Source organism: Carcharhinus amblyrhynchos, chromosome 28 (genome assembly GCF_965287045.1).
Source record: "Carcharhinus amblyrhynchos chromosome 28, sCarAmb.v2.hapA, whole genome shotgun sequence".
Classification (NCBI taxonomy): Eukaryota; Metazoa; Chordata; class Chondrichthyes; order Carcharhiniformes; family Carcharhinidae; genus Carcharhinus; species Carcharhinus amblyrhynchos.
In genome coordinates this window covers 16,509,705-16,752,958 of record NC_137351.1, presented here as the reverse complement: position 1 = coordinate 16,752,958, position 243,254 = coordinate 16,509,705, and the positions used below count along the sequence as shown (strand labels likewise).

Here is a 243,254-nt window from a genome sequence, read left to right as displayed (position 1 = left end):
CACTGATGGGTTTTCCTAGGCAGAGTACAATTCCTCTGTGCCACCTTTCAACTCAAAATCTGTCACTGTGCTTCTCCAAATCATCTTGAACAGCCTCTAAACCTAACCACTTGTGAGAACATTTACCTTCCTTCTGCATTCTTGATTTTCATCTCTTTGGGAACGGAATGATTTTCCAAGATTTTTTCCAAACATGTAACTATTTCCATTAGCTACAATCTCATTATTGTCTCTCTGGCTTCCTCCCAGAATAACAAACATTCCCAAGCTGACACGGAGAACTACTCCACCAGTTCTTTCAGAGCATTAATAAGCTAATATTTTGTGAGACCCAGGGACAGACTTGGAGCAGCTGAATCCCTGTACGATGTGAAGGTCCTTCAACAGGTTTGCCTTTTCGTCACAAAAACCATGTGTTTGGGCTTGAGTTTTCTTCTAATTCACTTGAGTTTTGTTGAGTTTTTTTCCAGCCATTCTGCTGTTCAAGGTATTCATTATTCTATTATGTTGCCAAAGAGGAAGGTTCTCTGGGCCTATTATTTCTTCCTATCACCCAAGAGGAACATGTTGGGCTGGCACTCCCTCCATTTCCTTTATAAATGCCTCCCACTGCTCTTTTGTAGACTTTCCCATTTGTAGCTGTTTCCAATCTACCGTGGCCAGATCCTGTCTTATTTTACTAAAATCCGCTCCCCCCGATCCAAAATATATTTTTTGCGGCTGATCCATTTCCTTGTCCGTAATAAGCTGAAATTGTACTTTGTTGTGATCGCTATCACTAAAATGCTGCCCCACCAACACCTCAACAACCTGTCCGGTTTCATTCCCCAGAATTAGATCCAGCACTTGTTGGACCTTTCACATATTGATTTAAAAAGTTCTCACATTACAAGAAATCCATGCCATCCAAGTCCTTAACACTATGGCCAGAATTTTACCATCCTGCCTTCCACGTGAATCGGAGCAGGCGAGGAGAGGGCAGATTTTACAGTTTTTGGATGAGCGAGGCCATAAAATCCCGTCGTATGTCTATCCCAGTTAATGTTGGGAAAGTTAAAAATCATCAAGTGATCCATTTCTCAGTCTCTGTAAGGTTGAGGGATTATTGATCCACTTGTTCCATTGTAATGGTGTTAGTTACAGAATGTGCCTGTTAAAGAAGTCTTTGTAGTTTCCTCTGTGTTAACACCAAGGCTTTATTTAACTACTTGCACCTATTTACATTTATACAATAAAGGATAAAGACAAGCATCTGTTTCCATCTCGAGGAATTGACATCTCTCTGAGCCACACTGACCCAAGATCTGGGTCATTCGTCTTTTCACATCAGTGTGGGGATAATACTGCATTCAGTCCCACATCAACCCATTTGTGCGCCAGGCCCTTCCACAGTCCTAATTAGACCAGAATCTTTAAAATATTTATCAAGACACAGCCACGGGGAACAAACTTCCCTTAAAATAAAAGCAAATATTGAAAAGTCATCAAAATTCAAAACATTTGCTCTACTTCCCTCCTCATTGATGCTGCCAAACACACGGAACTTTTCCAGCATTTTCAGTTCTTTTTCCAGATTTCCTTTTTGGGAATATCTGCTGGCCTAGCCAGCAGCACCCAGGTCCCACAAATAAATAAAAAGAATAAAATACAAAGTTCGAGTGAAGTGAGTATCGCAGCTGACAGAACACTGTGCAGAGGGCAGAACAAAAAAATAAACTGCAATAAAACCACACAGATAACATGAATTAAAGTGTTAACTTATTGAACCAATAGAATTACTGGGCAGTAATATTAACAATTTCAAACAGTCAAAGTTATTGTTGGCCAATGAAATGTCTGCAACATCTTTTGAGTGACAATTTCCAAGGATAGCATTTTCTTGCTGTTTATTTCTTTGTTATTATTTATTTATTTGTTTTTGGGACATCCAGCATTTATTGCCCATCCCTTGTTGCCTTTGAGAAGATGGTGATGAGCTGCCTTCTTGAACCGCTGCAGTCCACATGCTGTGGGTTGACCCACAATGCCGTTGACATTGTTAACCTTGCCTTAACCTTGACACTGTGAGTCAATGGTGGAGGGAATGACTGTTGAAGGTGGTGGATGGGGTGCCAATCAAGCAGGGCTGCTTTGTCCTGGATGGTGTTGAGCTTAAGTGTTGTTGGAGCTGCACCCACCCAGGCGAGTGGAGAGTATTCCACCACACTCCTGACTTGTACCTTATAGATGGTGTACAGGCTTTGGGGAGTCAGGAGATGAGTAATTCTCCACAGAATTCCCAGCCTCTGACTTGTTCTTGTAGCCACAGTATTTATACGGCTAGACCAGTTCAGGTGTGGGTCAATGGTCACCCCACAGGATGTTAATAATGGGGGATTCAGCAAAAGTGAATTGAATAGCAAAGTGGAATGGTTAGATCCTCTCTTGTTGGAGATGGTCATTGCTTGGCACTAGTGTGGCATGACTGCTACTTGCCACTTGTCAGCTCAAGCCTGAATTTTTTTAAACCATTATTTATCACCATGTCATCAGCTCCAGATCTTGCTGCATTTGAATATGGACTGCTTCATTGTGCAGTCATCAGTAAACACCTTCACTTCTGACCTTATGATGGAAGGAGGGTCATTGATGAAGCAGCTGAAGATGGTTGGGTCTTGGACTCTTCCCTGAGGAACTCCTGCTGGGATGAGCTGGAGCTGAGATGATTGGCCTCCAACCTGTGTGCCGGTATGACTCCAGCCAGCAGAGTGCGTGGCTTCAAGGCTATTTCCCCAATTCTGTTTTGCTTCTCACCTGCTACTTTCATTCAGACGATGAGGAGGCAGCTTGACATTTTCCAAACACCAACGATCATTGTAACTGACATTTGGATAGGTGGTCAGTCTGGGAGGTCATGAACTCCAGGCCTCACAGGTCAAAGGACATATCTGTGAGTTTTCAACATTGAGCAGAACAAAAACCTGCAGCAAGTTCTTTGGAGTGAATCTGGTTAATGACCTCGCCCGTTATTGCTGATTGGTTGACTAGATTGTGACGAGTGGCTGTGCTCAAGAGTTTGTGTAGCCAATCAGAAAGGTGACATCAGTGAGGAACATCCAGCAATGGCTGATCTCATTACACAACCTCTAATGGTCTAACCATAGTTTAGATAGAGGCTTCATGAACAGATCCTCTTGGACCTTCCATTAGCCTGTTTATCTGGCCAATCACCTCTTGTTTGAAACAGTTTGCAGAGTGAATTTGCACCCATGGGAATTGAGTACAAACACAAACCTTTTACTTTGATTGCACCCTCAGTTGTTGCTACTTTGTGATGTCATTTCATGTAATGATATCATGGGAGCTGGTGGTTGCTGAAGATTAATGGGAAAGGATCAGGTCACAGAGTTCTTACAATTATAGCTTTGTAATGATGACAGAGCTCCATGGAGGATAACAACAGCAGGTATGATGTGTCTCTGCCACCCCTGCTTTGGTGGTCATGTTCTTGAGTTAATGGGACAGCTATTAAAGCTGATGATTAATAAGAGTGGCAGCAGCCTCTTGTAAATTGCACTTGGGGGAAAAACCAGGTTAAAGAGTTGCAGTGATAGAACCAGGGGGATGGATTGCTCTATCAAAAGCTCGCATAGACTTGAAGGGCTGAATGGCCTCCTTTTACACAGTAATAACCTTACACTTTTAAAAAAAAATCAAGTTGAATGTTTAGATATTTGATTGAAACTGAATAATTAGGGTTTAAACAAAATGTATCTTAACACATAAAAAACAGCTCAGTGAACTGGGGATTTGGGGGTCAGTGGTCTGGAGGGGATAGGGGTTGGGTGGAAATTGAGGTTGGGGGAGATGGGGATCCGGGGGGAGATGGGACGGGGAGATATAGGATATGTTGGCAATTGGGATGGGACTCAGGGAAACAGAGATTCAAGGGAGTGGAATGGGGGCTGTAGGGGAAAGGGTGGTGAGGGAAAGTGGGATGGGTACAGGGAAAGGTGTTGGGGAGGGATTCTTGACTGGAGGATGTTTTGGGTGGTCAGAGGCTGAGGGAGGGAGCTGGGTTGGATCTCTCACCTTGAGGATTACGGATTGGGGCAGCTGTTGTATCCAGTGTCTCTGGGTCTGGGGAAGGGAATGCCCCACACTGGCTACTGGGGGTGAGCACGTGCTCTCATTCCATTGATTGCAGACAATTCTGTTCACTTTGCATTCCTATTGGTGGAAGATATGTGGGTGTGTGTGGGTGATGTAACAGAATTCTCATTGTTGTTGGTTCTGATACAATGAGGTTATCGTTGATGAAAGAATGATTCACATTTAAGCAGATGACAGTCTTCTGAATTGAAAACCAGCAACTTCAGGTCATGAACTCGCTCCTCCATTTTGACCCCCTTTTTATAATCCAGTTATTTTTGTCCTAATGCCATCCCCTCCCTCACAGGGTCATCTGTCACTTGTCCTGTAGCTTTGCTTTCTCAGAGCATTGACCTTTGTCTTCTTTAACACGTTCTGCCACCTTACCTTTATGCTGCTATTAGCACCTTCTTTAGTCTCTAACAATAATATTAATATTCACTTTATCTAGCTCCTGCCTATCACTGATCTTTTGCTGAGCTCCTTCTTTCACTTTTCTTCTCTTTAAGTCTGAAGAAGAGTCACATGGACTCAAAACATTAATTTAGTTTCCTTTCATTGATGCTGCCAGACCTGCTAACTTTTTCCAACAGTTTCTGTTTTACCTGCATTCATGTAGCACCTTTCACAACCACAGCATTTCACGAATACATGGCAAATGTTGTATAATGTGGATAAATGTGAAATTATCCACTTCAGACACAAACAGTATGTTAGAGTTTGATTTAAATGGTAATAGATTGGGAAATGTTGATGTACAATTGGACCTGGGTGTCCTTGTACACTGAGGACACTAAATGCTAGTATGCAGGTACAGCAAGCAGTTAAGGTAAATGGTATGTTGGCCTTCATTGCAAGAGGACTGATGATTTGGGAGAGGGAACTGAATGTAATATCTCCAGATTTACAGATGATACAAAGTTGGATGGGAGGGTGAGCTGTGAGGAGGATACAGAGAAGTTTCAGTGTGATTTGGACAGGCTGAGTGTGTGGGCATCTCCATGGCAGATGCAGCATAATGTGGATAAATGTGAGTTTATCCATTTTGGTAGCAATAATAGGAAAATTATTACTTGAATGGGTGTAAATTGAGAGAGGTGGATACATAACGAGACCTTGGCATCATCATGCATCAGTCACTGAAAGGAAGCACGCAGGTACAGTAGGCAGTAAAGAAGGCAAATGGTACGTTGGCCTTCATAGCAGGATGATTTGAGTGTAGAGATAGGGATGTTTTGCTGCAATTGTATAGGGTGTTGGTGAGGCCACACCTGGAGTATTGTGAATAGTTTTGTTGCCCTTATCTGAGGGAAAGTTCTCGCCATAGAGGGAGGACAGCAAAGGTTTACCAGGTTGATTTCTAGCATGGCAGCTCTGTCATTTGAGGGGAGACTAAGTCAGTTAGGATGATATTCACTGGAGTTTAGAGTGAGATGGGATCCCATTGAAACTTATAAAATCCTAACAGGGTTAGTTGGACTCAATTCAGAAAGAATGTCCCCAATGATGGGGGAGTCCAGAACTAGAGGGGTCATAGTTTGAGGATAAAATGTAAACCTTTTAAGAACTGAGGTGAGGAGAAATTTCTTCACCCAGAGGGTGGTGAATTCACTCCCACTGAAAGTAGTTGAGGCCAAAACTTTATCTGATTTCAAGAAGAAATTAGATATAGCTCTCAAGGCTAAAGGGATCAAAGGATATGGGGGGAGGGGAAATTAGGATATTGAATTCGATGATCAGCTATGATCGAAATGAATGGCAGAGAAGGCTTGATAGGCCAAATGGCCTCCTCCTGCTTCTAGCTTCCATGTAATAATCCTCAACTTCACTTCCCTGCCTTATCCGCATAACCCTCAATTCCCTTACTGATTATCAATCTGTCTCAGCCTTGAGCAAACATAATGACCCAGCCTCAACAGTCCTTTGCAGTAAAGTATTCTGGATTTGTGTCTGTGGTTAGTTTCTGTTCACAGGTTTCACTATTTAGCATTTCTGATGCTATCTGTGAAGCTTCAGTGATTTATAATCTGTTTGGTACAATGTTATGATGTGGGTGTGCCGGCGTTGGACTGGCGTAAACACAGTAAAAAGTCTGACAACACCAGGTTTTAGTCCAACCGATTTATTTGATAATAGACTCAAGCTTTCGAGGTTTCCCTCTTCGTCAGGTGAATGGAGAGTTCTGGCCTCAGACAGAGCATATAAAGCACAGACAGTTTAGAGATTACTGATTAGATATGCGAATCCTTACACCTAACCTGCTGTTCAAGACCTGAAGTGGCTGACAATGTGAGTGGAAGGAGCACTGATCACAGTTTAAAGAGATGTGTATTGTCTCCAGACAGTACAGTAAGTGAGGTTTTGCAAACTCAGGCAAGTCACGGGGGTTACAGATAGTGCGACATGAACCCAAGATCCCTGTTGAGACCATCCTCATGTGTGCAGAACTTGGCTATCAGTCTCTGCTCAGCGACTCTGCGCTGTCGTGTGTCGTGAAGGCCGCCTTGGAGAATGCTTACCCGAAGGTCAGAGGCTGAATGCCCGTGACCACTGAAGTGTTCGCCAACAGGAAGGGAACAGTCTTGCCTGGTGACTGTCGAGCGATGTTCATTCATCCGTTGTCGTAGCGTCTGCATGGTCTCCCCAATGTACCATGCTTCGGGACATCCTTTCTTGCAACGTATCAGGTAGACAATGTTGGCCGAGTTGCAAGAGTATTTACCATGTACCTGGTGGACGGTATTCTCATGTGTGATGATGGTATCCATGTCGATGATCCGGCATGTCTTGCAGAGGTTGCTGTGACAGGGTTGTGTGGAATTGTGGTCACTGTTCTCCTGAAGGTTGGGTAGTTTGCAGCGAACAATGGTCTGTTTGAGGTTGTGTGGTTGTCTGAAGGCAAGAAGTGGGGGTGTGAGGATAACCCTGGCGAGATGTTCGTCTTCATCAATGATATGTTGAAGACTCCGGAGAAGATGTCGTAGCTTCTCCGCTCCGGGGAAGTACTGGACGACGAAGGGTACTCTGTCCACTGTGTCCCGTGTTTGCCTTCTGAGGAGATCGGTGCGGTTTTTCGCTGTGGCGCATCGGAACTGTCGATCTGAGTCGAGCACCATATCCTGTTCTTACGAGGGCATCTTTCAGGGTCTGGAGGTGTCTGTCACGATCTTCCTCATCTGAGCAAATCCTGTGTATACGGAGGGCTTGTCCATAGGGAATGGCTTCTTTAACATGTTTAGGGTGGAAACTGGAGAAGTGGAGCATTGTGAGATTGTCTGTGGGCTTGCGGTACAGTGAGGTGCTGAGGTGACCGTCAGACTCACCATGGACTATTCCCCAGAATCAGTTGCATTCTTGGACACACGCATCTCCATTAAGGACGGTCACCTCAGCACCTCACTGCACTGCAAGCCCACAGACAATCTCACAATGCTCCACTTCTCCAGTTTCCACTTCTTCAGTGGTCACGGGCATTCAGCCTCTGACCTTCGGGTAAGCATTCTCCAAGGCGGCCTTCATGACACACGACAGTGCAGAGTTGCTGAACAGAGACTGATAGCCAAGTTCTGCACACATGAGGACGGTCTCAACAGGGATCTTGGGTTCATGTTGCACTATCTGTAACCCCCGTGACCTGCCTGGGTTTGCAAAACCTCACTTACTGTCCTGTCTGGAGACAATACACATCTCTTTAAACTGTGATCAGTGCTCCTTCCACTCACATTGTCAGCCACTTCAGGTCTTGAACAGCAGGTTAGGTGTAAGGATTCGTATTCTAATCAGTAATCTCTAAACTGTCTGTGCTTTACATGCTCTGTCTGAGGCCAGAACTCTCCATTCACCTGACGAAGAGGGAAACTTCGAAAGCTTGTGAGTCTATTATCAAATAAATCGGTTGGACTAAAACCTGGTGTTGTCAGACATTTTACTGTGGTACAATGTTGCCAAACTCTGTCTGAATGGTGTACGATATGGACCTGTTTGAAGTATCCATTTTTCATTCAGTGTAGCTTCTCATTTTCCCTGAGCAAATGCTCTCTTTTAGAGACAAAGATGTTCGGGTCTGGTGCTGTGGTAAACTGTCTGTTTAGTGTCCAAATCTGTGTGGGTTAGATGGATGAGATATGGTAAATGTGTGGGGTTATGAGGATAAGGTAGGGGAGAAGGTCTGGGTAAGATGTTCTGTCAGAGAATCAGTGCAATCTCAATGGGCTGAATGGCCTCCTGCTGCACCATTGGGATTCTATGATTCTGTTGGCATTAAAAGGTCAAACTTTATTCTAAGCCTCCTTAAGAGCAGTGTCACTGGTGAACTCTGCGCTGTTGCGTATGCAACGTTTCTGCAGCGTAACAAGAATTTATTTACTTGTCTTGACAAGTCACTTCCTCCTTTGGTGAAAGCACAAATCATCCAGCCAATCGCCTTGTTGCTGGATGGTACAGAGCAAACTCAATGTGTTAGATATTATTTCCTTTCACTTCAAACTCCTTCTGAAGTGAGCTGTGTCCGGCTGTCACGTTATTTGCTCAGATCTCCCAAATCGAGGAACACTTTTGCCCAACTTTTCAATCATCTGTTCTTTGTTACTTATTTCATATCATTATTTCCAGCCATTTCAATGTTCGTCGACAGTTACTGGGAACGTGTATCCCTCTGGGCCAGTGTATCTGTGTACACCCTCCTCCAAGGCTCTTCCAGCCATTCCCATGGACATGAGGGTTGAGTGATGGAGTGTTTCAGTTTTACACAGGGCTAACATTTCCCCACTTCCTCTTCCATTTGTACATGTTGGCCACCAAAACTAGCCATGTGGCAGTTTCTTCATTCTCACCACACCCGGATGTCCCTTATGTCGCTGTTCAAGGAACTGCCACAAACGTGGAGGAATAACCACTCCGATTTCCCCATAGTAAAATTCCACTCTGGACTGTCAACTCAAATCTTCTTGTAAGGTATGTTTTTGGATGGGCCTTTGTCATTTTTCCTTTTAGGGCTACTTCCGTAAGCCTCTCAGGACCAAAGTTCATTAAATCTCCGTCTAAACAGTTTCTTGGTGATGTATCAAACCAGCACACAGCACTCTGCGTACCCTGGCTTTACTGAACCTGAAGGGGAAGTGGAGAACTGCCTCTGATCCTCTCTTACCACAGGAGATGTTTCAAAGATGGTAGAGAAGATCATTCCAAAAGATGCTGATGTAGTAAGGGGCAGCTACCCCACTGCTAGGAAGGGAGTTTCTGTAAATGTATTGGCTCAAACTGGCCCTAAAACGGATACAATATAAACTGAAGATGAATGAGTGTGGAAAGGATATAAAGATTAGATCAGTTTTTAGCTACATACGTCAACGTGCCAGAAGTACCCCACCACCAGAAACTGTGACTGCGACTTTGGGTCAATCAGTAGAGATTGAGATTGCCGAATAATCTTTGCTACTTCTAGTCTGTTTTCTGCAACAGAGATTGTTACTCCTTCCAGATTAGAGACATCTTCTGAAGGCCCAGAGAATCTCTCTCTAAGGTCAAGAACAACCAAATCTTAAGTGCACAGACATTATCACTGTGTAATAATTCATGACCTGCCTTTTATATGGATGTTTTGATGACTTTGTAAAATGCATTGGTTATTTGTTGTTATGGGAGGTAAAGGGGGAGGGATGTTAGAGTCAACGTTGTGCAGCCACTCTGAGTTTGTAACCTCATTGGCTGTTTTGTGGGTTTTTAGTCCAAGCCTTTGAACAATTCTCAATAAAGCTGCTTTATTAACGCCATCAAGCCACATGTTGCGATTCTATTTTCTTTTATCCTCACAAATGCAATATATAAATCTTCTGAAAGATGCAGAGAGAGAATGAGCTCTGCAATTGATAGCCAGGATATTGATTCAAGAAGCTGGCTCTGTAAATTCATTGCAGTCATTAGAAATTGGCAACCCATTTCACTGTTGAACATGGATTACAAAATTCTAGCCAAGGTCATTGACAAGCGGGTTAAGTCTTCTCTGGGGTCGGTGATCCATTCTGATCAAACCTGTGCTGTACCTGGCAGGAAGTTCTCTGATATCTCTGAGTAGTGTGAGGCTATAATCGCCTACATGCAGGACAGACACCTCCCTCATCAGCTTAGACCAGGAGAAGGTGTTTGACAGAATTTCACACACCTACATGATGGGTGTGCTTTCCAAAATGGGCTTTCGGGAGGGAATCTGCAATTGGATCCAACTGCTTTACACGGACATCAATCCGATAGGTTTCAGATCGGGTCTGGGTTCAGGTAGTGCTGCCCTCTCTCCTCTGTCCTTTTTGTGTGTTGCATTGAACCCTTTGCTAAGTCCATCACAAAGGACCCAGACATCAAAGGGGTTACCATCCCAGGCAGCGGAAGCACGTAGGTCAAAGCCTCCCTGTATGTGGATGACGTGGCTGTCTTCTGTTTGGACCCTTCGTCTGTTCGCAGTCTCCTCCAAGTCTGAGCAGTTCAAGCTGGCCTTGGGAACTGGGGTAAGAGTGAAGCTATGTTCTTTGGGAACTGGGCTGACAGATCCTTTGTCCCCTTCACTGTCAGGGCAGAGTACCTTAAGGTGCTGGGGATATGGTTTGGACTGGCAGGAGCATGTGTCAAAAACTGGGAAGAGCACATTGCCAGAGAAATTGGGCATGTGGGAGCAAAGGTCCCTCTCTATCACTGGCAAAAATCTGGTCATCCAGTTGATGTACTGTCCGTGTTGTTGTATGTGGTGCAGGTCTGGCCTATCCCCAAATCCAGTGCAGCAGCAACCCAGGACATCTTCAATTTTATCAGGAGATCTAAGATGGATCATGTCCGGAGGGAAGCGATGCACAAATCTCTGGAGAACAGAGGGAAAAACATTCCCAATGCCACCCTCATCCTGATGGCCACCTTTGTGTGCCTGCATTACACTGTGCGTAGATCCTCAATACACTAATAGCAAGTGCCACTACGTTTTGAGGTTCTACCTGTCCCAAGTGTTGTAGAGGATGAGTCTGGCCACACTGCTGCAGAACGCACTAGCTAGTCGGACTGTACCGCAGCCCCTGTCCTTTGTAGAGAACTTTCTCCAGAAACCCACCTTTGAGCACATGGCAATCAAGGAGTGGTTGGCACGTAATGTCCTTGAGGCCCTGAGGGAGATGGAGATGGCGGAACCTGTTGGATGGTTCCCTGAGCAGAACTGTCAGTGTCATCTGGCAGAACACCTCATCACCAGAACTCTCAAACAAGCACCAAGACCTGGATTGCCTGGTGGTGAGAAGGTCACTCTCCGTCAGATCTTTCATGTACACTGGAGATCTCTGAGCCACCGTATGCTGCCCTCAAAGCAGCTCCAGGGGTGATGAGACGGTCGCACAGTGACATGGTGATATTTGTCAAGATTCATCCCGAGCAGCTCCGTGGCACAGGGCTCTGTGCTCCGGGGGCCGCTCCCGGGGGTGGGGGCTCTGCGCTCCGGGGGCCGCTCCCGGGGGTGGGGGCTCTGCGCTCCGGGGGCCGCTCCCGGGGACGGGGGCTCTGTGCTCCGGGGGCCGCTCCCGGGGGACGGGGGCTCTGCGCTCCGGGGGCCGCTCCCGGGGACGGGGGCTCTGCGCTCCGGGGGCCGCTCCCGGGGACGGGGGCTCTGCGCTCCGGGGGCCGCTCCCGGGGGTGGGGGCTCTGTGCTCCGGGGGCCGCTCCCGGGGGTGGGGGCTCTGCGCTCCGGGGGCCGCTCCCGGGGGACGGGGGCTCTGCGCTCCGGGGGCCCCTCCCGGGGGACGGGGGCTCTGCGCTCCGGGGGCCCCTCCCGGGGGTGGGGGCTCTGCGCTCCGGGGGCCGCTCCCGGGGACGGGGGCTCTGCGCTCCGGGGGCCGCTCCCGGGGACGGGGGCTCTGCGCTCCGGGGGCCGCTCCCGGGGACGGGGGCTCTGCGCTCCGGGGGCCGCTCCCGGGGACGGGGGCTCTGCGCTCCGGGGGCCGCTCCCGGGGGTGGGGGCTCTGCGCTCCGGGGGCCGCTCCCGGGGGTGGGGGCTCTGCGCTCCGGGGGCCGCTCCCGGGGGTGGGGGCTCTGCGCTCCGGGGGCCGCTCCCGGGGGTGGGGGCTCTGCGCTCCGGGGGCCGCTCCCGGGGGTGGGGGCTCTGCGCTCCGGGGGCCGCTCCCGGGGACGGGGGCTCTGCGCTCCGGGGGCCGCTCCCAGGGACGGGGGCTCTGCGCTCCGGGGGCCGCTCCCAGGGACACACACCAAGACAAATATCAACTGTTGCTGGAGGGCATCAACTCGGTGAAGGAAGCTTTTTGCTCTGCCTGAAACTTGCTGATCTTTCAGATCTGTCCTTGACTGAGTGTCGCAGACTGGCACATTCCAATGTCCAGGACTACGTTCTGAGGGACACTGTCCAGCTTGGGACAACCACCGCAAAGGCACAATGGGGGAAGGTCACCGTGTAGGGCTTTCAGCCAATGTACATCGAGGAAACCCTCTGGCTGCGAGCTTGTCATTTAGAATGCGTGCGGTAAATGTAACTGTGTTGATGCAACTCCAATTGCTGCATCTTCTATAGAGAGAAGCTAAATATCATTCCACCTCCTGAGCTCTGACAAAAGGTCATCCAGACTCGAAACGTTGGCTCTATTCTCTCCCCACAGATGCTGTCAAACCTGCTGAGACTTTCCAGCATTTTCTATTTTTATTGCAGCTGCTATAATATCTCTTTGAAATATTTTGGAATGTACGTTCAGATATTTTGAATATGGAACACTTTGGAAAGGAAATGGTATCTGTTGGTCTCACAGACTGTGTTTAATGAGGAAACCACAGACACCACGGCTCTGTCACTGGAATTGTGGTGAGCGATTTGTTATGTTCCATTATCCAGTGTGGTATTCTGAAACAGAATTACTGCTTTTTTAAGTGTTATATTGGAAGTGCCAGTGATCTGGACAATTGTCCAATGATTGGAGCTTGCAATGAGTTAGATGCCCAAATTTGGTGATTGTATTGGCAGACCGGAATAACGACATGATTACAGCCCCATCAGCTTCCTCTTGGTCATCAGTAAAGTGACAACAATGTTCTCAGCATTGCTGCCTCAGCTCAGTGATGCCCAGTTTGGGATCTGCCCGGGCCAATCAGCTGATATCCTGGAGCTGAGATGACCGATGTTCGACCTCCTGTATCAGGTATGACTCCAACCAATGGAGACCTTTCCCCAATTCCCACTGAGTCTGGTTTCGCTCGGGGTCCTTCATGCCCCTCTCGGTCAAATGCGACCTTGATGTCAAGGGCTGTCACTCTCACCTGACCTCCTGCTCTTTATCCATGTTTGAACCAAGGCTGTAATGAGGTTAGGAGCTGAGTGACCCTGGCGAAACCCAAACTGAGCAGGTGCTGCTTGACAGGGGAGTGTCCGAGACCCAACCATCTTCAGCAGCTTCATTGACCTTTCCTCCATCATAAAGTCAAAGTGGGATGTTAACTGCTGATTGCACGCTAGCTCTGTGTCTGGTGCACACAGCAAGACCTGAACAACATTCAAGCTTCAGTTAATATGAGTGTGAATGTTACTCGCCACACAAATACCAAGCAATGGCCACCTCCAACATGAGAGAGTCCAACCATCATCTCCTGACACTAAATGGCATTACCATCACTGAATCCCCCACTATTAACATCCTGAGGTTACCATTAGCCAGAAACTGAACTGGACTAGCCATATAAATATACAGGAACAAGTCAGAGGCTGGGAATTCTGCAGTGAGTAACTCACCTCCTGACTCCCCAAAGCTTGTCCATCATCTACAAGGCACAAGAAATGTAATGAAATATTCTCCACTTATCTGGGCAAGAGCAGCTCCAACAACACTGAACAAACTCAATAACATTCAGGACAAACCAGCCACCTGATTGGCCCGCTAATCCCCTTAAACATTCACTCCACACAGTGGCAGCAACTCGCCAAGGCTCCTTCAACAGCACCTTCCAAAATCTGTGGCCACTGCCATCGCAAAGGGAAAAAGCTGACAAAAGGAACTCCACCACTTGGAGATTCCCCTCCGAGTCGCTCACCATCCTGACTTAAAAAAAAATACATCACCATTCCTTCATTGTCACAGAGTCAGAATCCTGGAATTCTCTCCCTAACAGCACTGTGGGTGTACCTACATCACATGAACTGCTGTGGTTCAGGAAGGCAGCTCACCACCACCTCCTCAAGGGGCAAATAGGGATGGGTAATAAATGCTGCCCAGCCAGTGGCACCCAAAGTAATTTTTCCTGATGATTTTTCTTTAAACTTTGGATAGATTTTGAGGAGAGAGTGTGAACCCACTCTGCAGTGAGATTGGGAGGACGGAGTTCTCGCTCTCGGTGTTGGCTGGCTAATTTGCAGATCCCATAGTCCAATCAGATTCTCTGACTTCAAAGCCCCATGTTCCTCAAACTTTCCATTTCTGCAGAAGGAGAACGCGCACTCAAAGTTAATGTTGCTAATCAGAGATCTCATAACGGTTTGTGAGATCTTGCTGCCTATGAATTGTACAGCTGTGTTGACATTTTGAAAGAATGTGAATTGGCCAGTGCAACATCTCAACTTTAAATAATCCCCCCTTAAATTACTGTCCATTTAACTTCTAAACATTGCGGTGGAATCGAACGATTTGATTTATTGTCACATGTATTAGCGTATGATGAAAAGTATTGTTTCTTGCGTGCTATACAGCTTGCGTGTAGAGAAAGATCAACTTAATACAAAGTAAGTCCATTCAAAAGTCTAACAGCAGCAGGGAAGAAGCTGTTCTTGAGTTGGTTATTACGTGACCTCAGACTCTTGCGTTTTTTTCCCAACAGAAGAAGGTGGAAGGGAGAATGTCTGGGCTGCGTGGGGTCCTTAATTATGCTGGCTGCTTTTCCGAGGCAGTGGGAAGTGTAGACAGTTAATGGACAGGAGGCTGGTTTGCGTGGTGGATTGGGCCATGTTCACAAACCTTTGTAGTTTCTTGTGGTCTTGGGCAGAGCAGGAGACGTACCAAACTGTGATACAACCAGGAAGAATGTTTTCTATGGTGCATCTGTGAAAATTGGTGAGAGTTGTAGCTGACATGCTAAATTATGTTAGTCTTCTGAGAAAGTAGAGGCATTGGTGGGCTTTCTTAACCATAGCATCAGCACGGGGGAACCAGGACAGGTTGGTGATCTGAGCGCCTAAAAATTTAAAGCTCTCAACCATTTCCACATCATCATCATTGATATAGACAGGGGCATGTCCTCAGCTATGCTTCCTGAAGTCGATGACTATCTCCTTTTGTTTTACTGATGTTGTGATCATCCTTTTCAGGTTTTGCATTCCAGATCTTAATAATTCTCTAGTGAAGATATTTCTCCTCCTTTCTTTTGACAATTATTTTCAGTTTGGCCACTGAACGACTTGCCAGAGGAAATATTTTCTCGCTACTGCTCTACCTAAACCTCTCTATTTTTCAACACCCTATTCCCTCTTAACCTATATAGCTGTATAGAGTGAATAATTCCAGCTTCTCCAATCTCTCCATGACTGAACTCCTGCATCTCTCGAATCATCCTGTAAACTTGGATCTGTATCCTTTCCAAGGCTTTGACCCCTTTCTTAACGTGTGCTGGCTGGAACTGTACACAATTAACAATACTGGCCTAGCAATTGATTTGTAAAGATTTAGAATGACTGCCTTCTTTTTGTATTCAATATTCACTTAGAAAGTTAAGCATCACATACACTTTCTTAATCATCGCATTATCTTGCTCTGCCACCTCAAATAACTGTCAACGTGCGCTGCTGGGTCACTCTACCCTTTCAACTTCTCCCTTCAAATTCAGCCATTTAGATTATACTGTCTCTCAATGGTATTCCTTCCAAAGTGCATTGCTTTGCACATTTGGCATTAAACTGTATCTGCCACGTGTCTGTACATTTACCCAGTTTTTACCCCCAAGCTCTGTTTCCTCTTCACTGTTTACTACAATAGCAAAGATTGAATTGTTGCACAAACTTGGAAATTCGATTCCTGTAAGAAAGTCCAGGTCATTTATTAAAATCCTCCGAATTGCGCGCACATCCCTGGATCTACTAAGGTGATGGGGCACCAACTGGTCTCTATTGCTGAAGCCCCCTCCCCCTCTTTGAACGCAGAATGGTGAGGTTAATTGTTTTGGTTCCACCAATTGGAACCAATGTGGACGTGTGATAGACACTAATGTCCTTTCAGTGAAATTTACTGGGGATAATATTGTGGACTCTGACCTGTAGCTCACTGCCAGAGGGACCCCACCCCCCACCGACAATGACCTGCAACATTCTCTAGACATACGGTAATAGTAATTGGTTTTATTTTTATTTTCTTTCTGGACCCCCTCACTCAGAGCTCGATACTACCATCTTGTACCTAAATATAGTAATGGCGCCTTAGTGGAATCCAGTGTATCTAACACTGGCATCGAGAGGAGGACAGGAGGCTCTGGTCAAACTGGACTTGGGAACTCAGGAAACACCTGCTATATGAATTGCATTTTGCAATGCCTCTGCAACACAACTCCATTGGTTGAATATTTCATAACTGGGGCTTATGCAGATGATCTAAACAGGTAAGAGTACAAGACACAGAACTGTATTAGATAATTAATTATAATCAGGGTGGTGTGATAACTGAGATCGAGAAATGATCATTTCAGTAGAAAATAGGTACAGGAATAGGCCACTCAGCCCTTCGATCCTGCACCACCATTCAATATGATCATGGCTGATCATGCACTTTCAGAATCCCACTCCTGCTTTCTCTCCATACCCCTTAATCCCTTTAGCCACAAGGACCACGTCCAGCTCCCTCTTGAACATATCAAATGAACTGGCCCTACAAGTTTCCTGTAGTAGAGAATTCCACAGTTTCACAACTCTCTCAGACTTCCTAGTTTGTTTAAAACTGACAACTCATAGCATAGTTAGGAAACTGCCAATTTTATTCTTGTATTGAGTTGGCATTTTGTTTCATCAAGAGAAGATCTTGAGGTAAAAGAAAGAACATTGTGGATTCTCACACTGAGTGTTAGAAAACAGGGCTGAAGCAACCACAGGATTAAAGATTGAAGGCCACAGAAGGAAGAATCCAGTAAGAAAAAAGTGTGGAAGCTCTCCATGACTTTTTGAAAAAGGGCTTTTTCCTGATCAGAACAAGGTGAGGTTCTAGATGGTGCCTAGAAAACAAGGGTTGCTTTGCTCTGAGTGGCATCATATGAAAAAGAAATACATCAAGTCAACAATCTTCAGGGTAAAACAGGAAGCACTGGGAAGTCAGTGACAAAAATTATACTGAAGTCTTGAGTCACTCGTGTCTGCAATCAATTAGACACCCTTTCAATCAAGAAAAAAATTGTGAATTTCTAATGCAAAGCATTTTCAGCACTTTGTTCTAGTGAATAAAATTGCAAGTGAGTTGTTTGTACCAGCTTTTCTCAGTAAAATCGGAAGTAAAACCTACAATTTGCTCCAGGACATAATTCATCCAGCAAAACCAGGAACCCAAAACTTACGGTGACTTGACAAAGATGTTTGAAGTGCATCACTCTCCAAAGCCACTGACCATAGTGGAATTGTTCAGATTCTGTCTGTGTCAAGAAAGAAAAGTGTGATTTTTGTCCAGGCATTGGTCTCTTATTTAGATCATGTTATTGATCATAAAGGCCTACATAACACAGAAAAAGATGGACGCTATTTTGGAAATAACACATCCTTCAAATGTAATGAAACTGAGGCCCTTTCTCAGGGTCACAGCAAATTTGTTCCTAACTTAGTAAATTGTGCAATGGCTTCAATAATGTACCTGTGTCAAACAGTCATAGGACTGGATTACAGAATGTGGGAAAGCATACAAGGATGTCAAAGATGCTTTGCAGAAGTGTGAAGTTCTGGTTCACTTTAAACTGAAGTTAGCATTACTACTTTCTTGTGATGCTTCATAGTAGGGGCAGTAGCTTCACAATATTATGCTTTTTGAAGAAGAATGATCAATAGCTTTTGTTTGAGGTACTCTGACTAGTGCTGAATCTAACTATGTTCAGCCAGAAAAAGGAGGATTGAGAGTGATTTTTGGCAAACCAAGGTTTCATCATTAAATGGTCATCATTTCAAATTATTGACTGATTATCAACACTTTATTATTTTTGGGCCATATAAAGGCACACCATCATTGGCTGCTAGTCACTTGCACAGATAGTCAGTAATCGTATCTGCACATTCCTACAATATGAAGTATCGTCAGTCTGAGTGTCATGCTGATACATTATCATCCTTAACTTTACCTATTGAGAAGCCACCAACTAGTTTTGCTAATTTTTTAAAAATCTCTCGCTAGTAGATCATTTGCCTGTGACAGCTTCCCCTGCTCAGAGAAATGAGCACGTGGTTATTTTTGGTGGCCGGGTCTGGATGCTCAGAATGAAGAAAAACTGGGAGAGCATCAATCCTGTGCATGAATGAGAAATACAGCACCGTTATCTCCTTTACACCATTGGGAGTGGCATAAAATGCCATGGTAACAGTGGCATATAGATTTTACTGGTCTGTTTGAGGGTTACATGTTTATTGTCATAACTGATGCACACTCAAAGTGCCAGAAGTAATCATGAGATCCGCTACAACTGAACAAACCATTGAAAAACCTGACAAAATGTTTGCAAGACCTGGTAAACTGGAACAAATTGTTAATGATATAATTCACAGTTTACTTCAGAAGAGTTTGAGGACTATCGCAAAGTAAATGGTATTCAGCATATAAAACCAGTATATATAATCCATCGTCCAATGGATTAGCTGAAAGATTCGTACAATCATTGAAACATTCTTTAAAAGACAGCAAGGTTCATTATCACTTATTCAAAAAGTGAATAGCTTTTTGGTATCTTATAGAAACATTACTCATGCGATTTCACAATGTTCGCCTGCATTATTGTCTTGAAGGGAAAGTTGATCCATGTTTGATTTGTTATTACCTCCCAGAAACTCCAGAGAGGTTAGAATGTCAAAAACAATCTCAAATTATAAAACAAGAAATGAGGATAAAACAATATTCGTTTCAACAAGGAGATCGAGTGTTAGTGTGTAATTATCCCAAAAGAGAGAAATGGGGACCAGCAAAAACAGACCCAATTTCCTACACGGTTCAAACTGACGATTAACTAATTGGGAGACACCCTGCTGACCAATTGTTATCACCTCAAAATGATTTCTCAGAATGATCTCCAGAAGTAGCAAATTCTTTACTCCCTTGTGTTGTGAAAACTGCTACAGAAGTCTTGGTTGAACCTGAGTTGCCTGATTGTGTCTATTCTACTGTACGATGTGAGAATCCTGTAGATTTAGTTCCATGAGAAGTGTCTACCGAGGTTCCAACTCATACTCCAGGATCAAGAACAGTCAAATTCTAGAATGACGTATTCAACCAAACATGAATGGACGTCCTCTTGATTGTACACAGTCAGTAAGAAGGTCAATGACTAATCAGAGAATCCCTACAGTGCAGAAGGAGGTCACTTAGCCCATCAAATCTACATCAATTCTTCAACAGAACATCTTTACGCAGGTCCATCCCCCACCCCTTCCCAGTAACCCCACATATTTACCCTGCTAATCCCCTTGACCTACTCTAAAGGGCAATATAGAAGGGCCAATCCATGTAGTGTACACATCTTTCAATGAATAGTGAATAGTATTGTGCCTAGAGTATTATTTATCATCTGTCATCATGACCTCAGAAGTAAAAGTGGAGGGATGTTGTAAATTTAATTAGCTTTAAGAACCAGTCAACATGATTTGATGCTGATGTCATTTGCAGTGATTTACAGGCTCCTGCTATTAGTTTCAGGTTATTCTCTGTATGGGCAACAGTTCCTCAATAAATCTGCTGTGTGTTGCTGTGAATCTCTGTGTGCAAACCACATCTTTTCTTGTTTCTAACCCACAACCCCCAGCATAGTGAGGACAGCAAGGGACATTGAGGGAAATATCTGGGGTCTAAATTGCTTTGTTGCCAAGGGGCAATTGACCTGAATGTGTGACCAAGGTCACCATGCTCCCAAATCCTACCCCAATCGTTTGGGCATCTGGGGTGGGTGGGTCAGTGCTGGGGAGGGGAGATAATGGAGTGAGTGTCACTGAACCTGTTGGATTTTCCATTATGATGGAGTTTTTCCTTCTATAGAGGTCGTGGAGAACTTTCTAATGCATTCGCTGCATTAGTGATGGATATGTGGCTTGGGGATTGTGTTTACATCTTTCCGGATGAAGTAAAGAGGGTCCTTGGAAAACTGCATCCTTCTTTTTCTGATGGCACGCAGCAAGATGCCCAGGAACTTCTGCTTTTCTTCCTAAATGTTCTCCATAATGATCTGAAGAGAGTAAGTATAAAGAAACAGAAAATGCAAACCAGTTGCAGAGAGATCAAAGTTTCATCTTGATTTAAGAAATTAATTAAATGGTTATACTGATTGTTCATGTGGAGTGGTTAAAATATTTGTCTGATGTTTATCTGCTCACCCTTAATGGAACCTGAGTAGCTGGTGTTTCTCTCTCGCTCTCTCGCTCTCTCGCTCTCTCGCTCTCTCTCTCATTCCCCACTGGCTTTGCACTGGAAACCAATGTTAGTTTGTGCTGGGCTAAACTCCATTGGGATTGGTCACTTTACCCATTCAGATATGCTCCTGTCAAATTGGCCATTTTTTATTCCATTTTTTGAAGTGTTTGGAAAAGGTGTGAAGGTGGACTCTGAAACCCAGCCTTGGAAGTAAGCTGATTTGCTCCCAGGAATTGGGGTCGAATGTTATCAGAGAGCGAGAATGTTGGGAAATGGATCGAAAGAGTGGTTCGGGGAAAGCTGGCCCGGGGAGACTGACAGAGAGGGAGGATTTTGACTGTTTTGGTGGGAACATGAGGGACGAAGCCAAGCTTAGGTTTTATTTATTATTGTTACATGTATTAGTATACAGTGAAAAATATTGTTTCTTGAACGCTATACAGAAAAGGCATACTGTTCACAGAGAAGGAAATGAAAGGGTGCAGAATGTGGTGTTACTGTCATAGTTAGGGTGTAGAAAAGATCAACTTAATGCAAGGTAAGTCTATTCAAAACTCCTGACAGCAGCAGGGAAGAAGCTGTTCTGAAATCGTTGGTACGTGACCTCCTGAAGGAAGAAGGTGGAACAGAGAATGCCCGGGGTGCGTGGGGTCCCTGAACTCGGTGTTATTCCTGAAGACAATGGGCTAAATTTTAGAAACATCCACAGGGCCTGTGACCAAACTACCGCCTTCCTGCAAATCCTGAACTTTGTCCCCCATAACACGATAGGTGGGCGGGAACTGTAATCTGCAGTCCCCCCCCCCCCCATATTTACATAATTCATTAATGATCAACAGAATTGATTTACAAACTAATTGACACCAATAATACACTGCCCGCATCCTAATACCATTGGATTAGGCAATTGGGTGGAGTGGGCCAGTCATTGCTGATTTTTAAAAAGGGAGGAAGGGGCACTGTCTTCCAAAGGTGGGGGGGGCAGATCCCTCAGACAGTAACCACCAACACCTCCCCCCCCCCCCCCCCCCCCCACAATCACTCTCCCTACCTGTCTGCTCTCTGAAACCCACCCTGAACTGACCAACCCCTCCCTGCCAATACCTGGGGCTTACCTCACTCCTGGTCGACCAGCCTCTCCTCTTGGCTCTGCTGGCGTCTCCGTGGAAACCGCTAACGTGGTCTGGACTGCGGGAGATGCTGGACAATCCAATTGGTCAGCTCCTGAGGGGGTGGGACTTCCCTCCCTGTGGGGGACAGAAGTGCGAATGATGGATGCAGTCCCTCACCACCCACTGTGCATCTGGCTGTAGAGTGAACTGGCATGGAGTGGGTCAATGCCCCATTGATTTCCCTACCATGGGGAGGAGGGGTATTAATGATGGGGGTTGGTGATGGTGAAGGTTTGTGCGGATCTGTTTTAAAGCCTTTGACCTGGGATTATGTCTCGGGGATATGTAGAAATTGGAAATAATTCCCAGCTGGTTTGAAAGAATCACAGTCTGGGCTGAATCGTTACTGAATGTGATCCATGTCTCGAGGATCAGAGCTTTTAAAAATCTTTTTCAATTTGTCACGTCCCCTCTGTCAAGGTGAAATGGAAAGGATTCTTGTGCTTAAACCATCTCCATCTCCTCGAAATCAATATTCATAATTATTGCCAACTCTATATTGAGAAATGGATTGTAATCTGTCAGTGTGTGAAGAGAATTAATATTGGACAATTGTGACCAACAGGGTGAAGACTGCTAGGGTGATGTATATTCAACATTAGCAATGATACAAAGCTCAGCCTCATTGGAGAGAACCTCCCAGCCCTTACCCCAGTTGCTGTGTCAATACACGATGCAGTCAGGGAAGAAAAATGATCTAAATGGGACAATTTCAGAAACAGGGAGATCTGTGTGTGAAACTGCACAAACATTTCAGACTCTCCCCTTGGAGAGCAGTTTCTGCCTTCACTAAGTATATGTGAAGGTGACCCAGGGCTGGAGCTGTGATCCGAGCAGTTGAACCTGATCTCACTTGTAATTGCTATTACAAACAGTGTGTAGATCAATGCTCGATTTGATTAGGAGTCTTGGGTTGAGGGAGGGAACTTGGGGCCAAGGCAACTGAGAACAGACTGGCTGTGATGGATAGGATGGAATGGAGAATGCACAGAATTAGAGGGACACAGATATCTCAGAGTTGTGGGGCCAAGGCCTTGGATCAGAATGTAGATCTGGGAATCGATGAGGACTGGGTGTGAATTGGGACACTGGGATGGGTGGGGATATGGAGGAGGCTTGAGGGACTGAATAAAGACCTGTACCAAACAGCAAGGACCAGCCAGGAGGGGGTTAAATCGTCAATTCCAAAGGCAGAAGTTTGAGGATCGGCAGCAGATGAGTTGCAGGATGAAGTCAATGGTGTGATGTGCTGCATATAGTTTTGGTTTCTTTATCTTGGCTTGGATACACTCTCATTTTAGAGGAAATTCGTGAGTTCGACTGGGGGTTCTGGGAGAGGTTGAGCAGTTTGGGCCTGTATTCTTTGGCGTTCAGAAGAATAGAACATAATAAGAACACAAGAAATAGGAGCAGGAGTAGGCAATTAAAATATGTTTGCATCTTAAACAGTAAAAGGAGTAATGTCGATTAGAAATCTGAAAGGGGATTTACACAGAGGCTGGGGGCATGGCTGAGATATTAAACGAATACTTTGCATCCATCTTTACCAAGCAGGTAGATACTACTCAGGACATGATGACAGACAAGGAAACTCTGTCTATAGAAGGGTTAAAACTCGATAAGGAGGAAGTGTTGGATGGACAGTTGGTGTTGAAAGTTGAGAAGGTTCCAGGACTGGATGAGGTGCATCAAAATATCGCGAAGCAAGTGAGAATGGAAGTTGCAGAGGCGCTGACCATAATCTTCCAGTTTTCTCTAGACTCAGGGGAGGTGGCAGAGGGCTGGAAATTTACAAATGTGACACCCTTGTTCAAAAAAGGTTGTCAGTATTGCCCCAGCAGTTACAGAGCAGTCAGTTTAACATCAGTGGTGGGTAAAATTCTGGAAACAATTATTTGGGATTAAAGTTAATAGCCACATGGAAAAAATATGGGTTGATTAGGGAGAGTCGGCAAGGATTTCTAAAGAGGAAATTGTGTTTAACTAACTTGTTAGAGGAGATAACAGAAAGGATAGATGAGGGTAATGCTGTTGAGGGACTTTCAGAAGGCATTCGATTATAGGGCCACACTGTATGAGAAAAGTCCTGGAATAAAAGGACAGAAGCAACATTGAGTCAAGATCATAGAATTGTACAGTACAGAAGGCCCTTTGGCCCAGCAATGGGTTCTGACAACTACCACTAAATCCCACTAAATCCCATTTTCCAGCTTGGATACAAAATTGGTTGAATAATAGGAAGCAGAGAGTAATGGTCAATGGCTGTTTTTTAGGCTGGGGGAAGGTTTGAGGTGGTTTTCCCCTGTGCTGGTATTGGGACCCTTGCTTTTCCTGATTATATGCTAATTAATGATCCAAATTAGGCAGGATTTGGAAGCTGTTTGAGCATAAACCCACATTTTTGGCATGTGGGAATCTTTTAAGGAGCAGTTGATTGGCGTGCAGGACAGGCATGTGCCTGTGAAAAGAAAGGACAGGAAAGGCAGGATTTGGGAACTGTGGATGACCAGGGAAATTGTGAGTCCAGTCAAACAGGATGCATGCATGAGGTCTAGGCAATTAAAAACAAGTGAAGCATTTGAAGAATACAGGAAAAGTTTAAAAAAAAAACTCAAACAGGGAGTTAGGAGGACAAAGAGTCATGAAATATCCTTGGCAGGCAGGATTAAGGAGAATCCCAAGGCATTTTACACATACATATATTAGGAACAAGAGGGTAGCTAGAGCAAGAGTTGGTCCACTCAAGGACAAAGGAGAGAAATTGTGTAGAACAAAAGGAAGTGGGTGAGATCCTAAATGAGTACATTGCATCGGTATTCACAAAGGAGAGGGACTGTCGAATAATGTCTTGGAGGGGTGTGTAAACTGTTTAGAACAAGTCAACGTTATGAGGGAGGAAGTGTTAGGTGAATTAAAAAGCATTAAGGTAGACAAATACCCAGGGCCAGATGGCATCTATCGCTGATTATTGAGGGAGACGAGGTGAAATTGCTGGGTCTCTAACAGAAATCATTGTTTCCTTATTAGCCACTGATGAGGTCCCAGAGGCTTGGAGGATAGCCAATGTTGTCCTGTTATTTAAAAAGGGTAGCAGGATAACCCAGGTAATTATAGACCAGTGAGCTTGACCTCAATGATAGTGAAATTGTTGGAGAAGATTCTTAGGCATAGGATCTATACACATTTGGAACTGAATGGTCATATTAGCGACAGACGGTTTTGTACGAGAGAGGTCATGTCTCACTAATTTGAGGTTTTTTGAGGAGGTGACAAAAATGATTAAAGAGGGAAGGGCTGTGGATGTTGTCTATGTGGACTTTAGTAAGGCATTTGACAAGGTCCCTCACAGCAGGCTGGTGCAAATAATTAAATCTCATGGGAACAGTGGCGAACTAGCTAGATGGATTCAGAATTGGCTTGGCTGTGGAAGACAGAGGGTAGCGGTGGAAAGATGCTTTTCTGAATGGAGGTCTGTAACTAGTGGTGTTCTGCAGGGATCAGTGCTGGGACCTCTGCTGTTTGTGATGTGTATAAATGACTTGGAAGGAAATGTAGCTAGTCTGAATAGCAAGTTTGCGGATGCTACTGAGATTGGTGGAGTTGCAGATTGTGATGAAGATTGTCAGAGAATACAGCAGGATATAGGCTGGAAAATTTGGGCGGAGAAATGGCAGATGGAATTTAATCTGGACAAATGCGAGGTGATGCATTTTAGTAGATCCAATTCAGGCAGGAGCTATAAAATAAATGGCAGAACCATCAGGAACACAGACACACAGAGAGAAGTGGTGTTGAAGGCACCGATGGTGGTTTTGGGGTGGATCCCACAAAGCCACACTAATTGGGTGTGCCAAAAAACTTCACCTTTCCAAGGCTGGGGACAAAAGTTCACTTGGAACCCCCTGCCCATGATGGGGACACATGCTGCATCACTTTCTCTTCTCATTCACGGGGAACGGGCGTCACTGACTGGCCAGCATTTACTCCCCATCCCTAGTTACCTTTGGAAGGCAGTTTAGGGTCAACCAAATTGCTGTGTCTCTTAATGATTATACACTTTATTATCACAACAGTTATTTGTATAAAATTGCTGCTGGATGGATTGTGCATTAATGGAATTTATAATGTAAATTATTCAGTAATTCTGACTATGTTCTGATTGCTATTTCCAGCACAATTATCAATGTATTTGCAAAGTTGGTATTATGAATAGTGAGTCGGAATGAGCTTTGAGCTGTTGCCAGTCGCTCTGTGCAGGGCTGCGTGGATCAAGGGATCTGCTGGACTTTTCACAAAAATGGTAAATTAACACAATTTTCTCTCAGTCTACAGGAGTGAGAAACATGGAAACATCAATCGTTACAAAGTTATTTCAGGGACAACTGAGTTATGTCAAATTGTGTCTAAGTTGTTTCCACAAGTCTAGCCAAACAGAGAATTTTCTGAGTCTGTCTCTTCCGATGCCCCCAGACAATTGGTGCTCCATTCAGGTAACTTGTAAATGACATTACAAATAGGAGTAAAATGTTTGATTATTATTGAATGTAGAGCAAACTAAGGGAACACCGCTTCTGATAGTGGCCTTAACTTCCCTGTCCTATCTGGATGCACTATAGCTAGGCTAACTTGTCGATGAAAATATAGAATAAAAATATTTTTCTTTTCCCTTTTTGTTTCTTCCCACAGATGACAGATTGATGTCTCACTGTAACTGGCCCATCGAGTTTGCACCGACTTTCAGAAAGAACATCTCACTCAGGCCCACATCCCCACTAAAGAAACATTTGGGTTGAAGAAATGTGATCCATTGTAACTGGCAGCAACGTTTCTGCCTCTGAAGTGAAGCTGGTTTTGTTCTTGAATGTTGGGGTGGTCTCAAATTATTTATCCTCTTCTTGAAGAGATATTGGATCTCATTTCTTCAACCCAAGTGTTTCTTTTGTGGGGATGTGGGATGTTCTTTCTGAGAGTCAGTGCAAACTCGATGGGCCAAATGACCTCCTTTTCTATACTGTAAGCGATGGATGGTTCTATGTTGTCTTGTGGTCTCCTTGCATCCCCTTCACAATTTACTTTCCTACCTACCTTTGTGTCATTAAATTTAGCAACTGTACCTTCAGTCCCTTCATCCAAATCACTTATATAAATTGTAAAAAAGTTTGAGACCCCAGCACTGATCCCTGTGGCACATCCTGCTAACCAGGAAAAGACTATTCATGCCGCTGTTCTCTGTTAATTAACCGATCTTTAATCCATGTCACAAACCATGAGCTTTTTTCATCAGTAACCTCTGGCACTTTAGCACATGCCTTTTGGAAATCCAACTATAGCACATCTACCACCACAGCATCGGTGGTGGAGGGAATGAATGTTGAATGGGGTGCCAATCAAGCAGGGCTGCTTTGTCCTGGATGGTGTGAAGCTTCTTGTGTTGTTGGAGCTTCACCCATCCAGACAAGTGGAGACTATTCCATTGCACCTCTGACTTGTATATCGTGGACAAGCTTTGGGGAGCCAGGAGGTGAATTATTCACCACAGGATTCCCAGCCTCTGACCTGCTCTTACAGCCACAGTATTTCTATGGCTGGTCCAGTTGAGATTCTGGTCAATGGTAAACCCCAGGATGTTGATAATGGGGGATTCAGAGATGGTAATGACATTGCATGTCAAGGGGTGATGGTTAGATTCTCTCTTGTTGGAGATGTCATTGACTGGCACATGTCCCTCCTGGTTACCTATGTTTGTATATATGATAGGTAGTTTTAAGGAATTTGTATTTGTTTTGGTATACATTAGAAATAAGGTATAGTTTTAGGTGGCTTAACTTAATGTTTCTATGACTGGAAGGGAGCTGTAGTTAAATTCATGCTAGACAAAAGTGTTTGTATGTGTGAGGGTTAGTTAAAGCTATTGTGTTTAGAGTGCTGCAGCGTGAAGATTAAATATGTTTGCTTATCAACTAGAGGCCCTTGTAAGATAAAAGAGCTTTTTCTTTGTTGGTGACAGGCAGCTAGAGAGAAAACATGTCTCTCAGCTTTGCTAGAAGAAATGCCATACAATGGAGTAATGGTTAAAAAAGCCAGTATCAGGAATCTAAAGGATAGTTACTTAAGGAAACTAGAGAAATGAAGAGGTATTTCCAAGGAGCCTGTTTTAAAGGAACAAAGGGGAACTAGGAGCAGAAGAGGGTGCTGTTCATTTCAAATATTAGAACTGAAAAGGAGCTGGCTAGTGAAACATCAGAAAGATATCTGAAAGGGTTCAAAAGTATGTGATATCTTACTGCAGTTTAAGACGTTAATTCAAATTACTGCGGAGCAATTGATGCCTGGATATTAGTATTTGTGTGTTGAAGGAGTCATGACAAGGACCCGAAGGGGTTGGCATAAATCCTGAAGGGGATTCGTTAGTAGAAGTGGATTGGAAACTCTGTCCAAAAGAGTGCTTCAGAAAAAGTGGAGGGAATTTTAGACTCCAACCTGCCAATGGGAAGCATTATTCTGAGAGAAAGTTTTAAAGTGTGTTTTTAGGAATGGAGTTTGGAAATTCTCATGTGACAATCACCTGGGGTTTCTGAGGAGAAATCTACAGATGTTCACTTGGGTTCAGAGTGGAGTGTGTGTGTGTATTTGACCACAGTCAGTCTGTGAGCTTTAGAAAAGAACTTTGTTAAGGAGACCATTTTAGCTGTCATCCAATTTTTTTTTTGCCCATTTATGGGACATGGGCATCACTGGCTGGCCAGCATTTATTGTCCATCCCTAGTTGCCCTCAAGAAAGTAATGGTGAGCTGCCTTTTATTGATTGCTGCAGTCCATGCGTTAATCTAAATACCTGTGTGTAATTTTTAAACTAAAGGGGGGAGAAAGAGTTTTGTGTTATCGGAGGGAGGGGGTGTGAGTAGGTAGATATAGGTTTGGGGTGAAGTTGAATGGATTGAGGGGCTGAGGGTTAGGGAGGTGAGGGGATGTGAATGGGTTGGGGGATTGGGGTGGGTGTTAGGGAGGTATGGGGATATGAATGGGGTGTGGGTGTGTTAGGGAGGTGTGGGAATGTGGGGATATGGATCAGTTAGGGAGGTGTGGGGATGTTAATGGGTGGGTTATAAGGCGGGGGGTGTCAGTGGGGTCTGGGTGTGGGTTGGGTATGGGAGTTGGAGGTGTTGGGGTGTGGGTGGATTAGGGAGGTGTAGGTGGGTTGGAGGTATCAGTTGGGGTCTGTGTGTGGGTTGGGGTTGGGAGTTGGGGTATGGGTGGGTTGGGGGAGTGTCAGTGGAGTTTGGGGGTGGGAATTGGGGAGGTGTGGGGATGTGAATGGGTTGGGGTGTGGGTGGGTTAGGGAGGTTTGGGTGGGAGTTGGGGATGTGAATGGGTTGGGGTGTGGGTGGGTTGGGGGTGTCACTGGGGTCTGGGGGTGGAAGTTGGGGGGGGGGGCGATGTCAGTGGGTTCTGGGAAGGGTTGGGCAGAAGGATTTGCAGGAAGAGAACTGAAAGACCTGGTGTTGTATGTCCATGGGGACCTTCCGATAGAATGCGATTCCCGAACACAGAACAGAAATATTTTTGTAGCTTCATATCAAATTTCCAAGTCTGCTCTAATTGGTGGACGAATAATTATTGTCAGAGTTGGTGATTCTAAATCTGCCAAATCTTACTACGTAATTTTTCAACTATCTGCTTTCTTCAAACGAGCCCCTATATTAACTGGCTGCTGTTCCCTAGGATTGTCTCAGGTTGTTCTTTAAGGAGGAGGTTCTGAGCTCCAGGGACCAGCCGTTTTGTTCGTTTTGTGGGAGGAAACGGGACCAGACCGAAAGTATTCAACTATTGAAAGCTCCTGATATTATCATCATCCATCTGAAACGGTGAGTGACCCAATCCCAGTCATGGACTGACTGCTTCCTCAAAACTTATTCCCTTGGCGGTGGGTCGTGCGAGGGCTGTTCTTGGATGTTGCTTCAAGTGTTGCCTAGTGCTTCACGTCGTTAGTGTATCCTTAAACTGGACCAGCTGACGGGCAACATGACAGCTCAGTGACTATCACTGTTTGCTGTGCAGATGCATGGATTTGGGCCGGTGTCTGCGGGAGTTTGCACATTCTCCCTGTGCTTGTGTGGGTTTTCTCCGGGTGCTCCGGTTTCCTCCCACACCCCAAAAACGTGCTCTTAGGCTGATTGGTGTTAACAAATTGTCCCTAAATTAGTCTTCCCCTCAATTTGGTTATAATTCTCTAAATTTGCACACCTTTATTGTGGAGTCCAATAGGCGTAGACAAAGGTCATAGGTAGAAGAGGGCACTCACTGAATGTTAAAATGGCAGCGCGGGCTTGTTGGGCCAAAGGGCCTGTTTCCTGTGCTGTGATGTTCTTTGTTCTTTCGACTACCTCGGTTACACGATGTTAATGTTCATACACAGTTCAGCATTGCTAATATTAACACAAACTTAATCACTTCACTCTGTTGCCGTTCCAGGTACTGGCAACAATGAGATCTGCAACTAAATGGAACTTTAATAAATATTTTTGAGTCCATGAATTAGATTAATTTTGAGAATTATTTGATGGGCCGTGAGTTTCAGTGTCAAGACAGCAGTTGTTCCCCTTGAGAAGGTGCTGCTGGGTTGCCACCTTCAACAACACTCCAAAGATGTGCAGGTTAGATTGATTGGCCATGCTAAATTAATCCTGCTTTTGGGGATTAACAAGGTAAATATGTGGAGTTACGGCAATAGGGCCTGGGTGGGATTGTGGTCAGTGCAGACTGGATGGGCTGAATGGCCTCCCCCTCCACTGTGGTGATTCTATGATCTGCGTGGACCGTCTGTCTGAGTGATCTCTGACCTTTTAGAGATGTGTTTGCAACACAAATAAGAATATAAGAACCAGGAGCAGGAGTAGGCCATTGGCCCCTTGAGCCAAATAAGATCATGGCTGATCTTTCTGTGGACTCGGCTCCACTTACCCGCCCGTTCACCATAACCCTTAATTCCTTTACTGTTCAAAAATCTATCTGTCTTCGCCTTTAAAAACATTCAACGAGGTAGCCTCAACTGCTTCACTGGGCAGGGAATTCCACAGATTCACAACCCTTTGTGTGAAGAAGTTCCTCCTCAACCCAGTCCTAAATCTGCTCCCCCTTAATTTGAGGCTTTGCCCCCTAGTTCTAATTTCACCCATCAGTGGAAACAACCTCCCTGCTTCTAACTTATCTATTCCCTTCACAATCTTATATGTCTTATCCTAAATATTAGGGTTGATCAATAATCAGAATTATTAATCCAGATTTGCCTCTCTGCTCTGCTAGCTTTGAATCTGATGACCATGGCAATCGGAAACTGACTAGCACTGTCACCTTTCCACTGGAAGACCTCGATCTGTCCCAATATACAACCAACCCATCAACTCAACAGCTGAAGTATCATCTTTACGCTGTTGTGGTAAGTAAGAAGGTGAATCCATTCCTGGCCTTGTTTGCCCTTTCCTGTCCCCTGGTTCATTCAGGAGTTATGCTTTAGAGTGAGACAGGGGTCCACAGGGTGTTGCTGCCCTGTATCTGTAACTGCAAGACTTATTGCAAACTCTTATCGAGAATAAAATGCCTGCATTAATTAAGGTTCTAAACTTCACACCAGTAGATGATGTGCATGTAGATTACAAATTGGATTCCACAAGGTCTTTCTGCACTGGTTTAAGTTATTCATGAAGAACCCCCCTCCCCACCGCGCTCCACAACTTTGCCCCTCGCCTGAGGTGTGCTGATCCTCAGGTTCAACCATCACCAGTTTGGTCACCTGAGACTATGGTGACTTTACCTTCACTCTCAATCTGGCCGTTTTAATGATATTTTTTCATCTTGGATGGACAGAGTGGTTAAGGAATGTCTCAGCAAAGCAAGGGAAAGGATAACAAGTACCAGGAATGTGATACCTGCTGCTTGTGGCGGAACGAATTGAGGGTCAGTACCGGGTCTGTGTTTTAGCTTTGTGGCCGCGGAGGAAATCAAAGTCTTTTGGTCTGAAAATGAACAAAGAGTTTTTTTTTAAAAAGACTTAGAGATTTTATTTCATGAACAAAACTCGTCATATTCCAGTAGTTAATTTTATAAAAGTTTTAACTGAACAATGACGCTTGTTGGTGTGAAAGTGAAAGAGTACAAATAACCCCCCACAATGTTTGTAATTCTCAGCCCATTCACCACTGGCATGAATCTCGCACTGGGCCAGGAAGGGGATTTCAGGCAGATCTCCGGTTGGGAAGTTCCCTGGACTCCATTAGTACAAGATTCAAACCTCTTCGAATCCTCCCACCCCACCGGGGTGTACTGGAACCAGGAACCGTGGCCTCTGAGAGGGGGAAGAACCCCCTCTGAGTGAATCGACCCCTCCACCCCCTCAGCACTATCCGACCCTCCTCCCCACCCCCTCCGCCTTGTACCTGGGTGTACAAGGGGACAGTATCTGCTGGCCAGCTGCAGAGTGGTGGTGGTTCAGCACGCTGGAGGGGATGATTTGGGGGTGAGGGGGCATTTTGGGCTCTCCCCCAGGGAACAGGGTTATGGTTGGCGTGTCTAACTCTGTCTTAAAAGCTCTTCAGATTCCATGATGAACGTACAGGACTCCTGTTTTCACGGCTGCTGGTGTCCCAGTGATTCCAGAGGAAGCTTTCTGTTTGCGAACCTTTTCCCCACCACAAATGGTTCTTCTGCCTTTGTGGCAAAGAAGTGTGAATGAGTGCAGTCTTTAAAGCTGCTATTGACCTGGGGATACCAGCCGTCTGGGGAAGCAGTGCTCCCTGAGCTGGAAGGGAAAGCAGTAGAAACTGGGACTGGCTGGATGAACAGGGGAGGGGGACAATTAGAGATTATACACTAGCTGCCTCGAATGTAAACGCTTTGCAGCAATTAGATCACGGATGGGAACCCGAGTACAAACAGTGCCTTTGTGTATCACCTATCTCTGCCTCTAATGTTCCTGAGTTTATAGAATCTCTACACTGCAGAAGGAGGCCATTCAGCCCAACGAGTCCTGCTCGTCTGTCTAACTGGCCATCATGGGGTGTGGAATACACTGTCTGCTGTGATAGTGGAGTTGGACGCTTTAGGAACTTTCAAGCGGTTATTGGATAGGCACATGGAGCACTCCAGAATGATAGGGAGTGGGATAGCTTGATCTTGGTTTCGGACAAAGCTCAGCACAACACCAAGAGCCGAAGGGCCTGTACTGTGCTGTATGTTCTATGATTTAATCCTCATCAATTGTCTCAGATTCATTGTGGATCCTGGATACATTGAGGGGGTGGGGGCGGGGTGGCATTGGGAGGGAAAGTACAAAGCTTCACAGCCATTCTCCACCTACTGTCCAAGAGGATCCAGTAACTCCCAACGTTCGCAGAAGATTTAGTTGACCCTGGGCTTGAGGAACAGGCAGCCATTGTGTAGCCTGCCAGACCTCATGATGTTGAGGTTAAGGTTGGGAGTAACAGATGTGACTCTGAGGGGCTGGTCAAGTGATGACATTGGACATGTGAATGGACACTGAACAAGGTTTGGGGTTAACAGTTTCTGGGACCAAGAGACAATGAGGAGGGAATAGAAAGGGTCTGAATATAACTGGATGGAACAAACCCACTATCAAACCTCCCACGATTGGGGGGGTGGGTTCTGATGCTGAGTGCCAGGTGTTTGAGGATAATGCCATGATGTTGGGTGCTGGGAACCTGTGAGGTAGTGGCTTGTGAGTTCAAGATGACATTCTGGATAGTGATGGAAGTGTCAAATGCCAAGGGGTGATGGGGACACTCAGATCATTCATCCTTTCATGACGATTGCTGCCACTGCTGTCCAGGCAGCAGTTGGCACATTGCTGGGGGGCTCCTGCCAACCCATGGGTAGCTCATTTCATGGTCTCCCCTACTGCATCTCCCTCTGAAAACATGGGAGCTGCTCTTCAAGTTGCCATCGTCTTGGCTTGAATGAGTGCTGTGGAACTGGGTGCAGAACACCCCGGTTTTGAAGTGCAAGGGTCACCAGATTAGTTTAATTTGATTTATTATTGTCATATGTATTTGTATACAGTGAGAAGTATTGTTTCTTGCATGCTATACAGACAAAGCATACCGTTCATAGAGAAGGAAATGAGCTGGCAAGGTGGATACAAAACTGGCTCTGTCGAAGAAGATAGAGGGTTGCAGTGGAAGGGTGTGTTTCTGAATGGAGGGCTGTGACAAGTGGCATTCCTCAGGGATCAGTGCTGGGACCTTTTTCCTTTTTGTAATATATATATAAATGATTTGGAGGAAAATGTATCTGGTTTGATTAGTAAATTTGTGGACGACACAAAGATTGGTGATTTTGCAGATAGCAATGAGGACCATCAGAGGATACAGCAGAATATAGATTGGTTGGAGACTTGGACAGAGAACTGGCAGATGGAGTTTAATCCGGACAAATGTGAGGTAATGCATTTTGGAAGGTCTAATACAGATAGGAAATATACAGTAAATGGCACAACCCTTAAAGTAGTGATAGAGGGATCTAGGTCACAAGGTGGCAATACAGGTGGAAAAAGTAGTCAAGAAGAAATAGAGCACGCTTGCCTTCGGCGGCTGGGGCATTGAGTTTAAAAATTGGCAAGTTGTGTTGCAGCTTTATAGAACCTTAGTTAGGCTGCACTTGGAATACAATTTTCAATTCTGGTTGCCACACTACCAGAAGGATGTAGAAGCTTTGGAGAGGGTACAGAAAAGATTTACCAGGATGTTGCCTGATATGGAGGACCTTAGCTATGAGGAGAGGTTGGAGAAACTTGGTTTGTTCTCACTGGAACAGCAGAGGTTGAGGGGTGATCTGATAGAAGTCTACAAGATTGAGAGGCATGGATAGAGTGGATAGTCAGAAGCTTTTTCTCAGGATGGAAGAGTCAATAACTAGGGGGCACAAGATTTAAAAGAGATGTACATGGCAGATTTTTTATACAGAAGGTGGCAGGTGACTGGACTTCATTGCCGAGGGACGTAGTGGAAATGGATACGGTAGTGAGCTTTAAGGGCTGTCTTGACAAGTACATGAATAGGTTGGGAATAGAGGGATATGGTTCCTGGAAGGATAGCGGGTTTCAGTTAAGTCGGGCAGCATGGTTGGTGTATGCTTGGAGGGCCTGTTCCTGTGCTGTAATTTTCTTCGTTCCTTGAAAGGAGAGTGCAGAGTGTAGTGTTACAGTCATACCTAGGGTGTAGAGAACGATCAACTTAATTTGAGGTAGTTCCATTCAAAAGTCTGTTGGCAGCAGAGAAGAAGCTGTCCTTGAGTTGGTTGGTACATGTCCTCAGACTTTTTTATCTTTCTCCTGATGGAAGAATATGGAAGACAGAATGTTTGGGGTGCATGGGGTCAATGGATGGGAGGCTGGTTTGCATGATGAATTGGGCTGTATTCATGACTTTGTGTAAATCCTTGCAGTCTTGGGCAGAGCAGGAGCCAAACCAAGCTGTGATACAACCAGAAAGAGTGCTTTCTATGGTGCATCAGTAAAATGCACCATAGCATTTTACAGATGCTGACATGCCAAATTTCCTTAGCCTCCTGAGAAAGTAGAGGCATGGGTGGGCTTTCTTAACTATAGCATTGACATGGGGGGGGGACCAGAACAGATTGGTGATCTGGGCGCCTAAAAATTTGAAGCTCTAGACCCTTTCTTCTACTTTCCTGTTGATGTAAACAGGGGCATGTTCTCCTCCTATGCTTCCTGAAGTCAATGACAATCTCCTTTGTTTTGTTGGCATTGAAGGAGAGATTATCATTGTACCAGTTTACCAGATTCTCTATCTTTTATCACTTTTCCTGTGTTCCATCTCATCTTTGTGAGATCTGACCCATTACAGTAGTATCATCAACAAACATGAAAATCAAATTGGAGTGGAATCATAGGTGTATAAAGAGTATAGTAGGGGCACCAGTGTTGTAGATGACGTGGAGGAGGTGTTGTCGCCTATCCTTACTGATTGCAGTCTGTAAGTTAGGAAGTTCAGGATCCAGTTGCAAAGGGAGAAGCCAAGCCCCAGGCCAGAGTTTGGAGATGAGTTTCATAGGAATAATGGTGTTGAAGGCTGAGTTGTAGTCAATAAATAGGAGCCTGACATAGGTGTCTTTGTCATATTGGTGTTACAGGATTGAGTGCAGGGACAGGGAGATGGCGTCTGCTGTGAATCTGTTGCTCTGATAGATGAACTGTAGTGGATCCAAGCAATCTGGGAGACCAGAATTGATTCATGCCATGACTAACCTTTCGAAGCACTTCATAATGATGGATGTCAGCGCCAATGGACGATAGTGATTAAGACACGCTGCTTGGTTTTTCTTAGGTATCGGGATGATGGTCGTCTTCTTGAAGCAGATAGGGACCTCAAATTGTTATAAAAGAGGTTGAAGATGTCTGTGAATACCCCCTGCCAACTGATCCGCACAAGATCTGAATGCTTGTCCAGGTACACCATCCGGGCCAGTCACCTTTCCATGGATTGATCTTTAAGAAGACTGCTCTGACATCTGCAGTGATGACCCCAGATATAGGTTCATCTGAGGCTTCCAGTTTAGAGAGCATGTACGCAGACCTCTTGCTCAATAAGGGTGGAGAATGCATTGAGCTCAGCAGAGAGAGGTGCACTGGAGCCAGTGATTTTTACCTAACTTCATGTTGTAGCCTGCTACATCTTGCAGACCTTGCCATAGTCAATGGCTAGCCTGGGACTCTATCTTGGTCTGGTACTGTCTTTTGGTCTCTTTGGATCTCCTGGCATTATATCTGGCTTTCTTGCACAAAATCTCACAACACCAGGTAAAAGTTCAACAGACTTTTTACCATGCTTACCCCAGTCCAACACCAGCATCGCCACATCATTTCTTGTATAGATCAGGGTCACCTGACTTGAACACCTCAGACTTGGACTTCAGCAAGCAGTGGATATCCCTGTATAATGATCCACGGCTGGATGAGCAGGTGGATCAGTCGCTTTTTATTGCAGGAATGGTATTTTTCACGGTGGAAATAAAAATTCATAACACCCAAAGATTGGTGTTCTGGATCATGCCACTGACAGACACCAACAGGAATGACACTTTGCCACTTAGAACAATGAGTAATTGGGCAAAGTTTTTTTTTCTTGTCAGGAGGGGAGGAAAGGAAGAAATGAGAGAAGATAATTACTGGGAACTGGAGGCAGCATGGATACCCTTTCCCTGCTATAAATCAGGAATATAAACAAAGCCAATGGATTTTGCTAGTTAAATTTATTTTAAAAACTGATCTATTGCTTTTAATCACAAGTGCATGTCTGAGCAAGACATGTTATCAGATATTTGTTTCAATATTTGCCAAGTTTTCACCAAAGCTCTATTGTTAATGATGTACAAGTGATATCAGCATGAATTTCCATGATCCTTTTTCTCTCTTCACAGAATCACACAGGCACTTTAGATAGTGGTCACTACACTGCCTACTGCAAGAATCCGGTAACACAGGACTGGCATGAGTTCAATGATGCAAAAGTGACCAGCATTTCTGAGCAGAAGATCCAGTCACCAGCTGCTTATGTCCTTTTTTATAATTGTGTGAATTTTCAGTGGGCACAGTAATACCATCTCAGACTACAATAAACTGTTTCCCTAGAATTGTTTTCATTCTGTACTTGCTCAAGAGGGCAGCATATTATATAAATTATGTAATTAATTTTAAACATAAGTCATGCTGTTATTTTGTTATTGTCTAAACTGGACTCTGTCCCCATGGATTAAAGGTATTCCCCTCTGCAATGAGCCTGGTGGTGTATAATCAGATGTACTTCTATTAAGCAGCTTAGACTATGCTAGGTTTTGGCTATCGGCAATTTGAGTGTTTACATCTGAGCCCCCAAACATTTCAGGAATAGAGTTGCTGGTGTAAGGCCCACTGTACATTGTAAAAATAGTCAAGATCAGACATACACTTGGTATTAGAACAGGAAAATGTAACATGAATGTTGTAACATTGAATGTGGAAAATGTATGGTTGAGTCCAGAGTTTACAATTATCGATTTCTATTTAAATTTGTGGCTGTAGGTTTTGGAGAGTTTAACAATTGGCAAATGGCTAAAACGTTAAGAATGATTAACTATCTGTCCAATAGAGACTTCTGAAGTGTTGATTTGTCCCAAATATTTTTACTCACGAAAGTTAGCCCCATTGTTGTTACTGGGTGATGAGAGTATCCGAGCCCAGTATGAGGTAAAAAGCAAGGTAAGGTATTTCTAAATTTCTTCAGCTGAAAGTATCAAATGGATAAAGTACAGCCACTTTATATTATGTGGGATAATTTGAAACAGCTGCAGATACTGGTGACAACAAATGTTTCTGGGTCAATGCTCCAGAGCCAGCTGTGTCCAGAACTAAACCATTTGATCACAACTTGTCAAATACCCTAAAATGTGACAATTTGTGGGCATTTTCCACAAAGACAGGGCAAACACAGCCTGGCCAACTATAGGCAGTAATGGATTAAGTTTCATCAGGACCACTACCCACACCCCAGGCTCCAGGTTTCCTTACAATAGTCCAAACATGATATAAAAAATTGCTGAATTGCAGAGGTGTGATGACTACCCCTAAGCGCAAGGCAACATTTGACTTTTGCATAAAGGAAATCTAGTAAAACCAAAGTCACTGGGTAATAGCAGAAATTTTTCATGGACTTGAGATGTACAGTATCTAACATAGAAAGATGGCTATATTTGTTGGGCAATCAGTCATCTCAGCCCAGGACTGCAGGAGTTCCTTTGAGCTTTGCCCTGGCCACAAGGATCAATTGCTTCATCAATAATCCCTGCAACATTGGTAATCTGATAGAACATGCTTCCACTTGGCTGGCTGAGTGCAGCTCCAGGAAACTTGATATCATCCAAGACAAAGCAGTCTGCACCCAATACACCACTTTACAAAATAACTGCCTCCACAACATGTCTGCCGTGCGCATCATCCTCACAATGCATTTCAGGAACTTGCCAAGGCTCCTTTGACAATAATCCCAAATCTGTAAATCCACCCACCTATAAGGACAACAGGCAGGGAAAAAAAAGTTGCTCATTCTTCTGATGCATTTCTAAGCATGGTGAGATGCTTCAAAGAACATGCTTTATGCTATTCTGTAGCAAAATCTGTCCCCACAATCCCAAGGCAAGTGGAAAAGGTGAAACTTTACTTTCATCAAACTGGCCAAGTGCAAGAAAGCTTGGAATGAGATAAACACACCAAAACTGCAGGTAGGAAGGGAAAGCAGCACAATCTGGCAACTGTAGAACTCCGGTTGAACATTACAAAAGACAGTCACCCAACTCATCAGCCATGCACTAATGAACTTTTAGGACAGGAATGTTATCCAGCACACCATATCAGAGTGAAAAAAAAGCACATTGTTGTCAGCAAATGCACATCCACAGCATTAGCTCTTCAGACAGACATGTCAGGCAATCCAAATGTATAGTTCCATAAAATCATATGCAAGAAGGTAGAAAAGCAATGAGTGAGCATTAACTGGAGTGGACAAGCAGGACTGGGAGAGATAGCAAAGAACAGAAACATTTAGCAAATGGGTGATTGAATCACAGCATTTAATATAGGGAAACATGAAATAAAACATGACAGTTCTAAAATGATTACAAAATAAAAGATCTTATATTGAGTCAGGTAAAAAAAAATCCCAATGTTGATAAAACATGAAAATATTGCCAGTGAGACTGAATTTCAAACTAAAATATTGCAGGGAGCTCAGGAATAGGTGGAGAGAAGTGGACATTTGTCTTATAAACTAATCATGGGTCCATGCGTAAAACCAGTCACCATTATAAAATAACTTGAGATGCCAAAAATAATTCAGGAAATGACTAATTAATATTTGATATGAAGTTTAATGAATTCCAATCCTATTTAACACAAATAGTAAAATCTGCTATTCAGTGCTGAGAAAGTGTTTTAATAAAATGAGATATTTTAATTTGCCATAGCTGATGGTAATACACTGAACTGTTTTTTCCTTTCAAGAGATTAAGTATCAACAGAAAATTCTAAGCGCCTTGAAATAAAATTTAGTCTAGTCTGAAGCAATTTTCCCTTGTGCGTGGCCAGCTTTGTCAGCGTGGTCTCTTTCTGCATCATAAATTGTTCCACGTAGCACAAGACAAACTGCAGCTCTGCAGGAACATTAGCTAGACAAAGGCAAAAATTCTGTTAAGGTTCATCAGAATTTAACTCCTTGACGTGATAGAAGATCGTCCCCTCTAATGCTAACGTAGGAACGCTATAACTAACACTGGGGAGGATCATAGATTCCCTACAGTGCAGGTCATTTGGCGCATCGAGTCTGCACCAGTCACAATCCCACTAGGCTCTATCCCTGTAATGCCACATATTTGCATTAATTCCCCTGACACTAAGGGGCAATTTAGCATGACCAATCCATCTAACCTGCACATCTTTGGACTGTACGACAAAACAGGAGCACCCGGAAGAAATTCACACAGATGCAGGGAGAACATGCAGACTCCACACAAGGGACCAAGCTGGGAATCAATCCCAAGTTCCTGGTGCTGTGAGGCAGCATTGCTAACCACTGTGCCACCATGCAGCCCAGTAATAGATATAACACTCGCACACTGTGGACTTCCTAGATGACCATATGCTGCTCTCCCCTTTGAGTGACTTAACCTGAGGATCTAACCAGGTATTGATTTAACCTGATGATCTCCACACCTCAAGCTAGAGGCATGGTTAAAATAACTCAGCCAGTAGAGGAATTGAACACACACACTATTGACATCACTTCAACACAAACCCAGCTAACTGGTATAAGTTTAGTAAAAAAGTCTTCCAACAAGCATACTGTGTAATGACACTCGTGTTTCCAAGTATTTTGCAAGTTAGTGACTAATCACAGAGCAACACGCTAATTTTCTCAACATACTGCAGAATTCAAGGTTGATCTTTTAGTTTCAGTCTGATTCTTTGTTTGTAAATTAAATGCTTGGATTATTTAATTGATTTTACATTTCATTCTATATTGATGTAGAATATGTCAAAGGAAATGATGTCTAAAGGGAATCAACAAACAGGCCATGGGTCAGTCAGTGACCTCATGGTCATTTCTGGTTGCAGTTGTTGGTACAAGTTACCAGTTTCTCAACCAGAAATTGTCAAACTGGTAAGAATGCAATAAAATGTCAAAAGCCAGGCCAGTGCTTGGATTGCAATCTGAATCTCTGTGACCTTCTGCTCTCAGCCATGATTACGTAAAGACCGAGGAACAAGCAGAACCAAAGAAAAAGGATCTGTTCCACTATTCAATTGGACAATGACTTCCATGAGTTTTGTAACCCTCAATATAATCACCCAAAATAATCAATCTCAGTTTCTTTTTCAAATGGTTCTGAGCGAGAGAGTTCCACTTCCTATTGAATGAAGGAAAATCACCCTGAACTCCCAGCTTCAATTTTTTGGAGCATAAGTTCAAGGTAAGGGGGTTAAGGTTCAGTGGAGATGTGCAGAGGTGATTTCTTTTTTTTTACACAGAGGGTGGTGGGGGACTGGGATGCATTGCCAAATGAGGTGATTGAGGCAAATATGTTAGTGACATTTAAGACTTATGAAGAACAGTTGGGAAATAGAGGTATACAGGTGATTGGTCCATCTAGGACAACGTGATCAGTGCAACTTGGTGGGCCAAAGGGCCTGTTCCTGTCCTGTACTGTTCTTTGTTTTACTTATCCCTCATCCTGCACCCTCTCAGCAGAGGAAATAATTATCTCTATTAAATTTATGCTCAAGGGACCATCAGCCTGCCATCAATTTAACTAAATCAGTATCATTTGGTGCAGCTTTCCTCCAAAGCCAATATATCCTTCCCCAGTGTAGTCGTCCCGCTGGGTTCTGATCAGAGCTCCATACAGCTATATTCCAGCTTCCCTGAGAAAGGCCAACATTCCATTAACCATTTTTAATTCTTTTTCTCTGCTCTCACACTAAGCACAGAGAAGGAGATGAAAACTCTGACAGTCTCGGAAAACATAGGTATTTTAAATATTAACACATGGAAGGCAGGCGAACGTAGGGTAGGAACGTGGAGAGAAATGACTTCTGAATTCCTTCACACAAACATCTTATATCTCAGACCAAAAACATCACAAACAAGAAAGGAATAATGGATCAAACAGTTGGTTGAGCAGTTACACAGTAACTGCACGAATGTGGAAAAGCCCAAAATAAGCAAAGGTCGATGACCATTGCCATTAATGAATGGTACAAGCTGTTCAGATCTCAACTCAAAGTATATTGATACATTTAATTCACACTTTTTGTAAAAGTCTGAAAATAATTTTTGATTCACAATATAACTTTTGGTTAAGATCAAATGCAGCAGAGTTGAATTTTCATTTAAGCACCTCCACAGTTTAGTAGAAATATATGCACAGTTACTTCAAATAATAGTACCATAACTTTTTAAAACTATTTATATATTATATACACATACACATTTTGTGCAACTCTGCAATCATTATGTACAGATACATTCCCATCTGCTTAGATTACTCTTGGCTATTTTCACAGTACAGAAAGATTCACCATAATATAGAAAGGCCATTTTAACAGGAACAAGTCATTTAAGGGAATCAAGACTGCTGTTTTGTCACATGGAATAGCAAAGATCTTGTAAAGGGCAATGAGAGTTATGGCTCTTCAGATTGTTGCAACTACAAACTGGGTTCAGTAAACAGGATATTCAACATTCTTGTAATCATTCTAAATAGGCAGTTAAATGTTAGATAACAAAAATTCTTATTTTCTGGTAAAGTATAAAGGGCAGATCATACAGTTAAGCTCTAGTGTTGAAACGCAATAAATTTATCACAGCTGGAGTTGCTGTTAATTTTCCTGGTCACATGCCCAACAAGTCTTGATAGATAACTAATATTGGAGTTTCACTCTGGAAATGCACTGAACTCTTATGTCGCCAAATCAGACACGCGCAGCTCCAGTGAGCTGTAGAAGAGAATGTAGGTCGCTGATGATCTGACTGAAGAAGCAGATATCTCTGAAACATCCTGGTCATCAAATTTGAACCAGCGCTGCTTCACTGCATTCTTGCAGTAGGCGGTATAGTGTCCTCCATCCAGCCCTCCATAATGGTTCTATACAATTTCAAAAATCAACAACAATAGTTAACATTAACTATTTTAAGATGGTTGATGTTATTCAGCTGTGAGGCTGATCAGTTTCAGAGTTTAACACTTAACATGAAGGAATATTTTAAACTGCTTTGTAGGTTTCATGAGATGGTGACAGATCTTGTGGTGGTGAGGGTCGATTTTCACTGACATTGATGGGAAGTGGCAATATAACTGGACGAGTAACCCAGAGCTCAGGAATAAATCCAGAAACATTGAAGTTCCACAATGACAGTTTTAGAATCAGCTGATGGGAAGAACAGCAGATACCTGGGAATGCCACCACCTGCAAGTTCCCCTCCAACCCACATGCTATTCTGACTCCGAAATATCATTGTTCCTTCACCATCACTGGGTTAAAATTCTGAAACTCCTTCCCTAACAGTACCTACACCTCAGCAGCTCACCACCACTTTCTCAAAGGCAACTAGGAATAGGCAATAAATGCTGGTGTTGCCAGTGACACCCACATCTCACGAATGAAAAAAAAGAAAATCAGTTAATAAAACAAAATTGGAATAATTATCAGTAATGCTGAGTATGAAATTTTTTTAAAACTATTTTAGGGAAGGAAGTGGTGTTTTAACCAGTCCACTCCATTGGATCTAACTCGTGTACCAATGAGATTAATGTGCAACTGTTCTCCAAAATGACAGTGGCAAACCAAAATTGCCACAAACAACAGTGGCTCACCAACACCAGCTGAGAGCAATAACTGCTAGTCCAGTCAGCAATACCCTTACCCTGTGAATGAATGACAAAGCTGGTTAATTAACATTTAGAAAAAGAACTCCTCACACCTATAGTGAGAGTCCAGTTACCAGGTACAAATAACTATTTGCTTAGTAAAGCAGGTTAGTGCAAAACCCTTGGGTAAAGGCTCCAAGGTACGTGAAGAGGCCATTTCACTTAAGGTAGGGTCTTCCTAAAAAGTGTCCCATGTCTTAAAAACTCTTCCAATTGGTTTGGTCTCATTCTTTTACAATACCATCAAGAAATAGACCCAGCTAGCATCCTCCAACAAATCCCTGCACAATGTCATAGCCATTAATTAGTTCAAAATAGTTATTGTCCATTCAATCCCAGTCAACTTTATCTTCTGATTATAGATTCTTCAATCATATTTAGAATGGAAACTGGCCATGTAACTATGTGGCACTAAGTACACGCTTGCAGAGACAACTGTGTTAGATCTCCTCTCTCCAAATCTACAATATAATAGAGAAACTCCTCTGCTCAGACTAACTCCATCTACTCCTCAATGTACAGATCATTTAAATTCAAAGTATACAAAATAAGCACAGAACAATGATTTTAAAACAGGTTGTGGATAATGTCCAAGTGATCCTGTTTTGCCTGAAGACCATACCTGGTTTCTACTTCCCTTCTCCAACTCCACAGGAGAAAGACTGACTATGATAATGGGTAAACACAGTAAGAAGTCTCACAACACCAAGTTAAAGTCCAAGAAGTTTATTTGACAGTAAACCCACAAACTTTTGGAATGCTGTTCCTTCGTCAGGTGAGTGGGAAGTTCTGATCAGAAACAGGGCATATAAAGGCACACACAGTTTACAGAATACTGATTAGAATGCGAGTTTTTACAGCTAATCTGCTATTCAAGTCTTAAAGGTGCAGACAATGTGAGTGGAGAAAGCATTAAACATAGGTTAAAGAGATGTGTATTGTCTCCAGACAGGACAGTAAGTGAGATGTTGCAAGTTCAGGCAAGTCATTGGGGTTACAGATAGTAGGTTTGATTGTGGTTTATGTCACACTATCTGTGTGCCTTTATATGCCCTGTTTCTGATCAGAACTCTCCACTCACCTGACTAAGGAACAGCGTTCCAAAAGCTTGTGGGTTTACTATGAAATAAACTTGTTGGACTTTAACCTGGTGTTAAGAGACTTCTTATTGTGTTTACCCCAATCCAATGCCAGCATCTCCACATTATAATAATGAGTCTCAGATCAGCTTACGTACCAATGGTGAACTTCTAATTCCTTTACCTGGACACATCATTTCTAATTTACTTCATGACGACCACATTTTATTTACCTTCCAACATTTAAACACTGCTCTAATTCCAGTTACCTTTTCTGTTTAACTGCAAAAATACCAACCCAATAGCCATAGGCCTTAGATATCTTCCCACAAAAGTGCTGGAATGTGTTACCTCAAAATGCTGCTAAAACAGAACACTGCAATATTTCATCTCCACCTTTTACCACTTGCCTGGAGTGGACAAGAAAGGTATTCATGACTCAATCCTGGACTCTGCCAATACACAGAAGGCTAATGCAGTGGTGCAAGGAGGCACCTCGCCACCACCTTCTCAAGGGCAGTTAGGGACGGATAATAAATGCTGGACCAGCCAGCAATGCCCACATCCCATTAGTAAATAAAGTAAAAACTTGGAAACTTGTCCAACGAGTAATGTTGGTCTCATTGGATGCCGACCACCATAGGCTGCTTTATTTTAAAATGAAGTAGAGAAGGCTGTGCCCAATAATTTGGAAAAACCATTGGCATTAAGGGGACAGAATTCATCCCAACACATCCAACTACCCACAGAGCAGACTGGACACAGGTTTCTAGCGTTTTTACAGTAATTTATCTGAAATGTGCAACGCAATTCCTAATGGCTACTTAACCTTGACTGAAGAAAATTTGTAAGCAGTGATAATTTAGCTATTTACCGACACAGCAAATAAATTGTATCTTTTCACATTATTCTTGGGACCAATTATGTAGTTGGTCAGATCCAGATTCTCCAATGGAAAGTCAACATTTGTCTGTAACTTCTGTTTCCATCTTCCTTCATAAGAGAATCTGTGAGAACAAAAAAAAATCAACCACAGCGAAGTGTTATATACAGAACTAGTACATAGCAGAGCAAGCAAATGAGTACAATGGGGACTGTGGCTGTGTTTATACCTCTTGTTGTGGTTAGAGGGGGCAAGAGAAGCAAGCGACAATTCTTGTCGTCTTACCTTTTGATTTAAATATAGATTAAAAAAAAAATCAACAAAGCACAATCCTCCCACCTGAAGTTAAATTCATGCTACAGGTCCACATGTCCAGTAGCTCAGTCATTCAGTGCGAGCAGCCTCCAGCTATGCTGTCAAAGCCCAAGCCCTCTCCAGACAAACACAAGTGTACTTTCCAGCTTGAATAGTAATCAGGAGAACCTTTTGACCGAATTCTCCACAACCCACCCTGGTACGAGGAGACAGAAGCTGACTGCTCTCAAAAAGCCAGAGTGAAACAGACCTGCCTGGAACACAGTGTAATTTGTTATGACTCACAGCTATGATCTTATTAAAAATGAACCACACCGTTTTAGATGCACCAATAGGATAGGTGGCAATTTCCAGATCTCTAACTTCTTTGTAGCATCCCTGTGTGTCTTGCAGTTGCTGCAGTGAAATCGGTTATTGTCTGTTAGCTTTTCCTCTTTGGAAAAGGATTTGAGGCAGTCCTTCAAAAGAAAACATTAAGATTCTATTAAAATTAAAAAGTTACTACGAGTTTCAGATTTTTGATGGAAAAAAACTTCTAACCATTTTAAAAAATTGATTGGAATTATGGTCAACACATTCCCTGCCCAGGGTGAACACTAGGGTAAAGGGACAGTAGGACAAATACCTTCTCCTCAGAGCACCACAAACTCTCCATCACATGTGCACTGGGTGCACTAACCCCACTTAGAACAACTATTCCTCAATGTTCATTTGATTCAAATTCACATTAACATCTAACAATTGGGAAACAGGAGAAAAAAAACAAAAAAACGTCTACAGTTCAAAATGACTGCTCCAGAAATACTCCAGAATTAGTAACACTTTACTGAAAGCATAACTTTCAGTAAAGTGTTAAAAGTAAATTACTGCGGATGCTGGAATCTGAAGCCAAAAGAGAAAATGCTGGAAAATCTCAGCAAGTCTGGCAGCATCTGTAAGGAGAGAAAAGAGCTGACATCGAGTCCAGATGACCCTTAAACTCTGACCCCTCAAAAACTTTGACCCCTCATAGATGCTGCCAGATCTGCTGAGATTTTCCAGCATTTTCTCTTTTGGTTTCAGTAAAGCATTTTCTTTTACCAGCAACTTCCTCCCTTACCCACTTTAAAATGTTGATTCCATATCCAGGTTAAACTACAGCACATTACTGAGTGTGCCCCACTGTGCCAGAGGTGTTGTTTCTCAGGCCACAGTTATTAAATCAAGCACCACCTTCCTGCTCTGGTAATACGAAGAATCCTGTAGCACTCAAAAACAGGGAGCTCTCAGTTTCTCAGCCAACACTTGCCAGTTATTAAACAAACCCTCTTGTCATTTATATCATTACGATTTGTGGGATCTTTGTTCATGCTCTCCTACACAACAATGACAACCCTTCAAAATTAATCCATTTATTGCAAAAGCGTTATGGGATGCTCCAAAGATAAGAACACTATGTCTTTTAGTTAAATCATGTGTTGGCAGGTTATCAGATTCTGGGACATTACAACTCTGCTCCAATTCTCCCAGATTTTCACTTGCAACAGGAATTGCTGGGTGGCAACTTAAAGCAGGAACTCTGGCCCGTATTCCCAGACACAGAAATTTATTATACCAAGATCATGGAACACTCAGAATCTGGGAATTACAAACTCAGTTCCTTACCTTGTGGACTAATAGGAAACAGTTCACCCAAAATGCAAGTCACACTTAGCCCCAAACCATTAGAAGCAGCACAGGTGCTTCCAGAGGTCTGGATGGAGTGGGAGAAGAGCGCACAGTGCATGTACATTTTTTAATGACTCCAACATTAATACAAGCTCAAGCATGCTATATGCCTAACCTCTTGGCCAATGAGTAATGCACTGGCCAAGATAAGAACATAAGAAATAGGAGCAGGAGTAGGCCATCTAGCCCTTCAAGCCTGCCCCGCCATTCAATAAGATCATGGCTGATCTGAAGTGGCTCAGTTCCACTTTCCCGCCTTGTCCCCATAACCCTTAATCCCCTTGCCTATCAAAAACCTATCTACCCGCGTCTTAAATATATTTAGCGAGGCAGCCTCCACCACTTCAACGGGCAGAGAATTCCAGAGATTCACCACCCTTTGAGTGAAGAACTTCCTCCTCAACTCCGTTCTAAACTGCAGCCACCCCACCCCCCCCACCCCCTTATCTTGAGGCTATGCCCTCTAGTCCTACTGTCCTTTCTGAGCACGAAGAGCCTCTAATATGTAGGATAGAGGTGGACTCTATCCTATCCATCCCATTCATCATCTTGTACTGGGGTTGAGGCATGTAAAACATGAACCTGGAAAAATAAAGTTCCATCCCAGAGACAGTTTTCTTCCTCCTGCCCTGAAGGTGGATTGTGCAAAGTTCAATTCCACAGTCCTCCCTTCCGTCTAAAGATCTGACAAAATGGTTCTCTGTGATTTACATTCCAAAAGGCAAGCGATGGCAGGCAATTCAACCATGGAAGCAACACAGTTCAGTCTGATCATACAATAAGAAACTGCCAATCTCCCCCAGATGAGCAACATAAAATTTGAACACAGTGTGAATAAACAATCTGTAAAATTCATGTAAACTTTTTACCTGCAAAGAACATTTGCTAGAAGACGGAAGGGGCAGAGACAAATACATAAAGGCTTCAAATGTTCGAGACCTTTTATGACAAGTCAGACACTGCACTGTTGACTTGAACTGGCCTTGGAACAATGCCACAATAATGGACTCATTGAGACATTTGTGCTTCTGCCAAGCTAGTTCTGCTGCTCTCGTATCGTCCAGGTTATCACAATTTTCCTCCTTGTATCTCTTCCGGTCAGCCTGTGAGAAATTAGAAAGTGAGAATAATTAGTCTGTCACATCTGTTACATATTAGATATAAAAATAAGTGAGAACACAGTGCCTCTACATTCTAACGGGACAGTAGACTTTACAAATTGTGCATATCTAATCCTAAAGCTGTAAAGACTACATTCAAAAGGGCAAGAGTATACCAGAATTCAAAATGTGCTCAATTTGGGTTAGTTTCAGACTAGCAGCACTTAATTCTGCACATTAAGCTGATCAAAAAACTGCCAAATTGAATATTCACCAACAACGTCTGGCCAGTGGAAACAGAGGTTAGGAATACGTTACCATAGTGGCAATGGAAGCTGGGTTTACTTTTATCATCTTCCAATGAACGTCCCAAAATGCACTGTATTCATTAGCAAAAAGAGCAGAATCAGACTAACCAATGCAACTTGTTTATTGTTTTTGGGATGTGAGCATTACCAGGCAAGTTAGCATTTATTGACCTTCCCAAATTGAGAAGGTGATGGTGAGCTGCCTTCCTGAACTGCTGCAATCCCAGAGTTGTAGGCAGACCCATTGTGCTGTTAGGAAGGGAGTTCTAGGATTTTGACCTAGTAGCAGTGAAGAAATGGTCAGAATGTTGTGTGGGTTGGAGAGAACTTGCAGGTGGCAGTGCACCTGCTGCCCTTGCCCTTTGAAATGGTAAAGGTTGTGGGCTTAGGTGGTGCTGCCCAAGGAGCCTTGATGAGTTGCTGCAGACCATCTTGTGGATGGTACACACTACTGCCAGCGTATGTTGGTGGTGAAGGGAGTGAATGCTTAAGTTGAGAATGAGGTATTGATTAAGGGGGCTACTTTATCCTGAACAGTGAGAATGTTGTTTGAGCTGTACTCATCCAGTTAAGTGAGGAGTATGTAATCACACTCTTGACTTGTGCCTTATAGATGGTGGACAAAATGTGGTGAGTCAGGAAGTGAATTACTCTTGATAGAACTCCCAACCTCTGCTTTTGTAGATGATCAACATAACTAAACTTTAGTAAATTGCAGCAATTCCACTAGTCTACAGCCAAGTTCATTTGAAGCTGCAACCATCTTTAGAAGCAAGAAAATAATTTATTGATCCAACAGAAAAGGCTTTTCATCTGTGCATATTTGGTAAATTGATGTAGCTGAGAACACAAAGCTGCTCCTCCCATGTTACTGTCTCTTTGCTTCTACTCCAATTCACAACTTTGACACTGGTCTCTGTACTCACTGATAAGAAAATACCAATAAAATTATGTCTTCTGTTTCTTTGGGGATATGACAAGATACCAAGAACAGAAAGGCAACAGTATATTTTAATTAATATGCAACTGTGGCGTAAACATAGCTAGGAGCCAACATTGGATTGGAATACAGGAGGAGCCAATCTTGCTCAATTTCATTCTGTTCCCCGCTGGCTCTTCAACAATTTATATATGTAACATTAATGGGATGTTCAAACTTCTAAACTTGTGTAGACATTGTTAAAGAGACCATTTTGCTTAAGAGAACATTATGTGAAGGTGAGGGGGAGAGATACAAAAGGGTCCAAAGGGGCAATTTTTTCACAGAGGTGTTGAGTGTCTGGAACAAGCTGCCAGAGACAGTAGAGATGGGTACAACTTTGTCTTTTAGAAAGCATTTAGACAGTTACATGGGTAAAATGGTATACAGGGATATGGGCCATATATGAAGGCAATTGGGGCTAGCTTATGGATTTTAAAAAAAGGGCAGCATGAAGGCGTTTGATAAGGTGCCACACAAGAGGTTATTACAGAAGGTTAGAGGGCATGGAGTTGGGGGTAGGGTGTTAGCGTGGATAGGAGATTGGCTGTCAAATAGGAGGCAGAGAGTGGGGGTCAATGGGTGCTATTCAGATTGGCGGTTGGTGACTAGTGGAGTGCCCCAGGAATCGGTGCTGGGGCCTCAGCTATTTACCATTTGTACAGATGATCTGGAGGAGGGAACCGAGTGTATGGTGTCGAAATTTGCTGATGACACCAAGATTGGTGGAACGGCAAATTGTGCGGAGGGCGTGGAAAGTCTGCAGAAGGATCTAGATAGGCTGAGCAAATGGGCCAGGAACTGGCAAATGGAATTTAATGTTGGCAAGTGTGAAGTTGTCCACTTTGGTAGGAATAATGGTAGGAAGGACTATTACTTACATGGCGAAAAACTGCAGCATGCGACGGTGCAGAGGGACCTCGGGGTCCTTGTGCATGAGTCGCAAAAACCCAGCCTGCAGGTGCAGCAGGTGGTCAGGAAGGCTAATGGGATGCTGGCCTTCATAGCGAGGGGGATTGAATATAAAAGTAGGGAGGTTTTGCTGCAACTGTACAGGGCACTGGTGAGGCCGCAGCTGGAGTACTGCGTGCAGTTTTGGTCGCTGCACTTACGCAAGGATATTTTGGCCTTGGAGGGAGTGCAGAGGAGGTTTACTAGGCTGATACCAGAGTTGAGGGGGTTGAACTATGAGGAGAGACTGAATAAACTAGGCTTGTACTCGTTAGAGTTTAGAAGAATGAGGGGAGATCTCATTGAGACATATAAGATGATGAATGGGATGGATAGGATAGAGGTGGAGAGACTCTTCCCGCTCAGAAAGGACAGTAGGACTAGAGGGCACAGCCTCAAGATAAAGGGGGGGGCGGTTTAGAACAGAGTTGAGGAGGAACTTCTTCACTCAAAGGGTGGTGAATCTCTGGAATTCTCTGCCCGTTGAAGTGGTGGAGGCTGCCTCGCTAAATATTTTTAAGACGTGGGTTGATAGGTTTTTGATAGGCAAGGGGATTAAGGGTTATGGGGAGAGGGCGGGAAAGTGGAACTGAGCCACGACAGATCAGCCATGATCTTACTGAATGGCGGGGCAGGCTCGAAGGGCTAGATGGCCTACTTCTGCTCCTATTTCTTATGTTCTTATGGACAGGTTGGGCCAAAGGGCCTGTTTCCATGCTGTGAACCTCGATGACTCTGAGACACTAGTCAAAGAAAAGCTGGGGAGACTTCTGTAATAATATTAGCAAACTAGAAATGGAGACAACTCTTTGATATATTGCATGTGTGTCATTCATCTAAAGATGCATCCTAGCTCCCTGTGAAAAAGCAGGATTAAACAATTCCTGAGGTGCATAATTCTGCTCTGTATCAGGATTTTACACATTCTCCAACTTGCCTCAAATATTTTCATTTATTGCAATAATATCAGAGCATGCAGAGAGCTCTTACTTTGTTAAGGTCTTCGTGGAGTCCATCCATTAGAAATAGAAGCAGCTCCTGGGAATCTTGCTGCACGTACCCTGCAAATGTGTCATTTATTTTTCCAATGCGTCCCTTAAAGTCCCTTGGACTGATGCATTTATATTGACCTGACCACAGGGTCTTCATTATCACACCAAACTCTTCAGCCACCTCGCCTTTATGACCAAGAATGTTCGACCTATCATAAATTAGAAATTGAAATTTTTCACACGAAACAACTGCATTCAATGTTTGGTAAGGCTGAGGTGGCATTAACATCTCGGAAAGGATGGAGGGAGCATCAACATTCAGTCTAGTTATAATCAACATTTTAAAGCTCTGATGAGTTCACTGTGAATTAACTCAGATTCAGTATTTGAATATTGTTGATTCTGCAATTCAGAACAGTCTGGGACCTTCACAACCACAACATGTAATCAATGCTTAAAGTTTAGTTGTTGTGCCAGGCCAGGCTATTCATTGCCTTCCTTCAGTTGTTTCAGACAGCTGCAGATGCACAGTATTTCTTAGGAATAAGGTTACGTGGTACCTTCTAGATTGCTACACAGTTAGAGTTGCGCAACTTAGCCAGAATGCTGGGTGTGATGTATACATTGAACTCCCTAAATGGGTTGGAATGTGACTGTGTTGGGTATGAACTATTAATGTGGCCAACAGGTGTAGATCTCGGTCTCATCTTTTGCACGAGATGTTAAACTAAAACCCTGCTCTGTCTCAGATAGTAGTTATTCTGATGAGCAGAGGAGATATTGCCAGTGATGTGACCAGTAGATATCCCTCAATCAACATCACCTTTTAAAAAAAATGTTTTTGTTATCATCCTGTTGTCCCTGGGAGACGGCTGTATACAAATTGGCTGCTGCATTTCCCACGTTAGAAATCTCTAAACTTCAGGAGTAATTCACTGACTATAAAGCATTTTAGTCACAGAGAGCTACTAATAAATGCAAGACATTTTTCTTTCACCTCATTGTGACCTTAACCAGGAGTGTATTTTTTACCTGTTAATATCTTGCTGGTAGTAATTTTTATTGAAGTATTCTGCCAGATGGGGAGTGTTGCATAAACACTGCAAGATGGAATTCATATAGCAGGTGTTGCCAAGGTTTCTCAGACCAGTCAGCGCTCGCCCCATCCCTCCATATACAGGATTCAAGTTTCGGATTTGAGAAGCGGAGGGGCTGGAAATTTCGGTTTTGCTGTAGCCAAGTGGCCTGTAAAAAACGCAAACCAAAAGTCCTTTTGATTCAGGATGAGGAACAGCGATAATCCTAAAGTTAGAAATTTAAAGTCCTCAATTATAACCATTAATTTGTAATGTACATATTATCTACTGTGTGAAATTACATAAATTAGAGTGAAGAAAGGCTCCGATTTTATAAATGTTTTACTGGGGAACTTGTTCTTAATTGTTCGGTTATGCTTTTCAACCTCCATGATACAGATGGCTATAAATTAAGACATTATATTATGATGCAATTAGAAGAGTGAATACTAGCTACACCTTTGTAATACATCATAATCTTGCAGCGTTCCTGTGTATTTTGCATTTGGGAGGAATGGTAAGCTGGGGAGGGGGCGGGGGGGTGTGAGTGTGTGTGTGTGTGTGTGTGGTGAGAATGGGCAAATAAGTTTACCTCAGCCAAGTATGGGTTCTCTGGATATCAGGTCCAGTGTGGCAATAACAAAGACTTGGGAGCAGGTTACTGACCCAAGATGGGAACAGAACATTAGTAAATATAAAATAATAATTTTTACAAGAGATAATTAATGATTTGAGTATGTCAATAATCACGCAGTAGCTAAATGACTTTGAAAGCAATTAAAAGAACCTACTTGGTTTCCCGATTGACTCTGGGCACTAGTTTTGTTGTTACTTTGCTTTGTTCATCTTGAACTGCTTGGGCAATGTCCGGTGAGGAGAATGACCGTTTTAACTTGGGAACATCAACATCTGCTGCGCTTTGTGCTTTGGCTTTATGAGCTGGAGGGGTGGCAGGAGGTGTAATCGACGGAACCATTTCAGGTGGATACATGTGAACAGTGTTGGTTGGTGAATGATAGTAACGGTAGGTTCCAGTCACCACATCAAGAAACTAGAAAGGAGCAAATACAAGGTGAAGGCGCCACTTGAATTATTCATTTTTTTTTACTGTAATACCAAAAAGGAGACAATCTGCAGTGAGACTTATTCTATTGAAAGATATTATCTGTTTGATTGTGAAAAAGTTGGAAAAACCTATCTAAAAATTATTTATTTTCTCAAAGCTGTGTGTTGTAGATCACAGAAATAACTGCCTTTGTACAAGAAAAAGGAATACCCGCAGAGTTCACAGTGCCAACTTGGACTGGCACTGTTTCTGCATTGCAATGTTAATCTTGCTGCAATTACAAAATAAGCACTCTGCCAGAGACAAAGCATATTGGTCCAATAAACTGCTGCACAGCTGCAGTTATAATTTCACATCTTGAATTCTTCAGTCAGCTTGGCTACTTTCAGCAAAAAGGAATAAACAAACAAGTGGAAAGCATCAACTGGAACAGTGCCTTGTCGAAAACAGATACCTCGGTCATTGTGTCTGTGACAGAGTAACTCATGGATCGACAGGTGAGGGAAAATGTGGTTCTTGTTTCCTGAAAAGATGCATAATCTTTCTAAAGTTTGGCTGAAAAAATGTAAATGAATCCTCTGGGGAAAACACCTGCTTTTTGTCAAAAATTACAACATGGTCACTGTACCTTCATCCAACCTGGTGGTAAGCCTGGGACCGAGCGGCCCATTTCCTCGCTTCTTGCTCTGATTAATGTATCACGATGTTCCTATATATAAAAATGAAGTTTCATTTATAGGTTTTGTGCAGATAGTCAAAAGAAAAGTATTCACATGCATAAAATTCTTTTCATGAAATATGCGCACAGATATAAACCACACATCCAAAAATATAAATAAGAAATCAGCACCGTTTCAGATAGTGAAACCCAGAGTCCAAAGGAATTTACATATTGCTAGTTGATGCACACAGCAAAGGCTGAGTAAGGAATAACTGGGATGGGCACACAGACTGCATTCTGTCCCTATTCCATTGTCTGTATTCTGTCCTTTTATTTTAAAATGTTCACAATCATAAATCTAAAACAAAAATCGCAAATGAAATCCTCATGCTAATGCCTGTGTGACCCAATGACGTATTTTGTCCTTTGCAAGGACAATTGGGAATGGCCAACCCGGTATTGCTAGCCAGCAATACTCATCCTATGAGTGAATAGAAAAAAAAATCAAGGTTGAGGACTCCCGGAGTCACTTCCTTCTACCCCTTCTAATCTTAATCACGGTGCTGCCAATGGGTCACAACACACCCAAGAATAGTGCTGGAGGAATGTGGGACATTGGCTGAAAGATAAATAATCTTTTAATATGACTGTAACTGGTTGTTGCTTAACTAGTCTGAGAGACAGCTTCCCAAATTTGGTGGACACCTCTCATGTTATTGAGGAGAATTTTGTAGTTAACTGGGACGGGTGCAAGTCATATCCAAAATGTAAAAGGTTTAAAAAAAATGACTATTGGTAAAAGAAAATTCAACCCCGAAGATTTTTTGAATATGCTCTTTCATCTTCCTTGAAGATGTGTTCTCTGACCTCCCATTTTCCTGCTACCCATGACCAATTTCATTGCTGTGTTTAAACAAGCCATTATAAGTTAATTGATTGCAATATATGATCTTAATGAAATCCACAGCACACTCTGAAAATTTGTTATTCCATAATTTATTCCATAATTATTCCTAGTTTGTTACAACTTTTATAGGAATTAAATCAGTAATTCCTATTAGGATTGTATAGGTGAATGGAACCATTTAGTCCAATCCCATTTCCCGGTCTTTCCCTTCTTATAGGAACTTCAAGGGATGAAAAAATTCTTCCTGATTGGTCAAGTATCCTTTTCTCTCCCACCTGTCATTACATTTAAAAAAGACCAGTAAAATAATGTTGCCAGTGCTGTACCTGTTTCTCTATGCTTGCGTTACTGCTCTCTGGCTCAGAAACAGATTGTTCACCACTGCTTTTCCTCAGGTCTACTTGATTGCTTACTTGGCTTTCAATTTTGCCCTTTTTTTCTGGTGATGGCTTTTCTTGGTCTGCTAGTCTTTTTCTTTCTGCTTCTTCTTTCCGCTGTCGGTCTTCACGTTCCTGCATTTTCTGTTCCTCATTTTCTCTGCGCTCTCTCTCTTGCTCTGCTTTTATTTTAAGCTCTTCCTCCTCTTGCTGTTCAATTTCTCTGCGCTCTTGTTCTTCCCTTTCTCTCTCCAATCTCTCCTTCTCTTGCCTCTGTTCTTCCAGCCTTCTTTCACGCTGTTCTTTCTCCATCCTGGCTTTCTCGCTAATGAGTGCTACTTCGGCATGGATCTGGTTTCTCTCTTCATCCGTGAGTGATTTCTGTGCTTCCATTGGTGGTTTTGTTGAGCGATCTGGAATCACTGGTCCGTTGCGAATGGGTTGATCGTCAGCGCCAACAACCTCTATTTTAGGTTGAGGCCGATCTGGCAGTTTCATTGAAGGTTTTTTTGTTCGATCGACCTGTTTAAACACAAGAGCAGAATTGTCTTTGGCGTATAGTTCAGGACCGTACAAAGATATTCATTAAAAATAGCAATCACACATTGGCTATTCAACACCCGTACATTAGACGTACGGAGTGAAAGAGAACGTGTTGAGGCCACCAATATGTGCAAGACTGATTTATTTAGCAGCTTTCACATCTACAAGATACCCCAAAGTGCTCTTTTAAGCCAATGGAGTTCTTTCAAATAAAAGCAAAATACTGGCTATTGGAAATCTGAAATAAAAACTGAAAACGTTGAACAAACTCAGCAGGTCTGGCAGCATCTGTGGAGATAAAGAGCAGAGATAACATTGAGAATTGTATGACCCTACTTTAGAGTTCTGAAGAGTCATACAGACCCAAACGTTAACACTAGAGTACTTTCAAAGCATGGCTGCAATGTAGAAATGTAGAAAAATAAGTAGCTAACTTGCTCACAGCAGGTTTCCAAAAACCACAACGTTATACTCAGAGAATGTGTTGTTTTTCTTTGGAATGGTGTCTTGGGATCTTGCATCCACAAGGGAGTAGATGGTGCCTCCCTTTAATCTATCATCTGAAAAATGACACTTGCAGCAATCCCTCAGTAGTGCAGCCTTAATTTTTGGTCCCAAGTACTGGAGTAAACCTTACACCCAGAATATTGTAATTCGAGAGACAAGTGTGCAACTCATAAACTAAGCTATATCTGACACTAAACTGCAATTTTATCAAACAGAATAGCTAGACAACAATAGCTGCAATTGTTGACATACCTTCAATCGTAACTTGTTCAAAATATAAAACTGCAGATACTGTTTTCAGAAATCAGAAGAAAAATGCACAACACAAATCAATCATTCATTGCTTCTGCCTATCTAACTTGATTGCACATAAGCAAAAGAACAAGTCAATAACAGAAACCAAGGTGGGAAAGTCTGTGATGTGGGAATGTTTGGTGGCTAGGCACATAGGGTAACTGAGGGAGAAGACAGTAAACAGTGAGAAAGAATTTTATTAGTTTAATTGTAATGGAGTTATCTTATAATTTTAAATAGCTCAAAATGTACATTTAATGTCCTACTGTTTTGCAATCAAAAAAGATATTCATATTGTTGAAATGGAAATTTTCCTGCTTCTTGACTGTGATAGACTCAACAAAAGTAATTCCGGCAAAATAACTAATCTTTATTTACGAAACACTGCATGCAGTATTGGCAGTAACTTGAGTTTGGAGAGCAGTTGTTACGACCTGCTAATTCCTTCTCAAGTCTGCGCTTACATAAAGAATCAGTTCAGTATTTATACATAATCATTATCAGTTTGCGTGACCAGAGCTTATTCAGGAATTCGATCAGTAGTAGCATCATAAACAATGTCATAAATTATGGTACAACCTGCTGACTTCCTAGAACACTGTCTCATCAGTCATATCTTTATCTTGTCCTTTGATAGTACATAAGGAGGTCAGTGACTCCTTCATCTTCACCTTATCGTGTCTTATTCAAACAGCCCTAGGTTTTGTGGAGTCAGCCTTATCAGGTCTTGACCTTCTCCAGTCTTACTCATGTCTTAGGTTATGCAAAGTTAGTTTTCCTTATTTTGTACCAAATACTTGACCAATTTTCCCATCATGCCACTACTTCATTCATACAACTTCACAACATATTCAATATAGACACAAAAATGGATGGTTTGAATTTTTTGTGCTTTTACAAGTGATTTTATTGAACCTTGCTTCAAAAGCCAATGAGAGAATCTAAGTGTTTTCCTTTGACATTCATCAGTAATATCATCAACTGATTCCCCAACCACCAACATCCTGGGGGCTTAGCACTGACCAGAATTAGAACTGGGCCAGCCATATAAATGCTGTGGCTACAAGAGCACGTCAAAGGTTGGGAATCCTGCAGCAAGTAACTCAGCCGATTCTCAAATTATCCATAGGACACGTCAGGTGTATGATGAAATACTCTCCACTTGCCTGGATGAATGCAGTTCTGACACTCAAGAAGCTCGAGAGCATACAGGATAAAGCAGCCATTTAACTGACACCCTATTCGCCAACTTCAACATTCACTCCCTACACTACCAACTCATAGTGACAGCAGTGCCTACCATATACAAAATGCAACTTGCCAAGGGTCCTTTTGACAGCACCTTCCAAACCTGTGCATCGCCACCTAAATTCCCCCGCAAGTCATGTACTGTCTTGGTCTGGAACAGGATCACCACTTCTTTACTGTCACCTTTACTGTCAAGGGCAATTAAGGATGGGCAATAAATGCTGGTGTTACTAGAAAGGTATTTGCGAGAAGAATGGTGCTCCCAGAATACAAAGGGATGAGGGAGGCCTTGGCTAAGGTAGACTGGGAGCAAAAGCTTTATGGTGGAACAATTGAGGAACGGTGGAAGACTTTCAAAGTGATCTTTCACAGTGCCCAACAAAAGTATAAACCAGTGAAGGACTGTAGAAAAAGAGATAATCAGCCATGGATATCTAAGGAAATAAAGGAGGGTATCAAATTGAAAGAAAATGTATACAAAATGGCAAAGATTAGAGGGGAACTAGAGGATTGGGAAATCTTTAAAGATCAATATAAAGCCACAAAAAAAGTTGTAAAGAAAAGTAAGATGGATTATGAGAGTAAACTAGCTCAGAATACAAAAGCAAATAATGAAAGTTTCTCCAAATATATAAAACAAAAGAGTGGCTAAAGAGTGGATGAGAAGGGGATGTAATAACTGGAGATGAGAGAATGTCTGAGGCATTGAACAGGTATTCTGTAACAGTCTTCACAGTGGAAGACACAAATAACATACCAAAAATTGATGATAGGAAGGCTATGGCAAGTGACGACCCAGAAACTACTATGACAAAAGAGGTAGTGTTGGGCAAGTTAATGAGGCTAAAGGTAGACAGATCTCCTGGTTCTGATGAAATGCATCCCAGGGTACTAAAAGAAATGGTAGGGGGAAATAGCAAATGTACTAGTGGTAATTTACCAAAATTCACTGGACTCTGGGATGGTTCCCGTAGATTGGAAAACAGCAAATGTGATGCCACTGTTTAAAAGAGGAGGTAGACAAAAGGTGGGTAACTATAGCTTAACAGGTTAGCTTAACTTCTGTAGTAAGGAAAATACTTGAATCTATCAAGGAAAGAATAGCAAGACATCTGAATATAAATTGTCCCATTGATAAGACGCAACATGGGTTCACCAAAGGAAGGTTATATTTGACTAATTTGGTGGAACTCTCCGAGAACATTACATGTGCAGTGGGCAAGGGGAACCAGTGGATGTGGTATATCTGGATTTCCAGAAGGCATTTGACAAGGTGCCGCACCAAAGACGGTTACATAAGATAAAGGTGCATAGCGTTACGGGTAATATATTAGCATGGATAGAGGATTGATTAACTAACAGAAAGCAAAGAGTGGGAGTAAATGAGTGTTTTTTCTGGTTGACGATCAGTGACTAGTGGTGTGCCTCAAGGATTAGTGTTTGGACCGTAATTATTTACGATTTACACAGATGTTTTGGAGTTGGGGACCAGGTGTAGTGTGTCAAAATCTGCAGACGACACTAAGATGGGTGGAACAGCAAAGTGTGCCGAGGATGCTGAACGTCTGCAAAGGGACATAGATAGTCTAAGTGAGGGGGCAGGGGTCTGGCAGGTGGTGTACAGTGTTGGTAAATGTGAGGTTATCCATTTGATAGGAATAACAGAAAAATGGACTATTATTTAAATGGTAAAAAACTGCAGCATGCTGCTGTGCAGAGGGACCTGACTGTCCTTGCGCAAGAATCACAAGACGTTGGTTTGCAGGTGCAGCAGCTAATTAAGAAGGCAAATGGAGTTTTGTCCTTCATTGCTAGAGGGATGGGGTTTAAAAACAGTGAAATTATGTTGCAGCTGCATAAGGTGCTGGTGAGGCCATACCTGGAGTACTGTGTGCAGTTTTGGTCTCCTTACTTGAAAAAGGATATGCTAGCACTGGAAGGGGTGCAGAGGAGATTCACTAGGTTGATTCCAGAGTTGAGGGGGTTGGCTTATGAAGAGAGACTGAGTAGACTGGGGCTATACTCATTAGAATTCAGAAAAATGAGGGAAGATCTTATAGAAACATATGATAATGACGGGAATAGAAAAGACAGAAGCAAGGAAGTTGTTTCCACTGGCGGGTGAAACTAGAACTGGGGGCATGACTTCAAAATAAGGGGGAGCAGATTTAGGACTGCGTTGAGGAGGAACCTCTTCACACAAAGGGTTGTTAATCTGTGGAATTCCCTGCCCAGTGAAGCAGCTGAAGCAACCTCGCTGAATGTTTTTAAGGCAAGGATCGATAAAGTTTTGAACAGTAAAGGAATTAAGGGTTATGGTAAGTTTTCTATCTCCCTTCACACCATCAGTCTAGTGATTTCTTATGTTGCAAGATACCACTTCACTGAAACCAGCAGCACAGGCATTAACGAGGAAGTAAAATAAAATGAGTTAACCAGGCACTGGCAGGGAAGAGTGAAGAATGCAAGCAGAACCACAGCAACAGGAACATGGGAGCACAGTACGCACTTTCTACTAACATGACAATATACTGCACATACCTGTGGAATGGCTTTCACTGCAACAGGCTGCCCACTGATCGCAACCCCAGGACCATTAGGCACATGTGCAGTTTTAATGCTGACGTTTTTTGGTATTGCTTCCAACTCAGGTACATGTTCATTTAAATTCTCCAATTCTTTTTCATCAACATCTTCAGAGGGTGGGTGAGGTTCCTCCAATGATGGGTAACTGAAGTCCACTGTCATCAAAAAAAAATGAATACAGTGCTTTTTGAACACAAGAGTACAAGTGGACCATGTGGCCTGTTGAGCCTGCTCAGCTATTCAGTATGATCATGTCTGATCTCAGGCTTCAATTCAATTTCCCCCCACTCACTTTGAAGTCCCTTCCCCTTAAATCCCTGCAGGATCCCAAATCTGCCTATCGCAGCCTTAAATGTATTTAACAGTGGAGCATTCACACCCCTCTGGGGAGGATTCCAAAGATTCAAAACATTTTGAGTGAAATAATTTCTCATCTCAATAATAAACGTTCGGCCCCTTATCCCAAGACTGTTCCTGTTTTAAACTCTCCAGATTGCAGGAATAATTGCTCAGCATCCACCCTATCAAACCTCCTCAGAATTTTTCAGCTTTTAATGAAATAGCCTCTTATTCTTCTAAACTCCAGAGAATATAAGCTCATCTTATTCAGCCTCTCTTTTTAGGGCAATTTTCCCCAATGTACACGGGCCACTCTTTCAATCACTTGATTTGTGAAGGTCATGTGCTGCTTCACCAAACTAGTGGTTGGAGGCACAAGCTTGATTCCCTTAATGCTGAGTGGGGAATGTCAGTTGCAGCAGCAATTATAATGCTTGGTTAGTCTCTGACCATTGACCAAGTCAATATCCAGTCACTCCCACCTTCTAGAGGATTGGGCTTTCACAGTGATTCTGCTGTCACATGATTAAGAGCCTATTCTGACAAAGGGTCATCCAGACTCGAAACACTGCCTCTATTCTCTCTCCACACATACTGTCAGACCTACTGAGGTTTTCTAGTATTTTCTGGTTAATGGAAACCCCCAGTATGTTGATAGTAGGACATTCAGCAATGGCAATGCCATTGCCATTGAATCACAGAAATAGAAATCATATAACCCTACAGTGCAGAAAGAGGCCCTTCGGCCCATCAAATCTGCATCAAATACAATCTCACCCAGGCCCTAGCCCCATATCTCTGCATATTATGCCCACTAATCCTTCTAACCTACGCATCCCTGAACACTAAAGGGCAATTTCTAGCATGGCCAATCAACCTAACCCGCACATCTTTGGACTGTGGGAGGAAACCAGAGTACCCAGAGGAAACCCACACAGACATGAGGAGAATGTGCAAACTCCACACAGACAGTGACCCGAGCCAGGGATCGAACCCAGGACCCTGGAGCTGTGAAGCAGCAGTGCTAACCACTGTGCTACTGCGCCGCCCAATGTCAAGAGGTGATGGTTAGATTCTGTCTTGCTGAAGATAGTAGCTGCCTAGCATTTGTGTGGCACAAACGTTACTTGCCACTTGCGAGTCCAAGCCATGCTGCATTTAAATATGAACTGCTTCATATTGGAGGAGCTGTGTATGGTGCAATCATCTGCAAACATCCCCATTTCTGATGCTACAATGGAAGGAGGGTCATTGATGAAGCAGCTGAAGATGGTTGGGCCGAGGACACTACCCCGAGGAATTCCTGCAGCGATAAACTGGAGCTGAGATGGTTGACCTCCAACCACCACGATCATCTTCCTTTATGCCAGGAACGACTCCAACCAATGGAGAGTTTTCCTCGAATCCCACTGACTCATTTTTCTATGGCTCTTTGAAGTCATACTTGGCCAAATGCTGCCTTGATGTCAAGGGCAGTCACTCTCACCTTACAACTGGCATTCAGCATTTCTGTCCATGCTTGAAACAAGGCTGTATACAATGAGGTCAGGTGCTGAGTGACCCTGACAGCATCTAAACTAGGTGTCGCTGAGTAGGTAATTTCTGAGCAAGTGCTGCATGATAACACCTGATGATCCCTTTCATCACTTTGTTGATTGGGAGTAGACTGATAAAGGTGGTAATAGGCTGGGTTGGATTTGACCTGTTTGTGTATAGGGCATCACTGGGCAATTTTTCACATTGTAGTTCAAATGAATGCACACTACTTGCATACAATTAAACACAAGTAATATTGCTGCCCATTGCGAATTACTGCACACTAGTACTTTAACTCTCGCTGCTACCCCATCACCAACCCCCACCCCCCAACTTTCACCCCAGTAGTTCCTTCAGGAAGCAAAACTTACAGGACACTTGGACGGATCCATGGGTTTCTTTCTTTGGAGCAGTAACTTTGGCATTAGTAGTATACATTGGGTAGCAGAGAAGCCAGCTGTCGTAGCCACCTTCCAATACCAGCGGTTCGCTCCGAAGAATTATCTGGCTATCCCACTGCGGCATAAAAATTTGTAAGTTAAAAATTCAGTATCTTTTTGGTAAGCGATCTTGCACTTTCCCTCTGATCACAAAAAGCTTCGAGTGCATCAATTATTAGTAACACCATAAAATTGCGACGCATCCTGTGATATTCACTTCAACCAAATGAGCGAGAACAAAAATCAGAGAAGCTCTTGACTTTGTTTGGCTGTCTCCCCACAGCTGCAGGATGTTGCATGTGGGTGGTAGGGTTACAGCATTCTGACATTATGGGAAGGCATCAAATGCAGAACATCAATTCCTTGTAGGGAACTGGAAGGGAAAAATTAAGATTTGGAGGGATAGATACAAGACATGCACAGGATGAAGTGCAATAGAATATTTGAGAAAAAGATTTCTAAACCTTATAAAGTGCATCCTTGAGGCTTTGAAGAACGGTTCCCCTTTTCACTTTGTCGATGGAACTGAACCAATCCAACAAAATAATGTAATCAACAAACTGACGCCTTTGCCACATGTCTTTTGACTCCTCTGGAAGTTTCAATTCTATCTGGTTAACTGTGATGCTGCAGAAAACAGTTTTAAAATGATTTAGTTCCTATCTCCCAGCAGGACATTTTATACAATTTAACATCAAATTAAAGCAAACTGGAAGAGCTGCTCACAGGCTAATAAGACATTTAACAATAACACATACAGAACCATAACTTACAGATTATGTACCAGACACCATCATCATTCCTGGGTACCTTCTGTTTCAATGGCAGCACAAACCCAGAAGTGGCAGGAGTGGTAGAGTCAGGAGGCAGTTGTCTTGAAAATCCTCAACACCCACTCTGGTCCCCATGAAGTCTCACAGCATGAGGCCTCAGTAGGGAGGTGCTTCACTGTCCATCACCAAGAGAGGTTTGGTAGCACCATTACAGACCAATTTGGCCAAGTCCTTAAGAACTGCTGCTAGACTGGATCTGACGAGGGAAGGGGGAAAAACATACTTGACATCATCTAGCCTTCCTGCTTCAGATGCATCTGTTCATGACAGCATTAGCTGGCGTGACTGTCGCACAGTCCCAATGCAGAGAAAGTCCCGTCTTCACACTGAGGATACCCACCACTGTATTATGTGTCACTACCACTGTGCTAAATCAGATAGAGTTCAAATAATCAAGAGATTCAAAACTGGCCTCTCTGAGGGGTCATCAGCAGCAACAGAATTGTAATCGCATGGTCCAGCATAAGCGCGCACTCCATCATAGCCACCAAGCCAGAGGATTAAGCATGAAGGGTGCAGGAGGGCATTCCAAAAGCAGAACCAGGTATACCTAAAAATGAGGGGTCAATCTGGTGAAATCAGTACTAATCAGTCCAAACAGCATAAGCAGCAAGTGTTAGACCAAGCTCAGCAACAAAGGACAACCAATGGACCAAATCCAAGCTCAGCAGTCAAAGAACAACACAGCACAGGAAACAGGCCCTTTGGCCCAATGAGCCCATGCCGCCATTTCAACATTGTGAGTCCCCTCTTCCACCCATGACCCTTGTCTACACTTATGGCACTCCACATTGGAAACCAGATTGAGGGGAGACTAATTTAGGGACAATTTGTTACACCAATCAGCCTAAGAGCACATCTGTCCTGTCAGACCCAGGCGTAAACAATCAAATAGCTCACTGGAGGAGGAGGCTCTACAAATAATCCTTTCCTAACTGATGGAGGAAATCAACACATCAGAGCAAAAGACCAGGCTGAAGCATTTTCAATAATTCTAAATTGGTACTGAGTGGATGATCCATACTGGCCGCCACTGGAGATCCCCAGCATCATAGGTGTCAATCTTCAGCCAATTCAATTCACTCCACGTAATAGCAAGAAATGGTTGAAGGGGTACTAGATATTTTAAAAGTTATGAGTCCTAACAATATTCTGGCAATAGCACTGAAGACCTGTTCTCCAGAATTTGCCGTGCACCTAATCAAGTTGTTTCAGTACAGCTACAATACTGGCATCTACCCAGCAATGTGGAAAGCTGCCCAAGCATATCCTGTACAGAAAAAGGATAAATCCAACCTGGCCAATTACTGCCCCATCAATCTACTCTAATCAGTAAATCTATTGAAGGGGTCATCAGCAGTGCTATCGAGCAGCACTTACACGGCAATAACCTGCTCAATTTGGGTTCCATTAGATTCATTGAGCTCCTGATCTCCTTACAGCCTTGGTTCAAACATGGACAAAGAGCTGAAATCCTGTGGTGAGGTGAGAGTGACAGCCTTTGACGTCAAAGCAGCATTTGACCAAGTTTGGTATTAAGGAGCCCTAGCAAAACTGGAGTCAATGGGTATCAGGAGCAAAATCTTCACTGGGTTGGAGTCCATCTGGCACAAAGGATGATGGTTGTGATATCTGTGAAGTTCAATGATTCCAGCTCCAGTACATCACTGCAGAAGTTCCTCAGGGCCAAACCACCTTCAGATGATTCATCAAATGGCCTTCCTTCCTTCATAAAGTTAGAAATGGGGATATTTGCTAATGATTGCATAATGTTCGGCATAACTCACAGCTCTTCAGATACTGAAGCAGCCCATATCTATTCGCTGAAAAACCTGGGTAATATCCAGGCCTGGGCTGACAAATAACATTCACAAAAATCAAATGCAAAGCAATGACCATCTCCAACAAGAGAAAATTGAACTATCGTCCCATGACATTCAATGGCACTACCACTACTGAATTCCATGATAATCATCCTGGGGATTACCACTGCACATGAACTGAACTGGCTGGACTAGCCATAGAAATACTGTGACTATAAGAGGAGGTCAGAGTACAGGGATCCTGTGACAAGTAACTCACCTCCTGGCTCCTCAAAATCTATCCACCATCTACAGGGCACAAGTCAGGAGTCCATTTGCTTGGATTAGTGCAGCTTCAACACCCCAGGAAGTTTGACACCATCCAAGGCAAAGCAATCTTTTCAAATGGCACCCTATCAACAAATATTCACTCCCTCCACCTCTGCTGCACAACGGCAAGCTTGTGTATCATCTACAAGATGCGATGCAGCAAATCACCAAGGCTCCTTAGGCAGCATCTTCCAAACCCATGACCACTACCCTCTAGAAGGACAAGGGCAGTGGGCCCATGTGAACACTGCCACCTGGAAGTTCTCCTCCAAGCCACTCAACATCCTGACTTGAAATATATCACTTTCCTTTACTGTTGCTGGGTCAAAATCCTGGAACTCCCTTCCTAACAGCACTGTGGATGTACCTATACCACAGACTGCAGTGGTTCAAGAAGGTAGCTCACCACCATTTTGAGGGCAATTAGGGACCTGCAATAAACACTGGCCTAGCCAGCAATGCTCTCCCATGGAGGAATAAAGAAAAGCTTCAATTTTCTTGCCAAACTTTAATAGCAGTTACCAAAACTATTTCAAACTTGTATTTAATTTCCTACCCTGGACTGACAGCTTCCTCCGGCACGCTTATACAGCATGATCTAGCCAGGTGTATGTGGGATTCCAGGTAATCCTTGTTGCTTCGTGCATCCATAATGATTACTTCAGTGTTTTCATCTTGCAGCATTGCAAACAACTTTTCAGCAGTGATCGCTCCCTGAGGTGAATCTGTTTCCCACAAAGGAAATATAATGAAATGAATAAAACAACCAATAGGTTAGTCAAAACACTAGTTACAAGCAAGAGGTGAGTGGAGAGAAGAGGGAACTATTAGAACAAAAACTCACTTTTCGTTTGTGCTTAAATACAGCAGTCAAAAGGATCAGTGGCTTTTCTGATCTTTATAGATGACCTAGGCTTGGGTGCGCAGGGAACAATTTCAAAATGGACGAGTTAATATTGTTAACTCTGAGGACAGCAGGAAACTTGAAAAGGACAGACAGTCTGGTGGAATGGGCGAATCACTAGCTAACTAAACTCACAAAGCATTGTATTCTACTTCATTAGAGACAATATGCAATAAAATTCACAATTCTGAAGACTGTGTAAAAACAAACTCGAGGAGATACATGCAGAAATTGTTGAGGATGGTACAGCAGGTTGAGAAAATGATTAAAAAGAGATATGGGATCCTGGGCTCTGTTTTATAAACAGAGGTGTACTTGAAAAAGGAAGTTGGTTCGGCGTCAAGTGAAATAGTGCGAATAATTCTGGGCACTGTACTTCAGGGAAAAATGTGAAGGAAAATGTAGAGGTCACACAAAATATTAATGGGAATGGTCCCAGGATGAGCAACTTCACTTACATGGATAGAACAAAGAGGCTGGGGTTGCCCTCCTCAAAAAGGCTGAGAAGACATTTTATCAAAGTGTTCAAAATCATGAAGGGTCTAGTCAGAGTAGGTAGCGAAACCATTCTCAGGGCCACAAAGCAAAGGGCTCTGATTAAAATTGATCATCACATAAATCAACGGCAACTTTTAATGCAGCAAGTGGTTAGGATCAGGCTTGGGTTGATAAGTGGCGAGCAGTGTGTACACCATTAGGATGCTGGGCAATGTCCATCACCAACAAAAGAGAACCTATAACTACATCCCTTGATATTCAGTGGCGTTAGCACCATAGAATCCCCCCCCACCAACCTCCCGAGAGTTACTACTGACGAAAAATTGGAACTGGAACACCCATATAAATAACGTGACTGCACAAGCAGATCAGAGGCTGAGAATACTGAGGCAAGTAACTCACCTCCTGACTCCACAAGGCCTGTCCATCTACAAAGCACAATTCAGGGATGTAATGGAATGCTCTCCGCTTGCCTGGATGAGTGCAGCTCCAAGAACACTCAAGAAGCTTGACACCATCCAGGACAAACAGCCCACTTGATCAGAATCTCATCCATCAATTTAAACATTTACTCCTTACACTCCCGGTGCAGGTGTGCAACGTACAAAACAGACACCGCAGCAACTTACAAAGACTCTTTTGAAGCATTTTCTAAACCCATGACTGCTACCATCTAAAAGGCCCAGGGCAGTAGATGCATGGGAACACCATTGCAGGTTCCCCTCCAAGCCACTCACCACCTTAATTGGGAAATATATCCTTCACTGTCACTGGGTCACAACTGTGGGACTCCCTCCCTAACAGAACTCTGGGTGCACCTACAACACATGGACTGTAGCGGTTCCAAGCAGCAGTTCACCACCGTCTTCTTAAGGGCAATTAAAAATGGGCAATAAATGCTAGTCTTGACAGTGACGCCTGTATCCCACAAAAGGAGGAAGATTCAAATTGTGACCTTTAAAATGGGATTGGATAATTATCTTGAGAAAATTTATTGTAGGTTGATGGGGAAATTATAGAAACGTAAAAAGTAGGTGCAGGAATAGACTATTTGGCCCTTTGAGCCTGCACCACCATTCAGTACAGTCATAGCTGATCAGGCACTTTCAGTATCCCACTTCTGCCTTCTCTCCATACTCCTTGATCCCTTTAGCCTCAAGGACAACGATCAGCTCCCTCCTGAACATACTTAACATAGAAACATGGAAAATTATGTGGGAGTGGGACTTGACACTACCTTTAAAAATCTTTTAAAAAAATCATGTTCTTTGCATGTGATGCGCATTAACAGAGCTAATTTATCGTCACAACCACAGAAATGAGCTCGGATTAGAATCAACGCAGGATTAAGAACAGAAGGAGAATTTTGGAGATGAAGCAGCTTGTCACAAATGTGATAAAAAGGAGTGTTTGATGGTGGAAGACAAGGACCGAAGTGGACTATATTGTTATATTTGCAGGATTTGATTTTGTAAAACATATATATTTATTGTAGAGTACTAGTATGAAATTGAAAGGGTTTGAAAAATGAAACCATCTTTGAACGTTGGTGTTCCTTTTTTTGGGCGGAGGGGAGGTGTAACATTAGTGTACCTTCAAGAAATTATTTTTTAAAATCATGTTCATAAGAACATAAGAAATAGGAGCAGGAGTAGGCCATCCAGCCCTTCGAGCCTGCCCTGCCATTCAATAAGATCATGGCTGATCTGTCGTGTCTCAGTTCCACATTCTCGCCCTCTCCCCATAACCCTTAATCCCCTCGCTTATCAAAAACCCATCAACCCACGTCTTAAAAATATTTAGCGAGGCAGCCTCCACCACCTCAACGGGCAGAGAATTCCAGAGATTCACCACCCTTTGAGTGAAGAAGTTCCCCCTCAACTCCATTCTAAACCGCACCCCCCTTTATCTTGAGGCTGTGCCCCCTAGTCCTACTGTCCTTTCTGAGCGGGAAGAACCTCTCCACCTCTATCCTATCCATCCCATTCATCATCTTATACGTCTCAATGAGATCTCCCCTCATTCTTCTAAACTCTAACGAGTACAAGCCTAGTTTATTCAGCCTCTCCTCATAGCTCAATCCCCTCAACTCCGGTATCAGCCTAGTAAACCTCCTCTGCACTCCCTCCAAGGCCAAAATATCCTTGCGTAAGTACGGTGACCAAAACTGCACACAGTACTCCAGCTGCGGCCTCACCAATGCCCTATACAGCCGTAGCAACACCTCCCTACTTTTATATTCAATCCCCCTCGCTATGAAGGCCAGCATCCCATTAGCCTTCCTGACCACCTGCTGCACCTGCAGGCTGGGTTTTTGCGACTCATGCACAAGGACCCCGAGGTCCCTCTGCACCGTCGCATGCTGCAGTTTTTCGCCCCGTAAGTAATAGTCCTTCCTACCATTATTCCTGCCAAAGTGGACCACCTCGCACTTGTCAACATTAAATTCCATTTGCCATTTCCTGGCCCATTCGCCCAGCCTATCTAGATCCTTCTGTAGACTCTCCACACCCTCCGCGCAATTTGCCGTTCCACCAATCTTGGTGTCATCAGCAAATTTCGACACCATACACTCGGTTCCCTCCTCCAGATCATCTATATAAATGGTGAATAGCTGAGGCCCCAGCACCGACCCCTAGGGCACTCCACTAGTCACCAACCGCTAATCCGAATAGCACCCATTAACCCCAACTCTCTGCCTCCTATTTGACAACCAATCCTCTATCTACACTAACACCCTACCCCCAACTCCATGCCCCCTTACCTTCTGCAATAACCTCTTGTGAGGTACCTTGTCAAACGCCTTCTGAAAATCAAGAAAGACCACATTCACCGGCTCTCCTCTATCCACTGCCCTAGACACATCCTCACAGAACTCCAATAAATTCGTCAGACACGACTTCCCCTTAACGAAACCGTGCTGCGTCTGCTCTATCAAGCAATTCCCCTCAAGATGCCTCGCTATTTCCTCCTTGATGACGGATTCTAACATTTTACCCACAACAGACGTTAAACTAACCGGCCTATAATTCCCTGCCTTTTGACTGGCACCCTTCTTAAACAACAGCGTAACATTAGCCGCTTTCCAATCTTCCGGCACTTCCCCAGAATCCAGCGACGTCTGGAAAATAACCACCAACTATCATAGCTTCAGTTTTTTCTTCATTATGGCACCAGCTAGCTGCGAGAAATCCTTTTATTGCTCCTTCAATGGCTTAAATGGGGGATTGTTTATTCTGGGAATTGTTTAATGAACCCATTGATTGGAGGAAGACTGGTTGGCAGGTCATGTGTTTTGAACAGCTTTTTTTCTTTGTAGTGAATTCAAGGTTTCACTTTTAATTTGGTTGCTGGCAGCAGTTTTAGTTTAGAAAGGGGTGGACCATCAAGTTAGAAAGCAATGTTTCTCTTTCTCTCCCTGGTTTTGGGAACTCTGCTGTTAACTGGAAGCAAGGTTCCTGGCCTTCCTGGAGTGGAAAATCTGCTGTTGGTGGTTGGCTTGACTGGCGTCTTCCTGGTGTTTGGGAAGCTGTTCTAACTCCAAGCTTGCCTGTGTGTGCATCAAGAGAGCTGCAGCATTCAATCAAAGGCTAAATTCCAGCATCACATGAACACTTGTAGTTTCTGTGATAAACCTGTGGAAAGGGTTTTGTTTATGGGATGTCTGACTGGAACATTTCTTATATTCATTAAAGGTTATACAATATCATGATTTTTTTCTTGTTTGCAAGTTACTGCTAATTTTCTTTCTATACATGTTAACTATATACTTAAATAAACTTTGCATGATAAAAGCTCCTTAGTTGGGTCAGTTGAATCAAACCTGAAGTGAAATATCTCACGGTCAGCCTAACCAAGTTCAAAGTGCAAAACTTATGATCCAGAGGGCTTCATAAAACTCAGAGTTTTTGACCTGAATTATAACATACTATTTGGGTTGTCATACACAGTTAGCATAGTCATGGCAGGCTGAATGGCCTCCACCTCTGCTCTATCCGATGATTCAGTCAGAGAGAAAGCAACAGTGTTACAAAATTTTGTCACAGGAAATTGTCTTTTTTCTATCAGGATTATGAGGATCAAGCAAGCGATCACCCCCCAGACTGCTGCTACTGATTTCAAACCAGGGATTTGGAAATGCATAACACGGCTACTGGTGACAGGTTATTCAATTCTTTTTCCCCATCAGTTCCATGTAAAAGATTGGGATCCTCAGCTTGATTTCTGTTGAGCATTGAACGCTGCTTTCAATATAACCTGGAGATGGAATTGGACTGACAAGTAGTAGTATTGACAGAAATCTCACCATTACAATCTGCGTGTGTTTCTTTGATGTTGTTTAACTCACAGTCCTCCTAAAAAAAATCAAATAAAAACTTTACTTAGAATGGTTAAACCTTCCTCTACTCTTATTAACTTTAAAACAGAGCAGTGCATTAAACTCAAGTCCATGTTTTGATTGGATGTTCCTCTTCAGCAACACAAAATTGAATACAGATTCCAAATCCTTATTGAATAAGAATCAAAACCCAAGACGTTGTTCTTAATCCATCTGCTTTAGATGTGCAATGTGCTGACATACCCCAAATTTAACGCTGAATAGCACAAAATGTTGCTGTGCTTTGAGACAATTTCAAATGCAAGATGAAATATTCAATTTAACCACCTTCAAGTTTCTTTTCTTAATGCCAACATCTGAAGAACTTTTGGTTGTTGTTTTTAAGCTGCTATCACGGCCCTTGCTTCTGGCTTCTTCCTGCTGTTTTATTTTCTCTTCCTGCAGCCTTTCATTTTCTTCAAGTTTTTTACGCACTTCAGCCTCCTCATATCTAATAGATTAAAAAATATTTTTAAACTCTTGTATCAAATCCCCAGTCAAAGACAATAAAGCCAAATACACAGTAAGTATGCATAATGACATGTTTCTGCACAGTGAGGAGTATATGAGAACAAGATGACTTAGGAGCAGGAGTGGGCCACTCAGCCCTTTGAGCCTGCTCCATCATTCAATAAGATCATGACAGATCTGATTGTGGCCTCAGCTCCTCATTCCTGTCTGCATCCCCCAGCTCAATCACAAAACCCCAGTGCAGAAGGAAGCTATTCGGCCCATCAGTCTGCACTGACCACAAGCCCACCAAGACCCTATCTCTATAACCCTATGTAATTATCCTAGTTAGTCCCCCTGACACTAAGGGGCAGTTTATCATGGCCAATCCACCCAACCCGCACATATCTGGATTGTGGGAGGAAACCGGAGCACTCAAAGGAAACCCGCGCAGACACGGGGAGAACATAAGCTCCACACAGACAGTGATCCAACAGTGCTAACCACTGTGTCACCCAATGACCAAGTTTTCATGGCTTTCCAGGGAACAGAATGCTATATACTAATGATGCCAAGAGAAAACAATTCTTCATATCTCTCTCTTAAAAGGGAGACCTCATTCTTACACCATGTTCCTACAAGATGACCACCCTCCTGGTATCCATCCTATCATGGCCCTTACCATGTTATTGAAATAAGGATTCTTAATTCCTTTATATGCCAACGGGCATAGGCCCAACCTGTTCAACCTTTCTTCATAAGACAAACCCTAAATCCCCAGCATGAGTCATGTGAACTTTGTCTGAACTACTTCTAACTCAGTTCTATCCTTTTTCAAATAAGGAGACTAAAACTGCACAGAATGCGAACAAGACCAAAACAGTACACACTGTACACTGTGGAGTTTGCAAGTTCTCCTTGTGTCTGCACAGGTTTTCTCCTAAGATGTGGGCTAGGTGGATTGGCCACGCTAAATCGTCCCTTAGTGTCCCAAGATGTATGGGTTAGGAAAATTAGTGGGGTGAATAAGTGGGGTGACGGGAATAGGATGGAGGGGTGGGCCTGGTTAAGATGCTTTGTCAGAGTGTTGGTGCAGACTCAATGGGCTGACTGGCCTCCTTCTGCACTGTAGGGATTCCACTATTCACCCATGCCCTCTACAGATGCAGTAAAATTTCCCTACTCTTTTATTTCATTCTCTTTGTAACAGACATCAACATTCAATTTACTTTACCTGTGAAATAACATTTTGAGATTCATGTACAAGGACACTGAGATCTCTTGGTACTAAGTTGTGTAATCACTATTTAAAAATGCTGTTTTTCTATTCTTCCTGCCGAAGTGCGCAAGTCCATATTTACCGACATTATATTCCATCCGTCATTTTTTTGTCCACTCACTTAAACCTATTTAGATCTCTCGAGATTTCTGTTACATTAGTGTATCTTTAAGAAGCTTTTTGAAAAAAATCATGTTCTCTGCAGTCGTAAGCAAGCCTTTTCGTTTCATTGTTGCTGGGCTGTCTGGTTATTAGTCCTTTTATTGCTGCTTCAATGGTTTAAATGAGGTTTTATTTTTACTCTGAGCCTCAGATACTTTCTGGGATTTTTAATGATCCTGCATTGTGAGGGGGAAGATTAATTAAAAAGTCAAAGTCAGGTGGTTCCTCCCCAGAGAAATTAAAAAAAAGTTCTTTGAAAGAATCTGAAGCTGCCCTGGTTGTCCAACAGCAGGCAGCTTTCGTGTTCTCTGTCTCCCTGACGTGATAGATTTTGCCGGCTAGCTTGAAGCATGATTCCTGGCCATTCTGGAGTGAAAATCCTGCAGTTGCTGGGCTTTTAGTTCCCTAGAACCTCTTTTTCTCCCTGGTGTTTTGGGAAGCTGTTTTGACTTCAAGCTGGTCTGGGGTATAGCCAGAGAGCTGCCACAAGTTACAAGGCCAGGAGGCCAAGGTTTCAATTCTCCACCCAAAGCACCAGGTGAGCACTCATATTGTGTGTGTTAAACCTATGGCAAGGATTTTGTATCCTTTGTTTAATTGGAACATTTCGTATATACTTGTTAAGGGTATAGAAAAATGACAATTTTTTTGTAATTGGTAAAAGTTATTGTTAATTTTCTTTCTATACATGTTAACTGTATTCTTATATAAACTTTGTTTGATAAAAGCTCCCTACAGGGTCAGTTGAATGATACCTGAAGTGAAGCATCTCATGCTTATCTTAGCCAAATCCAAAGTGTAAAACGTCTGATCCAGGTGGCCTTCATGAAACACTTGACTTTCTGATCTGAATTATAACACTTCCTACATCTTCCTAAAAACACGCCGTCCGAACTACCCTGCTGTCATCACCAAGTCTAGCCATCATATGCTAGGTCCCTTTGTCCAAGGACTTGGTAAGTAGTTGAAAACAATTCAGAACTGGGCATTTTAAGGAGTTAGCAAGCCCAGTAACCCAAACCTTTTGAGGTATTAAGCCAACTTGGTAATTTCATTCTCATCACAATTACTACAAACCTACAGGATTCAGAATAACTGTACAGACCTTAACTTGAGGCTTTCAGAGAGCCTTTCTGCTTCTTCTATGGCTTTTCTGAAGCTTGTAGGGCCAAGTAGAGAAAGGTAGTAGTCCTGAAATAAAACATTGTACTTTTATGTACTTATCCTGCAGATCTAGCCAACTGAAATTGCTTTGCAGCCTGAGCAAGAATGTTTGCAATCAAGAAACAGTTACAAACAGAAACGTTTCAATGCTATAAATCCAGTGCAGATCTGTCTAAAAAGGAGAAAAAGCGTCAACACTTTGAATATGACCTTTCATCAGAACTGGGAGAACCAGTTTGCTAAAAGCAGTTGACAGATTGACCAAAACAGGGTGGAGGGAACAAGAGCAGGTCAAGTGCATTCATCAAAGTAGTGAATGCAGCTGAACATCTAAACCTGCTTGCTGCTCTCCCATTCTTGTCATTGTGCAGAGGAGCTTTTCCAGCCTGCCACAGCCAGTTCCGATGAACAATCACACCCAAAACATCGATCTGCACAGCTGACATTTTATGTATTTAGTTCATTTCTACATTATCATGTGTATCTAGATTCAAAGTCTACACCTCCTTCCTCGCAATTGCTGCCAGCAGTGTATTGCTTCACTCCTTCGCCAACATAAGCAGGCCTAGGGCTTAAATAACAAAACTGTTCCCTTTTCCCCCAACCCTCAAATTAAAAGTGATCCCAATAAGCAATTTCTCAGTAAATTCCAGCTCTGCTAAATTACAATGTTTTATATTATGTTGTTGGGCTTAGGGCAAGATTTCTAATCACTTTTAATCAAACTTGGAATAGCTTAAACAACTTGCTTTTCATTTATACAGCAACATTTATGCAGTGAAAAACTGACAGCTGCTTCCAAAGAGAGCAAATGAGAAAACTTCACACTGAGCCACATAATATATTAGGTTAGGTGACCAATACCTTGGTCAAAAACAGGATTTAAGGAGCGCCCTTTAAAAAGGAAAAATAGTGTTTAGAAGAAATAATTCCAGAGCTAAGGGCTAAAGTAACTAAGACAGGGCTACCAACCTTGCCGGGCTTAAAAATCAGGATGCACAAGAAACCAACCAGGTTTGGTAGAGCGCAGAAATTTGAGAGTTGTAGGAGGTTAGAGATGGGAACTGGCAAGGTCACAAAGGCGTTCAGATCAAGGGCAAGAATCCAACTACTTAACACAAACATTGTTATTGTTCAAACTTCAACGTTGCTAGTAATGAATTAAGTCTTGAGCTCAGAAAGCTGTGCAGCTCCCAAGTTTAGCAGTCAAGCTCTATCCTTTGAAAATGCCAATTAAGTACCTACCAGCGTCCAGCAGACACTGAACAATACTACCACCCTATAATAAATATTGGGAAAATGTTATTGATTTACAGAACCCTGGTTGAAGTGATAAGCAGTCTGTGATTTTTTAAATCGGTTTTTCACCATGAAAAAGACAGCTTGCTGCTGGTCATTAAAGAGGAGGAATTTGATCCTTTACTTAGGTGTGCGTGCAGTCTAACAGTTAGGCCTTCAGTGGTATAGTGGCTATTTTACTGGACCAGTAATCCAGAAGTCTGAGAATTTGAATTTAGTTTTAAGAATCTGGAAATTATAAACAATTGGCACCTTGTTGTTGTTAAAATGCATATCTGGTACATAAATTTCCATAAAGGCATATTATTGCAGGTGCTGGAATTTGAAACCAAAAGAGAATTGCTGGATAATCTCAGCAAGTCTGGCAGCATCTGTGAGGAGAGAAAAAAAAGCTGACATTTTGAGTCCCGATGACCCTTTGTCAAAGCTAAAAGGCATAGAAAGTGGGAGGTATTTACACTGTAGAGTGAGAGAATGAAAGATGAGTCATAGCCATCAAGGGGAAAGACTGCTAATGACTGCCCATAGAGAGAATTGAAGATGTGAATGGCCAAACGGCAGAGAAGCTGAAATCAAAAGGTGAAGACAGATGAAGATGTGGCGGGGGGAAAGGGAGATGGGTGGGAGGGGTAAAATTGAGAGGGGGCAGGGGGGCAAAGGGAAGCAACAGGGGACAAAAGCTAAGAAAAGGGGTAAAAGGGGGGTAGAAAAAGAGACAAAGAAGAAACAAAAAGGTAGAGAACAGTTAAAAATTAAATAAAATGAAAACAATCTCTCACTTTCTACACTTTTTAGATTTGACAAAGGGTCATCTGGACTTGAAACATCAGCTCTTTTCTCTCCTTACAGATGCTGCCAGACCTGCTGAGATTTTCCAGCATTTTCTCTTTTAGGGACATGAATTTCCATCATGCCTACCTAACCAGTCCTATATACAACTCCAGTCCCAAACCAACATGATGGTCCTGTGAACTAGCCCAGCAAGTCCTTCAGCTTAGCACAACAGAAGATAAATTTCACCCTTCCCAGGAACCCCAAGAATTATTATTTTTTTAAAAAATCTATTTTATGTCACTATCCAGCTTCAAATCACCGCACAGTCAAAGCACAGGGAGCAGGACCTTCTCCTTTGATTCGGCACTCTATAACCTTCTGTGCTCAACACGGAGTTCAACTATTTTAGATTAAAATCTCAACTTTCATTTTACTCTTTTGGGTTTACTGGGTTGGCCTTGTCTTATCCCTTCATGTTGCATTCAGATGGTTGCCATGTCGTCATTCACACCTTATGGCACACATTTGCTTCTTCACCTGTATCTTACCACTCTCTATCTTCCTTCAGTTCTGATGAAAGGTCATTTCAGCCTGAAATGTTAATGGTGTTTCTTTCTCCACAGATGCTACCTTGCCGGCAGAGTAATTCTAGCAACTTTTGTTTCTCAATTTTAAAAGTTAGAGCAAAGAAAATAATGCTAATTATAATTTTTTGACAGAAATCTGGCAATAAAATGTATCCTAATGGTCAGTGGGAAAGACTGCACAATGACTTCTTGATCGAGCTAATTCAAGTAAGCTGTTTATATCTAAACAAAAACTCCTAAAGGAACTAATTTAATTACAGAAAAGATGAGAGCAGCTTAACAATAAGTCACAGAGTTGGGCATACCCCTTCAAATGTGTTAATTCCAACAGCTATATGAAAAGCGTTACCGGTATAAGTTGCATGGTATTGCACCAAACAGAATAACCAAGTACCTGCTGGTGTTTGAAATCAGTTCTTTTCCGAATTAGATCGTATACGGTCAGATACTTCATGTAAAGGACATATGCTTTTTCCTCATCTCTATCCAATCTACATTCTTCTGCAGCCTTGAAAATTCTACAGGCACTTGTAACATAGCTGAAAAACAAAGGAAAATGATTTAAAGACAAAATCCTTATAGGTTACAATAGGTGAACACTGCAAACAATCTTTCTTGTCCATTAGTGTTAATAAAAATATTTAGATGCACCGCAGTATAATTAGAATCCCTCAATCAGGACTCCAAGTAGTATTAATGCTTCACCAATTGGTTCAGTTAAGGCAACACAGAGCAGGAACCAGATGTGATCTCCCATTTGTGTCGAGTCAAATAAACTGAGCTGAGACACAGGGGTTGAGTTCCATTGCCTTGATCATGCTAAAGTGCCTGATATTCCAGGTTGTAAGGGCTCCTTCACTTCCTCTCAGCTTGTAAGTTTAGGAACCGCATGGACACATTTCCCATTTCAGATGTGCTTGCTGTACAAGAGGTATAGAATTAAAATGTATTTTAAACATCAGTTGTGTTATCCAATCTAAAACACAAGGTTGTGGGGCTTCAGTATTTGTGGACCAGAATCCCAGCACAATGCAGTGGAGAGGCGAGTTCAATAACTGCCAACCAAAATCCCAGAATGAAAGGTAATGGAAGTTGAAACATAGGTTACTTGAATTCACAGAAGCTTATGGTGCTCTTTAATAATATTGTTTTGTTACACAGTGTGGGACCAGATTCTTCAGGATGTTTGCTGTACATTACTGTGAAATAATGGTATTATGTAGCATTATATATGGAATGACTCCATCCCATAGCCACTTTACTATAATTTGTTCTTTTAAATGATTTATTCCAATGCAGGCTGCAGATTTTTTATATTTTCCTTCCTGACACTGTTCTGGTTATTCCATTACCTAAACTTTGCTCTGTGTCCACCATGGTTTTAATAGTTGGCAAACAACACTTGCCAATCTGCATTTTTAGTACGTGATACCTACTGCAAAAAAAATGCTTGTGCAAAGCACTGGTAACAGCAATGCAAGCTGACTGGTCAATAGACGATCTGATTCTGGCATTTTGTTTGGAATAAATTACTTTTGGGTTATCCCAAATTTTATATTCCAACACATTTCCTAGTCACCCAACCAAGGCCAGTTTTGCACAGCATAGCTTGTCTTGCACACTTTCTGATTTCACAACACATTCACACAAAATGTGATTTCAGTAAAATAGTTTGAGATTCAAATCCTAAGGGAACCAGTCAGTCATTGAATCATACAGTATAGGAGGCCATTTAGGAAAACATATCCATTGGTTCCTTAAAAAGCTATACAAGGAGTCTCATTCACTTTCTCCACCCTCTCCCCCAACAATCCTGCAAATTTTACACCTTCAAACATTTCTTCAATCTTCTTTTGCAAGTTACGATTAAACCTGCTTTCAACACCCTTTTAGGCAATGCATTTCCAATTACAACTTATAAAAACACTATTGGCACAACTCAATTTTTTTTTTGAGAATTTCTGGTTTGCATGGTTCAGTTTTCTTGTAGTATCAGAGGCTTTTCAGATATTTATTTAGGATTTTAAAATGAGACATTTCAATGCTGATGCACATTTCCTTACTTTTTGGTGCTTTTCTTTTCCAGCTTCACTTCTGCTTTCTTATTAAGATCAGCCAGACACGTGGACAAATACAACTCTTTCACGTCACTTGATACCGCAGGCATTTTGAAGAAACTGATTTTTAACTGGTTCACGGCAAAGGTGGTTGTTCCTCTATACTTTGTTTTAAACAGCAAATCTACTTGCACGGTCTACAGAAAAAAGAAGAAAATGATTTATGGTCAAGAAAACACGCAGGAATTAAGGGGAGATGGCAGCATAGTGGTAATGTCACCTAACTAGTAATCCAGGGGCCCAGGCTAATCTTTTGGGGGGAATGGATTCAAATCCCATGATGGCAGCTGGCACAAACATGATGGGTTGAATGGCCTCTTTTCATGCCCTACTTTTTCTATGGTTCTAATAAAACCAAGAACTAAATGTTTGTCTCAGTAATGATGATCGTGAAATGATCATTGTCATAAAAGCCCATCTGGTTCACTGATGTCCTTTAACAAAAGAAATCTGCCATCCTCACGTGGTCTGGCCTACATGTAACTCTAGAACCTTAGCAAACCTTGATTCTTAATTGCCTTCTGCAATGGCCTAGCAAGCCATTCGGTTCAAGAGTAATTAGGGATGGACAACAAATGCTGGTTTTGCCAGCGATGCCCACATTCAACGAAAGAATAAAAAAACGGCTCTGACAATGCAAGAAAATTGTGATATAGGGGTATAATATTTTAATATTAAAATATCCTTCCAGAGGTCCAGGTACAAACAATGTGGCCAGCATACCAAATTCCCACTGTAGCCCTGTTAAACCAAAGGCTGGGACATGCCCATTCAAGATAATGCCATTCCATCTTTTACCCATTGTCCGGGGAGTGGTCCTGCTCAGTGATCACTTTAATAAAAAAAAAGAAACAAACCTGAGTAGTTACTGATAGAAGAGGGAATTAAGATGCAGCATGAAACATCCCTAACATGGAGACAGAGAATTTAAGGCTCACAAGACTGCTTATTAGTCAGTTATAAATATGAAATCTAATGGCCCATATCCTTGAAGTAGACTTAAAACAAACATTCAAACAACACAATCTTCTCAAAGGTATGGGAAGCATACTTCATCAATAAAAACAAAATACTATGGATGCTAGAGATCTGACACTAAAATAAATGTTGGAAAAACCCAGCAGATCTATCTGACAGCATCTGTGCAGACAGGAAAAGTTAATCTTGAGTACAATATGATGCTTCTTCGGAACTAATACACTTCATCAATAGCGGGGGAAGCAGAGAGGAATCTTATTAGAAGCACGCAGTGCACTAAGGTTTTTAAAGTCAATATTCACTAACAATTGACCACAGGAACAAGAAAACTATGAAGGGTCGTGAATGAAGCTCTGTCCATCACACAAACCAGCCTCCCGTGCATTAATTCTGACTACACTTCCCACTGCCCTGGAAAACCAGTCACCATAATCAAGGAGCCCATGCACCCCGGACATAATCTCTTCCACCGGGAAAAAGATACAAAAGTCTGAAGTCACATATCAACCGACTCAAGAAGAGCTTCTTCCCTCTTGCCATCAGACTTTCTAATGGACCTATCTCTCTAAGTTCATCTCTCTCTACACCTTGGCTATGATTGTGATACTACATTCTGCACTCCTTTCCTTCTCTATGAACGGTATACCTTGTCTGTATAGCGTGCAAGAAACAATACTTTTCACTGTATAAGGAATTAGGAGTGAGAGTAGGCAATTCAGCCCTTTGAGCTCACTCTGCCAATCTATAGGATCATGGCTGATCTCTACCTCATCTAATCTTTCCACTTCCTCGCCTTTACCCCATAGCCCTTTATCCGCTTTTGACCAAATATCTATTCTTTCTTGAATCCATTTTTTGATTCTGCATCCACTACACTCTGGGCCAGTGAGTTCCACAGACTTACAACCCTCTGTGTGTAGTAGCTTCTCCTTGTCCCTGTCCCAGTCTTAAACCTCCCCCCTCTTATTCCACAAGTATGACAACTTGTCCTAGACTGTTCTAGGAGGAACATTTGGTTAACATTTACTTTATCAATCCTGGTGACTCCCCTCATTCTTCTGTACTCCAGTGAGTACAAGCCCAAGCTACTCAACGCTCCTCATACACCAGCCCCTTCAAATCTGGAATCAATTTAGTGAACCTCTTCTGAACTGCCTCCAGTGACACCACATCTTTCCTCAAAGAAGGTGACCAAAACTGAATACAATACTCCAAGTGTGGTCTCACCAACGCCTTATACAATTGTAACAACAGTTCTCTACATTTACTCTATAGACCCTTTGCAATAAACACAAAGATTCCATTTGCCTTCCTTATAACATTCTGCACCTGCATACCCACTTCTTGAGACTCAAGCACAAGAATACCCAGATCCCTCTGTACAGATGCCTTTTGAATCTGTTTCCCATTTAAATAGTAATTTGCCCTTTTATTTTTCTGGCCAAAATGAATAACCTCGCATTTATCCACATTAAACTCCATTTGCCAGATTCTGGCCCATTCCCTTAATATCGACTTGTAAACTTCATATCTCCTCACCATGGCCTGCTTTCCCACCCATGTTCACGTCATCAGCAAATTTCGCTATGTTACAATCTGTCCCTGCTTGTAGATCACTGGTAGAGATTGTAAATAGTTGTGGTCCGAGAATGGAATCCTGCGGGACTCCACAAGTTACAGATTACCAACTGGAGAAAGATCCATTTACCCCAACCTTTTGCTTTCTATCAGTCAGCCAATTCCCAATCTAAGCCACTACTCTGCCCCAAACCACTGGGATCTAACCTTTTGGATCAGTCTCTTGTGTGGCACCTTGTCAAACGCCTTCTGGAAGTCCAAACAGATCACAGCCACCAAATTCTCCGTTATCTACCTTGGTGGTTACACCCTCAAAGAACTCTAGCAGGTTTGTCAAACAGGACTGGTCCTTCCCAACAACATGCTGACACTGGTGAATTGAGCTTTGCTTCTCCAGATGCTCAGTCACCTCCTCAATGATCAGCTCCAGCATCTTTCCCACCACACAGGGCAAGCTAACTGTTCTTTAGTTTCCACTTTGCGCCTCTCTCCTTTCTTGAACCATCAGCTTGTGGTGCATCACACATAAAAATCTCATCTTCACGCCATTGCTGGGAATTACCTGTCTTGATCGGGATCTTGATCAGTTGGACCAGTGGACTGACGAATGGCAAATGAAGTTTAATTTAGACAACTGTGAGATAATGCATTTTGGTAGGCTGAACCAGAGCAGGACTTATTCAGTTAATGGTAGGGCACTGGGGACAGTTACAGAACAAAGAGATCTAGAGGTACATGTTCATAGCTCCTTGAAATTGGAGTCACAGGTAGACAGAGTGGTGAAGAAGGCATTTGGCATGGTTGGTTTCATCGGTCAGTACGCTGAATACAGGAATTGGAATGTCTTGTTAAAGTTGTACAAGACATTGGTAATACCACACTTGGAATACCGTGTGCAATTCTGCTCACCCTATTTTAGAAAGGATATTATTAAACTAGAAAGAGTGCAGAAAAGATTTACAAGGATGCTGCTGGGGCTTGATGGCTTGAGTTATAACGAGAGGCTCGAAACACTGGGACTTTTTTCTCTGGAGCATAGGAGGCTGAGGGGGGATCTTGTAGAGGTCTATAAAATAACGAGGGGCACAAATCAGCCAGATAGTCAATATCTTTTCCCAAAGGTAGGGAGTCTAAAACTAGAGGGCAAAAGTTTAAGGTGAGAGGGGAGAGATACAAAAGTGTCCAGAGGGGCAATTTTTTTCACAGAGGGTGGTGAGAGTTTGGAACAAGCTGCCAGAGGTAGTAGTAGAGGCGGGTACAATTTTGTCTTTTAAAAAGCATTTAGATAATTACATGGGTACGATGGGTATCGAGAGATATGGGCCAAATGCAGGCAACTGGAATTAGCTTAGGGGTTTTAAAAAAAGGGCAGCGTGGACAAGTGGAGCCATGCTGTAAATCTCAATGACTCTACTCAACAACTCAAGGAATTTGGCAAATGTCAGGCAACTAGCACATGCAAGTTCTAAGCACAGTATTTTGGTCAAAATATTTATTTAATAGTACACACCAACAAGAAGTATGGTTGGATTCAAGCCCTGCCACCTCTGCATCAGATGAGGACAGAGAATTTGGCACTCAGTCAAATCCCCATTCACTACAACAGAAGCAGAGATCCCGATGCCATGAGCGACTGGAGAATTCCAGCCACGATCTTATTGAATGGTGGAGTTGCCTCAAAGGGTCAAATGGCATACTCCTGCTCTTAGGTTCCTTACAGTTTATATCCTGCTCTACTCATTTTTAACAAAACTAAAACTAGAACATGGCCTAAAAGCAGTGAGCTCATTTTTGCATTACCTGCTTGGTGAGTTGTCCCCCTTTATCATTTGCTGGCTGTAGACATTAATGTTAACCAGGATTAACTGAAATTAAACAATGAGGACATTGCAATTAGGCCTATAAAACAGATCGTATCATGCGCGCCAGTTGCTCATGGTGGCAATAACAATTGTTTGGGAGCATTGGATGAAACATTCATGATATGTCAAATTTGTGACAGCTTGAATTCATGGACTGTCAGATTCAACCCAGGTACCAGGAATAAATTTGCTTAGCCATCACTATCCTATAGACAAATGGACTACCAACCAAGATGCTTACAAAGGAAGTTACACCAATGAAGTTGAAATTAAGATGATGAACGGGTGAATTCAAGTTGATCCAAAGCGAAGCAACGGAGGTAGGAGAAAAGACAAATTTCTCCACCAAAATTCAAAAGGACAGGATCAGAAAAATGGATGGTCACGTGTAACCAGGCCTGCTCACAGCCTGCAATCTCCCAATACTAACAAAGACTAAAAGAAAACATAGGAAAGGCCAAAGTTACTCTTCAAAATCATTCCAAGTTAAACAGAATCAAGATTGTAATTATAAATTATAACTGTATTCGAGACAATGTAGCTCAACTGAAATTAGTCATCAGCCAAAAACTGGATATTACATGAATTGAATTGACACTTGAAAATATTTACATTATATATTTCCAGGTTTTGCAGTATATTATAAAGATAGATCTGCTGGAGGAGGAGGAGGAACTCTGCGCCTAACATGGGACCAATTGACCCTTCAGTAGAGAGATGTTTTTGCTGGAGCTTACTATCAGATACCCAGAATTCAGTAAATAACCTAGATGCTTTGTAATACAAAAGCATCCTACGTCAAGTGGGGATTTTAATCTCCCCAATATTCCTTGGAATTAAGATGGCCCCCCGTGTGCAACACACTCATGTCAGGAGAAGTTAGTACCGTAAAATATTACGTGCCAACATTGGAACACCAATGGAACTGAGAAAATATCACATCATCTTTTTAGCACACATCCTGCTTTGAAGAGATCCATCAAACCCATTTAAAAAAAAATTCATTCATGGGATGTGGCATCACTGACCCATGCCAGCATTTATTGCCCATCCCTAACCGGGCTAGAACTTAAGCCACTTCAGAGGGTAGTTAAGAGTTAACCAAATTAGTGTGGACCAGAAGTTGCACGTAGAACACAGATTTCCTTCCTCAAAAGGACATTAGGGAGCCAGATGTGTTTTTTAACGACAATCGACAATGATTTCAAGATTATCATTTGGCTTTTAATTCCAGGTTTTTATTGAATTGCCGTGGTGCGATTCAAACCTAGATCCGCAGAGTGTTGCCCTGGATGTCTGGATTACTAGGCCAGCAACAATACCACTACACCACTGCCTTTCAGGGATAAGTGATCAGCAGTAACGGAAGAGCACTGCATTAAGGCACCACTGCACCGTAAACCACTGAGGAAAGTGCCAGTAGCAGCATATTAACATTAATGCCTTTAAGAGCAAAGCTCCACAGATAATAAATGTTTCTCAAAAACTCTCCTGAGACCAACTCTAGACATGAACTGGAAAGGGTTTACTGAATATGTAAAATACTGTGTAAATCTATATGCTCCTCACAAAATCTATTCCGAAATGGGATTACAGAGTCTTACAAAATGAAAGTCTGCAAAAAGCAGAAACTATATTCCTGAGTTAAACATTCTTGGTGGAATGACAATCCTTTGAAGAAGGAAGTGATAGGCATTGAGTTTGAGCAGTACCAATTGTGGTCAACAGTGTGACTTGATGTGCTAAATATAAATATGAAATTAAACTGGCCAGGAAATTTTGGAGACATGCTAAATCAAAATGAAAGGATATTACTGTATTTTACTTATTATTAGATAAATGTGAGGTGATGCATTTTGGTAAATTGAACCAGAGCAGGACTTACTCAGTTAATGTAGGGCACTGGGGAGAGTCATAGAACAAAGGTCTAACAGTACAGGTTCACTGTTCCTTGAAAACAAAGGTGGACAGGGTGATGAAGCAAGCATTCGGCATGCTTGGTTTTATTGGTCAGAACATTGAATACAGGAGTTGGGATGTCTTGTTGGAGTTGTAGAAGACATTGGTAAGGCCACATTTGGAATACTGTGTGCAATGCTGGTCATCCTAATACAGAAACCATGTTATCAAACTAGAAGGAGTGCAGAAAAGGTTTACTAGGATGCTACCCGGACTTGATGGTTTGGAGTTGTAATGAAAGAATAATCGAGGTAATTACAGGCCGGTGAGCCTTATATCAGTGGTAGGGAAATTATTGGAGAGGATTCTTTGAGACAGGAATTATTCCCACTTGGAAGTAAGTGGACGTATTAGTGAGAGGCAACATGATTTTGTGAAGGGGAGGTCATGTCTCATGAACTTGATTGAGTTTTTTGAGGAAGTGATGAAGATGATCAATGAGGGTAGGGCAGTGGATATCATCTACGTGGACTTCAGAAAGGCCTTTGACAAAGTCCCTCATGGCAGGCTGGTGCAGAAAATGAAGGCGCATTGGATCAGAGGTGAGCTAGCAAGATGAATACAAAACTGGCTCAGTCAAAGAAGACAGAGTAGCAGTGGAAGGGTGCGTTTCTGAATGGAGGGCTGTGACAAATGGTGTTCCTCAGGGATCAGTGCTGGGACCTTTGCTGTTTGTAATATAGATAAATGATTTGGAGGAAAACGTAACCGCATTGATTAGTAAGTTTGCAGACGACACAAAGATTGGAGGATTTGCAGACAGCGATGAGGACCATCAGAGCATACAGCAGGATATAAATCAGTTGGAGACTTGGGCAGAGAGATGGCAGATGGTGTTTAATCCAGGCAACTGTGAGGTAGTGCATTTTGGAAGGTCTAATAGATAAGAAATATACAGTAAATGGCAGAACCCTTTAGACTATTGATAGGCAAAGGAATCTGGGCATACAGGTCACAAAACGGCAACGCAGGTGGAGAAGGCAGTCAAGTATACAGCATGCTTGCCTTCATTGGCCGGGGTATTGAGTTTAAAAATTGGCAAGTCATGTTGCAGCTTTATAGAATCTTATTTAGGCCGCACTTGGAATATAGTGTTCAATTCTGGTCACCACACTACCAGAGGGATTTGGAGAGAATACAGAAAAGATTTACCAGAATGTTGCCTGGTATGGAGGGCATTAGCTATGAGGAGACGTTGGGGAAACTTGTTGTTCTCACTGGGGCAACGGAGGTTGAGGGGAGGCCTGATAGAAGTCTACAAGATTATAACAGGCATGGACACAGTGAATAGTCAGAAGCTTTATCCCCAAGGTGGAAGAGTCAATTACTAGGCGGCACAAGTTTAAGCTGCAAGGGACAAGGTTTAAAGAGGCAGATTTTTTTTTTGCAGAGAATAGTAGGTGTCTGGGGGAGGTAGTGGAAGCGGATACAGTAGTGACTTTTAAGGGGCATCTTGACAAGTACATGAATAGGATGGGAATAGAGGGATATGGTCCCTGGAAGGGTAGGGGGTTTTAGTTAAGTTGGACAGCATGGTTGGTGCAGGCTTGGAGGGCCGAAGGCTAGATAGACTGGCGCTTTTTTCTCTGGAGCTTAGAGGTTTAGGGGTGATCTTATAGAGGTCTATAAAATAACAAAAAGCATAGGTAAGGTAAATAGTCAACATCTTTTCCCAAAGGTAGGGGAGTCTAAAACTAGAGGGCATAGGTTTAAGGTGAAAGGGAGAGATACGAAAGGGTGTGGGGGCAATTTTTTCAGAGGGTGGTGAGTGTCTGGAACGAACCGTCAGAGGCAGTAGCAGAGGGGGGTATAATTTTGTCTTTTAAAAGCATTTAGACACTTACATTGGTAAGATGGGTATAGGGGCCAAACGTGGGCAATTGAGCCTAGCCTAATGGTAAAAAATGGGCAGCATGGACAAGTTAGACCAAAAGGCCTGTTTTCATGCTGTAAATTCACTGGAATCCCAACTTAGCACATAGGCAGAAGTTACTACTGGATAAAAAGCAAAAAGTTGGAGCTCTAAACTTACAATTTCAGAGTGTCTCCAAGGAAGGAATCAGAGCACCCGAGGATGAATCTGGCATATGAGGGTTGCCTTACAAAAACACGTCTGATGTTATAACAACAACAGGTATTGAGAAATACTTCCACAACACTGATCATCTATCTAAACTTGTGGTCCTGATAACATCCTAACCCATGCACTTAAAACTGCAACGTGAGTTTTCCCCGATGTTACAATATACCTTTCAATGATCCATTAGCACAGGTGAACTATTTGTAGACTGCCTACCAACTAATGTCTCTCCAACTTACAAGAATCCCCTAGTGATTGATCCAGTAAACTACCAAGCTATTTCACAATGTTTGCGGTGAATTACTAGAGCATTTCATTGGCAGTTAATGAGACATCCTGAGGACAGAATACCTTTATCAACAAACAGCATGCCTTTAGTAAAGCTCGATAAACACAAATACATCTTCACCATCCATGAGCGGCCAATAACCTTAACTAGTTTGTGATGATGCAATTCTCATTTTAGATTTTCCAAAGGTTTAAATTGTGTGTTACACACAAAAACACTGAACAAACTAGATTATGAAATCAGAGGAAATACTCAGCAATGGATAAGAATACTTCTTACCAAAGATCAATGAAAGAGACAGTAAATGGGGAGGCCTCAAACTGGAGACCAATCTTAAGCACCATACCTCAAGATATCTCCCTGGGCCCAAACTCTTTCTCCTCTTATAAACACCACCCAGGATGGAATATCAAGCCATATCAGATGCGGTGAACGACTCCGTAGGTTATAGCACCATTGCTGAAGTAAATGAGTTTAGCCCTCAGAAAGATCCAAATATCTCAAATTATATAGGCTGTTATATAGGAAAGGAAATTCAATGTCGAGAAATGTAACTTCATGTGAATCAGCAATGCTTGACGTCCATTGGTAGGCAACAAAATGCACAATTCCCCCCGAAGTTACTCAAGCCATTTTTTCGGAAACCCCAATTCAAAATAATTTGAAGTAGAAATGTACAAAGTAAATAGTTGACTTTGTTAAACAGGACTTTCATCACTCTTCAACTAGTGAAGAAAATACTGTACCACTGATTAGGCTATCTAGAGAAGTGTAGGCACTTAGGATCCATATACTTCTAAAAGCATTACCCTCCTTGAAAAAGTTCAATGCCAGGCAGCTCATTTTATTGCAAACAATTACTCAAGATTCTAGTATCCCAGAGTTGGTCACGTCATAAGGCTGGCACCACCTCCAGAACTAAAGAACAATCAGTAAGTTAACATGCCTCTACATAATGTTATATTTATTAGCGTCACAAGTAGGCTTACATAACACTGCAGTGAAATTACTGTGAAAATCCCCTAGTCGCCTGTTCGGGTACACTGAGGGAGAATTTAGCGTGTCAATGTACCTAACCAGAACATCTTTCAATCTGTGGGAAGAAACCGGAACACCTGGAGGAAACCGACACAGACCCAGGGAGTACATGCAGACTCTGCACAGAAAGTGACCAAAGCCTGGAATCAAACCCACATTCCTGGCACTGAGAGGCAGCAGTGCCAACCACTGTGCCACCCAACTTCAAGTAACAATTAAATATTTCTAAGCAGTGTATTAAGTCCAAAAATGACTTGACAGCAGAGTTCATCAACAGGTCAACTACTGTACACGTGCCAGATGCTTTCTTTCCTAACTCCTTTTGCCCCATGGAATAATTAAGGACTAGAATAATTTTCCACAAACCTTAATCAACATGACCTCTTGACAATGCATTGAGATTCGACTGCACCCAATGTAGGGAGATCTTACCAAATAGACCCTTTGGATAGGCACATGGAGCACACCAGAATAATAGGGAATGGGATAGCTTGATCTTGGTTTCAGACAAAGTTCAGCATAACATAGAGGGCCGAAGGGCCTGTACTGTTCTATGTTCTATATAATCAGCCGTAACAGGCCAAACATTTTAATCATCATTTGTATTACTCAATACAGACATGGGACAAAAATATATTGACACAGCAATCAGATACCTCTATTGGTTCAGCCGGACAGTTACTTACACAAGAATTTCGGGGGTTAAAATCGCGGCTCCGCAGAAACACTGTCACCAAGACCTTCAAAACCCAGACACAGCGGCTGTTAAGTCGCAGCAGTTGGTAAAGGAGGGGCAGCCAGTGCCGGAGTTTAAAGCTGGAATAGGCCGAAGCCCCTCGGCAGCCAGTCGGCCGCGGCTCTAATCGGAACCTTTCACACTCACCCACCTCTATACACACACAGGCCGATGGTGTAGGCTGCACGTTGCCCGGGACAACGGCGTGGGGGGTAGGCCCGGAAAGCGGGCAGGCACACGGTTCTCGGTCTCTCTCCCAGCGGCAGCGGCTCCCGAACAATGCCCAGCAAGATCACATGATACTACTTACTGCGCCTGCGCACCCGCCATCTTGCTACAGGACATAACCAAGCCGCATGCGCATTCCACCCCCACTCCACAATTGTGAAACCATAACAATGCAAGACTAATACAGGCAAGGGGCTGCATAGAAGGCGGCCATTTAGCCCAGGCCAAATATTTGTAGCCCTGATGCTTTACTTTCAAGCAAGGTTGTTCTCCCCGGAACTGTTGAGGGGCGACCTAATAGAAGTTTATAAAATTATGAAGGGCATAGATAGGGTGAAGAGTTGGAAGCGTTTTCCCAGGTCAGAAATGACAAACACAAGGGGTCACAAGTTCAGGGTGGAGTAGGTTCAATATGGATATATGGGGGACATATTTTACACAGAGGGTGGTGGGGGCCTGAAATGCACCACCAAGCAAGGTGGTTGAGGCAGACATGCTAGGATCATTTAAGACTTATCTAGATAGCCACATGAACAGACTGGGAATAGAGGGATACAAACGGATGGTCTAGTTGGGAACACATAGTCGGTGCAGGCTTGGAGGGCTAAAGGGCCTGTTTTTGTGCTGTACTGTTCTTTTCTGCAACTGCCCTTCAAAATCATATCTTTTCCACTTCCACACCCATGCAGGCAGTGAGTTAGTTTCAGGTCATTACCATTCAGTGCCCCTATTTTGTTTTTGCTCAATACCTTAAATCTGTATCCCCTCATCCTTTATACCATCAAGCAAACTGGAACAACTTTTCATTGTCTGCTCCATCTTGCACCCCTCTATCTTTGCTCCAAGGAAAACAACCTCACCTTCATTAAAGTTAAAAAGTTTATTTATTATTAATCATAAGTAGGCTTACATTAACATAAGAACATAAGAAATAGGAGCAGGAGTAGGCCATCCAGCCCTTCGAGCCTGCCCCGCCATTCAATAAGGTCATGGCTGATCTGTCGCTGCTCAGTTCCACTTTCCCGCCCTCTCCCCATAACCCTTAATCCCCTCTCCTATCAAAAACCCATCAACCCGCTTCTTAAAAATATTTAGCGAGGCAGCCTCCACCACTTCAACGGGCAGAGAATTCCAGAGATTCACCACCCTTTGAGTGAAGAAGTTCCTCCTCAACTCCGTTCTAAACCGCCCCCCTTTTATCTTGAGGCTGTGCCCCCTAGTCCTATTGTCTTTTTTGAGAGGGAAGAGTCTTTCCACCTCTATCCTATCCATCCCATTCATCATCTTATACGTCTCAATGAGATCTCCTCTCATTCTTCTAAACTCTAACGAGTACAAGCCCAGTTTATTCAGCCTCTCCTCATAGCTCAACCCCCTCAACTCCGGTATCAGCCTAGTAAACCTCCTCTGCACTCCCTCCAAGGCCAAAATATCTTTGCGCAGGTGCGGCGCCCAAAAATGCACACAGTACTCCAGTTGCGGCCTCACCAATGCCCTATACAGCTGCAGCAAGACCTCCCTACTTTTATATTCAATCTCCTTCGCTATGAAGGCCAACATCCCATTCGCCTTCCTGACCACCTGCTGCACCTGCAAGCTGGGTTTTTGCGACTCATGCACAAGGACCCCGAGGTCCCTCTGCACCGTCGCCTGCTGCAGTTTTTCACCCCGTAAGTAATAGTCCTTCCTACCATTCTTTCTACCAAAGTGGACCACCTCACACTTGCCAACATTAAATTCCATTTGCCATTTCCTGGCCCATTCGCCCAGCCTATCTAGATCCTTCTGCAGACTCTCCACACCCTCCGCACAATTTGCCGTTCCCCCAATCTTGGTGTCATCAGCAAATTTCGACACTCTACACTCAGTTCCTTCCTCCAGATCATAAGAACATAAGAACATAAGAAATAGGAGCAGGAGTAGGCCATCTAGCCCTTCGAGCCTGCCCCGCCATTCAATAAGATCATGGCTGATCTGTTGTGGCTCAGTTCCACTTTCCCGCCCTCTCCCCATAACCCTTAATCCCCTCTCTTATCAAGAACCCATCAACCCGCTTCTTAAAAATATTTAGCGAGGCAGCCTCCACTACTTCAACGGGCAGAGAATTCCAGAGATTCACCACCCTTTGAGTGAAGAAGTTCCTCCTCAACTCCGTTCTAAACCGCCTCCCCTTTATCTTGAGGCTGTGCCCCCTAGTCCTACTGTCTTTTTTGAGCGGGAAGAGTCTCTCCACCTCTATCCTATCCATCCCATTCATCATCTTATACGTCTCAATGAGATCTCCCCTCATTCTTCTAAACTCTAACGAGTACAAGCCTAGTTTATTCAGCCTCTCCTCATAGCTCAATCCCCTCAACTCCGGTATCAGCCTAGTAAACCTCCTCTGCACTCCCTCCAGGGCCAAAACTGCGGCGCCCAAAACTGCACACAGTACTATATAAATCTATATAAATGGTAAAAAGCTGAGGCTCCAGCACCGACCCCTGGGGCACTCCACTAGTCACCATCCGCCAATCCGAATAGCACCCGTTGACCCCCACTCTCTGCCTCCTATTTGACAACCAATCCTCTATCCACGCTAACACCCTACCCCCAACTCCATGTCCCTCGACCTTCTGCAATAACCTCTTGTGAGGCACTTTGTCAAACGCCTTCTGAAAATCTAGAAAGACCACATCCACCGGCTCTCCTCTATCCACCGCCCTAGACACATCCTCATAGAACTCCAGTAAATTTGTCAGACACGACTTCCCTTTAATGAAACCGTGCTGCGTCTGCTCTATCAAGCAATTCCCTTCAAGATGCCTCGCAATTTCCTCCTTAATGACAGATTCTAACATTTTACCTCCCACAGACATTAGCTGTTTTCCAATCATCCGGCACTTCCCCGGAATCCAGCGACGTCTGGAAAATAACCACCAAGGCATCCACTATCACCTCCGCCATTTCTTTCAGAACCCTCGGATGCATTCCATCCGGTCCTGGGGACTTGTCCACAATCAGCCCCTCCAGTCTGTCGAGCACCGCCTTTCTAGTAACAGTAATGTCATTAAGACCCTCCAGTCCTACCACCTTTCCATCGCTAACACCCGGCAAATTATTCACGTCCTCCTCCGTGAAGACCGAAACAAAAAAGTTATTCAATACCTTAGCCATATCCCCATCCCCTACCACTAGGTCCCCTTTCTCATCCTCTAAAGGACCAACATTCACCCTAGCCAGCCTCTTCCTTTTTATATATTTATAAAAACTCTTGCTATCCTTTTTTATATTAAGCGCTAGCCCAGCTTCATAGTTTCTCCTACCCTTCCTTATCAACTTCTTTGTCAATCTTTGTTGACATTTAAACCTCTCCCAATCTTCTTCTCGCCCACTACTCTTAGCTACTCTAAATTCCTCCGCTTTTAGTTTAACACTTTCCTTCACCTCCTTCGTTATCCACGGCTTATTACCTCTCCTCCTACTATCCTTTTTGACCATTGGAATAAATTTCCGTTGAGCACCAAGAAAGATCTCCTTAAAGATCCTCCACTGCTCCTCAACAGACCCTCCCTCCAACGCGCTCTCCCAGTCCACATTCGCCAATTCTTCTCTCATCCTACCGTATTCCCCTCTATTCAAACAAAGGACGCGTGTCCGGGAACCCACTTTCTCCTCCTCCATCTGCACTAGAAACTCCACCATACAATGATCACTCTCCCCAAGAGGATCCTTCACCACAAGGTCCCTAATTCTACCCGCTTCATTACATAGCACCAGATCCAAGATAGCTCGCTCCCTCGTCAGCTCCAACACACACTGTTCGAGGAAACTATCCCGGCAGCATTCCAAGAACTCTTCCTCGAGCCCCCCACGTCCAACATGGGTTGACCAATCAATATGCAGATTGAAATCCCCCATAACTACGGCCGTCCCATTCCTGCACACCGCACTTATTTGCGCGTTAACAGCCCGCCCCATCTCCAGATCATTATTCGGGGGCCTATAGACGACACCCACCAGCGTCTTCCTCCCTTTGCTGTTCCTAATCTCCACCCACAACGATTCCACCCTCTGCTCCTTGGCTCCAATATCATCCCTTGCTACCACCGTGATGCTATCCTTAATCAGCAGAGCTACGCCCCCCCCTTTTCCCTCCTGCCTATCCTTCCTAAACACTTGATAGCCCTGTACATTCAGTTCCCAGTCCCTGTCACCCTGCAGCCACGTCTCTGTAATGGCCACCAGATCGTATCCATTTGTGTCGATCTGCGCCATCAGCTCATCCACTTTATTCCGAATGCTTCGTGCATTCAGATAAAGTGCTTTCATCCCAGCCTTCACCTGGACCCTATTTGCCGCAACGCCACCAACTATACTCACGCCCCCTACTCCCTCTATTATTGGGACATCCTCGGCCTCTTCCCTTACATGTACACTCTCCTTAACTTTAGACCTCGTAAGGTCACCTACCCTCGCACCCTCCCCCCCCTAATTAGTTTAAAGCCCTGTCTACAGTCCTCTTTACTCGATTCGCCAGCACTCTGGTCCCAGCACGGTTCAGACCAACCCCATCCCGCCTGAACAGGTCCCACTTACCCCAATACTGGTGCCAATGCCCCATAAATTCAAACCCATTCCTCCCACACCAATCCCTGAGCCACCCATTCACTTCCTTAATCCTGTCAACCCTACGCCCATCTGCACACGGTTCAGGCAGTAGCCCAGAGATAACCACCTTGTCGGTTCTACTTTTTAATTCCATTCCCAGCTTTTCATACTCCCTCCCCAGATCCTCAGTTCGCATTTTGCCTACGTCGTTGGCACCCACATGTACCACAATGACCGGATTCTCACCCTCCCACTCCAGGTTCCTCTGCAGCCCAGATGCGACATCCCGGACCCGAGCACCAGGCAGACAACACACCCTTCTGTGCACTTTGTCATTGTGACAAAGGACAGTGTCAATACCCTTCACCCCACTATCCCCAATCACTCCTACGTTCCTTTTCCCTTTCTCTTTGCCTATGTCCTGCTGCAGCACTGTACTGTGTGCAGCTTGCTCACCAATCTCACCTGCCTCGTTCTCGTCCAGCCTGGAAGCAAGAACCTCAAACCTGTTATGCAGATTAAGAGGCTGAGGCCTCCGCTCCTCACCCCCCTTCCTCCTCCCAGCAGCCCCCTCTTGTCCCTGACCCTTAGAGTTAGCCAGTCTAGGGGGGGTGGATGTCACTTGCACCCCATTGACAATGGCACCCTCTCTCCCCCTGATGAGCCTGATGATAACACTGCAATGAAGTTACTGTGAAAATCCTCTAGTTGCCACACTGCGGCACCTGTTTGGGTACACTGAGGGAGAATTTAGCATGGCCAGTTCACCTAACCTGCATGTCTTTGGACTATGGGTGGAAACCGGAGCACCCAGGAGAAACCCATGTAGACACAGAGAGAACATGCAAACTCCACACAGGCAGTGATCCAAGCCAGGAATCGAACCTGGGGCTCTAGTGCTGTGAGGCAGCAGTGTTAACCACTGTGCTGCCCCTAAACTCACCTTGTAATTTAAATACGTCATTCCAAGAATCACTCTGGAAAATTTCATCTGCGCCCCATAAAGGACACATCCTTCCAAAATAATGTGGCATAGTAGTTAGCACTCACAGCGCCAGGGACCCACATTCGAATCCAGCCTTAGGTGATTTGCACATTCTCCCCATATGTGTGGGTTTTCTCCCACACTCTGAAGATATGTTGGTTAGGTGGATTGGCGTGCCAAATTGCCCCAAAGTGTAGATTGGTGAGATTAGTGCGGTAAATATATGAGGTTACAGGAATAGGGCCTAGATAAAATGCTCTGTTGATGAGTCGGTGCTGAATGGTCTTCTTCTGCACTGTGGTATTCTATGAGAAATGGACACAATATTGGTGTCCTAACCTGAGCCTTGTAAAGCTTTAGCATAACATTTCTTTTGTACTCAAGACTTCTTTTTCCAAAGCTGATAGTTACCAATGCATACGGGATCTATCAATGTGCTCTGTCACCTTCAAAGATTAATGCACATGAAGAGTTAAGTTACATAAGAAATAGGAGCAGGAGTAGGCCAATTAAGATAAAGCAGAAAGAGTGTTCCTGACAGATAAAAACAAAATACTGTGGACGCTGGGAATCACTTTCTGTTTTCATTATTACTGCTTATGATAGATGTCAGGTGGGTAATACAGTTGAGAATCAAGCTCAATTTAGATGGTCAATTGGGCAATTGAAAAAGGAAGCAGGGGAAGAGAGTATGAGAAGAGTCTGCTAGCTAACAAAAAAGGAAATTAAAATTCTTCTATAGACATATAAATAGTGAGAGCCAAAAAGTGGAGTGGGATGAAAATGTGGATTTGCGAATGGAGGCAGTGAGCATGGCTGAAATAGGAAATAGATACTTTACCTCTGTCTTTATCAAAGAAGATTCTGCAGAGGTGATGCTGAAAGCTGAAACAGTTCAGTATATCAAGAGTTTAAAATTGATAGCTTGACTACACTTAAGATAAGGTACCAGCATTCAATAAGATCCATCCAAAGTTAGAGGGGAGCATTTGGCATAATTTTCAAATCCTCCTGAGACTCAGGAGTGGTGATGGTGGACCACAGAATTACAAACTTTACATCCTTGTTCAAAAAAGGTGTAAAGTCCAGAAACTGCAGGCTAGTCAGTATAACTTTGGTAGGGAAGCTTTTGGAAATAATGATTCGGGGCAAAATTGTCCCTTGGACAAATGTGGGGGTAATAAAAAAAAGGCTTGTTAGGGACGAATCATATTTAACTAACCAGGATATTTAACCAACCAGTTTGAGTTTATTTAATGACATAAGCAAAATGATTGACTGAGATGCACATGGACTTTCAAAAGACTGCACAACAGACTTGTGAGCAAAGTATTGCTTATGGAATAAAAGGGAACTTTGGTACGAAATTGGTTGAGTGACAGGAAACAGACAGTAAGGGTGAATGGCTGCATTTTCATGTCCCAGCATGTCCTCAACTTCAAGCCAATTTTTAAATTTTCAAACAGGACCAAAAAGGCTGAAAATGATGGCCTCATGGGTGTCACCTGACTTATTTTGTGGATTGAAACCAGTCCATTGCCTTAAGACAACAAAAGGAATTTGGTGCCCTTCTATGAAATTGATCCAAAAGGGTATTATCATCAAGCTGAATGGGTCATTCAAACACAAAGATCCTGACTGTCTCAAACTCCCAGATGTTAAAATACAAGATGTGTAATCAACGTAACTATGCACATAATTGGAAAAGTATCTTGAATTATAAACTGCCACATGACAACCATGTTTCTATCTGCTTTTATAATCAGCTGGAAGCTGCTTGCAAACAGGGTTCCATTAAAAGCCGTGGGAATTAGCTGCAAGCCATCAAACAGCAAAGTTATGTAAGAGCAATACCACGTGAGAGGGAATCCCAACTGACAGGAGGCTTGAGAACCAACCTCTGCAAAGGTTGACTACAAAATACCTCATCATGCTGAAAATCCTTTGTCTTACAAGACACTCACTTCAACTTTAAAACTTTCATCTAAGAACAAAGATAATTATAAACCGTGATAATATATTTATTACCTTCATCTGTGTCTAATCATTATACATATGTGAGTGAATGTGACTCAACTGAGTGAAACATCATGTTATTTTTGGAGTAAATGAGTGAGAATAAATAATCTTTTGTTTTTAAATTTACAAAACTTGCTGTTAAAATTACTTAATTTGGGATTCACAATCTGCACGTAAGAAAATACACACTTCTAACTTACAATTGCACCGATCATGTTAGTAAAAGGAACTCAAATTCTGCTTGTGACAGTATTATTGGAATATTTTGAAACTTTATATTCTAATATCCAAGTCATCTACTCGTCAAAAAAATGGTCCCAGTACTGAACCATGGAGAACTACTAAACCATGGAGAGCAGCACTGTCTACCATCTTACAGTCTGAAAAACAACAATTTATCATGACTTGCTGCTTTCTGTTCTTAAACCAACTCTTTTTTTAAATTCAAGCTGACATTAATCCTATTCCATGAGCCTCACTTTTGGTAAACAGTTTTTAATGTGTACTTTGTCAAAGGATTTCTTAAAATCCAAGACAATATCCACTGCAGTCTCTTCATCAACCTTCTCTGATACTGCATCAAAAAAATTAATTAGTCAAATACCATCTATCTTTTACAAATTCTTGCTGGCTCTCCTTAATTACCACCAAACCTTGCCATGTGTCTGTTTATTTTATGTCCCTGATTATTGTTTCTAAATCTTATTCACCACTAATACTGAACAGTCTGTAGCTACTAGGTATATCCTTACACTCTGTCTTGAATAAAGCATCATGTTTGCCACTTTCCAATTCCCTGGCACTTCACCTGTCATCACGATGTGGAGATGCCGGCGTTGGACTGGGGTAAACACAGTAAGATGCCTCACAACACCAGGTTAAAATCCAACAGGTTTATTTGGTAGCAAAAGCCACTAGATTTCGGAGCACTGCTCCTTCGACAGATAATTGGGAACTCTGTTCACAAACAGGGCATATAAAGACACAAACTCAACTTCCAAAATAATGGTTGGAATGCGAGTCTTTACAGGTAATCAAGTCTTAAAGGTACAGACAAGGCCAGTGACCAGAGGATGCTGATTTATGGCAGCTAACAAAAGATACTGAAGGTGGCAAAAAGCAAGTTGCTGTGTCCTGGAATGCACTGTCTGAAAATGGTGATGGAAGGAGTTTCAGTAATTAGTTCAAAAAGCGAATTAGATATCTCCTTGAAGAGAAAAAAGTTATAAACAATGGTGGTGGGGAGGGGGAAGTGATTAGAAAGCTGGGACCAGGATTAATTGTATCACTCTATTAAACAGGCACCCTTGGCCAAGCAGCCTCTGCGCTGTATCATTCTACAGCTGTATGTTGTCCATTGGCTCCTTTAATAAAGGAAGTGGAAGAGCATTAAACATCAGAAATAAAATGAGGAAGAGCTTTTTTACCCATGGTGACGGTCTGGAATGCGCTGCCTGGGAGAGTGGCTGCGGGCAATGGTCTGTTTGAGACTCAAACAGACCCTTGTCTGCAGCAAACTACCCAGCCTTCAGGAGAACAGTGACCATGACACCATACAACCTTACCACAGCAACCTCTGCAAGACGTGCCGGATCATCGACACGGATGCCATCATCTCACGTGAGAACACCATCCATTAGGTATATGGTATATACGCTTGTGACTCGGCCAATGTTGTCTACCTGATACGCTGCAGCAAAGGATGTCCCCAAACATGGTACATTGGGGAGACTGTGTAGATGCTACAACAATGGATGAATGAACACCACTAAACAATCACCAGGCAAGAGTCTTCTCTTCCCGTTGGGGAACATTTCAGTGGTCACGGGCATTTGGCCTCTGATCTTCGGGTAAGCGTTCTCCAAGGCAGCCTTCATGACATATGATAATGCAGAGTTGCTGAGCATACACTGACAGTCAAGTTCTGCACATGAGGATGGCCTCAACCGGGATCTTGGGTTCATCTCACACTATCTGTAACACCCCACAACTTGCCTTGGCTTGCAAAATCTCACTAACTGTCCTGTCTGGAAACAATACACATCTCTTTATACAATGCTTAATGCTCCCTCCACTCACATTGTCTGTACCTTTGAGAATTGATTACCTGTAAAGACTCACATTCCAACCATTATTTTGTAAATTGAGTTTGTGTCTTTATATATCCTGTTTGAGAACAGAATTCCCACTTACCTGACAAAACAGCAGTGCTCTGAAATCTAGAGGCTTTTGCTGCCAAAGTGGTTTTTGCTACCAAATAAACCTGTTGAACTTTAACCTGCTGTTGTGAGACTTGTTACTGACTTCACCTGTATCCAGGGAAGATTGGAAGATTATGACAAGCCCTTCTGCCACATGACAAGTTTACGTCAGCAGATTTCAACATAAATAGTGCTACATAGAGGAAGGTGTTTAACTTGAACTGTCCTAATTTCTCCCCTCATCACCTGTCCATAAACAGAAAGGAGTTTTTGATTTCCCCGTTACAAAATATTTATAGGATCAAGAGAAACCAGAGTGTACTACCAACTCCCACAACTACTTTGACTACAGCTCTTCACATCCCACATCCTGTAAGGACTCCATCCCATTCTCTCAGTTCCTTCGCTTCCACCACATCTGTTCTGATGATGCCACTTTCCAAAATAGCGTTGCCGATATGTCTTCCTTCTTCCTCATTCGTGGTTTTTCACCTACGGTGGTTGACAGGGCTCTCAACTATGTTGAACTCATCCCCTGGGCCACTGCTCGCACCCCCTCCCAGAACCAGGATAGGATCCCCCTTCTCCTTACTTTTCACCCAACAGCCTCTGCATTCAAAAGATCATCCTCCGCCATTTCTGCCAACTCCAGCATGACGCCACTACTCAACACATCTTCCCCTCAACCACCTGTCAGCATTCCACAGGGACCTTTCTCTCTGGGACATCCTGGTCCTCTCCTCTACCACACCCAACACCTCACCCTCTGCACATGGCACCTTACCTTGTAATCATAGAGGGTGCAACACCTGTCCCTTTACCTCCTCCCTGCTCAACATCCCAGGTCCTAAACATCCCTTTCAGATGAAGCAGCACTTCACTTACACTTCCCTCAATCTGGTCTATTGCATTTGCTGCTCCCAATGTGGTCTCCTCTACATCAGAGAGACCAAACATGGGCCGGGTGACCGCTTTGCTGAACACCTTCAGTCTGTCCGCAAGCAGGACTCAGATCTTCCTGTCGCTTGCTACTTCAGCACACCACCCTGCTCTCCAGCCCACATGTCCATCCTTGGCCTTTTGCAATGTTCTAGCGAACCACAACACAAACTGGAGGAACAGCACCTCATTTTCCGATTGGGCACTTTACAGTCTTCTGATCTGAACATTGAGTTCAAAAGCTTCAGAGCGTGAACTCACTCCTCCACGTTCACCCCTATTTCCATTTATTTTATTTCATTTTGTTTCATCTCATTCATCCATTTTCATCATCCTTTTTTCTCACTTCCATTTTTCCACTTCTCCATTCCAGCTCTCGTTGCCCTCTCCCCCATTCAGAGCAACTTCCATAATACCTCTGTTCTACCATTCCCACAATCTGATCACTTAATGGACACTTGTAGCACCTTCTCAGCTTTCTGTATCCTCATTTACGTTCCCTTTGTCCCATTCCACCCTCCCCCCACTCCTAATATAAATCTCTGCTGATTCTCTTTGAGCTCTGATGAAGGATCATCCAGACTCAAAACATTGGTTCTATTCTCTATGCCCTGTCCATTGAAGGCAGGCATGCCATAACCATCTTGACCACTTTATCCACTTGTGTTGCCACTTTTAGGGAACTGTGCACCTGTATACTTAGTTCCCTCTGTATGTTAATGCTTCTAAAGGTTCTGCCATGTACTATATACTTCCCCCCGCATTAGACTTTGTAAAATGCATCACCTCACGTTTGTTTGGGTTAAATTCCACCTGTCATTTCTCTGCCCAAGTCTCCAGCCTATTTATATCCTGTTGTCTCCTCTGGCAATCCTCCCTACAATCCGCAGCTCCTCCAATCCTTGTGTCATCCTCAAACTTACTAATCAGACCACTGACACTCACCTCCAAATCATTTATATAGATTACAAACAACAGGGATCCTAGCACGGATCCCTGCACCACTGATCACAAATGTCCAGTCAGAAAAACATCCTTTTACTGCTGCTCTCTATCTGCTAAGATCAAGCCAGTTCTGTATCCATCTCACCACAGTTCCAATGTGACATCACCTTCTGTATCAGCCAGACATGATGCCAGCGTTGGACTGGGGTAAAACAGAAAGAAATCCCACAACACCAGTTTAAAGTCCAAGCAGGTTTATTTGTAGCAAAAGCTGCAAGCAACTGGTGTTGTGGGATTTCTTTCAGCCAGACATGTCAAAGGCCTTGCTCAAGTCTATGTAGGCAACCTCCACACTCTGCCCTCACCGTTAATCTTTGTCACTTCCTCAAAAAACGCAATCAAGTTTGTGAGACATGATCTTCTGCGCACAAAGCCATGCTGCCTATTGCTAATTGTGAACTTTAGGAAACAAACATAAGGTTTAGGAAACTGAAGATAGATAGAGCTCTCAAAGAATATAAAGAAAACAGAAAAGAACTTAAATAAGGAGTTAGGAGGGCTCAAAGCGGCTACGAAATGTATTTTGCAAACAGGATTAAAGAAAACCACAAGGCGTTTTTATGTATATAAGGAGCAAAAGGATAGGTCCACTCAAGGCCAAAGGAGGGAATTTATGCACAGAGTCAGAGCAAGTGGGATCAGTATTCATAAAAGAAAAGGACATTGTGGATGGTGAGTCGAGAGAGGGGTATGTTGATATTCTAGAGCAATATTATAGAGCAATACCCCAATATGAAAAAGAAAGGAAATGTTTGGTGTTTTGAAAAGCATTCAGGGGTTTCAGGGGATACTTTTCCAAATGTGAGTAAATCCTGTCCCTAATAATCTTCTTCAATAACTTCCCTACCACTGACACAAGGCTCACTGGCCTGTAATTTCCTGGATTATCTCTATTGCCCTTCTTAAACAAAGGAACAATATTGGCTATTCTCCAATCCTCTGGCACCTTTCCTGTGACTACTGAGGGTATAAAGATTTTGTACAAGACTCCAGCAATTTCCTCTCATTGCCTTCCTCAGTATTCTGGGATGGATCCCCTCAGATCCCTGAATGCTTTTCAAAACACCAAACATTTCCTTTCTTTTTCATATTGGGGTATTGCTCTATAATATTGCTCAAGAATATCAACATACACCTCTCTCGACTCACCATCCACAATGTCCTTTTCTTTTATGAATACTGAGGGAGGCGATCGAACCTGGGTCCCTGGCGCTGTGAGGCAGTAATGCTAACAGCGTGGTTAGCCTTTCCCCAATTTAGAACTTTCACCCAAGGACTACTCGTATTTATTAGGTCAGAAATTCCAAGATTTTGATCAAGCAACATATAAATACACACAAACATGTGAGGCAGAGAATGATGATGTGCAAAGACTGGGACAGGCCTGTTTCCGACAGTCTAATAATTCAGACATCATTGCCCTGTTCTAACTGTAATCTCCATCAACCTCTGAAATTGCTGCACTCCTCTAATTCTCACCTCTTGGTCATCCCCAATTTCCATTATTCCAAGTTTAATGGCAGCATGTCCAGCTGCATGGGCTCTGAAATTTCCTACCTGAACCCTTTCCCCCATTCTTTCCTCCTTTTGAATGCTCTTGTTGATTGGCTAATGAACAAGGAAGCTGAGTGAGACTCAATGGGCCATTTTCAGGTTGGCAAACTATAACTATTGGGGTTCCACAGGGACCAACGCTGGAGCCTCAAATGCTTACAATCTACACTAATGACTTGAATGAAGGGACCAGTGTGTGGTCACCAAAGTTTTAATGACACAGGGTAGAAAAAACTAAGAAATAGGAGCCTACTCTACCATTCAACACAATCATGGCTGATCTCAGGTATCAACTCCATTTCCCACCCAGTCCCGCATCCCGTAATTCTGAGACCAAAAATCCCTTGACCCCTGCCTTAAATATATTCAATGGTGGAGCATCAACAACCCTCTTGGGTAGAGAATTCTAAAGATTCACAATCTTTCTCAGCGAAGAAATCTCCCCTCATCCTGAGACCATACCTGTGCTTTGTTTCCAATGATCAGGGAATCTAATCTCTTACCATTCTCCCTGTCAAACCCCTTTAGAATTTTGTGCATTTCAATGAGATTGCTTCTCATTCTTCTAAACTCCAAAGAATATATGCCCAGTTTACATAGCCTCTCATCATGGGACAATCCCATCATTTTAGGGACCAATTTAAGTGGAGCTTTGTTATACTGTTTTCACTGCAAGACTTAAAATGTTATCTCTATTCTCTTTCCATGGATGGTGTCAGACCTGCTGAAATTTTCCAGCATTTTCTGTTGTTGCAGATTCCATTACCTGCAGTAATTTGCTTTCACATCCTTTCTTTAACGTGAACACTAAAACCGAACATAGTATTTCAGATGCAGTCTCACCAAAACCCTGTATATTCTTGTACTCCAATCCCTTGGAAGTAAGGTTTGAGTATGCAAAAAATGTGCAAAGTGATGGACATAGTTTAAATGGCCAGGCAAAAAAATTGACAAATGTGGGGAAAATGTAAAATTACCCACTTTTCGTAGCAATAACAGAAAATAAAAATATTATTTTAAAGGAGAGAAAGATGAGGAGAAATTTCTTCTCTGGGAGGATGATGAATCAGATTAGCTAAACTCTTAACGATGTGGATTTGCTGGCATTGGACTGGAGTGGGCGCAGTAAGAAGTCTCACAACACCAGGTTAAAGACCATAGGTTTATTTGGTAGCACGGGCTTTTGGAGCGCTGCTCCTTCTTCAGGAGAGTGCCTCTTACTGTAGCACAGTGGTTTCCACTGCTGCTTCACAGCTCCAGGGATCTGGTTTTGATTCCCAGCTTGGGTCACTGTCTCCTTGTGTCTGCATGGGTTTCCTCCAGGTGCTCCGGTTTCCTCCCACAGTCCAAAATTGTGTGGGTTAGGTTGATTGGCTATGCTAAAATTGTCCCTTACTGACCTGAGATGCTTAGGTTAGATGGATTAGTGGTAAAATATGTAGGGATAGGGGGTTAGGGCCTGGGTGGGATTGTGGTCGGTGCAGATTCCATGGACTGAATGGCTTCTTTCTGTACTGTAGAATTTCTACAATATAGAGATTACTCTTAATGAATGGTGAAACAAGCTGGAGGGATTATTTATGTTAAAACCCACCTCTGAGCACGTTTCCTCGTCTCCCAGCCGAACAGCCCAAGTGCCAGGTGCGCTGCACAAATACAAGTTGTTGTTGGCTCCTTCAGCAAGATGGCGGCGGACAGCTGGAGCGCGCGGTCCAGGTCACGTGTGCCCACACTCACCCTCCGCGGTCCGCTTTACGCTCGCTCCCAGCGCGGGGCCTGAGCGACCGAGCGGCACCCCCTCAGCAGGCCCGGCCCGAGCGGCACCCCCTTCGGCAGGTCCGGCCCGAGCAGCACCCCCTTCGGCAGGCCCGGCCCGAGCCAGTTTCAGCCCTTCACCCAGTGTCGAGGTAGGTGTAGGCCCCGGGCTGAGGGAGGGAGCGAACGCCGGGGGCTGGATCTCGGTGCGGGCCTGGCGCCACTCTCTCTCTCTCTCTCTTTCTCTGTCTCTCCCGGTGCCGGCGGGCGGTGAAGCTTTTCCAGGTCACGCTGAGGCGATGGCCTACCGGATGTGGAAGTTGATCTTTCTCTCGGCGCCGGGGAGCGGACTTCCCCCGGAAAGGCCCCGGGCCGCCCGCCCGCCCGCTTCCTGTGAGCGGCCAGCCGGTCCTGGGGCTCGGGCCTCGGCGGCGGAGCTTCCTGAAGCCTCGGCTCCAGGTTTCCGGCCTCCCGGGAGAGCGGCACTCGGCCAAGCTCTGCTTCACAATCCGCCCCGGGGTTGGGGTGGGGTAATCGGGGAAAGGGCACAGAAAGAGTCCAGGCTGGGCTCTCCACGGGGTCAGAAATAAAAGCCCCAGTTTGAGTAATTAAAATGGTTGAGTAGAGTGTAATTTAATACTGACAGTAAATGCAGGGAAATAGTGACCAATCCTGTTGTGAGTAACATTTGTGCAGATTCTGTGTGGATTTAAACGTTGAGCCAGTTCAGGCCATGTAGCCCTCATCCTGGGATTAAACGTTCCCTTTTCAGCAGCAATCCCTATTAAGACTCTGGGTGACTTTTCTAATAATTCCTCTCCATCCCATCCCGCACCTGGGATGCTGAGAACAGTTCTAACAACTCTGCCTTACAGTCAAACCTGAAATTTACATCGATCCACTCTTTCTCTGGGAAGTCTCAACTATTAGAGTTATAGCATGCATGTGGTCCTGTAAGAATTGCTGAATATGTCTACGGAAGAATAATTCATGAGGTGTCTTCCTTATGTGGAGCTGTGTATTTAATCTTATTGCTGACTAAACATAGTTAACACAGTAAAATTTTAAACTTTCTTTAGTGTACAAGAAACAATACTTTTCACTGTGTACTAATACACGTGCCAATAATAAGTCAAGATTCGCATAATCAAACAATGCCTGCATTATCGCACCCTGTCAAAGTTGCAGTTGGAATAGTAGCTCCGATATTAGCTGCAGCAAGTGAAGACCCTGCAGAAACAACAGCTTCTAATAATTGGTCAAACTTGAGTTACCTTTTTTGATACGTTTCTTCATTATTTTAATGGTCTTCATCTGAATTTGTTGAATTATTTCCAAAAATACACTACTTTCTAAGGGGGAAAACTGGTTTCAGACAGAAAATAGTTGTTTGAGTGCCTGATGTTTTGAACTACTTTGAAAGCAGAATTGTGACTGCTGTCACTGTAGCTTAGACATCTTGTGGAGATGCTGGCATTGAACTGGGGTAAACATAGTAAGAAATCTCACAACACCAGATGAAAGTCCAACAGGTTTATTTGGTAGCAAAAGCTACTAGTTTTTTGGAGTGCTGCTCCTTCATCAGGTAAGTGGGAGTTCTGTTCACAAGCAGGGCATATAAAGACACAAACTCAATTTACAAAACAATGGTTAGAATGTGAACCTTTACAGGTGATCTTAGAGGTGCAGACAATGTGAGTGGAAAGAGGGTTAAGCACAGGTTAGAGATGCGTATTGTCTCCAGCCGAGACAGTTGGTGAGATTTTGCAAGCCCAGGCAAGTTGTGAGCATCGTGAGGGTTACAGATAGGTTCGTGTCACACTAAGATGGGCGTTCTCGGATGGGCATTCTCCAGGATGGCCTTCATGACACATGAATCGTTGAGTGGAGACTGATGGTTGGGTTCCGCACACATGAGGATGGCCTCAGCCTGGATCTTGAGTTCATGTCACGCTATCTGTAACCCTCACGATGCTCACAACTTACCTGAGCGTGCAAAATCTCACTAATTCCTGGCTGGAGATAATACATACCTCTTTAACCTGTGCTTAACCCCCTCTCCACTCACATTGTACCTTTAAGACTTGATTATCTGTAAAGACCCGCATTCCAACCATTATTTTGTAAATTGAGTTTGTGTCTTTATATGCCTTGTTTGTGAACAGAACTCCCACTTACCTGACGAAGGAGCAGCGCTCCAAAAGCTAGTGGCTTTTGCTACCAAATAAACCTGCTGGACTTTAACTTGGTGTTGTGAGACTTCTTACTGTGCTTAGACATCTGGTCGTGGTGGTGGTGGAGGCAAATCGATAAGGGAGTTTAAGGGTCTTTTAGATAAGCACATGAATATGTAAGGATTAGACGGATGTGGACTAAGGGCAGACAGAAGGGATAAGTTTAAGAGCATAAGAAATAGGAGCAGGAGTAGGCCATCTAGCCCTTCGAGCCTGCCCCGCCATTCAATAAGATAATGGCTGATCTGAAGTGGCTCAGTTCCACTTTCCTGCTTTCTCCCCATAACCCTTAATTCTCTTGTCTGTCAAAAACCTATCTACCCGTTTCTTAAATATATTTAGCGAGGTGGCCTCCACCACTTCAACGGGCAGAGAATTCCAGAGATTCACCACCCTATGAGTGAAGAAGTTCCTCCTCAACTCTGTTCTAAACTGCCCCCCACCCCCCCCCCCCCCCCCCCCCATCTTGAGGCTGTACCCTCTAGTCCTGCTGTCCTTTCTGAGCGGGAAGAATCTCTCTACCTCTACCCTATCCATCCCTTTCGTTATCTTATATGTCTCTATAAGATTCCCCCCTCATCCTTCTAAACTCCGAGTACAGACCCAGTCTATTTAGTCCCTCTTCATAGTCTAACCCCCTCATCTCCGGTATCAGCCTTGTGAACCTTCTCTGCACTCCCTCCAAGGCCAAAATATCCTGACGCAAGTGTGGCGACCAAAACTGCACACAGTTCTCCAGCTGCGGCCTCACCAGTACCCTGTACAGTTGCAGCAAGACCTCTCTGCTTTTATATTCTATCCCCCTTGCTATAAAGGCCAACATTCCATTCGCCTTCTTGATCACCTGCTGCACCTGCAGACTGGGTTTTTGCGACTCATGCACAAGGACCCCCAGGTCCCTCTGTACCGTAGCATGCTGCAGCTTTTCGCCCTTTAAATAGTAGTCCCTCCTACTATTATTCCTGCCAAAGTGGATAACCTCACACTTGCTAACATCGTACTCCATCTGCCAGGTCCTCGCCCACTCGCTCAGCCTATCCAGATCCCTCTGCAGACTTTCCACACCGTCCGCACAATTTACTTTTCCACTCATCTTTGTATCATCAGCAAATTTTGTCACCCTACACTCAGCCCCCTCCTCCAGATCATCTATATAAATGGTAAATAGCTGAGGCCCCAGCACCGATCCCTGCGGCACTCCACTAGTCACCAATTTAATTTGGTTTAATTTGGCTTCCTGTTTGGCACAACATCAGGGGCCGAAGGGCCTGTTCCTGTGCTGTACTGTTCTTTGTTCTAGCAATTTGGAATTGAAATTTAAGAATCGCAATGTATGTAGTGCTTCACAAGTTTAAAATGTTTGTGAAAAGTTTGCTTGTCCTTGGAACAGACCTGCCTGCTTGGATTTTACCCAGCACGTAGAGCGGTGGCTGTATCCATATTACCTGTGCCAGTCTTTGCAGTGTAAATTTTCAGAATTGTCTGAGATTGAATTTGCATTTCTGTAGTGACATCTTTGCGGATGAAACCCTGATCCATTTTGCAGCATCTGAGCCAAATTCTGCTGGTTCTGGCCTCCAGTGTAGTGAAAAGGATGCATTGTCTCATGGCCACTGATCACCCCCCCCCCCCCCCCCCCTCAAAAATGTTCCTTACTTTGGGGAAAAAATTATTACATCCCAATTTGATGCCTGCCTTTTCAGTACAGTATTTTGTTGAATGGGATGTGGTTTTTTTTTTACAGTTGTTATGATTCTTGGCCAGACCCCTGAATTCTTGGGAAATTTGGTTAGGAATCAATAATGTTTAATGTAAACAAAGCTCGAGGTTCAAGACACTTGCTAAGAGAATAAAACCACAATATTCCACAGGTTTTGAACAAAAAAATAAACTTTACAATACAAAATCAAAAAGATAAAACAGTTTATAGTATCTATTGTGTATTTACCCTGAATGTTAAGTGAATGAGGAACATATGAATTGACATGCACAGTGTGGTCAAACATTGCGACAAATAGTCATGATCTGATTAGGGATAATCAACACGGTTTTGTGCATGGTTAGAGTTTTTTGAAGAGCTAACCAAGAGGATGGATGAGGGTAGGATGGTAGATGATGTCTGTATGGGCTTTAGCAAGGCCTTTGACAAGGTCCATGTGATAGGCTAGTCTGGAAGATTAGGTCATGTGGGATACATTGAGAGCTAGCTAATTGGATTCAGAATTGGCTTGATGGTCAATGGCTGTTTCTCGGATTGGAGGCCTGTGACTAGTGGTGTACCTCGGGTCAGTGTTGGGACCCTTGTTATTCGTTATTTATATAAATGATTTGGATGTGAATGTACAAGGCATGGTTAATTTTGCAGATGATACTAAATTAGGAGGTATCAATAGTGAAGAAGGTTATCAAAAATTACAGGGGGATCCTCATCACTTAGGGAAATTGGCCAATTGGTTTCAGCACAGATAACTGAGATATTGCATTTTGGAAAGTCAACAGTCGGACTTGTACAGTGAATGTTAGGGCCCTGACGAGTGTTGAGGAACCTAGGAGTACAAGTGCATAGTTCATCGAAAACGGTGTCGCAGGTAGACATGGTAGTGAAGAAGGTGCTTAGCACGCTGCCCTTCATCAGTCAGCATTGAGTATAGGAGTTTGGACATTATGTTACAGTTGTATAAGTTTTTGGTGAGGCTGCACTTGGAGCATTGTGTTCAGTTTTAGTTGCCCTGTTATAGGAACGACGTTGATAAGCTGGAAAGAGTACAAAGAAGATTTGTGAGGATGTTGCCAGGACTACTGGACCTGAGTTACAGGGAGCAGTTGGTCAAGCTAGGACTTTATTCCTTGGAATGTAGAAGAATGAGAGGTGACCTTATTGAGGTGTATAAAATAATGAGGGACATCGATAGGATGAACGCACATAGTCTTTTTCCTAGGGCAGGGGAATCGAAAACTGGAGGGCATAGGTTTAAGATGAGATGGGAAAGATTTAAAAAGGATCTGAGGGGCAACTTTTTCGTGCAGAAGGTGATGTGTAAATAAATGAGCTGCCAGAGAAAGTGGCTGAGGCAGACACATTAGCAACATATAAAAAGCATTTGGATAAGTACATGGATGGGAAAAGAGTAGACGTGTATGGGTCAAATGTGGTCAATTGGGATAGCTGAGAGGGCTCCCTGGTCGGCATGGACTGTTTCGGCTGAAAGACCTGTTCCCGTGCTGTATGACTCTAAATGCCAAATGTGACCAAAATGGACTCCTATAAGATACTTATGCCCCAGCAGTCCACAGCATGGAGTTACCAACTTTAAGCTGCTTCTTTGAATCTTTAGGACTTCTCTAAGGCCTCTTCAATTGCCAAATTCTGAAGGCATAAATGACAGCCCCCCACCTCGCAAGGTTTCATTTTGTCTTCCAAGATTCCATTCCCAGACATCAGTCGTAGTGAGTCACAATCTCACTGAAACTCCATCATGTGAGAGATTCCGATCTTCAAAGATGTTGCCTTAGAATTCTCTCCAAACATCGCTCCAACATGGTCGGCTTCAATTATGGCCCAGCTCGCAGAGTTACCATCTTGCCTTCTCAGATTCTGCTCTCTGTTTAAATCTGCAAAGAGAATCTGGGTGCTTGTACAAATGTTTACCAGTACTAGGACAGTAAGACAGGAGCAGAAGTAGGCTTCAGGGCTGAATGGCCTACTGCTCCTAATTCGTATGTTTGTAAGATTCTGCTGCTTCACTGAGCTCAGAAACTTAAGGTGAATGGCCCAAGGTGTCTGCACCACCCTTCAGTGAGATCATAATTAATCTAGGAATCAGAGCACTATCTCACTGCATTTACTGGCACCAAAATAGAACCTACTTCACCAAACCATTGTGTTGTTACTTTCTCAAGCTGATGGGTGAGGGAGCTGGGGTAGGTGAGTGAGTGAGTTAGATTTCTGTTTTGGTTGCAGGAAAAAGTCCAATATAAATAATGGACTCATTTTGGTGTTTGGGTGTATGTTTGGGAATCCAAGGAAATGGAATCTTGGAAGACAAAATGAAACCTTGCAAGGTGGGGGGCTGTCATTTATGCCTTCAGAATTTGGCAATTGTAGAGGCCTTAGAGAAGTCCTAAAGATTCAAAGAAGCAGCTTAAAGTTGTTAACTCCATGCTGTTGACTGCTGGGACATAAGTATCCCTTTGGAGCAGTAGTGTTCTGTTTGGTGCAGTCATAAAGCTGAAATTGTGCTTGTAAGTTGTTATGAGTATCCTGGGGAATGGCTCAACTTCAGATCTGTGGCCCTGCCAAGCTTGTTTTACGCAGTCCTTTCTCCAACTTTAAGCCTGTTACTCTGCTTCTCTCTCTCAACTTGGACCTGTTTCTGCTCAATTAATTGGGACCTCTCCTTGTCCTGTCTCCCCTGTTAGTTGTCTGGTCCCCTCCCTTATTCCCTGTCTGGGACACTTACTGGTTATGGTGCTCCGCACCTGGCCACCTTATGGTGTTTTTCGTGCTCTTCTCCCTGACACAAGCATACTGACCTCAGCCTGTGCATGTGTGTGAGGTCTGAGGTTTGGTGGGACTTGAAATTCCTGACCATTGCAGTCAAGATTAAGGCAAATTGGGTTTCATTATGAAATACTGAATGTATTTCATAAAATGCAAACATTAAGGAAATACTCTTCCATAAATTGTACAATTCTGGATATTTAGAAAGTATCTCTTTTTCTTTCATGGGATGTGAGTGTCACTGGCAAGAAATGTAGAAGTATGGAAGATGGGAACAGGAAGAAGTCCTTCGGCCTGCTCTGCCCATTCATTATGATCATGGCTGATCATCCAATTCAATAGCCTAATCCTGCTTTCTCCCCATAACCTTTGATCCCATTCACCCCAAGTGCTATATCTAGCTGCGTCTTGAATGTATTCAAATGTTTTGGCATCAACTACTTCCTGTGGTAAAGAATTCCAAGGCTCACCACTTTTTGGGTGAAGAAATGTCTCCTCATCTCCATGCTAAATGGTCTACTTCAAATCTTCAGACTGTAACCCCTGATTCTGGACTCCTCTACCATTGGGAACATCCTCCCTGTCTAGTCCTTTTAGAATTTTATATGTCTGTATGAGATTCCCCCCCTTATTCGTTTGAACTCCAGTGAAAACCATCCTACCCTAGTTAGTCTCTCCGCATATGTCAGTCCCGCCATCCCCAGAATCAGCCTGTTAAACCTTTGCTGCACTCCCTCGAGAGCAAGAACATCCTTCCTCAGAAAAGTTGACCAAAACTGCACATAATACTCTAAGTGTAGCCTCACAAGGCCCTGTATAATTGCAACAACACATCCCTGCTCCTGAAACAACCTCCTGCAATGAAGGCCAACATGCCATTTCATACAGTGAAGGCCAACATTTACTGCCTATTCTTACTTGCCCTCAAGAAAGTGGTGGTCAGCTGCCTTCTGGAACCACTGTGGTCCATGTAGTGTGGGTGAACTTGGTGTAGGTACATCCAGTGTAGGTACATTAAAAGTGGCAAAAGGAGGAGTAGGGCCAATTAGGGACCAACAAGGCAATATATACATGAAGGCAGAGGGCATGGCTGAAGTACTAAATGAATAATTTGCATTGATCTGTACATAGAGAGATGGTGCTGCCCAGGCCACAGTAAAAGAGGAGGTAACTCAGACACTAGATGGACTTAAAATTGAAAAGGATGTATTTGATACTTTATCGCTACTAAAATTGTAAGGCACAGGGACCAGATACTGAGTCAAGTGAGTGAAATTGCAGAGTTAGACAATAATTCTTTAGACTTGGACTGAGTTGGTCCCAGGGGACTGGAGAATTGCAGACTTTGTTCAGGAAAGGGTATAAAGGGAAATGCAGCAACTCAAGCCAATCAGTTTAGCTGATGCTGGGAAACCTTCCAGAAATAATATTCTGAAACAAGTTATTAGTCATATGTTCAAATGTGGGTTAATTAAAGAAAGGCAGTGTGGATTTCTTAAAGGAAAATCATATTTAACTAACTTGCTGGAGTTTTTTTGAAAGGATAATAGAGAGGGTTGATGTGGTGTACATGGACTTCCAAGGGCATTCATTACAGACTTGTGAACAAAGTTATAGTTCATGGAATAAAAGGGACAGGAGTAACATGTCTACAACAGAATTGGTTGAGTGACAGTAAACAGAGTAGTTGTTAAAGGATGTTATTCATGCCAAAGGAAGTTTTGTAGTGGAAATTCCCAGATTAGTTGGAGCCCTTTTCTTGATATATATCCTAGACCTTAGTGTGTAGGGCGCAACTTCAGAATTTGTGAATGATGCAAAACTTGAAAGCATTGTGAACTGAGGAGGATAGTGGGTGGCACAGTGGTTAGCACTGATACCGCACAGTGGTTAGCACTGATACCTCTATGTGCCAGGGACCCAGGTTTGATTCCTGGCTTGGGTCACTGGCTGTGTGGAGTCTGCACGTTTCTGCATGGGTTTTCTCCGGGTGCTCCAGTTTCCTTCCACAGTCCAAAAGTCATGTTGGTTAAGTGAATTGACCATGCTAAATCCTCTCTGTGTACTTGAGCAGGCACTGGAGTGTGGCGACTAGGGGATCTTCACAGTAACTTCATTGCAGTGCCAATGTAAATCTACTTGTGACTAATAAACTAACTTTAACTTGAACTTCAAAGAATCATAGACAAGTTGATGGAGTGGGCAGACAGGTGGTAGATGAAGTCCAATGAGGAGAAATGTGAAGAGATTTATTTGGCAGGAACAATGTGGGGAGATAATATAAAATTGGGCCTGATAATCTGCATCCCAGAGTACTTAAGGAAGTGGCTGTAGAAATAGTGGTCATCCAGGATTCTATAAACTCCAGAACATTCCCTGAAGACTGGAGGGTAGCTAATGTCACTCCAGTATTCAAAAAGGAAGGTAGAGAGAAAACGGGGAGTTACAGACCAGTAAGATTAACGTCAGTAGTGGGGAAAATTCTTGAATCCATTATCAAGGATTTTATAGCAGAGCAATTAGAAAGCAGTGGCAGGATCAGACTGAGTGAGCACGGATTTATGAAGGGGAAATCATGCTTGACAAATCTGTTGGAATTCTTTGAAGATGTAACTAATAGAGTTGACAAGGGGGAGCCAGTCGATTGATATATTTGGACTTTCAGAAGTATTTGACAACACCTTGCACGAGAGATTATTGTGCAAGGTTAAAGCGCATGGGATTGGGAGAAGTGTATTGAGATGGATAGAAAACTGGTTGGCAGAGAGGAAACAGAGCAGGAATTAATGGGTGCTTTCCAAATTGGCAGGCAGTAACAAGTGGGGTGCCTTAGGGATCAGTGCTGGGGCCCCAGCTATTCATAATTTATATTAATGATTTGAATGAGGGATCAAATTGTAACATTTCAAAGTTTGCAGATGATACCAAGTTGGGTGGGAGGGTGAACTGTGACGAGGATGCAGAGATCCTTCAGAATGATCTGGACAGGTTGGCTGAGTGGGCTAATCAATGGCAGATGCAGTATAATTTGGATAAATGTGAGGTTATTCACTTTGGAAGCAAAAACAAGAAGGCAGATTACTACCTGAATGACTAAATTGGGAGAGGGGAGTGTGCAGCGGGACTTGGTTGTCCTTGTGCACCAGTCACTGAAGGTAAGCATGCAGATGCCGTAGGCAGTAAAGAAGGCAAATGGCATGTTGGCTTTCATTGCGAGAGGTTTCAAATAGAGGAGGAGGGATGTGTTGTTGCAATTATGCAGAGCCTTGGTGAGGCCACACCTAGAATATTGTGTGCTGTTTTGGTCTCCTTTTCTGAGGAAGGGTGTTTTTGCTCTCGAGGAAGTGCAGCGAAGGTTTACCAGGCTGATTCTGGGAATGGCGGGACTGATGTACGAGGAGAGGTTGACTAGATTAGGATTGGTTTTTGCTACAGTTCAGATGAATGAGGGGGGAATCTCATAGAGACTTATAAAATTTTAACAGGATTAGACAGGGTAGATGCAGGGAGGATGTCCCTGATTGTGAGGGAATCCAGAACCAGGGGTCACAGTCTGAGGATTTGAAGTAGACCATTTAGGACGGAGGTGAGGAGACATTTCTTCACCCGAAGAGTGGTGAGCCTGTGGTAACGAATTCCACAGGAAGTAGTTGGTGCCAAAACATGGAATGTATTCAAGAAGTGGCTGGATATAGCACTTGTGGCGAATGGGGTCAAAGGTTATGGGAGAAAGCTATTCAGTTGGATGATCAGTTTTAATCGTAATGAATGGCGGAGCAGGTTTGAAGGGCCAAGTGGTCTTCTCCTGCTCATATTTTCCATGTTTCTAGAGTGAAGGCAGGAGCAGAGGGACTTGGGTGCATAAGAACATAAATCATTGAAGGTAGCGGGACAGCTTAAAGGGCAATTAATGACATAAGTAGCACTTATCCTGGGCTTTATTAATAGGAGTGTATAGTACATGAGCAAGGACATTAAGTTGAATTTGTATAAGACACTAGTTAGCCCTCAGCCTAGAATATTGCATCCAGTCTGGGCACCGCACTTTAGGAAAGATGTGAAGAGTGTAGAAAAGATTCACAAAAAAATGGATTTGAGGATGAGGAACTTCAGTAACATGTATAGATTGGAGAAGTTAGGACTATTTTCCTTGGAGAAAAGTAATTTGAGAGGACATTTAATGCAAGTATTTAAAATCGAAGGGCCTGGACAAAGTAGACAGAGAAACAGATGTGTCATGAAAGGATTGTGAAGGACAAGGCTTTAACGTAGTTAGTAAAAGCAGCAAAAGTGATATGAAGATAAATACTTCTGCAGAGAGCGGTCAGGGTCTGCAATGTATAACCTGAGTGTGGTGGAGGCAGGTTCAACTGAAGTACTCAAAAAGGAGTTGGTCTGTTAACTGAAAAGGAAGAGCGTACAGGGTGATGTGTTGGAAGGCGCGGGAATAGTACGAGCTGAGTTGCTCATTCAGTGAAATAGTGCGGGCGCGATGGGCCAAACAGCCATCTCCTGTGTCGGAACAAGTCTGGTCTTGTAGATTGTTACAAGCATGGGTGATGAGTGAAAATCACCTTTCAGAATTTGGTTGAAGTCAAGTTTACGCATATTTTTTATCATTCCAATTTGTAAACGGTGAAAAATCAATGCCCTCATAATTAGAATTGAATTGAGAGTTATGACAATAACATTGAACACGATTCAAACGCCACACATTGGATTTAAACTAAATGTGTGTAAAATGAAACATTTATATCCTGATTTCTCTGCAAATCAATGTTTTCCCAGGGAGTAATGTAACTAGTTTGAGAGAGCAGTGCCTATTTTATTGTTTGATGAGTGTTGCTGCAATTCCATTGTTTTCTGCCTAGATGTCTCTAGTGGATTTGGGGAAAAAGCTTTTAGAAGCTGCACGAGCAGGACAGGATGATGAGGTCCGTATCTTAATGTCCAATGGTGCTCCTTTCACAACGGACTGGGTAAGTAGAAGTCTTTTATGAATTGAATATAGTTATTCCATTTTGCAATCAGCACATTGGCTGTATGGCTAAAATGAAACAGAAGTAAGCATCGTAGTGTGCGGACAGACAGAAATAGCTTGGATTATACAGGACAATAGCTATGGTGTTGGAATAGTAAAGGTTGGGAATTCAATAAAATGACAAACTAACGAGGTACGCCACATGTTTTAAGTTCATACTAATTTGTTTCTGTTGTCCTGTAGCCCCCAATTAAAAATGGATAGGAAATGCAGCCCTAGCCACACCTCAAGAATATATTTGAGAAATAAGAAAACCTACAGTTGCTTTATTGGAACCTGAATACCCAAAGGATAAAAAGTAAAAAATACCTTGCAAAACAGTCTTATTTCTAATTGTAGGTATTGGGCAATGGAAAACGAGGAACAACTTGAGAGAAGAATATTAAAGGCACAGGTATCTTTAGAGTAGCAACAAATACAGTTATTAAATGGTACACTTTTGCTCTTTTTATTAAGTGAAGGCCCAGTTATTCATCATAAACAGCGAAGGGTATTCCTGGTTAATATTCTCAAAGTATTTTTTTTGTTTCTGGATTGGTAATAAAGAGAATGTACTCTCTTTTTTTAAACACTATGCCAAAGCAGATTTAACATTTAAGAATTGCTTTATACAAGTCATAGTGTATCAACAGCACACCTTTTTCAATCAGATACACCAATATCAAGGTCATAATAGAGCCATTCATTCCTGGGGTGAGCTGAAAGTTAGCAGCTCATCATCACTTCAGGTTATCACTCCAAAAATAGTTTTATTTCAAAAATAGTAACTTATCAGATGAGACTCGGAAGAAACCAAAATACAACAGTATTCCAAAAGAAAACACATTTTAAATCCAGCACTAAGCAGCAGTGTAGTATTTAGAGTGTTAAACTCAACTGAGATCATGATGACTGAGGCCTGAAACAGGTGAGTGACATGCATGAATTGTGACAAATAAACAAAGAACAATACAGCGAAGGAACAGGCCCTTTGGTATTCCAAGCCTGTGCTGATCATGGTATCCTATCTAGACCAACCGCTTATGTTCCTCTATTCCTTGTTTGTTCGTATGCCTATCAAGAGGATGAGAGAGGAATTGGCGAATGTTGATTGGGGGAGCGCGTTGGAAGGTAGGTCTGCTGAGGAACAGTGGAGGATCTTTAAGGAGATCTTTCTTGGTGCTCAGCAGAAATTTATTCCGATGGTTAAAAAGGATCATAGGAGGAGAGATAATCAGCTGTGGATAACGAAGGAGGTAAAGGAAAGTGTTAAATTAAAAGCGGATGCGTTTAGAGTAGCTAAGAGTAGTGGGCGAGAAGAGGATTGGGAGAGGTTTAAATGTCAACAAAGAATGACAAAGAAGTTGATAAAGAAGGGTAGGATAAACTATGAAGCTGGGCTAGCGCTTAATATAAAAAAGGATAGCAAGAGTTTTTATAAATACATAAAAAGGAAGAGGCTGGCTAGGGTGAATGATGGACCCTTAGAGGATGAGAGGGGGGACTTAGTGGTAGGGGATGGGGAAATGGCTGAGGCCCTGAATAACTTTTTTGTTTCGGTCTTCACGGAGGAGGACGTGAATAATTTGCCGGGTGTTAGCGATGGAAAGATGGTAGGAGTGGAGGGCCTGAATGACATTATTGTTACTAGAGAGGCGGTGCTCGACAGACTGGAGGGGGCTGATTGTGGACAAGTCCCCAGGACCGGATGGAATGCATCCAAGGGTTCTGAAGGAAATGGCAGAGGTGATAGTGGATGCCTTGGTGATTATTTTCCAAACGTCGCTGGATTCCGGGGAAGTGCCGGAAGATTAGAAAGCGGCTAATGTTACGCCGTTGTTTAAGAAGGGTGGCAGGCAAAAGGCGGGGAATTATAGGCCGGTTAGTTTAACATCTGTTGTAGGAAAAATGTTAGAATCCATCATCAAGGAGAAAATAGCGAGGCATCTTGAGGAGAATTGTTTGGTAGAGCAGACGCAGCACGGTTTCGTTAAGGGGAAGTCGTGTCTGACGAATTTATTGGAGTTCTATGAGGATGTGTCCAGGGCGGTGGATAGAGGAGAGCCGGTGGATGTGGTGTTTCTTGATTTTCAGAAGGCGTTTGACAAGGTGCCTCACAAGAGGTTATTGCAGAAGGTCAGGGGGCATGGAGTTGGGGGTAGGGTGTTAGCGTGGATAGAGGATTGGCTGTCAAATAGGAGGCAGAGAGTGGGGGTCAATGGGTGCTATTCGGATTGGCGGTTGGTGACTAGTGGAGTGCCCCAGGGGTCAGTGCTGGGGCCTCAGCAATTCACCATTTATATAGATGATCTGGAGGAGGGAACCGAGTGTATGGTGTCAAAATTTGATGATGACACCAAGATTGGTGGAACGGCAAATTGTGCGGAGGGTGTGGAGATTCTGCAGAAGGATCTAGATAGGCTGGGTGAATGGGCCAGGAACTGGCAAATGGAATTTAATGTTGGCAAATGTGAGGTTGTCCACTTTGGTAGGAATAATGGTAGGAAGGACTATTACTTACGTGGCAAAAATCTGCAGCATGCGACGGTGCAGAGGGACCTCGGGGTCCTTATGCATGAGTTGCAAAAACCCAGCCTGCAGGTGCAGCAGGTGGTCAGGAAGGCGAATGGAATGCTGGCCTTCATAGCGGGGGGGGATTGAATATAAAAGTAGGGAGGTCTTGCTGCAGCTGTATAGGGCACTGGTGAGGCCGCAGCTGGAGTACTGTGTGCAGTTTTGGTCGCCGCACTTACGCAAGGATATTTTGGCCTTGGAGGGAGTGCAGAGGCGGTTTACTAGGCTGATTCCGGAGTTGAGGGGGTTGAGCTATGAGGAGAGGCTGAATAAACTAGGCTTGTACTCGTTAGAGTTTAGAAGGATGAGGGGAGATCTCATTGAGACGTATAAGATGTTGAATGGGATGGATAGGATAGAGGTGGAGAGGCTCTTCCCGCTCAGAAAGGACAGTAGGACTAGAGGGCACAGCCTCAAGATAAAGTGGGGGCGGTTTAGAACAGAGTTGAGGAGGAACTTCTTCACTCAAATCTCTGGAATTCTCTGCCCGTTGAAGTGGTGGAGGCTGCCTCGCTCAATATTTTTAAGATGCGGGTTGATAGGTTTTTGATAGGCAGGGGGATTAAGGGTTATGGGGAGAGGGCGGGAATGTGGAACTGAGCCACGACAGATCAGCCATGATCTTATTGAATGGCGGGGCAGGCTCGAGGGGCTAGATGGCCTACTCCTGCTCCTATTTCTTATGTTCTTAAGATATGTCTTAAATGTGACTAACGTAACTGCCTCAACCACCTCACTTGGCAATGCATTCCAGGCCCCCACCACCCTCTGCATAAAAGAAAACTTCCTCCACACACATCTCTACTGAACCTTTCTCTCCTTATCTTGAACTTGTGCCCCCTTGTAATTGTCATTTCTGCCCTGGGAAAAAGCTTCCAAATGTTCACCCTATCTATATCTCTCATGATTTTATAAGTTATATTATTTTATAAAATTCTATCAGGTCGCCCCTCAGTCTACGTCTTTTCAGGGAGACCAAACCCAGTTTATTCAATCTCTCCTCATAGCTAATACCAGGCAACATCCTGGTAAACCTTTTCTGCATTCTCTCTAAAGCCTTCAGGTAGTGTGATGACCAGAACTGGACACGGTATTCCAAATGTGTCCTAACCAACGTGTTATGCAACTGTAATATAATTTGCCAACTTTTATACTTGGCACCTCATCCAATGAAGGCAAGAATGCCATATGCTTTCTTCACCATCTTTTCCACCTGTGCTGCCACTTTTAAGGATCTTTGGACCTGTGCACCAGATCTCTGTGTGTCTGTGCTCCTGATAGTTTTGCCGTTTATTTTATAGTTCCCACTTGAATTGGATCTACCAAAATGCATCACCTCGCATTTGTCTGGATTAAATTCCAGACAAATGACCTTCTTTTCTCCTTATCTTCAGAGCAAACATGAAGCAGTATTTTTCATAAATTATGAGCCATTATATGTCATTTCAGTAGTTTTACAAATTGTTCATATCTGGTGATTTGCGAAAAGTTACAGCATCTGGTGTTTTACGCTTGAGAATATTAAATGCAAAGTTTTCACTGCATGGACATCCATTTTTAAATGTTCAAGTGGTCAAGTATTGGGTGGAGTTCGGAAATTAAGAATCACTTTGAGGTTTTTATTTAATTTCTGCTGCTCTTGGTTTTATAATGTTTAATATACTAGGTTATCTTGTTCCATCAGCGAAAGTATTGCAGTAATTAAAATAGATGGGGAATTGCCATTTTCCTATTGGGATGCATTACAGTTAACTTATATTAACCAGCCTCCCATCCGTTGACTCTGTCTACACTTCCCGCTGCCTCGGCAAAGCAGTCTGCATAATTAAGGACCCCATGCACCCCAGACATTCTTTCTTCTATCTTCTTCCTTCAGGAAAAGATACAAAAGTCTGAGGTCACATACCAACTGACTCAAGAACAGCTTTTTCCCTGCTGCTGTCAGACTTTTGAATGGACTTACCTTGCATTAAGTTGCTATTTCTCTACCACTAGCTATGCCTGTAACACTGCATTCTGCACTCTTCTTCTCTATGAACGATATGTTTTGTCTGTGGAGCACGCAAGGAACAATACTTTTCACTGTATGTCAATACATGTGACAATAATAAATCAAATGTTTGTTAATCTTACAGCTGGGAACATCACCCCTTCATCTGGCAGCCCAGTATGGTCACTACTCAACAGCAGAAGTGTTGCTTCGAGCTGGAGTAAGTCGGGATGCACGGACCAAAGTGGATAGAACGCCTCTGCATATGGCAGCATCAGAGGGCCATACAAATATTGTAGAAGTACTTGTAAAGGTAAGGTTAGAAAAGTGGTGGTAAACCACACCACCGTGGCTTAGGGTCAGAAGTTCAATTTCGCACTGTAGAGTTTTCAGCACATATCTAGGCTGCTGCTCCCAGTGTAATACTGAGGAGCACTCCATCATTGAAAGTGCAGCCTTTTGGATGAGATATTAAATGGAGGCACCATCTTCCCTCTTAGACAGATGTAAAAGACCTCATGATGTTTAGTGAAGAGCAGGGGAGCTCCTCCCAATATCCTGGCTGACACTTGCTCTTTGACCAACCTAACTGAAAGCATTAGCGAGAATGAGATGCTCAGATTGTGGAACCAAGCTGTGTGCAAGTTGGTTGCTATTTTTACCTTAATTGCAACAGAAATTATTTATCAAAAGATACTTAATTTAATGTGAAGTGCGCTGCGATATCCTAAGGTTATATAAATGTAAGTTTTTATATTATTTGGGCTAACACTAGTATGATCTTGCCCAATGTCATTGACAATTTAAAAAGAAACTGGAATTGAAAGTTAAATTGACCTGAGTTGATTGTCTTTAACAAAAAAACATCAACAATAACCTGTCCTGGTCCCCCCCATATCAACACAATAGTTAAGAAAGTCCATTAATGCCTCTACTTTCTTAGAAGACTAAGGAAATTTGGCATGCCAGCTACGACTCTCTCCAACTTTTACATGTGCATCATAGAAAGCATTCTTTCTGGTTGTATCACAGCTTGGTATGGCTCCTGCTCTGCCCAAGACTGCAAGGAACTACAAGGGGTCGTGAATGTAGCCCAATCCATTACGCAGCCTCCCATGCATAGACTCTGAGTACACTTCCTGCTGCCTCAGGAAAACTGCCTGCATAATCAAGGACCCCATGCACCCTGGACATTCTCTCTCTCGCCTTCTCTCATTGGGAAAAAGATACAAAAGTCTGAGGTCACATACCAACTGGCACAAGAACAACCTCTCCCCTGCTGCCGTCAGATGGCAGACTTTTGAATGGACCCATCTTGCATTAAGTTGATCTCTCGACACCCTAGCTATGATTGTAACACAACTTTCTGCACCCTCGTTTCCTTCTCTATGAACGGTATGCTTTGTATAGCATGCAAGAAATGCTAATACGTGTGACAATAAATCAGATCAAAAACATCTGGTTCACTAATGTCCTTTATCTGGTCTGGTCTACGTGTGATTCCAGACCCACAGCATGTGGTTGATTCTCAAGTGCCCTCTGAAATGGAGGGCAGTTAGGGATGGGCAATATATGCTGGCCCAGCCAGGAACATCCACACCCCCTGAGCTAACACAAAATAAATGAACAGGACTTGTGCCTGTGTAACAGTCCATTGGCTTTGTGTGTGGTGCTCTGTGATTGGATATATTGAATGCTGAATCATCAATCTCCAGAACTTTATTTCATCAGTTTTTATTTCAGCAGCTCTGTCTGTGCTTGTGTTACTGCACAATTTAAATCTGGAGTTTTCTATTTGGAATTTTCATAGAATCATACTGTGCAGAAGAGGCCCTTCGGCCCATCAAGTCCATACTGACACATTAGAAACACCTAAACTCCCACCTAATCCCATCTGCCAGTACTAGCCCATAGCCCTGAGTGCCAAGTGCTCATCCAGATATTTTTTTAAAGGATGTGAGGCAACCAGCCTCCCGGGCAGTGCATTCCAGACCGTCATCACCCTGTGGGTAAAAATGTTTTTCCTCATATCCCCCCCTAAACCTCCTGCTCACCTTAGCTGTTCTCCAGTCGTCTGGCACTTCCTCTGTGGCCAGAGAGGAATTGAAAATTTGGGTCAGAGCCCCTGCAGTCTCCTCCCTTCCTCCACAACAGCCTAGGGCACAATTCACCTGGAACTGGAGATTTATCCACTTTTAAGGCTGTCAACACGTCTAATTCCTTGTCCTTCCCTATGTCAATTTGCTCAAGAACTTCACTGTCTCTCTCCCTGAAATCTATACCATCATCCTCATTCTCTTGGGTGAAGACGGATGTGAAGTATTCATTCAACACTCTACCAATGTCCTCTGGCTCCACCCATAAATTGACACCTTCATCCCTAAGAAACCCTACTCTTCCCCTGGTGATCCTGTTTCCATTGATGTACTTATAGAATATCTTACGATTTTCCCTACTATTACCAGCCAGAGCCTTCTCATGTCTCCTCTTGCATTACTAATTCTTAAGTTTCATCCTGCACTTTCTATACCTCACTAATACCTCCACTGATTTGTTCCCTTTGTACTTTTTAAAAGCCTTTCTTTTCCTTCTCATTGTATCCTGAATATCTCTGGTCATCCAAGGTTCTCTGGGCATGTTACTCCTCTATATTATCCTAGACGGAATATGGTGGGCTTGCACCCTCCCCATTTCCTTTTTGAATGCCCCCCCTCCACTGCTCTTCTATAGACTTTCCCATTTGTAGCTGTTCTCAGTCTACCTTGGCCAGATCCCATCTTAATGTACTAAAATCTGCTCTCTCCTGATCCGAAACATTTTTTTTTTGCAACTTATGTTTCCTTGTCCATAACAAGCTGAAATACTACATTGTGATTGCTATCACTACAATGCTCCCCCATCACCACCTCAACCACCTGCTTGGCTTCGTTCCCTAGAATCAGGTCCAATACAGCTCCCTCCCCTGTTGGACCCTCCGCATATTGATTTAAAAAGTTCTCCTGTACACATTACAAGAAATCTACTCCATTGCAAGCCCTTAACTCTGTGTATATCCCAGTAAATATTGGGAAAGTTGAAATTACCCAATATAGTAACCTTACTGTTATTGCTTTTAGCTGCTAAGCCAGATTTCATCTTTAATAGCTTCCAGTGGCTTTTTAAAGTGTAAATTTGTTACTTTGTAACCTAGAGAGAAGATTGATCCAAGAGAATTCCTTAGCTGTTTGTCCCACCATTATTTTTTTAAATGATTTTGGTTGTGTTACCATATTTGGTTCTTTCTGATTATAGTTTAGTATTTTAAAATCATTTCAGCTTTCAATAGCCCAGTATTTTGCGATCGAGTTAATCTTTGATATTTAGATTATTAAATTTGGTTTTGATATTGTGACATCAGGTACACGTCCTGTTGGAAATTATGCTTTGATGTATTTACACTTGTAGAAAAGCCAGATCAGATGAACCATGATCTTATTGAATGGTGGAGCATGTGTGAAGGATCAAGTGGCATATTCTTGTTCCCAATTCGTATGATCCGTGGATAAAAGTGCAGCAAGTGCAAGGGTCGTTGAACTTAAGCTCCTTTTATTACTTTACAGAGGATCTGGGATTGGTGAAACAGGATACTTTCATCATCCATATCCCATTTGGATAAATGTGCAATCAGAAAAACAATAGTGTTTTCCCCACTGATTTAGTAACTCTGATTTACATTCTTTCCTTGGCAGAATGGAGCTGATATAAATGCAAAAGATATGCTGAAGATGACAGCCCTTCACTGGGCAGTTGAGCACAGTCACCAAGATGTGGTTGAGCTTTTGATAAAATATGGAGCCGATGTTCACACACCAAGTAAATTCTGTAAGACGGCCTTCGATATTGCAGTGGATAACGAGGATGAAGAATTGATTTTACTGCTTCAGGTAATTAATAAAAGTAGCACTACACAATTTAAAGGTAGTAGATTATCTATTTATATGAATGCAAGCATCGCATTTCTATAATTGGAAATGTAGCCAATGATAAAAAAATTGAGGGAGTAGCAGATAGTGAAGAAGTTTGTTAGAGGATGCAGCAGAATATAAATCTGCTGGAGACTTGGCCGAGGATTTGAAAAGAGATAGATGAGGAAATTGTGGAGGCATTGGTGGTGATCTTTCAGAAATCACTGGATTTCTCATTCTTCTATAAGATCACCCCTGAGCTTCCTATGCTCCACGAGAAAGTTCCAGTCAATCCAGCCTGTCCTTATAACTCAAACCATCAAGTCACGGTAGCATCCTAATAAATCTTTCTTGCACTCTTTCTATTTTAATATCATTTCTACAATGGGGTGATCAGAACTGTACACAGTATTCCAAATGAGGCCTTACTAATGTCTTGTACAACTTGAACAAAACGTTCCAATTCCTGGATTCAATGTTCTGACCAATGAAACCAAGCATGCTGAATGCCATCTTCACCACTCTGTCCACCTGTGACTTCACTTTCAAGGAGCTATGAATATGTACCCCAAGATATCCTTATTCCATTACTTTCCCAATGCCCTACCCTTAACTGAATAAGCTCTGCCCTGGTTTGATCTACCAAAATAATAGTGGGCTCAGCATTGATCCCTGAGGCACATTGCTGATCACAGGCCTCCAGTTTGAAAAACAGCTTTCTACTATCACCCTTTGTTTTTTATCATCAAGCCAATTTTGTATCCATTTGGCTATCTCGCCCTGGATTCCGTGAGATTTGACCTTATGCAACAACCTACCCCCATGTGGTACCTTGTCAAAGACCTTGCTAAAGTCCATGTAGCCAACGTTGACTGCACTGCCCTCATCTGGGTAATTTGTGAGACATGATTTTCCACTCACAAGGCCATGCTGACAGTCTCTAATCAGTCCTTGCCTCTCTAAATGCCTGTCTCTCAGAATATCTTCTAACAACTTACCCACTACAGATGTGAGGCTCACTGGCCTGTAGTCCCCCGACTTTTCCCTGCAGCCCTTCTTAAACAAAGGCACAACATTTGCCACCCTCCAGTATTCAGGCACCTCACCTGTGGCTGCCGATGATTCAAACATCTCTGCTAGGGGACCCGCAATTTCCTCATTAGCCTCCCACAACATCCTGGGATGCACTTCATCAGGTCCCGGGGATTTACCAACCTTGATGCGCTTTAAGACTTCCTGCACTACCACCTCTGTAATACGAACATTCCTCGAGACATCACTATTTATTTCCCCAAATTCCCTAACATCCATGCCTTTCTCAACAGTAAATACTGATGAGAAATATTCATTTAGGATTCGCCCATCTCTTGTGGATCCGCACATAGATGACCTTGTTGATCCTTACGAGGTCCTACTCTCTCCCTTGTTACTCTCTGCCCTTTATGTATTTGTAGAAGCTCTTTGGATTCTCCTTTGCCTTATCTGCCAAAGCAATCTCATGTCACCCTTTTTGCTCTCCTGATTTCTCCGTGAGCTCTACTCCGACACCCTTTATACTCTTCAAGGGATCCACTTGATCCCAGCTATCCCTAGGCTACTAGAAGCTACTTCTACCAGCCTTGCCCTTCGCTCTAAACGGAATGGGCTTATCCAAACCTGGGCAGCACAGTGGTTAGCACTGCTGCCTCAGTTCCAGGGACCCGGGTTCAATTCCCGACTTGGGTCACTGCCTGTGTGGAGTTTGCCCGTTCTCCCCATGTCTGCATGTGTTTCCTTCGAGTGCTCTGGTTTCTTTCTGCAATCCAAAGATATGTGGGTTAGGTTGATTGGCGATGCTCAGTTAACCCTTTGTGTCCCGGGTTGTGATAAATTAGAGTAATTATTCAGGTAACTAAGCGGGGATAGGGCCTGGTGGGATTGTTGTCGGTGCAGATTCGATGGGCTGAATGGCCTTCTGCACAGGGTTTCTATGATTCTAACCCTGGTTAACACACTTCTGAAAGCCTCCCACTTACCAGATGTCCCTTTGCCTTTCCACAGACTCCCCCAGTCAACTTTTGAAAGTTCCTGTCCAATACCACCAAAATTGGCCTCGCTCCAAATTAGAATTTTAACTTTTGGGCTAGATCTATCATTTTCTATAGCCATCTTAAAACTAATGGAATTATGATCACTGGTCCCAAGTGATCCACCACTAACACTTCTGTCACCTGCCCTTCCTTATTTCGCAAGAGGAGGTCAAGTTTTGCCCCCTCTCTAGTTGGGCCATCCACATTCTGAATGAGAAATTCCACCTGTATACAATTTTTTTCTCCGTTCAAACCCCTAATACTTTGGATGTCCCAGTCAATGTTGAAAGTTTAAATCCCCAACTATTACCAACCTATTTTTCTTGGCGTTATCTGGAATCTCCTTACATATTTGCTCCTGTGTTTCCCGCCTTTAGTACAACCCTTTCAAAGTGATTTCCCCCTTATTTCTCAATTCTACCCATATAGATACAGTGGGTGAATTCTCAGAAATATCCCCTCTCAGTACTGCCATAATGTTTTCCCTAATCAAAAACGCAACTCCCCCTCCCCTCACTCTCCTGTTCTATCTTTCCTATAGCATCTGTACCCTGGAACATCGAGCTGTCAGTCCTGTCCCTCCCTCAGCCATGTTTCAGCAATAGCTATGATATCCTAGTCCCATGTACCCATCCATGCCCTGAGTTCATCTGCCTTGTCCGTCCGTCCTCTTGCATTGAAATAAATGCAGTTTAATCTGGACTTCCTTTGCTGTCTGCCGTGCTTTTGCCTGATTTGTCTGGTACTAGGATTACTGACACTGCCTTTACTATTTAATGTGCTCTCTTTAACCTCCATGCTGTCCTCCCCTTCTCTTCTGTCTCCCTACTGCCTTGGGTCCCATCCACCCTGCCAAACTAGTTTAAACCCTCCCGAGTGGCTCCAGCAAATCTCCTTACCAGGATATTAGTTCCCCTCCAGTTCATCTGTAACCCAACCCTCTTGAACCAGTCCCCTTGCCCCAGGAGAGAGTCCAATCCACAAATCTAAATCTCTGTCCCCTATGCCAGCTCTCAAGCCACGCATTCATCTTCCTAATTTTCCTATTTTTACTCTTCCCTAACGTGTGGCACTGGCAGTAGTCCAGAATTTATTATCCTGCACTTTAGCCTTCTGTCTAACTATTTTTATCTTCACACTTCAGGACCTCGTCCCTTTTCCTACCTATGTCATTGGTACCAATGTGTACAACAACTCTGGCTGCTTATTCTCCCCCTTATTAATGTCCTGCAATCCCTCAGAGCCCGGCACTGGGGAGGCAGCACACCATCCTGGATTCTCGATTGCAGCCACAGAAACACCTGTCTTTGCCTCCAACTAGTGAATCCCCTATTACTACTGCTTGCTTGCTCTTTGCCCAACCCTGCTTTACAGCAGAACAGCTATGGTGCCACAGGCCTGGCTACTGCTGGTATTTTCCCCTGACAGGCTATCCCCCACCACAATATCCAAAAATGTATACCTGTTTTAAAGAGCTATAGTCACAGGAGACTCCTGGCAGTCATCTATCTGAACTTGTGGTGAACAATTTCTCTATAATTAGTGTCTATCACACTCGCTGCCCCCTGTATGCTCCGCAGTGTGTCTATCTAATGCTCCAGCTGAACAATATAATCTGTGAGGAGCAACTTTCTTGCAGGCGAAGTTGTTGGGGAGACTAGATTGTTCCCTAATTTCCCACATCTGGCAGGTGGAGCATTCCACTGCCCTTTGCAGTTAAAAGGATATAAAAAAAACTCAACTCACCTTTCCCTTGCTTGTGGCCCCCACAGTGACTTTGTTTTGGTTAGAGGAGGAAGTAGGGAGAGGAAGTAGTGTTTGGGGTTTAACTGTCCTTTGACAACTGCTCCTCCATAAACCACCACCTGGAAGCAGTGACTGCGCTGATGCAAACCTTTCCCATGACAGCCAATCGGCATCATCACTCTGCTGCACGCTTGCCTTCACTCCAGAAAAGTTGAAGCATTTTCCTTTAAAACCAGCTGATGTGTTTTTAAGGACATACATGGAAGAGATTGTGCCATTAAAAGGTTACATCATGATCAACGTAGAGTTGAGTGGACAAACAGTGGAATTGCCGCACCATGTGGTCTGTGGTAATTTTCCAGCTCAATTTGGGAGATTATGTTTGGAGAAGGTAGAGTGCTGTCAACAGATTGGTCAATGCTGAAACAGACCCACAGCACCTTCTGGATAAATATAAGCATGTATTTGAAGAGACACTGGACTCAATGAAGGGATTTCAAGTAAAACACAAGATAAAGCTTAATAGTCAACCAAAAAGTCTCAGCAAGAGTGGTGCCATGTGCAACTCGTCTCAAGATTGAAGAAGAGTTAGTATGACTTATTAACACTAGTGTGTTACTGTTGGTTACAATGGGCGACTGGGCTACCTCCATCATACCTGTCATGAAACGAGATGGTTCAGTTTGTTTTTGTGGCAGTCTTTTTAAGATCTGCTATGTCTTTTACTCACTGCCACCATATTTCATTGTGTGGTTGGAGTCTAAGTGGCCATTGTCTATTCTGAACTACATTTCTTGTGTCTGTAGTTTCTCAAAACTATAACTCTTGCATCAAGTGTTTACGTGTTTGTACCTCGAGACAAGGTTGGAGATTCCGCTCCATCCAGATCTCTCTTACATCTGTCATATGACCTGATATCACTATTACAACATTATCATGTACACTTCTGATGTTACGCCTCAACTCTATACTGATTAGCTTAATTTTCCATTCCTTTCTACCTCAAATTCCTTACATATATCTAAATCATTTGTCTCAGACACTCCCTCTAGTATCTGTTCCATTCTCACCACTATTGATACAGACGTTCCCTCTGAGTTTGCTGTTGGATTTATCAGTAACTATTTTATATTGATGGCTTGATTTCTTCTAATAAGAAGTCTCAAACACCAGGTTAAAGTCCAACAAGGTTATTTGGAATCACAAGGTGAGCGAGATGAAGAAGCAGCACTCCAAGAGTTCAGCACTGAACAGATATTTTGTGTTGGTCTTAACAGTGGAAGACACAAATAACATGCCAAAAATTGATGACAGAAAGGCTATGGCAGGTGAGAACCTACACACACTTCTTGAGGAGATTCACATAAAAGGTTTTGCCCCAAACATACACTTTGCAGGAAAGAGGTGGTGTTGGGCAAGTTAATGGGGCTAAAGATAGACAAGTCTCCTGGTCCTGATGGAATGCATCCCAGGGTACTAAAAAAGATAGCGGGAGAAATAGCAAATGCACTAGTGGTAATCTACCAAAATTCACTGGACTTGGGGTGGTTCCCGCAGATTGGAAAACAGCAAATGTGACGCCACTGTTTAAAAAAGGAGGGAGACAAAAGCTGGGTAAACTATAGCTTAACTTCTGTAAGTAGGGAAAATGCGAGAATCTATCATCAAGGAAGAAATAGTGACACACCTGGATATAAATTGTCCCATTGGTAAGACGCAGGGTTCATGAAGAAAAGGTCATGTTTGACTAATTTGGTGGAATTCTTTGAGAACATTACACGTGCCATGGACAATGGGGAACCATTGGATTTCCAGAAGGCATTTAACAAGGTGCCGCAGCAAAGACTGCTACATAAATAAAGGTGCGTGGTGTTACGGATAATATATTAGCACGGATAGAGGATTGGTTAACTAACAAAAAGCAAAGAGTGGGGGTAAATGGGTGTTTTTCTGGTTGGTGATCAATGATTAGTGGTGAGCCTCAGGGATCAGTGTTGGGACCGTAATTGTTTACGATTTAAATAGGTGATTTTGAGTTGGGGACCAAGAGTAGTGTATCAAAATTCGCAGATGACATTAAGATGAATGGCAGAGCAAAGTGTGCTGAGGATGCTGAAGCCTGCAAGGGAATGTAGATAATCTAAGTGAATGGGCGAGGGTCTGGCAGATTGAATACAATCTTGGTAAATGTGAGGTCATTCATTTTGGTAGAAATAACAATTAAATGGTTAAAAAAATTGCAGCATGCTGCTGTGCAGAGGGACCTGAGTGTCCTTGTGCAGGAATCTCAAGGAGTTGGTTTGCAGATGCAGCAGCTAATTAAGAAGGCAAATGGAATTTTGTCCTTCATTGCTAGAGGGATCAAGTTTAAAAACAGCAAGGTTATGTTGCAGCTGTATAAGGTGCTGGTGAGGCCACACCTGGGGTACTGTGTACAGTTTTGGTCTCCTTACTTGAGAAAAGATATACTGGCACTGGAGGGGGTGCAGAGGAGATTCACTAGGTTGATTCCAGAGTTGGGAGGGTTGGCTTATGAGGAGAGACTAAGTAGACTAGGGCTATACTCATTGGAATTCAGAAGAATGAGGGGAGATCTTATAGAAACGTAAAATAATATGAAGGGAATATATAAGGTAGAAGCAGGAAAGTTGTTTCCACTGGCGGGTGAAACTAGAACTAGGGGGCATAGCCTCAAAATAAAGGGGAGCAGATTTAGAACTGAGTTGAGGAGGAACTTCTTCACTCAAAGGGTTGTGAATCTGTGGAATTCCCTGCCCAGTGAAGCAGCTGAGGCTACCTCGTTGAATGTTTTTAAGGCAAGGATAGATAAATTTTCGAACAGTAAAGGAATTAAGGGTTATGGAGAGCGTGCGGGTAATTGGAGCTGAGTCCATGATAAGATCAGCCATGATTTTATTGAATGGCGGAGCAGGCTCGAGGGGCCGGATGGCCTACTCCTGCTCCTAATTCTTATGTTTTTACATTCTTGATTCCAAATAAACCTGTTGGACTTTAACCTGCTGTTGTGAAAGTTCTTACTGTGCCCACTTCAGTCCAACGCCACATCTTGTTTTTCTCTTGAATGGAAATATCTTGTCCATCTACTCTGTCAAACCCCTCCATCAGCAAAAGGTGCTCCCTTTTCCAGGGAATGGAGCCTCAGCCTGTTGGTCTTTGAACAAGTGACTAAGAAATAGAAACAGGAGTACATCATTTGGCCCCTCCAACATGCTGTGCCAATAAGTGGACCCATGGCTGGTCGGATGTGGCCTTCACACCACTTTCCTGTCTGTTCCCATAACGCTTGACTTGTTTGTTGATAAAATTGTCTAATTCAGATTTGAATATATAAAAAGAATTGGGGGAGAAGCGTTCGAGATATGTATTCAAAAAATCGGATGAAACTGTGGGTCATTGAACATTTCAAAATTGAGAATTTTTATTAAGAAAGTGTATCAAGAGACATAGAGCTAAGATGGAGATGGAGATCAGCCATAATCTAATTGGTCAAACAGGCTAAAGGAGATCTTTTTCACTAAGCAAAGATGGATGTAGCCCAACAAATGGGGAGAGTAAATCTGCATTACTTTGATCCTTAAACCACTGCCATGCACCTTGTAAAATTCAGTTCTGGAATGGCATTGATAGAATCTTACGACTAACCCTTCCCGTTTGTCAGAGAAAAATCATGTGTTGGGTGAATTTTATTTAGCATTCCCATTGTTGATAATACATCCCAGCCCTCCTGGTACTGACAGGGAAGGCACTGTGCATACCAGTGGACACTGCGTGCGTATCAGTGGACACTATATGCTTTTTCTTGAAGGACACCTGGGTTTGGATGCCAGTGTGTAAGAGAGGCAGGCAAAACCTTGACTGTGAGCTGTCTGAACCTGTTGACGGCCTCCTTAACCAAGAGAAATATAATGGATAAGGTCACCAACTTATCTGTCTGCCTCTTCCTCTAATCAAAGGTAAATGAAGTCAGCTAGGTTAGTAACAATCAATTTATTTCTTATCTTGGTAGAAATATAAGGGGCAAAGCATTTCTTCTAATTAAGATGGACATTCTCTGTTGCATTATTCAATAACCCTTTTGTCTTGTTACACCACAGAGGGCAATGCAGAACCAGATCAATACAAACACCGACAGCTCTGATTCAATCACTGTACATGGTGCTGCACCACAATTTATCATTGGACCTGGAGGAGTGGTCAATCTAACAGGCCTAGTTTCCACTGGTACAACAAAGACATCAGGTATGTTGCCCATTTTACAATTATGTTGATATTTCAATTTGGTGAAAACCCTGTATTTCCTGTTTTCCCTGCAAAAAATCTGAAGTATTTCAGGGGAAACTGTAACTATTAGTGGAAGGATCAAGAACCCAAGGGCACTTTAACAAAAGAAGCAACAGCAACATAAGGAAAATATTAGGCATTGAATGGTTAAAGATCTGGAATACACTGCCTGTGTGTGTTGTGGAGGTAGATTCAATCATGGCTTTCAAAAGGGACTTAGATCATTATCTGAGGAGGAAATAGTTGCAAGTGGGGAGTCATTACCTGGAATGTCCTTATGGAGAGCCATCATAGACTCAATGGCCTCTTCCATGCTATACCATTTTGTGATTTTATTGCTATGCTTGAATTAATGGCTTAGACTCTGTCAGTGAGTGAACTTTACTGAGCTATGATTTAAAACAATCCTAGGAACTAGTTATCCTGTAAACAGTACATGGATATCAGTCGTCATATCTGAAATTTTCCAGTAAAGTCAAATCATTTTTAGCTTGTGATCAATGAGGAACAGTACTCCTACTAACAGTTCTCATTTGTAAAATTTATAAAGTGCCTTATCGCATCCTCAGACCATCCCAATTGCATTGTAGCCAATGGATTACTTAGAGCAATCATTGCTGTCAGTTAATCTGACAGTCAATTTGTGCACATCCAAATCTCACACACAGCCAATGAATGAATACTTAAAACATCTGGTGGTATTTGAAAGATGAAAATTGCCCAGGACACCAAACCAACTCCCTGTTGCCATTCAGATAGTCCCATGGAATCACCTGGTTGGCAGAAGAGGCCTGAGTTTACACTTGTCTAAAAGATGGCATTTCTGTCATTGTGTTGAAGGCTTAATACTCAAATTTGAATCCGTAGTCTTCCAACTCAGAGGCAGGAACCTATCAACTGAGCTGTGCTGATAGGTGGGAAAATACCCAGATTTAATTTCCTTTTGAGGTTGTATCTTTTTGTTATCTTTAAGTGTTAAGGTTTTAAGAAGTTCTGTTATTTAGACTTTGGACAGAAAAGGGTTTAATGGCCTTGTAACTAGCCTGTTAATGAGGATAGAGTAAACCTCAATTTTTGCCAGTCCCCTGGCAGGAGTGGAATGATCAGTAGGGCGATAATTGGGTTTGGGAATTTCTCACACTGTTCAAGGTGCATACCGTTTTGACTGGCAGATGTTTTGGATGGTTGCCCATCTGTGTGAAATGGGCACCAAGTCAAAAACACAGCCCAATGATGACAGTTGAGTTCTTGTAGAGACTTGCAATGAGTTCTGAGCTTGCTCATTGTGAATTTGCTAACTTCCCCTCATTGTGGTCATTTGTACTCTGCTAATTTATCTTGCTGGAAACATTTCCCTGAGGTGTCATTGATGGTCTGCAGCCATGTGATTTCCCTCTTGCCCACCAGCCTCCGCCTCATCCTCATGTCTTGCATGACTTATTTTTAAACTATATAACAATAATACATGTCTTGGCAGTAAAGAGAGAGAGACTTACTCTGTAGCCAACTGCCTCCTATCTGACCCAGAATTGTTTGATGCAGACACTGGATGCCTGAAATTAGTGTGTACTGTTTCCTAACAACACCATGCTTTCCCATCAGCTCAACAAAACTACTAATAATATCAAAACGTATTATACCAGAACCCATTTGATTTCAATCAGTTAAAACAATCCATCCAAAAGCATAACGGTGATTACCAAATTGATCAAATTTAAGAAATTGCAGTTGTTCATGATTATTTACATTTTAAAAGTACTTGGAATAAAATTCAAATGCCAAGTTTAGCATTCTAAAGTTTCTGCTTCAGTGCTTTTTAAAGAGTGTCTAAGTGTAGCTCTTCATTAACCCGTTATCTGAGGAATGGCATGTAATGTTTGATTTCCTTTAACTTATAGAATCTTCAGGTATTTCTACAGTACAATTTGGGAATTCCTCTACATCGGTGTTGGCTACATTAGCTGCTTTGGCAGAGGCATCAGCACCATTGACGCATACAACTGAAGCACCAGGTTAGGAAAATGGCGGATGTTCATTTTGCTAAGCCTTTCAGAGAGCACTATTATTACTGCAGTATTAGAATGGTGTTAGAAATGAAAATCTGTAAATAGTAAGAGTGTTGAGTATCTCGTTTGTAACCTTCTGCAGTGTTCTTAGTTTGTCTTGGGAGGACAATGCATTCTCACCACTCTTGCCTATTTATATTATTCATCCCGGGTGACACTCATATTTGCAGTGAAAGATGGAAACTTATCAATGTTCTGCATTGGCGTCATAACATTGGCTGTGAGCAGGTTAAATGTTTGAATAAGCAATGAGTTTTACCCCCATTTACATCTTTTTGTCCAAGAATAGACATTGCTAATGATTCTAAAATAGCCAGTGTTATGGTTTGGTGCCATTTATCATGACACTTGCATTAGGATTGGAAATTGGTCCTCACCATTTATTCTGTTGATCACCAGTAGAAACGGTGGGTCAATAGCATATCATTAAATAGACAGACATCTATGTGCATGCTCTTGTCCGCATTGGGTTGAGTTAACTGTATTAGTGACTGTGATTTATAGAAGCAGCAACATTAGTCTTTAATGGTTCATCAAGAAGATAAAAATGTGTTCACTGGACACAGAAATTATTGAGTGCATCAGGTGAGAGTCCATAGTTTCTCTGGCAACTGCTCAATTAAATATCTTACCCTAATTAATGCCTCTCAAAGAGCTGCAGGTAATTAGTTCCCATCTTGAGGATCTGTTGATGCGCCAGTGCATATCATTTATGATGCCTTTGTTGGATGACTGCATCCTGACTAGCCTCCCCTGGTACTGTCTGTTGCTGGTATCGCCGCCCTTGACTGGCAAGAGCTCTCCTTTGACGTATCCTCTCCTCCTATTCCCAGTGTTGTAGGATTTTTGGGTTTATGAGACCCATAGACGTTCTAGCATTTGAACTATGTGGAGAAGGCAGACAGTGAAACGAGAAGACATCTGTCCTGGATGGCACCCACATAATTGATGAGCAGTAAGAATTTCAACTTATTGCATTGTCCACAACCAAAAATCCACCACACACGCTGGGTTCCTTCCACTTTGATCTCCATGCTGGCTACTGCATATATTTTTAGAGATACAGAGAGCATGGTCATCAGGTTTATGTTCGAATCAGCTACACTCCATCACTCCATCTGACATTTGCACTGGTTCCCAACATCTCTCTGCGCCTTCCGTCTAAAACACATGGCATTTGCTTGGAAGACACGTTTTTCCCTTTCTCTGGTGTACCCAAACTTCCAAAAATCGCTGTAAGACCTCTTTAGGTTTGCGAAGTATTTGTGTTCTAAAGTTCCTGTGACCAAGCCTAGGTACACTCCTACCTGAGGTAATCCTTAGATTATGAGTACACGTTGAAAATTGGTACATGGAGCCTAAAGGGCAGGCAGGTGTACTCATATCGGCCTTTGTACGTGTTAATTGTCACGTGCTTTCAGGAAGGCTCGTCTAATTCAAGTTGGAGATGAGCGTGGCTCATGTCCAAATTTGAAAATGCTTGGCCCCCAGTTAACCTGATGTACGGATCGTCAATCCAGGGCATGGGGTATCTATTAAGTTTACAAACCCTGTTGATAGAAAGCTTATAGTCTTCACAAAGTCAGACCAACCAATCAAACTCAAGGACAGGAACAACAATTTGGTCCTCTCTGCAAACTGTACAGGATTATGATGGCCAGCTTTTCCAGGCATGCCAGTTCTGACTACTTCTGCTCGAAAATACTTAGGTGTGGCATTGGGATTAATGGAGGTCTTAGTTTCAGCTCCTCTTATTTTTCCAAGCTCAACGAGGAATGCAAGGTACAATGCATGACTTAATGTTGAAGGTAGATGTTCTGATGGCTATGGGGATTGTCAATAGATCTCCCCATGGGCCTCATAGAATACAACCTTCCCTATTAGGAGAGTGGAGGCTCACCAATAGGAAAGCAGCAAGGGGTTTATCCTGAGTTTAGCTTCTTTACCGTCCCCCTTGCATACCTTACAATGGAACCGTCGAAGTTGGTCTGGTGGGGCAGGGGCATCACTGCAGGCTTCAAACGGTGTTAAATAGAAACTTTTGTCCTCAAATTTATTGGCCCATTTTGACCCCAAAAACGACTTTGTTTTGACATGCAATGCCCCTCTTGTGGGGTTGGGATGGTTCTGGCACATCACTGGAGAGATGGAACAGAGAAATCTATTCCATATGCACCTAGGACCCTCTCAGACACTAACTGAAGGTATTCCCACATTGAGAAAGAGGGGTTAGCTCAATTGTTGACAATAAGGGCAACAGTTCACCTTTGTATCCTTGGGTTAGCGCGATACAAATTAGCCCAGCTTCCTATTCCAGTTTATTATCCCTGGGCAAAGTGGACATTTAGGGAGGATTTGGATGTCATCCCGCTCTGCCCCACTGGCTTACCATCAGGTCACCCATTGAGAATAGCCACCTCGGCAAGGACAGAGAGAGTAGTCACTGCTCATCAAACCAAACTCAATAATGATCCATAGGGAAAGGAGAAACTAACATTGCTAATCTATAGTTCATGTATGGGCTGATGCAATGCTTAAAGACTGGAGGTTTTGCCCAACTGAACGGTAATGTATATTTAAGAGTGATGTGCTATCTAGAACAGAAACTGTCTATTACACAGCAAAACCAGTCATTAATTCAATTGCAAAGTGACTTACATGGCCCTCAATTTTTTGTGCAACTTGCTTCTGTCTGCAAGACAAATCGAGGCCCTGATGCAAAAGGACCCAACCCTATCTAAATTAAATCATAATATTGCATGGAGGATTCAGAAGACAATCCTCAGATGAAGTGAAACACTACTTGATGAAGAAGGGCAAGCTCAATGGTATCATCCTCTAGGGTTTCTGCATTATTGTCCCTCACCCAGGGTGATGGCCAATACTTACAGAATTACACCATGGCCACCTTGGGCTTCCAAAAATGAAAATGCTAGCTAGGGCCACCGTACATAGTTCCTATTTTGATGCAGATGTTGCCAACTCAGTCAGACAGTGAGTCATGCCAAGAGAATCAAAGACTTAATGGGGCCCGTGTCTTCTAACGCCCAAGTGCAGGGCAAAACTACCATGAAGCATCTGGGCCATTTCAGGAGTAGGGAGCCCATGCCAGTGCAGGCCTCATTATCAGCCATGGGGGCAACCACTGCTAATGTCGAGTCCTAACTAGAAGTCAACCTTATGTCTGCCCCTTTGGGTGATGAGGACATGGATTCTGTGATGGAAGCAGCCGATTGTGCCTAACTGAAGCAAGACCTCGAAGAGCCAGTGTCAGTGGCTTTACAGCGCTCCCTTCGGAAACGAAAGTTCCAATCTGTTTCTCGCTGCCTGATCTGATCCTGCCTCCAGTTGACCCCAAGCCAAGTGCTGAGTGGCAGAAAAGGCACTCCTCTCGTGGGGGTTTTGGGGAAGAAACAGACTTGAGGGGGAGGGATGTTATGATGGCCACAGGGGATCATCTACAGATCTCCCCTTTTAGGCGAGTGGAGGCTTGCCTAATTAGGAAGGAGCAAAAGGAGGTTTAAAACCAGCTGGCTTCACTCAGGCTGGTAGTCAAAAAAGTTTGGGACTGACCTGTACTTTAGCTGCTGAGTGGCACTTTGAGCACATTGTAAATAAAGGGTGATGGAAGACTGGCCTCAAAGATTATTACAGTTGGGTGTAATTACAAAAAGTTTTAACAGAATGAGTATGAACCCACTGTGGGACAAATTGAGGTCTGACTGCCATAAATGCTTTGTTGTTTTAATCTCCGCGTTTCAGCCTGCCATTGGGATAGTGAAATTCTGAATCCGAATTAAGTCAATTTGTCTCTCAATTCCCATTTCTATTCTTGTTACAGTTCTGCCAATGTTGAGGTCTGGCAATACATTTGTTTAGCTTTGCCTCATTTTTACAGGGAGCTTATTGAAATCATCCCTGTTGTCAAAATGTGCTAGTCTGTTGTGTTTTTTGTTAACTAACAGAGAATTAAGCTACCTAATTTCAAAAGGAAACTAGAAATAGAATATCAAATTTAGTTATTCATCACTGTTTCTTGACACCTGTGAAATTTGATATGAAGCAGTTGCTGCAGATTAATAGTGAAGTTATTTTAGACTGTAGTCTTGGTGATAAATTCAATATTAGCTAAGCTTTGCCAAAAGAGAGTTCAACATATGCTGAACATACTTCCCTTTGAAATTTGGAAATAAGAATTACTTCCAATTAAATAACATGCAAATAATTTAAATATTGTTTTGTCTTGTCCTGTGTAAGATTTAAGTTCTTAAACATTTTTCAATGACTTCAAGTGCTGCACTATTATGACAAGTAAGAATTGCCAGGTGTGTGTTAGTGCCATCTGTATGAGCTATTTGACCATTAGAGGGAAGCATCTGTCTTCCGTTCAATGGTTTGTTCTGATTGTATGGCCAAGATTCTGAACTGAGTGTGAAATTACTGGCACTGCTTTCTGATTTTGGGGATGTTAATATGCAGATAGGAAAATAAACAGGAAGCACTTTGGTATCAGCAGGACCTGATGGTTATTGTAAATCGGAGACTGCTAGTACAAAATAGCTAATTTCACACTTAACAAGTGGTTTGTTTATTCGTGATCAAGTCTGTATCACATAACCAGTCTTTGAACCTAAAGAACATTCGCATAATGCTCCTTAAACACTCCATTGTAGCTACTAATGGATCCTCACTGATCAGATTTAACAAAATGAACTCCTGTGGCATATTGTATGGGAAACACAATGTTCATAATTTCTCATGCAATTGATTCCTGTTTTGGAAAGAGAAGGTAGTTTGTAGTCGGATAATTTATTGACAATGTTGAGGTGTTTCAGGACCTAAAGACTTTTTGTCATTGCTGTGTATTTTCCAACCCTGGACATGCCCATTTGTTTAAAGGAAACCCAGTCAGATTCCTGTTGCTTTTTCCTTTACATTTACAGTGGTTGAAATTTAAGGTTGCATGACTATTAATTGTCAGAAGCAGTAGACACAAGTTTAAAAAAATCCTATTGGACCACTAACAATGGGTGTGAGTACTCTGCTTCCTAGCTATTGTGTACACACTTCTGCGTTTGGGGAAGTTTAAGTCTTTACAAAAATACTTGAACATTAAGAGCCAAATTGTGCTCCCTGTTTTATGTTGTATGCAAATGTTTATGTTGCATTCCATACTATTAAATATTGAGGAGAGCAACGGTGTTTAATTCAATGAACCATTATTTACTTACCTTGTAGCCAACTTCTGATCTAATAAGAATATAAGAATTATCTGGCCCTGGCCCTTCGAGCCTGTTCCGCCGTTCAGTAAGATCGTGGCTGATCTTTTCGGGGACTCGGCGCCACTTACCTGCCTGCTCACCATAATCCTTAATTCCTTTACTGTTCAAAAGTTTATCTATCCTTGCCTTAAAAACATTCAGTGAGGTAGCCTCAACTGGAAGGGAATTCCAGATTCACGACCCTTTGAAGAAGTTCCTCTTCAACTCAGTCCTAAATCTGTTTCCCCTTATTTTGAGGCTAAATTCTAGTTTCACCTTCCAGTGGAAACAACATCCTTGCTTCTATTTTATCTATTCCCTTCATAATCTTATGTTTCTATAAGATCTCCCCTCATTCTTCTGAATTCGAATGAACATAGCCTCTGTGTACTCAGTCTCTCCTCATAAGCCAACCCTCTCAACTTTGGAATCGACCTAGTGAATTTCCTCTGCACCCCCTCCAGTGCCAGTATATCCTTTCTCAAGTAAGGAGATCAAACTGTATACAGTACTCCAGGCATGGCCTCACCAGCACTTTATACAGCTGCAACATAACTTCGCTGTTTTTAAACTCCATTCATCTAGTAATCTGGACAATCACATTCCCTTTAATGCTGTATGTTTCATTAAGGAAGTTCCTTTGCAGCACTCACCGCACCCCACTCCCCACCACAACCACACAGACTGCCACGCGCGTGCCCCCACCCATGCGCGCACACGCGTGACCCACACAGTACCCACTGTATTTCAAAATTCATAGGTTCAGAGATGTTTACAGCACAGAAGGAGGCCATTCAATCCATCATGTTACTGAGGGGGCGGGGGGGGATGTGAGGAAACACCTTTTTTACCAGATGGTAGTGACAGTCTCGAATGCGCTGCCTGGGAAGGTGATGGAGGCGGGTTGCTTCATCCTTTTTAAAAAAAAAATACCTGGATGAGCACTAGGCACAAGATAACATTCAGGGCTCTGGACCAAGTGCTGGTAAATTAGATTAGGTGGGAGTTCAGGTGTTCCTAGTGTGTTGGTGCAGACTCGATGGGCCAAAGGGCCTCTTCTGCATTGTATGATTCTATAATACACAAATCGCATTTTCCAGTGCCTGGCCCATAGCCCTGAAATGTACAGCAGTGCAAGTGAATATCTAAATACTTCTTAAATGTTACGAGAGGTTCTTGCTCAACCACCCTTTTTCAGGTAGTGAGTTCCAGACTCCACTGTGAATGGTCCACCATCCTTGGGGTGAAAAACATTTTCCTCAACTCCCCCAATCTCTTATCTTAAATCTATGTCCCAAATTATTGAACCTCTATTGATGGCAAAAGTGCCTTACATCCTCCCTATCTAATTGTATTTCCAGTGCTTGGTCAATTGCCTTGTATGCTATAGCATTTCAAATGCTCATCTAAATGCTTCCTAAATGTTGAGGGTTCCGCCTGTACTACCCTTACAGGCAAAGTTTCAGATTCCACTACTCTGGGTGAAAAGCCTTTTCCTCAAATCCTCTCTCAATCTCCTGCCCCTTATCTTAAATCTATCCCTCCTGATTATTGGCCCCTCTTCTAAAGGGAAATGTTTCTTCCTATCCATGCCCCCCATCATTTTCTTTGAACTAAAGCCGGAACTGCCTCTTTCTTTTAACAGATACTTTGGCAGGTTTACTGGTTCAATGAATGAATAATTGATTGAATATAAATCAAATAAATCTTACAGTCTGGGCATTGCTGGTAAGGTTGTCATTTATTGCCCCTTCCTGTCTGGTGTTTAGGGGAAATTTCATAGTAACTTCATTACAGTGTTAGTGTAAGCGTTACTTGTAATAAATAAACTTTACTTTTTGCTTTAGTGTGCTGGTTATCATGTTTGCTTGATGCACGAAAGATCCTTGGTTCGAAACCAGACAAGAACATCAACCCTTAGGCTTTGTGGCTTGGTTGGTTAAAGTGCCTGTTCAATAAACAGGAGGTCCTGTGCTCAAATCCCAGCAGAGCTTTATTCCATTTGAACTGATCAATGGGAGCATTTCCTCCCTAACTCGGCAAAAATGTCTACGTTCCAGAATTGCAACTTAAGATTGTCCTCTCCCTCAGGTGGTGGTAAGGGCTGCCTTGTTGAAATGTTGTTGCCATCAGTAGAAATGTGTGAAAGTATGGTGGGGTTATTTGCCTTTATTAATGAATGACAACAATTCATGCTACATTTCACAGCGACAGAGTAAATGCAGCTTCCAACATGTCCATAACCACACTTCCATACTGTAATCATAGTTTACTGAGGGAATCAACAGTCTCTATGTCTCAATGTTCAATCCCTGAGAACAGACAGTATGAGACTGGTTTAACAAGAGCCTCTTGTAGACAGATATTACCTTGCAATGATGATGAGCAATTTAAAATAAAATAATTCTACCCCTTTGTGGAAAGTAATGAAAAGCTTTTTGGATGGAATCTATTCTCATTGTAGAGCTATAGTGGCTAAGTTTCTGTCTCGGAGCCAGTAATGTGGAACTTTGTTCATGCAAAGCTTTTCGATTTTTGTAATTTCATAGAATTAGAGAAACTGATAATGAAACATTTGGCCCATCTTGCCTGTGCTAATTCTGAGTGAGAAGTCATTGTTAGAGTCACATTCCTGCTTTTTGTCGTAAAACTGTAAGGTTCTTGCCCTATCCAGCTCCCATTTTAAAGCTGTTTCTGGAATCCATTTCCACCAGCTTTTTCCGATAGAGCTTTCCAGGTCCTGACAACTCTGAAAATGTTGCTTCTCCTATCTTCCCTCTGAATTTTAAATTTATGACCCTTGGCTATTGACCCATTCGCCAAAGGGAACAGCCTTTCTCTGTCAAATCTATCAATTTGATTGATTTTATTGAAACATTTAATGCTGCAAAAAGGCACTTCTGAATTTAGAATTAACTAATGTTAAGATGTTTTATTCATATATGTGTAGAATATATAATAATCAATAATATTTGTACTACTGATATCATGTATAGAACTCAGACCGGTTTCTTATCAGTCTAATTACTACATAAATGACCAAATATTTTGTGATAGCAGTCTCAAAATTTGTCTAATTAAGAATCTGTCTCAGCTCCCCAGATTTAATTCCTCTGCACATATTTACATAACAAAAGAATAATCTTTTAAGCTATATCTGAGGAAATATTAATGTCAAGAGTTTAGACTCGTGTCTTCTGCTTCTTGATCTCTCCCCTTTGATTTGGTTATTTAATTGCTATATTCAGTATAACAATTTCTATTATAATAATTTTCTTCCATATATTTCTATTAAATAATTTTCATTGAACACATGCCACTTAATAGATTTGACAGTCTCAGAGTGTTGTATTTTGAAAAGATATGAGAATACAGCAGTATTGTGGCATTGTTTTGTGCTGGTGCTTAACCAGAAGAAACTGCCCTAAATAGCTTTAGAAAATAAGTTCATTTAAATATTAGTCTTAATGATGTAAGCTAGTTCATGTAGTCTTAACATATCGAAGATGACCTAACCCATCCCTTGGTTTTTACACAGTGAGGAGTTACAGAAGGGCTTGCTTTTCGTTTGCGAATGCCAGAGTTTGGAATGATGAGGACAACTGTGTGCCCGCTGTTTCAGAACTGAATGGACCCCACTTTGAGAGTAAATATAATGAGCTTAAGAAATAAGTGGGAGTGATCTGAAAGTTATAAACACATGTGCCTCATCTGCACCCAGCCCATGTCCATAATGAGATTCTTTCAAAGCAGCTTTGCTTGTCTGATATTTGTTTAAAAACTGCCTAGACTAATACGAATGTAACCTTCAGTGTTGTACACAAAATGCATCTTAATGGAGAGAAGTTTCTCCTCTTTACCATTTTGAATCAGAGTTGGGATGGAGGTATCAAATGAGATGGAATAAAATTTCGTGTGACTGGCAGGGCCATAGACTTAATATAACCTTTTCCTCAACTGTGTTTGTTAAATAATTCTGAAAAATAAAGAATCTGTTTAATACATACAATTCCTGTTGTGCAGAAGGAGGCCATTCAGCTCATTGAATCTGTACTAAATGTCCGACAAAACATCTTGCCCACGCCCTATCCCCGTAATCCCAGGTATTCGCCCTGCTAATTCCCCCTAATATACAGTTCTTGAGACATGAAGAGGCAATTTAGCATGGCCAATCCACCTAACCTGCACATCTTTGGACTGTAAGAGGAGACCATAGTGCCCTGAGGAAACCCATGCAGACATGGGCAGATCATGCAAACTCCAGACAGTCATCCAAGGCTGGAATTGAAACCAGACTGGCACTGAGAGGTGATAGTGCTAACCACTGTGTCGCTATTTGTAAAAATTTAATCACGGGCATTACTGGCTGGGCAGTTAAGAGTCGACCATATTGCTCTGGGTCTAGAGTCATATGTAGGCCAGACTAGGTAAGGACAGCAGATTTTCTTTCCTTGGGGATATTAGTAAACCAGATGGGTTTTTATGACAATCGACAATGGTTCTGTGATCACCGTTAGACTTTTAATATCAGATTTTTATTGAATTCAAATTTCGCCATCTGTTGGGATTTGAACCGGGGTCCCCAGAGCATTATCCTGGTTCTCTGAATTACTAGTCCAGCGACAATATCACTATGCCACTACCTCTCCTGCCATATTAATCTGTTAGAAGTTATGGTGCACAGCTGAGGCAGAGCTTAATTGAAGGATAAAGTGAGATCCAAACAGGTAATTGACTTGCCAACAGTTCCTATGCCTGAATATATGATGAACCATAGAATCCCTAAAATACAGAAAACATTCAGATTTTAACATTCAGTTTATGGATTTGAGCATCACTGGCAAGGCCAGCATTTATTGCTCCTAAGATGCTGTTCAGCTGCCTTCTTTAACTGCTGCAGTCCACGTGGTGTAGGTACACCCTGCTGTTAGGGAGGGAGTTCCAAGGTTTTGATCCAGAGGTATTGCAGGACAGTGAAGTGTTATTGGAGTAAGATGCAAAGTTATGGCTACAACAGCCTTATACGGGAATTCTTTTGTGTAATTTTCAACTTCAGATTGTGGTTCTTAGTATATTGCAGTTGCTCATCCTGCCACTTTTTTCTTTTTCCTTCTGAATGTATTGGTTTAATAAGAGGTATGTTTCCTCAAAACCAGTTTTCCAAACCTTTCCAGCTGCAGAACCTTTGCTGACCTCCCAAGTGCATCAGCGAACCCCAAGCATTGGTCATAATGTTGATGCATCTTTTTGCTGCACAATAGGTGCAAACACAAATCAAATTTCAACCAGTCTTTTCCAGCTATATCTATGCATGTATTAGGAAGGGGCACACTGCCAGAAATACCAACTACAGGGTCCCTCTCATTATCCTGCCTAAGCTATCCTCCCATGGTCTCTTAACATTAACTGCTGGAAGTAGTATCCACTTTAGAAATGGGTAAACTAAAAAGTTCTCATTAAAAAATATTTAAGTCTTATGTTTTGTCATTTTAATGGAAGGAGCGATGTTGGAAAGCTGATACTTATATCCGACACACACACCTCTCCCACTCTCGCGCGCACACATCTCTTTCTTTCACTCATACGCGTCTCCATTTCTCATGCATGTCTCCCTCTCTCTCTCCATGGCTGTCTCCCCCTCACTCCAATCTCTCACGTGCATGCACATGCACATCCCCATCTTTCACACAGACATGTCTCTCCCTTGGACGCATGCATGTGTATATCACTCCCCTCTCTTGCACACAAACACGTGTGTTCCTCCTCAGCACTCCACCCCACGTTGTGAGCCTCCCCCCCCCCCCCCCCCACCAACTCAACAGCATTCCAGCACACGTGCACTCTGAGTTCCTTTCTGAGGCCCTCTTCCCTGCAGTCCACTGACCACTTGGAAGCTGACTAGGTGGCTCCTTCAGAGGCCAGCCTCTGATCAGACAAGCCTCTTTTCAGCCTGACTTCACTCTGACCACCCCTGGGAGGCTGACCACCCCTGGGAGGCTCCAGTGGACCCCCCCCTCCTTCCCCTGTAGAACCCCCCTCCCCTCCCACTCCTCAGGAAGCTCCTGCGGACCACCACCCCCCTCCCCAGGAAGCTCCTGCAGACCTCCCCTTCCAGGAGGGTCCTGCTGACCTAAAAGATTCTGTGGACCCCAGTTTTAGAACCTCTGCTCTAAGCAGTTACTTGCCGGCCTGCTAAAACTGGGAATGTTTACAGGCTGTTTTTCCACAGGAGATTCACATCTGAGCAAACCGTTCCTTACCATCGAAAAGGATGTTGAGGCCAGTTGTAGCACTTTTATTATAATAAAGGCAAAAATGCTGGAAATTCTCAGCGGTCTGGCAGCGGTATGGAACAAAAGCAGAGCTAGGGGCCAGGATTCTCTGACTTGCCCATGGTTGGGAATCTCTGATTTTGCTGCTTTGAATGAAGATTTGGCTAAGCAGCAAATTCTCCATTCTGTCTGGCAAGAATGGTGGAGATTGGAAACTTGTGACCAAGGATTTGAATCAGAATTTGTTAAAATTTGCACATTGTAGCTTTGGGGGAATTTGATTATAACTACTTTGCATTTTTCAGCCTAGAAATTCTTTGAAGTTCCAACTGTTTGTTTTTATGATCACCAAAGTCCCAGGTGACCATAGGCTGCTCTCCTGCTTTATAGAGTGAAAAGTCTGACAACACCAGGTTTTATTCCAACCTATTTATTTGATAATATACTCACAAGCTTTCGGGGTTAGCCCCTTCGTCAGGTGAATGGAGAGTTCTGGCCTCAGACAGAGCATATAAAGCACAGACAGTTTAGAGATTACTGATTAGAATGCGAATCTAATCAGTAATCTCTAAACTGTCTGTGCTTTATATGCTCTGTCTGAGGCCAGAACTCTCCAATCACCTGACGAAGGGGCTAACCCCGAAAGCTTGTGAGTATATTATCAAATAAATAGGTTGGACTAAAACCTGGTGTTGTCAGACTTTTCACTCTGTTTACGCCAGTCCAACGCCGGCATACCCACATCATGACTCCTGCTTTATGACAGAGAGAGAGAGAGAGCTGATGGATGGTGATTTAACATGAGGGTCACCTCAGCTCGGGTGAGGGGCAAGGTTGATAAAGTGAGGCTTTCATGAATAAAATTGAAACCTCGCTGTTGGTGTCGCTCTGCATCACGAACCAGCTGCTGAGCTAACTGATTCCCCTGTGTTTTTGATTAGCAGAATTAGTGCTATTTCTGGGAAAACACATCATTATAAATAAAATTGAAACCTCGCTGTTGGTGTCGCTCTGCATCACGAACCAGCTGCTGAGCTAACTGATTTCCCTGTGTTTTTGATTAGCAGAATTAGTGCTATTTCTGGGAAAACACATCATTATAAATAAAATTACTTTCTGATGGACTAAAATTTCTGGAAGCTCATATACTAGAGAATAACTGATTTTAAAAAAACAAAAGGATGACGAATTTTGTAAAGTATGGGTTGAACTAATTTCCCACGAATGAATACCCTCCACCTGACATCAATCTTTATAGCTTTACGATTAGAAAGGGCATCTAATCTCAGCATGAGTGGAAAAGCAGATAATGACCTGTCTGAATAGCAAGTGTACTTAAATGCTTAGAATGAATCCATTGTTTACCTTTACATATTACAATCTTTACAAATAAGTGTTTGATTAACTCTTGTTCATTTTACAAGCATAGTGATTGATATCTGCATTTATGTCTATAGGAAACTTCAATAGATAGACTATTCAGTTCAGCTAGTTACTGGAGAAAATTCAGGTGAACTTTTGATATGTCTAACATATTCATTTTGGTAAATGACATCAGAACTATCCTTGCAGTACCCAGTTTTCTGGGTGAGTTGCAAACCAGCAGTATACTCATCAAAGAGAAGATTGTTTGCATGAAATTGTTGTCTATTTCTTATATTTAACATTTTCATACTTTTTGTGACTGTGTTGGGTAACATCTTTATATAGTGATTGGTCTTTGTTTATTTCAACTCGCCTCTCAGCTATAGGGTGAAATATTTTGAAAGACAGATACGGAGGTGAGATCTGCTTGCCCAACGCAGCGCAATACTTGGTGCTTTCGTCAGTAGTTTGGGAAGATTATGGGGTCAAATCCATTTCTTGGTTTTTTTAAATCCATTCGTGGGATGTGGGCACCACTGACTAGACCAGCATTTATTGCCCATCCCTAATTTCCCTCGAAAGTGGTAATGACAGAGTTGCCTTCTTGAACCACTGCTGTCCATTCTATTGTACTGTGATGCTAAGGTGTATTGAAGTACTGTTTCACCATCGATTAAAATATGTTCCTCATCTGAACAAGATTTCCCCGAGTTTGGTGTGCCAATGTGCTAAAACATTAACTCTTAATAGAAAGAACACCTGTAATAGTCAGAGTGTGAATTACATCTGTTAATGTAAAGCTACTGCTTTCAGTTCATCTTAAATCTGCAAAATGATGGCAACCTTATTCACCTACCTGTTGAAGGCTTGGCTGGGCCTGTTGATTCATTGACGCTTAATTTTTTTTATTATCTTGCATGTGAAGTTAACATTCTTGTCATACTGGTGGAATTTCAGTCAATCAGCCTTTCTCTCCTATACTTCCAAATGAATGCTTTAGAGGCAGGATTGACTGAGACTTAGCAGGTTATCGGCCATTCTTTGGAATCAGGGGAAAATCTTTTAACTTGATCAAAATAATGGCTAGGTTTTGGTTATTGCTTACTGTGCCCTGAGGTTTGAGATGAAAAACATCAATTTCCAAAATTCAGGATTAAAAGAGAAATGTTAACTTTACTTCAGCAGTTGCCACAGAAGAAGTAGTAACAGCAGACTCAGTGGACAGTGCTATTCAACAAGTTGTCAGCAGTGGAGGTCAGCAAGTGATCACCATAGTAACTGATGATATTCAACTGAGCAACCTGCGGGCAACCAGTGATGGCGTGAATCAACCAATCATTGTCACTATGCAAGATGGACAACAAGGTAAGATGCAATTAATTGATAAAGTACTGGTGTAAATAAAAGCTAATTGTGTTTATTTAGCATTTCCCAGTATTCTTTCTTTAGTTGTTCATTAATGGTAAATACTACAAAGCTGAACGTTCTCAGGTAATTGAGCAGATGTGGCACATTCATTATTACACTCTGAATTATAGAGTGTACTCTACAATGTCTGCCTACTCTTCCTGACATCACAAATAAATAAATTTTACTGTTTTTGTTTTCATTTTTTTGAGAACTTTGCACATTGTACTTTAGCGTATAAAGTATTTAATTCAGCTGAATTCTAACGTACACCTATTTAAAATATAAGGTGTTAATATTTCTGAGAATGTTCCATCTAACTCTTTTCCTGTGTGTTCTAGTTTTGACTGTTCCAGCAACTGATATTGCTGAAGAGACTGTGGTTTCTGAGGAACCGTTGATGAAGAGGCAGTGTGTGCAGGTAATTGAAAATCATGCAGACACCACAGAAATTGAGGTAAGTGCACAAAAGATAGCTCTTTCAGGAAATGCTATTATCTTGACCAAAATCCTGGATGAGGCTAGATCTGTTTTGTGGCTATTGCATTTATTAATTATCTGAAGCACTCAAAAGGCAAGTTCTTTTCCACCAATATCGCATGGTGCCACATTGACTGGAATGTAATCACTGTTGTTACATGCACTCTTTTCTTGAACAATCATTTACTTCACAACCAAGACTCATTTCAATATGGTTTTCAATACCTGCCACCTGTCTTCAAAGTTAGATAATGATTAGAAGGGGCTAACTGTTGTCTTGCCCATCAGAATGTGTGGTAACAAATATCAGGAACTGGGCTCTGACAAAGAGTCATCCAGACTCAACATTGGCTCTGTTCTCTCTCCACAGATGCTGTCAGACCTGCTGAGATTTTCCAGCATTTTCTGTTTTTGTTTTAGATTCCAGCATCTTCATAAATTTGCTTTTATCAGAAACTGTAATCTTTTCTGGAAGTACTTGCTGTTAATGGTAACACACTTACCAATACTAATCCCAAACAAAAAAAGACACAGTTCCGTCATATTGCGCGCATTTCTTGGATTGAGAAAACAGGCTTTGAGAAGAGAGCCAAAACTCTCAGCACCATGGGCTCCAATTAAGAAGGGAAGTTTATGGGAGTTAATCCATGTCTGTCAAACTGTTGCATGATGTGATCAGGACCCTGTAGTGTTCAGAGTGGTTGATGAGGAACACTAAGGCTTTGGAACTCTTGGTGAGGTCTTGAAGTTGCTAAGTTTAAGTTTATTTATTAGTGTCACGAAAATGCTTACATAACACTGCAATGAAGTTACTGTGAATATGCCCTGGTTGCCACACTCCGGTGCCTGTTTGGGTACACTGAAGGAGAATTTAGCATGGCCAATGCACCTAACCAGCACTGACTCATTCAGACAGGAAGGAAACTGGAGCATTGAAAGAACTGAACGCACTATTGCCAAATTTGCAGATGATACAGAGATATGTAGAGGGACAGGTAGTATTGAGGAAGCAGGGGTGGGGGCTGCATAATGACTTGGACAGGTTAGGAGAATGGGCAAAGAAGTGACAGATGGAAGCCAAGTGGAAAAGTGTGAGGTTGTGCACTTTGGAAGGAAGAATGGAGGCATAGACTATCCTCTAAATGAGGAAATGCTTAGGAAGTCAGAAGTTCAAAGGGACTTGGGAGTCCTTGTTCAACATTCTCTTAAAGTTAACGTGCAAGTTCAGTTGGCAGTTAGAAAGCCAAATGCAATGTTAACATTGATGTCGAGAGAGCAAGAATACAAGACCAGGGATGTATTTCTGAGGCTGTTCGAGGCCCCAGTCAGACCTCATTTGGAGTATTGTGAGCAGTTTTGGGCCCCATATCTGAGGCCTTGGAAAAGAACTAGAAAAGTTTCACAAGAATGATCCCTGGAATGAAGAGCTTGTCGTATGAGGAACAGTTGAAGACTCTGGGTCTGTACACGTTGGAGTTTAGAAGGATGAGGGGAGGATTTTATTGAAACTTATAGAATACTGCAAGGCCTGGATAGAGTGGATGTGGAGAGACTGTTTCCACTAGAACCAGGGGGCACAACCTCAGGCTAAAGGGATGATCCTTTAAAACAGATGAGGAGGAATTTCTTCAACCAGAGAATGGTGAATCTGTGGAACTCTGCTGCAGAAGGCTGTGAAGTCCAGGTCATTGAGTGTCTTTAAGACAGAGATAGGTTCTTGATTGATAAGGGGATCAGGGTTTATGGGGAAAGGCAGTAGGATAGGGACAAGAAAAATATCAGCCATGATTGAATGGCAGTGCAGACTCAATAGGCCAAGTGGCCTAATTCTGTCTTATGTCACTCTGAGGGAACCCACACAGACACGGGGAGAATGTGCAGACTCTGAACGGGCAGTGAATTGAACCCAAGTCCCTGGCACTGTGAAGCAGCAGTGCTAATCACTGTACCACCGTACTGCCCATAGAGGTGGAGCAGAGCAGAACTAGCTCCGTTTGGAGTTCTGGAGTCAGGTCAATCACAATACAATATTTTGGATGGGCTCCCATGCTGTTTCTGGAGTGGTTGGGTAAAGAGTTCTTTGGGTGCAGTGAAAGTTCCAAAACCAGCAGCAGACTTGAGCCCTACCTTGCTGTTTCTAGTTTTAGAAATTAAGTTAGTTATTTGATAGCAGCTTTCGAATTAAAGAATTGCATTTCCACCCCTGGCCTCAGTAATAGGAGACAACAGTATTTCAGGTTTTTGGCATCTGGTTTGAGGCAGAACATAAATTAGGGAAATTTCTTCCCCACCCTGTCCCACAAAGGTACTCGATATCTGCCTCCCTCTGACAGTGTTCCTGAGTTTAGGAGTTCGGCAAGTCAGACACTAAAACCCATGTCAATGTGAGCCATATGTTTAGAATTCAGGTCTTCAGTTGATCCCTGCCTGGTGCCCCCTTAAACTGAGAATTTTTAGGAATTGGATGTGCCTCCAACAGACCTGTTCTTTTTTTTGATAGAACATAGAATCTTATAACACAATGAGAGTCCGAGCTGCCGATGTGAGCAATTCCAACCACAGAGTTTACGTTCTTCAGAGTGCTCACGTTCACTTCTCTTGTCCCATTGATAGATGTCCTGTAAATTTTAGCCTATTTTGTTGATAAATTGTATAATTCCATGTAGTGGTGCATACAAGAATCAGTGTTTTTGCCTTTCTTGGATCTTTTATTAATAGTTTGTTTATATAAAGCCACAGTCCTTCAAAAGTGTAAGAGCAAGTTCCAAAGAAGAGTCTGACAGCCCGGAAACATTAACTGTTTCTCTCTCCATGGACGCTGCCAGACCTGTTGAGTTTCCCCAGTATTTTCTGTTTTTGTTTCAGATCTCGAGCATCTGGAATATTTTGCGTGTATGTCAACACAAGTCCATGTTTTCAACTGTATTCCATCAGAAAGATACACTGCTGGCCAGTATCAACTCTCCTGGGCAGCAATTGCTTCTAATATTCTGTCCTTGCACAATAACCACTAAAGGAACAGCAGAAATATAAATTCCTTCCTTCTCATTCCTTTCTACGTGATTAAACGCAAGGTGGAAATGTTTCTTAAATTCTTCTCTTCATTTCAAAATTAATTTCCTCCTCCATTACACTGTGTGTACGTGTGTGTGTGTGCATGTTGCACATTACGGCCAAACCTGCAATGTTTGCTCATGGTCCCTCTTTACTTCGTGAATACAATATTTGTCTTTTGGAACAGGACCTACCTTGCCTGTGACCTCCCAACCCTAATGTCCCAGCATGGACAGTAATTAGGACTGGAAATCCTTGATTTATTATTGTCACATGTATTAGCATACAGTGAAAAGTATTGTTTCTTGCACACTTTCCAAAGCATACCGTTTATAGAGAAGGAAAGGAGAGAGTGCAGAATGTAGTGTTACAGTCATAGCTCGGGTATAGAGAAAGATTAACTTAATGCAAGGTAGGTGCATTCAAAAGTCTGACAGCAGAAGGGAAGAAACTGTTCTTAAGTTAGTTGGTACGTGATCTCAGACTCTTCCGGAAGGAAAAAGGTGGAAGAGAGAATGTCCAAGGTGCATGGGGCCCTTGATTATGTTGGCTGCTTTGCCGAGGCAGCGGGAAGTATAGACAGAGTCAATGGATGGGAGGCTGGTTTGCTTGATGGATTGGGCTACATTCATGACCTTTTGTAATTCCTTGCGGTCTTGGGCAAAGTAGGAGCCAAACCAAGTTGTGATACAACCAGAAAAAATGCTTTTTATGGTGCACCTGTAAAAGTTGGTGAGAGTCATAGCTGACGTGCCAAATTTCCTTAGTTTTCTGAGAAAGTAGAGGCGTTGGAAAGTTTTCTTAACTATAGTGTCAGCATGGGGGGGGGCGCCAGGATAGGTTGTTGGTGATCTGGACACCTAAAAACTTGAAGCTCTTGACCTTTCTACTTCATCCCTGTTGATGTAGACAGGGGCATGTTCTCCTTCACACTGCCGGAAGTTGATGGCAATCTCCTTCATTTTGTTGACATTGAGGGAGAGATTATTGTTGCCACACCAGTTCACCAGATTCTGTATCTCATTTCTGTATTGTTTCATCATTGTTTGAGATCTGACCCACTACAGTGGTGTTGTCAGCAAACTTGAAAATCGAATTAGAGGGGAATTTGACCACACAGTCGTAGGTATATAAGGAGTATAGTGGGGGTGCTGAGAACATGGCCTTCTAGGGCACCGGTGTTGGGGATGATTGTGAAGGAATTGTTGTTGCCTATCCTTACTAATTGTGGTCTGAGAGTTGGGAAGTTCAGAATCCAGTCGCAGATGGAGGAGCCAAGGCTCAGGCCACAAGTCACAAGTTTGGAGATGAGTTTTGTGGGAATAATGATGTTGAAGGCTGAGCTGTAGTCAAAGAACAAAGAAAATTGCAGCACAGGAACAGGCCCTTCGGCCCTCCAAGCCTGCACTGACCATGCTGCCCGACTTAACTAAAACACCCTACCTTTCCGGGGACCATATCCCTCTATTCCCATCCTATTCATGTACTTGTCAAGACAGCCCTTAAAAGTCACTGCCATATCCACTTCCACTACCTTCCCCGGCAACAAGTTCCAGGCACCCACCACTCTCTCTGTAAAAAAAAAAAAATCTGCCTTGTACATCTCCTTTAAACCTTGCCCCTTGCACCCTAAATCTATGTCCCCTTGTAATTGACTTTTCCATCCTGGGAGAAAGCTTCTGACTATCCACTCTGTTCATGCCCGTCATAATCTCCTAGACGTCTATCAGGTCTCTCCTCAACCTCCGTCGCTCCAGTGAGAACAAACCAAGTTTCTCCAACCTCTCCTCATAGCTAATGTCCTCCATATCAGGCAACATCCTGGTAAATCTTTTCTGTACCCTCTTCAAAGCCTCCACAGTCTTCAGGTGGACCAGAATTGAACATGATATTCAAGTGCAGCCTAACTAAGGTTCTATAAAGCTGCAACATAACTTGCCAATTTTTAAACTCAATGCCCCGGTCAATGAAGACAAGCATGCCGTATGCCTTCTTGACTACTTCCTCCATCTGCATTGCCATTTTCCGTGACCTGTGTACCTGTATACCCAGATCCCTTTGCCTATCAATACTCTTAAGGATTCTGCCATTTATTGTATATTTCCTATCTGTATTAGACCTACCAAAATGCATTACCTCACATTTGTCCGGATTAAACTCCGTCTGCCATCTCTGCCCAAGTTTCCAACTGATCTGTATCCTCTGACGGTCCTCATTGCTATCCGCAAATCCACCAACCTCTGTGTCATCCGCAAATTTACTAATCAATCCAGTTACGTTTTCCTCCAAATCATTTATATATATATTACAAACAACGAACTCAGTAAATAGGAGTCTGACATATGTCTTTGTTATCTAGGTATTCCAGGGTTGAGCGCAGGGCATCTGCTGTGGACCTATTGTAGCAGTGGCAAACTGTAGTGGATCCAAGTAGTCCAGGAGGCTGGAATTGACTTGTGCCATGATTAGTCTTTCGAAGCACTTCATAGTGATGGATGTCAGAGCCACCGGCTGATAGTCATTAAGGCATGCTGCTTGGTTTTTCTTAGATACCAGGATAATGGTCATCTTCTTGAAGCTAGGGACCTCAGATTGTTGTAAAGAGAGGTTGAAGATGTCTGTGGATATTCCCACCAGCTGATCCATGCAGGACCTGAGTGCTTATCTGGGTATCTCATCTGGGCCAGCCACTTTCTGTGGGTTGACATTGCAATGGTGACCCCAGATTAAGGTTCTTCCAGGGTGGAGGGCATGCTTTTGCTGACCTCTTGCTCAAAACGGGCGCAGAATGCATTGAGCTCATCAGGGAGGGGTGTGTTGGAGCTGATGATTTTATCTGCCTTCATCTTGTAGCCTGTTATGTCTTGCAGACTTTGCTGCAGTCGGTGGGGGTCTGTGTGGCTAGCGTGGGACTCTAGCTTGGTCCGGTACTGTCTTTTGGCATCTTTGGCTCTCCTTAGATTGTATCTGGCTTTCTTGTATAGGTCAGTGTCACCTGACCTGAACGCCTCAGACCTGGACTTCAGCAAGCAATGGATATCCCTGTTCAACCATGGTTTCCGGTCGGGGAACACATGGATTTGCTTCTTTGGCACACTCACTAATGAAGTCAGTTACTTTAGTTCAGACTGGTCGCAGAGTTTTTAAATACTGACCAGTCCACTGACTCCAAGCAGTCCCATAGAAGATCATCTGATTCCTTAGACCAACATTGCACAATTTTGTTTGATGGATTCTCCCGCTTCAGTTTTTGCTTGTAAGCTGGGAGCAGGAGCGCAGCTTTGTGGTCTAATTTGCCAAAGTGTGGGCTGGTGATAGAACGTTAGGCATGTTTGATATTTGTGTAGCGATGGTCCAAGATGTTTGAGCCTCTGGTAGAACAGGAGATGTGTTGGTGGTACGCTGTTGAGCTTTGCCTGATTGAAGTCCCGGCCATGATGAACAAATTAAAGAACAAAGAAAATTACAGCGCAGGAACAGGGTCTTCAGCTCTCCAAGCCTCTACCGACTATGCTGCCTGACTTGACTAAAACCCCCTACTCTTCCGGGGACCAAAGCCCTCTATTCCTATCCTATTCATGTATTTGTCAAGATACCCCTTAAAAGTCATATCTGCTTCCATTACCTCCTCAAAGTCCTCGGGATGTTTCGTCTCAAGACTGAGAATGTACTCTCTTTCACAATATGGTTTCCTTGCTCGCTGCATAATGAAATGAACATTGACTTCAGCTATTATCAGTTTTACAGCAGGTTGATTCCATTAGCCGTGCTGCATGATTCTTTAGGGCACACCTATGCAGCGTATGCGGGAATTTCACAGAATCTAGAAACTTCCATTGAACTTCTTTTGTTCAGTTTTACTGTCTTAATTCAGGTCTGTAACTTATCTTTCTTGCCCTGCAGTTATCCATCACCATTGATTGTGTGCCTTTAATCTTGACACCATGAGTATATTTTAGCGTGAGGCAGATTCAGTGTGCTAAGGGTATGCAGAGAAGTCACCTGGAAGGAAATATCTGCCTTCTGATTTGACTTTGGTTTGCCAAGATGAAGTTTTGATATCTGACAGTGTTGAGATTCAGAGTCTAACTGTAACCATACGTTTTGATTTAATCAAAGAAGAGGCAGCTTGGTATTGATTTTAACAGGAGTAGGACCATTGCTTCAAAATAATCAGTAAAGAGGTGAGGGAATGGATTGACAGTCTCTACTTACTCCTTATCTATTGAGATTGCTGCACTACATGTGCAGCCACCGCTATAAAAGACCAATTCAGCTTTTTTTTGCCTATTTTTCTTTGGGAAGGCTGGTTGATCTCTGCCATTCCTTTTATCATTACTAAAAAGTCTTTAGTGCCGGCACAATCAACATCTTGGGGGTTACCATTGACCAGAAACTGAACTGGACTAGCCACATAAATATTGTCGCTACTAGAGCAGATGAGAGACTAGGAATCCTGCGGCGAGTAACTCATCACCTGACTCCCCAGAGCCTGTTCACCATCTAAAAGGCATGAGTCAGGATGTAACTTTCCACTTGCTCGGAGGAGTGCAGCTCCAACAACACTCAAGAAACCTGACACCAAGAAGCCCGCTTGATTGGTACCTCTTTCACAAATGTTCACTCCCTCTCCCACCAACGAACAGTTGCAGCCGTTTATACCATTTACAAGATGTGCTGCAGGAACTCACAAAGTACCTTGGGTGGCGCCTTCCAACTGCTACCACCTAGGACAAGTGCAGCAGGCACATGTGAACACCACCACCTGGAAGTTGTTCTTCAAGTCACCCACCATTCTGACTTGGAAATACATCACCATTCCTTCATTATCGCTGGGTCAAAATCTTTGAACTCCCTCCCTAACGGCACTGCGGTTGGTGTACCTACCCCACAGGGATTGCAGCTGTTTAAGAAGGCTGCCTACCATTATTTTCTCGCGGGCAATTAGGGATGGGCAATAAATGTTGGCTTAGCCAGTGACATGAATGAGTAAAGAGAACTCATTACAAGCTCCCAACACTCTGCCAAATAACGTGAAATGCAGAATTCAATGTCAGTGTGACTAATGTACTTCAGTGGTCAGTGTACTTTGGTTCCAATCAGTTTCAGGTGGTCATTGTCGTTCCTACTTTAGCCCTTGGTTAGTTGATCATACCCACTAAAAAAACTAATCTAAGTGGCATGAACTTGCTGTAAAAATAATGATGTGTTACAGGTGCATACCACTGTTAATATATAAAGCATCAAGTTCAGGGAGTTACAAGATCGCCAACACTTGCTGCTCCGTTTGTTCTGCCCTCTACCCAGTTTCTTTCAAACATCATCTTGTCCCAAGCCTCTCCGTTATTTTATAGTACTTAGTTTTTACATTAATTGTCTGTTAAATTCAGCAGAAAGTTAGGGCCAGATCTTAACGGCAAAAATACCTTTTTTAACAATAAGGTAATTGTTATGTACATGTGAATTATGAACAGGAGTAGACCATTCGGCCCCTCTAGCCTACTCTGTAATTCACTAAGATCATGGCTGATCTCATTGTAACCTCAGTTCCTCATTCCCACCTATTCCTGAAAACCATTCACCTCCTTGCTTATCAAGAATCTATCTTTATATTAATCTGCCAAATATTCTAAGACTCTGCTTCCACCACTTCTTGAGGAAGTGGCCCAAGACAGGAGTTTGTCAGGCTTCTGTCCCAATCTCAGCCGTCTTTAACTGTTTCATCAATGATCTTCCCTAAGGCCAGAAGTGGGAATGTTCCATGATCTTGCAACGTTCAGTACCATTCACCACTAATCAGATACTGAGACAGTCTGTGCCTGCATGAAGCAAGATCTAGATAGTATTCCGAATTGGCTAATACATGTGAATTAATGTTCCTGCCGGACAATGACCATGAGCAGCAAGAGAGAATCTAACCACACTTCCTTCACATTCATAGGGCAGCACAGTGGTTAGCACTGCTGCCTCACAGTGCCAGGAACCCGGGCTCAATTCCAGTCTTGGGTTACTGTCAGTGTAAAGTTTGCACATTCTCCCTGAGTCTGCGTAGGTTTCCTCTGGGTGCTCTGGTTGCCTTCCACAGCCTAAAGATGTGAGGGTTAGATTGTTTGATGATGATAAATTGCCCCTTAGCGTCAGGGGAATTAGGAAGGTAAATATATGGGGTTACATGGAAAGGACCTGGTGGGATTGTTGTCGGTGCAGGCTTCATTGGCCAAATGGTGGCCTTCTGCTCTGTGGGCTCTATGATACAATGGCATTGCCATTACTGAATCCTCCACTATTAACACCTTGAGAATCACCAGAAACTTAACTGGATCAATGGCTTGTCTGAACGATTACAGCTCCAACAACAGTCAGAAGCTTAACACCACCCAGGACAAACAGCCTGCTTGGCACCTTAAACATTCAGTCCCTGTACCGCCAGGACATGATAGCTACAGAGAGTTACCTCTTCAAGCTATGTTACGACAACGTTCCAAAATTGTCTGGACAGCATCTTCCAAACCCACGATCACCACCACTTAAAAGGACAAAGACGGCAGACCGTGGGATCGTCTCACTTCCAAATTACCTTCCAACTCTTACACCATGTTGACCAGAGGGATGATAGCATGGTGATAATCTTAGAGGATTAGTAATCCAGAGGCCTGAACTAATCCTCTGAGCTCAAATGCTGCCATGGCAGCTAGGGCAATTTTAAATTCAGTTAATATTTCGGGAATGACATGCTCGCCTCAGTAATGGTGACCTTGAACTATTGAACCTAAATGGTTCTCTAATGCTTTTTAATCTGGAAAATGTGCTGTCATCATCCAGTCTGGCCTTTACATGACTCCAGATCCATAGAAATGTTTTTGACTCTGAACTACCCTCTAAAATGGTATTGCAAGCATCTCTATTACATCAAATTGCTGCAGTATCTACGCCACATCGACTGCATTTCGAGAAGATGGCTCACCTCCATCTTCTCACCGGCAATTAGAATGGGGAGCAAGTGCTAGCCATGCAGGTGAGTCTTGCAAATGAATAAACACAAAACTTGGACTTGAGTATAAAGAATCCAATTCCCAAGCATGGAAGTAATATAAAACTTGGGGTTGTGTAGTTACTATTGGTGACGGTAGCAAGCGTCAGCAGGATAGACATATGGCAGATACAGTTTAATGCCAAATGTGCAAAGCAATGCACTTTGGAAGGAATACCATTGAGAGACAGTATAATCTAAATGGCTGAATTTGAAGGGAGAAGTTGAAAGGGTAGAGTGACCCAGCAGCGCACATTGACAGTTATTTGAGGTGGCAGAGCAAGATAATGCGATGATTAAGAAAGTGTATGTGATGCTTAACTTTCTAAGTGAATATTGAATACAAAAAGAAGGCAGTCATTCTAAATCTTTACAAATCAATTGCTAGGCCAGTATTGTTAATTGTGTACAGTTCCAGCCAGCACACGTTAAGAAAGGGGTCAAAGCCTTGGAAAGGATACAGATCCAAGTTTACAGGATGATTCGAGAGATGCAGGAGTTCAGTCATGAGAGATTGGAGAAGCTGGAATTATTCACTCTATACAACAGAAAAGATTAAGAGGGAATAGGGTGTTGAAAAATAGAGAGGTTTAGGTAGAGCATTAGCGAGAAAATATTTCCTTTGGCAAGTGAGTCAGTGACCAAACTGAAAATAATTGTCAAAAAAAAAGGAGAAATGAGAGGAGATGTATTCATGTGACATTTAAGATCAGGAACACACTAACTGATATGTTGGTGGAGTAAGATTCTAAAGGAAGTTTCAAAAGGTGATAGAAGACAGTTGAAGACTACTTACCAGCTTATAAGGACCAAAAACTGAGTATGAGACTAAATTGCACAGCTCTTTCAGGGCTGTTGTTGGCATGACAAGCAGAATGACTTAGTTCTATGCTGCAGGATTCTGATTCTAACAATTATGCTTTTTTTAAAAAAAAGAGTGGCTCAGTGGTTAGCACTGTTGCCTCACAGCGCCAGCATCCCGGGGCGGCACAGTGGGTTAGCACTGCTACTTCACAGCACCAGGGTTTTGCGGCAGCGCGGTGGCATGGTAGGTTAGCACTGCTGCCTCACAGCGCCAGGGTCCCGGGGCGGCACAGCGGTTAGCACTGCTGCCTCACAGCGCCAGGGACCCACGGCAGTATAGTGGTTAGCACTGCTGACTCACAGCGCCAGGGACCCGGGGCAGCACAGTGGTTAGCACTGCTGCCTCACAGTGCCACGGACCCAGGGCAGCACAGTGGTTAGCACTGCTGCTTTACAGTGCCAGGGTCCCAGATTCAATTCCCAGATTGGGTCACTGTCTGTGTGGAGTTTGCACGTTCTCCCCCTGTCTGTGTGGGCTTCCTCTGAGTGCTCCAGTTTCCTCTGATAGTCCAATGATGTGTGGTTTAGATTGATTGGCCTTGCTAAATTGACTGTAGTGTCAGGGGAATTAGCAGGGTAAACGTGTGGGGTATGGGAATAAGGCCTGGGTGGGATTGTGGTCGGTCACAGACACGATGGGCGTCTATGATTCTAGCTTTCTAGTTTTGGAGAACTGAGAGATACTGATCCAATATTCATGATTTCATCCCACTGCTTTTGTGAGGCAATTTTGAGATTAAAAAATATTAAGGTGTGTTTATAATCAGAGTTCTATGCCATTCTTGCACATCATCCATCCAGCTCATCTGTATCATATTTCAAAGTATCACGCTTTGTGAGGGGTGATGGGTGGAGTCACATTTAGATTTCCTTCCCCAATCCAACTATAATTGCTAGTACCTTCCATGTCCATCACCTTTAGACAAAAACTATTTAACCATCTTCCCAGAGCTGCTATTGGATAAGGTGAAAAAGTTGACTTTGAAACTAGTTTACACGGCATAGGAAAGACTAAAAAACCCATCAGGTTCACTAATGTTCTTAAGGTATGGAAATCTGCCATCTTTACCTGGTCTGGCCTACTTGTGACTCCAGATCCTCACCAACGTGGTTGGCTCTCAACTGCTCTCTGAACAAGGGCAACTAAAGATGGGTAATAAATGATGGCCAGCTAGCAATACCCATGAGTGAGTTAAAATAATTAGTGTACTTTCTGTTTAGTATTAGTCAACAAATTAGAATAAATTGATTTATTTTAAAACTTTAACTTTGCATGTCAAGCAGTTAAAATAAATTAATCTTTCATCTAGAATTGTATTAGAGACACAATTCACTCAGTTCTGAATGAATGAAAGAACCAAGAAATGGGTGCATTCACTGTGATCAGAAGCTTGCCCCAGTGACGCTTCTGTAAAAGCTAACTGAATATGTGACGTTAATTTGTGATTTTGTTGTTGTTTTAGGTTCACAGTGAGATGTTAAATACACAAACACTCCTGGTTAATCTAATGGAAAAAGAGCATGAATTAGAGCAAACACAGTGATGTACTTAGAAGAATGGAGGAAATTAAATTGCAAGATTTACCAAAAGAAGCAGAGCAAAGGAAGGCTAATAAAATATTTTTTAGAATTAAAAACTAGACCTATTTGCATTAGTATTTCAAATCTCTGATGTATTTTGGAGTAGTTGTGCAATGAGAGGAAGTCGCATTTATTTGAGAAACTTGAATATGTAATACTGGTTTCTCAGCTGCCCCGTCAATTTATACGTTTATGTAACACAAAGATAAATTATGTTCAAATATGAAGTATCCAAGTTGTTAGGCTGCTCTATAACGCCATTTGAAAATGGAAAAAAAATCTACATTTTTATTTCTCTGGATAAAGACAGAATAACTTGAACTTTATTTTAATAAACGGTATTAACCCCAAATTCCCACTTTATTTGGGTGTTTACTTAAAGACTATCTTAAAATTTTCTTTCCCTTCAGATTCTGTTATCATATCTTTACTGAAGACAAACCCTCTTCCTGTACTTACTGTTTTCAAAACTTAATGATTCCAAATCAGCTGAGCTCTGCAGGTGTGTAGCTGTAGGAGATTAAGAAGGAAATGTCCTCAACATTCTGATCCCTCTTCTGTTTCAAAATGAACTGGCAAAAATATATATTTTTGTGCCTGTTAGTAAGATTAACTCTAAAATCCTATTATCCATTACTTCCATTTCAAAGCAAAAATTTGAGTTATTTTAGTAAGATGCCATTTCCTGCAAACTCGACAGCTGACATGGGATTTGATGATCGGTAACAATTTTGTTTTTTTAAAATATATTGCATACATAAATGAAGGAGGGGGGTGCGGTTGGTGGCAGCAAAGGAGCTGTGAGAAGTGGCAGCTTACTGCACTATGCTGAGAGGATGCTTTGTGAATGTGAAATAAAATGCCCAGGATATGTTAATATGGTCTCTGCCAGGAAGGAGTTGGTTTGTAGTTCTAAGCAACCTATTTAAATATAATTTGTGCCTGAATTCCATCATACTGTTTACGAAAAGGGATCTCAATATGTTTGTTAGTAATGTTTATGCAATAAATATACTTTGTTGCTTTATTTCCTATTTTTGACATCTTAAATATAGAAACATAGAAAATAGAAGCAGGAGGAGGCCATTCAGCCCTTCGAGCCTGCTTCACTGTTCATTTTGATCATGTTCAATATCCTGATCCCCCCACTTCCTCCCCGTATCCCTTGATCACTTTAGCCCCAAGAGCTGTATCTAATTTCTTCTTGAAACCAGAAATGTTTTGACTTCAACTACTTTGCAGTAATGAACTCCACAGGTTCACCATTCTCTGGGTGAAGAAAGTTCTTCTCACCTCAGTCCTTAAAGGTTTACCCCTTAATCTGAAGAATAAGATCTTTGCTTCTGTTTAGTAGGCAGATATTAACCACCAGAGTTTACTTCTCTCCATGAAATCTTCATGAATTGACCAATATTTCCTAAGCTTTTTAAAAATGAGCTATATTTATGCTGTATCAGTGTATCTCAGAATCTTGTACATTTTCAGTATTAAATTCCATGTTCTCATTCTGAGGGGTCTTCCATTTTCATATTTTATGGATGGTACAAATAACCACTACAAGTGGTCCAAGTTTAAAATTGGGTTTAAAAAAATGATTTGAAACAAATTCTAAATGAAGTTGGTTTTGATCATCCAAATTGGCCACAATTTTATTAGATTTTCATTATTATTAATTGTTAATGATTTGCTCTCCCAGGATCTCTGTTCCTTTTGCGGGTGATTTTAATTAAGGCTCTATCTTGCTGTTGAGTTGGTGTCTGATGTTTCTGAAATTACTGTATTTTTTAAATGAGAGGAATTATTTTAATGATATTCAGTCTGAAATTTCAGAACTGTGTAGAATTGCAAGCATTGTGCCTTGAAGGGAAACAGTGTCCTATTGAGTTGTCTCAACCCTCCGTTTATTTTTCATTGTTTTTGATTTCAAATTGGTGTTTGTAAAGCACCTGCAAAGAGAGATTTTCTGCCATTTGGATTTTCTCTACAGCACACTGTCCCTGTCACAAAGCAGGGGAGGGAACCTTTTGTTGGAGCAAAGAAGTTCCAGACAATATGACTGTTGTCAAACATACTGTTCTCAACCTCTCGCCAATCATTTTGAAAATGATGCACACAAAAGCAACTTGCCAGTACCGTGTGATTATTTGGCAGTGAGTACAGTCCTTTGCAACAAATTAGGTTCTAGTGACCTTTTAGGTCATTTGCAGTCAATGTATCATCTCGTCAAATTTAATTCACCACAATGTTTTATGGATCAGGTATATTCAGATTGTTATTTTTGTGTTGCACAGTTCATTGCCTGTCCTTTTAACTGGGGTTTTCTGTTTTATTCATTTTCACTCTTTCCCTCCTGAGTTCACTGATCCTTGCTTTGGTTTAATGGGCACCAGCAGCTTCCTACAAGTCACCCGTTAGTCATTTGTCCTCTGAAACTGAACAGTGAGTGTCGCTGGCTATTCATCCATGAGCTTACTTCTCATTGTGAAGCCTTCATAAACTGTTATTAATACGCTGACCTGCCAGAGCTGGAAAATCTAGCTTTATTCCTCTTGATTGTCCAAAGCCCTTTGGCCACTTCTAGCATCCTGGCTGAATAGTGAGCTACATCAGAGGATAATTGGGAAGAAACTATTCTAGTATGGTACAGAACTGTCATTAAGACACAAGAAAAGCATCCAAACCCTGGTGATGACGAATAGGGTTAACTGCTTGAGTCAGAAGGTTCTTCAAGGAAATTCTGAGAGAAAATTGGGTTTTAACAGTTTTTTGTTTACGTAAAGATGACAAAGTTGATTTTCTGGACATCTATAAAATAGAAACTATAGAGCTGTAACACTACTTCCAACTAAATTCTAATATGCGGGAAAAGACTTATTTAGGATTGATTTGAAGAAGTGTATTCAACACACGGAATGTGCTTTTAAATAGAGAGTTGGAGGTTAAAGATCGTAAAACAGTTGGGAGTTGAGGGAAAATTCACATCTTTCGCTTTAACCTTTGCCATCCACATTAACCTGAACTATCAGGCCCCAAAAATCAGCAAATTCTCCAGTAAATGAATCTGGCACCTTACACAGTTGGCCCCACAGCTTATTGTGTGTTAATTCTTTCAGGAAAGAGAGATTGGAAAATAGTCTGAGTAAAAGAATAATTTTGCTTTGTTCTGACTTGCTGAATTTTGGGAACTTGTTGACGCAGTTCTGTAACCTGCTGCATTAAAGCTTCTGCATAACTTTAAATTTAAACTTAAAAGTACACAATTCAAGAGGAAAGTGTGCAGCTGCCAAAGGCATTGGTTTATTTGGAATGATTAGAAAATATTTCAGAATTCTCAATGTAGCATAGAAATGGGAGAAAGCTACTTATTCAGTTGAAACCAGATTTGTAGTAACATGTTGAATTGGCTGAAGAAGGAGGCGATGGCCTAGTGGTATTATTGCTAGAATGTTAATCCAGAAATGCAGCTAGTGTTATGGGGACCTGGGTTCGAATCCACCATGGCAGATGGTGGAATTTGAATTCAATAAAAATATCTGGAATTAAGAATCTACTGATGAAGTAAATGCTCATGTTCATCCTTCATTATAAAAGCTTGAATTATGCTTCCACTCCACTAAGTGACTCTCCTCCTTTCGGAAAATTGTTTCCCTTTTACTCTGTTTTGTCACTTAATGATCAACAATCTGCTGCCTTTGTGTCCTTTTGCAGCGAGCCTAGAAATGAATAGTAATACCCTTTTTAAGGTTAGGATTGTGCCGAGACTTGACTTGCAGAATACTTTATTATGTGCGTTACGTCTCCTCTTTTGCCCAGGGATCTAGCAGTCCCTCTTCAGATATAGCACTAACCCAGAAGAGCATCTGCTGATTTGAGTGTAAATATTTTGCATTAAAATGCTGGCCACCCAATTGCAGAAGTTTAGACAGTGGGACCATCCAAAGCAGGACCTTGGCAGACTGAATCATAGAATCCCTACATGCAGAAGGAGGCTATTTGGCCCAACGAGACCACACCAACTCTCCACAGAACATCCCACCCAGACCTTTATTCCCTTAACACCATGTATTTATCCTGCTAATCCCCCTAACCTAGACATCTTGAGATGCTAAGGGACAATTTAGCATGGCCAATCCACCTAATCTGCACATCGTTGGACTGTGGGAGGAAACTGAAGCACCCACAGGAAAGCCATGCAGGAACATAAGAACATAAGAAATAGGAGCAGGAGTAGGCTATCTAGCCCTTCGAGCCTGCCCCGCCATTCAATAAGATCATGGCTGATCTGTTGTGGCTCAGTTCCACATTCCCGCCCTCTCCCCATAACCCTTAATCCCCTTGCCTATCAAAAACCTATCAACCCGTGTCTTAAAAATATTTAGTGAGGCAGCCTCCACCACTTCAACGGGCAGAGAATTCCAGAGATTCACCACCCTTTGAGTGAAGAAGTTCCTCCTCAACTCTGTTCTAAACCGCTCCCCTTTTATCCTGAGGCTGTGCCCTCTAGTCCTACTGTCCTTTCTGAGCGGGAAGAGCCTCTCCACCTCTATCCTATCCATCCCATTCAACATCTTATACGTCTCAATGAGATCTCCCCTCATTCTTCTAAACTCTAACGAGTACAAGCCTAGTTTATTCAGCCTCTCCTCATAGTTCAACACCCTCAACTCCGGAATCAGCCTAGTAAACCGCCTCTGCACTCCCTCCAAGGCCAAAATATCCTTGCGTAAGTGCGGCGACCAAAACTGCACACACTACTCCAGCTGCGGCCTCACCAGTGCCCTATACAGCTGTAGCAAGACCTCCCTACTTTTATATTCAATCCCCCTCGCTATGAAGGCCAGCATCCCATTTGCCTTCCTGACCACCTGCTGCACCTGCAGGCTGGGTTTTTGCAACTCATGCACAAGGACCCCCAGGTCCCTCTGCACCGTCGCATGCTGCAGTTTTTCGCCACGTAAGTAATAGTCCTTCCTACCATTATTCCTACCAAAGTGGACAACCTCACATTTGCCAACATTAAATTCCATTTGCCAGTTCCTGGCCCATTCGCCCAGCCTATCTAGATCCTTCTGCAGACTCTCCACACCCTCCGCACAATTTGCCTTTCCACCAATCTTGGTGTCATCAGCAAATTTCGACACCTTACACTCGGTTCCCTCCTCCAGATCATCTATATAAATGGTGAATAGCTGAGGCCCCAGCACCGACCCCTGGGGCACTCCACTAGTCACCAACCGCCAATCCGAATAGCACCCATTGACCCCCACTCTCTGCCTCCTATTTGACAACCAATCCTCTATCCACGCTAACACTCTACCCCCAACTCCATGACCCCTGACCTTCTGCAATAACCTCTTGTGAGGCACCTTGTCAAACGCCTTCTGAAAATCAAGAAACACCACATCCACCGGCTCTCCTCTATCCACCGCCCTAGACACATCCTCATAGAACTCCAATAAATTCGTCAGACACGACTTCCCCTTAACGAAACCGTGCTGCGTCTGCTCTACCAAACAATTCTCCTCAAGATGCCTCACTATTTTCTCCTTGATGACGGATTCTAACATTTTTCCTACAACAGATGTTAAACTAACCGGCCTATAATTCCCCGCCTTTTGCCTGCCACCCTTCTTAAACAATGGCTTAACATTAGCCGTTTTCCAATCTTCCGGCACTTCCCCGGAATCCAGCAACGTTTGGAAAATAATCACCAAGGCATCCACTATCACCTCCGCCATTTCCTTCAGAACCCTCGGATGCATTCCATCCGGTCCTGGGGACTTGTCCACAATCAGCCCCTCCAGTCTGTCGAGCACCGCCTCTCTAGTAACAATAATGTCATTCAGGCCCTCCACTCCTACCATCTTTCCCTCGCTAACACCCGGCAAATTATTCACGTCCTCCTCCGTGAAGACCGAAACAAATAAGTGTGCAAACTCCACACAAAATCACCCAAGGCTGGAACTGAACCCAGGTCCCTGGTGCTGAGAGGCAGCTGTGCTTACCACTGTGCCATTCTTGAATATAAGACAGTAGTGAAGGTGTTCAGCTCTTTGCCTCTGATTTGACATTGTTAGATCGTAGCTTATCTGTATCTCCACTCCATTCATAGAACATAGAACAGTACAGGCCCTTGATGTTGTGCCGAGCTTGCTTTTGCGACAAATTCATGGGTACCTGCACCTCTTAAAAATCTATTTATCTCAGTTTTGCATGTTTATGTTATTTGATTGTTTGGGAAAGAGTTTCCACTTTCTCACTAACTTTTGCGTGGAAAAGTATTTTCTGATTTTGTTCCTAGATGGCATAGTGGTATTGTCACTAGGTTAATCCAGAGACTCTGGGTAAGTCGTGGGGATCTAGGTTCAAATCCTACCATGGCAGATGGTAAAATTTGAATTCAGTAAAAGTCTAATGATGACCATGAAACCATTGTAACTATCATAGTGCCATTTAGGGAAGGAAATCTACTGTCCTTGCCTGGTCTGGCCTAAATGTGTCTTCAGATCCACAACAATATGACAGATCAAATTTGTACAGTTTTTCCTCACTTAACATTTTTAACCCCAAAATCATTCTGGTTAATCTGTGCTGCACTCCCTCTGAGGCTGATATTCCTGAGGTGTGCTACCCTAAACTGATAAGAAATGGGGTCTGGAGAAGACACTGTGCAACTGAAGCACATCTTCCTCACCTGTATTCCAACCTCCTTTAAAATAGAATTCCTGCAGTAAAGAAGGAGGCTATTTGACCCATTGAGTCTGTGGTGACCACAATCCCACCCAGGGCCTTTTCCTACAACTCCACCCATTTACCTTGCTAATCCCCCTAAAACTAGGGTCAATTTAACATAGCCAATTTACCTAACACACACACATCTTGGGCTGCGGAAGAAACCGGAGCAGACACGGGGAGAATGTGCAAATTCCACACAGTGACCCGAGGTTGGAATTGAACCTGGGACCTTGACGCTGTGAGGCAGCAGTTCTAACCACTATACCACCGTGTTGCATTCAAATAAAGGACAATACTCCATTAGCTGTTTTGATTGTCTGAATTCCCTCATTCCCTAATTCCTCTACACTTATTAAGTGATGTTGGGGCATGCTATGTAAACAAGAGACAATATTTGGTCTTTGGCCATGAGGATGGGGAGAAACAAAATGTCTACAAACAGTGCAAGCGTAATGTGATCAGTGAACACTTCTAGAGATAGGTTGTATTAAGATTACACAAATCATCAAACCCTGGTCATCTTCCCTTCACAACCCATTCTGTAGTTTTCTCCCCCACCTGACCCAAATATAAATATATTTTAAAACAAAGCTGTGAAACATTCAAAGCTGACATAAGCTTGGAACATTTGGACCACAGAATTGTTGCTTAGCCATGGACTGAGAAAAGTAATCTGTGAAGACACGAGCAATAGGAACTGGAGTAGGCAGGTGACCCTTTGAGCCTGCTTCACCGTTCAATAAAATTGTGGCCTCGACTCCGCTTTCCTGATTATGCCTCAGAACCCTAATCTTCATTGATCAAAAACCTATCTAACTCAGTCTTAAACATGTTCAGTTAGCCAGCCTCCACTGCTTTCTAGGAAAGAGAATTTGACAACCTGATAACCCTCTATGCAAAGAAATCTCTCCTTATCTCGGTCTTAAGTGAGAGAGCCCTAATTTTTAAATTTGTCCCCCCAAGTTCTAGACGACTTCACGAGGAGAAATATCATCCCAGCATCCACCGTATCATGTCCCCTCAGGATCTTGTACATTTCAATAAAGTCACCTCCCTCTCTTCTAAACTTCAGTGGATGCAAGCCCAGCCCATCCTACCTTTTCTCATAAAATAATCCCTTCATCCCAGGAGTGAGTTATGTAGAACCTTGGATTGTACAAACACTCTGAAGGTAGTGAGACTGGATAGAGATCTGTTCAATTGGATATTATAAGTGAGTACCCTAATTGTACTGTCATTTGTTCACTGAAAGATTATTTTTCCTCCTTTATCTCAGTGAACTGTTAGACTATAAGAGGCTTGACCGGGTTTTCACTGGCTGTAGAATCTAGAATTAGGAGGCATGATCTCACAGAAGTGGTGAACCATTTAGCACTGAAATTGAGAGTTAGGAATTTGGAATTCTCTTCCCCAGATATCAATAGATTTTTAGACACAATGGATTTGGGGATAGGACAGTAAAGTGCTGAGGTCAAAGGTCATCCATAATCATATTGAATGGCAAAGCAGGCTCAAGATGCTGTATGGCTTATTCCTGATCCTAATTCTTATGTTATCAAGAAACAAAGGCACATGGTTAGCACTGCTGTCTCACAGCACCAGGGATCCTGGTTCAATTCCTAGTTTGGATCACTGTCTGTGCATAGTTTGCACATTCACAGAACATAGAACATTACAGCGCAGTACAGTCCCTTCGGCCCTCGATGTTGTACTGACCTGTGAAACCAATCTAAAGCCCATCTAACCTACACTATTCCAATATCATCCATATGTTTATCCAATGACCATTTGAATGCCCTTAATGTTGGTGAGTCCATTACTGTTGCAGGCAAGGCATTCCTTACTACTGTCTGAATAAAGAACCTACCTTTAACAACTGTCCTATATCTATCACCCCTCAATTTAAAGCTATGTCCCCTCGTGCTAGCCATCTCCATCCAAGGAAAAAGGCTCTCACTGTCCACCCTATCTAATCCTCTGATCATCTTATCTGTCTTTATTAAGTCACTCTTAACCCTCTTCTCTCTAATGAAAACAGCCTCAGGTCCCTCAGCCTTTCCTCATAAGATCTTCCCACCGTACCAGGCAACATCCTTGTGAATCTCCTCTGCACTCTTTCCAATGCTTCCACATCCTTCCTATAATATGGCGACCAGAACAGTACGCAATACTCCAAGTGCAGCCGCACCGGAGTTTTGTACAGCTGCAACATGACCTCGTGGCTCTTAAACTCAATCCCTCTACCAATAAAAGCTAACACAATGTACACCTTCTCAACAACCCTATCAACCTGGGTGTCGACTTTCAAGGATCTATACACATGGACATCGAGATCTCTCTGCTCATTCACACTGCCAAGTATCTTATCATTAGCCCAGTGCTCTGTATTCCTGTTACTCCTTCCAAAGTGAATCACTGCACTTTTCTGCATTAAACTCCATTTGCCACCTCTCAGCCCAGCTCTGCAGCTTATCTATGTCCCTCTGTAACCTGCAACATCCTTCTGCACTGTCCACAACTCCACCGACTTTAGTGTCATCCGCAAATTTACTAACCCATCCTTCAATGCCCTCATCCAGGCCATTTATAAAAATGACAAACAGCAGTAGCCCCAGAACAGATCCTTGCAGTACACCACTAGTAACTGAACTCCAGGATGAACATTTCCCATCAACCACCACCCTCTGTCTTACTGCTAGCCAATTTCTGATCAAAACCGCTAAATTACCCTCAATCCCATGCCTCTGTATCTTCTGCAATAGCTTACCGTGGGGAATCTCACTAACCTTCCTGTCTGGAAACAATACACATTTCTTTAACCTGTGCTTAAAGCTCTTTCCACTCACATTGTCTGTACCTTTAAGAATTGATTAGCTGTAAAGACTCACATTCCAATTATTATGCATGTAAATTGAGTTTGTGTCTTTGTGTCCTGTTTATGATCAGAACTCCCAGCCACCTGATGAAGGGACAGCCTGTCCCGAAAGCTTGCGGCTTTTGCTACAAATAAGCCTGTTTGGACTTTAAGCTGGTGTTGTGCAATAAATGCTGGCATGACGTCCATGTGCCACAACTGAATAATAGAAAGGATGTGAGAGAAGGCAGGATCTGACTGTTAGATGATCAGCCATGATTATAATGAATGGCAGAACAGGTTTGAAAGGCCGAATGGCCTATTCTTGTTCCTTTTTCTGTTTCCATGTACTGCCCATGTACTGGGTGGCATGTGACACAGTGGTTGGCACTGTGACCTCACAGCTCCAGGGACCTGGCTTCAATTCCTGGCTTGGATCACTATGTGTGGAATTTACACATTCTCTCCATGTCTGTGTGAGTTTCTTCCGGGTGCTCTGGTTTCTTCCCACAGTCCAAAAAAGGTTAGGTTGATTGGCTGTGTTAAATTGTCCCTTAAGGTCTTGGGGTGTGTACGTTAGTGGGATTAGCAGGGTAAACATGTGGTGTTTTGGGGGATAGAGCCTAGGTGGGATTGTTGTTGGTGCAGACTCGATGGCCACCTTCTGCACTGTAGAGATTCTATGATCTACGATCTTTGGGATCAGCTTGTTCACTAGAGACCAGGAGTTCAGCTTTGACAACTTGGTCAGATGTCTCATGAATTAAATATTAATCTCAATCAGTTAACAGGAAGTAATTGAAGGTGATGCTAAAGATTTATAAAGCAGACATTCAAAAACTATCTACTTTTATGAACAATGTGTGTTATATCAGGATCCTTTCCTGATAAACCAAAATTCATAGCTACAGACTAAATGAGTGGAGAGATAGAGTTCACAGTGAGGTCATCCACTCGGAAAAAGACAAATGCAAAGATTTTCTAACAGAGAGAGACTGGGATCTGTGGAGAAGCTGTGCATGTACACTAATGACTAAAAGCCAATTCACCAGCACACACCACTGATCCATACAGCAAATGGAAATGTATAATCAGTCAGGGAATCAGAGACAGTGAGAAATTGGAGTTAAGGATTATCTTATCAATCAGTCACAGTCTTATTGAATGGCAAAGCAGACTTGCTGAACAGCCTATTTCTGCTGTTACGTCTTATGGTGCTTTTATCAAGAGGTCTGAAATGATAAAGTTGTTAGACCCCATTGGAATAACTGCATTCGGTTCCAGGCTATATGTTGGAGTATGGGCTACAGACTGGATTCACAACATGATAAAATTCATGTGGATAGATGTTATAAACTTGGCAAAATCAATATACTGCAGATGCTGGAAATCTGAGATAAAAACAAAAACTGCATTTTTGTGAAAGCTCTGACCTGAAACTCTTTCTCTTCACAGATGCTGCCAGGTCTGTTTAGTATTGCCAGAATCTTTGTATTTTCTGCATGAATTTAGTTTGTATTTAAAAGATTGAAGGGTGATTTGATCGAGTTTTTAAAATTCTAAACGGATTTGTTAAGATGGATACAGAGGAGCTATTTATTGGAGGACTTAGAACAATTGGGCATCGTTTAAAACCAGAACCGTTTGGGAGTGATAATAAGCAGTAATTCTGCCGGGGAATAGAAATCAGGAATTCAACCTGAAGATGCTGGGGTGAAGTGAGAGTGCCGGATCGTGTGCAGTTAGCCTGGTGCTGTGCTAGCTGGGTGCACAGACTCCAGTGTATAGCTGTGAGAGTGACTGAATCGAGACCAGCTGCTTCTGCAGTTACTGGTTCTGGTTTCACGGAGCAAGCAGTTCTTGCTCAGTGAAATTGGATGCTGGTTACTCTGCAGAAGATCTCTGGCATGCACAGGTATAGGACAGGAGTGTGGGAACTGGAATAATGAAGTGAAGGAGAAATATTTCATTGCTGTGAGTTGCAGTGAATGCACCACATATACGTGATATATTAACTCATTCATGAGAAGGATCTAAATCTCAACTTCCTGCTTTAGTAGAAATAACACAATTAAACTCATTGTTTTCCCGAACAATGCTTTTGTCTTTTTCTTGACTGTCATTTTGTGATTTTTTTAAAAAAATGTATTTTCACTGCCCGTTAGATACAAGAGAGTTCTGGGCCGGAAAGCTGCACTGTGCACACACTGGAATTCTCAGAGGTAAACCACTCATATTTATTTATCAGAGACGGTAAACAGTACGGGAACCCTGGCTGATATTCCACCCTCTCTCTCTAACCCAGGGATCACTGGACAGTGATCAGGAGCAGAAACTCTGGCTGATTTCTCCCCCCTCTCTAACTCAGGGATTCCTGGACAGTGATCAGGAGCAGGAACCCTGACTAATTTCCTATCTCTCTGACACAGGGATCACTGGATGGTATCAGGAATCTATAAAGAACAAAGATCAAAGAACAGTACAGCACAGGAACAAGCCCTTCAACCCACCAAGCCTGCACCAATCACATTGTCCTATCTAGAACAACTGCCTGTATCCCTCTATTCTCCGCCTGTTCATAGAAACATAGAAAAACTACAGCACAATACAGGCCCTTCAGCCCACAAAGTTGTGCCGAACGTGTCCCTACCTTAAGAGATTACTAGGCTTACCTACAACCCTCTATCTTACTAAGTTCCATGTACTTATCTAAAAGTCTCTTAAAAGACCTTATCGAATCCACCTACACCACCTTTGCTGGCAGCCCTTTCCAGACACCCACCGCTCTCTGAGTGAAAAACCTACCCCTGACATCTCCTCTGTACCTACTCCCCAGCACCTTAAACCTGTGTCCTCTTGTGGCAACCATTTCAGCCCTGGGAAAAAGCCTCTGACTTTCCACTTGATCAATACCTCTTAACATCTTATACACCTCTATCAGGTCACCCCTCATCCTTCGTCTGTCCAAGGGAAAAAGGCCGAACTCCCTCAACCTATCCTCATAAGGCATGCTCCCCAATCCAGGTGACATCCTTGTAAATCTCCTCTGCACCCTTTCTATGGCTACCATATCCTTCCTGTAATGAGGCGACCAGAACTGAACACCGTACTCCAAGTGGGGTCTGACCAGGGTCCTATATAGCTGCAACATTATCTCTCGATTCCTAAACTCAGTTCCTTGATTGATGAGGGCCAGTACACCATATGCCTTCTTAATCACAGCTTTAACCTGCATAGCTGCTTTGAGCGTCCCATGAACTCAGACCCCAAGATCCTTCTGATCTTCCACACTGCCAAGAGTCCTACCTTTAATGTTATATTCTGCCATCCTATTTGACCTGCCAAAATGAACCACTTCACACTTATCTGGGTTGAACTCCATCTGCCACTTCTCCGTCCAGTCTTGCATCCCATCAATGTCTCACTGCAACTTCTGACATCCCTCCACAACACCTCCAACCTTTGTGTCATCAACAAACATCAACCCATCCCTCCACTTCCTCATCCAGGTCATTTATAAAAATCACAAAGAGTAAAGGTCCCAGAACAGATCCCTGGGGCACTCCACTGGTGACTGACTTCCATGCAGAATATGACCGATCTATAACCACTCTTTGCCTTCTGTGGGCAAGCCAGTTCTGGATCCACAAAGCAATAACTCTTGGATCCCATGTCCCCTCACTTTCTCAATAAGCCTTGCATGGGGCACCTTATCAAATGCCATGTTAAAGTCCATATAAACTACATCTACTGCTCTTCCTTCATCAATGTGTTTAGTCACATCTTCAAAAAATTCAATCAGGCTTGTAAGGGCTTTGACAAAGCCATGCTGACTATTCTTAATCATATTATACCTCTCCAAATGTTCATAAATCCTGCCTCTCAGGATCTTCTCCATCAACTTACCAACCACTGAGGTTAGACTCACTGATCAATAATTTCCAGGGCTATCTCTACTCCCTTTCTTGAATAAAGGAATAATATCCCCGCAATCCTCCGGAACCTCTCCCGTCTCCATTGATGAAGCAAAGATCATCGCCAGACATTTCCAGCAATCGCCTCCCATAGTAGCCTGGGGTACATCCCATCCGGTCCTGGTGACTTATCTAACTTGACGCTTTTCAGTAGCTCCAACACATCCTCTTTCTTAATATCTACGTGCTTAAGCTTTTCAGTCCATTGCATGTCTGCACTACAACCACCAAGATCCTTTTCCATAGTGAATACTAAAGTAAAGTATTCATTAAGTACCTCTACTATTTTTTCCAGTTCCATACAAACTTTCCCATGGTCACACTTAATAGATCCTATTCTTTCACATCTTATCCTCTTGCTCTTCACATACTTGTAGAATGCCTTGGGATTTTCCTTAATTCTGCCTGCCAAGGCCTTCTCATGACCCCTTCTGGCTCACCTAATTTCCTTCTTAAGATCCTTCCTATTAGCCATATACTCTTCTAGATCTCTAACATTACCTAGCTCTCTGAAGCTTTTGTAAGTTTTTCTTTTCTTCTTGACTATATTTATTACAGCCTTTGTACACCACAGTTCCTTTAACCTACCATAACTTCCCTGTCTCATTGGAACGTTGCTATGCAGAATTCCAGCAAAATATTCCCTGAAAATTTGTCACATTTCTTCGGTACATTTCCCTGAGAAAACCTCTTTCCAATTTAAGCCTCCAGTTTCTTGCCTGATAGCCTCATAATTCTTCTTACTCCAATTAAACACTTTTCTAACTTGTCTGATCCAATCTCTCTCCAATGCTGTTGTAAAGGAGATAGAATTATGATCACTATCTCCAAAATGCTCTCCCACTGAGAGATCTGACACCCAACCAGATTCATTTCCCAATACCAAATCAAGTACAGCCTCTCCTCTTGTAGGCTTATCCACATACTGTGTCAAGAAACCCTCCTGAACACACCTAACAAACTCCTCCCCATCTAAACCCCTTACTCTAGGGAGATTCCAATCAATATTTGGGAAATTAAAATCTCCCATCACAATAACTCTTATTATTACAGCTTTCCAGGATCTGCTTCCCAATCTGCTCCTCAACATCCCTGTTACTATTGGGCGGCCTTTAGAAAACACCCAGTAAAGTTATTGACCCCTTCCTATTCCGAACCTCCACCCACAGAGACTCCGTAGACAATCCCTCCATGGCGTCCATCTTTTCTGCAGCCGTGACACTATCTCTGATCAGTGCCACTCCCCCACCTTTTTTGCCTCCCTCCCTGTCCCTTCTGAAACATCTGAAACTTGGCACTTGAAGAATCCTGTCCCTGAGTCATCCGAGTCTCTGTAATGGCCACTGCATCACATTTCCCAGTAGTGATCCACACTCTAAGCTCATCCACTTTGTTCACAACACTCCTTGCGTTAAAATAGACACATCTGAAACCTTTGGTCTGAGCACTCCCCTTCTCTATCACCTGCCTATCCTCCCTCTCTCACTGTCGACAAGCTTTCTCCCAGTCACTTCAATTTGATTCCCACTCCCCAACCTTTCTAGTTTAAACTCTCTCCAGTAGCCTTAGCCAACCTCCCTACCAGGATATTGGTTCCCCTGGGATTCAAGTGCAACCTGTCCTTTTTGTACAGGTCACACCTGCCCCAAAAGAGGTCCCAATGATCCAGAAACCTGAATCCCTCAGCCACGCATTTATCCTCCACCTCATTCCATTCCTACTCTCACTGTCATGTGGCACAGGCAGCAATCCCGAGATTACTACCTTTGTGGTCCTTCTTCTCAACTCCCTTCCTAACTCCCTATATTCTCCTTTCAGGACCTCTTCCCTTTTCCTACCTATGTCATTGATACCAACATGTACCACGACCTCTGGCTCCTCTCCCTCCTACTTCAGGATATTTTGGATGTGATCAGAAACATCCCGGATCCTGGCACCAGGGAGGCAAACTACCATCCAAGTTTCTTGACTGTGTTCGCAGAATCGCCTGTTCAACCCCCTCACTGTAGAGTCCCCTATCACTATTGCCTTCGTCCTCCTTTCCCTACCCTTCTAAGCTACAGAGCTGCACTCTGTGCCGGAGGTACGGCCACTGTTGCTTCCCCCAGGTTGTACTCAAACAGGAGTACTTATTGTTAAGGGGCACAGCCACTGGGGTACTCTCTAGTACCTGACCTTTCCCTTTCCCTTTCCCCTTCCCCTTCCTAAACGTGACCCACTTGTCTGCCCCCCGTGGCCCTGGTGTGACCACCTGCCTGTAACTCCTCTCAATCACCTCCTCACTCTTCCTGACCAGACGGAGGTCATCGAGCTGCAGCTCCAGTTCCCTAATGCGGTCCCTTAGGAACTGCAGCTCGACACACCTGGTGCAGATATGGACGTCCGGGAGGCTAGGAGACTCCAGGACCTCCCACATCCGACACCAAGAACAACGAAGTGGTTTCACACTCATAATTTCTCTTTCTTCAAATAACACAGGAAGAACTAAGGACTAAACCTACCCTGCCTTGTCCGTTTCCGCGTAAGCCCGTTGAGCCAAAGCCTTTCAGCCTTCACTCTGCTGCTTGCTAACGATGCTGCCCGCTGGATAGTGCAGCCTGCTTTTTAAACCTCACACACAGTACTGGCTGACTTCCGGTGTCTGCGTAGTCAAATAAAAAAAAAACTTTCCCAGACTACTCTGCGGCCCACTTCTGGTTTACAGTTTAAAAACTAAGAAAAAGAAAAAAATACTCTGCGAAAAAAAAAGATAAAAAACAATACATGTCTTACCCTCAGCACTCCTGCCACCAATCAGTCCCTCTCTGCCTTGCTCTGGTTCATGTGTCTGTCCAGATAAGTCTTAAATGTTGCTAACGTGTCTGCCTCAACCACCTCACTTGGCAGTGCATTCCGGGCCCCTCACCACCCTCTGCGTAAAAAAAACTTCCCCCTCACATCTCCGATGAACCTTTCCCCCCTTACGTTGCACTTGTGCCCCCTTTTAATTGTCATTTCTGCTGTGGGAGAAAGCTTCCAACTGTTCACTTTATCCATACCCCTCATAACTTTATAAACTGCTATCGGGTCGCCCCTCAGCCTCTGTCTTTCCAGGGAGAACAAGCCCAGTTTATTCAATCTCTCCTCATAGCTAATACCCTTCATACCAGGCAACATCCTAGTAAATCTTTTCTGTACTCCCTCCAAAGCCTCCACATCTTTCTGGTAGTGTGGTGACCAGAATTGGACACAGTATTCCAAATGTCGCCTAACCAACGTTTTATATAACTAATACAATTTGCCAACTTTTATACTCAATGCCCCGTGCGATGAAGGCAAGAATGCCATATGCTTTGTTCACCACCATTTTCACCTGTGCTGCCACTTTTAAAGATTTGTGGAGTTTAATTTAGACAAATGCGAGGTAATGCATTTTGGTAGATTGAACCAGGGCAGGACTTACTCAGTTAATGGGAGGGTTTGCAGAACACAGAGATCTAGGGTACATGTTCATAGCTCCTTGAAAGTGGAGTCACAGGTGGACAGAGTGGTGAAGGCATTCAGCATGCTTGGTTTCATCGGTCAGAACATTGAATACAGGAGTTGAGATGTCTTGTTGAAGTTGTACAAGACATTGATAAGCTCACACTTGGAATACTTCGTACAGTTCTGGTCATCCTATTATAGAAAGGATTTTATTAAACTAGAAAGAATGCAGAAAAGATTTACTGGGATGCTACCATGACTTGATAGTTTGAGTTATAAGGAGAGGCTGGATAGACTGGGACTTTTTTCTCTGGCGTGTAGAAGACTGAGGGGTCTCCGTACAGAAGTCTATAAAATAATGAGGGGCATAGACAAGGTAAATAGTCAATATTTTTCAAACAGAGTGTGATGAGTATCTGGAACAAGCTGCCAGAGGTAGCAGTAGAAGTGGGTGCAATTTTATCTTTTAAAAAGCATTTAGACAGTTACATGGATAAGATGGGTATTGAGGGATATGGGCCAAATTAGAGCAATTGGGATTAGCTTAGGGGTTTAAAAAAAGGGCAGCCTGTTTCCATGCTGTAAATCTCTATGACTCTACGACTCTATGATCTGTACTCCCAGATCTCTCTGTGTGTCTGTGCTCCTGATGGTTCTACTATTTATTTTATAGCTCTCACCTGAATTGGATCTACCAAAGTGCATCACCTCGCATTTGTCTGGATTAAATTCCATCTGCCATTTCTCCACCCAATTTTCCAGCCTATCTATGTCCTCCTATATCTTCTGACAATCTTCATCACTGTTCACAACTCCACCAAAGAACAAAGAAAATTACAGCACAGGAACAGGCCTTTCGGCCCTCCAAGCCTGCACCAACCATGCTGCCTGACTGAACTAAAACCCCCTACTCTTCTGGGGACCATATCCCTCTATTCTCATCCTATTCATGTACTTGTCAAGATGCCCCTTAGAAGTCACTACCATATCTGCTTCCACTACCTCCCCTGGCAACGAGTTCCAGGCACCCACCACCATCTGTGTAAAAAAAAATCCATCTCATACATCTCCTTTAAACTTTGCACTTCGCACCTTAAACCTATGCCCTCTGGTAATTGACTCTTCCACCCTGGGAAAAAGTTCTGACTATCCATTTTGTCCATTATTGCCTTTCATAATCTTATAGACTTTTATCAGGCCTCCCCTCAACCTCCGTCGCTCTAGTGAGAACAAACCAAGTTTCTCCATCCTCTCCTCATAGCTAATGCCCTCCATACTAGGCAACATCCTGGTAAATCTTTTCTGTACCCCATCCAAAGCCTTCATATCCTTTTGGTAGTGTGGCGACCAGAATTGAACACTATATTCCAAGTGCAGCCTAACTAAGGTTCTATAAAGCTGCAACATGACTTGCCAATTTTTAAATTCAGTACCCCGGCCAATGAAGGCAAGCATGACGTATGCCTTCTTGACTAGCTTTTCCACCTGCATTGCCATTTTCAGTGACCTGTGTACCTGTACACCCAGATCCCTTTGCCTATCAATACTCTTAAGGGTTCCGCCATTTACTGTATATTTCCTATCTGTATTAGCTTTTCAAAAATTCATTATCTCACATTTGTCCGGATTAAACTCCATCTGCCATCTCTGCGCACAAGTCTCCAACTGATCTATATCCTGCTGTACCCTCTGATGGTCCTCATCGCTATCCTCAAATGCACCAAACGTTGTGTCGTCTGCAAGCTTACCAATCAATGTGGTTACATTTTCCTCCAAATCATTTATATAACAAACAGCAAAGGCCCCAGCACTGATCCCTGAGGAACACCACTTGTCACAGCCCTCCATTCAGAAATATACCTTTCCACTGCTACCCTCTGTCTTTGACTGAGCCAGTTTTGTATCCACCTTGCCAGCATGACCCCATGTGACTTCACCTTCTGCACCAGTCTGCCATGAGGGACCTTACTGAAGTCCATGTAGACAACATCCACTGCCCTACCCTCATCAATCATCAATCACAATCTGAGTATCATCTGCAAACTTGCTAATCAAACCAGCTACGTTTTCTTCCGAATCATTTATATATTATGAACAGCAGAGGTCCCAGCACTGATCCTTGTGGAACACCACAAGTTACAGGCCTCCATTCAGAAAAACACACTTCCACTGCTATCCTCTGTTTCCTATGGCCAAGTCAGTTCTGAATCCATTGAGCTAGTTCACCCCTGATCCCGTGAGCTTTAATCTTTTGTACCAGCCTGCCATGAGGGACCTTGTCAAATGCTTTACTAAGATCCATGTAGACAACATCCACAGCCCTTCCCTCGTCAATCATTTTTGTCACCTCCTCAAAAAACTCAATCAAATTAGTGAGACATGACCTCCCTCGTACAAAACCATGTTGTCTGTTGTTCACAAGACCATTCAGTTCCAAATGTGTATAGATCCTATGCCTAAGAAAATTCTCCAACAATTTCACTGTCACTGAGGTCAAGCTCACTGGTCTATAATTACCCAGGTTATCCTGCTATCCTTCTTAACTAACAGGACAACATTGGCTATCCTCCAAGCCTCTGGGACCTCACCAGTGGCCAAAGAGGAAACAAAGATTTCTGTTAGAGGCCCAGCAATTTCATCTTGTCACCTCAGTAATCTCGGGTAGTTGCCATCTTGTCCTGGGGATTTGTCTACCTTACTGCTTTTTAATTCACTTCCTCCCTTGTAATGATGACTTGTTCTCAAGGGTTTACACACCCCTCTGAGACACCATCAATCGACATGTTCCTCCTTTGTGAATACCGATGCAATGTACTCATTAAGGATTTCACCCACTTCCTTTTGTTCTACACATGATTTCCCTCCTTTGTCCTTGAGTAGACCAACTCTTTTTCTAGCTACCCTCTTGTTCCTAATATATGTATGAAATGCCTTGGGATTCTCCTTAATCCTGTCTGCCAGGGACCCTTTTTTGCCTTCCTAACTCCCTGTTTGAGTTCTTTTCTACTTGCCCTGCATTCTTCAATTGTTTAATCTGTTTTAGTTGCCTAGACCAAAAGGTCTCCATCCCTTTTCTTTTTGACTAGTCTTGTAATTTCCCTGGTCAGCCACAGGTCCTGAATCCTGCCTTTCCTGTCCTTCCTTTTCACAGGCACATGCCTATCCTGCACTCCGATCAACTGCTCCTTAAAAGACTCCCCCATGCCAAACATGGATTTACCCTCAAACAGCCTCTCCCAAACAATGGCCCTCCCAAAAGAGCTCAGATTTTGGAAGAGGAAAAGCTTCATTTCCAGTCGAAGTGTCAGAACCAGAATCCCGCACAAAATGAGCAAAACAGAACCTCCGAAAGTGGGAAAGATGCATGAAATAGAACAGGCTAACCAACCTCGACATGCAAAGATCATACTTCAATCTCTTTCTCATTCAAGAGGCAAATTGAGAATACGGCTTGACACAAGTTTTTAAAAATAGACATGAAGAAAAGAAACAACTTGCTGATCAGACAAAAGATCAAAGCAATAAATCAATGCTTTAAAAAACTAATTAATAAAGATGACCATTACACACACACATACACACACTTACAGACACACACACAGTAACACGCTCACACACTTACACACACACACACACTTACACACACACATTTACACACACACAGACACACACACATTTACACACACACAGTCACACATACACTTACACGCACACATTTACACAGTCACACACACACTTACAGGCACACATTTACACACATACAGTCACACACACTTACACAAACACATACAGCCTCACACACACACTTACATGCACTCAGACACACACGCACACAAACTTACACACATACAGACACACACCTATACACACACACCCACACAGACACACACCCACACACACATACACTCGCACACATACGGACAACACACGCTCACACACACACTCACTCACACACTTACACACACACACATACAGACACACACCCACATATACACGCATTCACACATACACACTCACTCATATACACTCGCTCATATGCATACACACACTCTCTCACACACACTTACACACATAGACATACATCCACACACACATGCGCTCACACATACATGCACACTCACACACATAAACACACATACATACATACACATACACAGACACTTATACACGTATGGATACACACCCACTCACTCATTTCACTCACACACACTTACATACATACAGACACACACACACGTGCTCACACATACACACTCATGCACTTACACACATACGGATACACACATGCTCATACATTCACATACACACTCACTCACATGCACACACACACATATACACACACACACATATTCACACACACGCACTCTCACTCGCACACGCACACACACACATACACACACTCTCTCGCACACGCTCATACACACACACATGCTCACACATGCACACACGCGCACTCATATGCACACACACACACTCACATGCAGACACACACACATGCACTCTTTTACACACTCTCACATACAATTTCCCCACACACATTGTCAGACTCATGCAGTCACTCTCGCACACTTAATCTTTTCCCAATGTATCACAGCTTGGTATGGTTCCTGCTCTGTCCAAGACCAAAAGAAACTACAAAGAGTCATGAATGTAGCCCAATCCATCACGCAAACCAGCCTCCCATCCATTGACTCTGTCTACACTTCCCACTCCCTCGGGGAAAGCAGCCAGCATAAAATAAGGACCCCATGAAATTCTCTCTTCCACCTTCTTCCATTGGGAAAAAGATACAAAAATCTGAGGTCACGTACGAACCAACTCAAGAATAGCTTCTTCCCTGCTGCAGACTTTTGAATGGACTTAACCTTGCATTAAATGATCTTTCTCTGCACCCTTGTTATGACTGTAACGGTACATTTTGCACTCTCTCCTTTCCTTCTCTATGTACGGTATGCTTTGTACAGCGTGCAGGAAGCAATACTTTTCACTGTATATTAATACAAGTGGCAATAATAAATCAAATCGTATCTCTCACACACACATTTACATTTTCTCTCTCATTCTGTTTTGCCCATTCACACACAATCTCACACACCCTCAGACTCTCTCTTGCACACCCAATCACACACTCTGTTTCACACACATATTCTCTCTCATGTACTCTCTCACTCTCCCTCACTCTTCCACTGAGTCTCACTCGCACATTCATTCCCTCACACAGTCTCTCATTTTCTCACACACGCCCTCACACAATCTCTCATTTTCTCACACACGCCCCCACACATTAATTCATTCTCTCATGTTCTCTCTCTTCACACTTACTACTTCGTTATGGTTCAGGTCAGAAACTCCAAAGTGTTTTATGGAGTCCGCCTGGACCATACATTTTGCATCTTGAGTTGGCTGGGATAAGCATGAGATGTTTCACTTCAGGTATAATTCAAGTGACCCACTGGAGAGTTTTTATCAAACAAAGTTTATTTAAGAAAGTTAACATGTATAGTAAGAAAATTAGCAAGAACTTTCATCAATTGCAAACAAGAAACCAAAGTAACCACAATAATATGTACTCCTTAACAAACATATCTAATGTGTTCCAATCAAAACCAAAACCTTCCAAAGACAAAATCCTTTAAACAAGTTCAATGCAACAAAGACTAATACTCACGTGATACTGGAAATTAAGTCCTTTGGTTGAAGTCTGCAGATCTCTGGATTCACTCAGAACAGTGTGAAGTCAAAATCAAAACAGCTTCTCAGAACCCCAAAACAATAACAGACAACTCCCATCCAAGTCACCTAAGGAGCAATAAAAAGATATCTGACAGTCAACTTGGCTGCACTGAGATCAGCTTGGGCTATGAGCGAAGAAACCATTGAAGCTGTGAGCCATAGAGATCATGATTTAAAAAAAACTTTCTTAAAGGTGCACAAATATCACACTTTTTTTTATACACACACAGTCTCACATAAACTCTCACACACTCTTTCACACACACACACACACACACTTTCTCACACTCAGTCTCTCACACTGCATTTATCACACTCTCTCACACATATGTTCACACATTCTCGTATTCTCTCGCACACTCACTCTCTCTCACACACAAAGTCACATTCACTCATGCCCAACAGGCCTGGGCCCTTTGGAGATTAAAATGATGAGGGAGAGGTTGAAGACAGGCCTCCTTTTCCCCACCCTGCTTCACACCGCAGCTGTCATGAAAGCCGCTGCTGAAACTGCCATTCTGCCGCCCAGTATCAGATGTTTCGCTCCCTGGTGAATCTTATCAGGAAGAAATGTTAGAGGGAGACACGCTGTGATTGGAGGAGCAACTCTGTGCCGAATCTTTGCTGCACTTCTTGGTGCTTTAGGCATTGGCTCTGAGAGTTGGAGAGAGAGCATGGCAGGTTAGACAGGATGGAGATGTCTTTCCTAGGGGAGATCCAGGAACCAAGCAGAAGCTGCTGGAATGCTGACATCCCACCACAGCAGCTGGTGGTATTTGAATCCAATAAAAAAAATCTGGAATTAAGAATCTACGGATAACCATGGAACTATTGTCGATTGCTGGAAAAACCCATCCAGTTCACTAATGTCCATTAGGGAAGGAAATCTGCCATCCTTACCTGGTCTGGCCTACATGTGACTCCAGAGCCATGGCAGTGTGGTTGACTCTCAGCTGTCTTCCAAGAGCAACTAGGGATGAGTAATAAATGATGGCCAGCCAGTGACACTCATGTCCCACGAATGAATAAATAAAATTCTGATCGAGGGAAACTGGATACACTTTAAATTAGACACTGGGGCGGTAGTTTCAGTTCCTTCTGATGCTGAACCATGGTTCAGCCATCATGCATTAAGCTACATGGCTGAGACTCAAGGTCACAGAGAAACTGAATGTGATTCTTCAAATACAGAGAGGGGGAAAAATCACTGAAACCTGATATCTGATGCTGAACCAGAGCAGCTCACATTTCATCAGGACAGCTTGTGCCCACTTTCATCTGATTTACAGAGTAGGAACTGGAATAGCTGAGAACTACTGCCCAAAAGCTACAGATCTGAATTTCGACAGCAGTTCCTGGGACGAGGAAAGCTGAAGGCAGGGTAATACATCAGCCTGTACCCTGAGACAAAGCCAGTGTGCCTATTACACCTAGAAATATTCCTCACCCACCCTTACCAAAGGTAAAGAAGGAAATTGGCTCAATGTTGAAGCAAGTGGTTATTTCACCTGAGACAGAAACAAGACTGATGTTCAGGGATGTCCAGTGTCCAACCCCAACACATCAACCCCAATTTGATATCTTGTACAGCTGAGCAAAGCAGCTGCAGACAGATTTCATCCAATGGCATCTGGGAACGAGAGTTCCGCAAAACTGGGACAAGTTCAGTCTTCACAAAGTAAGATGTAAACAGTGGATTTTGGAAACTACCTCTCAATGAAGAGTTTACGTTGTTCAAAACCACCCCCCCCCCAACTCAGGGATCACTGGACAGTGATCAGGAGCAGGAACCCTGGCTGATTTCCCCTCTCTCTCTAACCCAGGGATCACTGTCCAGTGATCAGGAGCAGGAAGCCTGGCTGATTTCCCCTCTCTCTCTAACCCAGGGATCACTGTCCAGTGATCAGGAGCAGGAAGCCTGGCTGATTTCCCCTCTCTCTCTAACCCAGGGATCACTGTCCAGTGATCAGGAGCAGGAAGCCTGGCTGATTTCCCCTCTCTCTCTAACCCAGGGATCACTGTCCAGTGATCAGGAGCAGGAAGCCTGGCTGATTTCCCCTCTCTCTCTAACCCAGGGATCACTGGACAGTGATCAGGAGCAGGAACCCTGGCTGATTTCCCCTCTCTCTCTAACCCAGGGATCACTGTCCAGTGATCAGGAGCAGGAACCCTGGCTGATTTCCTATTGCTCTCTAACCCAGGGATCACTGGACAGTGATCAGGAGCAGGAACCCTGGCTGATTTCCCCTCTCTCTCTAACCCAGGGATCACTGGACAGTGATCAGGAGCAGGAATCCTGGCTGATTTCCCCTCTCTCTCTAACCCAGGGATCACTGGACAGTGATCAGGAGCAGGAACCCTGGCTGATTTCCTATTGCTCTCTAACCCAGGGATCACTGGACAGTGATCAGGAGCAGGAATCCTGGCTGATTTCCCCTCGCTCTCTAACTCAGGGATCACTGGATAGTGATCAGGAGCAGGAATCCTGGCTGATTTCCCCTCGCTCTCTAACTCAGGGATCACTGGATAGTGATCAGGAGCAGGAATCCTGGCTGATTTCCCCTCGCTCTCTAACTCAGGGATCACTGGATAGTGATCAGGAGCAGGAACCCTGGCTGATTTCCCCTCTCTCTCTAACCCAGGGATCACTGGACAGTGATCAGGAGCAGGAACCCTGGCTGATTTCCCCTCTCTCTCTAACTCAGGGATCACTGGATAGTGATCAGGAGCAGGAACCTTGGCTGATTTCCCCTCGCTCCCTAACCCAGGGATCACTGGACAGTGATCAGGAGCAGGAACCCTGGCTAAGAGCAGGTCACTTAGTGTAGATGAATGTTATTTTTTTGTCAGAGTGAGCAAGTTGGTTCCAGGCCTTTGGAAAGCTGTAGGTGGAGATTGATGCAGACAGAAACATGATCTATAGCTGCTGCCCAGGTGAATGGTGGAGCAGGCCCTGGGGCTAACTCTTGTGTTTTTGTTCCAGGAGAAAGAAGTATTGCAGAAACAATTGGAAGAAGCAAACCGTGAGGCGCAGAAATACCGACAGCAGCTCATTGAGAAGGAGCAGGAGGCGGAGGCCTATAGGCAGCGCCTGGAAGCCTTTGGTGATCTGGACTCGAACAAAACGGTGCATTAAGATGTCAGATGGAAATGGAAAGGCTGACTCACATCACAATAAACTGGTCCCTGCTTGCAAAAGCCTGGGGAAAGATGACCTTCTCTGATCAATGAGTCCAGGCAAAAAGATCTGCAGGTCAAAGCATAGGTGCAAAAATTCTGCTTCTGAAACCCTGATAGTGACTTCACTGCAGCCAAATGATGTAGAGAAGGAGGGGGGAGTGGTTGGAGGGTGAGGGGGAAAGATTGGAGGGTGAGAGGAGAGAGGTTAGAGGTTGGAGGGTGAGGGGGATGAGGTTGGAGGATGACAGGGGATGAGATTGGAGAATGAGAGGGGGTGAGGTTGGAGGATGAGAGGGGGTGAGATTGGAGGGTGAGGGGGGTGACGTTGGAAGGTGAGGGGGGTGTGAGGCACTGAGACCCTTTTCTGTTTATTTCAGCTGAAGTTTCGATTTGCTAAGAGAGCTGTGAATCATCAGTGAGCCGTGGTCATTTTGCTCTTGATATAGTGGCAGGTTCTGGCTGTTGTGAGATTATCTTTGAATATTTCTTATTGTTAATGATTGGACGGGATCTGTAAAATTCTGCAAAGTGGAAAAATATTCCAAGGGCAAAAAAAAAGATCTGAAAGCCTCCTGCACGTTAATACCCTCTGTACCAACTATCCAGATTGAAATCTAGATCCTGAGGGTGAAGAGGTAAATTTGGACAGTCTGCTTTGCAGAACCTGTAGAGAATGGTTTCCTGGGCTGTGCTTTCTGAAGGGATTGAAGCTTTCAGAGTATAAACGTAACTGCACAAAGTCAACTGGTGGCTTCTCACATTCCTGAAATTGTTCTGAAAATTCAAAAGTTCAGAAATTCTGAGACTAGTAAGAGTTAAAGTCTGGCTGTCAGGATCAAATTCAGGAGTAGAAGCTGTTACAAAGCTGGTTAAAGGCTTCTTAAATCATCAACATTCATTAATTTTAAACAAAAACAAAACGCAGAGAAAAACCATGCCCCATCTTTGTAATTTTTGTAACTGATCTTTTTTTAATGAGTTGGATTTGTTATTTGGCAAACCTGTCAGTGTAACAATCCAGATAAAAGAATTCAAAGCAACAGAAGACATCGCAACATGGAACAGCGCAGTGCTGGGAAGGACCTGGCAAGAACTCATTGGGCTAAGGAGAAAATCAGAAGCTGTAGGTGAATCTCGGAATCTGTGACAATCCCACATTCAGGAAATGGGAATAATTCTGTTAATCAGACTGACATTATCAGCACTGATACATCCTCTCTGCACTGAGGATGTATTTCAGCCCAGTGTGCTGAGAAATACAGCAACTTCTTAAACATGTGGCATTCAGAATATTAAAAAACATTGATTTACACTGAGACCAGGAAGAGATTCATCATCCAGTGTTACACTTCACTGCCAAAAGCGGAAGTGGAATAGATCACAGTAAACAGAGGGGTCTGGTTGTGACATCATGTTTGGCTCTAAGTTACAGTTAAATTATTTTCCATCTGTGTGAAATAGCAAATTTCTTGTAGATTTAACCAAACACCAATAATTTTCTCAGCGTCAGAAAGTACAATGCAGTGCATGTTGCGAGTGTCTGCATGTCTTCATGCTGCATTGCTGGTATCTGCATGTCTCTGTGGTGCATGGCTGCTGGTATCTGCAGGTTTCAGTGCTGCATTGCTGCTGATGTCAACACATCTTGGTGCTGCAAGGCTGCTGATAACTGCCAGTCTCAGTGCTGCATTGCTGGTGCCTGCCAGTCTCAGTGCTGCATTGCTGGTGCCTGCCAGTCTCAGTGCTGCATTGCTGGTGCCTGCCAGTCTCAGTGCTGCATTGCTGGTGTCTGCTGGTCTCAGTGCTGCATTGTTGGTACCTGCTAGTCCCAGTGCTGCATTACTGCTGGTGCCTGCCAGTCTCAGTGCTGCATTGCTGGTGCCTGCCGGTCTCAGTGCTGCATTGCTGGTGTCTGCATGTCTCGGCACTGCATTGCTGGTGCCTGCCGGTCTCAGTACTGCATTACTGCTGGTGTCTGCATGCCCTGGCACTGCATTGCTGGAAGAGCATGTGTGTATATTTTCTTTGATCATTGCACTTGTTGATGATGTTTAAATGTTAAAAATGTCGTTTCTAATCCATTCTGTGAGCAGTCATTGCATTTCACTGAACTTAGAGAAGCATTCATTACTTTGTTGTTGACCTGATGCCCGTTATCCTCGCGCTTTATACCCCAGCCATTTGATTCATTGCTTTGTTGGGACATTTTCATTGAAGGTTGTCACATTGAACATTAGTTTATTTGCTGGGTTGAGAATGCTGACACACTGTTTATGTTAAACATTGTGATTTGTTCGTGTGAATGAGAAAGATGGCTCCAACAGCTCATTTCCCTCACTTACCCATGTAAATTAAAATGCAATTAGCTGCATATAATCTGCAGTGAATTTAGACCTTTAACTATCATTTTGTTTCATTCAGGTAACCCTGGAAATTATATAAATGAAGTTGTTGACCAAACTTACACTGTATAATTTTGTATCAAATAAAATCTTTCTTAAGTAATGACACCCTTTCTAATTTATTGTGGAAAATAGTGGCACTAATTCTTGCGTTTTAACATTTTTGTTACATTTCATTGTATCCAGAAGCTTCTGAGCAATTCTCAAAGTTTCTCACACTATTACTTCCTGATTATTTTTACATGAAGAAACAAACGCCATTTTGTGCACAGTAAGATTCCATTAAAGCCATGGCGATGGTGGATTGAGGTGGATCTTTGCAAAGGAAAAGTGACCTGGAGTGAAATGTCCTTCTCCTGCAATCCTGTTCACTTTTCAAATAGTTCTGTTAGATTTTCCTGCCTCCTTCAAAGATTTATGTATATGTCTCTGTGTTTCGCTCCTTCCCCTCAACACCCCCCCCAGCAATATTTTTGACATAGACAGAATCCCTATAGTGCAGAAGGAGGCCATTCGGCCGATCAAGTCTGCACCAACCACAATCCCACCCAGACCCTGTCCCCATAACCCTATGCATTTATCCTCGCTAGTCTCCCTTAACACTGAAGGGCAATTTATCATGGCCAATCCATTTAACCCACACATCTTTGGACTGTGGGAGGAAACTGGAGCATCTGGAGGAAACCCACGCAGACACAGGGAGAACATGCAGATTCCCACACAGACAGTGACCCAAGCTGGGAATTGAACCCGGGTCCCTGGCACTGTGAGGCAGCAGTGCTAACCACTGTGCCACCATGTCGCCCTGACATTCACTCACTGTTCTTTTTCTCCACATATTTCTCCCCCTTTCCTCCTCCTCCATGTCTACGTTTCCTCATCAGGATCCTAGGTCATTGAAGCCCATTCATAGTTGAAGCAAATATAATGGTGGGGGGGAGATGTGAGATTCTCCATTTTAGCAGCAAGAATAAAAGATCAGCTTATGTTTTAAACAGTGAAAGACGCAGAGCTCGGAGCTGCCGTGGGGTCTATTCTGGTGCATAAATCACAAAAGTGTGCAGCAAGTAATTAGAAAAGTGAATAGAATGTTATTGTTTACTGTGAGAGCAATTGATTTCAAAAGTGGGAAGGTTATGCTTCAGTTATACAGAGAATTGGAGAGACCACATCTAGAGTATTGTGTACAGTATTGGTCTCCTTAATTAAAGAAAGATGTAAATGCATTAGAAACAGTTCAGAGAAGTTGGATAATACCAGGAATTGGGAGGTTGACTTCTGAGGAAAGGCCAGAGTAGTTGGCTGGGGTTTGGAAGAATAAGAATGAGCACCAATATCCTGGGAGGGAAATTTGCTACAGCTATTCGGGGTGGGGGGGGGGGTTAAACTAATTTGTCAGGGGGATGGGAAAACGAGCTGTAGCCCAGAAGCCAGTGTTGCATGTAGTGAGGTACTGAGGAAGGTATCAAGGCCGCAGGAGTGTTCCGGCAGACAGGAAGGTAGGTGAAGTGTGTCTACTTCAATGCAAGGAGCATCTGGAATAAGGTGAACTTGGAGCGTGGATGGGTACTTGGGACTACAATGTTGTGGCCATTAAGGAGAGATGGTTAGAACAGGGACAGGAGTGGTTGTTGGAAGTTCTGAGGTATAGATGTTTCAGTAAAGAGTAGGGAAGGTGGTAAAAGAGGTGGAGGAGTAACATTGTTAATCAAGGACAGTTTAACAGCTGCAGAAAGGCAGTTCAAGGGGGATCTTCCTACTGAGGTAATATGGGCTGAGGTTAGAAATAGGAAAGGAGCGGTCACGTTGTTAGGAGTTTTCTATGGGCCCCCAAATGGTAATAGAAATGTGGAGGAAGAAATTGCAAAGCAGATTATGGATAGGTGTGGAGGTCACAGGGTAGTTGTCATGGGTGACTTTAACTTTCCAAATATTGATTGGAACCTTTACAGGTCAAATAGTTTGGATTGGGCAGTTTTTGTACAGTGTGTGCAGGAGGGTTTCCTGACACAATACGTGGATAGGCCGACAAGAGGTGGTGCCACACTGGACTTGGTACTAGGTAATGAACTGGGCCAATTGTTAGATTTGTTTGTGGGAGAGCACTTTGGAGATAGTAACCACAATTCGGTGTCCTTCATTATTGCAATGGCGAGGGATAGGGTCACACGGCAGGGCAAGGTTTATAATTGGGGCAGGGGTAATTAAGATGCGATTAGGCAAGAATTAGGGAGCATATAATGGGAACAGAAACTGTCAGGTATGGGCACAAATGAAAACTGGAGCTTGTTCAAGGAACAAATACTGTGGGTCCTTGATAGGTATGTCCCTGTCAGGCAGGGAGGAAATGGCCGAGTGAGGGAACCACGGTTCACCTGTCAGGCAGGGAGGAAATGGCCAAGTGAGGGAACCATGGTTCACAAAAGAGATTGATGTCTTGAAAAGAGAAAAAAGGAAGCATATGTAAGTAAGTGAGAAAACAAGGTTCAGTTGGATCGCTTGAGGATTACAAGGTAGCAAGAACTAAGCTAACAAAAGGGATTAGAAGAGCTAAGAGGGGGCATGAGAAGTCCTTGGCGGGTCGGAGCAAGGAAAACCCCAAGGCTTTTTACGCTTATGTGAGAAATAAAAGAATGATCAGGGTGAGGTTAGGGCCGGTCAAGGATAGTAATGGGAACTTGTGCATGGAGCCAGAAGAGAAGGAGAGGCGATGAATGAATACTTTTCTTCAGTGTTCATCTAGGAGAGGGGCTATGTTTTTGAGGATGATAGTGTGATACAAGCTGATAGGCTGGAGGAGGTAGATGTTCTGAGATATAGGGTGGGATAGTATCCACACCCTGTGCTGTGTGATATAGAGTGGGATAGTATCCACACCCTGTGCTGTGTGATATAGAGTGGGATAGTATCCACATCCTGTGCTGTGTGATATAGAGTGGGATAGTATCCACATCCTGTGCTGTGTGATATAGAGTGGGATAGTATCCACATACTGTGCTGTGGAATATAGAGTGGGATAGCATTCACATCCTGTGCTCTGGAACGTAGAGTGGGATAGTATCCACATCCTGTGCTCTGGAATATAGAGTGGGATAGTATCCACATCCTGTGCTGTGGAATATAGAATGGGATAGTATCCACATCCTGTGCTGTGTGATATAGAGTGGGATAGTATCCACATCCTGTGCTGTGTGATATAGAGCGGGATAGTATCCACATCTTGTGCTGTGGAATATAGAGTGGGATAGTATCCACATCCTGTGCTGTGTGATATAGAGCGGGATAGTATCCACATCCTGTGCTGTGGAATATAGAGCGGGATAGTATCCACATCCTGTGCTGTGGAATATAGAGTGGGATAGTATCCACATCCTGTGCTGTGAGATATAGAGTGGGATAGTATCCACATCCTGTGCTGTGAGATATAGAGTGGGATAGTATCCACATCCTGTGCTGTGTGATATAGAGTGGGATAGTATCCACATCCTGTGCTGTGAGATATAGAGTGGGATAGTATCCACATCCTGTGCTGTGTGATATAGAGTGGGATAGTATCCACATCCTGTGCTGTGGAATATAGAGTGGGATAGTATCCACATCCTGTACTGTGAGATATAGAGTGGGATAGTATCCACATCCTGTGCTGTGAGATATAGAGTGGGATAGTATCCACATCCTGTGCTGTGTGATATAGAGTGGGATAGTATCCACATCCTGTGCTGTGAGATATAGAGTGGGATAGTATCCACATCCTGTGCTGTGTGATATAGAGTGGGATAGTATCCACATCCTGTGCTGTGGAATATAGAGTGGGATAGTATCCACATCCTGTGCTGTGTGATATAGAGCGGGATAGTATCCACATCCTGTGCTGTGTGATATAGAGTGGGATAGTATCCACATCCTGTGCTGTGGAACATAGAGTGGGATAGTATCCACATCCTGTGCTATGGAACGTACACTGGGATAGTATCCACATCCTCTGCTGTGAGATATAGAGTGGGATAGTATCCACATCCTGTGCTGTGAGATATAGAGTGGGATAGTATCCACATCCTGTGCTGTGTGATATAGAATGGGATAGTATCCACATCCTGTGCTGTGAGATATAGAGTGGGATAGTATCCACATCCTGTGCTGTGTGATATAGAATGGGATAGTATCCACATCCTATGCTATGGAATATAGAGTGGGATAGTATCCAAATCCTGTGCTGTGTGATATAGATTGGGTAGTATCCACATCCTGTGCTGTGGAATATAGAGTGGGATAGTATCCACTTCCTGTGCTATGGAACATAGAATGGGATAGTATCCTCATCCTGTGCTGTGTGATATAGAGTGGGATAGTATCCACATCCTGTACTGTGTGATATAGAGTAGGATAGTATCCACATCCTGTGTTGTGTGGTATAGAGTGGAATAGTATCCACATCCTGTGCTATGGAACATAGAATGGGATAGTACCCACATCCTGTGCTGTGAGATATAGAGTGGAATAGTATCCACATCCTGTGCTGTGTGATATAGAGTGGGATAGTATCCACATCCTGTGCTGTGGAATATAGAGTGCGTTACTATCCACATCCTGTGCTATGGAACATAGAGTGGGATAGTAACCACATCCTGTGCTGTGTGATATAGAGTGGGATAATATCCACATCCTGTGCTATGGAACATAGAGTGGGATAGTATCCACATCCTGTGCTATGGAACATAGAATGGGATAGTATCCACATCCTGTGCTGTGTGATATAGAGTGGGATAGATCCACATCCTGTGCTGTGTGATATAGAGTGGGATAGTATCCACATCCTGTGCTGTGTGATATAGAGTGGGATAGTATCCACATCCTGTGCTGTGTGATATAGAGTGGGATAGTATCCACATCCTGTGTTGTGAGATATAGAGTGGGATAGTATCCCCATCCTGTGCTGTGAGATATAGAGTGGGATAATATCCACATCCTGTGCTGTGTGATATAGAGTGGGATAGTATCCACATCCTGTACTGTGTGATATAGGGTAGGATAGTATCCACATCCTGTGTTGTGTGGTATAGAGTGGGATAGTATCCACATGCTGTGCTATGGAACATAGAATGGGATAGTATCCACATCCTGTGCTATGGAACATAGAATGGGATAGTATCCACATCCTGTGCTGTGAGATATAGAGTGGAATAGTATCCACATCCTGTGCTGTGTGATATAGAGTGGGATAGTATCCACATCCTGTGCTGTGGAATATAGAGTGCGTTAGTATCCACATCCTGTGCTATGGAACATAGAGTGGGATAGTATCCACATCCTGTGCTGTGTGATATAGAGTGGGATAGTATCCACATCCTGTACTGTGTGATATAGGGTAGGATAGTATCCACATCCTGTGTTGTGTGGTATAGAGTGGGATAGTATCCACATCCTGTGCTGTGGAATATAGAGTGGGATGGTATCCACATCTTGTGCTGTGTGATATAGAGTGGGATAGTATACACATCCTGTGTTGTGAGATATAGAGTGCGATAGTATCCAAATCCTGTGCTGTGTGATATAGGTTGGGATAGTATCCACATCCTGTGCTATGCCACATAGAATGGGATAGTATCCACATCCTGTGCTGTGAGATATAGAGTGGGATAGTAGCCACATCCTGTGTTGTGAGATATAGAGTGGGATAGTAGCCACATCCTGTGCTATGGAACCTAGAGTGGGATAGTATCCACATCCTGTGCTGTGTGATATAGAGTGGGATAGTATCCACATCCTGTGCTATGGAACATAGAGTGGGATAGTACCCACATCCTGTGCTATGGAATATAGAGTGGGATAGTATCCACATCCTGTGTTGTGAGATATAGAGTGGGATAGTATCCACATCCTGTGCTATGGAACATAGAATGGGATAGTATCCACATCCTGTGCTATGGAACATAGAGTGGGATAGTATCCACATTCTGTGTTGTGAGATATAGAGTGGGATAGTATCCACATCCTGTGCTATGGAACATAGAATGGGATAGCTCCAAATCCTGTGCTATGGAACGTAGAATGGGATAGTATCCACATCCTGTGCTGTGTGATATAGAGTAGGATAGTATCCACATCCTGTGTTGTGTGGTATAGAGTGGGATAGTATCCACATCCTGTGCTATGGAATGTAGAATGGGATAGTATCCACATCCTGTGCTGTGAGATATAGAGTGGAATAGTATCCACATCCTGTGCTGTGGAATATCGAGTGGGATAGTATCCACATCCTGTGTTGTGAGATATAGAGTGGGATAGTATCCACATCCTGTGCTGTGGAACATAGAATGGGATAGTATCCACATCCTGTGCTATGGAATACAGAGTGGGATAGTATCCGCATCCTGTGCTGTGGAATATAGAGTGGGATAGTATTCTCATCCTGCGCTATGGAACATAGAGTGGGATAGTATCCACATCCTGTGCTGTGGAATATAGAGTGGGATAGTATCCACGACCTGTGCTGTGTGATATAGAGTGGGATAGTATCCACATCCTGTGCTGTGGAATATAGAGTGGGATAGTATCCACGACCTGTGCTGTGTGATATAGAGTGGGATAGTATCCACATCCTGTGCTGTGGAATATAGAGTGGGATAGTATCCACATCCTGTGCTGTGAGATGCAGCAGATTTCCCTCCTTGTACTTTCTAATTGAGAAAGGTTACAGAGTATCTACCTTGGAGAATGTGAAGAATGATAAAGTTTCTTTGGAGTTTTTCTGAGTGTAGCATCCAGCTGTGTCTGGGTCACACTGCTTCAGGGTAAGTCAATGGTCAAACTGTGCTCAGCGGTGGACTGAAGCCATAGATCTTTAGATAGTCCTGATCAATATCCTCAGCAACTGGATGGTCATTATTACCTGGATAAGTGGGGAGGGGTAATACTGTTTTTTTTACAGGTTTATACTCCAACTCTTGTAGCAAAAGGACCTTGGGTAAAAGGGATAAAATGTGACTCACTCCTGATGAATGGAAGCTGTCAATTTTCCATTGCTTTTCTTTCCCTGGACTCTGGAGTGGGAGGTGAGTTACCGTTATCAGCCCCACCTGATGAAAGAACACATCCATTGTTCATTACACAATACATTTCCATTTCCAAATAAACTGATAGATTCATTTTTGATTCTTATTCAGACACCTGAAAATATTCCCACACTCTGCATCAGTCAAACTGTACAAACAGGAATCAATGAGGGAAAAGTCACTTCATTAAATAAAGTTTCCTGAGTATTTGTTCTCCATTCTCTGACATTTTGTTACTTGGGGACACAGGAGGCCATTCAGCCTCTGAAACCTGTCCCATCAATTTAGATATGATCCAACTCCATAATTCTTGTACAGTGCTTTTGGAGTGGTAACATACCATATTTCGATAAATAAAGCAATTTTTACTACTTGCTTTTAATGTTTTATTACTATTTTATGTTTCAGGTAAATATTTACATCTATGATGTTTTCTGGTTCACACACTTGTGGTAAGGCATTCTAAAATCATTTTGTAATCCAGAAAATTTCAAATTCCAGAAGTCACTTTATCCCAAGCATTTTAGACTGGTTTATAGCATCATTTTTCTAATACATTAAAAGATCCATCCAGTAGGATTTGTGTGTGTAAATCTTCAGCCTTTCTTGTTAAATTTTCAATGAGGATCCATATGTTCTAACTCCATGTACTTTGGGAGGGTTTATTAATCTATCAATTGTGGTTTAAAATTGTCTCGTGATCTGAGCATCACTGACTGTTTGTTGGAAGAATCCGTCCCTTTTATGTGAAGAATCATTTCCAAATTTCACTCTTGAAACTTTTGGCTATGATTTTAAAATCTATCTCGAAATCTACTCTCCTGAGCCAGCGGAAATGTTTCCACCAATCCTGTCTGAAAACTAACAACCCTTCAATTTCTAAATTGCAGGGAATACAGCCCTTGTTTGTTTTCAGGACAAAATATTGAGGAACCATTGAGAGAGCAGGTCATTCTGGACTGCGTATCGTGTAATGAGAAAGGAATCATTGGAAATCTACTTGTGCGATACCCTTTGGGGATGAGTGACTGTAACACAATGAATTCTATATCAAGATGGAGAGTGACGTAGTTGATTCTGAGACTAGAGTTCTTAATCTTTATAAAGAAACTATGATGGTATGAGATGTGATTTGGTTATTATGGATTGGAAAACCTTATTTAAAAGGATGATCGTGGCTGACATAGGGCGGTGATGGTCTAGTGGTATTATCATTAGACAATTAGTCCAGAAACTGAGCTAATGTTCTTGGTCCGAATTCTGCCACGGCAGATGGTGGAATTTGAATTCAATTTTAAAGAACTTTAAAAATCAGGAATTAAGAATTTACTGATGACCATGAAACCATTCTCGATTGTCAGAAAAGCCCATCTGGTTCACTAATGTCCTTAGCTGGTCTGGCCTACATGTGACCCCAGAGCCATAGCAATATGGTTGACTCTCAGTGCCCTCAGTTAACTAGGGATGGGCAATAAATACTGGCCAGCCAGTTGCGACCAGGACCCATAAATGAATAAATGAGACAAAAAATGTTGTATGTTCTAACCTCTGTCTTTCTCAGCAGTAAATATTTGTAATTATTGAGCCTCCGCAACTCTCTGGGCTAAAGAATTCCAGAGATTCCTAGTTGTCTGAGAGGAGACATCTTTCCACAATTCCACCTTAAGGCCTTATTCTGGAACCAAACAGTGCAGTAAGATGTTCTTTATTTGCATTGCTAATAGATTTCCATTTACTCTGCTTCAGGATAGAACACAATTCCTTCAAGAAATTAGAATTATTTTCTACCAGAAATCCAATCTTGCTATGCACAATATAGTAATAATAGAGTAATAGAATTTTACAGCATGGACACAGGCCCTTTGGCCCGACTTATTCATGCTGCCTCTTTTTTTAACCCCAATTGCCCATATTTCGTCCATCTCCCTCCACAGGCATCTTACCCATGTAACTTGTATAGACCATATTCCCTGTCTATGGGAATCAGCAATTTGCTGTGACACTCACAATATAGGGAGGGGCATTGAACACCCTGGAACCTGCTTTCCTGCTCCAGATCCCAGCATCAGCTCCCAAAACTTCCAAAACCTCTCAAAACTTCCCGAATCCCCCAAACTCCCCAAACATCGCTAGGCTCATACAAGACAGTATCGTGGGCGAACTCAGAATGTCAATTGGCGGAGCCAGAGCCAGAGGGCGGAGCCGGGAACGGAAGGCGGAGTCAGTGCCTGTGGGTGGGGTCAGTGCCAGCGCGCGAGGCCGGTGCCAATGGGCGGGGGCGGGGCCGGCTAGAGGATTTAAATGTCCCGCGGGTGGCGGCGAAGCGGGAATCCCGGCGGTTGGAGATGGAGCTCGAGGAATACCGGCGGCGCGGTGAGTGGCGGAGGGGAGGGGAGCTCTGGCGGGGTGGTTTGAAGCCCACCCCTATCATGCTGCAGTTTGCACAAGAATTAAAATCACTTTTTCCAACAAACATCCCAGAATATTTCAGTGCGGCGCTCCCTCAGCACTGCCCCTCTGACAGTGCGGCGCTCCCTCAGCACTGCCCCTCTGGCAGGGCGGCGCTCCCTCAGCACTGCCCCTCTGACAGTGCGGCGCTCCCTCAGCACTGCCCCTCTGACAGTGCGGCGCTCCCTCAGCACTGCCCCTCTGGCAGGGCGGCGCTCCCTCGGCACTGCCCCTCTGGCAGGGCGGCGCTCCCTCGGCACTGCCCCTCTGGCAGGGCGGCGCTCCCTCGGCACTGCCCCTCTGGCGGCGCGGCGCTCCCTCGGCACCGTCCCTCTGACAGTGCGGCGCTCCCTCGGCACCGTCCCTCTGACAGCGCGGCGCTCCCTCGGCACTGCCCCTCTGGCAGGGCGGCGCTCCCTCAGCACTGCCCCTCTGGCAGGGCGGCGCTCCCTCAGCACTGCCCCTCTGGCAGGGCGGCGCTCCCTCAGCACTGCCCCTCTGGCAGGGCGGCGCTCCCTCAGCACTGCCCCTCTGGCAGGGCGGCGCCCCCTCAGCACTGCCCCTCTGGCAGGGCGGCGCCCCCTCAGCACTGCCCCTCTGGCAGGGCGGCGCCCCCTCAGCACTGCCCCTCTGGCAGGGCGGCGCCCCCTCAGCACTGCCCCTCTGGCAGGGCGGCGCCCCCTCAGCACTGCCCCTCTGGCAGGGCGGCGCCCCCTCAGCACTGCCCCTCTGGCAGGGCGGCGCCCCCTCAGCACTGCCCCTCTGGCAGGGCGGCGCCCCCTCAGCACTGCCCCTCTGGCAGGGCGGCGCCCCCTCAGCACTGCCCCTCTGGCAGGGCGGCGCCCCCTCAGCACTGCCCCTCTGGCAGGGCGGCGCCCCCTCAGCACTGCCCCTCTGGCAGCGCGGCGCTCCCTCAGCACTGCCCCGACGCTGTGGCAGGGCGGCGCTGCCCCAGACCTGCCCCGACGCTGTGGCAGGGCGGCGCTGCCTCAGCCCTGCCCCGACGCTCTGGCAGCGACCCTGACCTTCCTTATCTTGTAGCTGTAAAACCTCAAACACTTTTGAGCTGTTTACTTTTTCAGTTTTACCCAGTGCTCTTATTTTGTAAAATGGACAAATGACAAACGCAAGTAAAGATTCAATAGGTTTATTGTAATAATACTATTAACCCTATTATTGTTACCATTGTAGGGGAATTTCACAATAGCTTCATTGTAGTGTTAATGAAAGCCTTATTAGTGACTAATAAATACTCTGACCCTTAAATTACTCACATACAAAAGAGGATTCAGTGTACTTAGAACATTACAGCGCAGTACAGGCCCTTCGGCCCTCAATGTTGCGCCGACCAGTGGAACCAATCTAATGACCCTCTAACCTAAACTACTCCAATGTTATCCATATGCCTATCCACTGACCATTTGAACGCCCTTAAATTTGGTGAGTCCGCAACTGCTGCAGGCAGGGCATCCCACGCCCTTACTACCCTGTGAGTAAAGAACCTACCTCTGACATCCATCCTATTACTACCACCCCTTAATTTAAAGCTATGTCCCCTCATGTTAGCCATCACCATCTGAGGAAAAAGGCTCTCACTGGATTGTGATGTCCTGATTCTTCCTCAGTGGAAAGAGCCTACATGGGTGGGTTTTGGCTGCATGGTACCCATTGCGTTATCACCTCTGGTAGTGAGCGCTGAGTCAAATGATTCAGGGAGACCCAATACCAGGAGCGCCATAGGGGGTAAAGTTTTCTGGTGTCTTGGAGTCCTTTTGGTTGAGGTCCCTTTAGACAGGCCCTTCTTCCTGATATTGGTGAATCGGAACTGGGACTGGACAGGCTGGAATCAATTCCAGAAGCAAAGGGTGGAGGTTCGGGGCCTGGAGTACTGGGTGTGGATTATAGTGACTAGTGGGACTTTCGAGGGGCATAATCAGGGAACCACTGAGACGATCGTGTGGGGTAGTTGGTGGTGCCGTATAGTCCTGGGCAAAATGGTTGGGTTGCCCGCAGTATAACACCGCTTGTGGAGATGAGCCTCTGGGCTTGGTTCTGTATGGTTCATAAGAACATAACATAAGAAATAGGAGCAGGAGTAGGCCATCTAGCCCCTCGAGCCTGCCCCGCCATTCAATAAGATCATGGCTGATCTGTCGTGTCTCAGTTCCACTTTCCCACCTTCTCCCCATAACCCTTAATCCCCTTGCCTATCAAAAACCTATCAACCCGCGTCTTAAAAATATTTAGCGAGGCAGCCTCCACCACTTCAACGGGCAGAGAATTCCAGAGATTCACCACCCTTTGAGTGAAGAAGTTCCTCCTCAACTCTGTTCTGAACTGTCCCCCGCCTTATCTTGAGGCTGTGCCCTCTAGCCCTGCTGTCCTTTCTGAGCGGGAAGAACCTCTCCACCTCTACCCTATGCATCTCTTTCATCATCTTATACATCTCAATAAGATCCCCCCTCATCCTTCTAAACTCTAACGAGTACAAGCCCAGTCTATTCAGCCTCTCTTCATAGCTCAACCCCCTCAACTCCAGTATCAGCCTGGTGAACCCCCTCTGCACTCCGTCCAAAGCCAAAATATCCTTGCGCAAGTGCGGCGACCAAAACTGCACACAGTACTCCAGCTGCGGCCTCACCAGTGCCCTGTACAGTTGCAGCAAGACTTCCCTACTTTTATATTCAATCCCCCTCACTATGAAGGCCAGCATCCCATTTGCTTTCCTGACCACTTGCTGCACCTGTAGGCTGGGTTTTTGCGACTCATGCACAAGGACCCCCAGGTCCCTCTGCACCGTAGCATGCTGCAGCTTTTCGCCCTGTAAGTAGTAGTCCTTCCTACTATTATTCCTACTAAAGTGGATAACCTCACAGTTGCCAACATTGTATTCCATTTGCCAGGTCCTCGCCCACTCGCTCAGCCTCGCTCGTGATAGAGAATCTCCGCTTCTCTATCACCGAGCTGTTCTAGACAACTAGCAATTGGCTTCCTAAGCTTGGGGGAGCCCTTTTACCCCGCTTCTTTATGGGCATGATCCCAACAATTCTCTCCTTTGGATCCCAGATCTGGTTTTCTGTGTCACCCCACTGTATCCATTTGAGCCACTTATGGTTCAAATATAAACGGAGGACTTCCTCCCATTCAGCATGATTGGCCATAATTATTTCCTTTTAGGGTTTGTCACATGCGTATGGGTAAGGGATAGGGGTAGGGGGTCCGGTTTTCACTAAATTCCCTCCTGTAGATTTTACCCAAATTCCCTGAACTGTCCTAGTTCTAACTATACCGTTTGTCCACCTTGTTACAGACACTGGGTTTGTGGCCTAATTTACTGGTTGAATCTGTATTAGTTCTTTACGGCCATCATGTGGGACAACCTGCTCTCTTAATTCAGGCTCCGACGGAGTGTTGGAGAATATGGAGTTGGTGGGTTAAATTCAGAGCAACGGGGTTACTTCTTATTGAAGGATCATCTGGGGTGCCGAATGTTGTACTGTAAAACCTCAGATACTTTCAACCAGTTTACTTACACAAAAGTTTATCCCAGTGCAAGATGGACAAAGGACAAACATAAGTAAAGGTTCAATAAGTCTTTTAACACTATTAACCCTTAAATTACACACACAAAACAAGAGGATACCCTAGAATCAGTGTACAACCTGCAAAGATGGTTTGGTTAAACTGCAGGTCCGATTCTCTCAGTCCCTCTCATCTGTTGTCATGAAGATGAGTCTCGATGGCAGCTTCTTCTTTCCTTCCTCATTTGGTCAGTCCTTTTTTTTAGTTATATCCATTCAAAGTCTCAGCCAGTGAGACATTCCAGATCCAAGCTGACAAGACAGGCTGGCCGCTTCCTTAACGTGCAGACACAGCACGGTTTCGTTAAGGGGAAGTCGTGTCTGACAAATTTATTGGAGTTCTATGAGGATGTGTCTAGGGCGGTGGGTAGAGGGGAGCTGGTGGATGTGGTCTTTCTTGATTTTCAGAAGGCATTTGACAAGGTACCTCAAGAGGTTATTGCAGAAGGTAAGGGGGCATGGAGTTGGGGGTAGGGTGTTAGCGTGGATAGAGGATTGGTTGTCAAATAGGAGGCAGAGAGTGGGGGTTAATGAGTGCTATTCGGATTGGCGGTTGGTGACTAGTGGAGTGCCCCAGGGGTCGGTGCTGGGGCCTCAGCTATTTACCATTTATATAGATGATCTGGAGGAGGGAACCGAGTGTATTGTGTCGAAATTTGCTGATGACACCAAGATTGGTGGAACGGCAAATTGTGCGGAGGGTGTGGAGAGTCTGCAGAAGGATCTAGATAGGCTGGGCGAATGGGCCAGGAACTGGCAAATGGAATTTAATGTTGGCAAGTGCGAGGTGGTCCATTTTGGTAGGAATAATGCTAGGAAGGACTATTACTTACATGGCGAAAAACTGCAGCAGGCGACGGTGCAGAGGGACCTCGGGGTCCTTGTGCGTGAGTCGCAAAAATCCAGCCTGCAGGTGCAGCAGGTGGTCAGGAAGGCTAATGGGATGCTGGCCTTCATAGCGAGGGGGATTGAATATAAAAGTAGGGAGGTCTTGCTGCGGCTGTATAGGGCATTGGTGAGGCCGCAGCTGGAGTACTGTGTGCAGTTTTGGTCGCCGTACTTGCGCAAGGATATTTTGGCCTTGGAGGGAATTCAGAGGAGGTTTACTAGGCTGATGCCGGAGTTGAGGGGGTTGAGCTATGAGGAGAGGCTGAATAAACTAGGCTTGTACTCGTTAGAGTTTAGAAGAATGAGGGGAGATCTCATTGAGACATATAAGATGATGAATGGGATGGATAGGATAGAGGTGGAGAGACTCTTCCCGCTCAGAGGACAGTAGGACTAGGGGGCACAGCCTCAAGATAAAGGGGGAGCGTTTAGAACGGAGTTGAGGAGGAACTTCTTCACTCAAAGGGTGGTGAATCTCTGGAATCCTCTGCCCGTTGAGGTGGTGGAGGCTGCCTCGCTAAATATTTTTAAGACGCGGGTTGATGGGTTTTTGATAAGCGAGGGGATTAAGGGTTATGGGGAGAGGGCGAGAATGTGGAACTGAGCCACGACAGATCAGCCATGATCTTATTGAATGGCGGGGCAGGCTCAAGGGGCTAGATGGTCTACTCCTGCTCCTATTTCTTATGTTCTTATGTTCCTGTCTTGAGCTTGATCTACACGCTCCAACCTGATAGCAGCAGGCATTGCACCTCCTCCAGTGCTTGATCTCATTTGCATCTTAACCAAACGGCCAAGATGCCATTTTAAAAAATTGCTTCAAATGAAGCCTCAGCGTAACATCATTGATTTCAACCATGTGCAGAATAGCAAAATTACACTTGATCTTAGCCAAAAGGCCGAGGTCTCCATCTCCATAGTGCTGCTTACGCGTAACCTGTTGCCATATAAAATAACACAGTAAGGAGTCTCACAACACCAGGTTAAACTTCTTTCTGTGAGACTTCTCACTGTGTTTACCCCAGTCCAACACCAGCATCTCTACAATATAAAATAACTGCAGGAACTCCAGGTGACAAAGTCTGGCCTGATCTAACAATAGGCCGGTGCATTTCAATGGGGTGTGATGATCTCCTGCTGGGTTACAGCAGAGTGCAACATCTTTGATGGGTGATTGATGGGATAGGCCCAGACATGTTTTTGTATATTTGTCCTTCGTCAAGTCTGGCCTGCCCGAGGTTTGACTGTGTTTGATTTTAATATGCCCAATTCTTTAATTTAGGATATCCAATTTAATCAGCCATTAAACTAGGCCCTGATTATATTACCAGATTGCGAATAGCATTAAACAGGAAATTAGAGAAACGTGCGATAATGGGACATCTGTAATTATGGGTGATTTTAATCTGCTTATAGATTGGAGAAATCAATTTAGTCACAATACCAAAGAGGAGGAATATCTGGAGTGTATACAGGATGATTTTCTGGACCAATACATTGAGGAACCAATGAGAGAGCAGGCCATTCTGGACTGAGTATTATGTAATGAGAAAGGAATAATTGGAAATCTAGTTGGGGATGAGTGACGATAACATGATAGAATTCTTCATCAAGACGAAGAGTGACGTAGTTGATCCTGAGACTTGGGTTCTGAATCTTGATGGAAATTTCAATGGTGTGAGTTGGTTATGATGGATTGGGAAACGTTATTTAAAGGGATGATGGTGGATGACATTGGGAGGTGATGGCCTAGTGGTATTATCACTAGACAATTAATTAATCCAGAAATTGAGCAAATGTTCTGGGGACTTGAGTTCAAATCCCACCATGGCAGACGGTGGAATTTGAATTCAATTAAAAAATTGTCTTTGCTGTTTTTAGTCCCATTCCGTGAACCTGGCAGATTGTTTTTCTCAGTTGATATATTCATTTCTATTTTGAAGGCATCAATTGATTCTACACACATTCCAGATCCTAACCACTCGTGGCGCATCCTCTGTGTGTCACGTTTGCAATGCACTCTAGGTGCAAGTCTCTAGCTGGATGTCTTATTGTACAGAATCTGTCTGATGTTTGATTTCCTATTTGTAGCTGACCTGTTTCCCTGTGTTTTCTCCTCTCTGCCTCTTGGTATCGATGTGAACTGTTCTGTCTGTCTCCCCCAGGGAAGGAACTGGTGGATTATATTGCCAAGTACCTGACTACTTTGAGAGAACGCTGCGTTTACCCTGATGTGAAACCCGGATACATGAGGGATCTCTTCCCAGAAAGTGCACCACAGAAGGGTGAAAGCTGGAGAAGCATCTTCGAGGACGTTGAAAGGATCATCATGCCTGGGGTAGGCCCCCACACCCTGTACTTTCTGGGAGATTATTCCCAGCTTGTGCTGTAAACTGATGAATGTGAGCCAAAGTTCACCATTGGTCCATACGATTGTCATAAGAACATAAGAAATAGGAGCAGGAGTAGGCCATCTAGCCCTTCGAGCCTGCCCCGCCATTCAATAAGATCATGGCTGATCTGAAGTGACTCAGTTCCACATTCCCGCCTTCTCCCCATAACCCTTAATCCCCTTGCCTACCAAAAACCTATCTATCCGCGTCTTAAATATATTTAGCGAGGCAGCCCCCACCACTTCAACAGGCAGAGAATTCCAGAGATTCACCACCCTTTGAGTGAAGAAGTTCCTCCTCAACTCTGTTCTAAACAGCTCCCCCCCTTATCTTGAGGCTGTGCCCTCTAGTCCTACTGTCCTTTCTGAGCGGGAAGAACCTCTCCACCTCTACCCTATCCGTCCCATTCATCATCTTGTACGTCTCAATGAGATCTCCCCTCATCCTTCTAAACTCTAACGAGTACAAGCCTAGTTTATTCAGCCTCTCCTCATAGCTCAACCCCCTCAACTCCGGTATCAGCCTAGTGAACCTCCTCTGCACTCCCTCCAAGGCCAAGATATCCTTGTGCAAGTGCGGCAACCAAAAGTGCACACAGTACTCCAGCTGCGGCCTCACCAGTGCCCTGTTCAGTTGCAGCAAGACCTCCCTACTTTTATATTCAATCCCCCTCGCTATGAAGGCCAGCATCCCATTTGCCTTCCTGACCACCTGCTGTACCTGCAGGCTGGGTTTTTGCGACTCATGCACAAGGACCCCCAGGTCCCTCTGCACCGTAGCATGCTGCAGCTTTTCGCCCTGTAAGTAGTAGTCCTTCCTACCATTATTCCGACCAAAGTGGACAACCTCACACTTGCCAACATTAAATTCCATGTGCCAGTTCCTTGCCCATTCGCTCAGCCTATCTAGATCCCTCTGCAGACTATCCACACCCTCCGCACAATTTGCCGTTCCACCAATCTTGGTGTCATCAGCAAATTTCAACACCTTACACTCGGTTCCCTCCTCCAGATCATCTATATAAATGGTAATTAGCTAAGGCCCCAGCACCGATCCCTGGGGCACTCCACTAGTCACCAACCGCCAATCTGAATAGCACCCATTGACACCCACTCTCTGCCTCCTATTTGACAGCCAATCTCCTATCCACGCTAACACCCTACCCCCAACTCCATGCCTCCTAACCTTCTGTAACAACCTCTTGTGCGGCACCTTATCAAACGCCTTCTGAAAATCAAGAAACACCACATCCACCGGTTCCCCTCTATCCGCCGCACTGGACACATCCTCATAGAATTCCAATAAATTTGTCAGACACGACTTCCCCTTAACGAAACCGTGCTGCGTCTGCTCTATCAAACAATTCTCCTCAAGATGCCTCGCTATTTTCTCCTTAATTACGGATTCAAGCATTTTACCTACAACAGACGTTAAACTAACCGGCCTATAATTCCCTGCCTTTTGCCTACTACCCTTTTTAAACAACAGCGTAACATTAGCCGTTTTCCAATCTTCCGGCACTTCCCCGGAATCCAGCGAGGTTTGGAAAATAATCATCAAGGCATCCACTATCACCTCCACCATTTCTTTCAGAACCCTTGGATGCATTCCATCCAGTCCTGGGGACTTGTCCACCATCAGTCCCTCTAGTCTGTTGAGCACTGCCTCTCTAGTAACAATAATGTCATTCAGGCCCTCCGCTCCTACCATCTTTCCATTGTTAACACCTGGCAAACTATTCACGTCCTCCTCCGTGAAGACCGAAGCAAAAAAGTTATTCAAGGCCTCAGCCATTTCCTCATCCCCCACCACTAAATCCCCCCTCTCATCCTCTAAGGATCCAACATTCACCCTAGCTAGCCTCCTTTTTATATATTTATAAAAACTCTATTTTTTTTATATTTAGTGCTAGCCCAGCTTCATAGTTTATCCTTCCTTTCTTAATCAACTTCTTCATCATTCTTTGTTGATATTTAAACCTCTCCCAATCCTCTTTTTGCCCACTACTCTTAGCCACTCTAAACGCATCAGCTTCTAATTTAATACTCTCCTTTACGTCCTTCGTTATCCACGGCTGATTATCTCTCCTCCTACGATCCTTTTTAACCATCGGAATAAATTTCTGCTGAGCACCAAGAAAGATCTCCTTAAAGATCCTCCACTGTTCCTCAGCACACCTACCTTCCAATCTGCTCCCCCAATCAACACTCGCCAATTCCTCTCTCATCCTATCGTACTCTCCTCTGTTCAAACAAAGGGCACAGGTCTGGGAACCCACTTTCTCCTCCTCCATCTGCATCAGAAACTCCACCATACAATGATCACTCTTCCCAAGAGGATCCTTCACCACAAGGTCCCTAATTCTACCTGCCTCATTACATAACACCAGATCTAAGATAGCTTGCTCCCTCGTCGGCTCCAACACACACTGTTCAAGGAAACTATCCCAGCAGCATTCCAAGAATTCTTCCTCAAGCCCACCACGTCCAACATGGGTCGACCAATCAATATGTAGATTGAAATCCCCCATAATTATCGCTGTTCCATTCCTGCACGCCGCATTTATTTGCACGTTAATAGCCCACCCCACCTCCAGGTCATTATTTGGGGGCCTATAGACAACACCCACCAGTGTCTTCCTCCCCTTGCTGTTCCTAATCCCCACCCACAACAATTCCACATTCTGCTCTTTGGCTCCTATATCTTCCCTTACCACCACCCTGATGCTATCCTTAATCAGCAGAGCTATCCGCCCCCTTTTCCTCCCGTCTTTCCTTCCTAAACACTTGATACCCCTGGACATTCAGCTCCCAGTCCCTGTCACCTTGCAACCACGTCTCTGTAATGGCCACCAGATCATATCCATTTGTGCTCATCTGCGCCACCAGCTTGTTCACTTTATTCCGAATGCTTCGTGCATTCAGATAAAGTGTCTTCATCCCAGCCTTCACCTGGACCCTATTTGCAGGAACGCTACCAACCTTACTCACGCCCCCTACTTCCTTTGTTATTGGGACATCCTTGGCCTCTTCCTGTACCTGTACCCTCTCCTTTACTTTAGACCCTGTAATTTCACCTACCCTCGCACCCTCCCCCCCAATTACTTTAAAGTCCGATCTACAGTCCTATTTACACGATTCGCCAGGACTCTGGTCCCAGCACGGTTCAGACCAACACCATCCCACCTGAACAGGTCCCACCTACCCCAATACTGGTGCCAATGCCCCATAAATTCAAACCCATTCCTCCCACACCAATCCCTGAGCCACCCATTCACCTCTTTAATCCTATCTGCCCTACGCCCATCTGCACGTGGTTCAGGCAGTAATCCAGAGATAACCACCTTGTTGGTTCTGCTTTTTAATTCCATTCTCAGCTTTTCATACTCCCTCTCCAGATCCTCAGTTCGCATTTTGCCTATGTCATTGGCACCCACATGCACCACAATGACCGGATTCTCACCCTCCCACTCCAGGTTCCTCTGCAGTCCAGATACGACATCCTGGACCTGAGCACCAGGCAGACAACACACCCTTCTGTGTTCTTTGTCATTGTGACAAAGGACGGTGTCAATACCCTTAACCACACTATCCCCAATTACCACTACATTCCTTTTAACCTTCTCTTTGTCAATGTTCTGTGTCTGCATCACTGTACTGTGTGCAGTTTGCTCACCTACGTCACAGCCCTCATTCTCGTCCACACTGGAAGCAAGAACCTCAAACCTGTTTTGCAGATTGAGAGGCTGAGGCATCTGGTCCCCACCCTCTTTGCTCCTCTCCCCACCCTCCTTGCTCCTCTCCCCACCCCCCTCTTGTTCCTGACCCTTAGAGTGAGCCAGTCTGGGGGCGGGGGGGTGGGGTGGATGTCTCTTGCACCCCATTATCAATGGCACCCTCACTCCCCCTGATGAGCCTCAGTGTCTGGAGCTCAGAGGCCAGCTCATCTACCTTGAGCTGTAGCTCCTCCAGCAACCTGCACTTACTGCAGACAAGGTCACTGGGAGGGACCCTGGGGTCCACCACCTCCCACATCAAACAGAAACAGCACATGACATGCCCCTCCATTATTCCCCTTTAGTAATACTAAACACCGTTTTCGAGTCAAACGTACCTGGCCCTTTTCTCCAAAGCCCTTTGATCCTAACAGCTCACTCAGCTTCCCTCTCGCTCCGCTGCCCGCTCCGACGCTGCCTGCTGTCTACAGCAGGCCTCCTTTTAAACCTAGCGCAGTTTGAAAAACTCCTTACCCACAAATCCACAAATATGTTCTTATATTCTATAAGAACACCATTGGAATAAAGGTAACCAAGGAAAGAGTAGGGACCAAAGGGGGCAATCTGTGGGTGCAGCCAGAGGACACTGGTAGAGCGTTGAGTGAATACTTTACATCTGGCTTCACCCAAGAGAATGAGGACGATGGAATTCAGGGAGAGAAACTGAGGTTCTTGAGGAAATTAACATAGGGAAGGACAAGGTATTGGAGGTGTTGGCAGCCTTAAAAGTGGGAAAATCTCCAGGTCCAGATGAATTGTGTCTCAGGCTGCTATGGGAGGCAAGGGAGGAAATTGCAGGGACTCTGAACCAAATTTTCAGTTCCTCTCTGGCCACAGGAGATGTGCCAGATGGTTGGAGAACAGCTAATGTGGTTCCGCTCTTTAAGAAGGGTTGTAGAGATAAACCAGGGAACTACAGACCAGTGAGTCTCAAGTCGGTGATAGAGAAACTGTTGGAGAAACCTCTGAAGGAGAGAATCTATCTCCACTTGGAGAGGCAAAACTTGATCAGGGATAATCAGCATAGCTTCATCAGAGGGAGGTCATGCTTAACAAATTTGATTGAATTTTTTGAGGAAGTGACCAGGTGTGTAGATGAGGATATGCAGTCGATGTAGTTTATGTGGACTTCAGCAAAGTCTTTGACAAGGTCCAAAATGGGAGACTTGTAAAGAAGGTAAATTCACATGGGATATGGGGTAATGTGATAAAGTGGATTCAAAATTGGCTCAGTTGTAGGAGGCAGAGTATGATCACAGAAGGCTGTTTTAGTGACTGGAAACCGGTGTCCAGTGGCACACCACAGGTATTTGTATTGGGTCCCTTATCGTTTATATAAATGACATTGGTGACTATGTGGGAGATAGGATTATAGAGTTTGTGGATGACACAAAGATAGGCCGGATGGTTAACAGTGAGGTGAATGTGAGGAAAAGCTTTTTTACCCAGAGGGTAGTGACAGTCTGGAATGTGCTGCCTTGGAGGGTGGTGGAAGCAGGTTGGAGCACATCCTTTAAAAAGTATCTGGATAAACACTTGGCACATCATAACATTCAGGGCTATGGGCCCAGTGCTGCCAGATGATATTAGGTGGAAGTTCAGATGTTTCTAATGTGTCGTTGTGGACTCGATGGGCTGAAGGGCCTCTTCTACACTGCATGTTTCTGAGTTACAGAAATCTGGAATAAGATTGCAGACTATAATCAGCTCCAGGAACCCGCTTCAGGGTCAAGTGGTCTCTCTGGTCTGTTCAGTCTGTATTGTGGAAAGTTCTAATTTACAAAAATCTCACCATTGTTCTAGCTCAATAGCAAAGATTGTTAGCTTGACTGGTTTAATTGTGTCAAACGCTAATTTCTTCCCATTTCAATAAATCCTCCTTTTAAAGAAGGTTGATCTTAATGAGGGCACTTGTAATCAGAATCGATACAACAGACATTAACAAAGCTGATATTTCAATTGTTCACAACATTAAAACAAAATTTCAGAGCAGACTTTAACTCTTTGGACTGGACTCTTTCTTGCGATTCTGACAATTACACACCTTCATTCAAAACATCTACTGAACCACCCGGTGGGAAGAAGTGTCGAGTGTAGACAATAAACATATGTGGCAGCCTCATTCTTTTAAGTTTGTTTCTGCTGTTTAAACTTGTCTGTGTGAACCGGAAATACATTCATTGATTTATTATTATCACATATATTAGTATACAGTGAATAGTATTGTTTCTTGTGCGCTGTACGAACAAAACATACCATTCATAGAGAAGGAAAGGAGAGAGTGCAGAATGTAGTGTTACAGTCATAGCTAGGATGTAGAGAAAGATCAAACTTAGTGCAAGGTAAGTCCATTCAGAAGTTTGATAGCAGCAGGGAAGGAGCTGTTCTTGAGTCGATTGGTACGTGACCTTAGACTTCTGTATCTTTTTCGCAACGGAAGAAGGTGGAAGAGAGAATATCCAAGGTGCATGGGGTCCTTGATTATGCTGGCTACTTTGCCGAGGCAGTGGGAAGTCAATGGACGGGAAGCTGGTTTGCATGATGAATTGGGCTACGTTTGTCATCTTTTGTAGTTTCTTGCAGTCTTGGGCAGAGTAGGAGCCATACCAAGCTGTGATACAACCAGAAAGAATGCTTTCTATGGTGAATCTGTAAAAGTCGGTGAGGGTCATAGCAGTGTGAAAGTCTCCTGAGAAAGTAGAGGCGTTGGTGGACTTCCTTAACTACAGCGTTGGTGTGGATGATAGGTTGTTGATGATCTGGACACCTAGAAACATGAATGTCTCAACCATTTCCACTTCACCCCCATTGATGTAGACAGGGGCATGAACTCCACTACACTTCTTGAAGTCGATGACCACACAAATCAAATAATGTTTTGGTGATTGTTAAGAATGCGGAAGATCCAGTCGCTCCTGGAAGAGTTGTGAATGAATAAACATTTGTTTAAAATACCCCAACATTAAAATGAAACTCTATTTTCAAATCCTTTCCCTGAGAAAATGGATCTTTTCTTAAGGTATGTTTTTGTCTGTCTCTCTAAATACCATGTAGACAGAAACAAACTGAGCTTCAGCTTTTGTCGTGTATTTATTGTTGACCCCTGAACCGGATCATTGTCTGTTAACTGTGTGAATTGCAGAATGACACTTGCCTTTCTGTGTGGGAGCACCGAGTCTGGGCAGATTTACATGTTTGAGGTGTGATTTTCTGTGTTCCTACAGATTGTCCATTGGCAAAGTCCTCACATGCACGCCTACTATCCTGCTCTCACTTCCTGGCCATCTCTCCTTGGGGACATGTTAGCAGATGCTATTAACTGTTTGGGATTCACTTGGGTAAGAAATGAGTGATAGATCTTTCAATAATAGTGAACCTGGGAGAATGACATTGAGAATCTGTAAATGATCCGATATGTTTCAACTCTCGCCCTCAAGCAGTGGTTTAGTCTTGTTACTGAAAGATTGATAGTTGGTTGATAATTTTCTTGAAAAGTTCTATTCTCACGGATTTGTTCTTTTTGTTCTCTGAAATCAGAGCTTCTCTCTTCTTTCTCGCGATGCCAAAGCTAAGGGATATTATTTACAGGATCTTTGAAAATCCTGAACTCTGGGATCATGGAATCATGCACACAAATGGGGCCATTTGACTCATCCTCCTGTACTGCTCTTTGAAGGAGTTATCCAGTTTATTCCCAGCAAGTTAGATTCTGCGCTCCATAACATTCCTGGATGGAATACTCTCCACTTGCCTGGCTGAGTACAGTTCCAGCAACACTCAAAAAGCTTGACACAATCCAGGACAAAGCAGCTCCACTTGATGGGTATCCCATCCACAAACATTCCCTCTGTCACTGACGCACAGTAACAGTCATGAGTACCATCCACAAAATACATTGCAGCAACTCATCAAGGTTCCTTAGGCAGCATCTTCCAAATCAGTGACCAGTCTGAAGAGCAGAACCAGAAACACTGCCACCTTTTAAGTCTTTCTTCAAACTGCTCACCATTCTGATCTGGAAAGATATCAGCCGTTCCTTCACTGTCGCTGGATTAAAAACCCAAAACCCCCTCCCTAACAGAACTCTGGGTGTATCTACACCACAGGGACTGTAGTGGGTTCAAGAAGGCAACTCACCACCACCTTTTCAAGGGCAATGAGGGATGGGCAATAAATGGTCTAGTCAGCATCACCTACATCCCGTGAAAGAACCAAAATTACTCATCGTGAAAAATTCTCCCCATTTTCCTTTCATTATGTTGACCGGTATTTTAAATCTCAGCCCAAGCTATTGAATCATCTTCCAAAAGAAATAGTTTCTCCTCATTGATTCTATCCAAAGCCCACATGATTTTAAACACCTCCATTAAATTTCCATTTAACCTGCTCTAAGGAGAACAATCCTCACTTCTGCAATCTTTCAATATAACTCATTGCTGGGGTTCCCCTGTTTAAAACCTCTCTGCATCCTCACCAAAACCTAAACATCTTTTGTAAAGTGTGTGACATGTGAATACCCAATGGTTGTTGGTTTTGGAATGAGTAGCAGACTCGACTTGTATCTGCATGTTTTCAATTCCAGGCTTCAAGCCCAGCCTGTACTGAGTTAGAGATGAACGTGATGGATTGGTTAGCGGCAATGCTGGATCTTCCTGAATTCTATTTACACAAACACCCCGCTAGCTGTGGTGGTGGCGTTCTGCAGGTAAACTTCCACACTCCTGCTCGGACACTCGCACGCTTAGACACATTTCTTTTAATGTTTCAGCTGCTCCATCAAAATATATTCCTTTGATTTTAATAAATCTTTTGCAACATTTTCCCCCTAACACCTGCTGCTCCCATGCTAGATTTCAATCCATTGACAGTACAGCATTAGGATCATTCAGATTGGGATGAGGGTTAGGGTCAGTGATAGCATAGGGTTAGGTTATTTGGGTTAGGGTTCGGATTGGGATGCGGGATAGGGTCGTTGACAGTATAGGGTTGGGTTTTTTGGGTTAGGGTCATTTTTTGATTTGATTTAGATTTGATTTGATTTATTATTATCACATTATTGTCGCATTATTAACATACAGTAAAAAATATTTGTTTTTTGCACGCTGTACAGATAAAGCATACCATTCAAAAAGAAGGAAATGAGAGAGTGCAGAATGTAGTGTTACAGTCATAGCTAGGGTGTAGAGAAAGATTAACTTAATGCAAGGTAAGTCCGTTCAAAAGTCTGACAGCAGCAGGGAAGAAGCTGTTCTTGAGTCAGTTGACACATGTCCTCAAACTTTTGTATCTTTCCCCTGCTGGAAGAAGGTGGAAGAGAAAATGTCCGGCATGCGTGGGGACCTTAATTATGTTGGCTGCTTCTCCGAGGCAGCAGGAAGTGTAGAGAGAGTCAATGGATAGGAAGCTGGTTTGTGTGATGGATTGGGCTACGTTCACGTCCTTTTGTAGTTCCTTGCGGTCTTGGGCAGAGCAGGAGTCATACCAAGCTGTAATAACAACCAGAAAGAATGCTTTTTATGGTGCATCTGTAAATGTTGGTGAGAGTTGTAGCTGACTTAGTCTTTTGAGAAAGTAGAGGCATTGGTGGTGAGACTTCCTTAACTATATTATGGTTAGGGCTAGGATTGGGATGAGGGTTAGGCTCATTGACAGTATAGCGTTGGGTTATTAGGGTCAGGGTTACTAAGGTTAGAATCATTAGGTTTAGGATGATTTGGGTCCATTTTAAGAATGATCCCAGATTGGTTCTGATTGGATGAATGATAATTTTGATTTGCTACAAGGAATGCAACATATGAAACATTGGCGCAAGTGCATCAGTTTCCTGAATATCTGAAACCTAATTATTGGAATCCAGTTTGAAATAGAAATTGAGAGAGAATATCTTGTGATGTTGCAGAGCACAGTCAGTGAATCCACGTTAATTGCCCTACTGGCTGCAAGAAAGGCCAAGATCTTGGAGATGAAGTCAACTGATTGCAACCAGGATGATTCTGTCCTCAATTCCCGGCTTGTTGCTTATGCTTCTGACCAGGTAAGGTCAGAGTGGGGGTGGTGGGGACCCTGCCCGGGGGTGGGGGAGGGGGGGATTGGGTACCCTTTCCAGTGAAGTGGGGTGGTTGGAGAGTATTCAGTTTGTCCAGGTGAGGTTGACTCGTTGCTGCAATAATGTCCTCCAGTAGGTGAAGCCATTGCTGCATCAATTCCTGTAGCGGCTGCAGCATTTCCAGTTTAAATCCAGCCGGAAACTTGCAGGCTGGGCAGGGAGATGGCAGGCAGGATAGGGGTTGACAGGCTGGGCCCTGTCGAGTTTCACTTCCTGCTCCCCATCAGCCAGTGTGAAGCCAGAGTGGTCAGTGTAATTCGACTCAGTTCTGTAGGATTCTGTCACTTTTTATTCAAAGTTCCTCAGTTGGGGAGTTATTGGATACTCCATGCACCCCTGGACCCCCCCCCCCCCCCTCCCTCCCCAGGGTAGGAAGGATGTTTCCCTTGGAAGGGGAGTCTAGAACCAGTGGATACAGTCTCCAAATGAGAGGCCATTTGGGACTGAGATGAGGAGGAAGTTCTTCACGCAGAGGGTGGTGAATCTTTAGAATTCTGTATCCTGGAGATTCAGTTATCGAGTGTGTTCAACTCTGTGATATTAAATTTCTGCATATTTAAAACATCCGGGTTAGGGGATAGTGTAGAAGGAGCAGGTCAGGAACAGGCTCGAAGGGCTGAATGGTCTCCTCCTCTTTTGATTTTCTTATGAATTTTCTTTAGGCTCATTCTTCTGTAGAGAAAGGCGGCCTCATCACTTTAGTGAGAATTCGGTTCCTCGAGACAGATGAGGATTTCTCACTCCGAGGGAAGACTCTGCGCCGTGCTTTGGAGGAAGATCGAAGCCTGGGACTCATTCCGTTCTTTGTGAGTGTGACATTGGAGATAGATTTTCCACCTGTGTCTCATCAGAAAGGGAGGGTATTGATTCTCTACAACTCCCCTCGAACCTGGAATCAAACTCTGATCCAATCAGCTCCTGGCCAGCTTGTCAGTGAAATGAATAAATGTGTGTCCAGCTGGAAGTGCGATTTCTGCTCAGGTTAGACTGAGTCAATTTGAGTTTATGGCCAGGATTTTCCCAAAAAATTCAAGTGTCGAATTTGTGTAAGAACTGGAGTAAATTACGCTGTTTCTTTTCAGCGGGACTTTCAAAGTGAATCTCACTCTGAGCATCACAGAAAGCCTCAGCATGAATCACACTGAAAATTCAGGGATGGGGCCTATTCCCGCTGGCGAGGCTGTCAGCACAGCGCTGAGTACCTCACTGCGCATGCACTGATCTGTCAGTGCCAAGATCAATACACGTGCAGTAGCCGGCCTCCCGATCGCTGGCCAACCCCAATCTCTGTCCATCCTCTGCTAACAATCCCAAATGCAGAATGGCAGCGGGACCCCCATCCCACTGATCTCCCCCTGCCCACTTGGCCCTGCCCCATGTTGGTACAGGCACTGTGAGGCAGCAGTGCTAACGATTGTGTGCCACTGTGTCACCCGAAATGTTGAAATATGTTTAATGATGAAAGGTCACAGACCTGAAATGTTAATCCTGTTTTTCTCTCCTTGGTGGCTACTGACCTGTTGAATGTTTCTGGCATTTTCTATTTTTTTTTGCAGTATTTTTGTCGTAAATGTACACATTACTGAATAAAAGTGAAAGGGTATCACTTGCACCTCTGCTATGTCCTGGCAACTCTAACAAACAACACATCCGTATTCATCTCTACACACTGTGTATTTAATAAATGCCCCGGCATTGTCTTTCTTTGAACTTGAGTTTTTCTTGCCTGATGACATCCTTTCCTTCCTTCTAGCTGTGCGCCACGCTTGGTACCACTGCCATCTGTGCCTTCGATTGTCTGAGCGAGCTCGGGCCTATCTGTAAGTTGTTGTTTGTTATTCCCGTTGAAACACTGCCAGCGTCCTGGGCCTGGAGTTTGAACTTCCCATTTCTCTGTTTCCGCCATTCAAAGGATCAGAGTGAAACACATTCCTGCCAGATCCCAGTGTCCAGTGGCCATTTCACACTTGAGTCAGATTAAGCTGCAGCAGGCGAGGCCCCCACCCCTCACTCGGGAGGAAGTTAAGCCTCAGTGTACCGGCCAATCTAATTGGTCAGCAGCTCCCTGCAGTGGCAGAAGAGGATGGTCATCAAGGCATCTGAGCCACACCCAGGTTCAGAGGGCACGGGAGGGTTAATGGGGTTAAGAGGGCATGGGAGGGTTAATGGGTCCCAGGTTCAGAGGGCACAGGAGGGTACTTGTGGTCAGAAGGGGGTTTCTGATGGAGGCAATTCCCCCTCATCCAAGGCTGGGCAGCAAGTGGCCCATAAGTGACCAATAATGTCTTTTAGGGAAGGGAATCTACCAACCAGACTTTAATATTCACACTGACATTCATCACTATTAATAACTAACAGAGCAAACCAAGTGTGAGCAGCGGACAGTTTCTGGATTTAACCATTAGTCCAAAGTCTTCCTAAACCAGAAAGAGTTCAATAAATATTTTGCAGAGAGTAAATATTCTAAAGTGCTTTATTAAAATCCAATTTTTTCCAGAGTTAGAAACAGGAGTAAATTTGAACAGGGAAATTTTCTGAATGCTGAGTTCATCACCATGGAGTAGTTGGTGATGTAAGTGGGTGAGAGATTGGAGTGATATTGGAAAGGGTCCGTGGGAAACGCATTCCCTGTCAGATCCCACTTTCCCGCAGATATCTCACACTCAGGTCAGCATTAAGGAGTGAATTCTAATCCAAGTTCCTGCTCTGTATGTTTGCTGTCCTGAGCATTTGGGTTTTTAGGATTTGAAGCATCTGATACAAAGACTAATTTCACAAGTTCACTGCCCAGAATCCTCAGCAATTCAGTGAAGTGGGGTTGTTGGCTGGTTTCTGAATGGGCTCTTCTAAATAATTTGATTCTGTGGATTAACCATCTAGGTGCCAGTGAGGGGCTATGGCTTCACATCGACGCTGCTTATGCAGGAACTGCTTTCTTGTGTCCAGAATTCCGAAACTTCCTGCAGGGGGTTGAATATTCCGATTCCTTTGTCTTTAACCCCTCCAAGTGGATGATGATTCACTTTGATTGTACAGCATTCTGGTGAGTTTGACTGATACCATTGAACCAATCGCACTCTTCGGAACCAGGAGAAGACTGGCTCTGATGTGTAATACGATCTTCTATCTCGGACCAGCAATATTTCTTATTCAAAGCTGCATTAGAGAGACTTTTGATTGACAATTCCAATCACCAGAGAAAGGACAGTGAGAGCATCATTAGAACTAAAAGCTGACAAGTCCCCAGGTCACGATGCATTTCATCCTAGGGATTTAAGGGACGATCCCATCAGCATGGACAATAGTGAATGCGATTCCTCTATTCAAGAAAGGAGGGAGACAAAAAGCACGAAATTGCAGATCAGTTAGCTAAACATCTGCCATCGGGAAATTGCTGGAATCTATTATTAAGAAGATTGTGATAGTTACTTAGAAAATCTCAGTGCAATCAGACAGAGTCAATGTGGTTTTGTGAAAGGAAAATCATATTTAATTAACTTGTTGGAGCTCTTTGAGGAAGTAGCAAGCAAGGTGGATAAAGGGGAACCTGTGGATGTGCTTTACTTAGATTTCCATAAGGTATTTGACAAGGTCCCACCTGAAGATTACTATGCAAAATAAGAGCTTGTGGTATGGGGGGAACATATGAGTGAGGATAGAGGATCAGTTCACTAACAGGAAACAGGGAGTAGGCATAAATTGTTGCAATTGTACTGAGTGTTGGTGAGACCACATCTGGAGTATTGTGTCCAGTTTTGGTCTCTATTTGAGGAAGAATGCAGTGGCATTGGAAGGCAGTTCAGAGAACATTGACCAGATTCCTTCCAGGGATGAAGGGGTTGAAGTATGAGGGAGATTAAACAGTTTGGACTTGTACTAAATGGCATTTAGGATGAGAGGGATCTGATCAAGGTATGTAAAATGCTATACAGGATTGATAAAGTAAATATTGATCAAATGTTTCCCCTTGTGGGGCAATCTAGAACACAGGGTCATAGGTAGAGGTTGAGAGGTGGTAGATTTAAAATTGAGATGAGGAGGAACTACTTCTCGCAGAGGGTGGTGAATTTGTGGAACTCACTGCCCCATAGTGTGGTGGATTCTGAATCAGTGAATGATTTCAAGAGGGAAATATATATATTTCTAATAAAAAAAGGGAAAGAGGGATACAGGGAACAGTTGGGGAGGTAGATTTGAGACCAAGGAGATCTGATTGCATGGCGGAGCAGGCTCGAAGGGTTGAACTTGCTGACTCCTGATCCTAATTGCTGTGTTCCTATAAATAGGTCATTTTTAGGTTGGCAAGATGTGACAAGTGAAGTGCCACAGGGATCAGTGCTGGGACCTCAACATTTGATATAAATGACTTGGGTGGCAAGACCACAAACGGTAGCTAAATTTGCTGATGACACATATGAAGGAATGTAGTTGAGAAGAGGACATGAGAAGTCTGCAGAGGGACATGGAGAGGTGGAATGAGTGAGTTAACATTTGGAGATGGAGTGTAATGTGGGAAAATATGAACTTGTTCAGTTTGGCAGGAAGAATAAAAAAGCAAAGAACTATTTAAATGGGGAGAGATTGAAGAACTCTGAGGTACAGAGGAATCTGGGCATCTTGGAAATGAATCAAGAAAGATTTGTGTGCAGGTACAGCAAGTGATTAGGAAGGCAAATGTAATGTTCATGTTTTATTGCAAGGGGAATGGAAATAAAAGTTGGGATGTTTTGCTAATGTTGTACAGGGTGTTGGTGAGACCACATCTGGAATACTATGCAGTTTTGAAAACAGTTCAGAGAAAGTTCACTCGACTGATTCCTGAATGAGGTGGTTATCCAGTGAGGAAAAGTTGGGCAAGCCAGGACTATCCATTGGAGTTTAGAAGAATGAGTGGCGATCTTATGTAAACACAAGATCCTAAGGGGACTTGACAGGGTGGATGCTGAGGGTATGTTTCCCCTCGTGGGAGAGACCGGAATGAGGGAACACGGTATAAAAATAAGAAGGGGGAGTCTTCCATTTAAGATGGAGTTGGGAAGAAATGTTTTCTCTCTGAGGGTTGTGAATCTTTGGAACTCTCTGCCTCAGGGAGCTGGGGAGGCTGGCTCAGTGAATATTTTTAAGGCAGAGGTAGATAGATTCTTGACCAACAAGAGAGTCAAAGGTCATCAGGGGTGAATGTGGAGTTGAGGCCATGATTTTATTGAATGATCCTGCTGGCTAGAGGGGCTGAATGGGTTCCTTCTGTTCCTATCCCCTTCCCACAGAATCCTCATGTCCTTTAATTCTCATAGTGCCCCAAATCTATCAGTTTCTCTCTTGAATATACTGATGATTAATTTTATTGAACTGCGGTAAACTGCAGAGTTCCTCTGTCCCGCCTGTGGTGAGTTTGTGTCGGGCGGACGTGGAGAATCTGCCAGGAACCAAAGCGCAGAAACCTACTGGTGTGAAATTACATTGCAATTCTCCCAATGGCCGGTACGCAAATTTCATCCACATCTCATGAATGCGGATTAGAACAGCTGCCCACTGGCCAAGTTCAGCACACATGAGCACGCCCCCAACCAGGATCTTGAGTTCATGTCGCACTATCTGTAACCCCCATGACTTGCCTGGGCTTGTAAAATCTCACTTACTGTCCTGTCTGGAGACAATACACATCTCTTTAACCTATGCTTAATGCTATCTCCACTCATATTGTCTGCATCTTTAAGACTTGAATAGCAGGTTAGCTGTAAAGGCTCGCATTCTAGTCAGTATTCTGTAAACTGTGTGTGACTTAATATGCCCTTCTCTGATCTGAACCTTCCACACACCTGATGAAGGGACACTGTTTCCGAAAGCTTGTGGCATTACTATCAAATAAACTGGTTGGACTCTAACCTGGTGTTGTGAGACTTCTTACTGGCATCCCGCCAGGATTGCCAATGTTGTCACCCAAGCGACATGGGGCGGCATGGTAGCACAGTGGTTAGCACTGCTGCTTCACAGCTCCCGGGTCCCGGGTTCGATTCCTGGCTCAGGTCACTGTCTGTATGGAGTTTGCACATTCTCCTCGTGTCTGTGTGGGTTTCAAAGAACAACACCTCTCACCCTAAGCCCATGGCCCCTTGTAATTTTCATATCCAACCTGAGAAAAAGCTTACCACTGTTCACTTTATCTATACGCTTCATAATCTTATACACCTCTATTAGATCTCCCCTCATTCTCCGTCTTTCTAAGGAGAACAGCCCCAATTTGCCCAATCTCTCATAGCTACATCCTTCCATACCAGACAGCATCCTGGTAAACCTCCTTTGCACTCTCTCCAGGGTCTCCACGTCCTTCCGGTCGTAAGGCGACCAGAACTGGACACAGTACTCAAAATGCGGTCTAACCAACGTTCTATACAACTGCAACATTAGACACCAGCTTTTATACTCTATACCCCTTCCTATAAAGGCAAGCATACCATAAGCCTTCTTCACCACCTTCTCCAACTGTACTGCCACTTTCAAGGACTTGTGTACTTGCAGCCCTAGGTCCCTCTGTGTTTCTATACTCTTAATAGTCCTACCATTTACCATAAACTCCCCCCCCCTACATTATTTCTTCCAAAATGCATCACCTTGCATTTATCTGGGTTAAATTCCATGTGCCATTTCTCTGCCCAATATACCAGCCTATCTATATCCTGCTGTATTGCCTGACACTGCTCATTACTATCCGCAAGGCCAGCCATCTTCGTGTCATCTGCAAACTTGCTGATCACACCAGTTACTCCCTCTTCCAAGTCATTTATGCCAACCAAATAAACCTGTTGGACTTTATCCTGCTTGGATAGCAAAGCCTACCAAATAAACCTGTTGGATTTTAACTTGGTGTTGTGAGACTTCCTACGGAACTAACAGTTTTCACTTTACTGCCGCTAGGGGAACTTTTATCCTCCTGATCTGTCCTTCCTAATAGATCTTCCGAATCATCTTCCTCATCACTTGGCCCCACTGGACTTGCAGGGTCATTTTTAGAATCCTCATGAACAAGTTTTACGGGGATTGACTAAGTTAGCTGCCTCTTTCTAGGCGATTTCTCATCCTGGTTGTGAGAATGCAGCCATTTCTGCCTTATTTTTGGTCTGACTTTCCCATCAAGACTCCTTCAGATTCAGAAGAATCTGGATCATATCCCTTCTCAATCATTTTTCTAACTAATTTGCCGTTTTCTGTTGCAATGGCTTGAATTAAAGAATAATCCTGTCCCAAGTAAGGTCAGGACTCGCTGTCATTTTAAAAGTCCATATGAGGGCGCTCTAGTTTTTTACTATCTCTGTCTCTGGATAAACTTTTGAGACCCATCTGTCAATTTTCTTTGTCTCTTTCCCACTTTTCTCAATTCCACGAATATGATTGAGTTTTTTTGAAGGGGTAACCAAGAAGCCAGATGAGGGCAGAGCAGTTGATGTTGTCTACATGGACTTTAGCAAGGCCTTTGACAAGGTACCGCATGGTAGATTGTTGCATAAGGTTAAGTCTCACAGGATCAAGGTGAGGTAGCCAAATGGATACAAAATTGGCTTGATGACAGAAGACGGAGGGTGGTTGTAGAGGGTTGTTTTTTAAACAGGAGGCCTGTGACCAGCGATGTGCCTCAGGGATCAGTGCTGGGTCCACTGTTATTCGTCATTTATATTAATGATTTGGATGAGAATTTAGGAGGTATGGTTAGTAAGTTTGCAGATGACAACAAGATTGGTGGCATACTGGATACTGAAGAAAGTTGTCTAGGATTGCAATGGGATTTTAATCAATTGGGCCAGCGGGCTGACGAATGGCAGGTGGAGTTTAATTTAAATAAATGTGAGGCGATGCATTTTGGTAGATCAAACCAGGTCAAGACCCACTCAGTTAATGGTAGGTATTGGGGAAAGTTATAGAACAAAGAGATCTGGGGTACAGGTTCATAGTTCCGTGAAAGTGGAGTCACAGGTGGACACAGTAGTGAAGAAGGCATTTGGTATGCTTGGTTTCATTGGTCAGAACATTGAATATAGGAGTTGGGACGACTTTTTGAACTTGTACAAGACATTGAGAAGGCCACACTTGGTCACCTTATTATAGAAAGGACTTTATTAAACTAGAAAGTGTGTAGAAAAGATTTATTAGGATGCTACCAGGACTTGATGGTTTGAGTTATAAGGGGAAGCTGGATAGGCTGGGACTGTTTTCTATGGAGCATAGGAGGCTTAGGGGTGATCTTATAGTGGTCCATAAAATAATGAGGGGCACGGATCAGCTAGATAGTCAATATTTTTTCCCCAAAGGTAGGGGAGTCTAAAATCAAAGGTCATGGGTTTAAGGTGAGAAGGGAGAGATACTGAAGAGTCCAGAGGGGCAATTTTTTCACACAGTAGGTGGCAAATGTCTGGAACAAACTGCCAGAGGTGGTAGTAGTAGAGGCGGGTACAATTTTGTCTTTTAAAAAGCATTTAAACAGTTACATGGCTAAGATGGGTATAAGAACATAAGAAATAGGAGCAGGAGTAGGCCATCTAGCCCTTCGAGCCTGCCCCGCCATTCAATAAGATCATGGCTGATCTGTCGTGGCTCAGTTCCACTTTCCCGCCCTCTCCCCATAACCCTTAATCCCCTCTCTTATCAAGAACCCATCAACCCGCTTCTTAAAAATATTTAGCGAAGCAGCCTCCACCACTTCAACGGGCAGAGAATTCCAGAGATTCACCACCCTTTGAGTGAAGAAGTTCCTCCTCAACTCCGTTCTAAACCGCCTCCCCTTTATCTTGATGCTGTGCCCCCTAGTCCTACTGTCTTTTTTGAGCAGGAAGAGTCTCTCCACCTCTATCCTATCCATCCCATTCATCATCTTATACGTCTCAATGAGTATAGAGGGATATGGGTCAAAAGTGGGCAATTGGGACTAGCTTAGTGGTTAAAAACTGGATGGCATGGGCAAGTTGGGCAGAAGGGCCTGTTTCCATGCTGTAGAACTCTGACTCTGACGCAGACCCCACCCCCCACCACCTCCCTAATAATTTTCTTAGGTCTAAGCCCTTGGCTTTTATCTGAAAACATAGCTCTTACTTCCTAACTCACATTGAGCATTTCTACCAAGTTTTCCTCCCAATAATTTTACTACTTCAGTCTCCCGACGCCACAGGACTGTCTGAACTTCTCGGTTAACCGTCGCCCACTCCTCCAGGTGGTCTTAAATTTACGCTGTTGAATGCTGTCATACGGTATAAGAATTCTTTCCCTGATCTTGGGTTTTGTGCATCCCACTAATTTACATCTTCCTCCTTATCGTGCGGCTTCACAATCACTCCGCAAATGGGCTGACATCAAAGTTCCATTATCGTGCCCCCAAGTTAAGCACGGTTTCTTTAACCAGTGATACTGCCTTCATGACCCCCAAATGTTTGGAAAGGTCAACTTACAGATCCGACAACTGGATGAGTTTGTCCTTCTAGCTAACCCGGGTGCTAATGTAAAAAAAAGTACTCCCCCTCAAGAGGTACATCTCGTCAACCGAGTCCGAGAACGCTATCCCATCATTCATGACCAACAAAGAATGTTGTGGGGTGAATTGAGATGGTCTTTAACTGCAGACAGTACACATCTGACAAGGCAGATATCTCTGTAAAAAGACACAACATTAATTTAAAACAAAAACACAACTAGCAGCTGCTTGGAGATCACCAAAAGGGTGAAGGTGCTCTGAGCTGGAGCAGCAGAACCTCTGATGAATCTGTTGTGTACAATCAAAAATCAATCAATTTTAGAATATTTTATCGATCCATTCTGTTTCATATTAGTTTAAAATCAATTGCATTTAATAAACATACATCAATAATAATTCCTGACAAGTAACTCAGCCAATTGCAATTCACCATCCAGCCTGATGATATCTTGTTTGTCCATTTAATCCGGACACTGATTTCCATCCTGGCTGAACTTGCTTTCTCTGTTGCTATGTAACCATGGACACTCATCATAGAGGTTTAAGTGAACTTTCCCACCAACACATTGCCAAAACTGGATAGCCATGTGATCCTATGGCCAGGGATATATCAATTCTATGTCTGGCAATGAATGTCCCTACTCATAAAGTTGCAAAATATGCTATTTTTGGCTGAAATGAACAAAGATTCATTCAATATTTAAAATATCGGCAAATATGTCACAAAATCATGATTACTTATTTAATTCTGTTACTACATCCCCATTCCAATATTATTGGGGTGACGTGGCAGCACAGTGGTTAGCATTGTTGCCTCACAGCGCCAGGGACCCAAGTTTGATTCCAGCCTTGTGTGACTGTGTAGAGTTTGCATATTCTCCCATGTCTGCGTGGATTTCCTCTGGGTGCTCCGGTTTCCCCCCACACTCCAAAGATATGCAGGTTAGGTTGATTGTCCATGCAAAATTGATCCTTAGTGTTAGGGAGACTAGCAGGATAAATGTGTGGGGCTATGGAAATAGAGCCTGAATGGGATTGTGGTCGGTACAGGCTCGATGGGTCATATGCCTTCTTCTGGACTGTAGGGATGCTATGATAAATACACGTGTAAACTATTTATTTCATTATCTTATTAACTTTGTTTTAAGAATCATTTTACTCCTTATTGGTACTGCTGTCAGTGCCTTATGTATTCTGTCTAAAACCTTATTAGCTAGTTAATAATTTCCTTTTCAGCTTCTCCCCCAAATTTTGTATCATCTGTAAAGTTACTAATCAGATGACCTACATTTTCCTCCACATCATTTATATATTACAAACAGCAGAGGCCCCAGCACTGATCTTTGTGGGACACCGCTTGTCACAGACCTCCAGTTAGAAAAGTACCATTCCATTGCCATGGTCTGCTTTCTATGCCCCAGCCAGTTTTGTATCCATCTTACCAGCTCACGTCAGATACCATATGACTTCACCTCTGTATCAGCCTGCCATGAGGAACCTTATCAATGGGTGGGTGTCTGCATGTGTGGGTGTTTATGTGGATGAGTAGCCTGACGAAGACCTGAAGGGGGGGCACAAGGACTCATGCTGGCAGACAGAGGGGCAAGGCGGTGGGTGAAGAGGAAGAATGGCAGAGGGAAGACCAAGAGGGGGAGCTAGACCCCAATAAATCTGCACGAGCAGCTCAAAAACAAGGGAGAGGAAGGTCAAACAATATCTTTCACTGGAAGGGGAGGGGTGAAGATTCTGGGAACAATGGGTAGTGTCCAAATGGGGATTGACTGCCTCACAGGTGATGGGCTTGGGGGGGAGGAGGAAGGTGGTTTAATCAAGGAACAGATTTCTTCTTAAGGCTGCTGGCCTTTCCTCTGGGTTGCTGACTAAAACCTGGTGTTGTCAGACTTTTTACTGTGTTTACGCCAGTCCAACGCCGGCACACCCACATCATTGCTGACATCCTGCAGAGTCCGGTGAAGACAAGGAGGTGCTGGAGAGAGAGAGCACAGAGTGTGTGCTGGATGGTGTTAAATATGGTGCTGGGACCACTGAACCCACCAGCTGAGAGCAGGTGAACGAATCAGCTGCCAGCTCACCAGAGAGTCAAAGGGGAAATCACCAGTCAGAGCTTCCAAGTGCTGAATCTGGTGTGGGATCTTCCTATTCCAGCCAGTGGGAGAGGTGTCACTGAGACACCCAGCACTGCAGCTAGTCCCAAATTGGAAGAATTCTGCTCCAGGTTTATAGCAGTAAGAATCTTCCCTCCAGCCTAGTCCCACTCAGTCCTTTCACTGTGTTCAGTTTATTGTGTCTGCAGCCAATTCCATTCCCGGGGATGTTTTACAACTTATCTGACGGGATTTTCTCTTTCAAAGGGTAAAAGATAAATGGAAACTACAACAAACATTCAGTGTGAACCCTGTGTATCTCCAACATGCAAACTCGGGTTCAGCCATTGACTTCATGGTAAGAAAGTCACATTGGAATGTGTTCAATGTAGAGTTAAAAATGGGAAAGGTGTGGGAAAGAGAACTTAATCTGGGCTCAAAACCTTTGCTGAGATTCCAGTTGTGGTGTCTCTGTCCCTTGGACTTTTCTTACTCATTGGAATGTATCTATTCTGTATTTTCAGAAATATCCCCCTAAATATCTGCCAGTGCATCTCTGCCGATCTATCCATTAACCTGACTAATTCACTTTAAGAAGTCTCACAACACCAGGTTAAAGTCCAACAGGTTTATTTGGTAGGAAACACCACTAGTTTTCGGGGCATTGCCCCTTCATCAGGTGACTAACTTGACAAAGGGGCAAAGTTCTGAAAGCTAGTGGCATTTCCTACCAAATAAAACTGTTGGACTTTAACCTGGTGTTGTGAGACTTCTTATGTGTTTACCCCAGTCCAACGCCGGCATCTCCACATCGATTCACTTTAGCCAGCTTAGCTTTTATCCCTCAGAATTGCCTTAGTCTCGGGCCCTCTCCTCTCTCCCTCAAACTGAATATAAAATTCAATCATATTATGGTCACTGCTACCTAGGTGTGCCTTCACTGAGATCATTAATTCATCCTATCTCATTGCACAATACCAGGTGTGGACTGTTTTGTGTCAGTCACTGATTATTGTGACAACTCCAAAGATGTGTGGGTTAGGTTGATTGGTCATGCTAAAAATTTGCCCCTTAGTTGTGAGATGTGTAGGTTAGCGAGATTAGCGGGTAAATATGTAGGGATGTGGGGATAGGGCTGGGTGGGATTGTGGTCGGTTGACGGGCTGAATGGCCTCCTTCTACACTGTAGGGTTTCTATGATTTCTATCACAAGTTGTGCAGTGATTTTATGGCAGACAAGTCAACAATGAAACAATAATCTAATTATTCTGAAAAAATATTTCCATCTCTGCTTTCAGTCATAACTGAAGTCTGTCAGCGATGGGACAACATTTCCTTCTAGTGATTTAGTGAAGGGAATTATTTGAAGGGACTTTGTTGCTGAAACGAATCTCTCTCTCTCTCCACAGAATTGGCAAATTCCTTTGAGCCGCAGATTTAGATCTTTAAAACTCTGGTTTGTTATTCGCTCTTTTGGAGTGGAGGAACTGCAGGCACATGTCCGACGTGTGAGTGTTGGTTCATTTTGTTTCAAAACCATCTCTGGATCCTCAGTGGAATGGCACCATTTCTGTCTGAGATGCTAGCGTCCAATCAGAATTATTAATCAGCAGAACAATTGATTAAAGATCACTTTATAGCAAAACCATTTCACACCATCTTTTGTTTTAGATTCAAATCCAAGTTCAAAATTTCCTTTAAGCTGTGTGATTGTATACTCCCTCTCCTCCGATCTCCCTCTCCTCTGCTCTCCCCCTCTGCACTCCACTCTCCAGTTAAGTGTGACCCTTTCAGACAGATCACAACATCTGGAATTTGTAAGGTTCTGCTTCGCACAGCTTCTCTGCTGCACTGGAAACTCTCTCAGTTTATTTACCCTATCAAAACTCTTCACCATTTTTAAAACCCCAGACCTTGTCTCGCTGCACTGTCACTTTTCCCAGCTGTGATTCGAGGAAATCTTCTTTGGATCCTCTCTGGGCTTCACCCTAGAGAATGATTCTCAAAACTGGTGCAATGCTCAGGCTGAGGCCTTGCCAGAGTTTCAAAGGCTAAATGTATCTTCCTTGCTTTTTTTTAAGGCGACATTTATAAAGCCCAGGTCAAATATGCCTTGCAAAGAAAGTCTTTCTCAGCATCAGTTTCCATACATACAGCCCAGCTCTCTGTTCCTGCACCCACTGTAAGATTCGACAGTTTAAAACATAGAACATTACAGCCCTCAATGTTGCGCCGACCAGTGGAACCAATCTAATGACCCTCTAACCTAAACTATTCCAATGTTATCCATATGCCTATCCACAGACTATTCGAACGCCCTTAAAGTTGGCGAGTCCACAACTGCTGCAGGCAGGGCATTCCATGCCCTTACTATCCTCTGAGTAAAGAACCTACCTCTGACATCCGTCCTATAATTACCACCCCTTAATTTAAAGCTTTGTCCCCTTGTGTTAGCCATCACCATCCAAGGTAAAAGGGTCTCACTGTCCACCCTATCCAATCATCTTGTATGCCTCAATCAGGTCACCTCGTAACCTTCTTCTCTCCAATGAAAATAACCTCAAGTCCCTCAGCCTTTCCTCATAAAACCTTCCCACCATACCAGGCAACATCCTGGTAAACCTCCTCTGCACCCTTTTCAATGCCTCCACATCTTTCTTATAATGCGGCGACCAGAACTGTACACAATACTCCAAGTGCAGCTGCACCAGAGTTTTGTACAGTTGTAACATGACCTCACGGCTCCGAAATTCAATCCCTCTACTAAGAAGGCGTACAGTGTGTTAGCTTTTATTAACAACCTTATCAACCTGGGTACCGACTTTCAGGGAGCTATGCACATGTACCCCGAGATTTCTCTGCTCATCAACACTACTAAGAGTCCTTCCATTAGCCCTATATTCTGTACTCCTGTTATTCTTACCAAAGTGAATCACCTCACACTTTTCTGTATTAAACTCCATCTGCCACCTCTCGGCCCAGCTCTGCAGCTTATCTATGTCCCTCTGCAAACTGTAACATTCATCTTCACTGTCTACAACTCCTCTGACTTTGGTGTCATCAGCAAATTTACTAATCCATCCTTCTACACCCTCATCTAGGTCATTTATAAAAATGACAAACAGCAGTGGCCCCAAAACAGATCCTTGAGGTACACCACTTATAACTGCACTCCAGGTTGAATATTTCCCATCAACTACCACCCTCTGTCTTCTATCAGCTAGCCAATTCCTGATCCAAACTGCTAAATCACCCTCAATCCCATGCATCTGCATTTTCTGCAATAGCCTACCATGGGGAACCTTATCAAACGCTTTGCTAAAATCCATATACACCACGTCAACTGCCTTACCCTTATCCACCTCTTTGGTCACCTTTTCAAAAAACTCTAAGGTTTGTGAGGCACGACCTACCCTTCACAAAACCGTGTTGACTATCCCTATTCAATTTATTTCCCTCTAGATGATTATAAATCCTATCCCTTATAATTCTTTCCAAAACTTTGCCCACAACAGAAGTAAGGCTCACTGGTCTATAATTCCCAGGATGGTCTCTACTCCCCTTCTTGAACAAGGGGACAACATTTGCTATCCTCCAGTCTTCTGGCACTATACCTGAAGCCAATGACAACATGCTCATACTCTTTCCTCACTCTGCTTTCCAAATGCATGGGCTCTCCACAAAGCTAGAGATGTTATATATCCAACAAATCACTTCAAATATAACCTCATTTGCTGCCTTGTTTCATTCCAAATTTGATTGGTCTGTGTTTTAATGAACAGGGGACAGAGATGGCCAAGCTTTTTGAATCCTTGGTTCAAAGTGATTCCAATTTTGAAATCCTTGCAAAGAGGCATCTTGGATTGGTGACCTTTCGACTGAAGGTGAGGAAATTATCACAATGTTTTCACGCCCAACTCTGAGCTCCATCTCTCGGTGCCAGTAAACGGTCTTGGTCTGAATCCTGTCAATTAGCTGTGGATTGTCCACATCGTTTCCATTGCTTGTTACGAGGCCACAGACATTTTACTTTCAACTAATGAACAGACCTGGCAGTGCGCAGACCTGGTAATACACAGACCTGGCCTGTACAGTGAATGATATTAAACACAGTGAAAATGTACAGATAAAGGGGGTTGCACTTTTTATGCCCCCATTGAGCCTGTTTTTAGTGGGCTGGCACATGAAGTTAGGGCCACCCCCGTGCTCACCCCCCATAATATGGAGGTGGCACAATGGTTAACACTGCTGCTTCACTGCACCGTGGACCCGGGTTCTGGCCATGAGTCACTGTGTGGAGTTTGCACGTTCTCCTCGTGTCTGCGTGGATTTCCTCCGGGTGTTCCAGTTTCCTCTTGCAGTCTGAGAGATGTCTACGTTAGATGCACTGGTCGTGCTAAATGTGGGTTTACAGCGATAGGGCGGGGGATTGGGCCTGGGTGGGATACTCTGTTGGACAGTCAGTGCAGACTCGATGGGCTGAATGGCCTCCTGCAGTGTAGGGATTCTATGTTTCTATGACTGAGGTGTGGGTGGGTACCAAAGTTGGCAGCCCCCAGACTCCCCTCTCCCAGCCCCATTCCGTTAAACCACCCAAATTCTGCCGACCCAAGAGCCCGGACTTGCCAGCTCCAGGATGTTTTGGGCAATCTTGGGCCAGACTGCAATCTTGGCAGTGCCCGCTTGTGTGTTGTTGGTACTGCCAGCTGATCAGCCTGACAGCAGCTTCCATGGGTGGGCACCTTCCCATTTAGGGTCTTATCCTGCCCCTGTTCGACCCTCCTGAAGTGTGTTAGAGCTTTGTGGCAGGCAGGGGTGAGATCCTCTTCACTGCTGCCCTGTAATACGCTGCCCTAAAACTCTCCCTGTATTTCAGTGTGTGAGTCCACCACTGGGACTATCCCCAGTTTGTCACTGTTTATTTCAGTTAGTGGCCTTGACTTTTCCCCCAGACGCACAATCTGCTGACTGTGTAACAACTCAGCTGCAAAGGTGAAGTTCTCTGTAACTGACTTATCCTCACAGAGAAACTGGTACTTAGCTCAGTTAGTTTGGTCATTTCTGACGACTGTGATGGAACTGGTTCCTGCTGTTTGGGACGTTTCCCTGCAGAATTATCACAGCTTTACAATCTCCAGCTTCTACTGGAAAGGACTTTCTCTTTATAGGAACAGATTTTGGGGATAGGCTGATGTCTGAGCTGATTAATGGGACACTTCACTGGGTATTATTTAATGTTGCCTTCTGCTGCAGACAGGGCTTGTTTCTGTTTTAAGGCTGGATGATATAACTGCATAATGAAATCTGTTTGCAGATAAGTTCCTGGTCGGAATTACATAGAAAACAGGAGCTGGGGGAGGCTATTCAGCTCTTCGAGTCTGCTCCGCCATTCATTATGATCATCCAACTCAATAGCCTAACCACCTCCCCATTTCCTTTAATCCACTTTGACTCAAGTGCTGCATCTAACTGTTTCTTGCAAACACGGTGAAGAAGGCATATGACATGTTGGTCTTCATCAGTTGAAGTATAAGAATTGGTAAATCATGTTGCAGCTGCATAAGACTTTGGTTAGGCCGCATTTGGAGTATTGTGTACAATTCTGGTCCCCACACTACCAGAAGGACGTTGATGCATTGGAAAGGATGCAGAAGAGATTTACCAGAATGTTGCCGGGTTTGGAGGATATGGGCTATGAAGAAAGGTTGAACAAACTTGGGTTGTTTTCAGTGGTGTGTCAGAGGATGAGGGGGGAACCTGATGGAGATTTACAAGATTATGACAGGCTTGAATAAAGTGGATAGTCAGAGTCTTTTTCCCAGGGTCGAAGGGTCAATTACTCGGGGGCATAGGTTGAGAGCAAGAGGGAGAGAGTTTAAAAGAGATGTAAGGGGCAAGTTTTTCACACAAAGGATGGTGAATGACTGGAATGTGTTGCTGGAGGAGGAAGTGGAAACAGATTCTAAAGACACCTGGATAGATATATAAATAAGTAGGGAATAGAGATATGGACCACATAGAGGCAAAAAAAATTAGAGAGGCATTGTGTCAACACAGACTTGGTGGGCCAAAGGGACTGTTCCCGTGCTGTACTGTTCTCTGTTATCATAAAACCCTACAGTGCAGAAAGAGGCCCTTCGGCCCATCGAGTCTGCATCAAACACAATCCCACCCAGGCCCTACCCCCATATCCCACCCACTAATCCCTCTAACCTACGCATCCCTGGACATTAAGAGGCAATTTCTTAGCATGGCCAATCAACCTAACCCGCATATCTTTGGACTGTGGGAAGAAACCGGTGCACCTGGAGGAAACCCACACAGACACCAGGAGAATGTACAAACTCCACACAGACAGTGACCCGAAGCCAGGAATCGAACCCAGGACCCTGGTGCGGTGAAGCAGCAGTGCTAACCACTGTGCTACCATGCCACCTATGCGGCACTGTTTTATGCAATGTTTTGGCCTGAACTAATTTCTGACATAGTGAATTCCACAGGCTGGCTATTCTGAGTGATAACATTTCCTCTCGTCTCCGTCCTAAACAGTCAGCCTGTATCCTTAAACTGTGACCCCTGGTTCTGGACAGCTCCACCATTTGAGAACATCCTTCCTGCATCTACCCCACCGAGCACTGTTAGAATTTTATACGTTTTTTGTGGGACAGCCCACATACACCCCCCCCCACCCCTCGCCTCATTCATCTGAACTGCAGCGAATGCAATCCTAAACGACTCAATCTCTCATCATATTTCAGTCCCGACATTCCAGGATTGGCTTGCTTATGCATAATTTTCTCTGGTAATTCAGTGAAAGGTCTAGATATCAGTGCTGCGAGTTTGGTCATTGCTGGTTCTGTCTTGAAAGGCCTTGGGTACATGAATTTGGAAAAGACAGTGCATTAGGAATTGAATGAAATGTTGTCTTGGTGATGAGGGGGTTGCATGCTTATTCCTCTTGCCACCATTCTAGGTTTGGAACAGATGATGTGTAAGGGGATTAATTTGTGTTTTAAGTGAGTTGGGGTGATGTGAGGGGAGCTGAGGCTCTGAGAGATCATGTCAGGAATGCAGTCGGAACACTGGAATGTCAGATGTCGTTCCTGAATGATATTTACTTAAACCACATCTTTCAAACCAACAGGGACCAAACAGATTGACCAAGGAGCTTCTGACAGAACTCAACCAATCCCGCTCTATGTACCTGGTGCCAGCCACTGTCTGCGAAAAACTCATCATTCGCTTCACTGTCACATCCCAGTTTACAGATCGCAACGATATCCTCCGAGACTGGGAAATAATCCAGCAAAATGCAGCCAAAATTCTATTCAATCACTCCCAACATGAGGGCAGCCCCTTTAAACAAAGGGAAAGTTTGTCAAATGGAATCCAGTCCAATCGGAACAGTTTTGAAGCGAAGGCTCTGATGTCTGACAGTAAAATCTCTCAACTTGGGCAGAATTTTCCAGTTGAAACTATGAATGGATTCTTCACTTCCACAAAGTGAGACTGGAAGCCAATGGTTTTCCTCGAAGTCTGAAGATCCAGTGGATCCTTTTGAAGACGCATTTTAACGTGGAGCCCTTGAAACCATGAGCAAAACCCACCCTTTCCCATCACTGCCCAGCGATCTTGCAATCCAAGGCAAGCACCAAACTCTCTGTTCAATTAGCTCGAATGCTGAGTTCACCTCCAGTCTTGAGGCATGAGCAAGCAACAGCCTAGACCAGAGACTACCTTGGCAGCAGAGAAACAGTCAGTCCCAAACTATCTCAGAAAAGTGAAACTAAAAAAAAAACATCAACAAAAAGCTGGGACTCCGTGTGGCCCACCTCCCAGCTTTCTGCTATCACTTCACGCTCGACGGGCCGAATGGCCTACTTCTGCTTCTATCACTGTTAACAAAGTCATTCTGCCTCTGGTCTATTTTGTTGTTACAGCTGCTTAATTATTGAGGTCCAGTTACTGTCTATCTCATAATTATCTTTAATTAACTCTTAATAGAAATCAGGATCACTAAGTGTTATAATCTTTACTTTATCATTTATTTGTGTCTCAGTTTGGTTCAGAGTTACACAAGATAATGATTTAAAAATCAAAATAAAATTAAATTTCTGTCAACTGAAATTGTTGCCATGTTTTGAAAAAACAGTGCGCTCACAGCCTTCACTGTAGCTACAATCCCTGTCACCATGATGAGACAGGGAGCCCAGGCAATGTTTTTCACAGTGCTGGATATCAGTAATGGCTTCTGGTCCATCCCTTTTAAATCAGTCCTACCAGTACAAGTTTGCCTTTACCTTCCAGGCACAGCAATTTGCCTATCACAGGGTTTCCATAATTTCCCAATCCATTTTCCACAGGTGACTAGCTAACGGGCTAGAAAAGCTTTCCCAACCTGAGCGCTTGGTCTAATATGTAGACGATTTATTGTTACAGACTGACACCAAAGAGGAGCATGTAACCTTGCTGGATGAATTACTCGCACTGCCCCACCCATTAGCTGCAAAGTCAACCCAAAAAAGGCCCAAATTTAGCAACCCAAGGTCATATACCTAGGTACAGTGATTACCCTTGTGAAGAGGGAGATCGAACAGAAGATAGACTCCGTTGTGCACCTCCCACTGCCTTGTGATGTGAATGCCCTCTGATCTTTCCTAAGTCTGGTAGGGTACTGTCAGAACCATATAGATGGCTTTGCCAGCAAAGCAGCCCCACTGTCTGAATTGCTAAAGAGAAACACGACCTGGAAGTGGACTGCGCAGCTCACAGTTATGGTAATTGATTTAAAGCACGCCCTCGCCACAGCATGAACCTTACTAGTCCCTGATCCAGATCTACCATACGCCTTAGAATTTGCAGCCACCGACCACACACTTTTGGCAATATTATTACAGGAACAACATGGTAGACCAGGCCCAGTAGCCTACACCTCAGGAGTGTTAGATCCAGTCGAACAGGGGTTTCCAGTTACAAACAACACCTGCTCGTAGGGCCATGCAGCATTCCGCTTATATCACCAGACTGAACCCAATAACCAGTCTTACTGAACACACCCAAACTCAGCTTCTACTGGATGGCTGCCTTAAAGATGGCTTGGTAAGCCAGCTGCGTGCTGCCCATTGGACACTACTACTGCAGAGTAGGGACATCACCGTAAAGCGAACCAAAATGCCCACACTCTTGGCAGATAATTTAAATTAAGGGTAAGATCCATGTGAGTGTCAGGTCATAGCCACAAAAGGCCCCACAGGTCCGTTTATCCAGACACAACAAGGGACACGGTCAGGGCCAAAACTGACAGCCACTCAATGGACAGACTCAGCCATGAGAATTTATGTACACGGTTCATTCACCATAGAGACTGGGACCAGAATCACAGGATCTGGCATTTGCGTGGAAAATCAACAGGGAGAGCCACTAACGGAAACTTTTCCCAGGGTCGAAGAGTCAATTAGTAGGGGGCACAGGTTTAAGGTGCGAGAGGCAAGGTTTAAAGGGGATGTACGAGGCAAGGTCTTTTTACACAGAGGGTGGTAGGTGCCTGGAACTCACTGAAGCCAGAGTGCCAGACCAGACCAGGGAACCAGACTATGCAGAGGACTATGGAGATCAACATGCAGATAAAGGACAATATCTGGCTGGGTATTTGCCAGTCACACAAAAGTTAAGTCAAGGTCTAGTATTGGACTTGAACTTTAGTATTTCTGTGAGATAATTAGTATTGATTGTGTGGTTAATTAATAATTGTGTGAATAAATATTATTGTACTAACAAGAAGTCTACTCACAATTCTTTGTCCATTATATAAGGGTTAAAACAGACTATGCGGCAGGGGCAGACACACTCTGGATTACTAGTCCAGTGACAATTCCACTACCTCTCTCCAAGTGGATGCTTTGAAACTGTTTTGCAAATATTCTTCATGTAACTGAACAGCGAACTTCTGTTAAACAAAGTGCCACCAGGCAAGCCAATCGGCTACCAGAAAAACGCAATCACAAAAATCCCTCTGTCTAGATACAATATCCACAGAATGAACTGTAGGACAGGGTAGAAAAATCATCTCCTCCAGTTAGAAAGCAGATTCTGTAAATGACAGCGAACATTTTAACCTTATTCAAAATGAAATAACATTGACGGGGAAATTCCAATTCATCCAAAGCAGACATTTCACAATTTTAAAATCCTTTATTTTTAACACAACTTATAAATTCACAGGTTGGACTTATATCAGTCTCTATTATTACAAAATAAAACTTAATCTCAGCTGGTGATCCAGGGAATCCCTGGAGTTTCTGGAATCTGTAATATCCTGATTCACGACGGATTAACTATTGATAGTTGACCATGATCAACTAGTTAGTAGAGTTAATATAATTGGTTAGTTAGAATTGGTCTCAAACATTCTGCCACAAAACTTGATTCCCTTTCACATTGTTCTTTTCCCTTGCTGAGCGCAGGGGGGATCCCCGGGATACACTTTTAACACAAAGCCAGAGACAGAAACCATTGCAAAGGGAATTGGAAAAATATTAGAGAAGGAAAAAAAAGAAGAGGGTATGAGGAAGTATTTAGGAGGAGGTGTTAAAGATGAGGGGATTGCACCAGCATGTGCAATGGGCCGAAAGGTCTCTTGTGCTATAAATTCTTACAGCTGGAGAATCAAGGCGAATGTCATTACGCAACTCATGCGGCGAGGGGATATCCCAGACTAAACTTGTAACATCAGCTTCTAGGTTATTTTGAGAGTTTCTGGATTTACAATTCTCCAACTAGAACAGCAAGCACAGTAGTTGTTATATAACTTGTTCACATGGTTAATGACAAGAACTGGATACCTTTTATTTTACATGTTAACGAACTGTCTGACATCTACTCATTATCCCCCTGCCTCCATTTCTAATTACTGACAGTTACTGAGAATCATTAGTCAATTAGTCCATTTATTTTGCTGTAATGTTTTAATTTGGAGCAAGGTGAATCACGTCAGGGATTTCATTCTGTGAGGCTGCTCCGCCAGATTAGATTGTTCATTCCGATGGCTCTGCTGGCTAGAATATAGTGTCGGTATTTGAAGGAGTGGAAGGCTGTTTGAGAATGTCTATCAGACCAGAACAGCAGAGGTTTCAGTGCTGGAACCTTGCTGTGTGACTCAATAATGGCAGCACAGTCACTGTCGATCACGGAGACAGACAGACCGAGTGGGGCTGATCGAATGGAAACTTGCTGCTTCTGAAGATTCTGCTGTTTAAGATGCTGAACAGAACACTCTGAGGGGCAATGAAAATGCTGCACTGCTATGAGTGAGGGGATAACATTTTGCAGCAACTGCAATTAGTCTAAGCCTTTTTCACACAAAGTTGAGGCAATCTGATTCACTGAGACATCAAAGTCAAGGACCTGATGATGGGACCTTTGCTGCAGAACTACTCAGACACAATCTACACTGGACAGCACAGGACTGTGGATAAAGGGGGACCAGTGGATGTACAGTACTTAGATTTCCAGAAGTCATTTGATAAAATGCCACATCAAAGATTACTGTGGAAAACAAAATCTCATGTTATAGAGGGTGATGTATTGGCATGGATTGAAGATTGGCTAGCTGACAGGACACAGACAGTAGGTATAAATGGATCTTTTCCCGGTTAGCAGGATGTGATGAGTGTGTGCCACAGGGATCAGTGTTGGGACCTCAACTTTTTACAATTTATAAAAATGACCTGGATGAAGGGATTGAAGGTACGGTTGCTAACTTTGCTGATGACACAAAAATAGGTAGGAAAGTAAATTGTGAAGAGGATGCAAGGAGACTACAAAGGGACATAGAGTTAAGTGAGTGGGCAAAGGTGCGACAAATGGAAAGTGATGTTGGCAAATGTGAAATTGTCCATTTTGGAATGAAAAATAGAAAGGAAAATTATCTAAAGAGTGAGAGATTGCAGAGGGATCTGGGTGTCCTAATGCATTAATTACAAAAGGCTAGTATACAAGTACAGTAAGTAATTAGGAAAGTGAATAGAATGTTTTCGTTTATTGTGACAGGGATTGAATACAAAAGTAGGGAGGTTATGCTTCAGTCATACAGGACATTGATGAGAGCATATCTGAAGTACATCATCCAGGACAAAGCAGCCTGCTTGATTGCTACTCCTTCCACAAACATTCACTCCTTCCAGCAACAACAAACAGATGCAGCCATGTGTGCCAACTACAAGATGCACTACAGCAACTCACCAAGGCTCCTTAGGCAGCACCTTCCAAACCCACAACCTCTACCATCTAGAGGGACAAGCGCAGCAGATACCTGGGAACACCATGACCTGGAAGTTCCCCTCCAAGTCACTCATCATCCTGACTTGGAAATACATCACTGTTGCTTCACTGTCATAGGGTCAAAATCCTGGAACTCCCTCTCTAACAGCACTGTAGATGTACCTACACACATGGACTGAAGCGATTCAAGAAGGCAGCTCACCACCATCTTCTCAAGGGCAACTAGAGGTGGGCAATAAAAGTTAGACCGGCCAGCAATGCCCACATCTAAAGAACGATTGAATTTTTGGATAATGTGCCTTATCAGCCTCTTACTCTTGCTCATTGTTCCTGAGGAGCAGTATCCAGAGGCAGCGATTTTTGGGCGTGTGAAGAGGCAGCAAAAAAGGTGCATTTTTCTGTTTATTTTGTTTAACTGTTTATTTCTAGTTTAAGTCGCGAGTTTTTTGGCGTTTTTTTTTATATTTGTTAGAAACCGGAAGTCGTCACTAGGACGCTTACCGGTAGTTGTAGTTTTTTTCTCTTGAGCCCCTAATCCTATAAATTAGCGCAGAGAGGATACCCGATCCTCTACACTGGTAGAGAATCCCACCCTCCCACCTCCTCTAACCTAAATTATAAGTGTGGGAAAGTTTTTTTTCTGCTGGTAATTGTTTCAGGGATGGCAGTTCAGGCAGTGTGCTGCATCTCCTGTGGGATGTATGTGGTGAGGGACTCCAGTAGTGTTTCAGGGGATTTTACTTGTAAGAAGTGTGTTAGATTGAAGCTTCTGGAGGAGCGCGTAAAGGAGCTGGAGGTGGAATTAGAGGAACTCCGCATAATTCGGGAGGCAGAGGTGGACATTGATAGGAGTTATAAGGAGATAGTCACTCCTAGAAATCAGTCTTGGGTCACTGCCAAGAGGAGGGGAAAGAAGCAAGTGGGGGG

At 43.4% G+C, this 243,254-nt stretch overlaps 4 protein-coding genes across 14 annotated transcripts; 3 read left to right on the top strand and 1 right to left on the bottom strand.

The window, feature by feature from the left end:
• The first annotated feature begins 16,283 nt into the window (after positions 1-16,283).
• LOC145359433 (ubiquitin carboxyl-terminal hydrolase 50-like) lies at positions 16,284-37,513 on the top strand. The gene is made up of 7 exons (XM_080213981.1): positions 16,284-16,291; positions 16,513-16,734; positions 20,343-20,538; positions 26,212-26,376; positions 29,609-29,751; positions 31,190-31,322; positions 37,337-37,513. The coding sequence occupies exons 1-7, from the start codon at positions 16,284-16,286 to the stop codon at positions 37,511-37,513; spliced, it is 1,044 nt and encodes a 347-aa protein (XP_080070107.1).
• A 1,990-nt stretch (positions 37,514-39,503) lies between these two features.
• On the bottom strand, positions 39,504-106,071 carry usp8 (ubiquitin specific peptidase 8). Of its 4 annotated transcripts, XM_080214259.1 has the most exons (20): positions 105,980-106,053; positions 84,701-84,765; positions 80,291-80,481; positions 78,622-78,766; positions 75,509-75,594; positions 72,801-72,963; positions 72,441-72,489; positions 67,289-67,457; positions 64,232-64,394; positions 63,699-63,843; positions 61,408-61,607; positions 56,224-56,796; positions 54,958-55,038; positions 54,055-54,314; positions 53,220-53,432; positions 52,186-52,396; positions 48,727-48,960; positions 46,466-46,608; positions 45,827-45,959; positions 39,504-43,090 (listed from the first exon to the last, which is right to left on the bottom strand). In XM_080214259.1, the coding sequence occupies exons 3-20, from the start codon at positions 80,392-80,394 to the stop codon at positions 42,905-42,907; spliced, it is 3,258 nt and encodes a 1,085-aa protein (XP_080070385.1). In that variant the 5' UTR covers positions 80,395-80,481; positions 84,701-84,765; positions 105,980-106,053; the 3' UTR covers positions 39,504-42,904. The 4 variants fall into 4 exon arrangements, with proteins under 4 accessions (XP_080070385.1, XP_080070383.1, XP_080070384.1 ...); XM_080214257.1 differs by lacking the exon at positions 84,701-84,765 and having other exon boundaries at positions 105,980-106,071; XM_080214258.1 differs by lacking the exons at positions 84,701-84,765; positions 105,980-106,053 and adding an exon at positions 91,016-91,128.
• A 120-nt stretch (positions 106,072-106,191) lies between these two features.
• gabpb1 (GA binding protein transcription factor subunit beta 1) lies at positions 106,192-189,991 on the top strand. 8 transcript variants are annotated; one of them, XM_080214263.1, is made up of 12 exons: positions 106,192-106,292; positions 117,747-117,854; positions 122,605-122,772; positions 126,188-126,382; positions 131,496-131,546; positions 134,334-134,478; positions 136,419-136,532; positions 145,386-145,493; positions 150,670-150,849; positions 151,233-151,348; positions 175,655-175,711; positions 189,645-189,991. In XM_080214263.1, the coding sequence occupies exons 2-12, from the start codon at positions 117,747-117,749 to the stop codon at positions 189,795-189,797; spliced, it is 1,395 nt and encodes a 464-aa protein (XP_080070389.1). In that variant the 5' UTR covers positions 106,192-106,292; the 3' UTR covers positions 189,798-189,991. The 8 variants fall into 8 exon arrangements, with proteins under 8 accessions (XP_080070389.1, XP_080070390.1, XP_080070388.1 ...); XM_080214264.1 differs by having other exon boundaries at positions 150,667-150,849; positions 151,233-151,312; XM_080214262.1 differs by having other exon boundaries at positions 150,667-150,849.
• Positions 189,992-201,592: 11,601 nt separating this feature from the next.
• Positions 201,593-238,112, top strand: hdc (histidine decarboxylase). Its single transcript, XM_080213962.1, is given in 13 exon segments — positions 201,593-201,668; positions 208,378-208,550; positions 215,605-215,718; positions 216,963-217,085; positions 218,280-218,414; positions 219,149-219,292; positions 220,240-220,306; positions 221,367-221,529; positions 230,316-230,406; positions 231,458-231,556; positions 233,831-233,932; positions 237,193-237,531; positions 237,533-238,112. Coding segments are annotated over 13 exon segments (1,668 nt in total). The 5' UTR covers positions 201,593-201,640; the 3' UTR covers positions 237,623-238,112.
• Positions 238,113-243,254: the final 5,142 nt, after the last annotated feature.

Coding starts and splice junctions, on each gene's coding strand:
- usp8 (XM_080214257.1), bottom strand. CDS start 80,394: ATGCCTGCGGTATCAAGTGACGTGAAAGAGTTGTATTTGTCCACGTGT. Junction 64,395..67,288: donor GAGGAAGCTGTCAGTCCAGG/GTAGGAAATTAA, acceptor TGTTTTCTGCAG/CATCACAGTTAACCAGATAG. Junction 56,797..61,407: donor CAGTGAAAGCCATTCCACAG/GTATGTGCAGTA, acceptor GTGTTTAAACAG/GTCGATCGAACAAAAAAACC.
- gabpb1 (XM_080214262.1), top strand. CDS start 117,747: ATGTCTCTAGTGGATTTGGGGAAAAAGCTTTTAGAAGCTGCACGAGCA. Junction 131,547..134,333: donor TGACAGAAAGGCTATGGCAG/GTGAGAACCTAC, acceptor GTTACACCACAG/AGGGCAATGCAGAACCAGAT. Junction 150,850..151,232: donor TATGCAAGATGGACAACAAG/GTAAGATGCAAT, acceptor TGTGTGTTCTAG/TTTTGACTGTTCCAGCAACT.
- LOC145359433 (XM_080213981.1), top strand. Junction 26,377..29,608: donor ACAATTGGTGCTCCATTCAG/GTAACTTGTAAA, acceptor GCTGTTCCCTAG/GATTGTCTCAGGTTGTTCTT. Junction 29,752..31,189: donor ATCATCATCCATCTGAAACG/GTGAGTGACCCA, acceptor CTGCTCTGCTAG/CTTTGAATCTGATGACCATG.